This window comes from Vanessa atalanta, chromosome 2 (genome assembly GCF_905147765.1).
Source record: "Vanessa atalanta chromosome 2, ilVanAtal1.2, whole genome shotgun sequence".
NCBI classification, from domain to species: Eukaryota; Metazoa; Arthropoda; class Insecta; order Lepidoptera; family Nymphalidae; genus Vanessa; species Vanessa atalanta.
The window spans coordinates 5,171,453-5,437,796 of NC_061872.1; the positions used below are offsets into that span (position 1 = coordinate 5,171,453).

General features: G+C 32.6%; 7 protein-coding genes across 14 annotated transcripts; 3 read left to right on the forward strand and 4 right to left on the reverse strand.

The window, feature by feature from the left end:
• Positions 1-2,212: 2,212 nt before the first annotated feature.
• LOC125072221 (replication factor C subunit 4) lies at positions 2,213-6,251 on the reverse strand. The gene is made up of 6 exons (XM_047682749.1): positions 6,063-6,251; positions 5,716-5,991; positions 5,416-5,634; positions 5,168-5,327; positions 4,764-4,846; positions 2,213-2,883 (listed from the first exon to the last, which is right to left on the reverse strand). The coding sequence occupies exons 1-6, from the start codon at positions 6,167-6,169 to the stop codon at positions 2,676-2,678; spliced, it is 1,053 nt and encodes a 350-aa protein (XP_047538705.1). The 5' UTR covers positions 6,170-6,251; the 3' UTR covers positions 2,213-2,675.
• A 328-nt stretch (positions 6,252-6,579) lies between these two features.
• On the forward strand, positions 6,580-8,042 carry LOC125073436 (ribonuclease H2 subunit B). The gene is made up of 5 exons (XM_047684264.1): positions 6,580-6,774; positions 6,855-7,064; positions 7,159-7,283; positions 7,394-7,568; positions 7,671-8,042. The coding sequence occupies exons 1-5, from the start codon at positions 6,675-6,677 to the stop codon at positions 7,988-7,990; spliced, it is 930 nt and encodes a 309-aa protein (XP_047540220.1). The 5' UTR covers positions 6,580-6,674; the 3' UTR covers positions 7,991-8,042.
• Positions 8,043-8,415: 373 nt separating this feature from the next.
• LOC125071994 (YTH domain-containing family protein 3) lies at positions 8,416-15,366 on the forward strand. 3 transcript variants are annotated; one of them, XM_047682451.1, is made up of 6 exons: positions 8,416-8,644; positions 8,753-8,777; positions 10,954-11,085; positions 12,120-12,251; positions 12,371-13,890; positions 13,963-15,366. In XM_047682451.1, exons 1-6 carry the CDS (start codon positions 8,621-8,623, stop codon positions 14,002-14,004), a joined length of 1,875 nt encoding a protein of 624 aa, XP_047538407.1. In that variant the 5' UTR covers positions 8,416-8,620; the 3' UTR covers positions 14,005-15,366. The 3 variants fall into 3 exon arrangements, with proteins under 3 accessions (XP_047538407.1, XP_047538417.1, XP_047538426.1); XM_047682461.1 differs by having other exon boundaries at positions 12,120-12,248; XM_047682470.1 differs by lacking the exon at positions 12,120-12,251.
• Positions 15,367-16,768: 1,402 nt separating this feature from the next.
• On the forward strand, positions 16,769-123,785 carry LOC125075086 (heparan-sulfate 6-O-sulfotransferase 2). The gene is made up of 9 exons (XM_047686695.1): positions 16,769-17,358; positions 40,484-40,720; positions 47,309-47,406; positions 111,827-111,952; positions 113,208-113,290; positions 117,233-117,477; positions 122,337-122,521; positions 123,105-123,241; positions 123,533-123,785. Exons 1-9 carry the CDS (start codon positions 17,170-17,172, stop codon positions 123,559-123,561), a joined length of 1,329 nt encoding a protein of 442 aa, XP_047542651.1. The 5' UTR covers positions 16,769-17,169; the 3' UTR covers positions 123,562-123,785.
• Positions 123,786-199,019: 75,234 nt separating this feature from the next.
• Positions 199,020-217,713, reverse strand: LOC125069589 (cholinesterase 1-like). 5 transcript variants are annotated; one of them, XM_047679157.1, is made up of 4 exons: positions 207,374-207,477; positions 201,995-202,206; positions 199,822-201,101; positions 199,020-199,242 (listed from the first exon to the last, which is right to left on the reverse strand). In XM_047679157.1, exons 2-4 carry the CDS (start codon positions 202,178-202,180, stop codon positions 199,041-199,043), a joined length of 1,668 nt encoding a protein of 555 aa, XP_047535113.1. In that variant the 5' UTR covers positions 202,181-202,206; positions 207,374-207,477; the 3' UTR covers positions 199,020-199,040. The 5 variants fall into 5 exon arrangements, with proteins under 5 accessions (XP_047535113.1, XP_047535121.1, XP_047535086.1 ...); XM_047679165.1 differs by lacking the exon at positions 201,995-202,206 and having other exon boundaries at positions 207,374-207,615; XM_047679130.1 differs by lacking the exons at positions 199,020-199,242; positions 199,822-201,101; positions 201,995-202,206; positions 207,374-207,477 and adding exons at positions 204,031-204,255; positions 205,200-206,479; positions 217,451-217,713.
• Positions 217,714-224,428: 6,715 nt separating this feature from the next.
• On the reverse strand, positions 224,429-233,759 carry LOC125071949 (cholinesterase 1-like). Of its 2 annotated transcripts, none has more exons than XM_047682399.1 (3): positions 233,519-233,759; positions 224,957-226,227; positions 224,429-224,704 (listed from the first exon to the last, which is right to left on the reverse strand). In XM_047682399.1, exons 1-3 carry the CDS (start codon positions 233,723-233,725, stop codon positions 224,500-224,502), a joined length of 1,683 nt encoding a protein of 560 aa, XP_047538355.1. In that variant the 5' UTR covers positions 233,726-233,759; the 3' UTR covers positions 224,429-224,499. The 2 variants fall into 2 exon arrangements, with proteins under 2 accessions (XP_047538355.1, XP_047538363.1); XM_047682407.1 differs by lacking the exon at positions 233,519-233,759 and adding an exon at positions 227,733-227,975.
• Positions 233,760-244,545: 10,786 nt separating this feature from the next.
• Positions 244,546-248,091, reverse strand: LOC125072021 (esterase FE4-like). The gene is made up of 3 exons (XM_047682494.1): positions 247,850-248,091; positions 245,074-246,344; positions 244,546-244,821 (listed from the first exon to the last, which is right to left on the reverse strand). The coding sequence occupies exons 1-3, from the start codon at positions 248,027-248,029 to the stop codon at positions 244,617-244,619; spliced, it is 1,656 nt and encodes a 551-aa protein (XP_047538450.1). The 5' UTR covers positions 248,030-248,091; the 3' UTR covers positions 244,546-244,616.
• Positions 248,092-266,344: the final 18,253 nt, after the last annotated feature.

Below are 266,344 nucleotides of genomic sequence, written 5' to 3' on the forward strand. Positions count from 1 at the left end.
AGCTTGTTTTATATTCAACAAGCTACCCGTCACGCCTTCACACTGGAACTCAACAGGCTGTAAATGTTCCACTGGTGGGCTTAGGCCTCCACTCCCTTTAAGGAGTATTGAAACTAATTCCACCACGCTGCTCTTATACAGTTGGTGGATATTGTTAGACGAACATAGAAGTTAAAATTTTATCATACGCAGAAAAACTCACCTAAGTTTCATAGAGAAAAAAATTATCATTTATTTAAGTTCTAATTATAATTTATGAATATATATCTAATATTCAGTAATGTAATAAGGAATGCTATTCTGTAACGCACTTCGGAACTCTCATGAAATGTCGAAAACCGACTAACGGGGATATACTATGTATTATGATTCGTGTATCCTTTAAATGTTATCATTAAACTCAATGTCGCATATTACTTTTTGATATTTCACGATCGTGTTTTATACCTGTGCGTGCACCTTTGTCTAGGATAGAAAACATGAATTCGCTTTCTAGAATATTCGTGTCTATTTTATATCTACTTGATAATTTATAAAGACATAATATTTAGGATAGTTCTTACGTTCATCATTTTGTTTTTTTCTTTTATATAATTTTGAATTGTAAAATAAAAAAATATTATCTGTGACATCGATATTTATTCTCATTTATTTTACAAATATTATACGGTATGTATGGTACTGATTCAGTACTGTGATGGAATATAAAATAAATCAAATATATAACGCAGTACAAACTTAACTGAAGATATTATGACCCATATGTCTCAGCTTAAAATATATATTTTTGACAAAGGACAAGCTGTATTAATATATGTAAAGTAACAGCTTTTAAATGGCTCACTGCTGAGCTAAGACCTCCTCTTGGTTTCAGGCGAAGGTTTGGAGCTAATTCCACCAGGATTCAACAACGCTGATTGGTGAATATTGAAATTAGACACATCACATACAGGTGATCTAGATCAGTATGACAGGTCTCTCCCGATGTTTTCCTTCATCACTGAACACGAGATGAATTATAAACACAAATTAAGCACATGAAAATTTAGGGTAGTTTAAACCCGCCATCATCGGTTATATCTTTTAAACCACCTCGGCTACACTTAAGAGCGTAATATACTATATGAACCTTATTGTCGTTTCGACTCACAAATCACAATCAAAATTAATGAAGATTTTGATTACGAAATCTATGAAGATTCAATGTGTGTTTTTCTCAAAATGTTGGCCGCCGGGGCACAAAAATGGGCTATTTTGCTTGGAGAAGGAAAGTCGGCCAAACTGACTAATACTCTGAAAAGATATAACAAGTGCGCAAAGGAATACCCAGTAAGTGATATAATATACACAACGATTTATTCATTAAACCATGAATATCTAGTAAAAACAATGACCTCAGGAAGAAATATTTTTATCCAATAATGCTGCCCATTAATATACAATTTTTCTTTTATACATATCAATAGCAAAGTATACCAGTTTTAATTTATCGTGTAACTTAATATTAAAATATTATTAATTTCAAGCATACAAGCCTTAAAAGCACGGCGATTATACTGTAGAATTTTGACTAGTGCTTTCGGAAATGTTGGCAAGTATTTAAAGAACATGTACAAGGGATAAGATACACAGACGTGTGACGTGACATACGATGTTTTAGAATATAACATATAGTCTATTCCAACCACAAGAGGACAAAATCCAAATAAACAACATCGCATTGAGGCGACATCATTGGTCGAGAGCTTGAACGATCTATCATATTCATTATGGTTTCTTGAAAAATGGCGTTTATAACTTGGATGAAGCTGTTATCAGAATTTTGGAAACAATATTAAAGTCGATATAAGTATTCAAATGAAATTGTGTTTCATTATAAAAAGGATATATTAATCAAGTACTACTAGTGTACAAAATAACTGAGCCAAATTGCATGAAATACGTAAATATAACGTTTGTTTATCTTTATTATTTCTCTGATTGGAATAGGCTACAGGCGAAATGATTTAAGTGTATAATATTCAATATATGATGTAACATAGTTCAGTTTTAGCGATTATTTACCTGTATATAACCAAATGTTCAACACGACAATTATCGCTCATTTAAATATTTATCATGATTCCATTATCACTCTCACTATCATGAACATAATAACGATCTGTTTAATTTAATAAAGTTATGGATTCTTTCGCTCTATCGTCTTATTTGACTTTGACTTAACTTAGCTGGGGCCCCCTTGAATCCACGGGGCCCTGGCCTGAAGCTCAAAAAGCCATATGTTAGATCCGGCCCTGTACTTGCTGGCAGGCTAGCTCATGATGATCAAAAATAACAAATATGACGTCACTAGTGCCTTAGTTCTCGAGATATTCGCACTGTTTTCAAACATATGAAAGTCATCGGAATACTGGTATATTCTAACGAATATAAAAACTTAATATTAATAGTTTTATATGTTCTACAATATATTTCATAATTGGTAGTTTTGGTATTAAGCCATGAATTCAAAACAATAAATCAAAAATGTATACATTTTGATGCTGACTGTACATAGTATTCCTTTAAGAATCCCTGATTAACAAACATTATTTTTCCTTATTTGATAAACATAATTCGCTCATGAAATTACCTTCGAAATAACACCAAAATGTGAATTTATAATGGAATAATAATTATGGATCATTATTTGCCATAATTATCGTGCAACCTAAATCAGTCAATTGCATGACTTCCGCGCCGCCGTCCAGCAGCCGATACGAGCACACGGCGACTTTTTCACTTATAACGCATTTCTGTTTGTTGGTGAGATGACCAGCCTTCACCACGGTAGCGCTCAGTTGTTCCAAGAGCTGTGACGCTGAATATGCTTCCATGAGGAAACTGCAACAAGCGATTCATAGTTAGCATGACATAAGTATAAAAAACCACAGATACAGTTTTTTCTATAAATCTATATTAGAAATGTGAATATTACTCGATCTGTTACCTCTTCACGCTTAAGCCGCTGAGACGATTTATATGAAATTTGGTATCGAGATAGTTTGAGTCCCGGGGAAAAAAGGCAATTTTTTTAATGTATGCGAGGAATTAAAATAGGGGTTTGACAATGTGTGCTCCAATTTCGCGCGTTTAGAGCCAGGCTCAGCTCAGCAGTATATATAATATATTACTATATGTACCTAAACTATCAACCAGTAGCCTTCGACAGGTTGCGACTATGAAAATGCCAAAAAATCATGTCAACCTGTTGCTGTGTGAGAGTAGAACAAATAACATACCTTCGCATTTAAAATATTAACTCCTAACACGGCAAGCGGTGTCCTAGCTGTGTTTATATCAATTTTCATGGCGAATAGTTAAACGGATAGTAATTTATGTGTTACATTGTACTACAATGAGCACCATCTAGTGGCTAGTTACGACAAAGTTAATAAAAAAACTGCAAGTTTTTTTCCAACCAATCCAAACCAATTTTTATCGTCTACGGTTTGACGGTAAGGAAGCATATTAAACTATTATAATCATATGAAATATTCATTTATAGAATATATACTGTTTTCTATTAAACTATTCCTTCCCGTTGTTGTATCACTACACAAAATATTATCTTACCAACATTATGATTATAAATGTTTCGTTTATACGTTTAATTACGAATTTTACGACATGTAACAAAATTACACTTAACTAAGCTCATCGTACACGCAGGAGTAGGAACTAGATATAAAGGCCGCAAGGTCCTGGATTCAAGTCCCAGGTTTTGTTCAGTAAATAGTTATTGGGTTTTTCTATCAAAAAAGTTTCAGTAGCAACCCAAAGTCTGGCAGTTTGAAGTGTATACCCGTGCCTCGAAAAGCATATAATATAGTCCCTGTCCTTCGCCTGAACTCTTTGCGGTCGGTTCGGATTTGCCGTCCCATATAATTAAAATAAAACTATGAAATGATGTAAACATCAAATTAAACCATTATCAATAAAAATAATAGACCGCTTCTTTTGTCTTTATTGATTGCAGTCGCGCACATACCATGGATAACCCGAGTAGTAGAAATTTGTTTCAGATGATGTTTAGTTTTAAAAACTCATTTTGCCCATAAGCACAAGCGGTTTGACTCCCATAGGAAAAGGTAAGTTAGGTAAAAGCGTGCGTTTTGTATAATACCGTCTAATTCCTAAGATTTCAATCTGAATTTTGACGCCGCTTGCATGGGCATCGTAGGTTATCCTATTAAATAAAAATGCAGCATTGTTCTAGAAGCGATCGACATGAGATCTCGGAACTAATTCTACTTACAAATGTACAGTCACAACATAATAATTGCCGTTTAGCCGCTTTTCAAAGTTGGATCGGAATATAATAAGGATCGTATCGTAACTGACAATAATAAGTACAATTGGTCTATATAGCCTATTCCAATGGAAGTAGGAAAAAAGATAAACAAATCTAAAATTTACGTATTTGTTTTAAATTTTCAGTATATGATGATATGTATATGATACTGAAAATTTTGTAATTTTTGGTTTGTTTTAAATAATTAACATTTCATTACATACATAATTACTATAAAATATTAATTTAGAATGAGGTGTTTCAATAGATGATTTTTAGTAATAAATAATCTCATTTCAATATTCCTTTCATTTTTAACTAACATACTCTGTTCATGTAAATTTTAATATCCAGCCATATTTTATGTATGAAAAAGAATTATTTTCTTATATGTACAAATTAAAATATAAACATTGTTACTTGTACTTACTTTTCAACAAATATCTCTAATTCACTGTAGTTTTTGATGCCGAGGTACTCATCGGTCAGTTTTTGAGGCACAAGCCCTGTTACCTGCAAAACGAAAATGTTTGTGATATGTTAGTTAGACATGACCATAGCAGAATTCAAATCACCATCATGATTCTCTTAAAATAATGCACTTTACATATAGTTGCTGGGCTGAGTCAGTAGACTTAGTGTGCAGACCTTTATATCAATACAATACTAATTAAAAATTTATATTTTTAGTGTAATCAATAATTTTTAGGTAGGTACAGGTAACATAGAAGACAAAGTTAAGGAAAAAAATATGGATTTTTTTAATTTAATTAAAAATTAGTAAATATAAACAAAAATATTAATAAGAGATCATATTGAAGATTTCTCATCTACCTCAATTAATCCATCAGAGGTTATCTTTCCAATTAAGCGTTGGCAGCACTGTAAAGCTGTGAGTGCACGACGCAAGTCACCTTCACATGTGTCAACTGCCTCATGTAAGATCTCACCATCGCCTACATCTACACCTTCTGCTTCACAAACATCCCGTAGTCTAAAATGTATCATAAATGTTAAGTTTATCCACAAAAAAACAGCAGGAATTAAGATATTTTTCTATGTATGTAAGATAAAAAAAATACCTCTTTATAACATTTTCTCTTGCAAGTGGTTTAAATCTAAATTTAGAACATCTGCTTGTAATAGGTGGTATGATTCTAGAGACGTAGTTGCAAATGAGACAAAAACGAGTTGTGCGAGTCTCTTTTTCCATGGTCCGACGCAGCGCTGCCTGTGCCGCTGTCGTCATAGAGTCCGCTTCATCTAGTATCACCAGCTTGTAGGGGGGGCATGGCCTACCACTGTATAAAATTTTGTATTATATACTTTTACATGGATACTTAATAAAATATATTGTAAAAGTATTTTAAAAATATACTCACTCGGGCCTTGTACTGCTGACTGTAAGTTGTGAAAATGATTTAACTTTATCTCTTATCACTTGGATACCACGTTCATCTGATGCGTTAAGTTCAAGGACGCGATCACGAGTAATATCCCCGAAGAGCTGACGCGCAGCTGCGAGAATTGCACTCGTTTTGCCTGTACCTGGCGGACCATAGAACAACAAGTGCGGTAGGTCTCCTCCCGCCAAGCACTCGCGAAGAACTTGTACAACCTCTGCTTGATCAACGATGTCGTCTATTGTTTTAGGCCGGCTAAACAATAAAAAACAGTGTTAAATACTTATAAAATTAACTAATATCAACATGCTTAAACAGTAACGTACTATTTTTCAACCCATGGCGCTGGAGGTTTCTTTTTTACTGATTTGACTCCAGATGAAGAAGGTTTATCTGCACTTGATATTTTACCAGTTTTTAGAAATGCTTGCATCGTGAAAATATTATTTAAGTCTCTTAAATTAAACAAAATATATCACGAAATATCGAAACAAACTTTAAATTTGTTAGTTGACAAAGGCGGTAAAATTGAATTGTCAGTTGTTTTATGTCATAATTATTTATGTATATATAGTGTGTCAAAGTCAATTACCGTCAAACATTCGTTTAAAAATCGTCGGATTATAAAGCGTATCTTATGAAGATAATAAATAGAAATCTTTAAAATAAAATAATAAATTACCTATTTCCACTATTCATTAGGTATTCTATTAAAAATAAAACTTTTAATAATGTATTGTTCTTTTTCATAATGGCAATCATACAGTCAGCTGATGCCATTGATGTATATTTACTTCATTCATGTTTCACATTGACATTTGACATTGAAAGTGACGTGACACCTGAGCTTAAAGAAAACAGTGGCGGGAAAATAAATAGTCTCAAACATTTTGTTATTTCATTTACAATAAAAAATATTATAATAACAATTACTAATAATGTCTACTAGATCAAAAAAGAAAGCATTGCCTAGTGAAGCAAAAGACACAGAAGTTTTAAAAAACCGTGTAGAAAACTCTTGGATTCTTCTTGCAAAGGGTAAAAAAATGAAGCCATTAATCAGATAAAAAAAATCAGCTGTAGTAGACTAATGAATAACTATTTGTGTGTTTTTCCAGAATCATTACTCAATAACAGTAATTTTAATATAATAACGCTTCCTCACCCTGCACATGGAGATCCCACAAAGTATTGTTTAGATGATGTTAACCATAAAATGTATGAAATCATAACATTCAGTGAACCATATCGTTCGTGGTTTTTAGAGGATACCGTTAAATCTGATGGCAGTTTCTTAATGATGACACCAATTAATCCATTTTTTTTAGGTCAGTGCTAAATTGTTATACTTATATTTTACAAATTCAGTTACAATATATTGTTGATGTTTGTATTTATATAAGTAATTTAATTTTCTTACAGTACTACCTAGATTAAGGGAGCAATGTAGCAATAGAGCAATTCCACTGGAAGACTTATTAGCAGAAAAAGGTTTTGATAAAATAATTGATTTCGTTGTTAACCTAGATACAATTGCGGATTTAAAGGTGAGAAACTATGTATTAGGTAAAATTTTACGACAACTTTCTATTAAAAATTACTACTTAAATTTACATATGCTTACCTTTGGATGTGGCATTTTAATTTATAATTTTAGGGTCCAGCTGACCTAAAGGCATACAAATATAATGAAGAAAAAACCTTAATCTGGCTTCAAAGTAGAGTACGTAAACTAGCTGAAAAGTTAAAGGAAAAAAATGTACATGTTACATCAGGTGCTGTCTCTGCAACATTTGTATCTAGCAGTGCTAACAATGAGCATGTTGATGAAGGTAACAGAATGGGAAGAAGCAAAAAAATAATTAAACTATATATTTAATTTATATATAATCTTGTATAAAATTCATCATCCATTAATCAAATATATTTTTTAGAGTTTTACCTAAAATATGCTAATGGAATAATATCGGAGTATCTTGAAGATGATATCATTGATAAATTGGAAAAGTGCTTTGATTTTAAAACTGAATTAATAGAATATATTGGTAATAAAAGAAAATCTGAAGCTGAAGGTATTGAAACAAATAAAAGAATTAAGCATGAAACCAATGATGACTCAGAAGACATTAAAATGACCTTAAACAATTCAGTAACAGAAATGAAAAAACCAAAAACATTATCAGCAAAGGAAAAGGCAAGGCAAAAGGCTGCCACAGGAACAAAGACAATATCATCTTTTTTCAGTAAAAAGTAATAAATCCTTGTGTAAAATGATATGGTTTTAAAATTTATTATAATAAATGAAATATTAAAGACAGTATAATATGTTATTCTTAATTAATAAGATACTTTTTTCAAGCATTACATTAAGAAGGTAATGAAGGTCCTCAAATTGTCACAAAGTAGATAAATTATCTTAATTTTTTATATTTCAGATATAATTCTGATATTACAGATATTTAAATTGAATGAAATGACTATATTTATTTCAGCAATATATAATTACGAATGAATTAAATTTAATACACTATTGATTCTTTTTTTAGAGTCAGTTCATAATAATCTAATATACATAAAACTTCGATTAAAGCTGAACAGTATAAATATTTATGAGATTGTTAACTTTGCCATATCGGAAATAAAGGTTATTATTGTTTTACTTCTACTAAACTGGCAACACCTGATTGGTCGCCATTGCTACGTCCATATTCGTTCCTATTCCTTTTCGGACATTCATTATTTCTTTGTACAATACTGACTTTTTATTATTTTTAAGTGATTTTAGGGTACATCGGACTTTGTGTAGTGAAACTCATGTGATAAATATTGATATTGTCGTGAGTAAAGACTTTAATAAGTGTTCAATACGTTTAAATCGCGGCCAATGTCAGCAGGCGTGTCAGATCAGGTATTTCGCATTATCGTCTATTTATGCTTTATTTACGTATGATTACAGTGATTTCTTTGCAAATACTTATACCTTTTGTTTCTTGTTTCATGTTTGTTGGACGTGTAGCGGATGAAAGGGCAAGGGAACCAAGGTAAAGATGTGCCATTATGACGTTGCAGGTGTTTTCTTAGTAGGAAGAACCTCGTACCGGTCGACTCGCGTCCGGTATAATATGCGAACATGATGCCTTCGTTAGCGTCATATAAATTTCACTTTCTATATTATTGCGTTACAAATATTAATCATTCCTCAACACAACAATTTACTACGATTTTTCTTTAGTAACACTCATTACAGAGAAAGTTAGAAGTGAATCATTATAAACCGCAGTTTTAAGATATGATTAAATTAATGATTACAATACTAATTTACCTTCAAAACAATTGTACTTAAAATCCAAAAATGCTGTGATTAGTGTAGATTATATGCTTCTCATTGTCAATATGTGCATATTATTATTTAAATTATATTTGATTACATAATGTTATTGAATATTTGTTTTTATTCCTCAAATAATCACATACAATTCTCGTATAAACAATGTCATACTTTCTAATGCATAATTCATTACAAATTATGAAAAAGAATTGATCTAAAATCTTTTGAATGGAATTATCATTAAACATATTTGTGTGAGTTATAATGTTATACTCATTCGTTTGTTTTTATAATTCAATTTAAAGTCTTTTTTTATTCTCCTTTATATATTAACTTCTTATAACTCGACAATCTCTATTCTGTGCAAGTAGGGGAATCACCTTTTGATATCCTCCTTGCGTCATTTGTAATAAGTAGCATAAATTTACTTTAATGTTTGTAAAGTGTTTTAAAATTTGTAATTAACTTATTCCATATCAAGATATACTTTATTTAAGTAGACTAGCAAGTACTTTTGAATCATCATTCTAAAATTAAATAACTAATATAAAAGTAGCTTATTACTTTATTACAACAATCTAAACATATACGAGTAAGACTCATATTATACAATTATTAATTATTGTATTTATCTTGTAAACATACTAACTCCAAGCTCTTTTATCAACAATATATTGTTATTATTATAATACCATTAAAAAATTGATATTATTGATATATTTATGATAATTTTTGTTATATATATAATGAAAGGGAATACTAAATCATATAATAAATAAATAACTAATCTGTAGTTATTAAACATGGTATTTATTTGAGTGTTCTTTTTTTATTAAGGATAATAATTAAATCTGGTCTTTGGGTACACTTCTTTTTATCTTTTATTTCATTTTTAAGGTTAAACATATTATGTCAAGTATTGTTTTATTTATATATTTTATGGCATCTCAACTTATTATTTGTGGTTTATTTTTTATAACACAGTGATTTTTTTTGTTTTGAAATTTTAGAGGTTAATCTACATTTTTTTTTTATAATTTATGTTCAAAATATATTATTTAAAAATCCTCATTTTTTTTTACTTATTTCTTTTATTTCATTTGATTTGATGGAACAAGCATGAATAGTAATGTATGTATGCATCTCAACTTATTATTTGTGGTTTATTTTTTATAACACAGTGATTTTTTTTGTTTTGAAATTTTAGAGGTTAATATACATTTTTTTTTTTATAATTTATGTTCAAAATATATTATTTAAAAATCCATATTTTTTTTTACTTATTTCTTTTATTTCATTTGATTTGATGGAACAAGCATGAATAGTAATGTATTCATATTATTGAAAATTATTTGTCCTTTTTGTTTCCAACTGTTAGTTGCTATTAAAAAAATTGTAGTGTTTCAGTGATAACTATAATTTGTAATGTGTGCACAGACTTTGTTAAACTTTTTTAAGTAAAGTTAGGTCAGTGATTTTCTTCTTTATTTTAAAACAACATGTAATATAGAGTTGATCATAGGTATTAAAAATAAACCTTGTCATTGTATAGGAAATTGTATTTATAAAAATGCATAAAAAATGTATTATTATTAAGTAATTACTTAAGAAGATTTTTCTTTGATATAATTTAGTCTTTTATTATATGGTTTACATTTATTTGAGCTATTTACTAGGTATATTATGTAGAATAATTTGAAATATAATTTTATAACAAATTGCCCGTTACATTCATAAAAATTGTTTTCTACACTCTACACAAAAAATACAATATATAATATATTCCCATTTATTTATCCTTTATTATATATAAATTAATATTGTTATAGAAATCTGAAAACTATGTATCATCCCAACTGTTTCACTTCCACACATATATTTCATTTCAGTGACAAATGTACCTAAAGAGCAACAGTTAGAGAGTGGTGGCGACGAGTTGGCGGAGGTGTCATGGCGTCACCAGCAGCAACCATCTTATGCACCACCCATCTCGTCAGCAGCCGACCCCTACAGCGCGGCAGGTAGGTACATACATTTTATTCTTAAGTTTTTAGTAATCATTTAGACTTTAGTATAGAACTATCAAAGCTTATATAATTTAATTAAGCATTATGCTTTAAGATAGTATTTATCAATGCGCATGGCTTCATTACTTTCTATTATTATTGTTAATATACTGTTTTTTTATTAATATCATATTGCCAAGCGACAGTACTTTATATTGCTGTGTTGCTGTCTGATTGGTGACTAAGCAGCTGTAATCACAAACTAATGGAACATAACATCTTAGATCGTAGATCCTATGTACTAGCAGTGCAGTGACACTCCTAGTACATAGTATACATATATTTGTATTAGTGCAAGTGCTTATGGGGAAGGATGACCACTTAGTATCAGGTGCTTGCCTTCTTTGTTAAGATAATTAAAAACTAAAACTAGTTTTGATCAATTATTGGAGTAATAGATTGTGACCTTGTACATAGTAATTAATGTTTAATACTGTTTAAGATAACAAAATCAAGTACCTTTTTTTAAAAGTTAATCATGAAAATCCGATGTTGTGTTTGTTCATTACTTTCCAATTGTTCATAAATTAAAAATAATTGAAGATTTTTTTTATGTGTAAAACAATTTATAACAAGAGAGTAAAAAACAATAGTGTATACAGCAAATAGACTGAAGTTGAATTTTGGCTCGAAGCTTAATGTTGATTGATCTACTGTAGCAAGTCACTTGTTGCATTTTCAGAGTTGTAACAATAAAATGTTTGTATTGTAGAGAACCTGAACCCCGTAAGCTATGAGTAATGATTTAAAGTAGCAACTACAATTGCATCTGTTTAACAATTTTAACATTTCTTTACATTTTATTTTTGCCTTTATATTTATTATTTACAGACAACTACATACAAATTGCATATAACTGAGCAGCTTTTTCAATAATATATCTTATATATTACCCCGTTATTTTAATTTCTTATCATCATATTTATATAGTTTAGATGTTATATTTTCATGTCAAATATTAATTTACAATTTTACTCTTTTTTTTTCAGGTTATTATGGTACAACAGCACTTCCTTATCAGGCCTTTGGAGTCGGAGATGGAACATGGTCTACCAATGGAACAGATCCAATGACTTTCCTTGGAGGATACAATCCTCATGATTCTTATGGCATGGATGGTAGCTAGTATTTATTCCAGTCATAAAAAAACTATGATTATATACCGAAAGTCAATTTTAAACTGAGTAAATAGTATTGTTGTTTATTGAACAAGTATATCATTTGCGAACTATAATTTCAGGTGTCTTTGGACCATCAACAACGCCATTTTCGACAGCTGCCTTTGGACCAGCTTCAACATTTAATTATTTCCCTGGAAATGGTGATTACTCTACTTGGGGTCAATTAGGTCGTGCTAAGCAGTATGATGACTATTATAGAAATGATGGATTGTACGTCCCAGATGGAATTAAGGCCGTTGAAACCGGTGTACAGGCACTCGCGCTCGGCGAGCACAACAAGAACGATAAAGACCGTACTCCAGAACTTAAAGACGTTTCAAGTGGATCGCAACCCAAAAAGATGACATGGGCTTCAATAGCGAGTCAACCGGCGAAACCCGCTCCGTCCTCACAGAGCGGCGGATTGAAGAAGAAGGGGCCTGGAATGCCACCCCCGCCAATCGTGCCAGGGAAACATAACATGGATATTAGTACATGGGATGCTGGTAAGAGCGCTCCGGTAGTGACTGCACCACCTCCGCCACCACTACAACCACCGCCCGTGCCAGCTCCGCTGCCGATGCCACAGCCTTCACCAACGCCCGCCGCTGCACCTATGCAGCGTGGGCCGCCGCCACAGCATCAGCCGCCCCAAGCGTGGGCTCATGCGCCTCGTGCTCCACCGCCGCATCAGCCTCGCCCTTCTCACCCGGTGCCACCTCTACCCGCTCAGACTGTTGTCAGTGCTCCAGCTCCCGCAACGGCTCACCCTGTCCTAGAAGAATTGCGAGTCAAAAATGAGTATAATCCTAAGGAATTTGACCTTAGCGCGCCTCTTACTCGCTTCTTTGTCATTAAGTCTTATTCAGAAGACGATATACATAGAAGTATTAAATATGAAATTTGGTGCAGCACAGAACATGGTAATAAACGGCTAGATGCTGCATTTCGCGATCGCGAACGAGAGGGAGGGGCAGTGTTTCTGTTCTTTTCTGTAAATGGCAGTGGCCATTTCTGCGGAATGGCGCGTATGATTAGTGCCGTCGATTATAATTCCAACTCAAACGTGTGGTCGCAAGACAAGTGGAAGGGACAATTTCGTGTTAGGTGGATTTATGTTAAGGACGTTCCCAATGTTCAGCTCCGTCATATCAAATTAGAGAACAATGAGAATAAACCAGTGACAAATTCTCGCGATACACAAGAAGTCCCGCATGCCAAGGGTCTTCAGGTATTACGTATTATGCATAGTTACTGCCATTCCACCTCTATATTCGATGATTTTATTCACTACGAGCGTCGTCAAGAAGAGGAAGACTCGCGCAAAGTACCTCACCACCCACAGGACAATAATCGCGAAGATCACGAGGGTGGACGTGGTTATCGTAATTATCGAGAATATAGAGACCATCGAGATGGACGAGATGGCCGTGAACATCGCGATGGACGGGAGCCCAGGGATCACCGAGACGTTCGTGAGCCACGTGACATGCGAGATGCTCGCGACCCCCGCGATCACAGGGATGACCGTGACGGACGGGACAATCGCGATCATGGCTACCGCGACCGGGATTCAGGTTATAATAGATCACATCATAAGGTGCGTATTCTTTTCATTTTTAAATGTAATATAATTTTTTAATAATAATTTTAAACTGTGAAAATTTTACAGGACCGTGATGGTTCCCGTGGACGTGGAAGAGCTCGGAATTAATCGTGTATAATGTGTGAGAACTATTTGAGGACTGGCTTCTCTCCATAGACACCTAGTACTCAAGTAAATAATTGGTACCGCATTACAAGAGTTGTATGCCTAATGGACATGCAGATAATAGCAATGAGGAACCTACATTTAATGTGACTTACAGAGGTTGCATTAAAACTTGAACTATTGTTACATAAAATAGATTATTAATTGTTTTGAACAGTGCTTTGCTAAGAGAAAAAAACACTCAACAAATTAAAATGTGCTAAATAATGTTTTATACTGGAAGAACATTTAATTAAATAATGACTAGTGAACAGAACATTAATTAATTATCATAAATTGTCATGTGTTGGTTTCATATCACATGATGTTGTGTGGAATTGTGGACTTTATTTCAAATTTGTGGACTAAATTAATGAAATATAGTAATTTTATAACTAGAAAAAATCTGTGGTGAGAGGAGTTGATCCTTTTGATTAAAGACTGGTGAAGTTTTGGGGGTATAACATAATAGCAACATTGTGCACTGATAGTGTAGTGTTCTAATTATTCCCCCGAAGATCAGTGTGAAAATAATACCAGCAAATAGTATGTACTAATTGGTGAAAAACTTGTATAACTTTTATGATACAAGAAAACATAATGTAATCACATGGGATGTACAATGGACATTTTATATACAGTTTTATAATCATACAGGAATTCTCTCGTAACATTTTTTATTTCATACATTAAGTGATATGCCACTTTGTTTTAGCATTATTTTCATTAATACATTTTTATAATATTGTACTGCAATACCTATGGTACTTGCTAAATCACTGTAAACTTTTTATTACTTTGATTTAGACTAGAAATGGATTGATGGTTTATTTTAAACATTTGTAAATAATATGTATTTTAATAAAGAAGAAATTAAATATTTTCTACTATTAAGTGCAACAACAGTGTGACGAGAGAAAATTGACAATGGAAGTTTATGATTTTATCCTGTATCTTTGTTGTTAATGTAGTGTCGGTTTGGTGGTGGAAGCACAATGCTTCAAGATTCAATTACCCCACCTTGATTTTACATGTGCCTTTTTATTTCAAATTAACTGTGATTAGAATCAAACTATTCACATTTTATCATACCTTTCTATCAATATTTAGTTGTACTATTTTTTTTTTTTGTTTCAAACATTTGTTACAACAAATAAGATGTATAATTTTTATTTTTATAATAGTGTATAACTCCAAAAAACCAATCATATGAAAAATATCATTGCATGTTAATTTTCTAGTAAATTCGCAATGTTTGTTTATTATAACAATTATGTGAACTTGTATAAAGTTCGATTGATACTGGATTAAACTGTCATAGACGTTGTTAAGCATTATTTTTATCCCAAAACTATTACTATCCTAAATCCTTAGTTTGTCAGCTAATAATACCTGACAATTTGATTATAAAAAAATATATATACTGCACTACAGAAATAATACATTTATATGTATGTACACTTTAAACAAATTATTATATTTCTGTTATTCCTGATTATGTACTGTTAAACCACTGCCATTATAAAGATGAACATTTATAGCTAGTGGATGATGAATGGTCACCTTTATACACAAGCACTGCAATAAGTAGCTGTGGGTGTTATGAATGTTCAGCCAGACACAGTACCAGATTAAACTTCAGTGCCGTCCCTAGGCTGAAAAAAAATAAGATTCGATATTATTATAGTCTATTATTCGATAAGCAATTTTTGAGTAAACTAGTAAAAAATTGTACAATAGATTCACTCGTTTGTTTCCGAGAGTTTATTTGGACGAGATTGTTGTCAGAATTATTCATGGTGGCATCTCTAGTATAAGCCACTTCACATCACTACTAACCATGAGATTTATGTTTCTTTCTAGTTGTTGCTTCAAAATGCTTTTAAATAGCAAACCAGTTCACAAAATTCTAAAGTATTTAATAAACTTTTTTTAAAATATTTCATGTGTGCTTAGTATCAACTTCGACGAGTCTGCGATCTGCTTAGAGTCCCTCCGGTATCTTTTGACAATTAATGCTTAGTTAAAATTTATATTTTTGGAAGGTGTTTGAATTAACAGAAACTTGGCTCTGTACCCCGAGTTGTATTTTAATGTAAACAAAAAATACACAATCGCTATCATGAACAAATACCTAACGTATTTAATCTTATATAACTGACGCTGATCTAGGTAAGCTTGTAAATTTAAAGTCGTCTTTGATAATCCTTCATTATTTTTTGCATCTTAAGTTATTCCAAAATCCCCTAAGTTATCGAATTTGCATAACTACTAAGTATCAGTTGATTGTAATCGAAACATTATCTCATAAGTTTTGATTGAGATAGCAGTTTAAGATTTTCGAGTAAAAGTAATAATAATAATATGTACAATAACCCTTACTCAATTTCAATTGAATATCAGCATCTTTTGAGAAACAAAGAATCAATAAACCTACTAACTGAAATAGGAGTTAGGACTAAGACTTAAATATCTCACGATTCTTCTTTTATAACAAACTTATTATATGACTCCCATGCGATTAAGATTAAATTCTATTTGTATTTTTATATAATATACTAGTAAAAAGATAATATGTATGGGCAATATTTTCGATTTGTCATTTGTAGAGAATATAATAATGACACTGACATTTGTCAAAATCTATAACATGACAACTTTAAAACGCTTACTTCACAGTGTACGCAATACTAAGAACTCTTATTTATTTACAATGTAATATTAAATATTAGTGTGAATATGTATTAAATAACAATATATTATCGTTTTAAGTGACCTGTGACGATTAGTGTATAAGTGCCAATATATAAATTGAGTAATAATGTGTTTTTAAATGAAAAAACTGCAGTATGTTTATATTCGTTTGGTGTCCTGTCACTTTGAGACCCATACTCGTTGAGCCACCGTCTGATGGCTCAGTCTCGCATTTTAGTATTGGCATTGCCGCTGACACAACGCCCGTGTGATATCAGCAAAACAATGTTATCGAACTCGTATCACTATCAGATAATAAAAAGACGATAATAATAAAATGAGTTCGATGCGAAGTTCCGATTTATTACATACACTATAATGTCCGAAAGACCGAAGTAGTGAGTGATCGATTTAAGTAATTTTTAAAAATGAGACATGCATTCGGCCGAGATGCAAAAAAGTGTTTCAGTGCAAGTAGATAGTGATTTTGCCCTTCTACTACCTAGCGGTGCATATGAAATAAAGAAAATGGAGCCAAGATCGAAGTTACGAAAAGTGATATTGTTCTGTTTACTACTTTCACTGTTTGGAATGGTGGCGTTTGGATATTTCTGTCCAGACCAGGTAACAACTCATATTTCAACAGCTCATATTAGATTGTATTGCCATTATATAGACAATATTTTTTGTTATAAGCTTTTAAAAAGTATCACAGCTGAATATTTTTAATTAACAAATAATTAAAGATATCACCTTTAGATTCATCCTGTGTCATTCAAAATAAAGGTTTTCTATATATGGCAATAAAATAATGTATCCAATGGCCTAATTTTTTATTTTACATTTGTCAGGTCTGAGTAGTACAATATATACATATTAACGAGATATAAACAAGTTAATTTTTATTTCTATTTTTATGAATGATTTCCTGTAGTAAAAATGTAATTGCTAAAACATTAATGAAAATATTACTAATTCGAATTAAAGTAAATGTTAGTTAAATGCAACAACAAATGTTTTAAATATCATTTGCAAATCTTGTTGCCGATACTCAAATAAAATTGAATGAAAAAACCTACAAGCCATCTATCATGCTCTTTAAACAAGCTTATAATTTTTTTTTTAAATAAAAGTGTATAATAATACAAATTTTTATTTTGGCAATATTTTGATTAATTTAGAACAACAAACTCATTTTAATAAAGCAATGAACTGAGATGGTTTTTTATACAAATTTTATATTTACTGATTTTTGTCAATTGGTAAAATTAATATATATAGAATAATCTATATGTATATAAATACAAAATGCCAATATTTAAATTAGTTATTTCAAACAATAAAATTTCCTACCTAATATAAAATATATATATTTTTAAATTTTAATACTTAAATGTTAATATTTTCTTTTAAAACTAATATAATAAATAATATAGTTTCTACTCCAAATAGTTTCCCACAGTGGGAGAATATAATTAAAGTCACAATAAAATAATAATAAATTGTAAACTAAAATTCATCTAATGCCATTTTAATATAATTTAAAAAATAAGTCTTAGGATAATAAATTGTCTGGCTTATTTAACGGAGTCACAGTTGTATCTCGTCAACTTCACTAATTAAAGAGGGTGGCAGCCATGCAAGTGGTTTTCATTTGTTTTTGCTTTCACAACCAGGCAGCGGCAAAAAAGCCGCTCGCAACCCTTTAAGCAGCTTAGAATGGCTTTACTGTAAAGACGTGTGTACATCTGTGGTTGCGGTCTTCGACCGGACATTTCTTTGACAAAAAAATAATGAAGTAAATGTTTCGTGTTTTAAAAGTAGGTATTTTATTTATTACGTAAACCCTTGATTAGTATCAGAATTTAATTCCTAATCAATTTACTATATTCGTATTCGCAATGTGATTGTTGTTTTTAAATTAATTAGCATAAAAGGTTAACGATTAACGACCGATTGTAATTAAATACCTTGCTTAGTATGTTTGAAATTGAATATTGTACTAGTAAATGTTTAGGCATGCTTACGATATATTTTACATTTTACACTGATAATATCAATAACACGAAATTAAATCACGGCTCTCGTATTATTTTTTAATTATAATTACGTATAAAAGAGCTACAAACATCGACTGTTTCATTATGATTCTAATTAACAAATAATATTTCGATTTAACATGCGATGTTATCTTCGCTACATTTAAATAAGTATAAAAAATGTATTTTATAAACAAGGATTATATTTCATTAAAATATTTCAATAATGTAATTGCTAATTAAAAATATTTTATTTTTACTGTTGATTGAGATATCCCATTATATTTATTTTAAAGAAATAAATATAAATTTATGTTGAAAGAATGCGCGAAAACCATTTAAAAAGGAAACGGCTAGAAGCACAGTTACTTCTATCATGATTCTCAAAGCTTTGTTGTCCCCATCGAATGAGAATAGGATCAGCCATATATGGTCACTCGCCGCGCAAGTTCCATATAGGATTGTTTCGAACATGGCGCTGCCCATTAGCGACGGACATCGCGCCTCTGCGCCGTGTTAAAAATTAAACTTGTACTCACAGTCCGTGTAATATGTAAATTGAAACTGGTTCAAACGAAATCCTAGTGGAATTCCTCCTGTCCCTCAGTTTCCCTCACGTGAATATATACAAAAACTCTGTTAATTCTTCTCTTAGTTCGATCTAGTACAGTTACTTATTCCGTACAAGTTGCTGTATAGGTAATTAGACATAAAGTAACTAATAAACATAAATCCTCCGGCGTGATTTCAACCATAGTTGGCATCATAGGAACTAGCCAACTATTTACCGGTAGGAGACACAATAGTGGAAAACTAAGTGCGCAAACACTTTTGTATTCTCAATTCTCTCACTCCCATAATCACATGGAACTGCAATCTAACACCTGAGGTCTCTAATTTCTTACCATCATAATCATATGATACAGCAATCTAAATTAGCAGGAGTCAAGAAGTGTGTTTCTAAGAATTTGACAGAAAAGATCAATAAATGGTATTGGGTCGCATGATCCAAGTTCTTAACGAAATAGGCAGTGTTTTAATAAATCGTAATTAGGCATAAGGTGTACGTGATACTTATGTTTAATATTTCGTTTAAGTATAGCGACACTGCTTGTTTAAATTAGGTTACTACATAATCAGAATGGCTTAACTAGATATTTCACTAACAGATTCAATCTCATGTTATTTCGCATTTCACTGTCTGTCTGATTTTTTTCCTTAATATGGGAGTTAAATTAGAATAATGATTAATTAATAGAATAATGATTCATTATACAAAAAATTTGTAACAAATTCGGAACTAATTAATTATTACCGAATAATTAGTTTCGAATCTTTTACTGAAAATGTTTAGTAAATTAGCCCTGCGGTTAGAATATTTCAATCTTACTTTACTTGGGGGCAGGGAATTGTGCTAACCCGTCGGGGTAAATACCTCAATCTACTCATATATTCTACCGCGAAGCAGTAATACTTCGTATTGTTAGGTTCCGGTTAAGAGGGTGAGTGAGCCAGTGTAACTACATGCAAAAAAGACATAACACCTTAGTTTCCAAATTTGGTAGTTATGAAAAAAATTTACCATCAGGTATATTTGCCTAACGGCTACCGATGCCATAAAAAATAAACTGTACTGAAGATAGTCGAAAATTCGAATGAGCTTCATGTAGTTAATTGGAGTTCATTATTTGTTAACGAAAACATTCTAAGAAATATGGACTTGGTCCTGTGAGTGATGGATAAAAACCATACGTGTATCCATCAACCCGCATTCGAGCAGTCTGAAAAATAAGTTACAAACATTCTCCTCAAAAAAGAGGAGCAGAAGACCCAACCCAATAGTGGTACGTTTACATGCTGTTACTTAAAGTAAATAACAAGATGAAATACAATGCATGTTCTGGTAGTTTGGTATTGTATTTTGACAGTAAGGCGTTACATGAATATAGATTTTTTTTGTAACCATCTATCAGCTTTGATACTAGGTAGATAAGTTAATTAATCACAACTTGTGTAAATCAATCAGAATAATACATGTTTCCGAAGTGACTCGGTGTACGTAACTGGAATTACAACATCAACCCGTTTTCGTCTCACGCTTAAAATTCAATTTGCGGAACCAAGAGTTAAATTGCAATTTTGTACGTCGCGTCGTGGAAATGGTGGCCATCCTCATTTGGCGTCGAATGGATCGTGTCATCCATGATACGTTAGTCAGGATTGCGTATTGCATGATAATGGACAGGATAACATCTGGCCTCTGTCGCCCACGGTGGATTGCCTCAACACACCTCTCTAATATAAAGGCTAAAGATTAAATTGCTACATTATAAATAACTCGCCGTTTTAGTTCGAACTCACTATTCTTGGGTGGTAAGTCTAAATGTCAATGATTAGATAAAAATAAACCATGGAAGGAGCTGACCTTTCCGCTCGAATAACTTTCTGAACGGTTTTATCACTTTCGAGTGATAAATGAAGATTGAAGATGTGTTTTTGGAGCTATTTGTTCCTGTTTGATTTTGATTCAAAGACAAGCTTTGTTTTTGGAAAATTTTAGTCAGTTCGATTTCTCCAGCTAAACCTCTCTTCAGCTTCCTCTCCAGTTCTTCATCTTCACACCGATTTCTTACATATATTTTTTCCAAGGCATTGCGTTTGTGATCTAGTAAGCGTTTAGACAATAAGGCCTTTTTTAATTATCAGAAGTATAAAATATGTACGAAGTATAAGTTGGCGATGTTTCATGAACATAAATCCAGTAGTTAATGCGTGTGCGTGTATATAGGGAATACTTGTGGATGTTTCACGTTTGGCTTCTACGTGAAAATGATGCCTCTTATGTAATAACCTTATATAAATAACATGATGCTTCTATTTGTTCCTGTTCTATTCGTGATCATTCGTCTAATTGCGTTGAAACTGCGTACTGATGTAGTTGGTATTTCCGTGAAGGTTTCAGTCATGGTAACATCAAAGTACAAGCAGATAGCTCGCGCTAATTGTTTACGAAATATCAAATAAAGGCCTTGCATTCATGTTGTGCATTAAATAATAATATGCCTGTGTAATAACAAAAAATGTATTTCATGTACAGAACGTAAATAACGTACATAACTGACATACATACATAATATTATGTGCAACACATCATGACTAACATTAATTTACCGATTGTTATTAATATATATATAACTTCTATGCAAATATAATTTCGGAATATCAGGCTTTAAATGATTATTATTAACTACAACAATTCTGATATTAAATTTTAAGCATTTTTGGTAATTATTTATGAAACTAAGAATTTCAGATTATATTGTTAATTAATATTAAACAATTTCATACTTTATTCAAATCTTCAAGCTTAAGTGACATCATACATATATACATACATATTTCATGTTTTCAGTAAATAATAATGACTACGACAGATTTAAACTATCTGAACGATCATAATTTTTTTTTCAAATATGTACTTCATATTCCTCAATGCCTCTTTTCATAAAAATGGTACCTTAATAAAGGTAGGTACCAAAATATCCCATACTGAATAGAATACTCCAGCAAAAAAATAATAACAAAACTGTCCGGCGCTTAGTTATTTCCGAAAAAATCACACGTACAAACGTACGGGAAAAAAAGCAACGAACCTTTTCAAAGTCTGTTAAAAATATTAACGATAGAAGCCAATCATGCCGAGTTTTAATTAACTTCACCTGTTCGTACGCCTGACTCAGATCTTTCAACTGAATTTCAAACCAGTTCCACACCCGATGAGCTGAAATTTTACATCCCATCAAAAACATAAATGTAAAAATGAGAGCCAAGTTAAATATTATGATATATACCTTGGTTGTTGTCTTCAACGACAAAAGAAGTGAGATCTAAATTTGTGCCAAGTTAAAAAGTCCTTTCTGAAATTTATTTATAACTACATAAAATATCATTTCTTCTTATAACTTGGGGTAATATATTGTTGCCTAAGGTCTGACTTGGCTAGTTCTCATATACGAATTATATTATAGCCTTCGTAAGTTCTAAGCCTGTTACAAATGAATTATGAACACAAATTAGGCACGCAAATATTCAATGGTACTTGTCTGGATATGAACTCGCAATATCTGATTAAGATTCATATTTTCTAGAGACTGGACCATCGCAGCTCTTAATGTACGTATACTAACTAAGCAATACTGACCTGTCCTCCATTCTTCTTAGATGTTCTGAGTTATAATTTGTTATTCTAAACACAAACTACAATTTGTGTTTATAAACATATAAGAACTAGCCAAGTCAGACCTTAGGCAACAATATATTACCCCAAGTTATAAGAAGAAATGATATTTTATGTAGTTATAAATAAATTTCAGAAAGGACTTTTTAACTTGGCACAAATTTAGATCTCACTTCTTTTGTCGTTGAAGACAACAACCAAGGTATATATCATAATATTTAACTTGGCTCTCATTTTTACATTTATGTTTTTGATGGGATATCACTACTTTTTGTATAAATTATTAGTAGGTATTTATTAATAACAAAATTAATACCAAATGGTTTTTGTTAAACTATTCTATTTTCCTATGTTTACGGGGTATAATTGTCTTTTTTTTGATACGTTCTTATTGTTCTTGTAGGTACCTCTGAAATGTTCGAGTGAATTGCCCACTCAGTGACCGGAATTTTTTTACGCGTTTTCTGTTTATACTTAATTTGCCCAAGTAGGGGTGGTTTAACGTGCGCAAACGGTTGTACTCTACAATAGAGCTCTCTTGTGTCTTGATTTGACTTGGACCTAAATTGATAAGATGTACTCCATCTAAGTTTTTAACTCTAGAGAGGCCAACGTAAGCCTGCTCTTTACTTAATATAGAGGAGCCTATGTCGAAAAGAGCACCGTCAAGGCGAAGGCCTTGTGATTTGTTTATAGTAGTAGAATATGCTAAGCAAATAGAGAATTGTTTCCTTTGAACATATATGTACAATACTTAATATCTGTAACTTGGTTTTGACTTCTAGTTCGCAAATTAAAGTATGTTTAAATTAAACTGTTATTTTACGTGCGCTATTGCTGTTATCGACGTCCCCAATGTATCTTCTCTATTTTTCCATTGAATCCATTCACCAGTCCTTTACTGACATCAGCATGCTTGCTCGATACTGTTCTTCCAAGCAATAAGGATCCCCGTTTGTAGCGCTAGAGTACAAACTTAAATCATTCCAATTACGATATACATACTCTACTACAGTCTCACGAAACTTATTTTATTGTTGTATACTAGTATACTCAAACAAAAAATATGCAGTCGAATAGACTAGGCAGCTTCCATCGGAAGGGATTGAAATAATTCTTATGAGCGCGGTTGCCACTCGCTCAGACACGTCCGCGTTAAGGTTTAATCGCAACGCTCCTATCCCGCTGCTCCGGCTGTGTACCGAAATGCCTATTATTATTATTTTTTTAAGTATAATGATTTTGCGCCATTGATGTGCACTAAATGCTAGTTAATAACGTAATAAATACGAAAGTCGGCTATACTCATAAGTAATAAAACGGAAATATTTGGATTTAAAAAACTTAAGGGTGGTATTCAACTTGTTATATATTTACGTGAAGACCTTAAAATTCACATTAAGACCGGCTGTCATAAGTTTTGATTGCTGGTTCTTACATAATTTTTTTTATTACAGTTATTACAGGAACTAAATATATAAGTGTTCCTAATAGATCCAATAAAATGAAAAATTATAATAATATGATAAAAAATTACCAGTTTCAGATTTTTTCCTTTATATTGGCGTAATTATCTACCTGCATGCCAAATTTGAACTTTCTAGGTCACCTGGAAGTAGGTTATAGTTTTGATCTATAGGTCAGTCAGTGATAAAAATGACGATTTTTAGACGTTAATATCTAAATAACCATTTGAGATGCGTTTATGAAATTTGGAACACATATGTATCTCGCGAGTCTTAATATATGAGCCAAATTTGACACATTTATGTCAAATAGTTTTTGAGTTATGAGGAGGTCAAAAGTGGCTCCAAATGGTTCGTGTAATATTACACACGGTGCTGCACGCCAGTTCTGCTATACTAGAACTTGGCTGACACGCTTCCGCGTGTCTAGATACAATTTTGGCGTTGGTGACAAAAGCTGCGTTGGTAAAAAGGGCTTCGCTGATTGTTCAAGTATGAGATTCTTTTTTGATCCAAATAATCTTTCTAATTAGTTGTATGATATGTTAATACATCTTGTATTAATTACATGAAGAAGTCAAGGTTTTTTTTTTGTATAAAAACTAATCTATATTAATATTATAAAGGCGAATGTAACTCTGTTTCCTTTTCACGATTAAAAGACTGAACCGATTTAAATGAAATTTAATATGGAGATAGTTTGAGTCCCGGGGAAGGAGTCTAGTTTTTTTAATTCACCCCTCGATAGGGTAAAATAGTATTTGTGTTGTAATGAAGTTTTATAAATTAGGCGCAGGCAAAGCCGCAGGTTCAGCTAGTGTTTGAATATAATTAGTTACAAATCGTTCATTTATTAAAAACGTTATATTAATCATTTATCGTATATATTTTACACTAATAGAAAAATACACTTTGTAACACGCACTGTTGATACATATCCTACATAACATTCCCAAATTGTAACTTATTTTATAATTATATAAAAGAAAATACTCATGTTAATGACGTCATTTACTGAGTAAATCTGAGTTTAAATCTTATTTATGTAACTTCAAGTTTTTAGAATATATTCACCGAACAGTTATCGTTAAGTTTTAAAAATGAGATGATAAATGATACAATATCTCAATTTTTTTTTGTGTTATAATACATATTCAGAGCGATAAATGTATTAATTAACTATTATTATTGTACTTATAAAGTCTTATTATTAAAAGACATGCTGCGCCAGACCCAAGTAAAATTGGGATAAGGGCAGGAGGATGATGATGACTTGAAAGTCTTATTGAATTGTGTTAGTTGAAAACCAGCAAGAAACTCAGTAATTATTTTCTAATAAAATTAGTATACATACCTATTAAGTATTTACGTTTCGATTTGTCTGTACTAATGTTGTAAAAAAGTAATTCTGTACGTCTGTTACGTTTTCACAATTAAACCTCTGAACCCAATTTTTTGAAATTTACTATGAACCAAGCTTAAACCCACTTGAAGGTCAAACTTTTTTATACCTAACACGTGACGACTTCTGAATGGGAGCGAAGCTGTGGGCGCCGACTTGTACGTAGATATCCTTAATATCAACGAATACAAGATTCACGTTATTTTATCATCTATTCTATCTCGTATGTATAATAAATACTATAAACTAAAATGTCTTCAGTACTGTAATGAATCTACTGAAAAGTAATGAAATTCAAGATTCGGAAAGTGGGATGTTACACTGCCACAATTAATGGCAATAAAATAATCAAATATACTAAGAATTTCATATAAATATTAAATTATTTATTTACATAAATGTAAAGTACGTCCGTACGTATCATCGAGATGAGTGTGAGCTGTTAGAATGTAGTTACTGAAAGATGTTTTAAATATCATAATCAACTCGTCATTTATTGTACCCTAGTATAATAATTTTGAGAACACGATTGTGTTAAAATATAACTTAAAAAACTTTAAACGTCTGAGTACCATAGTAAGAACGATAAAACGTTTGTCAATACCGCGAGATTAAAATGATTGTTTATTTGAGGGTATCGTCATATATTATACAATGTACTCACGGTAGTATGCGCAAGCGATCCCGTGACGTCCCCCGAAAAGACGGAGTGGGTACCGCTCTTTTTTTAATGGGTATTGCGGTGCTTTCAGCGGCGGCTGGCCCCACATACCTCCCACATCATGTGGGGGATACGCGTAAAGGCGTTCATCCAGCGAAAAAAAATATACACAATGTATAAAACCTACATTTTTTTTAAATTTAATTATAATACTTGATTATTATATTTATAATACTCGATAAAGAAACTCGAATGCTGAAACAACTGCTTTAGCTTTTCAATTCGCTATTTAAGAAGTTAATAATGCTCATTTTTGTTGGCACTAGATTATGACTAGAAGTTGACACTAGAAACGATGATAATGACTCCAAATTACCTTTTTAAGTTTTTATTAAATTTCATTTATTTTTATAAAAAACATATCACATTACATTGTCGGCGACAAAATAATCGAATATAAGTAGTAAAAAAAAAGTTGCAGCCTGTAAATTGGTGTCGATCTAAGGTCTCCCACCGAAAGTTAATCTACGACTACATCAATGCGACTTGTAGTATAGTAGTAGAACATACATGACGCAAAATGACGTCCTTCAAATGCAGGCTCCTCACGATTATCACGTTCACCGCTGAGCGCGTGATGAATTAACACAAATAAACACATGATCAGCACGATGGAGCAGCCAAGATGGCCCAGTGGTTAGAACGCGTGCATCTTAACCGATGATTTCGGGTTCAAACCCAGGCAGGCACCACTGAAATTTCATGTGCTTAATTTGTGTTTATAATTCATCTCGTGCTCGGCGGTGAAGGAAAATATCGTGAGGAAACCTGCATGTGTCTAATTTCAACGAAATTCAGCCACATGTGTATTCCGCCAACCCGCATTGGAGCAGCGTGGTGGAATATGCTCCAAACCTTCTCCTCAAAGGGAGAGGAGGCCTTTATCCCAGCAGTGGGACATTTACGGGGTGCTTATGCTTATGCTTATAAACACATGATACCAATGGTGCTCCGGCTATAAACCCGCAATCTTTAGTTAAGATTAAAGTTTATAACTACTCAGCCACCGTGGTTCCTTGCTAGAATTAAATCACATGAATTAATTGTTTTATCAACGATCGACTGGTGAACTGTTTCAAGTTCTGTTAATTTTAAGCATCAATAGCCCTAAGATTTAAGGGCCGTCTAGCGATGTAAAAAATCGCAGGATGCCACTTGTAACTCATGCTTTAGGTTTAAATGGAGAGGAAAATAGGAATTACTAGTTTCTATTTTCCTCTCCATTTAAGCTTTTATATACATATACTATGTTATTTATGCTTGTTTTTTAAATATTTTTGTATAGGTATATATATAGCATTATTCAGAACTAAATTAGGTTAATTGGAACTGAAATGGCACATGAACGATGTTCTGTATGATAAATTTCTGGTAAAGTAGGATTTTTATTTTACATGGAATTACTGCTTTTTTCAAATGTAATAAGGCGTAAGTTTTATGTGTGTGTGCTAACGATTTTTATAATATATAAAATAGAAACAACAAGAAACGCTCTTTATTGTATTATTTGCTCACCAGGAAATTAATGTTAAATAAAAAAAAAGTTGGAAAATAGATATTCAAGTGCGTCTGAGTATGTGAGTGATCTCTTGTACGTTTAAGTTGACGTGAGAATGAGTGCATTTGTGGAAAAAATAATATAATATTGTCGGATAAAAAGCAAGAGAAGATGTAAAAGGTATTATCACTGGAAGAACGATCTATTTCACACATAAAACCCTTCGACATAGGGTGTGTGTCTAGTTATATGCCCGGAAGCTTTTCCAAAGCCTCGAATAGACTTTACTTATTCCAATTGTATAGCAGTTGTATACAATATTATACTCAGGATAGCAAATTAGCAATGAATAATGGAAAGAAATCGGTATGTGTTCACTTTTTTTTGTATTGTAAGATGTCAAACTAAAATTTCCAATATAATATTTAAATGGTATCAATTAAAATCGTCTTTTCGCGTGCGTACGTTAGTCTTATTTTTAAACTTCAGGGTGGTTTTTGATGTTATAAATAATAGTAATTTTAGCAAAATTCGCTTCGTATAGGTCGTTAACGATACTAGTGCATCGTGGTTGATTTGACCTCATAATGTAGTTATCTATTGAAGAAGGAATAAAGATATCAAACCTCAGCTTATTCCAAGCAATTTGCTAATAGCTCAGTTATAAGGGGGAATTTTAACAGTTCTCAATTATTTATTTATAAATATAACACTAATACACTTATCTACTTATATTCACTTTAATTTTATTTAATAAATTTCTGTTAACAACATCGTGGATGTTCAAAAGGCAATGTTTTCAAAAATAGACAATGAATATCATCATAGGTTAATCAAGCAATCGACTAATGATATCTATATCAAATGTTGTTTATACATATGTCTATTGCCTCTGGTGGTTTGAATTGGTTACAGATGCGACAAAAAAAGCAATTTTCAATATAATTCAATTTGTTTATTACACAGAATTAATCGAAGTAAATACTTATATATTATGAGTATTATGGGTTTAATATAATACATGGTATATAGCCTTTCTCAATCGATGAGCTGTCTCGTATGTTTTGCAAACGAGTTTCGTTTAGGAGATAAGCTCATTCAAATAAATAAACTCTTCAGCTTCATTTAATATTATTGATATTTGAATAAATGCATACGAAAAAAGACGTGGGCGTGCGTTAAGATGGATGAGCGCAGTACAAGCGGATAGATTGCTTTTTGCGATCGCGATTTTGTTATAGTAATTGTTCATTTTTTATTTTTTTTATAAAATACCCTGGGGTAGAATCTTAATGTTGCACGGAAGAAGGCGGGTTAGGTTTCTATCTCTTTTTACTTACATTACATTAGCAGCCTGTAAATTTCCCACTGTTGGGCTAAGGCCTCCTCTCCCTTTGAGGAGAAGGTTTGGAACATATTCCACCACGCTGCTCCAATGCGGGTTGATGGAATACACATGTGGCAGAATTTCGTTGAAATTAGACACATGTAGGTTTCCTCACGATGTTTTCCTTCACCGCCGATCACGAGATGAATTATAAACACAAATTAAGCACATGAAAATTCAGTGGTGCCAGCCTGGGTTTGAACTCGAAATCATCGGTTAAGATTCACGCGTTCTAACCACCGGGCCATCTCGGCTCTTTCTTTCTTTCATAGTTCTTCTTACATAGTATAAAACCAAGTCGCTTCCCGCCCTCTACGCTTGAATAAACATAGTTATTCAAGAAAATATTTTATACGTGCATATTATGGTAGAGAAAAGCTGAAAATTTCAATTTTCCTAGCCTAAATCTTTTTATGTTTTTCAATCTAATTGTCGTATAACCCTTTTTGTATCCTTGAAAAACCCGGGCGCACTAGTTAAAATATAAATATAGGTGTAATATAAGCGAAAGCATAGCGTTTTAGTTAAGCGTTTGTATGGAGTGCTAACTAATCGTGCACAATATACTGCGGTCAGGTCAGCGCGAGTGTTTCAATAAGATTCAGTGAATAGGTCCCACTCACGCGACCGTTACCTTTGTTTAGTTCATTGCTGCAATTAATCTTGTTACAACGTGTTTAATTTACTGCATCGATCGTTTAATTGCCGCCATTAACATCTTGCACACACTACCAAGTATGACGTCTCGAAACGGGTCTGTTGCTTTTAATGCTGATAATAAAAAAAAATATAAAAATGATTCAATTCTATTCTGGTTACTAGAGTTTACTTGGTTAGGAAACGTGAATCTTTCGATTAGATTGTGGCTTCAAACATGTACCTAACCAAGAGGAGGCCTTAGCCCAGCTGTGTGACATTTACAAAATGTTACTATTTCATTCTGTATATTGATTGTATTTATATGTATATATATGTCTATATTTTTTGTTTCTGTATTCTTATAATATATGTAGTGTTTACATATAGGTATTGGTATGTGAATTTTACTAATATTGATGGATTTATGTTTGTTATTCAATCACGGCTGAACAGATCTAAATGAATTTTGGCTCAGAGATAGGTTATAGTTTGGATTAGACCATGTTTTTTTATCTCAGAAAATAGACCTAACACGTGCACCTGTCTCTCCTCAAACGCGATTGAAGCTGCGGGCGGAAACTAGTGTAGATATGAATACGCCACCTTTCCTAATTTCAATGTACAAATTTCCTAAACCCAGGAAAATTCAGACATCATAATTCCATTCTGGAAGATATTTCTAAATTAAATTTTAGTAAGCGATAGGACCGTCTATTATGTAAATAGTGTAAAAGTGTACCTATAATAAATAGTATAAATAAAATTAAATAAGATATTCTCAAGGCTATTTATATAAATTAATAATAAGACCATAATATAACGTGTTATTAACTTAACTCCTTTTGATAAATATTCTACAATTGTACGAACAAAAAGAAACTCACTTACTTGACTGCATTATGTAAAACGGACTTCGACATTATTATTTTTTGTTCATAAAAAAAAAGTTTAGCAAAGCTAGAAAATAAAAATATTACTCGTACACACAAATGCGAGTTATTTTACATATATATTATGTATAACGTCCATATTGTAACAATGCTGAATAACCGATTCAGTTGCTTTGTTGCTGGTTATACTTTGTCATAGTATATTTGTAACTTCTGCCACATTTCCCGCCACGTAGTCCGCTATAGTTTTCGCTAGCGGTTTGTTTGACTATATATTTCATTACTTTGATACGGTTCCAGTATTTATAATTACGCGAATGTGATTGGTATTTACGGTAAACTTATAGCAAACATAATGGATGGAATCGGTTTATTGAAATTCATTGGAAAGAGAAAGCTAATTGAGTTCTAGAGGGTTTTGACTTGCAGAGGCTTGTATCCGTCTCTATCTATTCTATAATTTTGAGTTACAGAGTATATTTTTTCGAATTTAATGTGTTTCGGCTGTATTTATTAATAAGCTGTTATTAATTTATAATCTGCGGGTTGTTTCGGTTACATTTGATACGTAGAGGTCAATATAAACATGTTTATTTTGAGTTATTAAAATATGTTCCGAATTAACTTCTAGGAAAATCAAAATTCAGTCGACGTACGACATAAGATTGTTTCGAAGGTAAGGGAACAATGCTTATTTCGAATAGAGACTTTCGATTGAGATCAAGGTTCGTCTTACGGAAGTTATACTGTATAAATTTATTAATAATTTAGAAAAATTTATTCAAAATGTTTAAACATGAAGGCTACAAGTTTTCACTAAATATGATCGTCGAATTGGCATATTTTTTTTTAGATATGTGGTAATATTTCGTAACGAATCGTAAATTTCACTGAATATGGTTAGTCACTGGCGCCGTATCGTATATCTTTAGTTAACGTTATTATGGAGACGGCTGTCGATGCATGAATGGCAGTAATCTAATACAAGAGCCCGCATAATAAACTTGCAGACTGATCGTATTCATTGAAAAGGTCCGATTTCTTGCTATCATTATTTACTTCAAATGTATTATAACGAGCTATGTTTTTTTAACACGCTTATATTAGCTTCACTTTTAACTAACTATGTATGAAAGAAAATCTTGGAATCTTAATTTGACCCACTTCCCGGTCTTCGATTAGGATGAAATTTTGCGCACGCTCTGAGTTCTGATAGACAATACATGACTAGCTAAGAAACGTCACTACACATCAAAGATGGTGGATTGGCTATTTGAAATGCACCCCCATGATATGGGTATTAAATGAAAGGGTTTGCTTTTGTAATTATTAGTGCATGCTAAAAGCGTGTTTTTTAGTTTTTTAAACAAATTTAACGTAAATAATTACAATTGTGTTAAAAATTAAATAATTTAATATCCTTAACAGTATTAACGACAGCAAAACAACGCTATTTGTCTTAAACCTAAAAGGAAATTTCGAAAAATCCTCGTTAGAAAATAGTTTTTGACGATTATTACCTACCTATTTATATGCCTGTTATACTGGTACACAATAAGTACATAGATTTTAAGTTTGTTATAACTTTTGAATGCCTCAACCGATATTGATGATGTTTAAATTTAAATGATACCTTAGAATACTAACTATAATAATATAGTTATTTAAATTTGTAATTTTAACTCGTTTTGATATTCCCGGGCAAATAGACATGTAGACATAAATACAAACAATGCTTGTTTTGGTATTAGAAACCTGTAAATTCAAAGCTATATTAAATTAAAGAGAGCCAGTTACTTTGAAAAGACTCAATTTAATTCTATTGATTCATTTGTATTGAATAAAGTATATTAATTATCATTAAACCGATACGATATTAGATATCATTGAAATCAGGTACGATCTCATTGAGCATTTTGCGTTTTGTGGTTCCGTATTTGGGTTTCCACGCGCACTTGTACGTATTTAATTAATGCGATGTAGGAATGTGTACTAAAACAAAACGAGGAAGAAATCTTTACAATTTACGAGGAAGGAGTCTATTTCTAGTGCAGATGTCTTAGATAAAGCTCACGTCCGTCCAACGATGCGACAATAATAGCCTATTGTAGTGATAGGATCAAAATAAACGGCGTAGAGAATCGTTCTCAACGTGCGCCCGGTATTTGGTGAACCTAAACACACCTTTTATAGTGCAAGTTAGGTTCGAATGGATTTCTATTAAAAAGTAATGAGCGTCGTTGAACGACTGAGGTGTTTAAGATAAATATGTACTTGGAAGCTTGAAAATTCAATTGCGGAAATAATGTGTTTTATTGACCTTTCGTACATCGTATGGGCTGTATGTTTAACGTTATGGTGATAAGATTAAACAAATTTAAAAAATAAACTTTTATTTATGTTTGTTTAACATTGTTTAAATTTAAATCGAAACCAAGCTTTTATTTGACGAGTAGTGTTTGTTTGTTTATGTCAAATCTTGCAAGCAAAATAAAAGTAACTTTCTCCAATCCTAAGGGTTGAAATTTAATAATTTTACTTATCCGTTCAGTTCCGTTCCATTTTTATGGTAACCATGACCTATGGAGTTACATTGTCTAGAACATAACTCCATAGAACAACAGTATAGATATAAAATGTTGTATTTGAAAGCTTGTTTTAAAAACAAGTGTTTTGTAAATTAATCGATTACTGTAAAGATCTGTCAGCTTAATATAATCTCAATAATCCAAAGCAGGAACATAAAGTTAGAAGTTTTTAACAAAGTATGAAAATAGTTATATATTATTCTAATGATCAGAAGTTCTTAGTTTATCAAATAACAATCGAAAAACGCCAATAATGACAGTGTTAATGTATTTGAATAAAACAAATTTATAGAAATTGTAACATATACAAATAATATTAACAACTAGTTCGGTCGTCAGGTGTTAGGCATACAAAGGTTGTAGTTGCTTCATACTAGATATCATCAAAATCAGTTCAGTGATTTGCCCGTGAAAGAGCAACAGACAAAAAGACAGAAAGTACTTTCGCATTTATAATATTAGTATAGACTTGTATGATACGAATAATACAATTTTCTTAATACCAATTTTCTAAAAGTCTTATCTCAGAGGAGCATTAGCAGCCTGTAAATTTCCCATTGCTGGGATAAGGCCTCTCCCTTTGAGGAGAAAGTTTGGAGTAAATAACCTATATCTTAGATTATTGTTAATAATACAAACAACTAAAATTTTATATACATTATAGAGAACCTATCTCTCGAAGCAAAAATACGCCCTTTTTCGTCACTACAAATGGTACCTAAAGTGAACAGTGAGAAATACCATTTCGTAAACTATACACTAGGGGCTGCACGTTTTCGCTCCTTGCTCCATATAATATTTTCGTTACCGAAAAAATGATAGTTACACAATAGATCAAGATATGTCAAGTCTCAATCTATCTCTAGTGGACCATTGGCAACATTTATAAAATCTGGAGTAGGTACTTCTCCCAATCTTAATTTTTATATTGGAGATAAGAAATTTTAGAAAAATAAACTGTGTCAACACAATGAAAGTAAAGATGACGTGTGACCATAATTAGTGGGATAGTTATTGCAGCTTCAGTTCGATTTAATTGCGTTAAACTGAAGAATTAAGTTAATTTGAATTAGCTTGACAACGCAAGGTCCATGTCATCTTTTAAGTCTGGTCGGTTACGATACATAGTTTATCTCTATGCTTTAAATATCTATATTACATAAAACTGTGCCAACGCAGTAACGTGGTTCAACGGTTTACAAGGCTTTTTGCGATCTAAAAGTCGCAGATTTGATAGGAACCCTTTGGATTATTGGTACGCAGTCTTAGCAAAGATGTGTCGCCTAATTAGAAAGAAAAATATAAATATTAGTAATTCTATGGCAACCGACGTGGCAAGTTTTATTAAGAAGTACAGAGAGCCTTTTTTAATTAGCTTAATTACGCTACGTGTCATACAATCTTGATGTCGCTTATCTCGTTATATTTTATACTTGCTTTATTTTTCCATAATATTTCAAAATTAAAACGAAATATTTTTGCGTCTGAAAACGTCTTTCAACGACGGACAAAAATTTTTTTTTAGTTTATATTTTTTCCGAACGGTGTTAAAAGTAAACGTGTAACGGTAGACTGACAAATGACCCATCTGATTGTGAGTGGTCACCACTGTCCTTAGACATTCTCGCCGTAAAACACTGACGCTTTCTTACATAGCTGCCAACTTGGAAACTGAGATGTTATGTCCCTCATGCATGTTGTTACTGTATACAAATCACTTTTTAAAATATAAATTAAATTAGACGCTACCTGGTATTGGTTCTCATTGTAGACAAAAAAAACACATCAATCTATTATTTATATATACAATATAATATATGAAGGTACTTGCGCTTGTAAAATTATTTATGTTTTTACAAGCTTTTTTTAACTTCGCATAGTATTTTCTTCGTTCCTACATGTAGGTCAATCTTGCAACTGTACTATGTTAAACCAGTTCCATTACACATTATTGAACTGAAGTCTTGCGCACACTTTAGAAGCGGGTGATGTATGGTTTAGTTCGCGTTTTTTTTAAATAGTGAGTTTTTTACACTTAATGTAAATGTTTGCGATAAATATCTTTTTTTATGACATTGGTTGGCGGACGAGCATATCGGCCACCTGATGGTAAGTGATCACCACTGCCCATAGACAAAGGTGCTGTTAGAAATATTAACCATTCCTTACATCATCTATGCGCCACCAACCTCGGGAACTAAGATGTTATGTCCCTTGTGCCTGTGATTACACTGGCTCATTCACCTTTCTAACCGGAACACAGCAGTACAAAGTACTGTTATTTGGAGGTAGAATATCTGATGAGTGGGTGGTATCTACCCAGACGGGCTTGCACAAAGCCCTACCACCAAGTAAAATATTCGTCAATATTTTAATATTAATAATAATTAATATTGTAGACTAAAGCTAATTTATTGTTGGTTTCGACACACATGTAGACTGGCTTCCTTGGCTTTTGTCTATGAGCAGTGATATTTACAATTAAACTGATTGTTTAATTGCGAGCTTGCCTTCCTAAACGAAACAAAAACCAGTTATTGTTTAAAGCTAAAAGGTTCGAATGTATACATTTATACCAAACATTATATAAAATACATTTCATGTATCTGTATACATTATGAAGCAAAAAAGAGAGGTTATGTTGACAGTAAATCGCGATATCAAAACCACTTCCTAAGTAATTCCACGACATGGAAACTTGCTTAGAACAGAGTTTTATTTATTTTATCATTTACTGTAATCGTAAAGCCGCCCCGAATAGCCTCGGGCCGACACACTGCGTACAATATTACAATTGTTTAGGTCTTTATAAAAGCATCCGAAATACTTTCCCTTTTAGGAATAAATAAACTGAAGACGGAATGGCAAATACTTCAGATCAGTGTCATCTTTGGTACTGGATTTGTTTTATTAAAATTCGTTGTCAAAACCGCTCACAGACATTAGCATTGTAAGAAATATTAACCAGCATATACATCCTGTGCTGTGCCTGGCACACTCACCCTTCAATCCGGAACACGTGTTGAACACGTATTTTTGACGTCACTACCTATATCTTATAGAAATATACATGTTGATTGATATTAGTTTCTCCATGTACTTTAGCTTTTCTCACATTCGTGCTATTTGAAAGATAATTTACTTTTAGAAATCTCTCTCAACGCGACTTCATACTTTATGCCTTTTAAGGTTTAAGCTATTTGTTTTTAAAATTATCTTCATCTCGAAGCAAGACGTGCAGCCTCTCGTTAAATACACTATAATAATGCTAGTATAGCTCCTATTATCTAGTTTTGTGAAACTAAGATTTGATTTAATTCTTTAAATATTTATCAAGAAAAAATATTTTATATTGTTGTAATTTGATTGTATAAAGTTTTCGTTTTATGTCCTCTACCTTAAGGTGTGCTTGAAAGAGGTCGCTGTCTTAGCGATCAGGCTGGCTTGTAATGTCTTACTTGTCGTCAAGTTTCATTGGGGATCAATTAAGTGTTTTTGTTGTATTGTAAAGTAGTGAATATGTTATAAACTGGCAGCTAACGATCAATTATAATTAAGATATATACATATACATGTATACATGATATATATATAAATAAAATAATAAGCATGCAATGTCTGTACAGTATGTAATTGTATATGTAATTGTGGAGATCTAAAAGTCTAGTTATATTTAGTTTTGGTATATCCGTTATAGTTTTGCCAACGTTTGAAAAATATTCAGAAACCGGTTATTTTCTCTCCGACTGTTAGAACCTTGACATAATATTCGTCATCGAATTCGGTCAAAACAACCGGCGTGCTACTAGCCAACTGCGCTAGTGATACTATCGTGCACTATGTGTGCACAGATGCACACTATTCACGATTTGATGGGATCGTAATCCGACAATATTGAAAATAGTTCAGGCTCAGCATCAATGGCTTTACGTGTTTTCTGACCAACGGGAACGTATTGGCTGTCTGATTATTCCGTGATGGGAAATCTTATTATATATATTTTTATATGATCCTGGATTTGCACCCAATACCTCAGGATTAGCAGCATTAGAAGTTAATCATTAGACCAACGAGGTAATCAAAAATAAACAATTTTTAAAAACACTATGTAGTTTGCATTGCGTAATTAATAATAGTATACGTTAATTTATTAGACATAACATAACATACATATATAATTGTATTTAACTAACAGGTCTGTATTTTGTATTTTGATGTTGAAAAAAAGTATCTACTGAGTTTCTTGTCGGTTCTTCTTGGTAGAATCTACATTCCGAACCGGTGGTAGCTTTACTTAAAATAGTTTGTTAAATGACGATTCAAAAATTTTAACTATTGTTATCTTTCGACAAATTTTCGCAATCAACGTCTTCTGAAAGTTTTGTCCTTAATTAAGCAAAAAGTAGTGGTTACAAGAAACTGGAAAGTATTTGGAAAACCGTTGAGTCAAATAGGAGATCGATCGTCTAGAAACTTTATTAAATTCACAAGCGCCGCATAAGAAACGTGATCCTCTTGGAAAGCTGTCTTGTGGACAGCATTTCTCAATTAACAAATGCCACCCAGCAAAAGAATCTCATCTAAGGTTGAACGCAGAACGTTCCATCATACTTTGTGAAAAACCTTTGGATAATACGGAATAACGTACGGTAGTTTTCAATTTAAATAATGTATGATTTTTTTATCATTAGAGTTTCATTATTTTTTTGTTTTTTCTTGTATGTAATTGGTAGGCTGATGGGCAAATAGGCGACCTGATGGTAAGTTGTCACCACTGCTGTAAAAATATTAAACATTACAGTAGACAACCAACCTTGGGAACTAAGATGTTAAATCCCTTGTGCCTATAGTTACACAGGCTTACTCGTCCTTCAAACGGGAATACAACAATACTCAAGTATTTCTTACAATATTAGGTATTGACTGGGTGGTGACCTTACCAGACGGGCTGGCACAAAACCCTACCACCAAGTGGCAGATTTTTTAAGACACTGGGCTATATATTCGTTTTTTGTCTTCATTGAAGCGTAACTAATGATTAATGTTATCGTTATTTTCCGTATAAACTATGAATATTTTTTTCTTTTATCATTTTCAGTGATAGTACACTAGACATAATAGTAATTGTTGTGACGTCTATAATCGTATTACTGTCTCAGAATGCGTTAAACATTATCGCTAGTTGTTATTTGTTTACGCTAGAGAAGTGATTAACTTGCGGGATGGGTACGATAATAGTACAAGTGGACAACGTTAAACTTCCGTGAGGCTTTTGCATAAGTTAACCACAAACCTAGTTACGTGAGTATTCATTAGTAAAATGTAATAAATTAATTACAAACGAATATATTTAAATTATCTATGAACGTTTTTAACAGTTTAATAATTTACGTAAGCTTCTAATGAAATTAAAAAAAAATGAATCGCAGATATTTAAATGTAATTGTACAAAATGGTAGTCAATGAAACGTCCCAGAGAACGTCATCCAATTAACAGTTGCTAAGTAAAAACAAATCTAATCTTAGGTGCGAGATGAACCTTGGCCGAATAACATCCTGTAGAGTGCTGATTGCGACTGTATATTAATGGATGAAGGCCCAGCCCACTTCATTAAAGCGAACAAACAAGAGGGGGTGCGAATAGGCTCTTTATCTCGTCACCCTCTCAACCTTCGCGCTACCCTAAACATTAAGATGACATTACAGTTACTATGGCGAGCCATTTTTTAATTTTATCCCGTGTAATCGTGTTTATATTTGATTTAGTTCCCCGTGTTGTAAACATGCAATATTTTCTAACTAAAAGTTAATAATGGCCCCTTTTTATATGTATCAGATTGTTATTGTACATCAATAATTAATCAATCGTTTTTGAGTCACGTGTATGACGTTATACGACTTCGAAGCTATGAAAACCTAGCTACCAATCACGACTTCAAACGGATAAAATTTAGTATACTTTCCCGTTAATGTATAATTCCCCAGTAATTTGTAAAAATGTTTACTTTGTGAGCGTCTACGTCGCTAAATTTCAAGTCATACAAATCTATAGTTAATCTTTAGTAGATTTCGTATTATTTTACTATGAATCGCTTTAAGAAATACACTTCGTAGAGAATGCTAACATCTATATGCGAAACGAAACGTTCCTTAGATTTAGTAACAGTCTGACTGATATGTAGGTACGTGTTTCCGAATTTATATCTCGTAACAAAACAGTATTCTCATGTTTTTGTTTTAATCCTCGGATAGTTAATGATTTTTGTTTTTAAATGAGTTTTTTATCATTTTTTTATTTCAATTCCCTTTGTTTCCGTTTTTCAGAATTTTATTCGGTTATTAAATTTTGTGTGATATGTTTTTCGTTTTTACATCGGAGTAATAAATCATTTTGTTTATTTTATGGCATGTGACACATGTATATTTATACTGTTTAAAAAAAACAGTTGAGTCGTTTAAAGTTAATTTATACTACATATAAATGGTTTCCTGCTAATTTTAGTAAGCGAACTTGAACCACAATTTAATTCGAATCTTGGTCTAGGAAAATATTCAGCTATTTGATAATAAAATGGTTGGCCATTATTTTTGTTAAATTTTATTTTTCTTTTCGAAACAATAGAAATAAATTGTGCTTTCATCCTTCTAGAACATTAACCAACAAAATTATATACTAACCAAATTCACTAAATTTATACTGTTATAACGTTTAGTGGTCTAATTTTTTAAATATATTAGAGTTTTGCTCGTAATATAAAATTAATTTACCTTATATCTCCGTTCCAGTGGAATATAAATGTTTCTCGTATATTACGCTCTTAAATTATTTGATAGTGAACTTTTGTAATATAGTGGTGACAGTAACGAATGTCTTTGTTTTAGGTGTGCGCCTTATCGCCAAGGGAACGGATGTCCGAATCTCTCGCACTCACATACGCGGAGGCGCCAGGACGACCTTTACCTGACCTGATCGCTCAGCCCGGTCTCTCGTATGACGAGGTTTTACACGATGATTTTCGATTCGACCTGAATGCGCACGATGTCATGGTCTTCCTCCACATACAGAAGACTGGAGGCACATCCTTTGGAAGACACCTAGTCATGGATCTGGATTTGAAGGTAAATTTTCTTATAAGTTTTTGTTTGCCAGGCATAATTAAACAGTCTATTATATTGATTATACAGTATAAACTGATAATCAATTATAATTTAACGAAATGTTAATTATTATTGTGACAGAAGTACCCATTACTCAAAGTTGTTTCTTCAATCGAAGAATATTCAAACTTGAATTACAATTTGATAATTGCAATAATCAAAAATGTATACAAATTAAATTTTCATTCTAAAACTTCTTTAATATTTCATCGAGTTTGAATATTGATGAGTTTGTTGTAGAATTATGTGAATTGTAACTATGCCAGCGTGGAGTCCGCCCCCGCAACCTTTATCGTAAATTCGTTAATCACCATGTCACTCTGATGGTTTGAAAGAGTTGCCTTGAGGCCTATCGTATATTAATGTTGCCGTGTAAAGTTTTCCTGCGACCGATATTTTGTTGCTTATTTTTTTTATTAGTCGAAATAGGTTCATTTGAAAGATGAATGTTACTAGCTTTAAAATTAAGCAAAAAGTTGAGGAGGATTGTCCTCTACAATTCTAAATAAATATAGAGCGTGAGACAGTCTTTCCCTTTCATAAAAAAATCAACCTTTTTAACGCATCAGCGATCAGTCAACTTTTTTTGGTGATGCTCCATCAACCGAGATGTAGGGAGTCGCGTAACTAATCCTCGATCAATTTTAAATGGAAAGTCTCTATGAAAAATCTTAGGGGAACGTGAAAATCATGTGAAGTGGCAGAGCTCAGCCAACAAGCTATTAAAGCAGGCGTGTGGGCGATGACGTTGCAAAAAACAAAATGGTGGAAACTCTGAAAGAAAATCTAACGTCACGCTTTTATAAGTGCGGCCTTAGCAAGGCAATCAGTTTTAATTTTATAAGTTAACGTTGTAAAGACGTAATAACCATAATATAATATTAGCGTTCAAATAATGAAGAATAGCAACTTTTTTTAATTCAATATTGTTTTATATTAAATTATTATTATTAAATGTAAAAATGAGTTTGTTTGTTTGTTTGTTACGCTTTCCCGTCGTATCTATCATATATGTATGATAACCAATTATTATTAATGATAACACATTGTAAAGGGCGAAAAAGGACCTAACACCCTCCCCTCGCACGTGAACGAAGCCGCGCGCGGTAAATAGTTACTAATATTTTTAATGACTTTGTTTAAACGATAAATGTATCAAGCGTAGTTTGAAAAGCTTATCTCGATTTTTTCCTATCATGTTGTTTTGAATTAATATCTGGGAATTATTGCCCGAAACTGCCCGTTATTCGACGATAATTGAATTAATAGTGATTTTGAGTTCATAGGTCAAAGTTGCTTCATATAATAATATTTATGATATTGATATCATATTTAGCTCTTCATCGCAGTTGTCACTGGGAGTTGTTTTATTTTTTATATATAAAAACTAAACTGAATCCGTTCAACTAGTTATCGAGTAATTACATAGCAGTGGGCTGGTTTTAATTGCGTTTTATGTGGTTAAGTGGCACTATATAATTATGATCGTTATAGCTTTTTCTAAGTACTTTCATTCTGTACAATTTATGATGAATTATGTTCGGTTGTAGAATGTGTAACAGTCAGATATTATTTCTCTATTCTGTAATATTTTATGGAAAATAGTGGAGATTGTTTAGATATTATATTTTTTACTGGCTTTTATCAATTTAATATGATAAAGTGAAATTATTTAAAAACATTTTAACGTTTAATTAAATAATTAATTTGATACAATTTTGTTACTTAAAATATAAAATGATTATGTTAATCTTTTTAACATAGTATATAATAATCTTATAATATGATTATAATTTATAACAAGCGATCTGCTCCGGTTTCGCACGGGTGCTATGTTGATACTAAATATACTTCTGAATGTCTTACAACGTTCACAGTTTTACAATCATTAGACAATAAAAACCGCTTTTCCCTGCGTTTTACATCTGTAATATCTTCGAAAATATTCATTAAAATAACATGCTGTAAAGAGCCATATTGATGTATATTTTATGTACAATGTATTTAATGTACTTAATTGGATAAGGATTAATGCTGTATTGCTTAAAATCGCTTCGAATATAAGTCCTTATTTCTCGTAAAAAGTAAAGGATAAAAAATGGTTATTGTGGGTTATCTCTAAGAGATAGACATATACCATCCTGGCCTTTTTTGAAGACCTTTTTAAGGTGTACAATAATATAGTACATTATTTTGATCTATCTCATAGGGTTCGGCCAGCGTTTGCAATGTAAGCGCAAAAAATGTGTTTATTTACGACATCACTTCAGAAACCTTTAAAATTATCAGTGTTTCTCTACTATATAGTGCATCTATTATACGTATAAACCTTCCTCTTGAATCAATATATCTATAAAAAAATCCGCATCAAAATCTGTTATGTAATTTTATAGATCTAAGCATACATTAGGACGGACAGTGGTAAGCGACTTCGTTTTATACTATGTAATGATGTTTGTTTGTTCGCTATCATCCCTCAAACGACTGATGATTATGTAGTTTTGATATTTTTAAACTCAAGAACCCCTGGGAAAATGTGATAAATATCAGTTAGTATGAATTTAAGCGAGACAATAAAACAAGAAAATATAGTTATTTGCATTTGTATTGAAGAGTAAAATAATATCGCGTAATTTATTTCCGCAGTTTATATTTAGTGAATATTATCGTACGTTTATACTTATGTCTAAAGTGGGAACATTAGACTAAAAAACATTAAAACTAATTAATGTGTTAAAAATGTAATAAATCTTGTAACTTTAAAAATATTTTTCTAAATGTAATACAAAGGTGTCCGAAAAATATAGTATCTTAAATCTTTTCCCGGCAACGCATTTGTCGGAGCGGAAGGCGAGGAGCGCGACCTTCTCTTGTGAATAACAGCGCACGAGTGAGCAGGTACGCGCGCTTTTTTTGAAGGTTGAGTGAGCCAGTGTAACTACACTCACAATGGACATACCTCAGTTCCTAAGTTTGGTGGCGTATTGTTTATCGAATGGCTTATATGACCGGCTATGTCTGGCCGGAGTTGACCATCAGATAGAACAGCCAGTGTATCGTAAAAATCCGCTGTCTTTACGCGCGAATTTTAAATCACATGTGCGTGTAGCACGTTCTGCATGTGATGATAAGAAAATTGTAAATAGAACCACGCAGTATTAATCTCTGCAATATTAAAATATTTTCTGATCAAAATTATTCTTCTACAAATTATTCTTATAAATTTAACTTCTTTTGACATGGTAAGGAAACAAAAATTGCTTCGTGTTTCAAGTACGCGTTATGGTATTCGCATTATGATGGCGCGGTTCGTGAGAATGTGTGTGAATATATGCGTTCAAAGAGTGTAATGTTAAATTTTATTATTATTTAGTGTCTATCAGTGCCAAAAGGTCGTACGTAAAAATAAAGTTCCAATTTCAAACTGTAAAACTCATAAGTTACTGTCATTTAATAATGTTGGTTTTCAATGTTACGTTATTACGTAGTTAGTAAATTATTTGAAGCGAAGCAAGTGAAAACATATTTTTCAAATAAAACAGAAGGAATAATTTTTTTTTTTTAATATTTCTTTCGTTTAAATTACATAAACCAAATATTTCAATTCAATTTTAATTATTTCTAACGTACTAATTATGCAGACCTCTTAGTCTAGTACACTCATTACTATATACTATTATTGTACATAATAGTTTTCACCATTATTCGTCTCGTTTAATAAGACAATGGTTAAATTACTAGTTCTAGTTTGGGTCGCCAAGTTTGGACGGTTGCTTTCAACCGCACTGTAAATATTTAACGGTATCCTAGTTTCGGCTTTTCGTGCCGACTGCTGTGAACCAGACAATATTAGTAACTAGTAAGGGAGGACGGATTTACTAAGGTCATAACCGTATTGGATGTGGCATCGTTTATTGTACATGTTAAAAGTTATTTGTTATTTTAACTAAAAAGGAGTATATAATTATAGTTCTATAAATTGCATAGTTTTATGACACAATTTATAATTGTAAGTTACAATCGTGATTATATTTATTTAAATATTTGTTGAAATGTATATATACTGAACGTAGCGTTAATGGTATCGAAGTCAAACTCGGCAGACGTTCCCCTCATCATAATGAGTTCCCTCATCATCACTTATGCCAATTTTTGTGGCGATCGGTTGGAAATCAACAACGATATCACGCAGTAAATTATAACAAAGCGTATATAAGTATACAAAAAATATCAAATATTTTTTTACAAAACAACAATAATGACCCTTTTGTAATGCCACTGAACCCTAACCTAAAATGCAAAGCTTTATTTGGCAGAACTTAAAAAAGGACATCAGTATGTACGTACGTGTTACGCGATAGATCGGATGCGGTATCGTCGGCAACATTTGCCTCGATTCCTAGAGAAACGAAGATTTGAATCTTAATGGCACCTATTGGAGCGCTAGACACGTAGATAGTTGAAAAAATAACAATAGTCTTTATGTAAATATGACCCAACTATCCGATGATTATTTTAATAACCTCTTCTGCGAATATATTATATACCATAAAAGGTGTGCAGCACAAAAAACAAACAACATTAAAACTACACAAAGTGTTTTATCGTATAGTATTTTTTACTAACAGAATGCTAAAAAACTATCGGTCGTCCAATATAACAACTGTGTTTGAAACATCACGAATTATCTTTATAGCATTAACTTAATCTTTGATATTGTGCCTCTAACTCAACGGGGTCTACTAAAATCTGAATTGGATTTTTTGAAATACGCATAGTATTAATACAAATATCAAAATCACTCCAAACACACAAATATTTGTCATAATCGGGGTTACTTTCCGCGACTATTTGCCTAACTGATCGTCTAAGTGTCCTTTAATGTACGTATGTACGAAAATTATTAATAAATAATATCGGATTTGTTACTCTGCTATTTTGGCGATCTACTGGTTTGGTTTCGGTTTAAGGGCGGGCGATACATAACATATAACATCCCAACGTTCGCATTGTGTAACAAATGCCATAACAAATAACCATCGCACATATAATATAATACGAATAAGATGAACTTAGATAGCAAATTTCGATATAAACTTTTATGAAGGTTTCATCGTGGCTCCACAATCGGCGATAACCGTACCTCCTCCTCGTTACCGTAATCTTTTCTAGCTCCATGTTCCCAACAAAGGATAAATGTATTCAGACCCGACTTTAATTTTATACCTCCTGTATGAATATGAACACTTTCGTATAAAATCCTGTTAACTCCGCATTGTTCCTTAACACTAACATCCCAGCACTTGTTAAACCTCTATTGTTGCTCGGTATGCGTGTGAATGAACGTGGGGTGTGTTAGTGTTAATGGTTACATGCATTCGTTTTATCGATATCGCCTTTATTTACTTTTTGAAGCTTTTAACGTTTCAGTTAGGCTGTTATGTTTTTGAAAAAAAAATCGAATTCATTCTATTTTTAATGTTAAATGGAATTTTAATCTGGAATGGATGGAAAATGCGTTATCTTACCAGCAGTGCGATTCTGTAAGAATTGACTTCGTATCTCATATGTAATGTTGACATCTTACGGTGGTACACCATTCTTGTACGTGTATCCTATAAATTTTATAACTATTATAATAAATGTCGCATATATTATTCTGACATTTCAGACTCGTGTTTTGTGGTGAGTTTCGAATATCTTCTAACAGAATACCTCTACAGTTCGAAGTTTGAATTGTGTGATATCTATCTTCGTGATTTTATTTTTATGTTTATGTCTGTTTAGTTAAAAATTATGCTAGTCTGAAAATGAATCCCAGTTGACAGATGTTGGTAAGATTTTAAACATTTTATCTGAATATTTAAAGAAAGCTTGAAGCTGTCTTGGCGACTATCTAGGCACATGAAATCTGACTCTTTTGTAGTTAAATATTTTTCGCATGCAAAGCTGCAATAAATTACTTGTTGTTGATGATATATAGTATGTATACAGTATAGTATATATATAAATAAATATTTATTTATATATATACTATACACATTTACATGTTTCTTACCAATTCAGTATTCGTGACAGTGTCAAAGAAACAAAAATAGACTCTCAGAACATTACGTTAGACGTTACCTTTCGTTATAAAGTGCAACAAAAAAAATATTTTTGGATAATTTTACTAATGTGCTAGCATGTTATTTTTAATAGTTTAAGTGTTTTAGTTGAGAGTTTATTTGAACTAAATCCAGAGCATTTTGTTCGATTTTTACAGTCTAAGGCGTTTGTCCACGCCGGATATCCGCTCCCGCGCAACGTTACTGATTTCACTAGTAATTTCCGCGCCCGTGCGAACCGCTGCAGAGAACCGCTGCCGGCACCCACAGGGGGAAATGAAAACGCTTTGCATTTTAAATCGCGTGTGTGTTATTGGTTTTTCTGATTTGAACTTCTTTGAGTAATATTTTATACGTAACTGTGGTAACGCGATGTGCCCCCCGTCGGCTTGATACAGAGTGAATATTTAAAATAACCATTGCATTTTTTTTTTCTTTGCAGAGGCCGTGTAACTGTCAACGTGCGCGTAAACGTTGCCATTGTTTTCGACCGCACAGCAACGAAATATGGCTCTTTTCGAGATACTCTACCGGCTGGAAGTGAGTACCTTTTGTCTACACATTCCATATTCCCACATGGCGACGAACTAGAATATGAATAACCTAAAAAATAAACGATTCTCACAGTTTTTTGTTGTCACATGTTCTTCAATTCATTTCGTGGCTGTGACAGCTCTAATCTACACGTGTCTCAGCTTAATCTCTAATGTTGCTAGATATATTCAGAATGATATGTAATAAATTCATGTCAGAATAACAGTTTGGGGTACTGAAATTTAAATGAGAATTGTTATTGGTCGACACTTCGATTTGATTACATCAGTTCGGCGCCGAGACTCGCCTCGTCCTCGGTCTTGACTGCGGCTCGTCCCGTTTTGGGCATGCAAATGTGCCGAATATGCGTACTTAGTGTACAGCCATGCAAATTACCTCTCCAGACTATTGTCCGCCGCCCTTGGGGATTATACGACCGTTCCATTAGACGTGGCACGAATAACTGATTGAAAACGATTTTCGATTTGACTAGTCGACTAGAATTTACAATTCGGCGCTCCAGAGGCCCACAAATCAGAAACCTTTTTGTATTTATAGCTCTTCCGGAGGCCCATCGGGTATTGGCAGTGTATAACATACAAAGGTTGCGTAATCAAGTTCTCGTATTATGCTATTATCCCTAGTAAGCACGCGTACATTATGTTGATTAACATTGACGGTTATTTTTGTGTTAGGCGCGAACAATTGGTGTTGAATTGTTAATCGTTGATTAGATCAAATTCGTAGCACTGCCGCCGGTGGCTCATTGATATGCTTAGCGTGCGCGGCGTAAATTAACGTACCATAACGTAGATTGTTGATTTACACATCGGCGGTCTATTGAATTGAAAACACGTGTCGTAACTAAATTCAACATCGGGCTACTGTTTCCAATGGCAACGATATTTAAAAGGGTTTCCAAGGTCAAACATTAATACTATTTTATAATCGCCCTCGAGTCACGATAGACACCGCTCGAAGCATTTAGTCAGCGATAAAGTATTTCTTATCTTACGAATGAGGCTGCAAGTTGTTTGTTTTGTGATGTTTATTTTATCTCGTAAGCAGGGGTTCTGAACAACGCGACGATACTTATAGTATATAATAAACAATCGTTTTGTTTTGTGGCCGTATAATGTACAGTTTCGACGTTAAAAGTCTCCCGATATCACCAACAGTACAAAGACTCATCATTTAGATGATCGGTCGGAGACAAACTTACACTAGCAACATAACGATCCATTGAAAGGCTCCCGACAATGATTATTTTATTCAAATATTTACGTACTTCGAGCGTTTGATTTAAGTATCCCATGTATCACAGATATATCCATCTACGATTTGTTTGTATATCTTTGTTCAGTTTTTTTTTCCGTGTGAATGCATTTACCATTTTTGGAAAAGAGATGGTTATTATTTAGTGATATTTTTTTGCCCTATTCCTCGGCATTCACTGAATATATTGACTTTATATGAATTTTAACACGCTTATAATTTAATTTTCAAGGATCTGTTGTTGTTAATGTTTTTAAAATCAGTTGAGATCATATATTTTATAAGTTTCTGGTTTCGTAATAAATCGTAATAACGGCCAAGGTTTAATATTAGAGACGGTATTATTTCGATCAATCTCTTTAAGGGCGTTTGAGAATATCATGCAGGTTTTTTACTTTTTAAGTAAATTCTTTGTTCTGTTTTAGATGGATCGGAATCTGATCATCTTAAAACTCAATACGAACGAACGTAAATTGGGCAAGAATTAATTTCGGTAATCTCCTTTTTTTTTAATCATGAGGAAGTCAATTAGTGAAAAAGTATTTGTAAATATTCGTCGTTGTCCTGCTCCTCGGCAAAGCCCTCTTGTTTTCTTACTGTAAAGGTTTGGATTTGTTTTCAGTGTAACGGATTGGCAAACTACCAAATAAGTCAGTTGATTGTAAATGGCCACCTGTGTTCACAGAAATATCTTTAATTAGTTTTCGCCCGAGGCGTCGCTCGCGTTTAAGTGTTTGGTCATAATAAGGTAGTCTATGTCGTTCCTTGGGGCTCAAGCTGGTATCACAACACATTTCATCAAATTCCGTTCAGTGCTTTGTCCGTGAAAGAGCAACAGACAAACAGACAGAGCTACGTTCATATTGATAACATTAGTATTCGTATAGTAACCACTGCCTAGACATTCAGTGTACTGCTGACTGGGAGAACTAAGATATTATGTCACCTACCTCCATCACCCTTCAGAAGTAGTCTAAATGATGAATGGGTGGTACATACCCAGAGCCTGCACAAAGCGTTACCAGAAGTAATTTTCTAAATGGGCTTTGTGCCAAGTGAACGTAGATTACTTCGACATTTATACAGAGAACTTTTTATCGATGTAGCTGTTTTAGAAGATTAATGTCATTCCATTCACAAAAGATTTTAACGAAGACGAAACAATGAGAACGTCAACTATGATTTTATTCCGAAAGCTATTTAATCATGAATGGGATTAAGGTATTCCAGTTTTGATACTTTGGAACTGAAGAATGCTCAGAAGCTTAAGATCGTAAGGTATTTTTGATATAACTGATGTCGTTACCGTTCCCACGGGTAATAGAGGTGTCTTTACTACCGCCTTGTAGCTATTAATTCGGTAACTCTTCTCCTACGGACCTCCCAAGGCGTCTGCAGGCGGGCGTTCTCTTAGCCCTCTGACAAACAAAAGATAATCTATAAAACTTTACAAGCGATATACAACCGTAATTCTATAATCTCTAGATCTTCAATTTGTATAACTTTTCGTGACTACGTTATTCTAGTTCTTCGAGATTAACTTCGCGTCATTCTTGTATGTTTGTTTAATATGGCTTGTGTAAACGGGACCCTTAAATGAAAGTGCCATTGATGCATTGTTGGTAATTTTTTTTTTTTAACATTTTATCTTGATATCATTATTTTGCTTATTTTGGTTATAGTGTAAGCAATAATCTTTTAAAAATAAAGCAATTTTAAATAAAAAAATATTTACGCGCGAATCGACTAAAATTAAATATTTATTTTGAGCGGTAATGTTTTAATATGTTACGTTTCTGACACAAAGTTTCATCTTCTTTATCCCATTGTAGAATCTGTATTTCGAATATTTGTTCAATGTTTATTGTAGGTATATTTTTTTGTTGAACAGTTCAAACTGTTGCAATATAATTTTTTAATTTAAGTTCGTCGCAGAGTTCCATTGAGTTCGATTTTAACAAGTACGGTGTCTATCTCCGTTCCAATCTATCACGTCTCCGTACGCAGTTATCTTTCATCGTAAATTAACTCAAATTATCTGTCGCCAGGCTCCCCGGTCTACACTGCTGGCATATTGTAAGCCATTACTTATATTCTAAACACGAAACCAATGTTCCGCTTCGAGAGGATGGGGCTAAATTAATTTGTGTGTTTCTCGTTTTTTTTTTTTCGAAAAACCTTGCTTTGTGATGTGTATAAAAAGGTGTTCAACGATATTGTGTCTCGGTTAAAGTTAAGTTTAAATTTGATTTGGAATTGGTCTCAGTGCGTTTTTGTGAATTTTCAATGAAAATTGAACGAGATCTTCATTTCATTTTTTTATAGAGGTTAGTTTAGTTCATTTTTTAAGCTGAATGTTGATTACACCGTATCACTTCTACGGTTACCAATATTAGTTGTCAATTTTAAGTGTTTAGTGATATGTTAATGGTGTTACTATCTCAATAAATAAATTATACCATTACACAGTCTTGATTTAGTATTATTATTCTTGTAACTTGTTTTAAAAGTATGCGGGTGAAAAAAAACTCACAAATATATATACACACACATAAGTGTGTTTGTCGTTGTATATAAGTAAATAAATTGGGTTATACGTACATTGACAACTTACTAAAATTTTACTACAATTTGATTATTTCAAATTGAGAACTTCGATTTTGAATAAGGTAAAAATTGTGACGTCATATTTTTGTCTCGTTTTTTAATCTGTTTTTACAATAACAATTCGAATGTACTTTTTCATTCAGACTCATACTGTAGTTTAATCCATCGCGAGTACACATGTGTAATGAGTAAAAAAATACAATGTTATGAAATGAGAGAATAAATAATTAGCTGGAATAAAAATACTCAAAACAAAAGTGGGCGTGTATTCTGATATTACTGTTCTGTTTTTAATATAACTTTACGAGTTTTAATATGTACATGTAAATTCGCTATGGAGATAATTAAAAAGAGTCCTTTTGTTTCCATCTAAACATTTCGCGTTAGCTCGTATCCAAATTCATCTTGTTAACGTCTTCAATTTTCATTTCCACTGTAATAATATTAAACGCGTTCTATATCATCAAAACACGTGCTCGTCCCGTGAAATAATACGCTGAAAATAACTCATTTACATTTAATTCCTTGCTAAGTATTTATCATTGTCTGTCTGTCTTGACACTGTTTGCTTTTGGTGTTTTCTATACAATTTAAACTCGGCACTTAAGTAGTTTAAGTTTTATTGGATTCGGATCAATCACCTTTTAAAGGGGAACACAACAGTACTACTTGGCGGTAGAATATTTTATTAACTTACTTTACTATCAGGTAAATTTTCAAATAAGATTTAAATTTTTATTTGAAAAGAGTATTCAGTTTCTAACCACTTTTAACTAAATTCCGATCGGGTGCCTATGCGTGCATATTATTCCTTTAAATTACGATTAAAAAAATTCGTAAAAGCATTTAATCATATTTAATTAATTACATAAACTTTGTCTTACCGTGCTGTAGTCATGTTTTTGCTTATCGTGAGTAAATTGATTGTAAGTAAAGATTTCTAAAAGGATTAAAGTTCGTTAGCTCAAAGTACATACATAATTCGATGATTTTATCTCAATGAGTCATTTATACTTAACACGCTTGTCCTCGTTTCACACGACATTGGTAATGTAATACTTTTATACGTACCTACTCTATATTTTTAAAAGGATGAAGATATGGTGGCGGCGGTGGTACTCAATTTCCATCTGGTGAACCTCCTGGTCGTACGCCACTTATAGTTTGTTTAGTTATTATTATATATATGTGATACTAGTTGTTGTCCGCGGGTTTGCTTGCTCTTTAGGGGTTTGTCGTCAGATATTAGGTATAAGAAAGTAACCTATGTCGTTTGGGGTTCAATCTTGCGTCATACGAAATTTTAGTTTTGCCGTGAAAGCATATCTGTGTATGTATATAAAGCAGATAGACAGACAGTTACGTTACTTTCTAATTTATAATATTAGTATAGGTAGGTATATGAAAAATATTATAATAAATATTTTATATAATGTATTTTAAACGAATATAGAGTGTAATCCACTGCGAAGTCAGACTTGGTTTACGATTCATCTCGTTTCCTATTAATTAAAGGATACTTCCTTTAAACCTCCATGAGGCAGAAAAGATCAAAAATTGGTACTCGTCATCCCATAGTGGAGTTACTTCCCCTTAGCAAGATAAGAGGTCTTCTCATAGCAGTTGGACATTTAAGTGTTTTACCTTACTACTTAGCTGCTTCGAAATATATATATATATATTTAATGGTCTTGATTATTACGAAGAAAAATGGACTACAAACCGAAAGGCATGAAAATTAAAGATTAAATTTATTAGGTACAGGTAAAATAACGAACAAAATAATTTTAATTTTAACACGTAGGTATTCAAGCGTCATGCTCATAAATGGAAAATTCTCACAAAAGCAATTTAGCACAAACCGGAATCAAATACCTACATTTGAAAAATCGAATGAAATTTCCCACAAAAAAATGTCATTTCCGATTTAGCTTCCAATCCCATTGAATCCGACGCTAGCGAAATTGTTAGAGCATTGGCGTACAATATTCGTAAATTAAAATTGACAGTACGTGTAGTGAGGAGAAAAAAAATAACGCGACGGTTTTCGAATTTCGAATTTAATTAAAAAAATGATACACGCGACAATAAAAATTACCAGACTTTTTTGAAATTTTCTTTTAGCTTATATTGAAATTCATTTTTTTATTATTTAATTATCAAACAGTTTTTTATCTGTTGTTTAGCGTCGTATTGTTTAGTTGAAAGTTTAATAGTCTCGTCAGAGATTGTATGAATTTAGAGACCATTCAATCTGTGAAAGATATAAAATAGAGAGAACAAATAGGTTTTAATTCGAGATTAGAGACGGCTGACTAATCGGTCTCTTGATTTTTGCTTTGCACTGGCGGGGAAATTTCATCATGTCAAAAATAAAGTCTCGCGAGGGATTTTTTTTTGACCAATTAGATAATGATTCCTGTGACCAGTGACAAATGTCAATTTATCTAAAATTCATTTAATTGTAATAACAATAATAATTGTAATGAAATAATTTTATTTCTCCTCTATTCATTTTATCAAACATATGTAATAAATTAGCCAATTATTCGGCGCTCTTTGCCGAATAGACGCCGTGTACGAATGCGGCTGGATATAGGCTTTGCCGACTGGTCGCTGACAAGTCGGAACATTTTTACTTTTAATACTTTGTAACTCGCTATTAGATGACGTTGCAGCACATCAACTTCTTTACCATTCAACCGATGATATTTAGTTTCCATCTAAGCAAGGAGTTTTTTTCTTACAGGTCTAATCGGATAGTAGTTTTAACAAACAAATTTAAAGAGTCATTGCAACGTAAGCTGCAGACATGAAGTATAATATTTTTATTAATGTATTTACAAGTAATTTGAAATACATCATAAACTTGTAACATAACAACTAATCAAATCAAATCGAATGTATTTTATTCAAGTAAACTTCACAAAGAATGCGTTTTTCAAATTTCTTTCCATAAGAACCTTCTTCAAAGTATTAGAAATTTAAAAAAAAAAAGCAAGAGAAATAGTTATGGATAGATTAGGAAGTGTCCATGTCAAGTATCGAATTCAATTTTCCAATATCCAAATTGTATGTCGAGTAACGAACTACGTTTTGGCAATCGCCTCCGTAAACAGTTTACACAGTTACTACAGAATACATTGATATGAATAAAGAATTTTTATGTCAAGGCAAATGGAATTAATAACCGGGAAATTTTAAATCTCCACGTTAAATATTTTCTTTTAAATGTTTCATCAGCTCGTAGTGTATATATATATTTTTTTTTATAACTTTAAAGAGTATTAAAAATCATGACTGCGTTGAATGCTGCGAGTTTTTTTAGACAAATTTTCTTATTCAAATGTAATTACACTAAAGCTCGTGCGCTAATCATTTAATCCGTTGATACTCGCGGTGCAACATAAAAGAAACCGCAGTTTTCCAGTGAACTAGTGCCAATTATGAGCCAAGATAAGCCAACAGAAGATCAACGGTTCACATGTAATACTTTTCTGCAAATATATTACAATTTACGAGCTAATATTATTAAAATACAAGCTTATGTAAAATTTTATATAAACCCACATTATGCCACAATCTATAATTTAAGTCGTTTCTCCTGACTGACTATCAAAGCAAAGCCAAAACAACTGATTTTATAAAGCTGTAATTTAGAACATATGTTTATTTAATAACATCAAAATACGCATCCGCTAAGAAATATTTTTGGAAATTTCATGTTTAAACGGGAGGTGTTGTGTGATTATTGAGAGGTTGTATGAATTTTATCCGTTCGAAGTCGGGTCAAGCGGCAAGTGACTAATATAAGTCGGCTCAGAGCGAGTTACGTTTGTGAAGATTGTCGATTTACGTGACGAATGTTTCCTATTCGAAATTCAAATAAATAAGCAGCTGTCATTCAATGTATGAATGTACAACGTCGCACTGTTGTTACATCATCGCGCGACGGACACCAAACAACTATCTTTATTAGTATGATAAACAAGAAACTGGAACTATCGCGCGAATTAATCGTTCATTGACCTCTGCACCACCAACCTGCACCTTGTTATATACAATATGCCATTATTCGATGAACTTGTTTGTATCGCTGACGAAATACAATTAACCTATTGATATGATACTATTATGAATTTTAGCTGATATCGATTCATTGGTGTTACTCGTGTCTTATCAACGCTTCAAATTTCACCTTGTAAATCATAGCCGACGTTTATGATAATAGTTATTTGTAGTAGTTTATTAAGCGACCGATTTTTAATTGCCTCTATTTTCATTTCAAGATTTCGTTTTGACATATTTACGGTTTTGCATGGAAAGTTTATCGAAACGTCGATTTTATTCTGCTGAGAGTTTTGTTTGAAGTTAGCCGACCGTAAATCTACTAAAGTTTATCTTAAGTTTTACTTTAGTTTGAACGTTCATGTTTTTAACTTTTCTTTCAATAATCTACTTGTTTTTCCATAGTACTTATAATAATAAACAAAACTCGTAAAAAATGCATAATGTTATAGTGTGATTTTAATATTACATAGAAATGTAACATATCGTCAATGGAAAGGAAAAAAAGCTTAAGTGCCAAAATTGTACTTTTGGAAGATGAGGTTTGAAGGGAAGTTACTAAATCCCATTTTCCCAAAGTTAAAGACAAAATAATTACGTAAGTTAAAAACAAACGAATTACGACTAAATGATGAAAAGTTCCGATAAAAATAAATATCCCAGAAACATAACTCACTTCTGTTTCGTGTGTGTGCGTGTTCACATAAACGTCCAACAGACTTGTCTCACTCACATACGTAAGCAATTAATATTTCGTCTTTCCAAGCACGATTGCGATTCTAAATTATTGTGTGAGCCCGTCCTGTTTCTTGCTCCCGACCATAAAAAAGCTATAAAGAGTTACATTATCAATATACTATGTTATATGCTCATGTAAAATATATTATAACAGAACGCTTGCGAAAGGAACAGTAATTTATGTAATGTAAAATTCATTTGTTATTATTTAGCATTAGCATTTTTAGCATTAGCAGCCTGTAAATTTTCCCACTGCTGGGCTAAAGGCCTCCTCTCCCTTTGAGGAGAAGGTTTGAAGCATATTCCACCACGCTGCTCCAATGCGGGTTGGCGGAATACACATGTGGCAGAATTTCGTTGAAATTAGACACATGCAGGTTTCCTCACGATGTTTTCCTTCACCGCCGAGCACGAGATGAATTATAAACAGAAATTAAGCACATGAAAATTCAGTGGTGCCTGCTTCGGTTTGAACTCGAAATCATCGCTTAAAATGCACGCGTTCTAACCACTGGGCCATCTCGGCTTGTTATTAATATGAACACATTTTTTTTAAAACAAAAAATAGGCCGAAAAAAAGGAAATTTAATTTCCGAAAATGTTGTGTGTCAATAAATTAATGTCACAATATAGATTTTCGAAAATGTCATTTTTGAAAAGTTCGATTGTACATAAAGCTCATTAATGGTTGTAATTAAACTCAGCACAATTGTATCCCTTGTGAATATGATAGAACTGAATTTTCACGTACGAAGTTTATGAGTTCGTTCGTAAGTTGAATACGTTTCTATAACTTAACATGTCATTGGAGAATATTGCCTACAAACTCGTCATAAATGTAATTTCATGTATTCATGAACTAAGATAATGAGTTATTTAAATAGAAAACCCATGTGATATACTTACTGGTGGTTGAGCTTTGTGCAAGCCAGCCTGGCTTGGTCAGCAAGGTGATTGGTGTAGTTATTCAACAGAATACTTCAACTGTGTGACTTTTTTATAGGCGTGTGATTAAGCCAGTGTAATACACTGATAAGATACATATTCAATCGTATGGTTAGCAGCGGATTGACAGTATAAAAAAATGTTATTACTTAAATTCTTTTAAAAATGATCGCTTATAATTTCGTGGCTCATTTTTCTGTACTTTCTTTTTTATAACATAGGTCCGGAAAACAGACCACTGCCCATTTAAATTGGCGCTGTAAAAAAATTTAACCATTCATCATCGCCAATACGCCACTAACCCTAGGAACTGCATTGTTATGTTTCTTGTATTTACACTGGTTCACTCACCCTCCAAAACGGAACCCAACAGTACTAAGTATATAAGTAGGTAATACTTAGTACTGTTGGGTGCTTTGTACCTACCCAGATGGGTTCGCACAAAGTCCTACCAGCAATTTAATCTATTATATACGTTTTATTATATGTATAAAGTAAACATTAAAATAAACTGAAATTAAAATAAGATGTTTGTATAGCGACTCCGATTCCGATCAAGTAGTTGTAATAGAACGTATTTATTGTGAAGAAAGTACTTATCTAAAGCATTCAATCGATCGTAACGTCGAATGCTTAACTGCAAGGACTGAATGAGTTCTGCTAAGGTTGAACTTTAAACACATTAGCTATAATTGAATCAATTATAACGCAAGCTTAGCACACTTCGTAAGGAAGTGAAGAACTAGTAGTGAGCTTATATTTAAATAAAAAAATATTATTTAAAGTGAAAACAAATTCAATAATTTTGCAACATTTTTTTTTATGATATTATTCGATGAACGAGCAAATGGGCCACCTGATGGTAAGTGATCACTACCTCCCATTAACAATGGCGCTGTAAGAATGCACCACCAATCTTGGGCACTAAGATGTTATGTCCCTTGTATGTCACACTGGCTTACTCACTCTTCAAATCGGTACACAATAATACTAAGTTTTGTTGCAGGGTGTTAGAATTTATGATGGGTAGGTGGTACCTGCCAAGACGGGCTCGCACAAAGTCCTACCACCAAATAAGCGTAAAACATTCGTTGTTGATATTTAAATTGTTTCGACTAATATTACAAATTGGCATGTCTGTATATTAGCCTGTTCGCATGCAAGAGATCAATGTATCGACTTGTATTTTACATACAGATGATTTCTAAGTCAGAACTACTTAAAGAAAATGGCACGGCAGCGAAACTGCAAGCGAATACTTTTATATATTTTAATGTATTTATATACATAGATATAAGGGAAAACTTGTTAGTTCCTGTCGTTGGTTTTGAATTGACCATTTAATAATAATAGACTTGATTGAATAAGACAAAACAGAAATTTAAATAAATAAGACAACAGACAGATGTTACACAAAACCTTATCACTAAAGAGCGATCTCCTTCAGGTAACCTTAGGGTAGAGGAAATGATCTAGTGTAGTATAAGTGTACACGTTTTCCAAGATATTAAGAAGGCAAGCAATTCTAATCACAAAATATTAACTAAATAATAATTCTATACATTAAAAAAACAATAAAATTAAGCAAAAAGCGAACATATACGATATGTGTATTTCTACAAAGTCGTAACCCGCCCGTTGGATCTTTAAAATGCCCATCGGGTTTTAACGCAATTTTCAATAATAAATACGTTTAAACGACTAGACGTGGATGTATTATTAGTAGGTTTAAAAAATAGATAATGTCCTTTTTTAGGGTTCAAAATTGCTTCGATTAGTGGTTTGGCAATGAAACAGCGCCAGACAAAAAGACAGACAGCGTTACTTTCTCATTTATAATAATAGTATAGAAGTATTGATTTGTATATACATATATATTATTATAGATTATTGATTTAATTTGCCAAGACTCAGGCAAGCTGAGGTTATAACTAAATGATTCCTATATTTTTGGAACGCTCTATCGATCTGAAATAATGAGATGTTTTATCGTTACGCATCGCCTCATAACATGTTATTTGTCCAGCTTCGGCTATAATGGATCCTTCTTACTTAAAACCAGTTCTCACGGGTTTGTTAACTGTTCCCTGATGGACGGGCACAGAATCTAATATTTTCATACTCACCACGTATTATCAGCTCGCAGTCAATAAGCACTTCATTTTATCTTATGCTTATCAAACAGGTACTTAAATTGGAATCCAATTTCAGATAAGTGAAGGAACTAATTGAAAAGTCCTTAACAATATTTTGATGAAGTGTTTTATACGTTTCCTAGGTGACTGAGGCATTGACTACACCAACTGGCGGAAAAATTGTATCTGAAGAATTGGCAGTAATCTAACATTATTTTCGACACTTAGTTTCCAAAGGTTATACCTAAATCAACTCAAAATAATCTTTAAAAGTGTGTGCCGTTCTCTTCAGTCTGTCTGTAGAGGCATATGTCGCGAGCAGATCTGTTCTGATCCTAAACAAATCAATTTATTTAATTGTTATGAAATGTTGTAAATATGTGCCCTTATAATGCAGGGTACATTTCAGATAATATCACTTTTATGATTTATAAAAAAACATGTATCATCTAAAGATTTTTGTCCAAACAAATAAGTATACTTCACACATATGTATATAACACATCGTTCGATGTCTGTATGTGTAAATGAGGTTATTGATATTTTTGACGTCTCAACGAGTTCTAATGGGGTGTAAAATATCAAAGCTCACGTCAGCGAAGTAACAAATTTACATACGTTTAAGTATTATGGAGAATATTAGAATGATATTCATGACGAAAACGGATTTAAATTTTCCTGCTTATGATCGATTCGGATAATTAATTCAATCTTAGAAAATATTTTGATGGTATTTGAGTATCTTATTTTTTCTTTATTCCATTCCGATTCACGAAGCGTATTATGCAAGTGGCATAGTACCTTCATTAAATCGTCGGAATGTATAAAGTTGCATTACCTTATATATTTTCTAATTTATAAAATTTTTGAGAAATAGGTTCAAATTTATAAAAATATTGCAAAATTAGTCTTATATTGGTTAGGTGGTTTCACTGGTTCTTCAGATTAAATAGATGAGTATTATGAACATTTTTACTTACATGTATTTTAAAAGCATTACATAGGCACAATATCAAAATTTTTGAAAATAGAACGATATATAACAATGTTTAGTATAATGTGATAATTATGATTGGCCCTTGCAAACAGAAAATACAATCTAAAACGAAAATGAGATTAAAAAAATTCTACCACCACGTATTGAATTATTTCCTTTATGAAATAATATCTAAAAATTTGAGGCAAATCTGATAAGCAGGAAATTAAAGTCGCTGTATCAAGAGGAAAATCTCGTACAAGTGTTAATATAAAGTTATACAGAGGAACGACGAAAATAATTGACTTACATATATAATATAAAAATGAGACGGTTACGATTTGTTGTGTAAAATTCTAATTCAAGCGACGATAAATAACTTAATTTACGACGTTCGTTTAAACTAAACAGGTCCTCCTTGGTTCTCTTTAATTATTCTCTAAAAGACAAATATTTCGAAACAATAATTATACAAAATAATTGATTGAAATATCGCGAGTGGAGTATTTTAATGAGAATTTATGGCGTAAATCGTAATTGCATTACAGTCGAGATCTTGACAAATTATTTTTGCAGTACTCCCGTGTGACTTGAAAATTGTTGGACGCGTATTGTTAGAATACCCTCATGGAACAGGCGCCATCTTTACTGGAACTGTTTTAATTAAGGCCGTTGCTTTATTAATCATTACTAAATAGGAATGTATTAAAAAATATGTTGATATTTTTTTAATAAAAATAAAAATTGATCTTGAGTGAAAGCTATTACGTTATATAAAGAGTTCATACCAGATTTTATTAACAATGATTGATTTATAAGATTAAATTTAAAGTTCGTTAATATTCGTTCGTTCGTAACAGTCGTTTAAAAGTTTACGAACAAATAATACTTTAATTTAATATCAATATTTATTATTAGTTTCTTTATTTTAAATTTTACTTTTGATATGTTTTATTTAGATTGTAGAATTTCGTTTTAGTTATTTAATTGTTTAGTTAATTAAAAAGATAGACAGTTTTTAAGCAAATTAAGAGTAGGTATATATTGCTATACTTGTCACTCATATCATATCTAAGAAATTGTTTTAAGTGTAACACAGTTGTAAGTTTTTATTAAGTGTGATGTTGATATACCTATAAATAATTAAATCGTTCAGAATCTAGTTTCTACCGAGAATAAAGGCCATAAAACTTCATTTTTTTTATCTCTAAACGGAAACGACATTTATTGTGAGGTCGATTAATAGAGCGTAGTGATTGAAGGGATCGTATCGGATACAGTTATGCTCTTATTATATGGCGTGTGTACATAGCCTTCTTTGTTAGAAATACATATACATTAAAGTTTCAATGGGAAAGCATTGAATGATTTAGCTCCGCCATTTCCCCGCTTGCCGTTGACGCGTTACAACAATAAATTAACTACAATTGCACTAATTGTGCAGCTAATGGCCGCATTCGCTAACGCATTGTCTAGTTTCGCAATCCGAGCATTAATTGCTATGCTTGTTATAACATATCGATGCGTCGATGACATTCGCGACTTATGAACAAGCGCAAAAGCACCCTCGCTTCACAGACGTCTTACATATTTCGTTATCACCCTACGTGATAAGAATTTCGACGAGGTAACATTCCTTACGACACGAAAGAATCAATGCTATATTGTTCTTATAAATCCCTGCGGTACACGAATAGGGAGTATAACTAATGTTTATATATCCGTGGTCGGGGTGGGATTGGCAATCGGGGCGCTTGCGGGGTACGATACTCAAATTGCTTCCACTGTAGACCGTTCGCGTGAGTCGCGCGCCAATCCAGCTCCGATATAAATCTACAAGCTTGCCGAGTTTCGAATAGATTGCGAACTATAAGGATTCGTGCAATTCGTTCTACAATTTATCCACACTCGGCCACCGGCGGTCCGGCTGCGCGAATTCAACAATTTGTCACGTCAGCTTTGACCGTTTTTTGTTGAATACCGAACGGGCAATACACGACACAGAGATGTGGGCTATGCGACTTTTTATTGTTAAATATATTTGATATCCATGTCTGACTCGACGCATGAAATAGCCGAAAGCAGTCATACCTTTAATAATTATAAGTGACATTTCTTGAGAATGAATTCGTTCGTTGAGTTTTTTTTTTGTTTGATATTAAATAATAAATTATACGCTCGTTTTCAAATATAGTTTATACTCAACAAATTCATATTATGCTTGAATTATTTCGAAATTCTATTGAACTGTGAACTATTGATTGATTGAACCATGTCGAATCTATTTTAATGAAATAATATCTAACTTAAATTATTATTTAATGACCGTTAAATATTTATAATTACTCAATCAATTTAAAAGGTTCGCTTAACCGCTGCTCGCATATAAAATTATTTTCCCAAGAACGTTAGAGTTTAAGTCGTTTCCTTAACATTGTTTAATAGACCGTTGACAATAATAAAATATAAAAATGTTATTAAAGATATTTTTAAAAGCGAGAGTGTCTATGCTCCATTACGTATTAGTTACCACCGTTCCGTATCAGTATAGTAGATGATTCAGTTCTGATGAACGGAGAGCGGTCATGAACTGCCGTCAGCGGTTCATTGAATCGTTCAATTACACTGTTCCCTGTTTTGTTTATCCTTGAAATTTGTCGTTTCTATTTGCCTAAGTTTAAATATTTGCTATAATTTGTCCGCCTTTTGCATACGTCCTAAATAGATTATTAATTATTTATTTACTTTACTATTTGTTTCTCATTATTTTGATCACTCATCTAAAGATGTCTTTTGTGTTATTTATTAAGAATTTCCATTTTGATCATGTCGTTAATTATGTATTTATTTAATCGATAATTTATTTTCTTTGAATTCGTGTTGGCCAATGTGTCATTGAGATTACAATGGTGTGGGTGTGGTAGATGGGGACAGTGACAGATTCAGAGACAGATTCAGACGGTATTAGTTGACTCAGATTGTTTACATTAAATATATATATATATGTATTAAAATGTAAAATGTCCGTAAACGTAAATAATACTATCACTCAATCGTTCAAACTATAATAATGAATTATTATCGTACGCCATAACTGATGGTTCAGATTAAAACCGTCCAGCATCCAGGATATAAGAGGTTAATTAATTTACTCGCTTCCCGGTTCCGACGTCTCCCAGTTTAACCATCCGTCTGGCTCAATGGAAAGCTCAAGCGAATCGACTAAATCAATTGGTCACGCTGTTGATACCCACACTGGAATATTAGCTCGTGATTTACGTTTAATGAATGAAGGTATACTCGGAGCTGTTCAAATAAAATTAGTGAATGGTAAAAAATATCGAGCTGCAAGCTCGATTCGGGTTATTTGATGTTCAATATTTGTATACTCAGCCTATATACTATCATGTATGTACCTATGGCTTTAGTAGATATATGTTCGGCAAATTTCAATATGCTATCGAATCCGATATGGCGTTGAGTATAAAGTAATATATTCGTTTTTTATAATGACAAAAAACACTTGATAGACAGTGGCGTACAACTCTTCTAACAAGGAGATATATATGTGCAAGTTATTCTACATGAACTTCCTCTTAAGCTATTATTTATTTACCGCCAAACGTAATCTTACTTTTAATATATAATATTATAAATGCGAAGGTTTGGAGGGATGCTCGTATGTGTGTTACTCAATCACGCTGAAACGGATCTGACTTAAATTGGTACAAAGATAGATTAACAGTCTAGAATATACCCATAGGTTACTTTTATCCCGGCAAAAACCTGCAAACTTGTCATTTTTATACTCAACAAAAGTAAATTAAAACTCATTAGTACCCAAAAATAAATTTGCTTGCTTGCTGGCTGACTGGCTGGATTTCAATCACTGACTTGAGTTTATAGGGCCCTGTCGTTTCTCGAGCTTAAATATTTATCCAATAGTAGTTTATGTTAATTTATTATGCGTTTCCATCTGAAAATATGATGTTAAATCTAAACAAATTAATCACTTGAACAGATCGAAGATAAGGAGAATTATCGGCATCTGTTTTGAGACTAATCTCGTATAGTTAAATGAAAATCTCCAGTGCGACGCGTGCTGAGCCGGGTGGTTGTGATGTAATTGTTTTGGTACGGGATCGTCGGAGCACATGGTGTTGACAGCGTGTTCGAATAGGGCTGTCTGTTTTTCATCTAGTTAGATAGTAATGAGCGGCGGGTTCACTGTGGATTAGCATGTGGTATATAATCTTATAGGTTAAACTGTACTTTAAATTCATAACTTTGTAAAATATTGCAATGTATCTGTTACAAATAACTATATAATATACTTGTTGAACTTCAGACAGTTATGTTATAAACGTATATAATTGTATTTGACTAACATAATTTTGTATTTTAAATGTTGAAAAAGAAACTAGTAGTTACCTTCTGAGTTTCTCGCCGGTTCTTCTTGGTAGAATCTACACTCCGAACCGGTGGTAGCTTTAATTAATATAGTTTTGTAATATGATGATTCTAAAGTGCTTGTAAAAGCCTACTTGAAAAAAGTATATTTTGATTTTGATTTCATTTTTTATTGTAAAGTCTTAAATATGTAGGTCTATGTGATTTTTTTTAATTTAATTAATATGTCAAAGAAATAAATTTGCTTTTATATATGTGAGCCAACCTGATATATCACACACTACAAAGTTTCGTCGTTCACTTTGTTTTTATAGGAAAAAAATATTCTACGATATATGAATGTAGATCTGAAAACTGTATGGAATAATTTGAAAAGTTTTTAAATAACTCTGCTTACGAGATCATTCATAACTGCTTTGTGCAGTAGACAAGGCTCGTGCAAATACATCACAGCCCTGAGTGTTCACTCGCTGTTTCACGTTTGTTTTCCTAGGGCAGCCATTTGTTGGATTGTTTGATCAAAGTGCACGCGCACCCCGGCCGGCTGCTTGAATTACGACTTAAGGTAAACTCTCTATTATTATGAAGAAAGCGCGTTTAAAAATAGAACTTTTGGAAAGTTTGTCGTTTAAGTTAAACCGTGTACATTTAAGGAAAAAAAAACAAATTAGCTATTTGAAACTTTTTTAATTTCATCATGTTTTCAAATCGTTCTCGGGGTTATTGTAATTATATTTCATTTTTTGAATGAGTTTTTATAGTTAATAACTTCGTTGTAGTCAGAGAATGATATTCGCCTTCGTGACGAAGGATTGTATAAATTGAAGAAAAAACTTTGTAAATTAATGATAAGTTCAGACAAGCATCGCGCCGAAAATATTTCTCAGTTAAAAATGCCAAAAGAAAATTTATATTGACAAAATAATTAATTTTAAATTATGAAAACAGTTTTAGCGCTACACGGTATAGTCTCAGCAGATTCTTGTTTGTATTCCGGAGACGAAGAAGTTGCAAAACATTATGCGAATACGTTTAAAATTCGTTAATGAAATTCGCATCCTTTCTCGTGGTAAAGATGGCGTCTGAAAACTGGCTAAGCTTGAACATAACGAAAGTGTATAATGCGGTTGAAATTATTATAGTCAAATAAATTTTATAGATATTTTTCACGTAGAATCGACAATAATATTGTTGTTGTCGATAATTAGAAATTATTTTAAAGACTTATTAATAAAATCCGGAAACCTAATGATTCTCCGCGTTTCGATATCTCTTCGATAATATCGATGTAGGTACTTGTGTTTTGACAGCGATTGATATATAAAAATAAACAAATACATACATATAAATATATATTTAACATTTTATGATATTAGATGATAGATAGTGGTTAGAACGCGTGCATCTTAACCGATGATTGCGGGTGCAAACCCAGGCAAGCACCACTGAATTTGCATGTGCTTAATTTGTGTTTATAATTCATCTCGTGCTCGGCGGTGAAGGAAAACATAGTGAGAAAACCTGCATGTGTCTAATTTCAACGAAATTCTGCCACATATGAATCCACCAACCCGCATTGGAGCAGCGTGGTGGAATATGCTCCAAACCATCTCCTCAAAGGGAGAGGAGGCTAAGGCCTAGCAGTGGGAAATTTACAGGCTGTTAATGTAATGTATATATTATAGTTACCTGAATATAATAGATACAAAAAGATGTCATAAGATAATTTATTACTTCCAGCACATCCGAAAAGGAGAAAATAATTTAAACTAATAAAGGGCGGTTACCAGTAGATTTGATAGCCTATTCCAATAGCAGGAGGAGTAAACAATCCTTATAATTACATATTGCTGTATTATGCACTACAAACAGTTCTTGATTGATACATTTTTATTTGTAACACAATACTGTTCCACTTAACTACTTATATCTACTTTGATTTTATTTCCAAAGTTCATATAACAGTGGTGACATTCAAAACGCAATTTTTTATAATGAATATGTTAGATATTATTCAAGATCGACCCATGATAGAGGTTTAAATGGATATTACTCCTCAATAATATTCTCCGATTATTCCGACCTCTGTATTGGTCCTCTAATTGGGTTGTTAATTTATATACCTACATATAAAAAGGTAAACTCACTAACCACAGAATGTTTAAAAGCTTAAAAAATTGCAAATATTATGTTTATAAAATGCAAGTATTTGGAGAAAGGATTTTTCTAGATGACTTTTCTAGGGAATGGAAACGACGTTAGGTATATTATTATGCAGGCATTCCTGCTTCTGTATAATTATGATATAAAAATATTATAATGTAAATATTTTTTATCGCACAATGTAAATTAGGTATGTTTTTTGGAAATAATAGTACAAACAAATCATCAAACAAATCACTGACAGTGACTTTTAATTTTACCGTTGGGTAATTGGGTCTTGGTCAAGCCAAGTAGGATGAATAATTCGAAGAATTTTGACAAATACAACATCCACAGAATAGCTAAACAAATGTATAAGACGATGCTTAATGATATTAATCAAAAAAATATTGATTTTAGTTTTATTTCTGTATTATATAAGGTGACCTTACGAGACCTGCATAGTCACCTTACTGACTCAGTTCTCTAAATGAGAATTAAACAAAAAATGTCTCAGTGACTGTCATCTAATCACTAGTTATTTTATCTACAGCAATACAAATTACTAGTATACAAGGGTGAACTACCATCTGATCCAATTTATTAAAATCACAAAGACTGAACTTTATAACTCGCAGTTATGATTGAGAAATCCTTCACCCTCAACGCCATGTTTATTATTATAGCTGTTCCTCGGATATAAAATAACGTAGAAAAGATTCAGCGCAGCGTTGACTAACAAATAGGGACAAAGGGGGGCGTGAGATCTCCGGGGAGACGCGGTAACGATGCTGGTTACAAATAATGCTCCCCATTTGCACATGACATCAGTGTCAACACTGTCTTGACCCGCTTTAAGGAATACCTCAGGTGTCAGACGCTTTTCACTAATTCACCTTTATTTTACTTTTGACAGTCCTTTTTGCTAGCTTATATTAAAATAATTTAGTATTATATATATTAAACTTCAAAGGGAGTTTGTTTATTTGTCACGATCATTGTGAAATTTTGTATACACGTTGTCATGGATATCCATGACAACGTGTATACAAAATTTCAATGAGCAAGTGTAAAATTAAGCTAGTTTATATATATAACCTAGCTTAATTTTACACTTGCTCATTCGCGTGCGGTCGAAGCCGTGAGCAGAAATTGGTAGAGTATTCTGTTACAGCAAATCAACTGTACCTACATAACGAAAATAAACAAGAATCCTTGACAATTCACTAATTTATACGAAACTGACTCATTCAACGACGGTCCGAAAGCAAAATAACAAAGATATATTTACAAATGTACTGTTTTGAGGTTAAAATAAATTGCCACCTATTACCCTTTAAAACTAAAAGCAGCATAACTATGTAACGTTTTCTAAAATCACATTAAATGCAACAAATAATTCTATTATTTTGTATCTCGAAAATTTATTATGAGTCTACATATATACATATATACAGCCTACAAATAAGAATAAAGATAATAAAATAAAAACTTGTATTGTAATGATCAATAAGCTATCAAATTAAATAGATAATTTATACGCATCTAAATCAAAAGCGATATTGTGTACAGTTTCAAAGAATATTAAAAAATATTTTTTAATATTCTTTGAAATAATTATTGCATCAGTCGTTTTTTCGTCAAAATTTGTAATGAAATTTGAGGTAAAAACTCCTTCGTAGACTGGAGCTGACGTAAAATGGTTTTAAATTATTCTAATAGTATTCATTTGTTAAATATAGTCATTTATTCCCTTGGAAGTATTATTCACAGATATAATGTTCTACATTCATTCCTTCATTCGTTCGGTAATTCTGTTTTCGAAATGTTTGATTCTTAAAAAATATTTTTATGTAACGACTAAAGTGTTTCTTTTCTCTCTGAAATGCGTACTTCAAATGTAATGTTTCCGACTGGCTGGAACGGAAAATGTCTTTGTTTGACCGCGGATGCTTATTACGTCAAGTCCGGAAAATTCGGTTCAAACTGAAAGAGCCGGACCGTACTTAGTGGGTTCCCATTGTACGGGGTCTCCGGCGTCGCTTCGACAACGTAAACCACTTTTTGTTTTATTACGTCCATGCATCACCTTCTCCGACACGCGTTTATTTAATGGCACGTCGTTTTTGACGAGTTACTGTGATTTTCTGGGGACATGCTTCGGTTGTTACGCTTGCGTCACTGTTTCTGATGGGGTATGATTTGTTTGTTCAATGGTACGTAGGTTTTTGCTGTGGATTTATCTCATAGTTATTCGTAATATTTTACTTCGACGTGATATATACGTTTTGAGTATAGTTTTGCACATATTTGTTGTTGTTGTACTAATGACGTTGCGTGTGGTATAGGCGCCAACGTGGAACGAGGAGGTCAGGTGGTTCTCTTAGATTGGCTCGGATCCCCGCAAGTCCTCGAGACGAATCGAAACATTCCACTTGATTAATTTAGACGCACTTCACAGATAAAAGTGTTCGTCGAGATAAGTGGTTCATCTTCAAGTCTCATAGTAGAAAAGGTCGCATGAGACGTTTTTTAACATTTAATCAGCTAGATATTTTTTGCATCGATGCGCGTTACGCGGAACTGCGATTTCATCGACACGCGACGCATTCCTTGACGGTCATCTCACTGAAAAACATTACGCATGTTGAAATACGACGTCGATGATTACGCAACAAATATCATGAGTACAATTAAATGATAAATGTATCGGATTGTATTTTAACATTAAACATAACAGATATAAGGCTAGGTATAGGTAATCAGAGATAATAATTAGAGATACTTTATAGTTTGTGCGTACTTAAATATTATTTCGAGGAAGGTATAAATATACAACTTCTATTTGTACTAATATTACAGAACAAAATAAAAATGTACTTTATTGTACATCAATAAACACATACATAAGTCACATTCAAGAAAGATTCACAAGAGGCGGCCTTATCGCTGAAACAGCGATCTCTTAAGAGAAACAGAGGTAATAGGAGGTAGGGGTGTATATAGCAGAGATAAAATAGTATATAAATACATTACAATGTACTAATAATATTTTAAAATTAAATTAATGTAGAGTAATTAATATACAGATATACATGTTTGTACACAATTAGATACAATTTATGTATCAAATTAAACTACAAAACGGTATAAAAATTACCAACCAGTGAAGAGTAGAAGGTGCGAAGTTCGTGACGAAATAATCGAAAGTAATTAAAATCACTATTAACGGAAGCAAATATAAAATGAACGAATTCGTACACAACTTATCACCTCGTCGAATAAACCGACCAGAACTAAATACAACGAGAACTTGAAACGGCTATTATAACGTTAATTTTATTATATTATGTAGTTATACAAAAAAAATCGATGCGCTCGTTTTAATTACAGAATAATTATGATAATGTACTATATCTGGTATTTTGTTGGCGCGGCTTTAGCCGTCGCGTGTTGCATTACGTTATTACGTTCATTTCTTTTTATACGGAAAATTTCCAGTTCGTGTCAAGGTCTGGTTTTAATCTCAGCTTTCAGAGTTTCTCGTAGATTTTACAGGTCAGATAAATTCAAAGATAGGGAGCGATTTGTTCGTAGGAAACGTACTTGATTATACACACCGCGCTAACGTTAATGTACTTTATTCAGTATGTTTAGTTCAAATTCAAATTGAATATATGAAATAAGTAGATTTAAATTATTTTAATATAGCATTTGTATGTTAATTTCTTCCTACATATATTATACAAATATAAATGTAGCCTATGTCCTTCCTTGTGGTTCGACTTTGCTTCATAACAAATTTCATCAAATTCGGCTCAGTGATTTGACCTTGATTGAGTAACAAACAGACAAACATAGTTACTTACGTATTTTTAATATAATTATAGATTAGCTACAATAGCAAACCGAGATAGCCTAGTTAATAAAACGCACCTTATCTAAGATTGTGTAGGTTCAAACTCGGACAAACACCACTGTGGTTTACTGTTCTTAATAAGTGTTTATAAATCATCTCGTAATCTTCTCCTTAAAGAGAAATAATGGCATTTAAGGGCTGATACTTTTGTTTTAGAATATTTAGAATTAACATTGACCATAAATCGAAATATACTTTTATCAAATTGGCTTTTATAAGCAATTTTAGATCGTCCTTTTACAGAATTATATTAAACTAGCTATCCATCCCTTCAGACGAGCTCAATAAATTTATATATAAAACTTTCATAATGCAAACATAAAAAGCAAAATTCTTCTTTTTCCGGCTACGAAAAGTGAAATTCTCGACTTTCCTCTTTTATAATATGCATGTCATATATAAACTTTATGGGAAGGTTCATATGTGTAATGTTTATTGATGAAATCTGCATTAAAATTTGTTCTATCGTTTAAAAGATCTGAGCGTACTGACGGCGAGAAGGACTTCTTTTACCCTCCGTAGAGATGTAAAACTACCACCATCGGTTCTGAATTATATTCTAGTAAGAATAAATAGTGCGATTTTATTATATATATATTACCTGAAAACCAACGAATACCTACTGTATTAACACAGACGTGTTGAGTATGTAGTTTGTAGCGATCAATCAACCGTTAATGAAGTCACCCTCCTGCGCCGTTTACGAGAACAGTTTCTGTAGACACTTATTGCTCCACAATACGGCGTTATTTTTATATTGATACATATTTGTATAGACTGTCGAGACGGCATGCAAATTCACGTGATATTTCAGCACAAAAAATATAATGAATCGAACGATTTTCATGGCAAAGTTCGCTACGATTGAAAATTCAATGTGTATAAAACGTGTTTGACATTAAAGTTGAAGGACGTTGTATAATCGATTTCATTAATCCTTGTCCGCTTTAACTATAAATGCTATTTAGCTTCTTATTTAAATAATACTGTCTTCTTCTTTCGAAAGATGAGAGAAAAGATGATGATAAAAAGAGATAAATTAGTGTTTAACAAAACACAAGCTGAAAAAATTTATGAGTAAGTTATTACTACGTAACGGCGTAGTTTGTACGTGCCGGTGGTAGAGACTTTTGCGAACTATTTACTCTAAAGCTTTATATGGTGAGTGAGCCAGTGTAATAACATACACAAGGAATTTGAAGTTTATATTTCTCAAAGAGTGATGATCACTTACCATATGGTTTTAAACATCTCTCATCTAAAAATAATTATAAAAAATCAATTTAACCATCACGTAACCGTATGTACCTTTGCTAGCAGATGCTTAGCGCGCCGTATCCGTCTAATGTTCGACGCGGCTATAAACAGTGTTACGAGTATCAGTCATAATATTTAACACGTTATCTTACTACTTCCTGTTATCATTTAATAACGGAAATGATCGTTAGTTACAAATTAAGTCCTTTAAAAAATCACGAGATGAAATCTCATAGTGTATCGATGCGTTCACGTACCGCATTGTTTTCCCACGGACGATTGTAGAGACAACACCCGATTCAGGCTCACCTCATTATCATAACAAGCAATATTACGGTGAAACGACGACGGATGCCTACGCTTTCTTATTAATAATCGATTCTCGTATCGGTGTCGATTGTTTTGCGTTTTTGTGAAATCGATTTTATTAAAATTATTTTACAAATGTCGCGTATGTTTAGTCGATGTTTGTTTATGGGCCCTGTCGTTTAATAATTCGCAGTGTGAAACGAAAATCGAATATCGAATTCCATGGATGGATATACTTATAATGCAAAAAGCAGTTGTTACATAAATTCGCACATATCGATCGTTCGATATTTCGAGTACTTATAAATGTTAATACTTTAAAGTAGCTATTTGTGAATATTGCGTTGCAATGCAATGCCTCTTTATTTTTTTTTTTGCAATCAATATAATTTACAATTATGGATATAAAGCAAATTTGAAATCTGATTAAACAAATAAAGTAGTTAAATATTTTGAAAGCAAGAAAACTAGTTGAGGTGTAGTGGATAGGGCACGTGGATCTTAAAAGTAGAGCACGAGTTTAAATCCGAGTAGGCAATGTTTACTTTTTACGTTTTATATTTTTGCATGCTGGCTTAAATGGTAAGTAAGCCAGTGTAACTACAAGTGTGTCCACAAGGAAATTAAAATATTAATTCCCAAGATTGATGACGCATAGGGTATGTAAGGATTGGCTAAAATTTCAGACGGCACTGATGTCTATGGGTAGAGGTGACCATTTACCATCAGACGACTCATTTGCCATAAAATAAAAGCAAGCAGCTCAGTGAAGCAAGCTAAGTCTTCTCAAGAGAAGAGGAGGTATTAGCTCAGCAATTGAACAAGTAAAAGTAAAATTGCTTATCACGTACACGTGCTTTTGAGGGAACTACAGTTCCCTCAAAAACTCTTACATATCTTAGTTTTAACTATATGTATATATTTAGCTGCTAAAGATATTTGTACCCATATCATAAGTAAGTAAAATTTATACAGTCTAATTTCAGCAGTGGACTTCAATTGTGTAGTTCACATCCGAGCGGTTGCATCTTCAAGTTCACCTAATTAATTGCATTGAGCGAATTAAGTCAATGTCAGGGGTTAACGAGATAAATAACAGGATCCTATGTAACAGACATGTCCAATAAATGATTGGTGGTGTAATGAGGACGGCGGTCGACGTCGTGATTGAATAATGGCGCGTATTGTGGTCAATTTCGTCGTGATCGTTGAAAAAAGTCGCCAATTTATCTTTTTAGGCCTCTTTCTGTTTTAATAAATATAATATCTTCGAAGATTTCTTGAATTTGTCTTGAGGTTTTGACATTTTCACCTGTCATCGTGTTAGGGTTTTATCTTGAATCTGAATATTTAAAAAATATTTCTATAAAAAAATATAATAAATCAGAGGTGTCATAGGATACCCTAACAGAATAAGTTACTTTCGCTATATATATATAATATGTATATTAATACAACTTTAATAATAATTATATTACTGGCAATATTTTCCTACCAAAGTCAAATATTTGTTTAAGCAAACAGCACAAGAATAGCCAAAAGAATTCTTTACGCCCATGCGGCCTAAAGTGTCGTGACGGTCGAAGTACACTTTGAACACTTATTTCGGCCTAGCTCTAATTCGCGAAGGGTCTGGAGTGCTTAGCAGGATAGGACTTAATATCTTTTGAATGTTTTTATATTATACTTAGTTTAATAAGGGTCTATACTAAAATCCAAATGAATTATTCACCAAAATCCGTTGGGTAGTTTTTGAGTTTATCGCGTTTAGACGGATAGATAGACTCGGCTTGAGGACTTTATTTTACAATATTAGCGATATTATGTATTGGTGGCTCTTAACGACTTGACCGATTAAGGTCATATTCACAAAGTGTGTTTGTTTTGTCGATCCGATAGTTCACAGCTATACTAGCGTCCGATAGCTAGCGCCGCTGTTAACTTATTCCGAACCCATTTTTGGATAAAAGTGTATAATATTCAAAATATATGTTTATTTATGGTTTGTTGGATTTAATCGCGACTAGTAACACTGAAAATATTAGGCTTAAACTTAAAGTAATTATATGAGCGTTTACATTATAAATATATTTTATTGTATGATCGAAGATGATGATGATGGTCGACTATAGATTTTTAGAAATATTTTGGAATACCGTCTGTCAAAGTCGTACCAATTTTAATAGAAACGATCAAAGTAAGAGTAGGAACGTTAATATTACATAATTATATTATGTTATATGTATCGCTCAAAGCGAATGAACACATTTATTCCTAGTACTTTAATAGATGTATATCTATTCATATAAAGTAGTTATGCGGACGGGCTAATGCGCCACCCGATGGTAAGTGTATCCACCACCATAAATATTTCCACCGTAAATAATATTGACCATTCGTAACTACATTAATGCGCCTTCAACCTTGGGAACTATGATGTTACGCGCTTATAGTTACACTGGGTCACTCACCGTTTGAACCGGCTCACAACAATATTGAGTATTGCTGTTTGGTGGTAGAATATTTGATGGGTGGATGTTATCAACTCAGACAAACTTTAACCAAGCTCCTACACCAAGTAGGTAAATATCACAAAACTTATGTATTTACGAAACACGAAAACCAGCAAACACATTTATATTTAATGTGGGTAACTTCTATATTCGTAAAAGGTTTACGGTTTCCGGAATAAGGAAGGGATGGTTCAGCTTAAATCACAACTTGAAATTATAAAGTTTGTATTTATACTTAACTTAAAACATATCAACGACGAATGTAAATTGTACATTACATCTTTGCTATCAATAGTAAACAATGAAATATTTCGTTGAAATCACTACATAGTATGAAACAAAGTCGCTCCCGCTGTCTGTCTGCCCCTGTGTATGCTTCTTGATGATCTTTAAAACCACGAAACGGATTTTGATGCGGTTCTTGTTTATAAATAGAGTGTTTCAATATGAAGGTTTATATGTGTAATACATGCATACTATTGTAGAGAAACACTGATAATTTTAGAGGTTTCTAAGGTTATATCGTAAATAAACACTTTTTTGCGTTTACATTGTAAACGCTGGCTCAACCCTACGAGATAGATCAAAATAATGTACTACAGTATTGTACTCTTTAAAAAGGTCTACAAAAAGGCCGCGATGGTATATGTCTATCTCTTAGGGATAACCGTTTTTTATCGTTTATTTTTTACGAGAAACAATGGCGTATTTACGAAGTGATTTTAAGCAATACAGCCGTAATCCTTATCTAATTAAGACATTGTCCATTTAAGTTAGATCAATACCACCCTTTGTAGCATGTAATTTAAATGAATATTTTCGAAGATATTACTGATTTAAAATGCAGGGACATTGCGATTCGTATTGTCTAATGATAAAAAAACCTGTGAATGTTTTATATAAATACATTCTGTAGTATATTTAGTATCAGCATTGCACCCATGCAAAGCCGGGGTGAGTCGCTAGTAATATATAATTTGAGTATTGTAGAGCCGACATGGAATATCCCATTATATGTATGAACTTTTTACTCTATGTAATTGAAGTGGTTCCGATAAAAATATTTTATTTTACAACTGATTGAAATTGTTACAAATAAAAATAAATATCGCATTTAAGCCATACTCGTAATACCGTTATGGAGATGGCTCCCCTAATAAACAACGAAGTGAAACAAAAGCTCTGTTAAAACGATTGAGCGCCCCTCGATTGATACGGACGGACTCCCCAAATTTGCACTTCGTACCATAAAACAATTGAGGGTCGTACAGAGTAACATAATACAGAGTAATAAAAATACAGAGCAATAATAATATTCTGTTAAGTGTATTAAGAATTAATAACATTTAAAAATATTTTAACAAGAAGCTTGCTGTGGATGAAAAGGATTTTATTCTATAAAAGTGTGGGGACGTACAAGACCGTATTACACTACCATCAAGAGTTATGTTACAATATTTAGTGTTCTTAATGATCAGAAAAAGTGTGTGCATTTCAGCTCAATCTAGGGTGGATCGGAGTTTTTCAGTTGCAAACGTTAACAATTATATTAAGATTTTATTTGTTATTTTTTCGATCGTTGATTAAATTCACGTACGTCATGTGTGCATGTGAATAGCAGGTCGTTTTAGTGAAGATTGGTGTTTGAAATAAAACATTAGGGAAACGGAAGTTGTAAAACATATCATGTAACGATTCATTGTTTGAATTCGTTAAGGTTCTATCGTAGATAATTAATACGGTCCGATAGATTTTGTGAAACATTGTTATAACCTAATCCTGAGCAAACTTAATTGTGACGTCACAAAAGGGATCCAACCCTCTGTTACAATATGATGTTCACGCAATAATTCAACAATATATGTTTATTGAGCTGAGACGGTCAAGTGGTTAGATTACATTTATCATATCCGAATATTGCCGGTTCAAATCCGAACACCACCGTTGAATTTACACGTGCTTAATTAGTGTTCGCCTCGTGTTCGCAAGCGAAGAAAAAAATCGTAAAGAAAAATGCATGTATCTTATTTAAATGAAATTCTGCACCATTTTGTACCCGCATTAGAGAAGCGTAGTGAAATTAGCTTCAAACCGTTTCCTCAAAGGGAGAGGAGGCTTTAACCCGGCAACACAACATTTAATTTCAACTTTTATATTTTTATCTCTTCAACCAAAATACTCCCTAACGTTTTATTAAATCGAGGAAAATAAATAATTTATTCCCGCTCAATTAGAGAACCATAACATTCCAATTCGTAAAAATGATAAGTAAACAGAATTTGATACACCCGTCTTTAAACAACCAATCAAAATTACCTTTGATATTTAATATACAAAGCGTAAGCTACGTACTTGATATCGGGCGTCGTAAAAATAAAACATGTCGCCGGCGATAAAAATTAAACAATTCGAAGATAACATTTAATTACAAGATTTATAAGGTCCACTAGGTTTAATGAACGATGCCACGATACTTAAATGTTTTACGATTTTCGATCGAAGCACTTGTTGTCTTATGAATAAACGTTGAGAGCATCTTATTAATGTTTATTTGTTTACTTGATTTTAATAAATTTTCAAGTATGTTACTATCCAGTCATTGGTACTTCGATACAAGCATAAGGTACAGTTATTTTGATCGTATATAACAAATAAATCATGATATCGTCCTGACCGTTTTCGGCCACTGCCAATCTCAACGGAGATCAGAAAACTACGCAGTACGTTATTACAGTGCACAAACTCAGGTGCACTCTCTACTCCCTGACTATAATAATCCGATTGGACGGAAAGAATGCAGGCGCAGGAATAACGGCTTTTCGTGATTTCCGAGGCACAGGAGTGAACACACTTCCAAGTTACAAATTCTGGTCTTTCACTGGTAATTTTTCAATAAAAAAACTCATTAACAGCCTGTAAATTTCCCACTGCTGGGCTAAGGCCTCCTTTCCATTAGGAGAAGGTTTGGAGCATATTCCAGCACGCTTCTCCAATGCGGGTTGGTGGAATACACATGTGGCAGAATTTCGTCGAAATTAGACACATGCTTTTCTAACGTAATATTCTTCATATCGTTAAAAGCTGAAACTGCGATTATCTTATGCTACATACAGTAAATTAGATAAGAGCAAAGTGTATGTTTGTCGGTCTTAAATTAGATAAGAAGACAGATAATTCGTCTTAGTTGATATTTAATGTGAATGTATATATTCATAATGTCGGTCTTTTTCATGTAATTCCGGTTCGGTAACGAGATATGACGAACTTAATGTAACCTGAATTCATTTATTTCTCTATTTTTATGTCGTTTAGTTTTAATCTAAGATAAGATTTAAAAATAGAACTTAAATAGTAACTAATTTGAGACAAATGGTTATTTTTATAGAGATTTTTATGGCTCAACAAAAAGTAATGATAATATATAAAAAGAGAGGTGGCGTGGGACACCCGGTTGGAAGTTGCTTTGGCTATATATTATATATATGACACAATGGAATAAATAAACAACCTCTGACAATATTTAAATGTCATGAAATAAAATTGTTATTAAAAATCACTTGCGAATTAAATGCGTGACGATTTCTGCCAGGACATCAAATATATTCGACCATTACGACATATCTTAATGTGGCTGTGCATAAGATAATTGGACGCAACACCGACGGCATCATGAACTTTCAAACGTGCGGAAGAGTAACATTGACATTTTCCTAATTTTGGGTTGTTATTAAGTTTATTTTGAAGAAGCACGTGAGTTTTTATCCGACCAGGACTTAAAACCAATGTTTACAGGCTTACATGCTGGTCGTAATAGAGGCAGATAAAAAAGTGCTGAAAATAGCTGTATATTTCTTTCTTAAGGTAGTGCAACTAATGGCGTTCAATCCCTATCCCCTCGACTACCCTTCCCCCATGCTAATTGTTACTTGCAATTTGCGTATTGACATAGTACGGGTATAATGCGAGGGGTGACTCAGGGTAATCGAAGGCACATGAAGGCAATGTTTGTTTATGTTTAATGATTCACAAATGATCGAATGATTTGTATATTCATTTTATTTCTTATTTTTAATCAAATCGAAATCTGAATATACTTTATTCAAGTAGGCTTTTACAAGCACTTTTGAATCGTCATTTAACAAACTATTTAAAGTAAAGCTACCACCGGAATGTAAATTCTACCGAGAAGAACCGGCGAGAAACTCAGTAGTTACTCTTTTAATAGAACCCCTGCCCCCAGTTTTTGATTACAAAGAACATTACGCTGATATGAATTACGCAGAGGACCACCGGCGACATTTCCTATATATTATAATTGTGTATTGTGTGAAATAGGTATACTTGATTCATTAACTGGCAAGTCACGTCCCAGGGTACCTTCGGAGAGACGTCACGCGTCTCTCTTCCGCTGCCTGCCTCGTCATAATGACATACGTCGGTGGGAGCCCGGACTGAGGAATTTTTAAGTAGTTTCCATATATGCAAATAATTTTCTACGTCTTACTCGTATATGTTATGTTTAGCATTTGTAATTCACTTGATTCCACATCGCTCCCATCAAATGCTGCAGAATACGAAATCTTGAGGATTTATTTGATACGTCCTCATTAGCTTTTAATACTAAATGAATTCAACTTTCAACTTTATATTTTCGAGTAATTTACGTTACGTTGAGACCGACATGAAATTTTGTAAACGGAAATATTTATTTAACCCAACATTTTTAAAAGCTTTTATGATAGCGCTGATATTATTTAAAATTGAAAACGCACTCCAACGTCGACAAACTAATATAAAATATTTCACAGCTTTTTTTTACCCTCCTTTTTAAATCTTTACGCCCTACAGTATTTTAATATTTTGTTTTCAAGTTGAATTTAATATTCAGTGAGTTCGATTTTGTATGAGTTTCCAATTTTAAATTGTTTCCATCGAATCAGAACCCGACCCCATCGTTAAACCGTGATTTTCCGGAGAAAAAATATGCGGGTCGACCTGGGGTTGGCTCACTGGCTGGCTTAAACAAGCAAATGAGTTTTTTATTCTTCATTTATATTACATCATTATTTAATTATCTGCATTGATTAACGATTAATTAGCATATTTGTCTATGTGTTTACATTAAGTTATAAGTTGTAAATACCTAACTACTAATTTTCAGTGGAGATGGCATCTCAATATTGTAGAACTCTGTTCTCGGCTTTAATTATACCTGTATTAATTTGTATCACTAAAATTTATTACATTGAATTAAATATAAAATTATTTACTCACCCGTAAGGAGAGTTGTAGATTCTATCATTTTATTTTATAGCGAATGCTATTATTTATTTTATTTCAAGTAAACCTGTAACTGCAGCTGTCAGCAAAGTCTCGTTATTGTATTGGAACTTGCTAATGATTCAAATCCCTATTCTACAATATATAAAAGATGTTTTTCGAAGCCGTTTTGTGTGAATTATTATGTTATTCAGACATTTATTATTATCACGAAACGCGCTCATTGTTCTCACTCGGAAAGTAATTAAGTTTTCGATCCGCACTATTTATACATATAAAATATTCAAGGCTAATTTATACTTTGCGTTTCAACTGCCCAGTAACTTCCTGTCATGACATTACAACTTTACAATCAGTCATGTTTCGTTCAGATCACCTTGACCTTATAGAAACTTGTAGTTTAGCTGAAATACAGAGGATTTCCAAGACGTCCTTGATATCACTTGAATATAAAAAAAAAAACTTTATAAAGGTTAGTATCCATTAGGTAAACGCTAAATGCGACGGGGCATACAAAAACGGAACTATGGTTTTTATACTTTTAAAACCAAACGCTACGTTACGAAAGGAAATGTATAAAACTGCTCGCTCGTTTTCCTTAACAGCCGCTCATGGAATTTCTTTTCGATGTACTTTCAGAACTTTTTAATACTAATTTCCCTTGCAAAGTTTTCGCCGCCTTTGGAATTTGAAATACTTTTTTGTCATTTCAATACAAAAAAAACAACACCGATATTTTTAAAGACCCCGCGTAATTTACTTTAGTTACACCTTTAAATAAATTGTTTGTAATTCTTAAAGGAATTCAAGAGAATGAACCGACGCTAAGGCGCTTACGGAAAATTAATTCTCAGCTAGCTGGTAAATAAACTATAACAATGGTCTCGGAGCAGCTTTAAAGTCGGCGAACCATGCGTGATTGCACGGCACGGGCATAGCACGTAGAGGGTTGTTTAACGAAGTTTACCTTCTTCCTTTACGGTGCAAAATAATCTTACACACAGTTTCATTATACGTTCATAAATTTAAAGCAGGCGACGTTCGCCCGGAGCCGAACGCACAGACAAATTCATGACTGCTGTTTATAGTAGTTATTTGTTACAGTTTCCGCTGGCGTCGACATTTTCTCCCCTCTGGGAATTATTTGATATATTGTCAGTTAATAATACGTCTGCAACATAAAATTATTTGACCGGAAAACTATTACGGGAACATGCTGTAGATTTATTGTTTCAGATACTTTCGACCTACAAGTAAATACATATTTTTCATGCTCCACACATTGATCTGAGTATTGTAGAAAATTTATTTAAAAGTAAAATTCATAGGGGTGATCACGCAGTCATCCCCAAATCTGCAATAGAAGTTGATTAATATGTAAGACGAGGGCTTGTTCATGCGATTAGAACAGCAATAGATTGGAGTGAGGCGCGTGACGAACGGACAAAGGGATTCCTGAGACGAGTCGACGAGTTGCAATAATGAACCCCGCCCGAGGCAAGTACGTCCTATTGTCTGTGGCTTTAAGGTTACATCTTCTATCTCTGTTGTAAACGTTTCAATCAGACCTATTCAGTGTACACGAGTATTAGACTTATAACAAAAACTCTAAGACACCCCCGACCTTCCTTTGAATACGGAAAAGGATTCGTTGCGATCGTGACGTCGTCGTTTAGCTTTAATGAGAATTTTTTCCGTTGCAAACACTGTTTCCGAAGCTTGTTCAACGAGCAGAAAATTAAAAATGTAATATCTCAAGAGGTTTTAATGTTTATAAGTTAAGATTGAAACGAATTTTAATTTACTTTTACGACTTGTTTTCAAAAATTAATTAAAACATCCTCTCGGGATTAGGATTTGCCTCTCAAATGTTGCCTATTGAAATAAAGATTGTGCAAGGCTGTCTGCTAATCGGTAGGAAGTTTATCTTGAACCCGTGAGCGATGAAATCGTGGCCGACAGTGTCGTAACTTGCTTGTGCTTCAGCGAATTTATTTCAAAGAACTTTCATTATAAATTTCGAAGTTTTATTCGCGATTGGTCGAGACGAATTGAAGTTTTAGCAAAATTTAAATCTTCGTAAGTGATAAATGGAAGTTTTGGTTTCATAATAGAAGGGCCGGTTTTCGATAAAGTTTCCGAAATTGTTCAACGATGACGATAATAAAAAATTGTGTTAAGGAAAATTAATTAATTACGTTTATAAATATTAAAAATTGAATACAACGTTGCATGTTGTTTTTTCTTTTTGTTTTTATTTAACTGAACATATGTAGATGCACCTACTGTATTTGCGAGTCAAATCTTCAACTGAATATTATAACAGTAGTGGTATACCACACTGCCGATCGAGTTGAAATTTGCATTTTGAAACTTTTGGTTCAGATATCAGTAATTTATTTGTTTTAAAGTATGTTTTATATTAATAATTGTATATTTTTAATTTAGTAATATATTCAGGGAATATAATTCTCAACATTTAAAAAGTATTCCTAAATATGAACGAAGTTTTGATATAATACACGTCTTATAATATCTGAGCTGATATAAAAGTTTACAATGAAGGTACTTACGTATGCTTTGACGGAAATATAATAAATGTTGCTCTAACATTATTCCGACGTCGCATCGATGTCAAGATTTGTCTTTTTTTTCGATTGTATAATATTTGCGTTATTATATATTATGTTTGTGTGTAAGTATTTATACTATACATGGGTAAAATAACTAAACTATGATCTCTGTTTGTTTAAACTTAAATACCATTATCGATGATATAGAGTTAAGATAAACAAGATGTTTTATTAGACCCATTACTATTCAAATAATAATATAATTAGTAATAATAGTATTATTAGTGAGGATAAATCATAATCGTTAATTAATATTGTTATGTAATTTAAGTGGTGGAAAAGAGTAACTATCGATTTTCTTGCCCGTTCTCGATATAATCTTCCAATGACATCGGTGGTAACTTTGAATATATTTTAATCGTGTATATAAAATTGATTGAAAAAGAGCGTATATCACTAAAGTGTATTTTGTTTTGATCCGTATTTAAATTCATAAGATATTAAGAATTTTTTAGACAATTTTTACGTCGACATCAACTTAAAGTATATTTTATTAATAATAATAAACTAATACTAAATAAATTCAACGATTCTCATAACACTTCCTTATTAATTCTGACTGACATAAATTTTATACGTTCTACAAATTAACATTGAAAAAAAAACTTAAATTATGATTGGAAATCATCATCGGCTCGTTATTCGTACGTCAAACGAGATCAAGATAAAAAATAGTTGATTCAATCTCGTCGCAGACATACCGTTCGCGCCACCCGACCACCAGGTAATTTGTAGTGACAAAGACTTGGCGACATTCAGTACGAAACGTTCGGTTCTTTTTATCCGGTGCGGTGAGACGCCTTCCCGAAATATACCACGCGTATCACAAATAAACCGAGCATTCGATATTTTTGTCGAACTCTATCGGCAGGTATTCGTTAGTATACAAAACTGAGAGACAAAGGCACTTACGTTTCACAGTTTTTTGATACGCCCTTTTTTTTCGCTCTCTCGCACTACTCCAGTTGATTGGCGATTTCGGATCTCAGTAATTATCGCAGCTGGAGACTGCTTTTGATCCTTAAAAGGTTTTTAGTTTTAACGCACTTCGGATACCATCCAGCTTCAATCCATATAGAGAGTAAATATTTGAGGTTAATTGGAAGATTTTGCAAATGATCGCACGCTATTTTATCGCCTTATCTTTTGTCAGTCTAAAACAGATATGTATGCGAAGCGAAATGTTTATATTAAAAAGCGTTGAAGTTTTACTTTTTTCATTATTGGACGGACTCGGGTAATAAATTTCGGTAGTAAATTAAAATTGCTATTACAAAGGGTAAAAGGCTCGAAAGAAAATAAAAAAATACTTTTATCCAAATTACATTTTCATTACTTCCAATAGTAAATAGCATGTTTTAATTAACTGAATCTACACTTAATTTATTAAATCGTTCTTTTGAAAATGGACACATCGTAAACATGTTTTACATTACACGAATCACTTTAATTACTCCCTCTCGATTGTAAAGTTATGTTAAGTATATATAAACGATTTGATATTTAAAAGCTTTTAAACTACGTCGGTTAGTGCGTGGGTCCAGTCTTGTAACAATTTTAAACCAGTTCCATTTAACGGATTCAATTGAAAATTTATAAACATGAAAATTTTTAGGAATTTAATTTATTATCGTCTACATTTTTTACCATGTTATTTTTTCTGAAAAACAAAAAAACATTCAACCTCATGTCCCAAAATAGTATTATATTTTTTTTTGTAAAGGACGAATGTACGCCTATACGTATACACGTCGTCGTAGGTATTGTTAGTTTATTTCCTAGTGTCAACGTCTAGGGGCACTGGTGACCTACCAACTACCCAGATCAATACTACCTACCATCATGTGGCCCGATTGTTAGACAACCGTAAAATAAAAAATCTTTTTAATTCAGCGCTATTCACTTCATTTATTCGTGAAATGTTAAAAACAGACCTGCGGTGACACGTATTTTTAATGCATATATTTAATGTTACAATTATAATACTCAATGTCGCATATCAATTTCTGACATTTCAAGATCGTTCTGCGGTGAGTTTCGAGTTTGATCTCGCTGAATAACCCTACACGTGTGTGATTGTATAACAAATGTTTTAACAATGTGTGTTTCACATTTACAATATAAGTAAGATATATAATAACATCTCAGCCGTCCGTCAAGAGACCGCCTGGCACTAACTCGGTTAAGCTCGAGGCTCTCGCAGACGCAAGTTACTGGATTATCCGGATAATACTATTACGCTCAGCACTGATACTCTTTATCGCGTGATGCTGCTAACGACAACATATAAATAAGTACGAATATATCTCGCAATCTTCAAATGAAATGCCAAATTAAATAATAATAATTTTTATTTTATACGTTTGTTATTATTATCTGTAAATACAAGTGTCGCGAGATGTTTATACATAAAATTTAAGAATTCTTACTTTGTGAAACGAAGTTCTCTTTCACGTTTTACAGTAGAGTGAACTGTCAGAAATCGTCACCTAAGGAAAAAACGTCCCCTTTCAGGCGACTTTTCCCTCTCTCTCTTTCTGTTACTCTCTGTCTCTTTCTAGTTTATAAAATTATTGCGAGGGTATTCTGGGAGAACCGGATAAGTAGTGAAACTGTTATAATGAGAAACAGGCAATTAAAGTTTTGAATGATTATAGGTAAACGGTGAAGCATAATAATAGAAAATTTTCACTACTTTCACTCAGGTACATCATCTATCGTTATTTTGATACATTAATTTATGCAAAATTGGTCCGTTGTTATCTAAGCTCCTTTACAAAAAAAACCATAGGGCCGAGAATCAATAAACTCTTTGAAGGCGGTTTAGACTGCCGCATCGGAGTTGAATTTTTATCATTGTAAAAAGTTGTCCAAAATGGCAATCTGTTGAAGCAAGGTCCGGGGAGTACGGTGGATGTCGTTGACATTCAAATTCTAGGTAGGTAACTTAGTGGTTGTTTGTTGTGCAGCGTGTGATCTCGCGTTGTCGTGAAGGAGCCTGTCGGCCTAGAGCGATAGACCAATCTCAGTTTTTTAGCAGCTAATTCTTCCTTCATGGTTCGCAGTTGCTGATAATACATAGATATCTGCTGTAATCGTTTGGCAAGATTTTAGAAAGCTGTAATGAACGACACCGGCGCTAGTTCACCAAATACTCACAAGTAACTTTTCAAGGCTTTGGCTGGGTCTCCAGGGTTTAGCCATTGCGACGAGCGCCTTTAATTCTTCATTTTTCACTTTCGTCTCCGGCCGTCCACGGGGTTGGCTCTGAAGGTCGAAATTTCCAGAACGAAAAGGTTAAAACAAAAAACGTTTCGACACCAGCGCCGTACACATCATTAATCCTTTGAGCTGTTTCTGCAGCACTGGTGCCACAGTAGAACTCGTACTCGTAAATATACCAATATCTCATCTTTTACATTGGAATTTGTTCGGAATTGCGGTAATTAGCGACGCCAAAGAAAAAAATAATGACGAAAAAAACAAATGAATGACATTTTCAAAACTCAAATGTACCGGCTAAATTAATTCATAAATTTGAATTTGGAATTCTTAACCAATGACTTAACGCGAATGCGTAACAAACAAACAAAATCACTTTCGCATTTAAAATATTAGTTTGGATAAATGTGAATACATACAAAAATATATTATAAAAAATTTTACTGTTCCAAAATGATTCGCTAATTTCATTTCATCGCTAAAATATAATTAGTCATAACATAATAGTGTGCTGGTTGAACATAAATCACGGCTTACGATTTCTTCTTGTTTACAAATCAGAAAATTGTAGCGTTAAATACGGAAATTACCTAATCACTAGCCAAATTTCACACGTGGAAAATAGCTTTCGTAAGTAATTAATGATCGGAATACGTTATCGCAAATGCTTATCGGTTTTTTTTACGAGATACGGTTAAACAGATATAGTCCGCGTTGGGGGGTACGAACAGTTCGTATGCCGTGACGACAAACGGCCGTTCTTATTTGCCAACGTGCCATGCGATATAATAATATCAAAAGAAATCTATAATAGTAATATTAATTGGTAAAATTTGTTTGTTCGTGTGTAATGGGAATTTTTATCACTGGTAGAGAGCTACATTATTCTTGAGTGCTATAGAGTATACATTTTTTATGTCATATCATTTTCTTTATTAATAAATTTCACCAGTGCAAAATTGGGGCGATTACCTAGTATATTTTAATGTTAGTAACATAACTATGTTTAACTAAAGTATACATATTAGTATAATAAACCTATAAAGAAGGAGGTTCTTAATTCGAAGGAGGTTTTATTATATTTTTCTGTTTGTTACCTCAGAACTACGTTATTTATGAACCGATATAAATAGAAAAAGAATATTATTTGATGACGCTTATTTTTTATTAAAAATGATTTTATTAGATATTATTAGTTTTCTTCTATAATAATTTATTGTAATGACCTTCAAATTCGATGAATCTCGTCTGACGCGCTACATTTTTTTGGAATTTCCAATGAATTAGTACGAACAGAAAAAGACACTATTTTTTACATTTATTTATTTATTGTATATAAAATAAGACTAGAATACTATATGAAAAAAAAAAACCTATAAAGTCCCGAATATAAATTTATTTGAATGTAGTTTTTCCTTATCCGCACTGGAGCGTCGTAGTGGAATAAGCTACAAATCTTCTCCTTAAAAGGGAGACGAGGGCTCATCCCAGTACTGGTAGCAGGCAACTTACTTATTCTTAATTTAAATTTTACTATTGCCAAGTCCTTGGCAAATAAATACAGACGAAAATACATATTTATTTCTAAAAGATACGTACCAATACTGACCCAGTTGTGTACGTAGTCAATACTAAATGTATGTTACATATATTTGAACATTGTGGCGAAAGGAATCTATGTTTTAATGTCCGATGTGCCTGCAAAGATACTGGCTCACTCACACTTCACACTGAAACAAAACCACTCTTGACGATAGTAGCGCTTTGTGACGCAGTTCTACCTAAACAGAAATGTAAAGATATATACTCACATTGTGATAAAGTATGTTCCTACGAAATATTTCAAATTAAAACGAGATTTACTCAATAAATCTGTTAATTATATTAAGTACATGAATGTTATGGGTTAAACCGTTTTAGTTAGACTTGCTTGCTTATAAGGTTCAAACCCAGGTCGGGCCGTTTGAAGGATTTTTTATCTTTTTTTGTCAAGAATATGACGTCATATCAGTTTATGAGAGGTTACCTATATTTACGCACATATTTGATCACTATAACATTTTCTTTCCGGCTGACTACTATCCGTCGGGAACTTCATCAGGTACGGTTCCGGTTTTGATAACGAATGGAATTTGAGCGTCCCATCCATAACGATGGGAAATATGTCGAGAACTCCTCGATAATTAACGTATATGAAACCGGAATAGTCAATCATATTACATGTTAGATATAACAATCTTATTTGTACAAATAAATTATGAGTCGTTTTTTAATGCTTAACTGAAAAAAAATTATATCATTAGACGCAGTGTCTACTAATATCATATAATGCGAAAGTAACTCTCTTTGTTACATCTTTAAGCTTAAACTACTGAACCGATTTAGATTAAATTTGTTGTAAAGATAGTTTGAAGTCCCAGGGAACGACTTAGGTTTACTTTCGGGGGTCGTAGATTTGTGTATAGGCAAAATTTTATAAATTTCGCGCGGGTAAAGCCGCATTTTCTGCTAGTCTTACTATATAAGTAGAAACTTTAAATATTGAAAGGACAAGCGTGTATTCATGTTCTTGTATTGATATAAAGGAATTTAAATATAGAACGTTTAGTTATGACATGAATATTTATGCAAAGCAGATTCAACGATTAAATTGCGCAGGAAATCTCAGGCTTGACAGTTTCAGCATCGTTCGAACAAGTTTTGGGGATAATCTGGATTATACTATTACGGTTAACGCAGATCGAGCTGAAATGTTCAAAGGACATCTCATAAAATACGAAGTGCCGTATAGTGTTGTACCGCTCGAAGCAATAAACATTTCGATACTCGATTCTATTCACGTATATATTAATTTTTGCTCCAATGCGGGTTGGTGGAATTCACATGTGGCAGAATTTCGTTGAAATTAGACACATGCAGGTTACCTCACGATGTATTCACCGCCGAGTACGAGATGAATTATAAACACAAATTAAGCACATGAAAATTCAGTGGTGCTTGCCAGGGTTTGAACCCGAAATCATCGGTTAAGATGCACGCGTTCTAACAACTGGGCCATCTCGGCTCTATAGGTTCGATTGACTTGAAATTTAGAAACGTTGGAACGATCACTAAGAAAGGATTTTGGGAAATTTCAACTTCAAGGGGGCAACTTTGTACGAGTATGAATTTTATCCGTACGAAGTCGGGACGGATAAAGTGAGAAATAAACTAATATAATTCACTTACTTTATGGGAGGACTTTGTGTAAGCCCATCTGCGTAGGTAACACAGATATACTACCGCAAAACGGAAGTACTCAGTATTGTTGTGTTCCGGTTTGAAGGGTAAGTGAGTCAGTGTAACAACAGGCAGAAAGGACACCTTAGTTCCCAAGGTTGGTGGGCCACCACACATTGGCGTTGTAAAGAATGGTTAATAAGTCATAGAGTGCTAGTGTTGGCCCATCCACCTGCCTGTATCATAAAAAATAAATAAGAAGTTTTGAATCGAGCGATATCTCCGCCCGTACTGCGTTATTACATCTCGCTACAAATAACACTCAACCCACGACGTTTTCATTCTCTTGGGTTTATTCAAATATCTTGAAATATAGAAAGAATAGCAAACGCTTATAAGGATTAAAACTGTGCGACAAATAAAACTTACATTATTATAATATGAAATAGAAAATATTATAAATAATATTGAATAAAGAAAATATAGAAAAGAATATAACGATTCCATTATTGATTTAAAAAAATCTAAATACGGTTCGAAAATTAATGTACGATAGATCTTAGAGTTTTGGGCGAAATAAACTTGTTAAAATAAAATAAAAAGTCCCAACATTTGTTATTTACAATTAAATAATATTATATTATGTTTTTTGTTAGATGGGCCTGGAGGTGATCGCTTCAATTTCTCGTGTTTGCTATCAGAATCTAAAGACTTTTTCTTAAGCCATAGAACACTAATTAAATTTTTATTTAGAATTGAATATTAGCCATATATTTTCTTTTTGAACAATTTCTAATTTGCATACCAATATATATAAAGCCTATGAATATTTTGTAGTAAATATTCTCACCCTAAACGTATATATGTACAACCAAATAATATTAAAAGTTATAAATACATTACATTTATTCTTTCTATTAATTTAATTTAATAAAATATTGTACATCTTTTTCTGTGCTCTCAAACTTTAACACTCACGAGGCGTAAATAATTTCCTCGCAGCACTAAACCTTTCTAAGTATTTTTGCTTTTATTAAATGTATTTATGTTGGGAGCTTGTGTAACAGCGATCCTATGTTGAGGATTACTTTGATAAAGGTTTTCATTAGACGGAAAAGGGAGCAAAATAAAACATGTAATTTCGTTCTCATGTTTAAACCGCGTTAATACGGCAAAGGGTCGAGGGAAATCTTTGGTCGAGAAATTAGTACCGGCCATTACCGACTTCTCGTCAACGATTCTCGTCCACGCTAATGTTTGCTCATTATGTGTTATGCCTTTTGTTTTGTTTCGAGTGTTGGAGAATATTACCGACCTTGACATGAAAATAATCTTAAATCTGATGTTATGAAATATGTTACAATTTAATGATTTTTTTAGAAGTCTTGTTTTTACTTGTGAACTATTTTTAATTCATTGCAATATTTAACATACCAGGTTATTTTTTCACCGGGTTTAAGTGTACAAAATTTCAGTTCTGTTAAATGAATTAATTAGATTTATTTTAAAATTCAGCTGTAAAATTTTGATTATCTTAAATTAAACAGGCAAAAACGAATATTTTCCTCAAACTTTCAAAAACTATAAAACAATGAATTTAATTTACCGAAAATAATCGGCCATATAATACGCAGCTATAATGCTTTTTTTTGAGCTACAGTTCAATAGTACTGTAAAACTTAATTTTTATATGTAGCAATCCAAAAGTATTCACAAACGTTAAATTATATTATTCACGTTGATTTACTTATTATTAATTTAAAAACTTATAATATGATATATTTATTGACGATAAAATTCATTTTTAAATAGTCTTTATCGTGCTATGCGGACTATCAACGGAGGGTAATAATTTGTTACAAGCAAAAGACGAAAAGATTTTAACAACAATGAGAAATTACATTGAACGTCAAACTCCTAATGGATATTCCCGATAGCTCGGATAGCTTTTCAAAGTTGTACCCCAGACCAATTTCTGAAAGGATTTGTGGAAACTCGTTAAGAACAAAAAATTTCAGCTCGAATTCGAGACAGAACTTTGTCGACTATTTTTTAATCTTTCTATTCGTAAAATGAATGGCCAGCTTCTTTTGGATGATTCGTACAGCCTGTAAAGCGAAGTTTTTTTTAAATATTCCCGATGAACATTGATTTTAACAAAAAACATTGAACATTTACCATTGGGTAAGAGCAATTTTGTCCGGAACATTGATATTCGCTAAGTTTGTCTGATGTACCGTTGAGTATAGACCCGTGACCCCTTTTTGTATTTTACATTATGCAAGGACTGGAAAGTAGTACAGTTTTATGTAGCTGCCTCTACGCGAGATTGAAAACAAAGTTTGCGGTTTCACGATACGACGCGTCGTGGAAAGCTTGGAAACAAAATCTCTTTTGTTGTTGAAGCACGGCTTGGCTTATTTTAGTGGTTCCTTTTCACGAGGAAGCAAACGTCGTTTGTCATTGTCGCTCTGTCAATCTGACACTGGGGACTTGTAGATTTGACACGATAATTATATCTCGTAATCTAAAGGTTTCGGATCGAGTGATAAATCTTTTTCGTTGCCGCTAATGTATTTATCATCCATCATTTATTGACTAAAGTTTTTTTTTTCTTTCTTTATAATTAGAAGCAACGATCGAGCAATTTTAGCTTCATCTTTTTTTAAATTATATACATAGATTGATGTGTAATGTTACTTAGTGCCGATGGATTCGTTTGGTTTATTGAGGGTTGTCATTTATATACTTATTTAAATCAGTTTTTTTCGTTGTTGCTATAGGTAATTCTGTATGTCTATCAAACTAGCCAAGCTCTTTTCCACTGTATTACGAGAGCAATTGAATTTATTTTCGATTTGAAGTATATTTCGAAACTTGTAATAAACACATTGGTTCGCGACATTTACACTTGAGAATTAAATAGCTTTTATAAATAACGTCTAGAACTGAAATAGATAACTGAATGGTCTAGACAGAAATCGTTTCGGGTTACGTTCTCATATATGAATATAAAATGGTGTCTATTGAAAAAGTGCTTATATTTACAAAGAAATTTGGCACTTATTTTAAATATGAATAGATATAATAATCGTATATCATTAATATGCTACGTATTATTTTGTAAACCTGCTTAGTCTGCGCCATAAATATAGTTTTAAACGTCGTCTCGCCTAAACGAAATTTGACTTTTGTGTGTACACGTGTCTCAACAAAATTTTAATAAATGTTGATAAATAATGTTGATGACTTTCAGATTGTTGCAAACACAAATGTTGCGGACAATTTCCGTGTAAATACCGTTAGTTCAATTGCGAATGTTCCGGGACTTATCTTGCTCATAATGAACGTAATCACGAACCTGTCAAAGCATATTACATAGACCCAACACAAAGGATCAGATATTAATAGCTGTATCGTACCGATAATATCATATCGGTCTTAATAACAATAAGGAACAGATCTATAGTATACATTCAAAGACATGTGTATTAAGATTTATTAAGCTATCTAGATATACCAAAGGATTTCGATGTTACGAATTAATTAAGCCTGTTCAATTAAATATTATAATTTGTAAATGTGCAGACTGTTTCCCATTTACTAATAAATTAAATGAAGAACGTGTTAAAAGAGTACTAAACAAATAAAGATAATTATACAGAGTTTGGAGTAAGTATTCGTTTTTATACAGTATATATAAATTCAATCGTATATAATTATTGTCTGTATATGTAAATAATTTATTAAGTACATCACTTTACTAATATATACCTAATACTGAGTTGCTTGACGATTTTTTTTTTTAGAATCTACTTTATAAACCGTTGGTGTCTGGTATTTAATTTAATCTTGTAATATAATAAAACCGAATACAGAGTAGCTGTTGGAAAATACATTATTTATAGTTCACAATGTCTGAAGTAATTTATATTATGAAGTTATAAGGAAACCTGGAAGCAAGTTCGCTCGCAACAATTGAGGACAACTTAGGACAAAACTTAAAGTGAAGTGAAGAAAAATTACATAGGTTGCTATCAGTATAATGAAAAAAATATTCCGCTACCAAGTCGCGATTTTCTCATTCTACACTTTTAAAACCATACTTTTTTAATTTAATATACAAAAACAGACTGGAAAATTAGCCGTGACGCCCATACACATAGTTCTCATTCCTCAATGGCCGACAAGGCCCCTGTCAGCCTACAGGTGTTGTAGATGTCCATGGAAGGTGTCAGTCACCATCAGGTGAGACTTCTGCTCGTTAACCACCTATGACATAAAAAAAATTAGTAACTTTGTCAAAAATAATTCCCATTTATTATTTATCAATGCGCCCTAATCACGGAATGTAATATATTGTCTTTATAACACATTTTCAAATCGAAATGCAGTAAAAAAATATACCTTGCAACCAGCGAGATCACGAACTAGATCCTGTGATTTTGAGATATGGTATCTAACCACAGTACCATCTCGGCCTGCCTATAAATATTTTTGATTCCCAAAAGCATAATTCGTGCCTCTATTGCTGTCAGTTTTGGTAATCTATCGATTTGATGGTTCCACCTTTTATTCGGGGACCGTTATCACGCACATCTAATTTATATAATGCGGGATAAATTACGTGTCATACTAATTAGATTTATCGACAGGATATAATAATTATAAATACGTTTCAAATTTAACTCATGTTTGGAAAATACTAGAATTTTATATGTTAATATATTCAAATGAATGACTACAACTTTTCTGCTTGTAGTATGTTCATGTATTGAGAGGAAATCAAGATTTTGATGATGATTTATGTTTCCCTCAAAAATTGTTACATTGTCGTTATTCCTTGCAAATACGGACAAATTGATATTATCACACCAGAGATAAAAAACGGAGTGAATGAAAATAGAATATTAAATAGTTATTTACATTGTCAACGTTGAGTTTTTTATTGTACAAGATGGTACGTGGTCGAAGTGCGATATTTTTTCTTCAGTTCCGCCGTAGATTGGCGATGCGATAACATTGTCTTGCGGACCCTGAGTAGTGGAGCAGGCAGCCTGAGGGAACTTGCTTTGTTTCTATATTAACGTCTAAAAACTTGTTCGAGGTAAAAATTATCTAATTTACAAAAATGACTAGTTAAATGGTCGTCGGTGATTCATTTCAATCATAGAACGTTAATGTTTGACTGCTGGTCAAGAGCCCATGACTGCTGCGGGTTGTGAATCTAGTTGAGTTTGGATTTGTAAAAATTGTAATCATATTATAGTATATATTTTTGTATAATAATTATTATGCATAATAACTTTTACATATAAGATTGCACCGGCTATGGTGTGCACGGCGTACACTTCATATTTTCTTAAAGAACCAGTCGTGTATAATTATTCATATAATTATACACGATTGGTTAGTATGCTACAGATAACAAATTGGCGATAATTATCACCATATGGTGATATCTATCTGTCAACTAACTAAGGAGCGCCCCCCCACCACGTTAAATGATTATCAGCGTGCATTAGTATGAGTGACACTCCTATTCACAAGATGTCTTAGTATGCGTGAGATTGTATATTTGTTAAGTTTACTGCATTAAAATATACTTATCATAGCTTTCGTTTGTAAATAGACCTATATATAGTTATGATATCTATTATATCGTAAGTCTGTGTACACATGACGCAGAGAGAGTTGGCGTTTGGCTGAAGAATGAAATTGACGGCTGAACATGACGGCTCGTACCCCGAGTCAACATACACTATTTATCACAGGAAATGAAAGTAATTTCTAGGGATAGTGAAAAAAATCCACACATACACAAGTGGTACAGTTTATTTTTAACATATTTTTGAAGTAGGTATATAATTATTTTACAGATAACAAAAATAAATTTTAATAATACATAGTTGAACAAAATAAATTATTAATAAAGAAATTGTAATTGAATCTAAATATAAAATTATAAATTTTTTTATATATATTTTCTTTGTTTAATTGAAATAAGTACAAGTTTTATCTTAAGGCAATGCTGTCATAACCATAAAACATAAAATTGTTAATCTAAATTTCAATCTTTTTAAATATATTTATGATTTTATTCAATGTATATAATAGAGAATACAATGATGATGAATGATGACATTAGTCTTGTCTCAGCTCTTTTTTGTATTGTTGATATACTACCTAATAATACACGCTCTCCTCGCTAAGTATAAGTTTAACTTACAGTTAGTGAACTGGCAGAAGTCACGAAAGGAAAAAGCTTTATACCCTCCAGGCGACCTTTCCCTTATTTCTCTTTTAATAGTATACGGCTTTATATAGTATAATTAATACTGCTTTTTGTTTTTGTACACGGGATTTTGAATGACATTTAATTATTCTAAAACCTTTTTAATTCATTTTATTGTGTTTGTTTATATAATACATAATAAATATGGAAAATACTTCATTACAACCGGGATTCCCATGACACCACTTTTTTTTAATTAAATAAAATCAATATACTTTAGTCGGCTCTTGTAAGCTCTATTAAATAGAAAACTACCACTGGTTCGGAATGTAGATTTCATCTAGAAGATAGTAAAAAGTACCCTATGAATACGACATATCGAATTCTATGCTAATTTTTACAAGAATCCATTCAAATACTTGTAGTGAGTAGCATTATTGATATTATACAAAACCATCAACTAAGGATTTGTAAAATTAGCAAGTCATATCATCCTCCTGCCCTTATCCCAATTTTACTTGGGGTCGGCGCAGCATGTCTTCTTCTTCCATACTTCTCTGTCAGACGTCATCTCACAAGTAACATTCTTTCTAACCATATCGTCTTTCACACAATCCATCCATCGTTTCTTGGGTCGTCCCCTACCTCTATATCCATCCACATCCATACTCAAAACCTTTCTCACAACATGGTCCTCATTCCTCCGCATAACATGCCCATACCAAGACAGCCGGTTTCCAGATAGCTTCTCGGTTACCGGTGCCACTTTCAAACTTCCTCTTACGTACTCATTCCTTACTCTATCCATTCGCGTAACACCACACATTGCTCTCAGCATTCTCATCTCCGCCACATGCAATTGTCTTTCAGTCATCCCTTTTATAGCCCAACACTCTGATCCATATAGAATAGCAGGTCTGATCATGGTCTTATAGATCTTCCCCTTAAGTCTAAGGGGAATACGGGGGTCACAAATTGTTCCCGTAACCTGCCGCCATTTCATCCACCCTGTGTTAATCCTGTGCTTTACCGTTCGATCTATTTCGCCATCGCCTTGAATGAGTGAACCGAGATACCGGAAGTCGGAACAGACTGGAAGGGCTACGCCATCAAGCGCTATGGCTTCAGGACCGGAGAGACCGCCGAAATCGCAGAACATGTATTCAGTCTTCGTTCTACTGATTTTCAAGCCAACATTCTCCAGTTTCTGTTGCCAATCTTCCAATCTATTCTGGATCTCAGGTCCATCTTCACCAACCAGTACAATGTCGTCGGCAAAAAGCATGCACCAGGGTGCCTCCTCCTGTATGTTCGCCGTTAGAGCGTCCATAATCAGCAGGAAGAGGTAAGGACTTAGAGCCGACCCTTGGTGCAACCCTACAGCCACACTGAACTGGTCAGTGTTGCCGGCAGACGATCGGACGTAGGTACAGGATCCCCTGTACATAGCACGGACTAACTCCACATACTTCCCAGGCAAACCTTTCTCTTTCAATGCCCACCATAACACTTCACGAGGCACCCTATCATAGGCTTTCTCGAGATCAATGAATACCATGTGCAGGTTCTTGTGAGCACGTCTGTACTTCTCGCACAATTGGCGGAGTGCAAAAATAGCGTCCATTGTCCCTCGACCTGACATAAACCCAAACTGATTTTGGGCAATTTCACTCTCTTCTCGCAATCTTCTCTCTATTACCTTCTCCCATATTTTCATAGTATGTGACATGAGCTTTATCCCTCTATAGTTGTTGCAATCCTGTATATCCCCTTTATTTTTGAAGATGGGCACTAGCGAACTACTGCACCATTCTTGAGGGATGGTTTCTTCATGCAACAACTTATTGAAGAATAAAGTCAACCACATACATCCGTCAGTCTTTAACACCTTCCATACTTCAACTGGTATGTCATCTGGACCCAAAGCCTTCCCATTTTTCATACTTTTGACTGCTGTCATTATCTCATCCATGCTTATTTAGGTTTAAAGAAGTTTATTTCCAAAAAGAACAAAGTTCGCTTACAAAGGAAATTTTAAAATTACAACTACAATTAATATATTACAAATAACAACAGTAGTGATATTAAATAAGATCAGTGAAATCCTCTAATATATGGGTTCTTAATCGTTTTTTAAATATATTTAGAGATTTCGAATTTACAACACTTAGAGGCAAAGAGTTATACAGCTGTGCTCCTTCAAATGAAATAGAATTATTTCTCTTACTAATCCCTTATTTACTTGTGCCTCTTGGAGAATACCATTCCAGTCATTCTCTTCATTCATAAGCTTTTCAAAATAAATCTTCCATCGCTCTTTTATTTCCTCATCTCTACATAACACCTTACCAGCCTCATCTTTCATGCATTTGATATGTGTTATATCTCTCGATCATCTTTCTCTCTCTTTCGTAATTCGGTAGAGTTCCTTCTGGCCTCTAGGGCTGTCCAGTGAGTTGTACAACTTTTCTTGTGCCTTAGCTCTGGCCACTGCTACCGCCTTCTTTGCTCTCCTCTTAAATTCCTTGTAAACTTCCTTTTTTTTTCATCTTTTAAACTTGTATTCACATTTTTTACAACCTGCCATTCTTTAAATGCCACTTTCTTCTCTCTCAGTACATTTTGCACTTCCAAATTCCACCACCATGTATCCCTATCTATCAGACCTTTTCCTTTCGACTCTCCAAACACATCCTTTGCGACCTTCCTTATGTGCCTGGCCATCTCATTCCAACAATCATCTACCAATTTCTCTTCCATCTCATTCATTTCTATAATTTTCTCCACTATATGGTTCCTAAATCTACTAGCACATTCATCATTCTCTAACATACGCCATCTTGTCTTTGGAGGGGGCCGTATTTGGCTGTTTCTGGGGGAGACACTTAATTTAACATCCATCACCACAAGCCTATGTTGGGCGACTAATGCTTCGCCTGGCAGCACTTTACAGTTTTTGACACAGCATAGACTCCTCCGCCTCACTAAGAAGTAGTCTATCTGTGTCGCGTGGTGGCCACTCTTGTAGGTTATTAGGTGTTCCTCTTTTTTCTTAAACCACGTGTTTGTTATAGCCAGGTCGAAGGCACAGGCAGCTTGTAAAAGTGTCTCACCGTCAGCGTTCCGGTTTCCCAATCCCCACCCACCATGCACTCTCTCATATCCATCATTCTCTCTTCCTACATGGCCATTAAAATCACCACCCACGTAGACTTCCTCGCTATCCTGTATATTCATCAGCAGGCAATCAAAGTCCTCCCAAAACTTTTCTTTCACGCTCTCCTCACAGCCTGACTGCGGCGCATACACACTTACTAGATTCAGTGTCATGCCGTCCACAATCAGTTTAATCGCTATCAGTCTATCATTCGCTCTTTTTATATCCACCACACATTCTTTTAACCTACTATCTAAAACTATACCCACACCATTTCTCTTGCCATCACTTCCACAATAAAATAATTTATATCCTTCTCCGATTTCCCTAGCCCTTGCACCCTTCCACTTTGTCTCTTGCAGGCACGCTGCATTTATCCGTCGCCTTTTTAAAACATCTGCTAGCTCTCTTCCTCTTCCAGTCATCGTTCCTACATTCCAACTTGCACACCTCAATTTTAACTCTCTCACACTTCGAGCTCGCTTCTTACGTCGCACCCGCCCGTTCCGGTGCGACAACCCTTGTCCATTTCCCACAGGAGCCGGGTGCTGCCCCTGCGCGTCGCCTGTGGGGTACGCCCTAGCCCTATCACTCGAATGGTTTTTAGTATCCATGCTGCTAAGGGTTTTGGCTTAAGATTTTATGGTCGGCCGCCTGCCTGACACCAACCCTCCTTGGGAATGCTGTCGTGGTGGTTTACTCGCCACCGTGCGAGTAGCCCTAAGTGCAGGTGATATGCAGTGGGCCTTGAATACCCTTAGTCGCCTCTTACGACACCCACGGGTAGAGTTGGGGAGGTCCTATTCTAATCCGGGACCATCACGGATTCAAAAAAAAAAATTAGCAAGTCATTTGTATGAATTAATAAAAAGCATGCTTGTTTGCTACTAGGTAGTATGCTCTTTTACAATATATAATTATTTAACTAGTTTTCGTTTTCCTTGTCTTGTCTTTCCTTGTAGTTCAAGCTTGCTTCATACCAAATTAAATTAAATTCGGTTCTGTGGTTTGACGGTGGAAGAGCCAAAAACGCACAGATAAACAGACAGTTCATTTCCCATTTATAATATTAGTAATGATTAGTTCTCGATTATAATATGTAAAAATTGTATTTTTACGAATAAGCAAATAATTGATATAACATATAATATATAATATAATATGTTTGGCATTAGGCGCTGTAGCAGATAATATGCGGTCCAGATTGGTAAATAGAGTTTTGGCTCCGGTGAATGAACCACGTCGGAATCGGTAGGAGATCGTTGGTGGCGTGATGCCAACCGCTCTTATCCTCAGCAAATGTTATCGATATACGAGCCATGCCAGGGCTGGCTGTATTTGTCAACGAATTATCTGTTGGAGTACATTCGAAACGAGTGATGTATTTATATTGTTTTGTCTATGTTTTTATATATTTTCAAATTATTATTGCTATCCTATCCGGTTACATTTATTTGTCGGGGAATGCTCGACATGTTTCTGAAGACTACATTTCCCACTGTCGTGGATGCTAATGTACCGGACTTTAATACTATTCTCGTCTACGAGGCGTAATTCAGAAGCTATCATTGTCTTGTTACTTACGGATCTGAAGCTTACGAATAACGGATAGTAGGATAAGTATGAAGATACTAGTATTCCTATTAAATAATTGTTAAGTTAACCAACTTTACAATCCGTTTAGCGACTCGTTTTTTTATTATTTTAACCAGGATTCACGTCGCTCACAGGTGACAAATATGTCGATTATATTCCTTTATAAAAAACGTAATTAAAACCACATTACTTTTTACGAATATATTTTATATTGATACATTCGGCTTGCATTATAAATACCTACGGTATGGCTTTGTGCAAGTTTCTCTGGGTAGGTACTAATTTTTTATTCTACCTCTAAACAGTCCTACTTAGTATAATTATGTTCTAGTATAGTAATTACTGGTATAAGGGTCACTTCTTAGTTCCCAAGGTTGGTGGTGCAATGGCGCGATGTATATTTTATTACACTTACCACCAGGTAGGTAATTTTCCATTTCGTCAACCTATTATAAATTAATAATAATCATATAATGAACACATGTTTCACGGTTCATTCGTTCATTCAATCATTAATAAACACAAATTATTGAATTTAACGCAACAGTACATTTGTTTAAAGTTAAAATGAATCTATAATTGTTGAATAATATTATGATAAACATTAATGTAGTTTTGGTAATTTTTAATACGTTATCAATGTGCATTTAAAGATTTACATAATTCCATCTCATTATCGTTCAGTGTAGCAATCGCTAATGCACAATGCTTAACCTCAGCTCACTTTACGCTAATTACAGTCGCACTTGATCATATTTATGACTGCGTTTTAAGAGTTTAATAATAATTTACGTACTAAGGTATTTAATACATTAAACTAATGTATCCGATGACTATTCGTACACACACAAACGTATCTACCAAACACACACTTGTATATTTTAATACATATTACTTCGTATTTAATAATGTTAGGGACTGTAAAGAGATTTTGATATGATCAATTTCCAGCGATCCGTGTCTTATAGACTTATAAAAGGTTCGACGTTAATACTGCGGTGAAAAACTAACGAAATCGTGGGTTAGATTTCCGCGGTGGCTCTCTGCCAAACCGCTCGAATATCCTCCACGGAAAACCTTATCGAGTAACACTTCACTTATACGACCACCAAATAGACGGTAATATTTGCCAACATACTGTAACATTACCAAACCAGCCGTAACCTATTTGCGGAGATAAGCATAACTCGATGTGTTATTCGATTCTCGCTCGTTTCACCGCAGTGCCATCGCGCTCCTCTTCGAATTTCATGTAAATGATATTCGCTTTACCGACGACGATGGTCTAGTATTCATATTATTTGATTTAAACACGTCGTTTCAAGTCCGCTTGCCAATAAGTTATACTATTGTCTCCGATGACTTCTCCTCGACAGACTTATGCCTGTCCGAGCGTGGAAATTGGCAGTTCCATCGACTGAAATGAGCCGATATTTTGCCTCGATACAATAAGAATAAAACGGAAAGTAAGCTCTCACGTATATTTAACGAACATTTGAATATTATGTGAAGTTTTTATAATTAAGTATTGTGCCAACTAAAATACTTTCCTAATGCTATAATAGCTAAACGAAACACCATTGCGGGGATTGTAAAAAAAATATCTTTTAAACAAGAGTGTTTATGCGGAGTTATTTCATATACTTATGTTAATGTTTGTCGGTTCCGCTAAATGATGGATATAAAAATAAAATATTTTACATTTTCCATCCCACATTGGCGGCGTGCCAGAGCTTTAAAAACAATGTTTTACAAATATGTTTGACGTGTCGTGTTTATGTGAGCGTTAAGGGAAGCCGAGTGCATGTGATCCCGAGTATTTAGGATCTATTCCGATTTATGAAGAAAAAAAGACTTTTCATGTTAACATGTGTATCAATCCTTAAGAGATACGATACCACGGGCGATGTATACTTTATTGTGGCCATCTAGCGATTTACAAGTTGCAGGTTTGATGCCAACCCCTTGCGCGTATTTATCTTACCTTAATTAAAACGATGAAAAAATAATCAAAACATAAAAAAAATACATCCATAATATTCTTAATAAAAATTCGAGTAGGTACATCGCACAAGACATAAATCACTGCATCATATATGTATATAAGATATTTTTTAGTTAAAGGTTATAAATCACTGCATCATATATGTATATAAGATATTTTTTAGTTAAAGGTTGATGTTAGTAAATAAGGACCTATTTGACTAAATTTAAATAACTAGACATAAGTTTTAATCAAACATTATTTTGTTTAAGAAACAAAGCGTCAATTATAAAACTACACCCCTTTACCAAACAATTTCAGTCAGTGGTCACAAATTCATAGCAATAATTTGTAATATGCGCATTCGATGATCCATTAAATTAGAATGGTAGAATTAACGAGCATGTGTAATTTGTACCGGTAACGGTTATGGCAGGTTGCCAAACGCTGTTAAGCTACGTTCGAAGATAAATGTTTATCATGCAAGGAAGAAAATTACTTTGAAACATACCGCCCCTGCAGCCGTATATCAATATCTTAAGGAGTTTATGAATGCAAAGAAAATCGCGTTCAGATAGATTAAATATCGATAACTCGTTGAATATTTTTTATTTGCAATTATTATTGCCAAGTTTGAATATTTATTTTGTCAAATGAGTTATTGTCAAAAGTGTACTACTGTTGTTGAAGTCGTTTGATAATTAAAGCTACGTTATTAATAAGTTCTTTTATTTGATACTGATATTACTAACGCGATATAACCAATATCGAATTATTATTTTTTCAATTACACCCTTATAATGCTGTAATGCTTATTACTGAATTTTCATGTTACCTCAATTTAATGTTAATAGCTATCATCGACTTGGAATATAAATTATACATGATTAATTTAAAAAGGTGTTATATAAACACAAAAAAAATATTTATCCTATCGTGAAAATCAACGAATAATAACTTCAAAGGGTTTTCAACATCTATATATATGTATATAGATAAATAAACCATTAATATATATATAGCCTATTTCTATCCAAGAATAAATATAAACAAAGCTGATATTTGCTAATAGCTCAGGTTTATTGAACACTAGTAACAGTTCTTGACTAATATATCTTTATTCATAACAAAACTGTAATTTTTCTTCCAAATATTCGATAACAGCTTTGTGGATGCATTTTTTTTAAATCCATGAATAATTTCATAGACTATTTCATAGACCAGTGTAATCACAGGCACAAGGGACATAACATCTTAGTTCCCAAGGTAGGTGGCGCGTAGGTGATGTAAGGAATGGTTAATATTTCTTACAGCGCCTTTGTCTATGGGCTGTGGTGACCACTTACCATCAGGTGGCCCATTCGCTCGTCCGCCAACCAATGCCATAAAAAAAAGACTAATTAACCTCTCCACCAATGAATGATTATTATACGCTGATAGAATAATAAGTTGAGAGAAAACTATCAAATTGAATTTCAGATAAACTTGCGCAGTTGGTGATTTTATAGTCACGTGTTGGATCAAAATGATTTTGAGAACTCAACGTAAAAAAACAAACATACGGACTTCCTAAAAAAACACAAATTTTAACGCTAGGACTGTAAATGGTAATTTGTTAATAGTCGGACCGTTAATAATAGAAGCGATACAGTAAATGTCACATGGGGAATTAAAATGTATTGAGTGGACATTGAACTAGGAGTGTGTGATTTTATTTTATTTAAATTCAATCTAACTATCTATTACTATATATTATTTTTTAATTATTTTATTATTATCAATATGAAGGTCTTAATTATATACAAATAAAAATTAAAAATAGTCACTGTACAAATCAAGACCGCGAGGAATGCTGGTGGAATGATAGCATTTCCCCGTTGAATCGCAATTACGATTCCGAAAACAACGTATTAGCATTAGTATTTAAATGAATTTTAAATGCAAATAAAACAAAAAATATTTCCAAGTTGCTACCTTTCCTTCTTTATAAAAGTCAATTGTATTCGTTGTCGCATTGTTTCATTAAATTGTGTTTTTTATAACAAATATAAAATATACTTAAAATCATTTATTACATAGTTTTGACAAGTATGTGTAAGCGTGTTGTATCTTCTTCATAGTTCGTAGCTATGTATCATTTTAATTTAGAAAATGAGCGCTCTACAGCGGCCTCCGATATTAGACAGAGAGTTGCGCTTGAAAATTGAATATGGCCTTTATTCCGTAGTCATAATGGGTTATTTTTATAAAGTAAAATAAGTTAAAAGTTATATCGTAGAGAAGCTCCTTTCTCATTGTTCAGCGCGTTAGCGTACCTCTGGGAAAGGGGCCCATAAATCCAACTCTGAATTTCAATAAAACTTTTGTCTCATAGATAGCTTATGTCCGATTTCAATGAATATATTTTAACATTCCTTTCCGGTCGCAGTTTTGCATATTAAAATGCTACATCCTCTTCTGTAATACAACGTGCATTGGCATGCATTTCTCATTATGATTGGCTAAGTAGTAGTAGACGTGAAAGCGTAACAAACGAACTAACTTCTGCACTAATAATATTAGTTTGGATACGAGCGTTCTATATTACATAAAAAGATTACAATCTGAATTCGTCTTCTAAAGTCAATCCGATTTTATGGCGCCTAAGACGGCGTTAGCAACTTAAAGGCCGTAAAGGATCCATGGTTTAAGTTCCGACCTTTCGTAGGTCGTCTTGTATCACAACTCAGTAAATAGCCCAAAGGCTGTCCCGACCGCAATGTGAATGTCACAGAGACATAAAGTCACGTATTTACAAGTAAACAATAGTGAGGTTTTGTTGTTCACATCAGTATTTGCGACTAACAAATATGTCTTGCGGTCGCCATGCCTATAGCATACCTACTTACGAACCGCCAGTTTAATGTGTGTTAAGGAGCAACGTATATTGACAGGCATTTTAAATATTTGCGATTTTTGTTGGGACGAACGAAAACGTCTTGTTTTAAAAATAAAATGTACCACATTGTCTATGACTTAAACAAGTTGAATAGTGGAAATACCATAGAAATAACTTAATTTGTAACACGCGGTTGAGTAACGCAGCGTCATTTCACATAAAACGTTGTTTCCAATTTAGTTAATAATGTCGGTCTTCCGTTCGAAGCTTTCACACGCCATTTCTAAGCAATTATTTGTTCTAAGAAGAGTACAGGCGATGTGTTTTACATTGTTGGAATGTATTTACAAAATAAACCTGCACAAACACACGACATTCAAATCAAGAACTTTCCGTACTATCGGGTCTGTTGGAAACACTGTTTTAGCTACATTTCAACTTCACGTATAATAATCGCAACAGTTGAAAGTACATTTTATTAAAACGACTTACTATTCAAGTAAATTGCTAATTATTAATAAATCTCGAATCTCTATTTGTTCAATAATAATATTTAGTTCTACTTCAAGTAAATTATATGAAATACAGAGAACGAAATATCGTTTGGTTTTAAATATTCCGAGCCTTCAGTTTATTACCTCATCGCGCAAAAAATCTTGAAATCCGGTCTCGTTCAAATACATCCAGATTTTCTGCAAATTAAGAGAATAAACATTTCAGTTTTAATTTTTTTTTATGAAGACGAATGATGAAATAAGGAAAAGTTTTTTTTTATACACCATAATCTCAGTGTAAGCTAAAATACTTTTTAATTAAATGTAAAGCATCAAAAGGCCTTATCGCCCTTAGCAATCTCATCTGGTCATTTCTATTATACATTAAAACACATTACAGATAAGGTACGTTACTGATTAATTATAATATACTAGTTTTAAGACCGCGACTTCCTCAGCTTGTTAGGGGGAAGGGGGTGTCGTAGCTTATGTTCTTTGTTGGGGTTCTCATCAAATTCGGTTCAGTGACTTAGCCATGAAAGCGTAACAAACAGAGTTAGAGAGTTACTTTCGCATTTGTAACAAACATTACACAACAATTTTATATCTATCCTAAACAGATAAAATATAAAAAAAATAATTGTGTAATGTTTGTTTTATTGTATAATTATATTAAATATAATATATATAAAATATTTTTTCTCCTCTATTTGTTAACCAATTCAGGTTTTATTTTTTTGGACGTATGTCTTCGAGCCTTAGTGTTATCAATAAAAAGAAAAAAAGAGTAGACACAAAAATGCTCGAAACATACAAATTCATATTTCTATATAATATAATCAATAATGATTATAGTAAATCAATTTTCGTATATGTCTCACGGCCGGTGCCTCTTCTTACTTAACGAACAGGGTGAGAACTTCTTCCATATCTCTATACGTGTAACAGAATTTAAGCCCGATATTATGCACACTCAGTGATTAAACCTACAATTAAAATTCATAAAAACTCACTGGTACTTGCCTGAATTTAAACCCGCCTTTCTTATTTAAGATTGAGTTGTTCAATGCACTGGACTGACTCGGCTTACCCGTAGCTTGGTACATTAGATCCGAGTAATGTTTTTAAACTCTTTGTTATAAATGACTTTTTATTAGAATCCGTCTAATTTGACAGTGATTGAGTTAAACACACAAACTTACTCATTTATATTAAAATTTCACGTCATCACTTACAAAAGATTACTTTTCATGACGATGGATGGTTTATTAAACAATATAGCTTAAACATTAAATAATTGATCGAAATAAAAAGAGGAGTAAACGGTGAGTTTTATAAATCGCTAAGTCGACAAAAGTGTTGAGTTTCAGAAATGATTTACAAACGCGATTAATTCTAGCTAAATATGTGGTTAATGTTTTAAAAATACAACTTTCTAGAATTTTTTAAATATAGTGTCCGCCGAGTCATTATGAGTCATTTTGTATACAGATCTCAGAATTATCTATTTTTATAAGAGAAAAAGAAAAGCCGGTAAATATCCCACTAAAGTGGTGCAGTCGAGGATTTGGGTGTCACTCCACACTGTTCTAATGTGGATTGGTGGCGGTGTTGAGAATAATTGTGTTTGATTTCTGTGTATAATAAATTGTTCATATCGTCCTCGACGGTAAATCAAATAAAAATAAAAAACTAAGCCCAATACATTGGTCTGTCACATAATATCCACCGCAAATGAAATGACTCTATAATCCTTCTTAATAGCAGAGGAGGTGTTTGTCCAGCGGTAGTTATCTCATGTATACGAATAAACGCTGTAAAACGCAAGCAAATGAACCTCATAATATTTTAATGTAAACTTGTTTATTAATCTGTAAACACATACATATAAAGTGAAGTATCTGCTAATTGAACTCGCTTAATAAATATCGTATTGGAATTTTCCTATTATCCGCTGCATAGGAAGTAATTTTAACACTAGCAACATTAAATTCGCGTTGCGCGCTCAATCTCGTATCTCGATCAAACACGAGCTATAAACCCGCCCACGTCGCGTCGCCACGCCGTCTGAAGCAAACCTCTCGAACAATTCCAATAAGGAAATCTATATGTTGCATATTTATGGAAAACTCATGCAAAATACGCTCGTACATCATTCGCCCCAGTTAAACTAGTTAAAACTAGTATGTCAAGTATGCGGATTCGATTTACAACCTGTCCTTATATGCCTGTAATATTACAACCATTATGTAATAGCAGTCTGAGATGATATTCTTTCTTATTTTAAAATTGAATACATCGTCAGCTATAAACACTTTATATGTGTTGTAAGGAAAACCATATTGTTCTATATCGATACTTCGAGACTATTATTATAAATGCGGTAGTAGGTCTGTCTGTCTGATGCTCTATCATAGAAGAGAACACAGGCTGCTTTTTATGCCTAGCATGATATCCCTGACGATTAACTGCTAAAAAGCGAGCGAAGCCGCGGTTGATAAATAGTCATCTATATATTCTCGTATTGTAAAAAAAAGACTAGGTACATACAGATTTACATTCGACCGCTAAATCTGCATTCAGATAGAGACGATGACATTTAAAATATTATAAAATGATGAATATCTGAATCGGCTTGAATGGAGTGATCCAGTGTAATAACAGGTCCAAGGAGACAAATTATACAAGAGATTAAAATGTCTATGAACGAAGGTGACCTCATGAGTGTCATATCGTCAAGTGTTCAGTTTGTTCGCTTGCCAAACTGAAATACATTTGAGAAAAAGATGGATATTTTATGTCTGGGGCAATTATATATTTATACATTTATCAGTATGAATTCAGAGCAATTCATGAATTTCATCAAAACATTCTCAGGTTATTTTTAAATGTATTTTGACCGCTGCAAATGTGATTTACGAATATGACGTTATTATAAGTGAAAAAACAATGAGTTCGTTTATATCAACAAGTACTGGAAAATAAAATTAAAATCCAATGAATGTTATGAATTTAAAACCGTAACCCTTCTATTAAAGCTTGAAGAGATTTCAAGTTCTGAAGGCAATCCAATTGTTACTTACACTCCAACTTCGTTAAGCCTACAAGTTTTAAGAGTCAACTTAACTTAACAAAATGTCAAAAGCAGTTTCAAGTCGTGTAATTACGATCTTGGCTCCGATATAGATTGTGGACTTTCACATTTAACGGTATTATAGGGGAGAACGTAACCCAAATAAATGTCTCGACTTTCGACAGGCATTTCTGTTAATTAAATTCGAATATATATATATATGCATGTCCCTTCCATTATCAACTTAAGACAAATTACTCGGGGTAATTTGTGATATTATGTTTGTATATTTCACTGAAAATTGAAGCGATACTAAGCTTTGTTCGGGGTTGACGGGCGAGTTCGCTCGTGTATTTACAGAGCCACGAGGTACCATGATGCGACTAACTCAGTTCATATGGTTCACAGCGAATTGACGGTACAAGGAATGGTTAACATTTCTTTTAATACTAAAATCTTACGATTAAACAACCGATTTGTAAAAATAATTAATATCTTGCAAAGAGATTTAACAACACGAAGTCCGAATAATAAGTAATATTAATGTTTCACGTATCAGTGGTATACAGTAAGTGAAAACGATTACTTGAAGCATTGAAGCTAATGTCGCTAATCCTAGTGTATGTAGTCGATATCGGGCAACTTAATTGAAGCCATTTATAACTTAGTTTGATCACCATACGGCTTAGTTTATTGAAATTGGTTTGCGGTGACGAATCGTCAAATATAGTAACGATATTCAAATAATTAGATTAGTTGGTTAATTATAAATACACGACTTAATTTACGCTCATATTGTATTAAAATTTATATAAAAAACTTACAAAATATTTACCGTCAATTTTATCGCTATTTCGTTTTATGTTTAAAACGTAAATATTATACTAGCTTAAATACTCCTTAGAGATTTTTCGGGCTGGTCTTTCCAGCTTTAATATTTAATAGATATATTCGAATTAAATTGTTAGGTAGGTTTTTCTTTCACTTTTAAAGAAGCATTAATAAATTTTATACGAATTTAATAAATATCAAAGTTTCGTAAGTAATTAATATAATTTATGTTTAACGTACGTAACGCTGATCAGTCATATAACTAATTGGGCTTAATCTGAATCATCATTGGTCGGTGGCGTACAATGACGCAATAATTAACCAATGACAATTTAGATTGAAGCAAAATTAGTTAATCTGACTTTGATCAGCGTTTCAGAAACTTAAGATTAGTGTCTTTAAGTCGTCGTTTTTATTTCAATATGTAATGATTGTCTTTAGTATTATAATAAAATTCGAGTTTAAGTACTCTTTGTGGAAAAACTGTGTGTAAAGGTGTAACGGGCAGGTTCTATCATTTATTTTTTCCTACGATTGAATGTAAAATCTCAGTAAGTACTCTCGGCTTGTAATAATTCAATGGTTAATAATAATTCTTACAATGCCAAAGTCTATCGCATTCCATCTGGTGACCCTTTTGCCTATCTGCCGTCCTATATAAATTAAAGTTAATAAATAAATCACAAGTTGCCGGGCCGACTTAGCGAGACGATATATTACGATAAATGTCGAGTATTTTTAGATATAGCCGTTTTTTTTTTTTGGAATATATAGAAACAAAACGCGACCCGCAATTAATGGATTAGGTATGCAACTATGCAATTGTTTTTCAAACACTTAATATTTCGCTAATTCATTAAGATTGTTATGTCGACATTTTTGTTTTTACTTCATTAATATTTAATTGATTAAAATATCAAGTTTTGGAGGATGCGTTACAAAGAGCAAATTTTCTTTTCGTATGTATAATAGTTTGGTAAACTATTCTAAATACAAAAGGAAATAATATTGAACAGGTCTATATCTAAATTGTCACAGATGCAACAAAGTTATTAATAGTTTCTTACTTTACCCGTATATACCAAAGAAAAATTCAATTGTTTATTCAGTGAGAATGTATAGTTTTAATTTGATTTGACAATATATATCTATTTCTTAAACCTTCGGTTTTTTTTTTAAATACTCTTTGTGTTATCTTTCGTAAAAACATTTGCCTTCATTCGTATTTAAAAGGTACATTAAAAATAAAACACGTGTCGTTGTCGAACAATCTCTTTCACGCTTGACTGCGTTTCGCGACAGGAGCGAATATATGTTTCCAAAGACCGCACGCTCTTTGATATTGTACGGATTTATGTACAAACCTTAAACGGTACATTCTCGTGTTATACAAATGTCGCTATTGTACCCGTTTGGATTACAACATGTGCAATATCTAGTATAGTAAACAAATAAACAACTCGCCGCGTCCCGAACTGGACGTATGCGTGGAACGCTTGCGGTGTTCGAGATCAGCCAAAATAATGTGCCCCGCTCGATGCGCCCATTAATAAGTTCCTTTTGTTAACATTTGCTTGGCGAGCGATAAACAAGACCGTCCCGGTGCCAAACTATCTACCTCACGCTCCAGTACACGTCCCGGATACAGAGAACATGTTCATCGTGATTTTTTGTCGAATGCTTTTTGTTACAAACTTTAGAGTACTCCATTGTGATATCTCTGTACGAGATATTCAAGTTTCGGTTATCTTTTATAAGGTTTTCGTTTTGTTAGTTTAAAGTTAGTATAATAACTGGTTTTAGTTTTATGTAATAGTGCTTTGCTCGCTGCTTCGACTGCGTATGAAATAAAAATGATATAGCATAATTGAATTTACGAGTATGTGGTATAATACTATATATATATATATATATATATTTAATAGCACTATGTGTTTGTATGTTTATTTAGTTGTCATTAATATAATACCATATATCACCTAAAATAGCGGTAAATAAATATGTACGTACACTTTAAGTTGTTACAATTCTGGACTCAACGATTTTGATAAAGTAAAGTACCAACGATAAACTTTAATAATAGCCCCATATAAACAGATAGATAAAGATTATAGTTATGGTTTGTATGGTAGTGTATGGTTTTGGTTACATACATATTAATTTATAAAAGGATTCTATTTTATTTTAAGCTACAACTGTTGTAAATTGAATCGTATATTTCAACAATTTCATTGGTTGAGTTTTTTTTTTCTAAAATAAAAGTAGCCTAAGTTTTTTTAACCTTACAAACAGACACTTCACTTTTATTTATCTTGTGTCTGTTGAAAATTTGTGTGTTAGCAACTACTATAAGCTTTCTGAAGTCACAATGAGTTACATCCATTGATCGAATGAATTACACAACGTTGTAACATTTTTCGTAGACAACATTTTTTTAACGAAAACGTGCTGAAAATATATTATAAGTTGGCAATTTTTCCGTCCGTCGATGTGTACGATTGAATAATAAATTTAATCTGTTTGTCCTTAGATGCGGTCTCCATGCTGATTTCACGGAGCTGACAGCGTGCGTGGGCGGAGAGCTGGATCGACACGAGGGTTCCGCGGTGCATCGGAGATATTTCTACATAACCCTACTCAGGGAACCTGTTTCCAGGTAAATAGTCATATATTCATGTTTGTAAAAATAACCCCCTTAAATTTATAATACTCTCTAATTTGGTATTGTTAATTTGTCACTTAACTCAACAAAGAAACTCCTTTTTGCGAGGGAAACGTAACATTTAATATTTGTACGTGTAGAAGAGTTAGAACTTCTATTCGACTTTGAAATATCACTCATGTCGCGTTTGAACAAGTTCCACTTCAATAAATGCAAATGTATTACTTTTTCTGAATAGGAAAAATAATATATATCCCAGAACATCGATAGAACTGTATCGTAATAAATTTATAATTTTTCCCTATGAAAGCTTATATGAATTGGAATAAGTTATGAAAGTAACAAGGTCAGGCCGTAATACTGCGACCCCGATGGCAAAATTATGCATGACATTATTACACGCCGTACTTTACGATCTTTGGAGGATTCGAAGCGGTGTAGATACAAATGTGAACTTTATTTTATTCGTATATTATAATCTTAGGTGTCGTTAGTATGCAAAACTAGCGAAGGTTATGTTCAGGCGCACGCACAAGGGATATGACATCTCAGGTCTCAAGTTTGGTGGTCCATTGGCGATGGACGTGATCGTTAATATGTCTGAAAGGTGACCACTTATTATGAGGTCGCTCAAGGTCAGATATTTTCTGAGTATGACCGATCGCGTGATTGCTTGAAGATTTGGCTTGCTTTAAAAATTAAATTTAGTCTTGGCGTCTTATCATTCGAAGACCTACATAATTCAAAGACCAATAGTATTTGTTTTAACAAAGATAAAAAGTTTACATCAAGGTCAGGTCCTCCGTATACCTACATTATAAATTATTAAAAAGAGTAAAATAATTTTGTTTTAATAAGTCAGTCGTTAGTGAATATGTCGAATTTTTTCGAACAATTTGATTTCATTCACTCTCCGCAACACTAACTAGAATATCATTGAATTACTGATGCATAAATTTGTCTAATATGGTTTCTCGTTGTCCATTCAACACAAACACAAGCGCAATTCAACTAAATTGTGCACATTTATCCGACATGGATATATAGAGGTTCTTTTTGAATTGTTTTATTAGCACTTAGAAATAACGCAAATATTATTTTGAACAAACGATATCGCTCTTCATAAATACGATACAATGATTAGTGGAGACAGAATATTATTTCAATGTTTCGAAAGGCACGGTATTGCTGTTAACATATGTGTAAGTACATAGATGTAAATCTTTAACACAAATAATCTTTGTTACAGATATTTATCAGAGTACCGCCACGTAAAGCGCGGAGCCACGTGGAAGGGATCCCGGCACTGGTGTCAAGGGCGTACGGCGTCGGGTTAGTACCGTTCTTTACCGAATCATTTATAATTCAGGGAGCAAATACTGCTTGTCTATATGAAATGTTCGCTGCACGCAACAGGGAGGCGTGGGAAATCGTAATCGGAAGTCAACTTTAAGACTTAGAACATATTGGTGTAATTTTTATGAAAGTTTGTTTTTGTTTTTCTTTCTTTAGACGATATATTATGTGTTACGCGTTGATACATGTTGCAAGCCCGTCTGTTTAGGTACCACACTCTCATCAGATATTCTACTGCCAAACTACTATTGTGTAACTTAGTATTGGTGTGTTCCGGTTTGAAGGATGATTGGGCCAGTGTAACTACAGGTACCTACTACAAGGGACGTGACATCTTAGCTCCCAAGTGGCGGTGTATTGGTTATTTAAGGGATGGTTTATATACATATGTCTTTGGGCGTTGTGACCACTTACAATTCGGTGGTCCATTTGCTAGTCCGCTTACCTATACAATAAAAAAAGATTATTCAAATAAAATATGTTATGTTAAAATTTTATTCCCAGTTCATTTGAAGATAATATATTTACTTCAGTAAGAGGTAACCTTTTAAAACTGTGGGTGTTATTTAATTTAAAAAGATATAGCAGAAAAATGTTTCAATTAGCTTTTATTCTCTATAGGTTTTCTCATTTCTAAGAAGGTTGAGGTTTTAATCAGCCACCTGTTGTTTGGATAGACAATGGAACCGTATGGAACGTAAATAAAAATATCTAACTCAAAATATACTTGATATTTTTACTTGAGATTTTAATTTTACAAGATTATATTAAATGGAGAGTTATCACTGATTCGGAATTAAGAATATAAGAAAAACAACTGAAAGCAAATTCAGTTGTTCCTGATTTTTTATTTATTTATTTTTATTATATATACTAATGTATCAATAATGAATTTAATAATATTTAACATGAAACACCTTACCTGGTGGTAGGGCTATGTGCAAGCGCGCCTGTATAGGAACCAAACACTCATCAGATATACATCAGTAATACTGTGTACAAACAGTATTACTTAGTATTGTTGTGTACCGGTTTGAAGGGCGAGTGAGCCAGTGTAACTACAGACACAAGACGTAACATCTTAGTTCCATAGGTTGGCACATTGATATGGTGTACGTAAAGGTCATTATTTCATAAAGCGCCAATGTCTATGGTCGGTGAAGACGAGTTATCACTTACCCCGTTTGCTCCTTCGCCTATTAAAAAAAAAACACTTTAATTCAAATGAAAGTTTATTTACATAAGATATTTCTTTCAGTCATCCTTGAGTGTGAGTTACAAGGGATTGTACATTATATAATAGGAGATGATAATAATAAAATATTGATGGTACAGTCCACATAATAAATTATACAATTATATGTACAAATATTATAAATACATATTAATATAAATTTATTTATTTCCTCAATTCACTATCCAAATGCTGACAGTAATGGACCTAAGCTGTTATCATATATCTGTAATTAATCTGATTCACTCACCTTACCGGAACATAATATACTAATTAATTATTGATGTCTAACACGGCCGAGATGGCCCAGTGGTTAGAACGCGTGCATCTTAACCGATGATTTCGGGTTCAAAGTTCAAACTCAGGCAGGCACCGCTGAATTTTCATGTGCTTAATTTGTGTTTATAATTTATTTCGTGCTCGGTGGTGAAGGAAAACATCGTGAGGAAAGGAGGCTTAAGCCCAGCAGTGGGAAATTTACAGGCTGCTAATGTAATGTAAATGTAAATGTTTAACAAGACTTTAATTGACTAGCTTTACGCGCGTAATCGCACGCTTTAAACGCCTAAAATCCCTCAATAATTGACCTATCGAAGACATTTTTTTTAATCCGCCTGATAAGTTTTCCTTACCGCGTTCAAACAAAAAATAAAATTCCACTTTATTATATATATACGTCTGAGTTATACCTACCGGTACTTAAGTACCATGTCAAAAGCCAATACTATTTCAGTCAAATTTTATTAATAAAATTGTAAGTGTAAAATAGTATTATTAAAGTTGTATTCATTATTTGAAACTCGGGTGCAAACGACTTATCGAAATATAAATTAATTTTCAACGGTTTTAGATTTATGAATACTTAAATTATTTAAAAGTCAATGACCTTAAGTAAAAATTTATTTAATTAATATCTTTCCTGGAAAAGTCGCGTGCTGTTCGTGTTGACGTTTGAGATCGGTGATACGGTTTAACCTTTCATATTCCAGGATTAGAATCTTGTATGTTGACGGTATACAATACTGCTTCGCTGAGTTTTGTTTGAGTCAATCTCATATTGCATAAATAGTTTTATATAATTATCCTTAAACATATTGCGAGACTTAATGAAATCCGTATTGAAAACCAGCCAAGTACCACTACCATTTCTGTAGTCAATTTATATCGTGGACGGAGGATAAAAAATTCTTCGTTATATCTGCTTGTGTTGGGTGCAAATCCACATCCACAAACATATTGGAGCGGTTTGGCCGAATATGTTCCAAACCTACTATTCAGGAGGACCCTTTGCTCGGAAGTGGGGCGTTAACGGTGATTTTAATATATTTTCGGTCACAAGGATTTTAATTCATAAAAAGAAGATATTAAAAGTAAGCGATCTGCGAACACGCACATAGTGAGCGTGTTATTCCATATCTTAAACCGTTAATATGGTCTAAGCCATATGATCTAGGAAGCTACATAATTCCATCATCCTTCAAATACACACGGGAACACAAAACATTATTTGGATGAATAAGTGATGAGAGGACGGTTTCAGCTCTGGCTGGTCTGCACGCACCAGCAGTAATGACGTTTATATTTAGTGATACGAAAAAAAACTACATTTTTTTTGGTTTCAAACCCAATAGTTCATTCGGATTAAAGAATGTTAGGTAATAAAGTATGTCAATCACGTATCTCTATTATATTTTGATATTGTGGCTGCTGTATATCAAAAGGTTAATTAAAAATAAAGATAATTAATTAACGGTTGGATGTAAATCGAATATTTGTCTATTCGAATTAATTTATGTACAAAATAAAATTAGAATATTTAAAATTTCAAAGGATGGCATTTTCTCTCTACTGTGTCTGATGGATTTTACATACCTGTAAGTGTTTTCTGCATGTGTTGGTTAGTCCAACAGCATTCTTTTTTCCAACAATTGTTTTTTTTCTTTCCATCGAATATAAGAAAAGGACTATATTATATCGAATATAAGATATATATATTGAATGTATTCAGCTGAATATTCTCTATAAAATAAATATGATAACAAATCGATTTCGAAATTTCGATAATATATAATATTGTGGTTAGTTTTCTTTAGGTTTGGTGTAATGAGTTAGTCTAAACCTATGCGCCCCCCAAGGCAAGTGTAGACGTAACTTTACGATATAAGTATATCCATGTGTGTGTGCATATGTAGTAATCTTCTTCATACGCATAGAAAGCAATGCTAGTGACACGTGAGAGTTACAGTAGTCGATTTTTATACAGCGACTACTTCGTTACAATAAATTATGTCGTCGAGTTATTTTCGCTTTTATATTCCGCGACGTGAAAACAACGTACTATGTTAGACTTCATTGTATCTGTAGTACGTTTATAATGTCTGGTTAATGGATGTTTGCAATGTTTTGCTCATAATTACTTAAAATTATGATGGTGTTGTCCTTCTGAGGGTAACGTCTATTCTCAAGGGAGATTAGCCAATTCCGCTAATCATAATTTACAGAATTGATTGCGCAAACGCAGGCTCAATCTCCATACCAACAAAACAGGCAAACATTGATGTAAATATGATATAGTGAAATACATACAAATTAATGTAATTTTAACTATTGTTTCTTGAATAATGAATAATAGCATAAGTTTTTGTTTGAGTAACAAGTTAAGTTAAGTTTTTTTTTTTACACAGCGGCGGAGGTCCCTCCTTGCTACACCGGCGAGTCTTGGCGCGGCGTCACTCTGGAAGAGTTTGCGGCTTGCCCGTGGAACTTGGCAAACAACCGACAGACTCGCATGCTTGCCGACTTGGCTCTCGTCGGCTGCTACAACGGAACATTGCGGCATCGGTCCTCCGACACGGATCGCGTACTGCTCGCGTCTGCCAAGCGAAACTTAGCTGCCATGGCGTATTTCGGCCTCACCGAATTTCAAAAGGTAAACAAACACCACTTAAAACTAATTCATGTTTTATTCATGCTTAGCTCTTTCACGGAAGATTATTAATTTAAAACTTATTATGTAAATTGATGTTTAATCCACGCACCAAATTAACGTCGTTAATACTGAATGATGTATAAAATACCAATACCTTTCAATGTCAGTTATCACGGATTAGAGGAAGACAACAAACTACTAATATGAGTAGGTAATCGGACACGCCCACTCGGAATATTAAAGTATACTCGGAGGTTCGACCCATATATAATCCTAATTGATCTTTTTAATTCGAAAGCTACCATAATAACCTATTTGTGCACTGAATCAAAGATAATTTCCTAAATAAATTAATATCGAAAGTATACTTAATCGATTTTTTAATGAGCGACTATAAATCGTCATGTTATTTATAAGGATATCATATGATTTAAAAGAGGCACTATTATGTATTCGGAACATTATGTATATATATATATATTAATATTATGAATTGAATGGTTTATTTCCTAAATTTTTCAAGTTTTCATGTATCAACAATTTTTACCACGTGACTTATTACCGACAAAATATAATTTCAAGTTAAATAGACAGCATATCCTTGTCTATGGTTGATTGATGATGTCCTCTTGACCGATTTCCGTTATGTCGGCCATTTTTAATGGAGATAAGCCAACTGCGCAGGAGATATTATGGTGTATGCTCACTCTCATAATCAATTGGGACTTACACGAGCGGAAAATTTAAATACAATTTTCCATTTGATGAAAATTTCAGAGACGAGAATGCGAGCATTATCAAATGATAAACTCCAGACTACCACTAAAATTTCTGAATGGAGTAACCCAGTAACAGTTCATTGGGCCGATTTTTTTGAACCCAATACCCCAGCTTTATAATCTATTATATATACAAAACGGCATTATTTCACGAGTCCATAATATATACCGAAGATTAATTGAGATATCGACAAATTATATCACATGAAGTCAATGCTAAAGTTATATAACTATAATGTACATACATAAGCAGCCTGTAAATTTTCCACTGCTGGGCTAAGGCCTCCTCACCCTCTGAGGAGAAGGTTATAAGCATCTTCCACCACGCTGCTCCAATGCGGGTTGGTGGAATACACATGTGGCAGAATTTCGTTGAAATTGGAAACATGCAGGTTTCCTCATGATGTTTTTCTTCATAGCCGAGCACGAGATGAATTATAAACACAAATTAAGCACATGAAAATTCAGTGGTGCTTGCCTGGGCTTGAACTCGAAAGAGGCACGCGTGCTAAACACTGGGTCATCTCGGCTCTATGTACATACAAATGGCAAATATTAATGGGATTAGCAAATACATAGAGCATTTGATAAGTTCACTCTTTAATGGTCGAAGTATAGTTATAAATAAATAATAAATAAATAAATATTGGACAACATCACATACATTACTCTGATCCCAATGTAAGTAGCTAAAGCACCTGTGCTATGGAAGAAAATTAGAAGTAACGACGGTACCACATACACCCAGACCCAAGACAACATAGAAAACTAATGAACTTTTTCTAAGTCGTCTCGGCCGGGAATCGAACCAGGGACCTCGGAGTGGTGTACCCATGAAAACCGGTGTACACACCACTCGACCTCGGAGGTCGTCAATAGTTAAAAAATAAGAAGAATGATTCGTAATGAGACTCATTATAAATCATTCAATCTTAAATATCATTTCAAAAATAGAATTCGGTTTCGTATTTAACGAATCCCTTATACTTAGATCAGATATTAAAATTTTGATCCTTTCATGCCGGTTATGATTTAAAAGAAATGAGGCAAAGAGGAAGCGTAATTAGTATGCTATTGTCTGAAAGGCTAAGGCTTCATTTAATTTAAAGGATTGAAGGGTTATTCTCAAAGCTTTGTGGAGCACTTTTATATGACGTTCCATCCAATTTCAAGTTTTTCTTAGAAAATTCTTCTTCTTTTAACTTTTAACTTGGAATTATTTCGTATTCCTTTTTTTATTAATTATACGAGAGAATGAGTAGTTTTCTTATTAAATGCTCCAGTAACGAGATTGTTTTATGAAGTATTCAGAGGGTGTCTATGCAGAGGGTGAACGTCAAGTACGTTGTGCTGTATGTGAGAGTAATTGTCATAATATGACGTTTATTTGTATGGGGAAGTCGTGATAATAAGGGGGAAGGGATACGTGTCCCTCTGACTCGTTTCTTTCTATATTACCAATATTTGTTTAACTTGAAAACACACACGTGTGTGAGTGAGGAACTGTGTATATTTTTAGTTATAAAGCTATCTGTTTATACAAAAGATGTAATTTAGATTATTAATACAACTTATAGAATATAGTATTTCTAATATATACGAAAAGGTTGAGTGGGAATCTTTAATAATATAATATTCCAATCAATGCTTCTTGGGATTTACTTATCATATGAAATAAAAATGGCATAAAATGAACTACTGTTTTATTGTGTTATTTACATTATAAAATTTCGAAATCAATGAGGATATGTCCGCGTAACTCATATGAGCGTTAATGCAAACGTCCCACTCAACCTACTCCAGTCCAACGACCCTCGCAGAGATAAGTACAGCCATTATTTGCACTTAACTCATTGTTCGTATCTGCGCGTTCGTCGGCTATTTGCCACTGCCAGCACGAGCCTCCATTGTTTCTATGAATATTTATTACATACTAGTACTTAATGTTCGGTTACCATAGAGACGTGTGGCCCAGATATGCCCCGGATTATCGGATATGCACCTAGATAACGTTTGACCGATAGATATTCGTTCTGAAGTCTAGGAGCTGGGAACCGTATCGATAACCTAAATAGTTTTGTAAAATATTTTTCGATACTTTTTTTTAACTTGCAACATTGTAATATTGGCTACGAGTTTTGTATGCCCAAGAGTTTTCAGAATTAATTCTGTGTTATCATGATTTTAACTCTATATTATAAATTGATCTTATGTATCTTATGGAAATAATATTATATCGATTCCCAATTACTTTTATATATATACGTAATTGCATAATAAAATCAAAATGGCTCTGTGCATATAACTCGCGCATCTTAACCGAAGGTCGTAGGTTTAACTTACGTTTAACTTACGTTTTGTTTGCCTAGTATTTGTAATTACTTTTGTGCTTGTTAGTGAATTGTATTCAATTTAACAGTTTTTTTTAATGAAATAATACTCTAGTTTCTCTTAATCTAAATTAAGTCACTAAGTCTTTAACTGTAAGAAGTTTTTTTAGAGCTTGTACCACCTCGCGGCTCCAATGCGAATTGGTGGTATGTGTATACATATAACAGAATTTCACCGAGTACATGCAGATTACCTCACTATATTATGCTTTACCGCCCCGCACGAGATGAATTACAAATACTAATTAAGCACATGAAAATTCAGTGACGCTTGCCTCGATTTGAAGCCTCAATTTTGTGCTAAGATTCTTGTTTTCAAACCACTTATGTTATTATGTTTCGCGTATGTATAAAGATATATATATATATCATATGGAAAAGAAGGCAAAACATGTCACGTGCGTTCGGTCGATCGATCGTCTAGGAAGCGTGCGCTGTCTCGTCCGATGTAGCACTTTGAAACAATAATGCAATAAATTACACAATTTTATTTTACTACCGGAGCGCTTTCAAACAAGCTAATACTTCCTAATGCGAATATTCAATCGATACATATCTCTGTAAATTTTAAACGATATATACGATATTATCGAGAGTCTAGTGGCTTATTTATTAGGCTGCAGATCCCAAGGTCTTGAGTTCAAACTCGGGTTGGTAGTAGTAATACCTTGTGCCTGTTACATTGGCTCTCTCTCTCTCTCTCTTCAAACCGGAACACAATAATACAAAATATTGCAGCTGTTTGTATTACCGAGACGGACTTTCATAAAGCCTTACCACCGAGTTAATCTTTAAACTATAAGCTTTCATGATGTACTCCATCCTAATCTGATTAGACTACCGTGAAACCAAACAAAAAATACTTTGTAATATTTCTATTTTTGTTAAAACTAAATTCCGTACCGTATACAGAACCATGTATATAAGTGGGTACTATAAATAAAGTTGAGGTTTTATATTCAGCCTCTGGAAACAGTGGGATTTATTTCACTATCACGAGAGTATTCCGTTCCTTATTGTTCGTATATTTACATACGAATATAAAACGAGCACAATATATATTTTACTCAACGTAAATATATATTATAATGGGTTATTAAATTACTTCGTGTGCTATCGGACGGTTTTATAATAATGGATAAATTTTTTTGGACTTCATTTCGATCAAAATTTATTCTTGAACGTAAAACCATATCAACAATATTTTTAATATATTAAATATATTTTTTAAGACGTTTTATCTAAAATATTATTCCCTTATCGAAAACGAAATATTCAGCCGTTAAACTTATATTTCGACGTTTGCTTGACTGGATTCAAAAATTAAGAACAGAGAGTTTCCATATTGGAATGTTTGACACAATAACGTTAGATTCGACATTCATTATATGTAGATCATTTGGGGGTAGGCCTTTGTGCAAGCCCTTCTGCGTAGGTACCACAAAACGACCATATATTTGTGTTCAGGTTTGAACGGTGAGTGAACCAGTGTAACTACAGTTACAAGGGACATAACATCTTAGTTCACAAGGTTGTGAAAGGTGCAATGAAAAAATGATTATTATTTTTCGTCGGGTCATTTTCCGGAGGATTTAAAGTACTAATATGAAGTAGAATAATATTTTATTACTATTTAAGTTTTTTTTTAGCTATAAGTAATAATAATGAATATATATATTTTATCTCGTAGATATCACAATACGTATTCGAGGAGACGTTCAACCTACGTTTCGCGGTCCCGTTCACGCAGCACAACGCGACGGTGTCGGGCGCGACGCTAGCCGCACTGTCGCCGGCGCAGGTCGCGCACATCCGGCGGCTAAACTCGCTCGATTTAGAGCTGTATGACTTCGCTAAGAACCTCATGTTTAAAAGGTACTTTATACATTACAGAATACATTTCCATACCAGGCTTAGATATTAAAAAAATTACAAAACTGTTGAATTGACTTAAAATTTTGTGTAAAATATTTTAAACTAAGATCGAAACTTAGAATGGTTAAAGATCTATTTATTCCGCCGGTGCATTTTTGTCCATTAGGCTTTATGATGTATTACCTTTAAACTTTTGTCGTTGAGTAGATTCAAATAGAATGGGAGAATAACAGACGGGTATTTTTAAATACTATTTTGCCTCTGTATTCTTACAATTATCTATAATAATATTATGAATACGAAAGTAACTCTGTCGGTCTGTCTGTTTGTCTGTCGCCCTTAGCCGGCCAAAGTACTGTACCAAATTTGATGAAATTTGCGAGCGAAGCTGTGTCCGACGATTAGTTTGTAATAAACCTTTTCAAAACAATTGTGATACATACGACACACAAAAATTATTATAAAATACAAATTTTGTTAAAAAAAACTATCACAAAATTCAATATGCAATAGCAGGTAGATACAAGATGTATTCTAAAACTATTGGGAATGTTATGAAAATGTAAAACGTTTGGTCAAACAGGTTCGAAGCGTTAAAGAAACGAGATAGCGATTTCGAATTCCGCTGGCGACATCTCGGCGAAGTGGCGCCGAAAGTCGGTGTCACCGAATTCGATTGGGACAGCAACCTAGAGGACGCGACCACGGAGAAGTCGAGAGGCAAGTTAGCATAAACAATTCCATTGCTGCTACAGAGATTGTGATTTAATAAAACCGACACAACTCTTCGTACGATCTTCGGTATTTTGCGAATGACCTTTTAAATACTAGTAAAATTTAACTTGATATGTAAAGTAAAACATTTCTCAAGAATTTTCTTAAGATATCATTTGAAATTATATTTAAAACGAAATAGTATTTGGTTTTGTCGGGTCTTTTAAGTTTCAAAGTTGAATTCGTGATCGTATGCACTCTACGTGTCCATTTGTAACGATATTACTTGGTGTGCAGGCAAATCCTTTAAGTCGAAGAAAGTTTGAGATCCAAGTCGCGGTAAACCACAGTGCAGTGGATGAAACTACATTACGTTACTGGTGCATGCTCTATATATCTAAGGATAAAGATGTATTAAGCGTTAAGATTCGATGTCTAACTATTACCAACTCTTTGTGTTCAAATTCGTATTCTTAATTTAAACTTTTTTTTATCGAGCGTATTCTATTTTTAAATAAAAGAGTTGTTAACAGTTATTCACTGCATAATACAACTAGTCAATAATACGTCTATATTATAAGATATTTTTGGTTGTATGTTTTTTTTTAAATATTTTAATGTAACTTCAGTGCAACTTTTGTTTGTAAAAAAGGCAGCTAAATATGTTCACATCGAATCGATGAGATAAAAAGGAAATGTGCATAGAGTTTGGGACTTTCAACGATAGAGTGTAATTGTATTGAACATAATGTGACAATATTACGAGGGGGACTGACGTGTGAGAGACGTCGAACAGACGAGGAACACGTTCTGTTTGTATTCCGAATGAAGTGATCGATCGAATCGAATATCATCCGAGATAATCGATACAAAGAAAATCGATTTTTAGTAACTATCGTATCGATCGTTCGGAATTTATTCAGATTTACATTCCTTTAAGCATTGTATAAAAATATTTTATAACTGTAACTCTTGTTATAATTTAACGTTATCGATATGTACGTAATATCGTGTGTTTAATAATAGTACCAAATGTCAAGCGCAAAAGATCAACTATTGTAATAGTGACGTCGCTTGACATTTTGATCAAAGGGAATTGATATGTTTTATATAAAGTTAGGAGCTCTATGTGAATACTATAGTTTGAAAATGGCTCTTAACACGATAGCATTAAGAGAGATTTCCACTTGAACGTATACTCAAAATTTATAATATTTTTGTTGATTAAAATTCTCATTAAACGATGATATTATTGTTCGATACATGGGCTTCTTACCTTGTAATTTGCGTTGTGTACAGTTTTTAACTAAGTAATTAGTATAAAAATATTTTTTAAGAGTGATCCTTAGTTTGTGAATGTCTACAAAATGTGCTATAAATCCATCCCCTAAACATTTGTATAAGCTTATTTTAGATAGTTATTATCGCAATGAGTGTTGATATTTAATAGTTACAGGGTAGGTTATGCATCTAGAACGAACCCAACGAAAAATGAACCTAGTTTAACTAAACATAAAGTACACTTTTGATTAATGAGCAGATTTTAATTAAAAAAACCTTGTTATTTTGAATGTAGGTACTTCAATTTGCTTATGAACTTCAATAACGATATGTCTGTATCGATTTTACTTTCATCACTTAAAACGAAGTAAAGAGATCCGTGTCAATGAGAAATTTCAGATCATCGAATGCGTGACAGCGCGTTGAGATCACGATGTCATGTTCTAGTTTTGAAAAAAAAAGAAGAAAGAAATTTTTAACGTAATGGCAGCCTCGTTGATATACCCGTTGCAAGTTTCCAGGTTAATAGAAAATTCCGGGTCAGGTAAACAAGCGAAGAATGTTCGAGAATGCAAAAATGCTGCCAAACCGCCGAAATTTCTAAAGGCATTTCTAGACTAAAACGCTCTAAGGAGCACCAGGTGCTATGAAAAGCCTAAATATCTCATGTGAATATCTCGTGAATATTTTACAGGCGCATACGCGGTAATATGAGAACTGCAATAACGTTCGTGTAATGTACTCGCAAATAATGTTTAAACCTTTAAATATCAACAATACATTCATTATTATATGAATGTAGGGAAAATGTTGCTATAAAAAATACGTATATGGTATTTTTTTTAATGGCAACACAATTTGTTTCTGGACTATAAAGTGCAATTTATATTTCGTTATTTTATTTTATGTCAATATGCATATTCGGTTTATCGCTGTTACGTTTTGTGTGAACCAATATCCATTATAATAATTTGCAATTTCTAAGTTACCTCGGTAAGTAAATTAATGAAAAACAACGTAAACAGCTACGGAAGAACTCGGGTATTTCATGCACCGTGTTGAATGTTTAACGATTTATTTTTTTTCGTTTTTTGTAATTAATTATTTTACCTAGTTCATTATACGAAGCTCATTAATCAAATGGCGTATTTAAATTATAATGTTGTAATATTTCCATCTGAAATGTTTTGTAAATAGTTATTTTATAGCAGTGTAATATGACATGGTTGTAGCGATATTTATCGCTTCATCAAATTTTTTTGTAGATATAGTATTATACCTTATTTTATAATGTCGTATCTTTATGTTATGTTTTATTTTAAAATCGATTCTCAATGAATGGAACCAAAGAACAAATTCGTGTGCTGTATAAATTGGATTTGCATCAGAACATTTATTTTTATTCTATTTTTAAGTTAGGATCGGCCGGAATCTTTATAATATGTGACACTTGGCGCTAAAATTATTATATTTTTTATCTGTAAACAAAAAATGACAGCTCAAATGTTACCCTGCAAAATTTAATGTTAAGGCAACGATGTATTTGGTTCATTGTTTAGTTGCATTTCATTTAGTTGCATTATATTTTAAATGGCATCTATTCGTGTTCCATATTTTACCATTTGAGCATTGATATTATTTACATTTGTAAGAATTTAATGAAATCCTTGTGTTTTTAGTATAAAATATAAGATGCTTTAACTTGAATAGTATTTTTTAGCATTTCTTCGTCGGGCAAGTATTCTTTTTATCTCGCTAACTTTAATAAGACAATACAACTAGAGATTGCTTTCAAAAACGGATTATACCACGAGGCGTCCGTCCCGAACAATGTTTTATCTTAAAACTTTTGACACGCAATAAACATTAAGCTCTATTGACTTAGAGAAGACTTGAATTGAAAAGACTCTGAAACTCTGCAATTATTATTTTTCATAACAAGTAATTTACGTATTTTTATTCTGTAATTATTATGAAACCGCTAACTAGTTAAATAACTATTTAGATGAAATAGAAGCATTTATTTAAAAATAATATATTTCCTTTTTTTTCTAAAACATCTGACACAAGAAACCGACGCGTTTTTAATTGAACATCATTGTATATCGAATGATAGTGACGATTTTCAAACGAAATATTGTTCATTTTTCGTAAAGAATGAGGTGGGAACGGTTACTCATTCACTCAGGTCAAGGTTGCTTAAGAATATTGCTTCATCTAATAAAAGTTGCTTTAATATGTTCCGCGAAAAGGGTGGGGCGTATATCGCCTTATATAAAATAACCGTATTTATATATTATATTACGTTTATAATATTAACTGGTTATATATTGTAAATAATATATTATAACAATATATAATATATTTTTATGAATTGGAGAGTGTATCTAGTGAACTCTTGTTATATGAAAACTAAATAAATCGTTATATAAGACAAGTATATAAGGGCGAACATGTTTCTAAAGTTGACAATAGGATGTCAGTATTATAAGACGAGGATTAATGTATGTTTGAAAACATATTCGATCGTATTTGTATTTAGACGTCATATTGAATTCGTTTTGAATGTTGTATATTTTTGAAAAAAACATTTTTCTCCGTTAAATTATGCATTTGACTTATTTAAATATTGAAATTATAATTAATTACTAATAAGAATGTTTTTTAATCGTGAGTTTGAATTCTATGAAATTCCGTCTTTTAAATACATTGATACATTAATTAAAACATTTTAAACGAGCATCCTTGAATTATATTAATAAAGTTTTTAGAAGTACAGTCGGCCTCAAAATTATGCATAAGTCGACATATGTACAACCACAAAATTGTCTTGAAAATTCTAGCATTTTCGAGGCGACTGTACATTATCTACATTAGTATACATAAAAGAATTAAAATATTTAATCAAGACTTGCACTATTAATCGATAGAAAAAGAAAGTATCAAAATCATTTTATTGACTGTAACAAAATACTGCGGTATAATACTTGATTTCGATGGTTTTTCAATATGTTATATACATATACTGTATCAGAAGCGCGGGTATCGCGAATAAATGAGGATAACGTAGTCGTAAAAATAGTCTAGCATGTAACGACGGGCGACGTCTCATGACAGATGAATGTTTAAACGAATTATATATTTTATAAATGTATTACAAAGTATTCAAGTACTCGAACGCGCGGCAATTCAATATCAAAGCAGTTTAGCAATAGAGTTTACGTTAATCCAACTATGGAAACTGAAAATATATGTATGAAACAGTTAATGTTTTTATAGCCTAGATAAGGTAGATGTGTTTCATATGAAATCAATGAAATTAAATCAAATCAAAATGCTTCATTCAATATTACATTACGCTTGCTTATTGATTGTCAAATTATAAACTACCACCGGTTCGGGATAGAACCGGCGAAAGAAACTCAGCAATTTTTTTGTCAATTTATGATTGTTTACGTATTCAATCAAAGAAATAGCCGGAGGGCGATTGATTCATTCCCAAGGTGTGCCATCAACCATGAACTCAACAGTACAGTAACTACTCGCAAACAATCTTTCCTTTCCTTTTTTATTTTTAATTTTGGCAACCGATGAATTTTGAAAACTTTCCGAGATCTTGTTGTTACACCCTATGCCCCACAAAATTTACTGACTCTATGAAGTCTATTATATATACTTATTACAGGCGTAATTTGTACGTGTCAATCATTAATATAAAAAAAACGTTTAAGCAGTTCCAACTCACATCGAGCTAGTTAAAAATAATGGTATCACGAGTGTGCCTAATAGTCCCTTAATACCCTTGAGTAATAATTAAAGTTGGTTTAATATACAAAGCTTAATACTGATATGAATTGATTAATCATCGTCAGTTTACACTTGCAAAAATGTCATATGTCAATGTCAATGTCAATTGTCATATGATACACATGCTAACTCTCTTCCATTTGTTTTAATAATCTCCGCTGGCAACCCTAATTATTCGCAAATATTATTAGTGAAATAAATAAAAAATAACATATCTTTGTATATGTTACTCAAAGCACTTTTAAACCATTCATACGATTGTGATGAAACAACTCATGTGTTATTGTACTCGTGAGAAACGGGCGGGGGATGATCTAATATAAATATTAATTCTTTTGAATATTTGTCTGTTGTTAGACGTCGTCCAGATATGTCACGTGCTGTGTTGTAAATAATCGAATAGCTGAAGCGAAGAAGCCATAACGGAAACTAAGCCAACTGTATAAAAGTTCGTGACGTGTTAATTAGTTTGAATAATATTACGCATAATTGCATCGTGCGATGCATTCTAGTACCAAAAGTCTAGTGTTTAGTTTTTTAAGTTTCCGACTGAACCAAAACATTGTAGATACGTGTGTTTACAGACACTGGAGTAATAAAATATTTGAAATTATATACTGGTTTTCATTTCAACCGATCCCGTTTGTGTCGCGTTATATACAATCTGATCAATTAAGAAACGAATAAATAAATACTGCCAATTATTCCAAGGGTTTCCACATGGCTTGTTTTATTCATGGCATGTGGTTTTAAAGCATTTTATTCCTTACAAATTCAACTCATATGCTTTTAAGAAAAAAATACTTATTTACTTTTAATAAAAATATTTTTTGAAATTCAAAAGTTTTTATACAGGTAAAAAAATATAGGTGCAGCTATTAAATCTATTAAGCGCGCTGGCAACCCTATCAAGTTTATATGAAACTCGCAAACTGTAAGTATCCAATTAACGCTAAATGAAAATAAGACCTAGAAATAAAAAAAATATATGACGGAAATAACAGCCTAATTAGAGGTCTAAGAAACGTTCGTTAGACGCTGCATTCGTCCAGATATGGCATTTAAAACGTTTTAATAAAGCGATCGTGTTGAAACGCGTTTGAAACGCAGGAAGCTCGAATGGTCGAATTTGCATTTATGTTATTAGGAAGCATCCGTCCCGCCGCGTGGAGCCATGTTGCACCCCGCCGGTCCCCACACAGGAAACGAATTGTCGTTCGATATTCTTGTCAAAACTTTTATCATTCAATCAAGTGCGTCCATACTCGTATCTACATAACAAGTATATCGCTCTTTTCACACGACACATTTCTTTTGACACGTGCGCTTTGCAAGGATACTAGAAAATTTTGACAGTTTTTAGTATTTAAGTTTTTTTTATTTTGTTGGTCACCTTAGCCCGTGGGCTATTACACAATAAGACGTATGAATAAACTTTTTGAACCATGAACCCAAAATGACTTCGCTAACCACAGAACCCAAAATGTTATGACCAAGTTATGAGTCCAATCAAAAGTTTACAAAGTTTCTGCCATAGAGTAATCAGTGGGTGGTACCCAATATATCTGGAATTATTTAGTCAATATATTGACTGAATTCAAAAACATTGAATGTATACAGGATGTATGAATTTGTTGAAATATTATATTATCAACATTACTTTCAAGTATTGTTTCTATCGAATGTGGACACAGATGAGAAAGATTTGTCGTCCAATAAATCTTCTGTCTGTCTAACTTAAACTAATAGGCATATCATCGTATCGGTGTTAGTGTCACAAGTAATATTGCCATCTATTAGTTTAAATCAGTTTTGACCGTCATAGTCTGACCTAGGTCATTGGGGCATTGTTACTAACACGGACAGCAATTTTGAAATAATACTCTATATTGAGTAAGAGACATCAGGGATTATGAGCAGGATTCGAATTGGTGGATCCAACGATAATTTAGATGAAGAGGTGAGTTTGATTCTCGTAAATGGTAAGTAATTATTTCTATTGTCAGTTAAGACCATAGACATTGTTTTCTTTGTGTTGCAGTGTGTTAAGCGATATTATACGGTTTAATTCTAAATCGAATTACTTAATTTATCAATTGTTAAATATTGGTTAATAATATGTGTATGTGTATTTGGCCATAGCGCTGTATTTTTTCACTGAGTTTTGTTATCACCATTATATGGTCCAATGACCTTAAAAATTAATCAATGAATCCTATTGATTTGATGAAAAAAGGCAGCATTATAAAAAAAAGTATTTCGTACTGACATCACGTATTGATTCCGATTTCTAATTATCAATTGGTCGTCTAGATTGTAAGACAATGTCCAGGGTCGATTATTGGGTTAGCTGATACTTTTCTAATAATAACGAAAATCAGACATAAGAATAATTAGACAAAGAATAACACACGGCTAATAAATAAAAAGTATTTTTTTAATTAAGTTTTAGTATTAAATCATAGAATTCATATATACGAGTATATATATATATATATATACCATTTAATATAATTGCAACAGTAACTCGGCCTATTTATCTGTATGTTACTTTAACACTTCCGAACCACTGAGCCGAAGTTAACATCAAGGAAGGACAAGGAAACATAGAGCATACTTATCTGTAGAAGTATGCCCCATGTTTCCTCACACGTAACGACTAACCGGTCAAACACGAGACAATCTTCGTACGATAGGTATTATTCAATAAATACTACGGCTATATACATAATAAAAGTAAGTAAATCCTTGTAAAACATAAATCAAAGTCAAAACTAAGCCACGTCGAAATACTTGAGATAAGACAAAAAATTTGTTCCCTCGTCCAGAACAGCTTGACGTTCGTTCGCTTTCGAGATAACTCAGACATATTATAGTGGGTTACTTCTTATATCTGCCCTGGATCATGGATCAGTTTTGCATTCTTGTTTAGTATTATAAATGTGAAAGATTGTTTTTGAATTTTTATTTATTAATAAGGCACACTAACGATAATATCATAAATAATTGCTATGTATGCAAACTATCATTACATAGTACGAAACAAAGTCGCTTACCACTGTCTGTCTGTCCCTGTGTATGTTTAGATCTTTAAAATTACACAACGGATTATAATGCGGTTTTTTTAATAGATAGCTTGATTCTGAAGATTTTATCCTTATCCAATTAAGCACCTTAAATACATTGAGCATTTCATATAGATCAATATGGCCATTTACAGTATGTAATTTAAATGAATATTTTCGAAGATATTACAGATTTGTATTGTCTCATGACAAAAAGCTATGAAAGTTTTATAGACATACGGTAGTATATTTAGTATCAGCATTGCACCCGTGCGAAGCCGGAGCGGGTCTCTAGTAAATTATAAAATATAATTTGTAAGTATTCACAACATTGACATTAAGACGTATTCCACCTTGTTCCTTACAATATTAAACTTTATTACTACAATTAATTGAATAGACTATAATAAGATTGATTTTAACAATAATTAATATATTTTATTGTATTAAAAAGTAGATAATATTTGAAGTGATCTCGGCTTATATTATATAACAATATCCTTCAAGTATCTAGGCACTTTGTTGCATTTGAATTATTATCATTAATTTGTATAGTATGGTGTTATTATAATACAGATTCAAGTAAATATTATCAATAAGGTCAATTACATGTTTGTCACTTGAACAAGTATGACGATAGAATCTTAAAAAGGCATTTAATGTCTCGTAAAATAATAGCACAAACAACTTAGTAATTTAATGAATATTTATACATCAGTACGTTAATCGCACAAATGTTGTAAGGTTTTTTATAGTACTAAACCGATATGAGAGCCAAGATGGCCCAGTGGTTAGAACGCGTGCATCGATGATTTCGGGTTCAAACCCAGACAGGCATCACTGAATTTTCATGTGCTTAATTTGTGTTTATAATTCATCTCGTGCTCGGCGTTGAAGGAAAACATCGTAAGAAAACCTCCATGTGTCTAATTTCAACGAAATTCTGAGGCCTTTAGCCCAGCAGTGGGAAATTTACAGGCTGCTAATGCTAAAACCGATACGGAACTTTCACATAGTGAAAGGTTATTAAGGACACGAGAATGTTTTATTGTGTATTAATTATAATCTATGAACTATGTAAACTTCTATGAAATATTGATCAACTTTCAATTTCAACAGAAGCAACAACTTCGTTGTCAAGAAATATCTATCTATTATAGATAAAACACAGACCGTTTTTAACATTAGTTAAAGGAGAAAGTGAACGATAACCTTTGTTCGATAAATCAATCCAACAGTGTATTAAAGTATACTTACTCGTTAGTATTTAAGCCGGTATTATTAGATATTACAAGATATTACAAGTTAGTAAATTAAAAATCGCTTAAGTAAAAAAGTTTTGGGTCGTCCTATAAAAAGTTCGGACTGAGATCGCGTGGACTATTGAATAATGAAGGTCTTACTGTGATGTTTTTTTAATATATATTTATTTATATACCCATATAAAGTCGAAACGATGTTCGGAATCGATTCGAACGTGCAATGTCGAATGCTGGTTATGTATAAATAAATCAATAAAAATAAAACTAAGTATAATTATTACTTTAGTTCTGAATCTCGGTGTACACAGATAAAAAAACGCTCACGAACTAACGTTAGTTATCATCATATGCTGTCTGTCTGTTTAATACATTATCTGTTTAGATTAAATTTGGAAATGCCAACCGGTGAGATAATAATTATTATTATTTTAATCCTAGATTTAGTAATTTTGAATCATACTGGCACATATTCATGTCCGTTTGGGAAGGTACCAATCATCCCTTTTGTGTGAGAAGGGTAAGTGAGCCAAAGCTCGCATAAGGCATACATAATATTTTTGTCGCGACAATGTCTACGAGCATTGTTGACTTTATCCGGTGGCCCATTTCTATGTATTTATATATATTTAAATAAAACCAAAAATATACATATTTTTAGTAAGTTAATTTATCTTATTATTAATCAGAAAAAAAAAAAAATTCTTTCATTTCCACATAACCACACTTCCACAACCATTGAGTATAAGTTTACATATTAAAATAATACAAAAAAAGTGCAACCGTTGAAGCAATACCGAGAGAATATATAAATCATTTTACCGGTACCATACGGGACTAGTTTATTTTATATGGACGAGAAAATGATATGATTATCTATAATTTTCAACGTTACACGTGAAGATTTCCACTCGTTTGCCCCTTTGTAACCCGAAGTGTGTATAATGAGCCAATCTGCTTAGCTTGCAACATGTGAACAACTACTACACGACAGGCTCTTATCTCCTTCAAATGGTCTCGTAGCTACCTAAAATTTAAAACTATAAATCATTTTATTTATATACTCGATGGCAGGGCTTTGTACACCTCTCTGGTACTACCCACTCCACAATCTACCGCCAAAAAGCAGTACTCAGCATTGTTGTGTTCTGGTTTGAAGGACGAGTGAGCCAGTGTAACAATATCATAATGGACATAACTAAATTCTTAATTCTAAAACTAAATGTTAATTCCCAAGACTAGTGGCGCATGGTGATGTAAGGAATGGTTAATATTTCTTACAGCCCCATTGTCTATGGGCGATGGTGACTGACCATCAGGTGGCTCAATATCTCGTCCGCTAACCTATATCATAAAAAAAGATCACGACGATCTTCAGCGAAGGTCACGGGTTTATATCTGGGTAAGCACTTCTATGTATTCGTATTATGCTTAATTAGTATTTGTAACTAACCTTGTTCACGACCGTAAATACCGATTGAATTTTATTTAGAATTTTATAGTCTGGCAATTTAGATTTTACAGAAAAACCATGATTCTTCTAATATTACTAAATATTTTCCCTGTGTGGCTTCGCGAAAAAAGTAACCTATATGTCCAAGCCTATCTCTTTCCCAAATACGAACGAGTAACATACATCAATCCATATTAACTTTTATATATATATGTATATATATGTTTTGTATATTTTTTTAGCATTTTTTTATACTGTTATATTATGAGTTTCTCCAACTGTAATAAAAATAATTAAAATTATAAACATTTGTATATAATGCGAATGAAATAATTATTACTGATTGCTAAGTACACATTTAAAATATTATAATATCACAATCGCAAAACAAGGAAGAAGAATGTTGCAACATACGCGCAAAATTGAATTTCATAAATCAGCTAGTAATATTGTTAATTTCATACATGCCATCGAAAGTAATGCGAGCTTAATAAGATTGTACTGTGGTTCTTCCCTCTGCCGGCGCCATAATTCCGTCGCGTCATAATGAATGGTTGTATAAATCAGATAATTAGAATCCATTAAACGATAATTATACAATAAACTTCTATTACAACATTCATAACAACGCGACATTGCTATAAAAAGTCTTAAGTAACACACGATCGTAATTAAATAATCTAATGTTTATTTGATTAGGAGTCACATTCCGCAATGTTTACGTTACTTGAAACCTTTTACGTATAAACAAATGAAGAATTATTTCGTACGATAAATTGTTTTGCAATTTGATTAAATTTTCCAAAGATAATAAATTATAATAAAATATCTATCGAAAGAGTGTATCATTGCCCTATAATATAATAATTAATCTCAGCATAACGCTGATAAAATTAAATTTTGTTAAGCCAATTAGTTACTTTAATAATTTTGATAACGAAGTTAATTTCCTACAAAATAATATGAGATTGAGGAATCTCTTTGTATAAACACAATTAACATTCGACTTCTATATACATTTGTATTTATTATTCACAATTATGTATACAAACAGAATGCTTGCACAAAGTGCTTAATATATCGTTATATATATATATATATATAAAATAGGTAGGTGGATTATCAAATGGGTCACCTAATGGTAAGTAGTCTCCACCTAAACATACACCAAATAAAAACTGGCGCTGAAAGAAAAAAATCTATGATTCCTTGCCTCGCTAATGCGCCACCTCCATTGTAAACTAAGATGTTATTCCTTGTGTCTGCAGTTGCACTCACCCTTTAAACGCTAATTATTGCTGTTTGGCGGTAAATACCTTTTTCAATGGGACCACCCAACAACCTACCCAGACTTGCACGAAGCCGAATCACCAAGTAAAGTTAAAGTAGAAGAATTGTTAATCAATACAAAATTACACTCTCGTATAAAAGTATGACAAAATGATTTAAGGATTGTATGTGATGAGTTTGTCTTTTGAATAAGTTGCGAGAGTGTTCTTTTCATATAAGTACGGTGCTTGATAAGTAGGACATCCGGTGGGTCCGGACGCTTCTATACGTAGGTATCGGAATCGATCTGAAAGGACTGAGATGATATATCGTTGAACCGCGGATACTGTAGAGATATAGCAGCTATAACTCTTTTTATACAAGTATACAAGTATACTTTTACTGGGATTTAAGTTTAAACTTATAATACATTTCTACTGCAGTGCGTTTTCAATGTTTATATATTTTTTGCACAAGTAAATAAAAGACCGCGTGATCTTTATTATTTTAGGGTTCTGTAACAAAATGGAAAAATATAATCTATATACACACCGTCTATTCTTCTATATGATACATTGTACTTGGATACAATTGGCACTACGCAGATGACATTTGGAAGTAATGTGTTCTGTATGATTCGCTATACAATGTAGTAAAATTTTAACGAAGGGATTACCTACGAACCGGCGGATTTAATTAACGCATGAAAAATGATAAAAGAGTTTTTATACATATTTTTTAAATTCAACAGTCGATGATGTCTCTTGTAAATAAAATATATCGATAAAGACGTACATTGTGTCACAGCTAATGAATGAATGTTGCGCAAGCAAGAATATCCAATTCTATTCTAAGCCCAGCAACGTAACGTACGTTGAGTAACGTGGAGTACCATAGTACGTAGGTCTTAATACAAGAAGTTGACCTTATTAGTAAAGGGACTTAATAAATCATTGTGTATTGTATTTTGGCAAATTGCCTTTAATTAAAAAAAAAAATAAACCGTTAATTAATTTATTAACTATATGTTTTACTAATGATTCCCGATGACCTTCCCGAATACGGAACCCGGACAAACTGCAAATGAAACTTGGTCATTATATTCAATTAAGTTTGTGATTCGACACTAATATTAATCATTATTCTTAAACTTTTACGAGCGAAGTCATTAATTAATATAATCTTATTTTGAAACTTAATCCTAGTTTACTTGTAAGTATACTTAAATGAATACAGTTTTTCCGTTTGCTTATCTCGATATAATTTAAGATCACATTAAATTAAATAAACGCCACTCATCAATGTAAATACCACATTATTCCAAGAGATCACGTTACAACGATTTAAAGCACAATTAAAACTTCTAACGTAATATGATATCTATTAAAGTATCGTGTCACGTGAACCATCTGTGACGACGCCGTGACAGGTCGTCACGCTGCGCGGTAATCGAAATGATATTAAAGTCAATTTGTTGACGTTGGGCCCTTTCTGGTGACAGCGGAACGACGAATTGACAACTAATGGAGAAACGTAATTATGTTTGTTAATTGTATGCGGTGATATGTATCCATGTTGGAGTTTTGTACTTAAAAAAAAGTTAAATACTTGTTTAGAGAATACTGCCATTATCAAATGCTTGACTAATTTTTGTCATTAACAATAAGTCAATTGAGGCTGTTTTTAGTTTCACTTATACGGAATATACACTTATAAGTTACCGGAAAGATTAAAGGATCAAGGAGGCAAACTCCTTTATTATAAACTGACTGTCCTTACAATGTTACAATGTATCATTACAATGTTATAAAATAATAGTTAATTATTCTCAGGACTCGTAACAAATCTAAAGTAAGTCATTTCTCAAATTCGACATACATAAATAGATTTTAGAAACATACTTATCATAAATAATAATTAGTCTTGTGCTAGTCTATGAGATTAAATTTGGTTTAAAAAGAGAGAGTCTGTCGCCACTTATCACGTAGGTACTCCGGTTGTGTATTCGTTTTTTTTTTAAACTTTTTAGTAAGCTTATGAGCACAGTGATTGTTAATCACTAAAGTGACATTTAGTTAAATATTTACATAAGTACGATCCATCCGATCGTGACTTAATAATAATTATATAAGCAGTTGGCTTTATCTCAAAATGGTGTCTCAATTGTAAAAAAAACCTCATTTTTTTATTACTTCTTTAAAACTTCAAATTTAAATAGTACCAATATTATGCGGTACACTTCACGTAACTTTAGTTTTACATATATTTTTATGGTTATATATATAAAGGCGTACGAGATTCTTGAAACAAAATATATGTACACTTATATGCTTTATTTAATATTAAAATGAATGCTCACAAAATCTAAATTAAGAGTTTAATTACGCTAAGAAGTTGTTTTATGTTAATTACTTTACATAATACAAACCTATGATGAGATATTAAAGTACAATTACCCAGTTTTAACTAAATCATTGTTCATTATAAATGGAGCCGATCATCAAAACAAAAAATATCATACGGGATTAACTTTGAATAGAACAAAAATGCAAAACTTATTCAAAATTTAAATTTAAAATAACACAAAATATGAAAATAAGGAAAGACGAAAATTATCTCAAGCAAGCAGATCCTCTAAAAAATGGACTAAAGCTGAAAATCCTGAATTTAAAACGAAGACGGAGTGAAAATGTAATAAAAGTTAAGCGCACAATGTAAATTTAAGAATAAAGAATTTAAAGTTAGCATTACAAAGCTACTCTTCACTGTTTTGTATTTCCTATAAATATTTAGGAACAGGCCTCCACAGCGAACGGCTAGACTATGAATAAGGAATGGTTCAGGATTTACTACAACGCGGTCAGAAACACGAGTAGTAAGTATGAGTTGATGTACAACAGATATCTGATAAACAACAATTGACTTGTCCATTGAAAACAATAGCCATTTAATTGAGAACACCGGGAATCAGGCCAGTGTACTAATTTATTGGTATGCTGATGAGGCTATTAAACATCTGTGTTATTGTTTGCTCACATCTTGTAAGTGATAGTCGGATTTCGAAATAAAACAATAAATAAAAATTAAGCCTTTAAATTATCGTAAGCCTGAACTAAGACTTCCCTACGGGACGAAGGTTGGGAACCTATTTCACCGCTTTAAGGCTAATATACATGTTGCAGTATTCCCTTTGACACTTCCAGCGTTCCTTACCTTTCTTTACGTTCCTTGTTTTTCTTCATGGTCGTGAACGAAATATTATTTAAATGAAAATATTCTATCCACTCAACCATATGGTATAGGAAAATTATGTCGACTACTTTTTGCTTAGAATTTAAGTAAAAGACAAATATTCAAGTTATAATCATTTAACAAAATTACAAATTAACTTACGAAAGTTCCTAAGTGTCTATGTATTAAGAAATTTTTAATTTAAACTCAATATTCTCTAAAATATAAACGACAATTTTTATGATAAATATTAAAAATATAGCACACATATATTCATATAGTTCATGCTATCCGACGCAATTCAAGCCTTAACCGCGCCATTATATTGAGTTCTAATGAAATTACCACGTTTTAACAAAATTTATAGTTATTTTAAAACATTCCAAGCAATAAGTGAATCGTTCACACATTCGTATCTTCTCCGTCCGTCTGATAACATCGTACGCATAATAAAACGATCAAATTTCCAGTGAGTGTTGAGGGGTATGCATTAACATGCACCCGGGATACTATAGTGTGCCTTCATTTAACCGAAACCATTCCTTGAATGCTGTCCGGAAATAAACTGTGCCTATTCCGTGGCGTACGAGAAACAGCGCTCCGTAAACAAACCGATTGAATAACTATTACCTAATTTCTGACGTTACCGTTACTGTAAGTTTAAACTACGTTGAATACGTTCAACTTAAATATAATACACTAGTTGTGTCCGCGATTCCGCCCGCATAGAATTTATTCTGTGTTTATAAGAGTGCACACATATATGTATATATAGAAGTCTAATTAATACTAAAATAAAATCATGCCCATGTATCTTTTTCTGTTTCTAATGGCGAAAGTATTTCAGAGTATCTCGATTACAAACAAATATTTCCTCTTTATAACATTAGTTAATAATATATTTTTTACCAGAACCTACTCGAACGTTGCTAATTACATCTCATCTATCGTCATCATCATCATATTATAAACATGAAAATTGTTTGTCTGTAAGGCCCCGCTTAAAAGATCACGATTACATTTAAAGTTATTATGTATTTCACGTCATTGTAATAATATGAGCCGAGATGGCCCAGTGGTTAGAACGCGTGCATCTTAACCGATGATTTCGGGTTCAAACCCAGGCAGGCACCACTGAAATTTCATGTGCTTAATTTGTTTTTATAATTAATCTCGTGCTCAGCAGTGAAGGAAAACATCGTGAGGAAACCTGCATTTGTCTAATTTCAACGAAATTCTGCCACATGTGTATTCCGCCAACCCGCATTGGAGCAGCGTGGTGGAATATGCTCCAAACCTTCTCCTCAAAGGGAGAGGAGGCCTATATCCCAGCAGCGGGACATTTACGGGCTGATAATGCTAATAATGCTAAACGAAGAGTACCCGATAAATACGAATATAGAGACTTCTCAGTAATACACACGAGACACGAGACACGAGACACGAGTAATAGACACGAGACAAATAAACAACATTTGACTTCGAACTGACGCGATATCATTGGTCGAGTGCCGAATACTCTATGATATTCACCATGGTTTTGCAAATAAATAGCGTTTAACATTTCGGCGAAACCGATATTGGAAATTTGGAAGTAAAATTAAAGTAGATATAAGCAGTTAAGTGGTATAATGTTGTATTATAATTAAAGATATATTAAACAAGTACTGTGAATAGTGCACAATATAGTTGAGCTGTTAGCAAATCGAGCGGCATACGTGAATCTAAGGTTTATTTATCTTTATTCCTTCTACGATTGGAATATACACGTGGGCGACGCCGCGCGCAAAAGCTTATCATAAATTACATGTTTACAATTGATTATTTCAATTTATCATAACGCATTGCGTTCATAATTATTTAATTTCGTTGTTTCTAAATCAGAATTTGTAATAATTTTAACTTTAAACTATGTTAAACAATTTCTGCAAACCTTGGGCCGAGGAGTTCGCCCCCGCCTTGATAAAGGGTAAGCTAATTTAATATCAAGTTAAGTTAGTATGTACAGCTGTGGTTAAAGTGTGTCCTAAGCTAACATAGATGTGCTGAATACGAACAGTATGACCTTTAAATTAATTTATTATTTTCTTAACCGTGCTGTAAGTGAAACCATTATTAATTAATTTGATCTTAAGAAATAAATGAAATCAAATATTTTTCATAAAACGACATAAACTTACATTTAAATTTCTTAATAACATGTTAAATGTTACAAATTTTATTAACAAATTAAGGATATTATTTTGTATTTGCGCGTCATTTATGTCAAAACTATCGATACTGAACGTATCGATATGAGACTCATCGAATCAATGACCAATTGACGCGTAATCGACCGTAGATAGTTCTCCGGCTATTATTTTTTTGATTTCCGTTGAGCCTTCCCCATTTTGTTACTGAATGACCTGAAACGGCCGGATAATAGCTATTAAGATTATATAAACGATGACATGATTTTTATGTTATACGATTGATGAAAAAGAGTACCAACTACCAAGTTTCTTGCCGATTCTTCTCGGTAGAATCTATCTTCCGGACCGGTAGTAGTTTTACAGTAAATTCTTGCAAAACGACGTTCAAATGTATATGAAAATGAGTAATTACCAAGTTTCTTGCCGATTCTTCTCGGTAGAATCTATCTTGCGTACCGGTAGTAGTTTTACAGTAAATTCTTGCAAAACGACGTTCAAATGTATATGAAAATGAGTAACTACCAAGTTTCTTGCCGATTCTTCTCGGTAGAATCTATCTTGCGTACCGGTAGTAGTTTTACAGTAAATTCTTGCAAAACGACGTTCAAATGTATATGAAAATGAGTAACTACCAAGTTTCTTGCCGATTCTTCTCGGTAGAATCTATCTTGCGTACCGGTAGTAGTTTTACAGTAAATTCTTGCAAAACGACGTTCAAATGTATATGAAAATGAGTAACTACCAAGTTTCTTGCCGATTCTTCTCGGTAGAATCTATCTTGCGTACCGGTAGTAGTTTTACAGTAAATTCTTGCAAAACGACGATTCAAATGTATTTGGAAGACCTTCTTGAATTAAGTATATTTAGGTTTAGTATCGTAAAGTCGATGGAAAAACAAAATGGCCGATAGTAATTGACAATTCAAAAGTTCTATCAAACGACTCTTTGAATAAAACTTGTTTTGATGGATTTTATTTGTCTACACACAAATGTTATATCGCCATAGGGGTATTAATAATACAAAACATTTATCAAATAAATTTTAATGAAAAAGCGAAGTAAATCTTATACAATGGCTTTGATATATTTATCAGCCGATTAAAAACATTATTATAAGATTTTAAATCGAAATTGTTGAACGCTAAGCAAAACATGTAAACCTGAGTTCACCATTTTGTAAATTACTCTAAAATAATATTATTTATAACTTATTTAAGTAACGGAATATATATATTTAATAATACTAAACAAAGGCCTGTCATATGCTTTTGTACCTTTATTTTTTTCTTTATTTAAAGAGCTTGGTCACACAAATGACTATGACGCTCTATAAGTCTTCCTTTAATATGCTTTTGTACCTTAATGTTTCAAATATTACATATTAAAACATATATCGCTGATATATACTATACTATAGTTATATGCTTCTCTATATTCCTTATTGTCTAAATTATCGTTATTCGTTAACTACTTATGCAGCTGTGCATGCTGCAGAATAGCTTTCGCGATATATTCTCGCTTTGCTTCGAGAAAGCGGCTAGAATGCCGCACTATCGGAATATTTATATTATTCATATAATATTTTTGATCTTTCCTCTCGCTTCCCTGCAATGTTTAGGAATGATTTCGAGAAGGGACGGAAGTGTGTAACAGGCGCGCGCTATTTGATTTGACCAATGAGCGCGCAGTGGCCTTCAGTTTGTACCAACCCGGGGAAATAAAGTGTTGCTTATTATCAAGCTAAGATGCCTGATGTTACAAATGCGACGACATTTTTGAATTTTTAGTCTTTGTCTCTAATTATCTATCATTTCAATTAAAAAGAAGGATACGAACGTTTAATCTTTGAAAATCAAATTAACTAAAAATATATTTATCTTCAAGAACTAATGAAATTAAATAAATAAATTAATACTTCTTGTTCCTTATAGACGAAATATGTCCAATTTTGTCGACTTTTGCTTAAGTCGAGCTAGTCTCTCAATCATCCTTTGTCTAGGAATACATCAATAGGAAAAAATATGTTCAGTGGTATTATTTTTTCAATATACAAAGAACCTATCGATACAAAAGAATAATTTGCGCAAATGGCTTCTAATAATTGACAAAAACGTTTTAATTTATATTTGAAGATAAATTTTACACTCAAAAATAATTCAACAATGAAAGGAACAATAGAAGGAATCTTTTATATTGTCAAATAAATAAAATGTCGCGCTTAAATGTTATTTCCAAGTTCGTATTGTAGCAGGTGCTTAGCGGGGATACCGTATATTTCTCCAATTGAACAAAATAAACGCGCGGAAAGTTCCCAACAGAGTCACACAAGGCGGTCGGCTGTTATCAAAATAATTCTTTTATTTAGGACTTCGAACTGTGGAACTTGTCGGTAGCGTCTGGTTGGGAATGAATTTTTTGGAAAGAAAGTAAAACATCTATAACATTGCCTTCTTCGATAATTTATTTCGAGGTTATTCGCTAATTTTATCGATAAACTAAATTAAGAGTGTTGATAATTTTTATTAAGAATTACACTTGTCAAACGTAATATTATATTTTACGAAAAAGATTAAAGAAATGTTTTAAAAATTCTCGCTTGAAAAATTATATCAAACAGTATTGATTAATGAACTAAGCAGAATTTGTCACCTACATTTAAATTATTCCAATGGAAGAAGTTAAGATAAACTAACTTCATATCTACAAATTCAATGCGATTCCCATCAGGGTATCATATTAGGGCTATAACACACACAAACACAACAGTTCTTGATTAATATATTATTATTTATAATACAACACTTACATACACACAATACTTTATGTATATAACAACTGAGATTTAGAGATACTTTACAATTTGAACCGTTCAAAGCGGCAATAGCACAATGATTTATAGACCGCCTAGTGATGTAAAGAGTCGCAGCTTCAACTCAGACCATTCGGCTATTTTTATTTATAATACTTACTCCTTTTTTTTTTTCGAGGAGGAAATGCATTTACGCATGCCGCCCGGTCGGGGGACAAGGACGGGTATGTGGGACTCAACCGGGGTCTAATCCCCCTTGCCAGGGCACGCTAATGCTTATGCCCTGTCCTACCCACTAAAACCATTCTCGGGTTTCCACTATGCCGCCGAGTGGTGAGGCAACGGGATCGCCAATGGCATGCAACCGCGGCCCCACCAGCGGCAAGGCCGCGGTTGCCTCCGCAAGGCGGCTGAATACAAGGAACACGCGCCTAGTGCGGGCGTTCCCCCTCATCCTCCATGTTGGAATATGACGAATTCCCCCGAGTCCGCCACTGGAGGCTGGGCGTCAACGAAGCTGACGCCCTGCGGCGGATACGATGGTAGGCTCCGCCGCTGACCGCCTGTGCAAAACACCTGGGAGGCTCGAGTAGTGAGCCCTCCCACGCCAACGAGGCCACTCTCACGGTCCGCCCTGCCGAATCAGAGACGTACCAGGAGCAGCCCTGCGGCATACCTCAGCTTTTATATAGCTAGTTTATATAAACAGCGTTCTTCCCCTTAACTACTTATATTAACATTGCCATTACTTCTAAAGTTTCGATAACAACTTCGCCATCATTCAAAACCCAATTTTTCCGCGAATCCATAATTAATATTATAAAATAGATCATTCAAGATATCGACCAATGAAATCGCCTCAATTCATTGTTAAATTAATTTATTTTACTTTACTTCTTGTGTTTCGAAAAAACTATAGAATGAGTACGCCGTCTTATTATCTATAGTGTACGTCTGTATATAACTACGCAAATTATACATAAATATTATATCAAAGTTGCATACGATGAAAAAGACGTCACGGAGACTTTTTGGTGGGAAGTTTTATAGTTTTAAATGATGATATGATGGTGACCAGTGTATTGAGTAGCTGTTTTTTTATGACATATAGCTAGGTCGACTGTTAAATTGGTCACTTGGTGGTAAGTTGTCACCACTGGCTATATAAATTGGCACAAAAAGAATAATTAAACATTCCTCATATCACAAACCTTTGGAACTAAGTTGTGTCCCTTGTGCCTGTAGTTACACTGGCTCATTCTCCTTTCAAACCGAAACACGACAATAGTTGTAGAATTACCCAGGTAGGCTTGTACAAAGTACTATTATCCAGTTTACGCTACATATTATTAAATGGTTTTTCAGACGTCCGACGCCATTACCTTTTGAATTATTCATATCAGACAAAAACAGCTCCATTCTTACGCAACGTGTACACTATACTTTATATATATAACAACTGAGATTTTCTTTGCGAATGAACAAGACTCAATGAGAGAGAGACACTTCACAGTTTTAACCGTTTGAAGTTTTACAAAGGAACGCGAGAAACCTTTGGGTTCGAAATGTTGCCGACGTGGGAGATTTTCCTTTCCATCGGGCAAGACATTATTAGGATTGTTTCACAGCGCATATCATAAAGTAAGAAAAATTTTAAGTTTTAATTACAATATAATGTGTTTTTTATGATATAGATTGGCAGACGAGCAAATTGGCCACCTGATGATAAATGGTAACCACCACCCATAAACAATAGTGCTCTAAGAAATATTAACCATTCCTTACATTGCCAATGCTCCACCTACCCTGAGAACTAAGATTTTACACAGGATCACTCACCCTTCAAACCAGAACACAATATACTACTGAGTACTGCTGCTAGGTGTTATCTGATGAGTAGGTCGTACCTACCTAGATGCCCTACCACCACGTAAAATGTGCTTGCATTAATGTTACAAGATGAATTGTGCAACCGGCCCATACAAACGAGACCTGAAACGGACGTAGAAAAACAATTTGTATATAATTTAGGTATTATGATTCTTTTGTCCTCTAAATATTATTTTTCATTAAATTTTCAGGATACCGTGTTATAAAAAACTGAAAGTGACTGTGAAGTGAAAGTGAGAAATATGACTATGTTATTGAATGTCTTTGCAGAATAAAGGCGAGTTATTTATAGTTAATGTATTATTTTTTAAAAGAACAATAAGAATAATTTTGAATAGAATGCCTATTCAAAATTATTAATAAATTTATCATCAACATGCAAAACATCAAGGTAAAACTCTAAAATAAATGTATAATAGATTTTTTACGTATAATTTAGTTAGCTGCAGTTTCATAAACATTACAATATTTTAAATAATGTATGTTCTAAATATAAAAGTAATATGATTTATCATTTCAACATGGCAACATTGAAGTTTTTCCGAATGTCAAATATCGAGCGTTAAATCAAATGAATAATATTTTGTTTTTTAATATTTATTCCCATATGCAAAAATAAAAAACATATGTTTTTTTTTTTAAATATTAATAATCTTTTGTCCATTGCAGGCCGTAATTTACAGTTTTCCCTTGTTAGTTTTTATTTCGGAATAAAATTTTAGAGAGTCAGTGCAATTTAAGTCACAAGGAACATAACACTTTGGATCTCCTGGTCGAAGTGCAGTCTATGCAAGGAGTGGTTTTACTTATTCGCAAGATTCCCATTTGTCCGTCTACATTATTTCGTGTCATAATAAAAAAAATAAAAAACATAATATTACTCTAATAGAAAATTGTCTGAGGAAGAAAGCTGTCTCTAGTCAGCAACATTGGTGCCATCTAAAAGCTTTCAAAACTCGCATTTTGAGTGGCTCCGTACTCTTTGTCTTGTGTTGTGTTCCTTGTAGAAGCTTTTGTGCCCTTATCGCTACCGATTCGTAGTTATTATGCGGGTTGGTGGAAACGCAATTTAGGACTTAACGCTGCAACTGATAAAGGTTCCCTTCTCAAGTTAAGCCTGGTCTTAAGGCGACTTTCGCAACGCTTTTGTCTACTTATATTTCTTTACTGAATTAATTTGAATTAGTTTTTGGCGTGCACCAAGTTATATTCCTTGAGAGCCGAGATGGCCCAGTGGTTAGAACGCATGCATCTTAACCGATGATTGCGGATTCAAATCCAGGCAGGCACCATTGAACTGTCATGTTTTTAATGGGTGTTTATAATTGATCTCGTGCTCGGCGGTGAAGGAAAACATGGTAAGGAAACCTGCATCTGTCTGAATTTCTACGAAATTCTACTACATGTGTATCCGCCAATCCGCATTGGAGCAGCGTGGTGGAATATGGGGAGATATGGATATTAGTAATATAATAAAGTAATATTATAAGATAATATTTTTAGAACAAAGCATATGTCTGGCTAATGAACAACGTACAGCTTAAACTATAAGACAGGCTGACGAACTTATAACGGGTTTCGCAAAATTTCGAATTTAAGTTTATCTTATTAATCCGTTTGACGTTTAATTTTTTCTGACAACTAATATATTTGGGTAAATATCTATTTTGTTATTTTACTTGGTTTTTGGCTTTGTTTAAGCATCTCTGAGTAGGTGCCCATTGCATGTTCTACCGCCAAACATTAATAATTAATATGACTTTGTTCCAGTTTGAAAGATGAGTAAGTCAGTTTAATTAAGGCCTACATAAATTTTTAGTTCCAAGGTTGGTGGTACTGTGACGATATTAGGGATGGTTAATATTTGTTACAGTGCTGATGACTATTGGCGGTGGTGACCCCTTACCGTCAGGTGGTCCATTTGTAAATATGTCAATATATTTAAAATAAAATTATATTTGTATATTAATGTAATGTTTCTGGCATAAAGAAAGTCTCACTACGGCGTGTAGTAGTTAGCAGCACCCTCTTTTTTTTTCTCAGACAACGATTCGCATAAACTTACTATTATGGTTTAAGTATCCTATATAATATATCCTATAATAAATAAAAAAGTAACTACTGAGTTTCTCACCCTTTCTTCTCGATAAAATCTACATTCCGGATGATTTGTAGCTTTACAATAAACTTGTGAAATGGCAATTCAAAAGTGCTTTAAGAGCCAGTTTGAATCAAGTGTTTTTTTTATTTTATTTTAATGTAACAAAGTATTACATAGATCTTTTAAAAGACTCTTAACAGATCTTTCAACAAGATTGTTACAACTTCTGGTGATTCAAGAGCTGACGCTTATCTAGCGGAAAGTGTGATCCTCGTTATACAGAGAGGCATTAGCGCCAACGTCTTGGCTACAATGCCGCAGGACCGACTATAAGTTCGGCTAGTTATTTTATACAGTATATTTGTTTATCATGTATTTGTATTTCTATTGTAATATTTTATTTATTTTTTTATTATTATACAGGATATTCAAATAATTATGATAATATTTATTATAATGTATAAACGGACATTTGCGATTTTTTGATAGTATGAAAAAATTAATTCGATCATAGTTAAGCAGATGAAAAATCTTCCTAAAAATAAATTGGCATTATCAATGTACTAATAAAGACTGATTTTTAAATAACTTGAAAAAATATAGCAGATAAATATAATAAGAAGATACTATAATACAGATAAAATATTACCTAATATTTTACGAAAACATTTTACAACATTTTAAAAAGTTATTTTGGTTCAATTCAATTTGAACATCGAATTTAAATATCCTTTGTTTTGTAATTGTTTTCTTGTTTAAAATTTACATGAACTCTTGATAACTTTTGAAAAATGATAAAACATTTTATAAATATAATAAATTTATGTGTAGTCTTTGTGTTCGGTTTGCGAGAAAAGTACTAATTAAAAAAAATATATAGAAAGATCGCTCATTTCGCTCATAAAATATATCTTTAGAAAACTTACGTCACATTGATCATTTGTAAAAAGTCGTCGCGAGAACAAAACCCATATTCAAGCGACACCCCTATTGCTAGGGGCTTGAATCAGGTCAACCTGGGCTTAGTAATAACGTTCTAGGTGACTTCTCAGCTCCAGAATAATATCTCACCTATTCATTTTAAGACAATTTTAAAGGTGCATTATACTGGCGTTTATTTCTATACTTTGAATGGTTTAATCAGGTCAACTTGATCCTGGGTGGGGGTAAAATGCTTCGTCTTTGCTGTAATCTCAACTCTTAGTACTTAGAGCTCGATTAGTGATCAAAGACTATCGAATAAGCGTCGGAGTTTTCGGGGTATTAATATCTTAATTTCACTTTAATATTTCAGAGATAAATACTGTGTGTACTTTGCTTACAATAACATGAAATTCACGCTGGAAATTGCAAAGTGCCACTTCCTATTTAATAATATAATAACAGTTATAAAGCTATATTATTTCGTACAATTTCAATAGGAAAAAAATAATAAAATCTATAAAACTTTAAAAGGAATATAAAATAATAAGTTTAAGTAACAAAATTATCTATAAAAAAAGAGTATAATTGATAACAATATGGATGGCATATAATACAAGGCTGGGTATTTTGAACGAACCCCTTAAGGGTAAAAGTCTCCGCCAAGGAATATCATTTCTCTCCGCCTTTGCTGTGATAAGCTAGCTTTGACCTGCCGTCTACACTATTTCATCTACCCATCTGGCGCTTGATTGCTCTGCCCCTCGCGCCTCGTGGTCCAGACAATTTTATTATTTATACGGTCCATCTATAAATTATATATTAAAACCTAGTTTTTGTAACGCGTAACTGAATTACGCGTTACAAAAACCTCTCCTAATTTACAAGTATAGATAGAAAAATTGGTACTGTAACTGGGTCTTGTGTCAGAAAGTATTATTAAGGTCACGTTTAGTTTACATAATATATATATTCAATATAAAATATACCTTAGAAAGTGAAGTAACCGCCTGTAATATCGCAAGTTAAAGTCGGTAACCGAGTTTTTATGTTCTGAACGTGTTTTTAGTGAGTGCCAAAATTTTAACTTGGCACTGTAAGGTAATCTATAGACATGCCACATGATGAATAGAAATATAACGATAAGAAACCATAGAGATGGGGAGAATTATTAACAAATTTTCTTTTTTTGGTATTAAATATTTAAAAAAAAATCGTTTTAAGTAAATTTCATTGACAAATGTATACTTAATATACGAAAGTAACTGTCTGTTAGATCTAAATACTTAAACCATTTCACTGAATGAGATGAAATTTGTTGTAGAGATAGTTTGAGTCCCCGGGAAGGACATAGGCTACTTTTTTAATTCACTCAACTTAGTGGTAGGGCTTTGTGCAATCCCGTCTGGGTAAGTACCACCCACTCATGAGCTGTTCTTCCACCGAGCAGCAATACTTGGTATTGTTGTGTTCCGGTTTGAAGGATGAGTGAGCCAGTGTAACTACTAAAAGGGACATAACATCTTAGTTCCCAAGGTGATGGTGCATTGGCGAAGTAAAGGATGGTAATTATTTCTCACAGACTCTATTTCTATGGGCTGTGGTCACCACTTAACATCAAGTGGCCCACATTTGCCGGTCAGCAACTATTGCATAAAAAATATACTCCTCCAGGGAGTAAAATCAGGGTGACGGTTGCTATAGGTAAAGTTTTATAAATTTCGCGCAGGTAAAGTCGCAGGTTCAGCTAGTATAATATATTGGTTTAGAAAATTGAGATAAATTATAATTTTCAACTATAGCGCAAACAAGAATGCTGTAGTTTGTATCAACGACGCCCCGCAAGGATTACACGTACTCGCTCGGGTCGTAAAATATCCACAACTGACTAACCACATATCAAAGTTACAAGACGAACTAAATGTACGTTGGAATGTGAGGTATGAATGATATTTTCAACCTCGCTGCGTTGCGCGGTTTAATAAACAGCCATATTTAAAATAAAATGTAATTGCAATTTATTTGTTATGACAGGAGACACAATCAAAATGTAATAAATTAACCATTGCTATAAATCTATTTGCATGTAGATCTTTTAGATAAACATTTTTATTTAATTTTATCAACTACATATTTTAATTTTAATAAGTATTAAATATTTACTAGTGGCTCGTCCGCGAAACTTCGCGTATACAAAAGATTATTTAGACTATACAGACAGGTATAGCTATATAGGACAGTTTTTTTTTAACCGACTTCAAAAAGGAGGAGGTTATCAATACGTCTGTATTTTTTTTAATAATTTCATTTCATTGTAAGCTGCAAGTCACTCATCTAAATTTGGCGCCAAAATTATGAAACCTTATTTAAATGAAATTACATTAGTTCACTTATACTTGTACTTTCATTTTGTTTACGTTTTTTATTTTGTTTTTCTTACAGCCAGTAACTTATTTGTGCTCTCTGAAATTAAGTATTTGTTAAATTGTAACACTTTGCAATCAAGAATCCTCTTTAATTTTCTGCACTTCCAGCCATAGCTGGAGCTCTTCAAACTGAGACAATAACCGATTTTTAACGTGTAGCTATCGTCCCATAATCACTGGGAACACACTTTCAGCATACGGTATTAATATATAAGATTTTAATGAAGAAATAAAAATAAGGTGTCGTGGAACAATCAGTTATAACGAAATTGCTTTTGATATCTATATCAAATAAATTAACAAAATAAAGTTTGAGAATAATTAAATGGCAAGATATAAATCCTTTTACATTAGCAGCCTGTAAGTTTCCCACTGCTGGGCTAAGGCCTCCTCTCCCTTTGAGGAGAAGGTTTTTGGAGTATATTCCACCACGCTCCTCCAATGCGGGTTGGTGGAATACACATGTGGCAGAATTTCGTTGAAATTAGACTCATGCAGGTTTCCTCACGATGTTTTTAGCGGTAAAATAACTGATTCGAGCCTCGCTGGGCTTGTACATATCCTTGCTACGAAGTAATTCTACCAATTGGAATCTCTACTTAGCATAAAGGATATCTGGCAGACTACCCAATCGAATTTCTTACATATCGGTTCGGATGCGACGCGGATGAAATTGGTTCGGAGTAAAGTTATTATCATTCGTTCTCACCAAGTGCACGGATAAATAAACATTCACAAACAAACGTTCATATACATTCATATACATTACATAGATCCTTCGTCAAAGCAGTGTAATTTGGGACCTGTATTCTGTAAGAATAATTTCGAAATTCATATTATATGCAATATGAATATAGAAATTATAAAATGTATAGGATACGTATCAAAACGGCGTGTAATCGTTAGTCGGTTGTCAATATTTCACGAGTGAGATACGAATTTCGTGAAATCGTGAATAATTTTCAGTTTAAATGTACGTCCAATGCTATAACTAAATTACATAAACGTTATACAAAGATTTTTAAATTAACAATAAGAAGGCATACTTAAAAACGAAAAGGTCATCGACCTCCATATGCATTAGACTTAGAATTATGATTAATCACTATTTACACCTACAAACACCGCCAACCACGGAGAAATATAAAATGTATTATATCTCGTACTTAGAAGAGCTTAAGGGTATTCACACATATTTAGAAAATGTTATATTTAGGCAGTAGAGTAACTGACGTGTCTGGTGAATGTTATTCTTAATTATAAAGCTAAAATATGTTATGTAATTTATATAATCAATGTCGAAAATCACGATTGAACCCTACGTTGAATTTCGACGTTCCGAGTTTTCATTTCAGAATAGGGTTACAATCAACGCTAGTATTCGTACTTCAAAGATTGATTTTCTAGAAGCTTCCAGAGTAACCTAGATTAGTCGATGTTACCAGAGATCTAACGTAGTAAACGATAGACAGCTGACATGTTGCGAAATCTGTTACAAACGTCAATTTTCGTATGAATTTTGCCAATGTATTTGTTATACGATACAAATAATACTTCAAACGTCAATGTCAACTTGTCAACGAATAATTAAAAAGTACGCAAAAAATAAATCATACCTATGTTATAATATAGAGGTTTGTTTTTTTTTATATAGTTTCATGCAAATACACTAATTCGATTGGTTGCACACTGCACAAATTATAAAAGATATATAGAATCTTTGTATCAAAGATACGTACGTCTATCAAAATTTTCTAAATAAAAACCGTTTTTCTACAGTTATGTCATCACAGTAACGTTTCTTATTTGTTTTTAAGATATATTAATTTGTACATTATTTTTACCCTCAATTTACTTCCTAGACGTATTTTTATGTACAATCAAACATTTGTATTCATACATGCCGCATTGTACGAATATTCGAATAAGCGTGCAAATACATATTTAGGTATATTTCACGAGGCTTAACTACGTATTAGTATTATCGGATCAAAATAAAATATTTTGAAAATCGTTTGAATCTTCTTTACTATACGGTCCTTCGTGATTATTTTATAAATATATCTGTAATATATCAACAGTGCAGCCGCCAATGTTATATTTTGGCAGTAAAGAGCCGAGATGGCCCAGTGATTAGAACGCGTGCACCTTAACCGATGATTTCGGGTTCAAACCCAGGCAGGCACCACTGAAATTTCATGTGCTTAATTTGTGTTTATAATTCATCTCGTGCGCGGCGGAGAAGGCAAACATCGTGAGGAAACCTGCATGTGTCTAATTTCAACGAAATTCTGCCACATGTGTATTCCACCAACCCGCATTGGAGCAGCGTGGTGGAATATGCTCCAAACCTTCTCCTCAAAGGGAGAGGAGGCCTTTATCCCAGCAGTGGGACATTTACGGGCTGCTAATGCTAATGCTAATGCAGCCGCCAAGCGATTCTTAGTTATTATAGTGAACGGAATAGTTATATTAAATCAAATACATTACGCTCAAATGATTTAAACTCAAACAATAACATTAAATATAGATACATATTTATACATAAGTCTTTCGTTTCGTTACATATCAAGTAAAACAGCAAAGTTATCAATAGTTTATTTGTATAGATTATGCAAACGTTAAACCCGCGCCTCTGCGGTTAAGCGGTGAATTGATAATAAATTTTGAGGCGTTTCAATTGAAATCGAAAACGAGTAAATAACAATTCGATACACCCAAATGTATAAATTTATAATCATTTTGCGGCACGGGTAAACAATAGTAAAATAACTGTAGATAACCCACTGGGCCTTCTGATTTGATGGTGGAAGGTAAATTAATCTTACATATCCTGAATTTGTGTTGTGGGTGTTTATTGTTAATAAGAAAGTTAATTAACAAATGCGCAAAATTGAGTTAAACCTTGTATATTTGCACTAGAAAAGCTTCATTAAAGATCTGACGAAGATCAGCGTAGCCAGTCTTTTTACAGACGGTTCACAATTGGTAAAAACCATTATTTTACAACCCTACTCTGGTGCCTTTCTTCGCAATAATCGGCTTTAAGATCCTATTTGAACATCAAACTTTATTTAAATGTACGCAATGTTGTTGTAGGTCTATAAGTTTAAAATACTCTGCACAGCGCTTCATCAGGTTTGACCGAAGCCTTACGTTGTTTACCTTGGGTTTGAAGTGTTCTGTATCGTTTACCTATACCTACTGCCTCACTTACCGTTCATATCGGTTCTCGGTAAATGCATGAATTTAATTAAAATAATAAGTACAAGGTGCGAATTGAACAGTCTAAATTACGTCGATACCATAATAAACTTAATAAAATTATATTTTGATTAAAGTTTAAAAGTAATTCAACAATCTGTCAAAAAAAAATCCACTTATGGGCAAAGGTTCAAAGGCAGTGAAAAAAATTTTGGAGTTCGTCAATAGCTTACTGAGAAATATATATTATTTAGATATTTGAGCACAGAATGACGGACATCTTAATCGCCTGTGACGTCATTTGCCTTGTTCGATCACCACAACTTAACTAATGAATAGTTCCCAAGTCATATCGCTGTGCTCGCGCTGTGCCTTTACTTAACTCTTAAGTTAACAAGTAATAGTTGAAGTATCAATCATACATACATATCATATAATAACCGTTGATAGCTTATTATATTATACCAGCAAAACCCGGTAGACCTTGCCCTGTCCGTGTCCGTGTATATATATACCAATTGCTTAGGCGACCGGTATCGAATAGTTTGTGTGACAATGACATCTATCGGCAAGTCACAATAAAGCATCTGTCCAATGGTGTTGAAATGTATTTTTCTTACATTACATTAGCAGTCTGTAAATTTCTCACTGCTGGCCTGGCCTCCTCTCCGTTTGAGGAGAAGGTTTTTGGAGCATATTTCACTACGCTGCTCCAATGCGGGTTGGTGGAATACACATGTGGCAGAATTTCGTTTAAATTAGACACAATAATGTTTTCCTTCACCGCCGAGCACGAGATGAATTATAAATACAAATTTACATGTATTCATCTCAATCATATACCAAAATTTACACCAGTAGCTTCAATGACGTAGATTTTTCCGGGATAAAAAGAGCTTATGTCATTCTTGACCTCATACTATCTCCATGCAAACATTGCTCCATCGCTACGTTAAAGACTATAATAATGTTCAGTAGAAACGAAAGTAAAATCTATAAATTTTTAAATATATAAACGTCACATTACACTTACTTATTAATTTAAGTACTTACACTAATTGTAATATAATTTCATTCTTTCAATTGTTTTGTTTAAATCAGACGTACTGTTTGTTGAATTTATTTGTTATGATTTAATTTTGTAATCTGTTAATTCTTAATTCTATTGTGTGTTTTTGTATTTATATACGTCGTGAAAAGCAAATAATTTTAATTAAAAGTCGCTGACATGATTTTAATAGCAATGGGTAAACTCATTCGTTGTTGAAGTCACGTAGACCGAGATGTTTTGGAGAGTACGGGGACTGTATAGCGAACACTTGCGTTTAAGAAACCGATCAGCCCACAACTCCAAGGCGGTTTACCTATCTATATATACCTAATTATAGCGAATTGTAATTCTCCGTAATAAATCTTTGTTTATACCTACGAGTTTATTTTGATGCAAAATCGTGATGGACCCAGTCCCACCAAACATAGAAAAACACAATTCTTACGCTCAGCCATCATATATTCCTTTAATAAATTTGTGCAATTTAAATGTGTTAAGAAATAGAGCAGTGTCGTTTTGTTGGCGGGCGTTAATAACTGTACCACAGCTTTACACTATAGCAGTTATTATCGTTCACATTTTGTTAACGATGCAATATAATACTTAAATAAATTATTATAAATTTTTATTATCTAACCAAAGTCACTTTGTGTTTATTTCCATTTCTCCATTTATTTCTGCTAAAACAATCGGATTTTGCAAATTTTGTAAAGAGTAATAAACAAGGAAGATTTGAATATACCTATAATATGTTGATATTTACAAAATGGAACAATCATGACGGCGTTTAATCAAAAAAAGTTTTAGTACGCTTACATGGCTAACGCTGGCTAAATCTTATAAGATACGCCAAAACAATGTACTAGAAAATTTTAGTCTAATAAGGCTAAAAACAGAATATACACATATTTTTTTTATGATACAGGTGGGCGGGCGTGAAAATGGACTAATGGTAAGATATCACCACCGCTCATAGATAATAGCGCTGTAAGAAATATTTACCATTCTTTACAGCGCCACCAACCAACCTTGAGAACTAAGATGTTATGTCTCTTGTGCCTGTAGATACACTGGCTCATACACACTTCAAACCGGAACACAACAATACTGAGTAGGTACTATTGTTTGGCGGTAGAATATCTGATGAGTCGGTACCTACTCAGACAGTATCCGAGATAGCATGTGTCTAATCTTCTAAAGTACGCTCATAATACCTATTTTTATCTAAAGCAAATTTTTTAAAAACTATAAGTTGTTTGCGAAGCCATTTTCCCCAATGAATTATAAATCATTATTCAGATTAACATGTTTGCCTTTTACATTATTTTAGATGATATCTTAATTTCCAAATTAAGTGTAATGAAAAAAATCGTTCGCTGCGAAACGGGTGGTCGATTTGTGGGTAGCTGTCAATGCCGGCCTTAGGGGGTGGCGCGATGGGGCGAGGGCCAAGAGCGCCAAATTTGAAGAGACGGCGAGGTCTTGAGTCTCCTGCCTCCCGTGCTGCATACCCTCAATACCCTACACATATCGTTAGGATCGGTCCTCGATAACATTGCACTTGTGCTCGCTACATACGATCAGTCTCGGACCAACCAGGATAGGCCTGATCGAATATTATTAATAAGAGGACAAGGCATAATTGTAGCAATAAAATGATGCCCGTTAAAATTGTGACAATTAAAATTATCCAAATTTGATCTATCTTTTTGATCTACAATACTTTTTTTATTACTACGTCCCATTTATGACAGCCTTGTATAAACTAATACATAAATAAATGTTATAAAATGTATTTACTAGCTACCCAGATCGCCAATAAATTATAATCAGTTGTAGGGCTCGTTACGTTCTTAAAAATAGTTATTGGCGTGATTTTATTTCGTGACGTTCGTAAGTGTATATTTTAAATAAACACACACATTTTAAAAATATAACTCACAAAGAAATGTCACAACTGACTTATAACTTAGATGACGTGTTATTTAATACAAAAAGTAAAAAATGTAGTCCACTTGTTCTTCGCATAATTTAATGTTTCTATACTTAGTAGAAGGTATGTTTAATGGCACGCCACGATGGTGATTTGTTGGCTGACCTCTTAACCCCGCTATAATAAAACATCCCTTATTAAACATATTACGTAAAAATTTTACAACAATAAATTAATAAGGCCTTTTTTGTAAGCCCCGCAATGTGTATTTATTTTTAAATAAGGTTTTCGTTTAAAATATTTTTTCAATGGCAACACAAAATTTAAATTTACACACACAAAATGTTTTTTTTTTACAACATTGAACTATATCGTTTTGATATTTAAAAATAATGATTAGGAATAGGTTAGACAACTTAAAAAGTTTAACTTGTCTAAGAATTTTATTTTTTCAGTTAACCTTTCTATATAATACATAAGTATTAACATATTTTTCTTGTTTTTAAATATTTAAGATGGCCGGCAAACGGTCACATGATAAACATTAGCTCTGTTAGAAATATTAATCAAACCTTAGAACGCAGTACCGCCAACGGAACACAAAAATACTATAACGATTGCTGTTTGGTGGTAAAATATGTGGTGAATTGGTGGTCTACCCAGAAAAGTTCGCTAAAGCTTTACCACCAAGTATACAGTTAACCTTTATTACAACTAACACGATATTATTTTTGTCTACCAGCTTTGTTGTTGTCGTAGTGAATTTTATTATTTAACCGACTTCAAAAAAAAGGAGGTTATCAGTTCGACATATATGTATGTATGTAATATTGTTAGAATTGAATTATATTTGTTTAAAAATAAAGTTTAAAATATGTTTTTTTCTAAATACGTACCTTTAGTATTATTAAGCTGAATATATCAATACGAGAAAGGATGTTCAATAAAAATACAGTTGGCAGCATTGTGACAAGCCACATTATGGCGCTTGTTCTATGAGAGTCGCTCTCTTGACCCTACTCTATCCGAGTGTGTAACTTTTGCGACGAGAACCCACAACATCTGTCCCTAAATTGCATATACGCAATTTTTTTGTTTGATATTTTGAATATGGAATTTCGAGTCTCTTAGAACAACAACTGTATCATACTCACAATTTGTTTAGTTCGCCTTTTTTAAATTATTAAGTATTTGACAACATTTGTACTCTGTATCACATAAAAAATATCATTATCGTATCGAATATTAATACTTTTAGATTTAGAACAATTGTAATATTTTTGAATGATAAATATGATTGATACCGTTTTTAACTGTGCTCATTGTCGAAACAATTTATATAATTTGCTAAATAAATGCTGTCTACTACTAACGATCTCAACAATATTATAAATGCGAAAGTTTGGATGGATGTTTGATACTCATTCACGCTAGAACGGCTGAACGGATCTGAATAAAATTTAACACAGAGATTAGAGTCCAGAATAGCATATAGGTTCCTTTTATGTCAGAAAAATGTACCTAATACATAAGCTTTCGCCCGTGTAGATACACGGGCGAAAGCTAGTATTACACAATTATAAGCACAATCTTCTTACATTTGAAAAACAAGTTACTAATCTACTGAGTAATATCATATTCTCGTCATTTTATCTCTGATGTTAGCATCGTTTACGTAAATGTTTAGACAAATGTTTAGTAATAAAACCCCCCGTTCAAGTATAATCTCTGTTTTTATAATTTTAACATATAAATTCGTAATATGTCAAGAGGAATGTACGGCTTCATTTAATTTTTTAGTCATTCTAAACGAACGAGGGATTAAAATATTCGGGAACAGTACTCCAGGTGCTCATTACAAATCGCAGAATAAAACCAGTCATCCTAGAGTATATTTTAAATTATTATATCATAATAATAGGCTTGTTTCCACTAATAATAAATCGGATGGCTTTGAGTTTCTAATGATTAACCATGATAATTAGTAAATAAAAAAACAACTTTTCTACAAAAATAATAAAAGATTAATTATATTTTTGGAAAATAAAATCGACAAAATGAGGCATTTAATCACGTGACATTAAACACCAATCAGAGTTGCGTGACGTCACACCTCGCGAAACAAGCGCGGAACGCTACGTTGTTGCTATCAATTATCATTATGGCAGATAAACTGGGGGTACTACTTGGTTCTGGATCTTTCAAACACTCTGCGATTATTGACAAACTTTGTTTTTTCAACATATATCTTCTTGGCATTCGAACTTCGTTGGTATACAACCTGGTTTCATGCGCACTTGTGTCTTTACCCATAATATGATACTCTGTTTAATTAGTCATATCATTTGGCAACTAAAAAAATAAGAAGAGTTTGAATTATTACATTTTATAAAACGAAAATAATATTTTAACTCAAACAAATCATAAAATCCTATTCTAGTCCTAACATTTTATAGGTTATGTGTGATATATTATATTTGCTAAATTCATTTCTTTTACTATACATTTATAAATAGATATATCAAGTTGTATTTAATACTTACATCGAAATTATCTTCACAGAAATAAATTGTGGAATTAGTAGTTGACAAAATAAGAGCATCTTGCCTCCATGCCATTTTTAACCACTTAATTCGTATTTATTTATTGTTTGGTACGTATATGAATAATTTGTCTGGCGTTTTTATCGTTGTACTTTCACATTGGGGCACCATACAGTATTTATAATACGAGGAATTCATTATTTATTAAAAAACACAATTGACTGTCATACACAAACACGGCTGTTTCGCGAGGTGTGACGTCATTCAAGACGCCATGACAGTCTTGGCCTTTTTCGCGGTCAATTTCAAGTTCATTTCTAAAAACTCAAAATACTAACATAAAAAACCTATTTTTCTTAAAATAGTATATTTTTGGGGTGAAATAGATGCTAAGCTATAGTTTTAAACTAATTTCCAAATTTTGTCAACTAGCCTATTACGTACACTTAGTATTGCTGTGGGTGAGTCAGGGTAGGTACCTAATCATACATGTAAGGTATTAACAAATAACATTACTGAGTTTTTGTGTTCCGGTTTGAAGAGATGAGTGTGTCAGTCACTGGGACAAGGGACTTTACATCTTAGGCCGCAAGGTTGGTGGCGCATTGAAGATGTAAGGGATGATTTCTACCTCCACAGACTACGTATTTGTAATGCAATTTTATGAGTTTTTTAATTTATTACTATACACACACTATCGAAGCCGAATTTAAAGGCCTACGGAACCTGGGGCCACAAAAGAGTGGAAGCCCTAGAGCAACGGAGTAGTGCAAGCCCTTATTATAATTTTACAAAATAATTTGAAGTCTTTCATTTAAGTCTGTATGCAATAATTTATTTATTTTTTGTATACTACCGCATACACTTTACTTTTAAAACAGTAATTAGTGTCATTGTTATAATTTGGCTATATCTAGATATCTTACACATAAACTGTCGTAACTAAATCTGGCCCTATACATAATATTCTTTTATCAATTATCTACAGTTACTTATTAAAGAATACAATTAATGATTTTGAAGAATGTAATACTCCTTCGTTACTTACTTATGACTTCTGATTGCAAAACGAAACGGTACATTTATCTTTGAGTGTTTTTCTTACAAAGAAGAAGAATTATTCACGGACGTCTATTATTAATAATCCTGACTATTTCTGGTCTATAAGCAGTAAATATGGTCAAGTTATGATTAATGATTTTGTAGAAGATGATGATCAAGAACATTTTGGTATAATAAGACGAATATTGGGCGGGCAGATTGTTAAATTTATGCAAAGTCACTTTGATACTGAAGCTATAGGGTATGGGTTTTCCATTTGGCTTTCGAAACAGGGGAATGGGCACCAGGATATTTAGACAAAAGGAAAAAGATTAAGGCCGGTGAGATTGTTATACTGTGATGGCAGATTGACTGTCGAGGTGAAAATTGAGATATATTTTATGCATGACACTGTTTTATTTGGAAATAAATACAATATAAATCAACTTACAGTTTATGTGTTATCTCAAAAAAGTAGACATTACATCGAATTCGTATTTCTTACATTTTTCTTGTTGTATTTTAATTGTACTAAGTTATTAATATTAATATTGTTATTTTATGTATAAGTTTTATATTAAATCACACAGCCCGTCATAGCTGCATAGGGTTCTATTGAAAATCAGAGTTGAATTTTGGAACCCAACTCGCAAGATGAATGGTACACCTATTTAAGACACGATTTCTATCATTGCTTATCTTTTTAATATTTTATCTTTAATTTTCTATTTGTTGTGTTTTGTATAATCTTCTTTGCTTTTTTTACCGGGTTTTTTGTTTTATTCTTATTTATAATTGTGACAGTGCTAAATAAGATTTTCTTATAACGACTACGATACGTTCCCTATTCTATTACGATCAAACTCTGACCATTCGTCACAAAAGTTAACCTCAGTTGGATTACATCTGGAGATCAATTATTTAATTCTGTATTCGTTATGTTAGTAGAATAGGAAAACAGCTTAACGGCAACAATAACGTATCGTCGTTCGAAATTTAAAACGTATCGTAATGTCATTTTTTTATAAGCTAGCTTTTTATAAGCTAGTAACAAAACACGTTGAAACATCAGAAATGCTATTTCCAGATAAGTTACATCCGAAGGTAAAATCCCGAGAGATGTTTACAGCATGAAAAACCAAGCCATAACCTTTACTTGTTACAAATAAGTATAATTATACGTTTAATTACTAGCTTTATCTAGACAGGTTTTCAAATGCCCGTTTCCTTGCGAAATGCATAAAATGTTTTATACAATGAATGCAGTTGGATATTATATTAATAGCACGTGGCGGCACGCGCTCGCCTTATTCAATAAATACTTACTTTATAGCGTTCTTTATAAACGATTGGAATTATTGTATTGTAGCAATGATAATATTTGTTATAGTAGTTATTTTATAATATTATAAATTTGTTCATATCTAAGATTAAAACAATATTGAATTGAACCTTTTTCTTTTATAAAATAAGTAGACGGCCAAATGATTCACCAGATGGTTAGTGTCCCCACCGCCTATGGATTATTGCGCTGTAGAATTACCAGTGAACTACTGTCTCTGGGAACTGTAATGTTATGTTCCTCTTGCCTGTATTTATAATGGTTGACTCACCTTTCAAACCGGAACACAACCAGAAACTAAGTATTGTTGTTTAGCGGTAATATGGTGGTTTAATAAACAGAATTACACATAGGTACATAGACCTACCATCTAGCAAAGTACCACTTTTATCGATTATTGGTTACTTTCATATAAAACTAAGCTGATTATAAGTTCCTAGATGTATTTCCACATTGTATTCCGTAGCGAATATCTAGACTGCGCGATTCAGGAACGTGTCATTTTTAATCAGCGCCATCTATCGTTACCGGGTTGTAACATAAGAAATCATACATTGCTTGAATATTTTCCCACCAACGCTGTTGCAATGGAATTTTTAGGTCTAAAATAAAAGTATGAGGGATAAAATATGTACGAGTAATTAGAAGTTCAACATTTAAAAAATTTAGCAACAAAATTGTGGGTATATACTTCAGTGTTGTAAATATACTTCAAAAGTGTTATTTAAAGAAATCCAATGCGGACGAAATGGTTTACAACAAGATATACAAATGTAATGATAATTTTCTCTAATCCTTGACTTCCGTAATCCAATGGGACGGGGATTTAACACGACCATGGAAAGGTGCATCGCAGCCATAACGAGATACGTTAAGAGTGTTATTACTTTTAATGTTCTTCCGGGCTGAACTGGGATAGGATGATTTCAAAATTTGTAGCTGCACATTCCAGCTACTAACACTAAGGACAATTTCTGTAGCAGACCTAATAAATTAGCTAATTAATCTATCTCGATGAGGTTTAAAGCACACGCGTTTGACATATTAACGATCATTACACGAACATTGCGATGATAAGTGATCTTTAATAACAGTCAAAATATCGTTTTATTTTAATTAAGTTAAAAATATATCAAATTTCGAAATTATACCCTGTAAAAGAAAGTTATTTGTTGATTAATTACTGCTAGTTATTTGTACGTTGTATTTATATGAGTATGTATCACTCTCGAAATGAATTAATAACGTTATTGTTATTGGTTAAGTTAAGCAATTAATGTAAAATAATACAGTAATGTTCTTAAATTACTATATAATGTTATAACAATGTTTCCGGTTCCAGCGTATCCAGAAGAGAGCTTAAGTTTCCCGCCAATGTTTTCTTTTTTTTTTAATGTTGCCCGCTTCAAAAATCGGTGCGACAACAACCCCAACAATAGATTACCGATTATTATTAAATTTAACCACAGCACTAAAATTCGTAGTGATTTTACGCGCAAATATATGAGTTCGTTTGTTCCGAAAAACGTATATTAACAGTTAAAATTTACATAACCGTGTTTACATAAATTATTAATTTAGCCTTTTGTGTTAAATAATGACATTTTTAAGTTTCTATTGAACCCACCTTTTTCTCCCATTTTTTTTTAAATGTAACTTAATAAAGTATTTTTGTATTTGCTACACGGGATTAAAACGATAAAAAAGCCTACTAGAGTATCTAAAATTATAAATCTGGCAACATAATAAAACTTTTAAAACGTTCACAAGCAGCAACCGTTTTAGCGCCATCATAATAATAATGTTGAATGTAACCGCAAATTGGAATCGTTCATCCATGCTATTTTAATATGTAGGCTCAAGAATTTAAAAGCGATATTCGTACGTAATTACAAGATTAATCTGCTCTTCGAGTAATATATGGAGCTTATTGCCCTACAAGCAGTCTAGGGACTGTTTGCCTAGGCCTGTGTCATGTAGATACAGTTTTTTGACTAAGTAGGTTTAATGTTCAGCCTACTTAGCCCTCCTGTCTGTTATAAATATTTTGTTTCAGCAAAAATACAAGATTTGGCTTTTACATATCTTGTATTTTTAAACTTTATTATTTATATATACCCACTCAACTGATAAATTTCGTCTTACACATATGAAAGTAAATAGATATATTACATTATTTTATGCGTGTCCTCTGAATAGACTGGTTGTTAAGCTTTTATACTAACCCATGTGGGTGGAAACGATCTACAAATCAGATATTCAACCGTCAAACAACACTATTTACGTACATTTCTTTCGTTTCAAAAGGCAATTGAATTGAACAAGTATAATAGAGGCTTGCGACGCATTGATGAATTAAGCGTTGCAGTATCAATAGTTTTAGTTAAACTCTCCTTCATCTATTTTTTCATTGATATCATGTCATCATACGTATTTATCGATTCGGGACAGAAAGTAACTAGTGTCTTACTCATAGCTCATACCTGGGTATACGCTGCGTAGCGCAGAGCAATCTTGGGTTAAATTTGCACGTATAGCTGACAAAAGCGCGCAAATATGGACACAGACGAACGATTTATCCATAAATTGTAAGGCTGCATGATCTAGCGCGTACAAACGACGCACGTTCACGCGCGTTTCGGCGCGCTCATTTTTTTACATAAATTCGCTTTTAACCATCAGTTACTTAGGTCGTTATATTTTGAAAGGAATGTTATTTAATAATTTGTAGTCTAAATTTATCAGTATATCAAAAATGACGATTGCGTTGAGGCGTGAAAGTAGGATTAGTCCTCGAATTACAAACGAACCCATTTCCTCGTTTATATTCATTTTTGTTCAATAGAAGTCTATTCAAACAAGCCTATTAAATTATACATCAATATGCGTTTCCATGATAAAAGGTAATTATTATAACATAATATGCACTTATATTGATAGTTGCATAGGTGGGAGGTTGGAGTTGATCACTAAACATCGATTAGTAGATAAAAATAGATCTGTCTGTGTTTTGTCAACTCTGAACTAGTTTCGTTCAAAAGTCAATGAATCTAGCTATCTATACTGGTTATTTAATGGTAGAGCTACAAATAATTTGGTCGCTTAGAAAATTCAGTATCAAATATTAACTTATGAACATAGCCAAATAAAATTGAAAAAAAACAGCTCACAAAAATGATTATATATATAAACATACATTAAATATATTAGAACGCAGTTTTAACGTTCTTTAATTAAAAATTAAAAAAATACATTAGCGAATGAACGGTAAATTTAAATAATAGTTTTATAGTAAACGACACCACATCGTTAGTGCTACAGCAAACGAGGCGGAGTAACATTTTCGCTTAGCGAGAGGAAATTGAAAATAAAGGTATATCGCTAAGTATATGCCATCAGTAATATGGCAATTTTATAAAGGTGAGTAGAGTAATATCTCAAAGCTTGACAAAGGATTTTTCTTTTACGTTTCTTCTCTTCAGGATTTGGTACATTCATTGTTATGACAATTTTTTAACACTTTATAATTTTTCCAATACCACCGTAAATGGAATGAGTTATAAATACATTTAATGCATTATAAAATATTTATTTCTGTTAGTTGGGTGTCTGGTTAGGTACCACCCATTCCACCAACCCACGAAGGCACAGTTACACGAAGCCACTGTTAGTATCGCTGTTTTTCGGTTTAAAAGGTTAGTGGTTCAGCGTTATTACAGGCACAAGGGACATAACATTTTAATTCTAAAATGATAGTTAATATTTCTTACAATACCAATGTCTCTGAGCGATGCTGACCACTTAACAAGTGGCCTATTAGCCAGCCCGCCTACCACTATCCTCTAGGTCAACTCTTCTTTTTTTTTGCACAAAGTTGTTTAATCTTTTTTGCCTTTTCATGATGTAGATACGATTTTTTAGATAGAACACGACCATCTCATAATATCGTGAGCTTGAATCTAATCATTCTAAGAAATATTCATGTATCTTATAAAATACCTCTCTTTCCGTCAGTACACACGTGATCAGTGTGGTGACTTTTCTTCTTAACTTCTTTGACCTGATATAAAAAACCCACCAATAAGTTTCGGAATACGCATTTGAATAAATGCGAACCGAACTGACAAATTAATGAGTAACTTAATTATATATATTTTACTTTAAATATTAGGTATATAATTATAAAATATTTTAATATTCATTTACACGTCAAAGTTTGTGAAATTTGTGTACATTTTTATTTTGATATGTATATCAGTGAATGTTACGAAGTTTATGTTTCTTAGTGTAAAATAAGTATGTTGTTGTTGTACCCTTTTTACATAAATAATGTTTTGTATATACCTTCGTTTAAAATACCAAATATTTATTCTTCAAGATCAATTATTTTTACGAATTTTAGGAAACTCTCCCTAACTGTCCTATAAACACATTGAATTATATTTACCCTGCTCCTTGTAGTCGAGGCTGCTTACCAGTTGTCATAGAGACACATTGTATAATGAGAAAATCTGCCATTATATCAAATAGATGTGACGTAATAAAAATTTGGTAAATGGCCTTTCAAATAAGTTTTCGCTCATAGCATTAGACAAAAGACCAAAATTTTAGTTTAAAAATAACTATTTTTGAAGTTCTTCGGCTCATAAAAGCTTTCTTATTCATTTTGTTAATGTTAATTTAATTGTTAATGGCGTGTACTTACGTATGTGTATGCAATATGCACAGCAACATAACGCTAATTAAACATATATTGCGGCAATATCTGAGCAGGCGCTGAACATTCAAGTTTGTTAATATTACATAGCTTTGAAACTACCGATTATTCGTGTTCGGTTTAATTAAACTACTAACATAATATATTATTTAAACTTATCGTACATGATTGAATTAGAAAGTCACATGTTAGAAAAAAAAAGACATTTTAGACCTACTATCGAAATATATTTTATAATATAACAAGATTAACTAAACTGGTTTACACTAAGTATTTTTTTTATTTGCAGTTAAACATATATAAAAATAATTGCTTTAACTATACGTAAATGTAACATCGGAAAAAAAATATTTTCAATCTGAAGCAAAACTTAAACTATGACGCCTTATGGTCCCTCACCTTGAGCATGTATTGTAACAGTTCAGATTCGAGGATTACGTAAATGATTGAGAAGATGCAGTGCGGAATTTGTAATAATTCAATTTGTCCGACATTTTATTCCGTCATTTAAAATCGAATCTTAGATTGTTATAATATAGACGAATGTTCCCGTTAAGAGGCCGCCCTAACAACTTGGTTGAAAATAAAATCTAAATTATATTGTATTCATTTTATTATCCGTTAATATTTATTGCCATAAAAAAATATTGTTAAAAAACATATATATATTTAGCTGGAATTAATAATTTTTTTCCTTATGTACGATACGTAATTGTATTTATTGTGGAATTTTTCGTTTCACATTCACATTTCTCTTAATTGTAAGGAAGAAGTGTATGGCCATTGCGGTTTAGTTCATAAGATGAAATGATTAGCAGAAGCGGATGGAATGCAGCTTATAGCATTTTAAGTTTATGAGGCGTCTGTCGTCTTGCACAGAGACAGCGTAATTATGCACATTGACCGGCTAAACAACCACGAAGGAATGACATAGAATGAATGACCTATACTCAAGGGTTACCCACTCGAAAAATTACTAATACCAAATGTGAACGTAATGAAAATCGGTAAAAAATTAATAAATCATTCGATTATTTTATTTGTTTTAAATTTGACTTCTATGAATAATATAAATTTATTTAAAGCAGTTATTTCTTAATAATGATTATGATACGGCTTAATTGTAACTAATTATTACGATTCTTTCATGTATATAGTCATTTAACGGCTTGGTATTACTAGTAGCTCACTGTCCTGCACTATTCCGTTACAACGTTACAAAAAGTGTACTTATATACAATGTTGGTGAGTGATTTAGTCAAGATCTAAAATAACTCGGTCTTCATCAAGCTGACCTCAGTATATATTATTGATTTGAGTATGGTTTGCAAACGGATATAACTTCTAAAAGGTCAAAAGGTTAATAATAGCCTCAGACGTTTGAGTTTCAACAATAAGTATCCATTAATAGTTAGTTATAATTAGTTTTTTACTATTTGGCAAAAAAAAACGACCACAATTCGAAATAAGATCTTACATATCCAATCTTATTATAACGTCATTAACTGCCGATTTTAATTAGAAGAAGATGGAGCTTAAACTGCTTCTATCTGTGATTTTGACTGGAGAACATTGTTATTAATTGCTTATTTATTATTTCAGATTAATAATTGTTGCACCTGTTCTATCTTCAGCCAGTAGTCAATTATTAATAATCTACCGTGAATAGAACCGATATCACTTTGTTATGGCCGTAAGGTTATTCGCAATTGATTTTTGCCAGTCTAAAATTTTTATCCCGTGCTCAGGTAAATTACAACTGCAGTGGCAACTTCAGGATTCATAAGAAGCTATAAATAATTTGCGTTTGATTGGTATTACTTCTGGTGTCGGTAATATTAGAATCTTACGGACACCAATAAAAAAAGCAAAGTTTTCTATTGTATCATAGGTTTAAAAGTAATTATATTTCATATATTTAAAAATGTTCATTGTAATATCATACTTTTATATAGTATTTTATGTATATTATATATACTAAAAGTACGTATATATATAGTAAAAAACAGAAATCTCAATAACTTTTAATGGAATCGAGGAATTCAACATCTGCGCTATTGACGTTGAATATTTAATATTTTCTCATACTCGTAATACTTAATTTGGTTTTCAGCACTTCGGCGTAATTATTGCAAGAACCCGTGCACAATAAAAGAGTAAAACAAGCTGGCGGGAATCGAATAGGGGTGCGCTTAATTTGATTGCTTGTTCGATTAAGCTTAACTTGATCGATTATGTAAGGCTTGCAGATATATTTTAACAAAACGACGACATTCTACATGTTTCAATAAAATACATTTAATTAAATTATAAATATATTCAAATAAAATAGATAATTAATATTAAGGATTAAAATTAGTAATACAATCTAATTCTGAAAAGCAATGTTGTCTTTTTTTATCATTAATTGGGAAAATTTCCTCCAGGTAGTAACCCTATATAGGGCTTCCGCGTTAGCATGTGTTAGACTAATGGCTTACGAAGTGTTTATCTTCGAGTACTAGTACTTAGTTCGAGGAGCTCCACAGATAAACTATGACGAACACAAAGATTTTATGATTGATAAAAGTATCTATACTTAGAACTTTTTTTTTTTTATTATTCTTTATTGTACAAATAAAACATGTACAGAGGGCGGACTTACCGCTATAACAGCATTTTCTGCCAACTTTCTTAGATGTTTTTCTAGTTTTTTGACTTGTCTTTCTTATACGTAAAGAAGAAAATATTTTTTGACATTGAGATTTATCGGTGAATGACATACTAGGGTCAAGTCGGCACTGGACTTATGGCCTTAGTCATTTATCAATATAGAGCAGCAGACCTTCGGCGCCGTAGCCAGACTTTAAGCCTACAATCATAAATGCTTAAATAAAACTTTGGTCATTGTCGTAGAGATCCGTCTATTTGTTTTTTTTTTTTTTTGTTAAAACTGTCAAATTTTCATGATACCCGTTTGCATGCGCTATAAATAAAATTATTTTTAATATAATTAATTAAATTTGCATATTGTCATAAAAAACAATATTTTAATTTAGGAAATATAAAATTACTCAAAATAAATTTAGAGACAACTAAGGCATGAAGAATATTACTAAAACATTATTAATAATCATACTATTTCGGCAATACTGGTCAAGATGTGTTACATCGCAACAATAAGCGATATTATTAAAACATAAATTCTTTCCTTTTGATACAAACCTGATCTCGAAGACGTTTTTAATTAAATTTCATTCTTGTACCATATACGTCCTGATCAGGATCGCCGGGAAAGGCCTCGTTAAATAAACGGCCTAATAAAAAATATAAATTAAAAAAGGCTTTAAATATTAATAGAGCTAATAAAAAGTAATGGATGAGATCGTGCTTAATTTGAAACGGCTGTGAGGTTTATTAACATACTAATTTGTATGAACATTTGGCATTAATTCCGTGCGTTGTAAATGTTTTAGGATTTCAGCGCATTATAAGCCAGTGTACTTTCGAATGATCATTTTCTAAGATAAATCAAATGTAAAGCTAAAACCAGTTTCGAAAGTAATCTCCAAATAAAAAATCGACAAACAATTCAGTGATTACCTACTCTCCTATATATGCTATCCCATTGGCCGACTATATCATTATCTTACCCCTAAACTACTACTATGCCTATCATATTGATCCCTTGCTCTGTGAAAAGCTAAAACAAATCCATCCCAAGGGAATCGTAATTTTTCCAGAATAAAAGTATATGCTACATTACATTACATACATTACCAGCCTGTAAATTTCCCACTGCTGGGCTGAGGCCTCTCCTCATATTCCACCACGCTGCTCCAATGCGGTTTGGTGGAATACACATGTGGCAGACTTCCGTTGAAATTAGACACATGCAGGTTTCCTCACGATGTATTCCATCACCGCCGAGCACGAGATGAATTATAAACACAAATTAAGCACATGAAAATTCAGCGGTACTTGCCTGGGTTTGAACCCGATGGTTGCATGGGTTTGAATGCCTGGGTTTGGTGTCGTACGTCGTACACAATCGTGTGCCCAATAACAAGTGAACTCTTTATTAACTTACTGTCATAACCCGATGGGACGGCAGATCCAACCCTAATATGCTTTTTTGGAACGGATACCTTTTACGCGGCTCACAGTAGTGCGAACTGGCTGAAATCGTCACGTAAGGATTATTTATATTCACACGGGATATATGATAATAAGTTTATTTATTGTTATTTAATTATTTTTTAACGTTGTTAATTTATTCCATTGCGCTTGTTATTCAATACATTTATATCGGACATATAAATAATAAATAGAGTTTTAACATAATGCCCTTTAATATATATATATATATATATTAAACTCGACTCCACTATCGTCCCGTTCACGGTACCGGGCCGGCAGAAGGCGCGCGCGGCGCGGGCGGCAGTATATAGTTATATACTTAAAATAGCCAAAGAAGCTTCATTCCAACCGGGTATCCCAAGACACATCTCTTTCATTTTTTTATTAATTGATTTTCGAAACCCAATGGCTTATTAATAAATTATCGAGTGAAATAAAAAAAACAACTCATATACATAGTGATATAACAGCAAAACTAAACACTCATATCTATAAAACTATAACATAAAAACAAAAACATGAACAACGAGAAAATTACGCAATAACTTTTAATGCCCAGACCGGGGATTTGAAAACTGGTGCTCGGGATCAGCGAATTTAAATCTAGTTTCTAAACTAACGATTCAGCCAATAGTAAGCACCCTAACATCTGGTTAAAATATTTATTCCGAACCTTCCAACTATAATAAAGCGGTTGGACGAATAAACGAACAGTTTAAACTTAATTATCCGTGCGAGTACCTAAGTATTGCAATTATATTGCGCCATGATAACATTGCATGTTGCACAAATATAAACCGCTTTAATGGGATTCCCAGTGACTAAGGCATGTCATTGTTTCGATAACATTTTAACAAATTCCAATAAGATTTCTATTAAATAACGAGTTAGTTGTTAGAGACGAAATACGTGCCTAGAATTAAAGAAAATACACTTCAAAGGATATTTAATGTATAAATTATATTTCCTAAGCTGTTCGCTGCTCCCTTCGCATGCATGTGGCTTATTAAAGCGATTAAATTCATGAAGACGCTCGTGTATTGCAATTAAAAAATATATTTTCGTTTGTATAATAAATATTTTTATATACTAGCGAACTGTCCCAGCTGTGTTTGTTTATTAATAAAGAAAATAATATGATATAAATATTAAGTCTTTCTACCAGTCACAGGTTTTTTAGTATTGGATCATTAGTGGTGGAGATTACCCCCTACATACGAACAAACACAATTATGTTTCTACCATATTAGTATAGATAATTTTCCGTGTCTAATTATATAATATACAGTTGAAATGTTTATTTGCTTGAACACACTAAACTCAGGAACTACCAAGGGGTCAATTCTAGTAATGAATTGTCACTTTATCGCCATCGAATTGAAACGGAATCGCTGTCGATTAGCAGTCTTCCTATTCTACTAACACAACGGTTCGGTTCGGTCGTAGTTTGACGGAACAGAATCGTGAACGTATCCGGTATAAATTTGTAGAATTCACAGTTACGATTGTACTGAACTTTTTTTATTATAAGGAATAGTAAATTAGTAGAATAGCCCTGGTACGATTTTAAAAATCAATTTCAGTTAGCGTATTTATTCTAAAAGGTAATATTATAACATCACGATATACGACACACGGAAGTTAAGCAGTAAAATTTAATGTGTAAACCACACAGAACAACTAGTACATATATAATTTTGTATTTATATATCATAATGATATGCAACTGAAAATCACAATTAAAATTGCAAAATATGATTAATTTATAAGTACATTTTAATATTTACATTATTCATAGTTAATATCAAGGAAGTTAAAATTACATGACATGCATGGCGTCTTCGTAAACTGCGGCCCCAGGCGACAATATTAAAGTGATTAAAATTCACATATGATCGGCAGTTAAAACTAATGGCGAGAATAAATTACATTCATAGTAATACGCGGGAGAAATAGACAGAGTTCAAGATTTATATTTATTTATGCTAGATCTAACTTTCAGAGTACAATGAAAACGATTTATGATTTAAAAAATATATATAATTATATATAGGTACCAGTGACCCACCCCGGCTGCACACGGGAGCAATGCTGATACTAATTAAATACACTACAGTATGTCTTTATATACAACTTCACAGTTTTTCAGACATATAAATCTGTACTATTTTCGAAAATATTCATTTAAATTACATTCTGTAATTTATTACCATATTGATCTATATTAAATGCACATTGTATTTAAGGTACTTAATTAGATAATGATTAATGTAGGATTATTGCTTAACATCGCTTCGAAAATAGGCCATTATTTCTCGTAAAAAGTAAAGGATAAAAAATGCTTATTGTGGGTTATCCCTAAGAGATAGACATATACCACCGCGGACTAGCAGTAAGCGCAAAAAAATGTGTTTATTTACGGTATCACTTTAGAAACCTCTAAAATAATCAGTGTTTCTCTACTATATTGTACACGTATTATACATATATACCTTCCTCTTGAATCAATCTATCTATTGAAATAAACCACATCAAAATCCGTTGTGTAATTTTAAAAATACACAGGGACAAACAGACAGTGGTAAGCGACTTTGTTTTATACTATGTAATGATAATCAAATCAAATGTATTTTATTAATGTAAACTTCACAATGAAACGATTTCGAATCGTATATTAAAACACTACCACCGTTTCGGAAAGCAGCCTCCAGCGAGAAGAAACGACAAGAAACTCGCATAGTTGCTCTTTTCAAATAAACAGATATAAAAAGTATTTGTTATATAGTTACTTAAAACATTCATAATTAATTTTTAGTTTCCTTCTATTTCTTAATGCGTGACTGTATGTCATACGTATATGTTAGTTTGTGTACCGTGGTTCAGCTCGTTAGCAATGTGTACGGGCGGTAATCGCATTTACGAAGCACTACGAGGGGTTTTCCTCTTAGGCGCCGCTTCCATATGCGCACCTTCTTACATTCGCTTCATGTGCTCGTTTTTCTCCCATCTTGATTCGCGTGAAATGCCAAGTGTACCTGTACACGTTTAATTATAAGTATCGGCTGTTTAGTTTTGCTCTTTGAGAAAAGTTCTGCCAAGGAGAAAAATGATGTTCAAACTTTTGCTAAAGCATCATATTTCTGTAGAACAAAACTCGTTAAGCTAAGATTCTCGGTAACACCGCTGTAGGATGACATAAATCCTATCATAGTTATTATATTATAGTCCAGACGTTCTGTTCTTTATGACTTACTGTTTGGGGGTAATTTTTCATTGCAACATTACAACATACATCTTATAAGTTCGAACTTTGACTCAGGGAAATAAAATTGAGGTAGGTTATTTATCTGTTAAATATTTCTCAGTACCTGCAAGGCAGTATTACTCTCCAGTGCGTCGAAAACCATAATACCTTGAACTCAATCTCTCCACTCAAAACGTCTCGAAATGCTTCATCGTACGAGCGTTAGTGAATAAACATTACACCTGTAATTGGTCATACGCCTACGCACTAAAATATTTTTTTATAAGATTAACCAACCGTTGCACTAAACAGTTGGCCTCTTACACTAAAGGTTCACGAGGGTAAAACAGTAACAAATACCTGTAATAAAAATACCGTTTCAAAGATAAAAATTTCAATTCTATCAAATACGTATAACATCGCTCCCACGATGCAATATGCTAATTTAATAGACTGCAAATGAACGGAGCGTGCGACGCGAGCCAATGAACCCTGGAAAACCCTGGACACATCACTTTCTTACACATTTCAGAGGATAATAAGATACATACTAGATCTTATCTCATAACAAATAGAGGTTAAAATCGTTGAAAATTATCATATTATTATAAAATCAACATTGATTAGGAGTTAGAAAAATGTTGTTAAGCTAATTTAGTTTTTAGTGACGTATATTTAGAGTCGTTTTATTATATTTTTTAATGGGAATAGATTTTTTTTAAATACATTAGGACATTGTCAAGTAATTTGCAAAGCTTTATCCAGCAAATAAGTAAATTGAGGGCTCTTAACTCCGTTATCTTTGTACTATCTACTTGGTATTCATTGCTGGTTAGTTCACTGAGGATTTCAGAGATCAAAGGAGTCAATAATGTAACTGCCTATCAACTAATGTAATATTATTATCTCACATCAAAGTCTTTCCATTGAAATATAACTATAATAACAGTTTTCTATACAACGTTATTGTGTTCAGAAGAATAATTTTCTACACAAATATTACGTAAATAGCCATAGAATATTAAGGTGGTTTCCTATGAATTCGTTTGAGATTTCTGTTTCCGACATGTTTACAATATATCAGAATGTCACCAAGACATCATCGTAACATTTTTTTAAAAATAATTTACTTAAAAAATCTGTCAAAATTTCGACGCAGAATTAGATAAAAGGTTTGTACATAGTTTATTACTGAAAACAATAAAATTTTGTTTATTGTATTGCATTTTAGTATAAAAATAGTGTGTCAAATTTCAGTTCAATCGGTTGAATGAAATTGGTTTAAAAAAAACATTCGAAATTCTTAATTATTTGAGAGAACTTATAAACCTTATAAAATGTGACAGTCTCGCTAAGAAATATCTATGTAATGAAATATATTTTACATAGGGCCATAGTATTTTAGATGCTTATATGTTACTTATATAAATACCATAATATATAAATAACATAACCATAAATAATTGGCACCGAATAAAAACATACATGGAATGTACATTGCTAAAAGATCATACAATTTACATATAATTATAATAAATTAATTTTAATTCCTGTCGCAAGTACCGCTAAAATTTATTTACAGCGCGTATAATCACGTCGCGTGTCCGTCCGGATATCACGAATTACAAGATGTCTCCTAACTGGTTATTAAATGTTGAGAAAATGATCTATTGCGTCTCAGATATCCCGTGAGATTATACGAATTGCATACAAATCATAAATTAAGAATTAATATATTCTGTTATTTATTATTTATAGAGATCGTATTATTAACTTTTATTATAAGCAAATGAAACTTATACTATAAGAAGGCAGGAACTGTGTCGAGGATGCGGAAACACAACAGATCTATACAAAATAAATATTTGTCGTTAACGGGGATCGTGCCCGACCGTCATCGCCAGTTTCAACAACCATTGCGCATAACAGCCATGAAATTCAATTAAAAATTTAATTTTTCACGCAAAAAAAATAGTCTAGTTAAACAAAAATGTAGATCTATCAAAATTTTACAAAAAATCAAACATTTTTACATATATATATATATATACGTTACAGGTATATGTGCCTACGTACAAATAACTTCGAATTCCGAAACAAAAGTATTTTATGCAAATTCGGTAGAGATCGAGGAATACCTATTCCTCGATCGATCGAGGTAGGAGGGATCACATATCTACAAATAATATTGAAACCAAAACCAGGTATAGGATTTTGTTAATTTCTCTTTCAATTTACTTAACTTTGTTAAATAAGGTTATACGAGTTAAGTATTATATCTAACTACATACTCAAAATCAAAGCAATTTATGGTCACGTATTTTTTTTTAATTTTGGAATAAAACGTCAAAGGTTATTTTATTTACGCTATAACTAAAATGACGTCTTATTTTTTTTCTTGATTATAATTTCATACATCTGCCGATGAAGTAAATGAAATTATCTATATAAATTAAAATGAATGCTTATATATTTGTCATATATGCGTTCCAAAATTCAACCGATTGCGATGAAACTTTTGTAAGTTGTTCGGCGTACACCTGAGACGTACTTACTTATAAAAAAAAAAAAAAACACTTTTTTCTGTGTATGTTTGTCGTTCAATATTCAAGTTCTATGCAGACCCTTATTTACCAATGTGAAGCCGAGACGGGAAGCTGGATATTTATAAAAGACTCACGGTTATATAAGTACGATACTATTTAAAATATAATTCAAATCCACAAGCGCACGAGACACGTGATGTCTTCAACCTCTTTAGGGTTAGTCCACCATAAACTCGTATGCTTTGGAACATATTCCCTTGACTACCTAAGGAATTCTGCCAAGTTAAAAGCATCGCTGCCTCGTTGCCGTTTTATGTTGGAAATATTTATAAGTGTCTTTTTAGATCCGTGAATTTGTATTACATTTTATGCCACGGAATAGATGAATAGAATTTTAAAATAAAGGTATCAAGTTGTACAGATTTTGCTATATTTTACACATAGAAACACTGACTGAGATGCAATTATTTTATAATTTAGGTAATGAAAAGTAAAGTAAAATTTACAAAGTATTTTTGTAAAAATGTTGATTATTCAAGAGAAGTTTTGCAGAATTACAAAGGAAATTATTTTATCATATGTAATCTGATAGTGGTATAAGTACTTGAAACCACACTATGTAAATGCGAAAACAAGTATTATTATTTATTCAAGTTCACAACATCCACGGGCTCACACTTGCCCGTGCCTTTTTTACATTTTACTTTAATAAATTTTGGCGTTTTGAAGTTTTATTTTATTACTGAACATCAGCAGATCACCGCTGGACTTCTAGCTAATCGTCTTCTTGAAAGACGTGGCCCGCACTGAATTTGAATACATTTTATTTTTTATACTTATTATAAATTGTATATGACATAAATTACGACAAGTGTTTTTATATATATAACATTTGGTCCCACATTTTAAAATCTTTACTGCAATCCAGCGGGCCCTGCTCCGAGCTCGATCAGAGAGAGCACAGCCTCGGCGACTCTGATGTCGCGTTTGTGTATAGATGTCATGAGGCTGTGCTCTAGGATGGTTCTTTCTGAGGCACTGTCATCGTCCTCACCGTCGTCCGTGTAATAGTACTAATATACTACACTAACTAATACTAACTACAATAGACTAACTCTGTCTGTTACTTCTTCACACCTTAACCACTGAACCGATTGGGTTGAAATTTGGTATGGAAATAATTTGATTCCCGTGAAGGACACTTATTTCATTCATCCTTCGAGGGGTGATTTAAATAATTTTTATAAATGTCGTGCGGGTAAAGCCGTAGCTTATGCTAGTTTATTAAATAGTCCATAGATATAATTGCGTTATTTTTCTTTCACGCAAAGTACATGATCATTTGCAAACAAAAATGACGCATCTGACAATTAGTTACTACTAGTGGGCCTCCCGCGAAACTTTGCGTTTATTCAAAAGATATTTTAGTAATTACGACAGCTAGACAGGTTTTCTTTAATTGAATTTTGTAAACTGCAAGTCACTCATCTACATTTGGCGCCAAAATGATGAAATCTATTTGAAATGTTTTTCTTTTTTTAATATCAAATAGTACAAATTCGTTCAGTTAGAATTGGAGTTTGTCGAAAACAATTTACTTTAATTTTGTTTACGTTTTTCATTTGTTTATTCTTATATAGCCGATGTACCGGTCTCTAAGATGCCAGTAACTTTTGTCCGCTATTTAAAATTAATTATTACGCTATTAATAAACAGGGTTTGAATCTGAATTTAATCAATCGCACTTGTACTAAAGTAACCAAAGTACACCGAATTTTGCTAACCGTTTGATTTCTTGCTAGAACATAATTAACTCTTCGAATATATTTTATGTTTACAAATATCAACGTGGATTGTATAAAGTAAAGAAAAACATAAGCTAATTTTCTTAAAACACAAAAGAGGTTCTCTGTTTTATTAGATTTTCGTTCACAGAAGCTAACAATAACGTTCTCGAAGCGGAAGCGATGTTTTCGTATAATTTATGGAGTAAATATCAAAAATTCCGTTAAAAAACAATTAAGCTTTCAATTATATCGATAATAATGGATATTATTTACAGTATTATCGATATAATTATAACAAACAATCTTAAATCGTTGGCGGTTGTTTTTGTGATAAAGAATTTAATTATATTTGTTTTGTGTTGTTCGTAAAAGTTTCATTTTAGAATTTTTGAATATTTTGAGTACCCTAATATAATTTAATTACTTTGGAAACTTTATATTGCTAAAGAAAATTGTTATGTATGTTGTCTTGATATGATATTTTCTCTACATCTCACAATCTATAATGTCAAGTAAAATTTATTATACATTTTTATACTAACTTTATACCGTTATTTTCAATGCTATAGTTCCGTGCTATAGTACCTATTTTTTATTACCAGGCATGGATAATTGCAAATATTTTCAATTGACATTTCAAAATGTTAACTTTATTATGGCTTACTTATAATTTTTTTAAATGTACGTTTATAAAACCAGCTTAGCTATAAGCATGCTAACGATTAAATCAAATTATAAAACAATCAAAATCTACCTAACCTATAAATTCATAGTCTAATGTCACATTGGTTTGTTTTTAGTGTATGGTTTGTGTTTACGTCCTTATGGTTTGTTTAAAGCCCTACCACCAAATAAAATAGATTATAATATGCTATTAGGATATTATATTTTTTAATTAAAAATATATAATATCCTAATAAAAATAATTACACATTACATTACATTTTTCCACATTTTTATATATTTATTTTGTATATTTTATAAAAATCAAATATAATTTATTCAAGTAGGCTTTTACAACTTTTGAATCGATTTAACAAACTTTATTAAGTAACACCTTAAGCTTCCACCGGTTCAGAATGTAGATTCTACCGCGAAGAACTATAACGGCAAGTTACTATTTTTCAACATTTAAAAATACAGTCATGTTAGTTAAATACAATTATATATGTATGTAATATATCCAGCCCGGAAGTCAACAAGTATATACTCATATACACTGCTATTATCGCCTTTCTATTAAAAATATTTTGTATCCAGTAGTAAATTTTACAACACAAATAGGATTTCACGGGTCGCAGTTCAGTTTTTAGACTGTGACGTCATTTTATATATTATAAATAATTAATTAAAAATATAAAAAAAACCAGTTGTCGTCCGCCGTTTCGCTCGCGTTTTAGGGGTCGGTGGTCAAGTATTAGGCATAGTCATGCTTAGGAGCTTCATTACATAGTATAAAACAAAGTCGCTTACCGTTGTCGGTCTGTCCGCGTGTATGCTTAGATCTTTCAAATTACACAACGGATTTACATGCGGTTTTTTTTTAATAGATACATAGATATCGAACAATATAGTAGAGAAACACTAATAATTAATTTTAGAGGTTTCTAATGTTAATGTTAAAGGGCTCGGCAAGAGCCGAGATGGCCCAGAGGTTAGAATGCGTGAATCTTAACCGATGATTTCGGGTTCAAGCCCAGGCAGGCACCACTGAATTTTCATGTGCTTAATTTGTGTTTATAATTCATCTCGTGCTCGGCTGTGAAGGAAAACATTATGAGGTAAACTTGCATGTGTCAATTTCAACGAAATTCTGCCACATGTGTATTCCGCCAACCCGCATTGGAGCAGCGTGGTGGAATATGCTCCAAACCTTCTCCTCAAAGAGAGACGAGGCCTTTACCCCAGCAGTGGGAAAATTTACATGCTGCTAATGCTAATGTGGTGACGTAAATAAACACATATTTTTACGCTTACATTGCAATCGCAAACTTTCACTACCATTTTACCCCCTCGAAAAAAAACCCCCTATGTCGTTCTTCGGGATTCAAACTATCTTCATAACAAATTTCATCTAAATAGGCTTAGAAGGTTAAGCGTAATAACAGACTTTCGCATTTATAATATTAGTATAAATTTCATATGCTCTTAAATTGAGTAATGTGTTTATACTGAATGAGATATAAAAACAAGATATTTTTTTTTAATCTGTCAAACAATTTCATCTTACTTAGTTGTGTACCTTGGTCTATAAAAAATATTACTGGGACGTTGATCAAAGGCTTCGCAGCTGAAGTCAAGGACGACTATTACAAATATTTCTAATAAAATAGCGTTATGTTACGTCGTTAAGGACATGACTGCTTTTTAATATACATAGGTATAAGATACGCGTATTCATAAGTTCCTGGATCACGGATAAAAGTGGAAAACATTTCAAATCAGCCTGGTTTCGTCCACTGTTGGAAATAGGAAATATTATTTTTTATTATCAGACGTGTGTCATACTAGCTCTAGAATAAATTTAATCTCACTCGTATACCAAGACATCTTCAATCTTCATCAAGGAAATGTTGTAAAACATATAACGATGTTATTAATAATATATTTAATATAAATTTCACTATGAAGTGACAATTGTATTGCATAATAACAATTAATGTTGTTTACTATAAACTCGTATTTTTCTCTACTTCTATTGGAGGTTATGTTTATGGAATAAAATACTTCATTAATAATCCTTCCTTAAAAGCATGTATAAACATTTATAACTTAAAAGATACAGAGGATATACGTCGTTGACCTTGCTCGGTTGGGCGTTACGCATAAATTTACCGAGGGGAAACCTCACACCCCCTGTGCCCTGTTTGTGGAGAAAGTGTCACACGTCCGTTCGGCAAAACGTCTCGTCCTGAACTGATTTATTAGATGGCAAGGGACTACATCGCGATTTGCGAGTTTACATAAAACAATCCTTGAAAAATATTTAAATAAATATTTTCCAAAAATAATCCGAAAGCAAGGCTTGGCTATGAAGTAATATTATTAGTTTGTCAAAAATATAACAATTAATAAAATTCAGATATATGTATACATATATTCAAATAAAATCTTAGCATATTTATTTCTAATCCTTTTAGTTGCATGTAAGTTATAATCTTATTATATCCTAAGATTATATATTTATTTTGCCAATTTAAAGTATCTTTATATAACAAACAACACTAGCGAACCCCCCCTTTCGCATGGGTCCAATTTATTGAAAATGATATAGATATAATTTGGCACCCAGGAATAAATTAACACCTACATTCTAACAGTGATATTTTTTTTTGAATTATTGGATCATTGGTTCCGGACATAGGCGCCTACATACAACTACATACAACTAACAAATAAATTTTACCTCTTTCTAATATTAGTATATATATGGTTTTAACTCTCGTCCTTATCCGAAATAATTCAATGTGTAAGTTCGTCATAAATGATAAATAATATGTTAAATTCTACTCCTAAATGTAATACGAAGACGACGCTGCCTCAAAGATTTATAGCCATGAAGCAAACGTAATCTCGCGTAAATCTACCTCGTAACGAATTATTAGCGAAAACATATAATATAAATTAAGACTGTATAACTACACGTAGGTAACATGTAAATATAAAGTCATATATACTATAAGAATTCGAATAAATCCGTGAAGTTTCTTAGAACTAAAAAAGGTAAATTTTGCTTATTAATAATAACACACAGCTTTATTATTATTATAAAACAATTAAATGATTTTTGTGAGTTATTGTTAGGCAGACAGGGAACTCGAACTCCTGATAATAAGCGATTATTCATACACATTAGTAGTGTACAGATTTATCATTGAATATTCCGCCAATGTGACGTCAGCCGTGGGAACTTGCTCTGATTCAATCATCCTTCAAACAGACGCACAAATAGAAAATTATTGTTGTTTAAATATTAAACATACCGGTTGAGCTACCTCTTTCTTCTAGTGGCTAGAAGAAAGAGCTATCTCGAGATTCTGGGTTCAAAACTTCGAGTCGCGCCGATAAAAGTTGTTGGGTTATTCTGTGGAAAAGGAATTTGCAAGTGTTTACAATCCCATGCGGAGTACTGGTATCTTAATTAATTATTAATTTAAAAAATAAACTGTTTTCTAAATTTTTTATATTACTGAACTGAATAAATATTTTTATTATTGACACTAAAAAGATAAATATCTTACTTAAAGAGTTTGTAAAGTGCAGGGCCGGATTTATCACGTTGGGGCCTCTAGACAAGAAATTTCGGGTCCAATTTGCTATTTTTTTCACTTCTTTGTATAGGTAGGAGGATTGGCGAATGGGCAATCTGATGGTGAGTGGCTACCACGACCCATAGACAATGCCGCTGTAAGATATATTAACCATTCGTTACATCGTCGCTGCGCCACTAATCTTGAGAAATAAGATGTTATGTACCTTGTGCCTGTAGTTAAACTGGCTTACTTACCTTTCAAACCGGTATACAACAATTCTGAGTACTGATGTTTGGTGGTAGAATATGGATGAGTGGACGATACCTAACCAGACGGACTTGCCCAAAGCCAAGCTTGTACGAAGTCAATAAACTGTATAAAAAAAAAAAACAATTTTAACCATAACTCACTGGCGCCCGTGACTTCTGTTTTGCTTTTTTTAGGCATAAAAAAGCTTCATACTAAAATTAGTGAAATTTAGTTTTCAGTTACATTTTAGTATAGATAACAATGCATTATAATATATTACGAAGATATACCATCACCATATTGAAATGGAGAATTATATCTCTTCCACAATTTCATTAACGTTGGATGTTTAAGCCTTATTTCCCAATTTTTGCCTGACTCGGGGCCTATAGGCATTTATCTCCAATTATCTAATGGATGATCCGACCCTGGTAAGGTGGCGTACGTCCCCCGTCTTAAACAGCTTAGCAAAGTACTAAAGTACGTTACGATGAAACCACTCCTTTTTGAAATGTAGCTCGGGTTCAGTGATGAAGGCTGCCTTAAAGTTGAGTCGTTTGAGTTTTTAAGTTATGAATACGCCAAAAATCTATGAAAAGTCATGTATTTATTCTCTAAGATTTTTTATTCCTTTAACAGAATACTGTTAACTGTTCGAATGACAAAGAAAGATCCGAGTAGATGACAATTTTTGTCATGTAAATTTAATGTCACGTTCATATACGTTCATACGTTTTAGGTGAGACGATTGGTTTTCCACAAGATTCCCAAAATATTCCATGGTGATAAAATAGACACCAAGAGTGATATAAAGGAAATACAAAAAAAAGTCTGAATATTTCGAAATTATAGGAAGCCAATCAACAATAAGACTCGTATATATTATTCGTAATAGTTATATATAATATTAGTAAGTTAGTTATACACCATCCGATCTTCTTCTTGAGTTACTAGAACTGATGTCGTTATCCATTTTAAAAGTGTACATTGACTATCCTTCCCATGACACACACTATATCGGACAACGTACATTCATAGATATAAATACAAACGTATGTATTTTGTAGTATTTTTGTCTCGTTCGTTCATTTTGTGTGTCTTTTAAACTCCCAAAGGGGTGCTTAAACAGAACTTCCTACGTTATGGACACATTCCGATGCTTACGCAGTACTCATATTGCTTATTATTAAAATATTCAGAAAAAAATAAAATATATGTATATCCTAAACTTATATTGTAATGCTGTCTGGTAATAAAAACACAAAAATAAAATAAAATCTTCTCTGTGAAGATATAAAAAGAAAATACTTTGTAATCCTAAGCATTTTTCTTTATTATCCTCGTATGTGTGTGGTGTACTAACAATACAGTTTTATTAAAATTATTACTTCAATACCTATCTATTTTTAAATAACTTTTAACTGAATAGCCATTTCAGCCAAGTTAATTAGTATGGCATTAATGCCTCTTTCATATAATTTGTTTTACAAGTTTATGTTTACGATTACCGCTCCTTGGGATAGTACCATAAAGTTTCATATCCTATAACCTTCCTCAGTGAACTATCTTATGCAAATATAAGGTTAGTTCTACAAAAGAACTAAAACAAATGAACCAACTTTATTATCTTGTTGTGCGTGACAGCTGCACTTGACACTCGCCAAATGATATGTAGATTCTGTAAGGAATATAGATTTAACACAAAATCTCCCAAGTTTCATACTGTAAAATATATTGTAATTTCAGTAGTTCGGGATGGCAAAATAAAATTATGTTTTATAATGATGTTCCAATCTCTCTATATTTCTTTACAATGTCTCACAATCATCCAATTGTTTTCCTTATGACAGCTCTATCACTTTTAAAATAAGGAATAGTGTTACATGCCAGTATTAAATGTTATTCGGTATAAAATAATATTAACTATAGTTTTATAATATGTAATAATAATAATGTGATATTATTAAATTTATTAATGATATAATTAATTATGATATCCTATGACGTAGCACCGTATTGGAGGCTAGGGCTAGTCTCTAACAATAGCTATGTGTTATTATTAATAAGCAAAATTTACCTTTTTTAGTTCTAAGAAACTTCACGGATTTATTCGAATTCTTATAGTATTTATGACTTTATATTTACATGTCAGTATTAAATGTTATTCCATATAAAATAATATTAATTAAAGTTGTACAAATGTAATAATAATAAAAATGTGATATTATTAATGATATAATGCATATTGACATAACACATATTGGGGGCTAGGGCGTCGCTAACAATATAGATATTCGTAGAAAAGAAATACATATGTATGTTCGTTGACAGAACTGACAGATTATTTGTTTCCATTCAAAGCAATCAACATCGAACAAATGGATCGCAATGGTTTTTTGTAACAGCTACGAGATAGAGAGACGTCCCCTCAAAATACACGACAGAGAGATAGAAAGCCAACCGTAAAACTAAACGAATATCTGAAAAGCGAGGGTTTTTTTTTTGTTACATACTTTTTTGAGGTCACATTTATATGTGTTTGGGTCTAATCTTTCATTTGATTTTAAATATACACACACTTGTTGATAATTGCAATACAATTTAAATGCAATAACAAATTTAAATAGTAGTTGCATTCTTTTATTGAAGTCGCCTTTATAGCAAGATGACTCTTATAAGCACTTTTGAATACTCATGTTCAGGGCCGGTCCGTAAGTTTAGGCGGCCCTGGGCTAACACTACTTAAGGGCCCACCTAAAACATATCTGAACGTAGACTTGATTTAAATTAATTGAATGAGTTTGATTAATTGCAGGACTCGCAGGGCTGCAAACCATATGATCTGTTTACTTTAATAAATTTATGGATTATTTCGCAGTATCGTCTATTTTTGACTTTAACTTGACTTAGCTGGGACCCAAAAAGCAATATGGTAGATCCGGCCCTGCTCATGTTACAATATTAAATTAAATGTAAAGCTAACACCGTCTCATAGTGTCAATTATACCAAGAAGGACATACAAGAACCATAGTATTATAAAATTAAAAACTATGTTATCAATAGTAGATATTTTAATAGATTTTAGTTGCATTATTGCAAATTAAATTTATCAGCAAAATATATCTCTTTTTAAATTGACAAAAGTTAAATCGCTTAATACGACGTATCTGAAGCAATACTATACATCCGTCACGTAAACTATGAGTTGCCACTGAAGATTTCTTGACAGTCAAAATCAATCCTTTTATTGGCCTCGGAATCAAAAGCCAAGGCCTTGGAATGTTCAGCCTAATTCGAGACATTTTTTACTTAACGATTTAATTCTGTCGTTACTGAAAATCATACCTTTCAACTGTAAATTATAATTAATAGAATGTAATTAGAAGATGACATAAGATTTGAGTAATAATTTACAACAACATAGTAAACGTTTTAGTCAATTTTAACTTTCATTGTTATGAATTCTAATGTTCCATTAACATGAAACATTTCTGTCCAAGAACCCATTTTAGTTTTAAAACGTCCATTTAAGCTTGAAAATTGTATCGAATTAAATAATTCCGTAATATTGAATACACTAATATTAAATACTATTTATTTTGCAATTAACTAAAATGTATATTTATCTAGAGATTAGTTCATAATGTACCTACCCAGATAGTTTGTTTATTGCAATAAATATTTTATCATTAAATTTTATTATTTACATAAAGACATAAAAAAATATAATTAAAAGTTAAAAATATGTTCGTATGTCGGTAAAAATATGTGTGTATGTGCTACTTTACAAATCATAATCGCGTACCACGTGTTAAGAATGCAGCAACCGCACGACGGGCTCTTACTCACACCGACACTATATTTCGTAGAAACGCTTCCTTGGTCTTCGCACTAAATAAACACCAAGAGCCATTGCATTTATGTATTGCAGTGGAGTATTTGTAGGATAGAAGAACGATAATAGCCGGTATACACGAACCGACTTTATAACACGGCGCAGACTCAATTGACACGTACCCGTGGCTAACACGAGAAAGGAAGTATAAGTATGTCATACAAAAAATATCATATGGGAAAGAAAATCGTTTCAATGCATAACTTAAATCTCAATCGCGTCCGGAACGGAAAAAGGTTTAAAACTAAAGTATTATATTAATCAACTTGTATCAAATTTCGAAAACAGACAATATTATCTTTTTTTTTAGCATTAGCAGCCCGTAAATGTCCCACTGCTGGGATAAAGGCCTCCTCTCCCTTTGAGGAGAAGGTTTGGAGCATATTCCACCACGCTGCTCCAATGCGGGTTGGCGGAATACACATGTGGCAGAATTTCGTTGAAATTAGACACATGCAGGTTTCCTCACGATGTTTTCCTTCACCGCCGAGCACGAGATGAATTATAAACACAAATTAAGCACATGAAATTTCAGTGGTGCCTGCCTGGGTTTGAACCCGAAATCATCGGTTAAGATGCACGCGTTCTAACCACTGGGCCATATTATCTTTATGATCGACCAAATCGTCTAATTTGTAGAAAATTACTAATCAATCTATTACTTTTAAAGGTCCGAATAAAACAATGAACGCAGATCATAAATCGCCCTTAATGGCCGTAAACCAAAAAACAAAGTAATGGTTCTACCCCATTTTTATCAACAAAGTTGAAGAATGAAAGAAATCTCCTAACCTACAATATATTTTATAGGGGTTATTTTATTGTGTTTCAGCTGATTCTGTTACAAATACCAGATTGACATAAAACTTTCACATCGCGTTAGTTTATAGCAGCAAGACGTTCATTAAGTCAACGAAGGCAGACAGATAATCTCCGTTCCGGACGCCAGCGAAATTGTATCTAACAAATGAGAGCTTCATGAATTTATAAATCCAAAAAAATATTACAGAATAATAATAACATGTATTTATGTATATGTTTATGTTATCATTATTAAAAGATAAGTCACAATAACATTTTAAGGCTGATTGTTCAACCATCGAATAACCAATTAATAAAATGGTAGGCAGTCAAATGGGCTACCTGATAGTAAGTGATTAATGGCGGTGCCATTGCGCCACCAGCCTTACTAACCTAATTACACTAGCTCACTCAGCCTCAAACTGGATCACAACAATTCTAAGTATTGCTGCTTATCGGTAGAATATATTATGATGAGTGGGTATATGACACTCTACCCAGGCGGGTTTGCTCAAAGCCCTACCACCAAGTAAAATGTTTTGCTGTCTGTCAAATAAGTACTATCTAAATGTTAACTTTGAGAATTGAAAAATTGGACCTTTATATTTGTAATGCATACATATGACGGCGTCGCTGTGAGTATTTCTAATCATCATGACGCTGACGGGTGCCCTGGGATACATATTTCGCCCGACCGTTGATTATCAAGTTAATAATTATTAACTGGTAAGTTAACGAATATAAAGGATTAATTTGTGAATTCAGAGGAGTATTTTATTAAAAGAACTATGAAGGCGCCCAATCTTATAAATACTTAGTTCGTCACCGATCAGAGTTTCGAATTTCATTACGGTTCAGTAGTTTAGCCTTTATCAGGTAATAAAGAGACAGAGTTGCTGTCGCATTTATAATATTTGTATAATTAGCAACGGATTGTGGAGGCAATACTGAGTAAATTATAATAGTTCTCATTATCAGTGAATTTAGAATAATATATCCCGAGTTGAATTTAATTAATTTGTAATTGAAACACCTTCTGAAAGACCTTGGATATCTAGTGCAAAAAACAGTATTATTTGTCACATTGGTGGAAGGAGGGCTATCTCATTTTTCGTCCAGATAATTTCGGAATTTTAATCTGAAATGCAGCGGAAAAATAATTACTGACATTATTGCCAACATTCCACGCAGTCATGCACGCATTGTACAGAACATATTTTTAAGTACACACTTTTTCATATACTTAGAGTAAATTTTTAATTTGTAAATAAACTTATCATCAAAATTTTATATTTATACTGCAAAGTCAGATCGATTAGCTAGTTATATACATTTGTGACAGTGACACAACTTTACATATTGTAGAAAGAAAGAGGGGGCGTACTGTCGATTTAATGAACCGATTAGTCTATAAATCTAAACCTAGACAAGATTTAAGACCTCAGTCTTATTTCCACATTAATTATACATTTACCTACGAAGACAGAATTTAATTTAAATAATTGTATTTAGTAATAATCAGACGATTATAAAGTTATATTGTAAAACTATCTGTATCGTACGGGAATTTTATCGCAATATTTTAAAACAATTTTATGTATACATTCACCATACGATCTTTACGCCCTTACTTTGCTAATGCGTCGAACGTACATCGTATTTTTTTACGTTAAATGTATTCATAAAATATTTACAACTATATGATAACCAGGCTTCGCTCGGATAAAATAAATAAAACTAAACAAATCTAAATATACGAACTACCGTACTCCTACACGATATTTTTATTTGGAACACAGTTTCTGAACGCATCCGTAAACGTCAAACATGGCCGCCCGTTAAACTGTCATGTCATTGAATTTCAAGGATTTATTATGGAAATGTCTTGATTATGCGAATTTTGCGGATATAAATTGTCGACTAAAAATAATTATTTTTTAACGATCTATAATTGTCTATTGTAGACCTGTACGAAATTATTAATATAGATCTGTAACTATAGACTAAATTAATACAAAAGTTATTTATTAAATCATTTGAATTGGTAGTTTATATGCGAATCGGAAAAAGCTAACAAACAATACTTACCTCTTTTCAATAAGTATATGACGAACCATTCATAAAATTTAAATCAACTTGCGATTTTTCGTTCGTTTAATGAAACGTTCGCAATCACAAAATTCCTTACTTCAAATATGCAGTTACGAGTATGACTATATCGTACACGGAGTTGTATTTCCCGAAGCCGGCAATTAGTAGTACGTGAGTTATGTTATGAGATCCCGGCCTGATTTAGATACTGCGGCACACACTGCGACTATTATGTCTTAAATTATGAACTGTTTATTCCTGTGGGAGTGCGTAAATCTGTATACGTAATAGGGTCGCGGTGACGCAATTTGTACCTACACATTGGACTATAATGGAGTAAGTGAATATAAATTTATTTGTTTAGAAAATCAAACTAGTAGTAGTAATTAAGATATATATATATATATTTAACTACAAAACTACATTCGTTTATGAAGTACTAGCAAGCAGTTTTATGAAAATATAAGAATAGTATAATTTATCAATAATAATTAGACCACAACTATGATGTCTGGAATGTAATTTTTTTCCACTAAATCAATCTACTTGGTAGGGTTTCGTGCAAGCCCGCCTGGGTAGGTACCATCCATTCATCAGCTATTCTACTGCCGAACAGAAATATTTACTATTGTTGTGTTCCGGTTTAAAGGGTGAGTAAGCCAGCGTAACTACAGGCAAGAGGGTCATAATATCTCAGTTCCCAAGGCATATAAGGAATAGATAAAATTGTTTACGGCCCCAATGTCTTTGGGCAATGGTGACCATTTGCGAATCCACTTATCAATAATATGTAATAAAAAAGTACATTGCAATATACCTAAATAATCTTAATTGTAATGAACGTAGATAAAATTTACACATAGAACTTATGCATAGAAAAGTCCAGCAAAATGTACAAGATAACAAATAATATCTTCCAGGGAACTTTAACCTTTATATATATTGCCAATATGAGTCAATTTGCTAAGTACATCATTGAATTTATCATTCAGTTGACAACAGTGCCATAGAATATAACCACAATCCGTCAAGTCGTTAAGTAGCTAAACTAATTAACGCAGTAAATTAAACATAATTATGAATTAAAGTGATTTCGATTCGATTTGGATCGATTCCCGACTAGGTATTTATTTTACAACTAATTTACGTACTAAAAGATATACTGATTTAAAAAATTACTAAAAATAAACGTTACTTGGTATGGCATGTTTCTTTTTGTTAAAGAAAGCGAATGGTAATAAATTTTCTACATATCACTTCCCCTACATGTATACACTTCTCCTTAGTCAAAGATTAAGTACATATTAGATATAATCTTCTTGTGAATAAAGTAAATTTTGAGATAATTACGCATTATTTATTTGATTTCCAGTTGTTGTAAATCACGCCGCTCGCTCGTACGAGACCGTATAAATGCGAAAACGGTTGTTTACTAAGAAGACTTAGAAGTTAATTATTGCGAGACCGTCATGAGTTAATTAAGACTTTATCTTAACCCTTGGACCCATTATTTTGAATGTATAAGTCGGTGAATGAATGAAACCCTTTAATGAAGTTGTTTCTCGTACTTAATTAACAGGAATCTTATTGCGAAGATGTATTAACCGTAATGAAAAAAATGGCATATGAATTTAGGTGTAAATACCTATATCTTAGGTAAGGTTGTATGCGCTCATTTTGTGTATAATCAGTCACAACGGGACTAAATGGCTTTTATGTTAATTGCTAGCTGCCCGTTGTCACCCCGACCATTACTTGAAGACATTTCCAAATGTAAATGTCATGTCAATCGGACCTATTCATCATTGTAAATGTAGTTTTTTGTAAAAAAGCAACTATGTGAGTTTCTTGATGCTTTTTGTCGCAGGAAGTTGCTTTCCGAAACGGTGGTAGAGTTAAAATATAAACGATTCAAAACTGCTTATACGATTAATCAAATGCATTTGATTTGATATTGATTAAGAGATCTTGTGCTACCTAGATTAATTATTCATATATATTCATACAGACCAGAAGCAATAATGACTTTTAAAATGAATAAACGAATAACCATCCGACTTTATTATAATTAATAACCAACCAAGCAACTAAAACGCTATATTTTCTATGACTCAGAAATTGTACGGCGGAAGCACTCAAACTTCCCGCAAAAAAGTAAACCTAAGTCTGTGTGACAGGCGACCGCCCGCACTTTTTTTATTTATTACGATAGAAGGTATTGATGCATTAGGCCGGAAATATATATATTGAATACTTAAAGAACCAACACAACGTACATGTCTGTTGGAAAGTAATTTGTAATTTAATTTAATTTAAGAGACTGCATAGTTTTTAATTAACGTATTTATTTTGATTGGTACTAAGTTGTCAACATTTTCTCTTGACCAATTTATGGCAAAATTCACGAAGTAGCCATCCTAACTGGAAATATTAATGCAAAACAATGAAATTCCCACAAATGCATTCTCTAATTCAATCCGAAAACCGAAAACGACGGACAGAGACTAAAGCCTATTCCAATCGAAGAAGGAGAAGAAATAAACTGCAATTGCTATATTATACACTGCAAAATGATCTTGATAAACACTTAAAAACTTCATCATCAGCCAATCACAATCCCGCGCTGGACACAGACCTCTCCCAAAGAGTGACAAAGATCCCGGTTCAGCATCTTCCGCATAAAGCCAGGTTATCGGTCCACTAGGCTTGGGTTGACTTATAGTTATACTTTAATTTTGCTAAAGTTCCGATAACAAATTCGCTGACTTTCAAAATGTAATTTTTTCACGATTCTATAATCCAAACCATAGATTGATTACAATTTCGACCAAGTCAATATTTTATTTTTATTATTCCTGAACTTGGAATAGTCTATAGATAGATTAAAGTAAATTTAAGCGTATACAATAAGACCTCAATGGTACACGGGTCTGATGACGAAATTTGCAGATTAACCCTTGTTATCGACCACAGAATCCACAAAATACTATGTTGAAGGGCAATAAAATATTAGGTATTTTATTAGGTGTTTGAGCGACCTTTTTATTGCGTCCAAAATATGTCGTGTTACGACAGAAGCTCAAGTAATTTTATAAAACTAATATAAATTATGCATTTCACGTCCCATTTAACTACCGACTAGAATCTCATAATTATGCATTTTAAACTTCATTTCAACGCCGCTCCACATCCAGCGCCGCTTAAATTACTGTGATAAAGCGAGTAAATTGCACGCACATAAACTAAATGTTTGAATATAAAATTACGAGAAAGTATACGTGTTCCCTCTCTCGTATGTCGTATAAGTGGAACATCCCAAGAGCATTCTGAAATATAATTGTGGCGGCGCCGAGCGTCCACATTTTTTTGCCGAAAACGGAAAGAGATCGTTCGCCCCATCCCATCGGCGCCTGTCATTTCGATATTTAAAAGCTTAATGGCGTCTTGGGTGTTAATTTATCCATAGAATATAATACCCCCAAATAGGGTACGTATTGTCTCGGGAAATAACTTAAATAATGACAGATGACTTTTATGTCGTGAGTAATCTGTATCAGACTTGGGGAGCAAGGGAAACTCAACCACTTCGTATTTAAAACGTGTTCAAGGAGTAGTTTATGTTTTTTAATGACTCAGTAATAACGGTCGACGTTTCACCTTTGCATTCTGTGTACAACTCGTACACGAATTGTTATATGAAATTTAATTCTTCGTGAAATGGAAACTCAAAGGGGAAACCAAACGTGACTTTTACATATATATATTTCATCAACGAATACTATTTTGGACGTTATTTTTAAGTTTTTTTTTTTATAAATCTATGAAGCATATAAATTTACATCTGTGTCATTTAAACAATGAATTTATTTAAAAATGAATTAATAATATTCAAAGTCAAACGAAATAATTATGTGTATCGGTGCTTTACCCGAAAACTAAGAGTTTGTTCCACATTTTGGAAATTCCAGACTCGAAACCTAAAGTTGGAAAAATTTATGGTATATATTATAAATTAAGGCACATATTTCAGGCAGATAATAATATAGGATCTATAAAATGATATACCCACAAACGCGTCACCACGAAATAAATTATAGTTTAGTCATATCTATAATAGACACTTTATCGCTTTTATCAATATTAAAATCAGTAAAACATAAATATAAATTATAATTAGTATCAATATATTACTAATATGTATTAGAAATTTCAAAGTTTGATTGTTTGTTTTGTTCTAATTTCACGCATTGTCACCTAACGATGTCGATGAAACTATGTATAGACATATCGGAAATGAAAAAGTGAATAGTTAAAATATGGTTCTACTTTAAACACTAAATGTGCCTACTCTGTATAAAAAAAAGCAAATAAAAATATATACCACAATTTAAATTGAACAAATGAGTTGTTAGTAAAAAGTTTAGTGAATTTTGATAAATTTAACTAATGTATTATTGCTCTGTTGTAATTCTAAGAGGAATATGCAATACCCGAACAAACTAGTTTCTAATTTTAGGGTACTAAGAAATAAAAATAATATTGTTAACTCGTATTGATAAATAAATTTTAAATAAAAGACACGTAAGTTTTATGATTTCGTCGCGTTAGACGAAGACGAAATCCAATATGTCATTTGAATTTTTATCGCTTTACGGGGAACATTTCTCATTTTATTGATATATCGTCTTTCAAACTGACATTTTTTCAAGTTAAAAATTTCATAGATCACAGTCATACAAGGTGCCTTTAACATTTTCACACACCTGACCATTAGGCAGAGTAAAAGATTTATATTAAACCCTTTAAATGGACTCGTGGAGAGTTTGAGCTTTGAGAAATCTTTTAATCTTTTAATCTGTACGAATAAGCGAGGAGACGTTTTTTTACAATAAGCACTTCGACATATATTATCTATATACATGTCTTAGTTAAATGTGTCGACGTAGTCAGATGGAAAATGGTCCTCCAACAAGAATATTCGCTCCAATTAATTTTAAGTATTTTCTATAAATACATTTTGCCTTTGATATTACGAAACTTCCTAATTTGCACTTGTGGCTTCGGATATATTAAAAAAAGTTTGAAAAAGCAGGAGAGAAAGAAACTATTCGTGTAATATATACATTGCTATTTTAATTTAGTAGGCATTAATTACGAATAATTTTACAAAATTTATAAAAAATAAATTTATTTTAGAAAACAGATCTTTAAAAATAAATCTGTCAATAAAAAATACATTTATATTACTATATACTTTATAATACATAGTCAAAATGTACTTTATTCAAGGACTATTGGAATGTAGATACTCTAATTGAGAATAATTAACAAGACATTTCCTTAGTGTAGGGCTTCTTGCAATCTGTGGCGCGGACCGAGACACTGCGAAAGGCAGATCCTGGTCCGCGAGATTTTATCGAGAAATCGTTTCGGCGATGCTCCGCGAGAAATAGGCGTGAAAGACAGTAGCTTCCTTTTGTACTGCAGTAATATTAAGTATTGTAGTAGTCCGAATTAGAGGGTGAGTGAGCCAGAGTAATTACTGGCACAAGGACTATAAAAATGGTATCCCAAGGTTAATGGCGCATTGTTGATGTTAGAAATAGTGAAAATTTCTTAGCGCACCAAAATTTATGGGTAATTGTTACCACTTACCATCTGACTACCAACTACAAAAAAAAATAAGTTTAGGGTCCTGATTCTAGGTCACTAATCGTAACGAGCCAAAACGGCTGACGGCTGACTGATGTCTTTAAATTACAAATACGCATTGTTAATTTTTTTTAAGTTTTGCCATTTTTTTATTTTAAACGTAATATGACTAAATATAAATCCTGAATAATTTCAGGTCAATCTTCTTTAAAAAGTCACATTAAAACAGCATCTTTATTTAAGTTTTAATGTCAAATGATATTCATGTTTTCGAAGCAAGTCCTATAAAACCGCAGAATTTCATAAAAAATTAAAAACGTCTAAACAGCACTCGTTATGATTTTAAGTTTTTTGATTAAATACAGAGCAAATAACGCAACGCGAACGTTTTATTAGCTCGTCTATGTTTTCGGTGACATATAACATCGGAGACCAGTATCTTTTATATGAATTATTTAGTTATATGTTTCTTGTTAGTTGCAAGTATAACAAAAATTTTAAACTAAATGGAATTTGTGTCACAGTGAGTGCAACTTATGACATTTTCTCTCGCTGACATTAAATACACGCATTAACATTATTTATAAAGTGTATCAAAGTATCCCAATTAGACGAGGTAATTGCTTTTTCATTATTAAAGTAATGTGCACACAGGATGTACAAAAATAGTAAGATTTATGTATATTGGGTTAGTGATTTTTCTAAGTTGGGCGTTACTAAAAAAACGTCTTGTCATTTGTTGGTAAATAAATATAAAACATAATTCAAACCATAAACAACTTTTGTTTCTTTTTTCAAAGTAATATATAATTACATAGTAATAATAATAATATATAGCGATGTCATTTAAGCAGACTTTTAACATGTTGTTTGCCCTATGCTTTGATAGTATATCGTGTTTGTGAGCAATAAAGTTTATAAATAAAATCATTGAAGTAGAATAGAAACTAAAATTGCTCTCTCAAGACTCGAATATGCTTTTAAGAAGACAGAAATACTCACAGTTGCGTCACAATATATATAAGCATTCGTATTTTACAATTATTATACGGAAAAGTGCATATGTATCATCAACATTAGCATTGCCCTTTGTAAAGGTAGAATGAGATTATTTTTCTAAGCCCCTTGTTTCTAAATAATCGTAAGAAACCTGACTCTAAAATCATGCAAGCCTGCTCGTACATCATTCTGATTTCTAAGTTTCTGACTCCGCATTGTCAATATATCTTTCGTTAGTTCGTTTCTAAAGATCCTGATATAGATAATTTTCAATGTTATGATAAAAATACATTAATTGGTAAGACTTATTGCAAAAATATAAAGGTGCTAGATAATTGTGGAATTCGTATTTGTTGATTTCCATCATGATATCTAATGTAGACAATTGATTTATAAAAGTAGCTGCGGAGAAAATTCGTCTTTAAAAATTGCCGCACCTTAAGCAGATTTACTTAGCTAGCTATTTTCAAATCGATGGAGTTTTTAGAAGACTTGTCATCAGTTATGGCTTTTATGAACGTGAAAAATAAAGGTATCATTATTCCAAATCACCAAACACAGCGACTTTTTTAATATTATTCACGGTTAATATGAGCCGAGATGGCCTAGTGGTTAGAACGCGTGCATCTTAACCGATGATTTCGGGTTCAAGCCCAGACAGGCACCATTGAATTTTCATGTGCTTAATTTGTGTTTATCTTGTGCTCGGCGGTGAAGGAAAACATCGTGAGGAAACCTGCATGTGTGCAACGAAATTCTGCCACGTGTATTCCACCAACCCGCATTGGAGCAGCGTGGCGGAATATGCTCCAAACCTTCTTCTCAAAGGGAGAGGAGAGAGCCTTAGCCCAGCAGTGGAAAATTTACAGACTGCTAATGTAAATGTAAACGGTTTAATATATGTTTTTTTTTATTAATATTTTTTTCTTGTAACGAAACGCATTTGACGGGCTTCTCGGTGTTACCATTATTATTATTAGTTTCTATTCTATTAATCATTTTGTTCTAGATAGCTAATGTTGTAGTAAACAGTTACTACTCATCTACATTAAATACTTATACGACATGTGTGTCGTCTCTTTTATTCAATATATTGGCAGAATATTTTGCGATCAAATAGCGTAGACGGGCCGGAAAAAGAAACAAAAAATAAATGGCTCCGTTTACTTAATTACATAGTTTTTGTTTGCTACTTGCGCCAGATTAATTTATCCTTTATTATTTATATTTTAATATAATATTATTGCTTTTATCGACGACTCTCTTTGCTTGTCATGTATTATTTATTAAATTTATGAGTCTCCAACAAAGGATACAAACTAAATATATATTCTTAAAATTAAACAATAAGAGTTACAAGTTGTGTGATCCTTCATTTATATGAGACCACAGCATGCAATGTGTTACTTACAGTCATTGGTAAGATTTGGTTAATATTGTTTAGGTGCATAAATTGTTACTTCGACGGTTATGTTAAGAACTGATGTTCCATTATTAAAATTTACAATGTAAACTTTTTTCTCAGTTTGGAAATCATTGTTAAGTATGTATGTACTAATTTATTCAGTGTGCACAGACTAAAAACACAGTAGTTACTCTTGTTCAAAAATAAACTAGGCAGTGTATGGCAACAGCAGATGGTATCGCTAAAGAAAAATACATATTTACAAAAGTACTTATTTACTTTCAACTTCAAAATATTATTTTTGGTTAGGGCCTTCTCTCCAATTGAGAACAAGATTTGGAGTATTTTCCAGCGAGCTAACCCAATGTAGGTCGGTGGATACACATGTGGCAAAATTTCAGTGTAATTACACACATTCTGTTTTCTTTCCCCTCTGATCACTGATGAATTATAAACACAAATTAATCGTGTGAATATTCAGTAAGACTTGCCTTTTATCCCGCAATCATCGTTTTCGATTCAAGTGTGTTATTAATGGATCATCTCGATTCTTATTTTACTTTAACTCACTTGTAATAAACGTATTTGATTTTTAAAAAATCGTACCTACTTTAAAATATGCCCAATTATCTATGTAAGTGAAATACCACTAACTGACTCAACATGAGAATTTTGAAACTATATGTTGGATTGACTTGAAATTTAGCGAAGGGCCTATCGTGGCGTACACACTCACTAAGAAAGGATTTTTGGAGAAATAATTATGTATATATTTATCTTCGTATTTATATGATAAGGTATCTTTATATTTGACAGGCAGGTTCTATATTTGAGAGGCCTAATAATGTAAAATACAATATATATAGAGTAATACATACTATATTCGAGATATTAGCCTATTTTTATTTCAGGAATATAGATGCATAGGTCAAAGGACCTAGAACATACATGATAGTTCGACATCTGAAATAATCTATTCAAAAAAAAATTCGCTATGAATGTCAGCGAAGTCGGATTCTGAAGTTTGGAGTAACATTAATAGGGATTTAAATAAAGATGTTTAATTATAACATTGCAAAAAGGTAATGAAATACGTATTTATGTTTATCTAAAGTTCGTTCATCTCTACTATTTTACTGGATTATAAAAATAATTATAGATTTTTTATAGAAGATTCGTTTGGAATTTTTGAATAAAATATTGTTAATGCTGGATAATCATGTCTATTTTACAATTCAATTTTTATTGGCGATGGAGGCGGCACAGGTGGAACAGGATTCCGATAGTATTTACTGTAAATCTGCTCCCAGAAAGCACAGCGGTCATTTAACGGAGATTCTTTTAATTCGGATTCTTGATTAAGAACCATGTAGGGGGTTCCGTCGCTTCCCACTGGTAACCATTCCGGAATATCGAAGCTTTCGGGTTTTCTGTAAAATAAAATAAAAATAAATTCCTTAAATATTTTCTTTTTTTATAATTGATATCTCTTCAAACCGGAACACAACAATACTAAGTAAGTATTATGGTTTGATGATACAAAAACTGAGCCCTACCACCAAGGGTAATATAAAATTAAATATATATATATCTGTAAATTAGTTCTAAGTAAATTAATAATGACTAAAATAAATGTACGGCATATTATAAAATCAAAAACATGCTTTTTTCAATTGCTCTAAAAGAGAGAACATAAACTTAGAAGTAAATCAAACAATCATTTTGTTACATCATACAATTTTATCTGATATAAAAGCTCTAAATTCCTTATAATAACTGAATGAGTCAAGATATGTTCAACATTATTTTATAATTTTCATCCACCATTTAAATTCTTAAGGGATTAATTTATAAAAGGCGTACAATTTTTATTGAAAACGGTATTAATATTTGTATGTTTTTTTTTTCTAATATCATGAAATATACTAACTTTAACTGGATTAAACACTGAAAATTAAACATACTAAACACGTCAACGAACCTTCTATAAATAAAAATAATACTCTTACCCTTTTGTGATAAAATTGAGCCAAATCTCTCTCATTGTGATTTTCCATTTTTTCAACTCATTTGAAATAACACTTTCGTCGGTATGAGTTAAATTAAGACCATCTGAAACTGCAAACGACTGAGCACAATGATTTGCGCCCTTCACTTTAGTGTGGGGTACTAAAGGGGTAGTGTCGTCGACGTAGGAGTACTCATACAGGTATACCTGATTATTACCAGCTTCTAATAACAGTTTTATAGCCCTTAATGTTGGACAAGCGAATACTATATCTGTTCCGTAATTAATAAAATTTAAAATTGTATTTTCATCTACAGGATTTTCGTTGAAATAAAGCTTTTTAATATTTTGTGCGACTTTATATTTTTCCTCGTCATTTGAAAATTGCAAATCGGCTGGAAGAAATTCTTCAAAGTTTGTATTCATTTTGTCTTTCCACTGATCGAAAACTGCTACATACCCCAGTGCCTCCATATCAGCAAAACCGGGTAACATGGGTAAGTTTTCAAAATCACCTTTTTTCAATATACTAAGAGGATAATCTTCTAGAAATCTCTCTTGCCCGATATCACGTTCTACACAAGGTGAAACGAGCAAAGTGAAATCAGATCTCATTAAATTGTCTATAGATTGTAAAAGTTCATAAGAAGCATTTTTATAAAATCTTTCCAATGTTGATATATCATCTACTCTATCAAAATTTAATAATTTTGCGTATTCTCTTGCATTATCAGTGGGATTCAGTTGGACACTGAACGGGGCAATGAATTCACCGCTTTCAGATATTACTTTATTAAATAAACCTCTGGCCATCTTTGAAATCATTAAGAGTCCCACGGAGGCAGCCCCAGCACTTTGTCCAGAAATCGTGACATCGTGAGGATTACCACCGAAACTCTCAATATTAGCTCTGACCCAGCGCAGCAATGCCACTTGGTCTTTCATACCTGCGTTACCGGGTGCATCTTTAGTGCCTAGACAGAGAAAGCCATGCGGCCCGAGTCTATAATTAAAGGTTACTACAATAACTCTTTTACTATTCACAAGCTTTTTGGGAGTAAGGAGATTTCCATAACCAATTATAAACCCTCCGCCGTGAACGTTTACTAATACTGGTAGATTTTTTTCATCAGTATCAGGTACAAAGACACTGGCGATAAGACAATCTTCTTTCATTGTTTTATTTTCTGGAAGTATTCCGTAGGTATCTGGTTGCGGGCATACCACTTTTAAATCTACTGCGTCTAATGGATCAACCCATTGTGGTGGTGGAAGCGGAGCCTAAAATTTAAAGTGTTATCGATTAAGTTATAACGACAAATTATTTTGTTTTTAATTGAATTATACTTTTTACCATCACCCACTCATCAGGTATTCTACAGCTATTGCTTAGTACTGTTGTAATTCGGTTTGAAGGTAAAGGAGTCAATGTAACTACAGAGACATCGACACAGAGTCAATGTATCTTAGCTCCCAAATATAGCGCGTCGGCGATGTAATTAATGGTTAATATTTCGTAAAGTGCCCAATGTCCATGGGCGGTGTTTTATCCTAAGAATATTATAAAAATAAAATTTTATTTGGATCAAATTGGATTTGGATCAAATTTGGAACATTATCCTTATTTAACACATATGTACGAACACATGTATATGCATGCATTTTATTCAAAACCTTGGATAGATAAATAAACATATAATAAGATTAGATAACTATGAATCGTGGATGTTTACGTGAAACAGTTTCTAGGTACAGTTCAATTACATAATAATATGTAATAATATATTTATATAATATACATAATTACATATAGAAGTCATGAAATATAAAAAAAAAAGTGATAATTGATAGTATTTACGTTTTTATTATTCACACAGTTGATTTTTAGGGTCTACTAAATAGAACTCTGTATCTGAGTGCGTTAAAAATCAAAATCAAAATACTCTTTATTCATCTAGACTCTTAAAAGCACTTTTGAATCGTCGTCGTTGCCGTTGTGTTGATTTAAAGCTACCACCGGTTCGGAAAGTAGATACTACCGAGAAACCCGGCAAAAAACTCAGTAGTCTTTTCCATCAACCGATGTTTACAAAATTTGTAATATATTGAAATTCAAACATTGTATGCATATGTATTAAAGTACTTGTGATTTTTACATTGTATTATAAATTTACCTTGAATTTTTGTGAACCAGTAGGCGCCGTGGCGTAAGGAATGCCATAATATGCAAATACGTCGTCAATAGGATCCTTGTAGCCCCGCACGGGGCCTTGGGCTGTGCCTATCACACGTGACTCGGTTTCTTCAGACAGAACATTGCCGATCAGAAGTAAAGAACCAAAAACTGCGTTGAACCACATGTCGACACGACTATCGTCTGCTATGTCTAAGCGAGACTGATTCTTAGTCGTTTCCCATAGGTCGTGTAATAATAATGACTTGTGCAAAAAATTTAATGATTAAGAACTCACAAAATAATTTTTAACTAGTGTTTGCTCACACCTTCACCCGTTATTAATTAGAGGTGTGGTTATCAGGTGTTAGTTATATTTTACCTCTATAAAAAGCCTATGTGGTATTTCCAGATTTTATCTACCTTTGTGACAAATTTCATTCAGTTCTGTGAGTCGCTCTGGCGTGATTAACTAACAAACATCCATCCATTCATACTTTTGCATTTATAATATTAGTAAGATTTAAAGCTACTAAAATTTTAAATAAAAATTATATTTGAAATTTTTAATTCATGCTCCTGGTGAATATTCTCATAAAATACTAGTAGTACGTATATGATTACATAGGATATAACAAAACTAGTTCCTGTTTCCTTTTCTTGTTATACATCTCGCCACCGCGAGACCGGTCGCTTATTCGATACCGGTTGTTGAAAACATTGTGCATATTGGATTTGTATTTAGAGCTATGCGGGTTTCCATGTTCCTTAAAAAGGCTCCATTAGCGTCATTTGCATACATATTAAACATACAAAATGGTTAATTATTTGTAAATGTATTCGCTTTTCAATAATAATAATGAGATTAACTTCAGCTGTTATTAAATGAAGCGAGAGGACTATTGCTATCCTTTTCATCTAATGAGGAAAAAGGACGTTGATGTCTGACATCATTTCTGATTTTCGGATAAATATTATTTATATTTTTTGCAACACCTTAGTCATCTTAATGACATACGTTTTTAAATGAACACCAATATATATATGTATGCTACTAGGTAAACCTGCGGCTTTACCCGCGCAAAATGTATAAACCCATAGAACACAAACCGGCCCCCATTTCATCCTCTCGAGGCTTGAATTAAAAAAAAATAGCGGGACTAAAGCTGTCTCCATACCATCTAAATAGGATCAGCGGTTTAGGCTTGAAGAGGTAACAGACAGACTTTCTTTCACATTTATAATATTAGTATAGATATTTGTTTGAGTTTAAACAGAATAACAATATTATGATTAACACAAGATTTTTAAAAGTAATCAATAAATATGTACTTAAGTAATTGTAATTTATATATGTAATCATAATGTTCTTGGGTTGAAAAGTAAATTATACCAAACTTGGACCTCATACAGTAAATTTTCTTTACGTGATATTATTCATACTAAAATTTTAATTGTCCAAATCTGAAGTAAGTGTATCATTAACCTTTATCCTAAACATTGGATGTAACTTAACCAAAAGGTCCAAGATCGACCACACCTTCGGCCACCTGATTTCATGAACACCAGCCACCTCTGACAGAAGAATAGATGTATATAACTCACAGCAGAGTTAAAAAAAACTTGCTACCACTTTAATTTAAAAATTCGCCCATACACAACCAAAACGTTGGTACCTATATTTTGAAGAGAATATGAGTAGTGTATGTGGTAGGATTTACAAGTAAGAAAGGTTTTAAATTATTACTAAATCCTAATTATTACTGGTTTGTCATTGAAAATTCAAACAAATAAGCTAACAAAGCTCCCAATCACAACGATACAATGATTTTACGACATTTTAAACTAAAAAATTATGACAGCATAATATAATTAAATATATATACTCTTATAATTGTAATTAGGACATAGTAAATGATAATTCTAATAAAGATAAGATTTGAAAGTGAATATCTGTAAATCACATTGTGATAAATATAAAATTACATTAAGCTGATAATGAAAGATAACCATTTATTTTTAGATATTTAATTGTAAAGCCTATTTTATTGTGTTTTTTCCTACAGTTCAGTTTTTATTGGCGATAGATGCGGCGCAGGTGGAACAGGGCTTTGATAATATTTGCTGTAAATCTTCTCCCAGAAAGCGCAGCGATCTTTTAACAGAGATTCTTTTAGTTGGAATTCTTGATTAAGAACCATGTAGGGGGTTCCGTCTCCGCTCACTGGTAACCATTCCGGAATATCGGAGCTTTCAGGTTTTCTGTAAAATTCAATTCACTTAAAAATATATTTTTGTGCAAGCCCGTCTGAGTTGATGCCACCCACTCGCGATATGTTCTATCTATAACCATTAACTTAGTATTGTTGTATTCCGTTTTGAAGGGTCAGTGAACTAATAAAACTACACGCACGAGGGACATAACATCGCAGTCCCAAAGATTGGTGGCGTATTGGTTATTATTAAAATTTCATACGGAGCCAATGTCTGTGACCATTATGCGTACTACGTAGCCCTTGAAAAAAAGAATTCTTCATTCAAATTTCTTTTGAAGTAGTATGTTCTTGTATAAGACAAGCAAGTAATTATGTTAGTCTGTCATATTAATTTTTGTCATTAGACTAACAAACCGCTATGTACCTACATTTTAAATTTGTCATATCTTCCAAAATATCCATTTAAAATACACGCTGTAAAGGGCCATATTAGCTATAAAGGCCATATTATCTGTATTAAATGCACAATGTATTTAAGGTACTTAATTGAATATGGATTAATCGTGTATAGCTCAAAACCGCTTCGTAAATAAGCCATTATTTTTCGTAAAAAAATAAGGATAAAATAATTTAGACCTTTTTAAGTTGTACAATACTGTACTACGTTATTTTGATCTATCTCGTAGTGTTTAGCCAGCGTTTGTAATGTAAGCACAAAAAAAAAATGTTTATTTACGAAGCGATAATAACATCAGAAACCTCTAAAATTATCAGTATTTTTCTACTATATTTTGCAAGTATTATACATATAAACCTTCTTCTTGAATCATTGTCTATTAAAAAATACCGTATCAAAATCTGATGCGTGTTTTTAAAAATTTAAGCATACAAAGGGATAAAAGCTCGAAGCGGCTTTGTTTTATACTATGTAGTGATAATCTAAGAATGAAGTAGGTTTATTCTAAAAAAAAGCAATAACAATATATTTACCCTTTTATGATAAAATTGAGCCAAATTTCTCTCATTGTCATTTTCCATTGTTTCAACTCATTTGAAATATCACTTTCATCGCTATGAGTAAAGTTAAGTCCGTCTGAAACTACTACTGACTGCGCACAATGATTAGCGCCCTTCACTTCAGTGTAAGGAACTACCGGCGTACTGTCATCGACGTAGGAGTACTCGTACAAGTATATCTGATTGTTACCAGCTTCTAACAAATATTTTATAGTTCTTAATGTTGGACATGCGAATATTACGTCTGTAAAGTAATTTACATAATCTAAAATTGTATCTTTGCTTACGGCCTTCTCTTTGAAATAGAACTTTTTAATGCTTTGCGCAACTGTATATTTTTCCTCTTTATTTGTAAACTCCAAATCAGCTGGAAGAAATTCCTCAAAATTAGCATTCATTCGGTCCTTCCACTGATCGAAAATATCAATACGCATCAGCCCTTCCATATCAGCAAAACCGTATAATATAGGTAAATTTTCAAAATCGCCTTTTTTCAATAAGCTCATAGGATTTTCTTCTAAGAATCTTTCTTCTCCGACGTCACGTTCTACGCAAGGCGCCATAAGAAAATTGGATTCGGATCTATGTATGACGTTTCCAGATTGTAACAGTTCATAAGGACATTTTTTGTAAAAGCTCTCTAGCTTAGATATATCATCTAAGAGTATTTTATCAATGTGTAACAATTTTGCGTACTCCCTTGCGTTATGAATAGGATTGACTTGGACACTGAACGGAGCAATTAAGTCACCGCTTTCTGGTATTACTTTATTAAATAAACCTTTGGCCATCTTTGAAACCATTAGGAGTCCCACCGCAGAAGCTCCAGCGCTATATCCAGCGATCGTCACATCATGAGGATTACCACCAAAGCTCTCAATATTAGCTCTAACCCAGCGCAGCAACGCCACTTGGTCCTTCATACCTGCGTTACCAGGTACGTCTTCGGTACCCAAGCAGAGAAAACCATGAACGCCGAGTCTATAATTGAAAGTTACTACGATTATTTTTTTACTGCTAACAAGCTTTTTAGGAGTGCCCATATTTCCATATCCAATTACATAAGCACCACCGTGAACGTATACCACAACTGGTAGACTTTTTTCACCAGTATCGGGTACAAAGACGTTGGCGATAAGACAATCTTCCTTATGTGTTTTATTTTGCACGAAAAAGGTATCGATTTGCGGGCATATTACTCCAGAGTCAATGGCATCAAATGGCTCTAGCCAGCTTGGAGGCGGTAGAGGTGCCTAAAATGTGAGCTTGGTATTAATTTATCTTAAACAACTTATTTTAAGTATTTGTAGCGACTTTGTTAATATATTTTAAATCATGAGAACTTCGCTAATAATAATTTATGTGTTTATTTAAATTTTATTATTTAATGTGTCCAACGCGATATTCATTTTCATATATACAATACGTAGTTAACGTGTTGTATAATATATGAAAATATATAGTATTAGAAATATCTCCCGACACATGCAATTTCCTTAACATTTATTCATCGGCCGCCGAATGCGACATGAATTATAAACACAAATTAAGTACATAACGAACACAAACTGTGCAGTGTTTCTTCCGGACATGAACTTTGGCATGGTTCAGATATGAACTATGGCTAGAATATGAAATGTATTCTAATCTAAAAGGGTAAATTAACAACCCGTGTATCTCAAAACTGATTTTCTATATCTGTCCCAAGAGCACTTACGATGTTAATCCTGCACCGCAGAGGAATATGCCGAAATAAACAATTAAAATAGCGTTTATAATAAAATATTAATATAATAATGTTGTTTACACCTTTAAAGACGTATCACTTTGTATGTTACCTAAGTCAGATATTAATTTTAAGTGCTTAGTGATAAGTTGATGGTGTAACTTTTCCAATAAATAAATAAAATAGTATCCTATATATTTTAAAAAACAGCAGAGGATTTTTTGTGAGTAAGATCTATGCCGGATGCCCTAATAATATTAAGCATGTATTCAGAGTACATAATCATATATATAGATATAATTGTTAGTTGGATAGAGCGAAACCGCGGACGGAAACTAGTAATACATATATTTGAGTTATTATCATATCATATACTTACTATACTAATATTATATCATCGTAATAAGTATGTCTAATTTACCTTAAATTTTTGTGAACCAGTAGGCGCCGTGGCGTATGGAATGCCATAATATGCAAATACATCGTCAATAGGATCCTTGTAGCCCCGCACGGGACCTTGGGCTGTGACTATCACACGTGACTCGGTTTCCTCAGACAGAACATTGCCGATCAGAAATAAATAACCAACAACTGCTAGAGACCACATGTCGACACGATTAGCCGTAACGTAATAAACGGAGGCCTTCTCAATTGCCTGACATTGATATAATGATATCTATACACCTATATGTGTCTGTATGCTATCAAAGTGCTATCTATGTTATTTTTGGACGTCTACATTAACGCTTAATAACAATGACTTGCGTAACGACTTATATTATAAACAAAAAATAAATAATAACAAACATATGTATATTTCATAATAAAACTCTTACAATTATTGTTTTTTGTAAAATATAAGTTCTTAATGAGAACTAATAAACATAACTCAACATATATGAGGGTTCTATTATTTTGTTGCTAAGGTTATCATAAGGCACACTTCAATTGACATTCACGATATAACTATTTGTCGCCTGCTGCTTCTCGTTTTTGTGTTGCTCGTCAGGTATTAGGTATAAAAAATATGGCTCCTTGCTCATGTCCTTTCATCAAATTCTACTCAGTGGTTTCGGTAAAAGAGATACAACAAACCAATAAAAAAACGGTATATACATATAAACTTGATTTCATGATCTAGAATAAATATATATATAATTTAAAAAAAAATTCAAACTTGACCACGTCGTTTAAGAAGGACGGCGAACTTCTCTTCCAGCATAGATCTGCTGATGTTTAGTCAATATGTAAAATTGTAAATCGCCAGAAATAAATAAAAACACAAAGTTAAAGAAAAGCACGGTCAACTGTGAGCCCGTGGATTTTTTTTAATAAATAAAAATATAACACACTCTTACGTAGTATTATACACTATAATAATATGAATACTCCATAAAAAAAGGATTCGCAGCTTTTGCGTTAATCAAGAATACTTTTTATTTTAATAAAAAAATTGTTAAGAAATAGACATATTTGACCATTCTCCTCTATTTTCTTAAACATCGTTGTTTTCTGGTGGAGGAGCTGGAGGCGCTGATGGGTATACGTAATGCTTGTGGTAAATTTTATCCCAAAATAAGGCCTTTTTCTTCTTCAAAGATTTTTTTAATTTAAAAGTTTTACCTATGTACAATTGTGGTGACCAATTACGGTCCACTGGTTTCCACTTTCTTAACCCAGGTATTATTGGTTCACTGAAAAAAAATATTTATATCGTTCAAAAGTTATGAATACATATTCATCACAACCAATAAGATTAAAATATACTTACCCTTCGGTTATAAAATTGATTAAAGTTTCCAGGAATGCATCTTTTACTGTCTTAAGATCTTCAACGTCATATTTATACTGACGTGATTCTTCCCGATAATCATTCATAACTTTGATTGACTTAGAACATTGGTCAGAAATACTTGCATTAATCGGTAGTACAGCTGGGTTATCGTAAACAGCCTTCGAAGTCACGTACAGATATATTTGATTATGTCCAGATTCTACGTGCAACTTTGCTGATCGCAATGTTGGATATGCAAACATGACATCTGTAAAATATTCTACAAATTCTGACATCGTATTTTTTCCAATTACTTTATCACCAAAATATAAGGTTTTAATTTCCTCTGCAACTCGAAACTTTTCAATTTCATTTTCAAATTGCAAATCAGCCGGCAAAAATTCTAAAAAGCGTATGTTTATCCAATACTCCCAATGTTCTAATAATGGGATTCGGAACTGTCCGTCAATTTCGCCGTACCCATACAACATTGGTAGCTTTTTATAGTTACCAGATTTTATTATATTGACCGGATTATCATCTAGAAATCTTTCTTCCCCTACATCGCGTTCCACACAAGGAGTCATTAAAAAGGTAGAGTCTGGTCTGCTCAAACTATTTTTCGACTGTAATTCTGTATATGATAGATTTTTATAAAAAAATTCTAACTCATAAAAGTTATCTACATTTTCAAATTTTAATAAGTCGGCATAACGCTTAGCGTTTTTAATTGGATCAATCTGAACGCTAAATGGTGCAGTACTAACACCGCTCTCTACGATTACTGTTTTAAATAAACCTTGTGCCATTTTTGATATCGTCATAAGATCAACAGAAGATGAACCCGAATTATAGCCTGATAATGTGACATCATCAGGACTTCCACCGAAGTTTTCAATATTATTCTTTATCCAGCGTAGTAATGCAACTTGGTCCTTCATACCAGCATTTCCAGGTACGTCTTTTGTACCCAGACAAAGGAAACCATGAGCTCCTAATCTATGATTAAATGATACTTGAATTATTTCTTTACTGTTTATAAAATTTCTAATATCACCCCATCCTGTAGTGAAAGCTCCACCGTGAAAATGCACTAGAACCGGAAGCTTTTTTCTTTTTGTTTCTGGCATATACACATTCGCGATGAGGCAATCTTCTTGAATTATTTTATTTTGTGAAATCATTGTCAATACATCATTTTGCGGACATACAATATTTTTATTGACAGCTTCGAACGGTTCTGTCCAAACTGGTGGGGGCAGAGGTGCCTAAAACCACAACAAATATTCAATTGCATAACGTGCTCTTGTGTCACACTGACATATTCAGTAATGCGCCATTTGTAAGATCTTATCTTCTAATGTGACCTGAATCTCGCACGCAGGTCACATAAGAAGATATATTTTGTCTACGTTTTCTTACTTTCGCCGGTTTCGAGGATGTCACCTGTCGCATTGTAGGTAATCATTTAGTGCACCTTGGGAAAAACCTATAAGAAACACGATCAACTTTTCCTTAATTACTCTCACTCATATTGATGACAATATTTTTAATATTACAAGTAAATATAAGTTACTGTCTTTGCCTATATCTTAGTGATTCGATGTTAGAAGTGATAAGATAGAATAAATAGAATATATGATTTTTTTTGTGCTTTTCGACTATTGATCGTATTAATTTTTACTCTTATTACCATTAATAGCAGATGGAGCGTTCGCAACGAATATTGTGTTTATAATTTACCATGTGTGCGTGACATCGTTGTAGAAATACGTGTGTGTGTGCGTGTGGCTGCCAGGTTAATAAAACATGTTTCACACTTGTTTTAAGAAATCTTATGTTTTTTAATATTAAAGTCTAGTGAATTTCTTAAATTATCGAATCTTATAAAAAAATGTTTTTAGTTTTTTTTTATTATTTATCGTTATTTATAAATAATGTTAATGATAATAAAAAATAAAAGAAGGTGCATGTAACTTATGTACTCGCGTGAGAAGTTCTACTTATTCGGCGTAATTAAAAAACAAATGTTATTGCATGCAAATAATTTATTATAATAAAATATTTATTATTATTATGATAAATCTAATTTCTTCTTTTTTCACCACTAATATAACGCTCACTTACTAATTTAAGCATTCACAATTTAATTTTTGTATTAAAATAAACATTGTAAAGTAATATAAGGTGTGAAGTGCTCTATTTGAAGCTATTTCAAGTAACTTCAAAGAAATGTAACGCCGCGCCATATATCAAACCGAACCGAGCCAAACCAAAGCCATGGACGCCTGCGATCAATAAAAAATACCGGATCCGCTCATATCGGAACGTCATCTATGGTATTTTTACCTACCTTTTAGTTACATCAGACCTGTATACAAAGGCAGGGGCAGCTGTTCAGCATTGTGGTAGCTATAGAGGGATCCAGATCATGTGTCACACCATGAAGCTCTTCAAGCGCGTGATCGACCTCAGGCTCCGCCGAGGGTGTAATGTCAGAGACATTACAGGTGTCAGTATGGATTTCAGCCGGGATCGGGAACCATGGACACCATTTTTGCCCTTAGAACTTTGGTCTAGGCTTAAAGGGACAAAAGGAGAGCTCGACATATGGTATTCTTAGACCTGCAGAAGGCTTTTGACTGTGTGTCTCGTCAATGTATCTGTTGGACGTTGCGATTCAAAGGTGTGTCCAAGGCCTATATTGACATTATCAGGGACATGTACCGCAATTCCGTGGTTAGAACCGTTGTTGGCGATACTAAGCCTTTCCCAATCACTGTAGGGGTCCACCAGGGCTCGGCTCTTACCCCGTTCTTATTCAACTTAGTTTTAGATGTTGTCTCAGAATGCATCCAGGACCAGCCTTCATGGCTGATGATGTATGCTGATGACATAGCGCTTGTTGGTGAGAGCCGGCTGGAGCTGGAACTTAGGGTGAACTTATGGAAAGGTACACTTGAGAACGGCGGTCTCCAACTAAATGTGGTGAGGACCGTGTACATGGCTTGCAGGAGACCGGACTCTAGCACCATCCAAATAGGGCTTCAACCAGCCGCTAAATCGGAGAAGTTTAGGTACCTTGCATCCGTCTTGTACGAGTCCGGAAGTGTATCGATCACGACTTTCAAACCCGTATAAGCGCTGCTTGGGCCAAATGGCGGAAAGTCACAAGTGTGGTATGTGACCGTAGAATACTGCCCAAGCTCAAAGGGCAAATATACATGAGCATCATCCGATCGGTCCTTCTATACGGGAGCGAGTGCTAGCCAGCACTATCTCGGCACACTCAGGAGCTACACGTTACGAAGATGCAAATACTCAGGTTAGTGTGCGGCGTAATGCGGGCTGACCGCATACGCAACTCGTACATTCAAGGTAGTTTTGGGGTCCGTGACGTAGCGGATAAGCTCTAAGAGCTTCGTCTGAGGTGGTATGGCAATGTCGCGCGGCGATCTTAGGACTATGTTAATGTTAAATTATTTTTTCCTATCGATGATGGATTTGAGAGACTTCTATTTATAGTAAAAGGTTAATTATGTGTTTAAATTATTAATATATCTAGATAGAGTATCGTTATATAAAATAACTTAAACAAACGAGCTAATAGTGTACGTGTATTATTTGCGAAGCATTCTCAGCTTTGACAGTCTATGTATTATATTTGGTTACGTCCATGCAAAGGACTAGAAAAGATAATTATATACACATTTTTATTTAAAAATCCTCCTGTGTCTAACGATAGACGGTATCAATATATATTTTCTATATTCTAAATATTAAGCAATTCAATATATATTTACGAAGCGCCTAGCTATTGTATATTTATCAACAAAACATTTTTTTATAATAATTATTACTGGGACATAATATGTATTTAAAGCCTCCAAGCAAGCGGCCTAGTCAGAATATCTTAATATATAGAATTTCCTCCTCCTCTCTGGTTTTACGATTATTATTATTTTTCCTAAACGATGTATATAGGTATGTAACGCCAAATCGAGCAAGGTCAATGACGTATTCTTATCAAAAAGAAATAACAATATATCTAATTTTTACAATATTCTCATTATATAATGTTATGTACATTATTTTAAAGACAATACAATACATATTTTTTTTTATAACATTTTACTTTTTTGTGTTTTTGTGGAATGCAACATTTATGCACAAAATGGTCAAATTCAAATTTTAAAATTTCAATAAATACATTAAATAAGAAACGAGCTAAGAGGTTGAAATTTATGGCCAGAAAACATTTTTATTACGTTAATTATAATATCTATAAAAACAGGGTTTTGTTATTAGCAGTCTAGCGAAGCATCCGTCTGCAATGTGCGTCATCTATTGGTAAAAGCCATCCTCCGTCTTTTAGTTTTGTCTTTCAATTATGTTTGTTCATCAAGACAAATTAAAACAAAATAAACATAAACATATCTTTACTCTTCGTTAATATCGTAGTATAATGATTAGCTAATTAGGGGAAACCACAGAAAGATTAAATCATTAAAAAGATTACGTAATAAAATTTGTGATACATTTATATAGATTAAATAAATTTCATACTTTTTTGATTATAGCATTTATACTATTATAAGAATGTAATTCTAAAGTTCATGGCACAATTTAAAAAAATATATCTATATATTACCGACAGAGACAAATAAAATTACAAAATAATAGGCTTGTTTCCACTAATAATAAATCGGATGGCTTTGAGTTTCTAATGATTAACCATGATAATTAGTAAATAAAAAAACAACTATTCTACAAAAATAATAAAAGATTAATAATATTTTTGGAAAATTAAATCGACAAAATGAGGCATTTAATCACGTGACATTAAACACCAATCAGAGTTGCGTGACGTCACACCTCGCGAAACAAGCGCGGAACGCTACGTTGTTTCTATCATTATGGCAGATAAACTGGGGGTACTACTTGATTCTGGATCTTTCAAACACTGCGATTATTAACAAACTTTGTTTTTTCAACATATATCTTCTTGGCATTCGAACTTCGTTGGCATACAACCTGGTTTCATGCGCACTTGTGTCTTTACCCATAATATGATACTCTGTATAATTAGTCATATCATTTGGCAACTAAAAAAATAAGAAGAGTTTGAATTATTACATTTTATAAAACGAAAATAATATTTTAACTCAAACAAATCATAAAATCCTATTCCAGTCCTAACATTTTATAGGTTATGTGTGATATATTATATTTGCTAAATTCATTTCTTTTACTATACATTTATAAATAGATATATCAAGTTGTATTTAATACTTACATCGAAATGGTCTCCACAGAAATAAATTGTGGAATTAGTTGACAAAGTAAGAGCATCTTGCCTCCATGCCATTTAACCACTTTATTCGTATTTATTTATTGTTTGGTACGTATATGAATAATTTGTCTGGCGTTTTTATCGTTGTACTTTCACATTAGGGCACCATACAGTATTTATAATACGAGGAATTCATTATTTATTAAAAACACAATTGACTGTCATACACAAACACGGCTGTTTCGCGAGGTGTGACGTCATTTAAGACGCCATGACAATCTTGGCCTTTTTCGCGGTCAATTTCAAGTTCATTTCTAAAAACTCAAAATACTAACATAAAAAACCTATTTATCTTAAAATAGTATATTTTTGGGGTGAAATAGATGCTAAGCTATAGTTTTAAACTAATTTCCAAATTTTGTCAACTAGCCTATTGTGTAAGGTGTGATCCATCAAAATATATATTAAAAAAAAAAACAATAATTTAATAGCTTTTTCTGTGACTGCGACAACAACATGCGAAGATAGATATCATAATTTAATAGATATATGTTGTGAATGTAAGTTATATATTCTCTCAGATTATAACAAAAGGCAGATAGAGCGAATACATATTCCTGTTAATACAAAACGACCCATTATTTTTTAAAACGTTTAAAAGTGTTGTCACTTTAATTATTAATTTTACCGTCTTCTCTAAAAAACTAATTCTGTAAAAACTGTTCTCGAAAATTAAAAAAAGATGACTTCATATCGTTTCATAAGTAAATGTAACTTTTCGACTTATTTGAAATGGATTTCAAATTTTTATATATTACTAGTGATAATGAATATCGTTTGGTGTTGTCAGATTACGTTCAAATATTTTTCCTTGGGAGTGGTATATTAATCTGTACAAAAATAATAGGAAAAAAAAACACGAATAGGCCTCTGTACCTGGTTTTGTATGGCTCGATAAGAACAAAATCACAATTATTATTATACATGTACCTAAATATTATTGTGAATTTAATAACGTAGCATAACGAGTGTAGTATAATACAGATTACTGAGTGACCAATAAAGTTTTCACGATTTTATGGGACTATTGGCCCCAATTCTCGTTTTTCTCATTATTGCTCAAGCAAGGTTGAGTATTGCATTAGATTTTTGAGTAATTTATATTCTTTCACTATTTCGTTAATTATTGAGTTACCCTAATACTTATTACGTATTTTCTCCAATATTTTATAAAAAAGTAATACTTTGATTCTGTGATTTGAAAATAGTTATAACCTATGATTTAATAGATGAAATATGTAACGCCTCCGTTACATATTTCATCTATTCTATATATATATATCAATATTTTATTAATCGGACAAGTGCATCTCGCTCATTATAAAGACACATTTATGCAGTGAAAATTTTGGATTGCTATTTTAAACTATTTTTTGTCATTCCCTGCTAATTCCACATGCAATACAATTATAAACATTCAAGTGTTTTGAGCTATTATGTGTAAAATTCTAAAAGAAATACTAAAAATACTTATTTTAAATGTTACCGCAACTATTTAAAATGCACCCGGTAAGCAATTGAAATAGTTACATTACGAGGTAATTCAAGGTCTTGATTTTTAGTTAAATCTGGAAATCGACAACTAATAATAAACATTCAATGTTTTATTTCCAGACAAACATCTTTTTTTCTTTTACTGTCTAGACAACTTCACACGTTATGTTGTTTTCTAATTTTTATTTTGTTACAAAAATTGACTTGTGAATGTTGAAATTAGTGAGTGTTATAGTAATGGTAAAAGAAAATTATAATTATTTATTTTTAATTACACCGAATAAATACAACTTCTAACGCGAGTACATAAATACGTGCACTTATTTTAGTTTTTTATAATCAGCTTTTATATTCATATATATGTTTATGTTGATAAGATTCGATAATTTTAGAATATTATTCAATTGCAATATTAAACAAAAATAGCATTTCATATGATAAGTGTGTAACTTTTTCCAATTCCCTGGCAACCCTACATAAACACTTGCCGCGCTGCGACGCACACATTGTAAAAATAGAAACACAATATTCATTCCACGCGTTGAATTAATTATTTATAAGGATAAAAATGAATAAAACTAATTCGCGAAAAACATAAAAAATATAATATATTATACTATTCTAATATAATATTAACTAATTAATTACTTCTTACATCGAATCACAAAGATATAGCAAAAGACAGTCATTTAATATTTAATAATACAATTAAAAATGGTGTCATCAATATGACTAAGAGTAAACGAAAATTTAATCGTGTTTCTTAAGCGTTTTTCCCAAGATGCAATATATGATTACCTACAATGCGACAGATGATATCCTCGAAACTGACTAAAATACGACTCAATTATTTTATGGCATAGGTGGGCGGACGAGCATATTATGGGCTATACACAATAGCGCTGTATGAAATATTAACCATTCCGTCGCCAATGCGACACCAACCTTGGGAACTAAGATGTTATGTCCCTTGTATCTATAGTTACACGGGCTCAATCACCCTTTAAACCGGAACACAACAAGACTGAGTACTGTTGTTTGACGGTAGAATATCTGATGAGTGCGTGGTACCAACCCAGGCGAGCCCTACTACCAAATAAAAACATAGAAAAAAATAAATCTTCTAATGTGACCAGAGTGCGAGACTCAGCTCACATTAGAAGATAAGATATTACAAATGGTGCAAGCAGCCGGTCACAGAAAGCGAGTCGAAACTTTGTGATCTATTTATATATGATACTTCCAGGAGTCAAATGGATCGACAAGGTACGCTGTTGTGGCAAACCAACAAATATATTGGACAGCATCAAGGGAAGGACCTGACGATATACAACAACAACAACGACAAAACCTGTGTGTTATAACAAATCCTAAGACCCCTTGTATGAAATATTAGCAATATTTGTTTTGCCGTTTTAACTTGATTTATGATATAAATGGAAATTCATGAATATTGGTAAAACCATTATGTATATCAAATTCAATTCTAAATATTTTTCACTGGTAGAAAGCTATGATATTACAAAATTTAATAATTAATAATTTGCATCCGTGCGAAGCCGGGGCATGTCGCTAGTTATAGATAAAATTAATCACTAAATCTCTTCAGTGATTTAAATCGATTATTAGTTAACCTCAAATAATCAGTTTTTGTATTAGTCAGATATAGGTACCTAGTTTTATTGATTCATTTTCATTTAAATATTTGCTGACACTCGGCAGTCGGCACTGGTTTATCAGGAAAATATCAACAAAAACAGATTATTTATAGAACCTATACTAAATATCATAATATAGTACACTTAACGTTCATTATTTAATATCTTAAACGATATTGTCATATATATTTGTAAAAAAGTTATATGTTTTTAGGTTACCTTAAATTTTTCATAACCAGTTGGTGCTTTAGCGTAAGGTATGCCATAAAATACAAAAAGGTCTAAATCTAAATCCTTATATCCACGGACGGGGCCTTGACTCAAATACACCAAACGAGATGGAGGGTCATCACACAGGACTAAGGAAAATAGACTTAAGTTAATAATCACAAGCCAATACATTTTTGCACGGTACACTTGACACATGGAACGCAAACATGCGAATGAATAAAATGACGCTAGCGGTGAAGCCGGTAAACGAGTTATCCAACTACAGTCCGTTCACAGTTATTTTACTTCTGACATCTACCAAAGAGGCTGCGCGTTAGGTTGGCATTACTGAATGTCTAATTTTTCAGAACTCCTCGTGTTATATTATAGTGATTAATTACATTTAATCATGCCAAAAAAGGTAGCAAGTAAAGGTCCTGTAATTCCTAGTAGTTGCCATGACAGGTAAGTAAAATAATGTTACCTGCACTTCCCGTAAGTTGAAAAATAATTCTCTACTTTAGTGAATTGTTATAATTTAAGATTAACGATTATTACATAAAATTACAATTTTTACAAATGAATAGATTTGAACCAAAATGGATCATGTATTATTCACCTTCCATAGTGTACGCAGTCAGGAAAGAGGTTCTAACTTTAACAAAACTTTTAGCAGAGTTAAAGATCGATATTGACTTACAACCTAGACGATGAAATTGAAAAAAAAAATTACACAAGTATACGATGGCTCGGATACTGAGTCTTAGCACTTATGATTATTCGGCCTCTTCTAATGATTAGATAATTCTAATTCTAAATAAAAGGTTTGACTAATCCGTACTTGTTTTTATTTATTACCAAAAAATAATGATATAGTTACATTTTTTTTTTTAGCATTAGCAGCCTGTAAATTTTCCCACTGCTGGGCTAAAGGCCTCCTCTCCCTTTGAGGAGAAAGTTTGGAGCATATTCCACCACGCTGCTCCAATGCGGGTTGGCGGAATACACATGTGGCAGAATGTCGTTGAAATTAGACACATGTAGGTTTCCTCACGATGTTTCCTTCACCGCCGAGCACGAGATGAATTATAAATACAAATTAAGCACATGAAAATTCAGTGGTGCCTGCCTGGGTTTGAACCCGAAATCATCGGTTAAGATGCACGTGTTCTAACCACTGGCCCATCTCGGCTCATATATAGGAGCATTGGTACAGACATAATTATATGTATCACACGTCACGCCACGCCTACGCGTGATACATAGATAGATCCATATCCATCTACGAGCCTGTCTCCTATAGCTACTACCACCGGTTGCACCGAATTATGTAGGTATATGACCACCACTGTATACGGGCTAAAAATAAAATTCACCATTTGGCTCTGGTAGAATTAAATAGGTATTTTATATGAAGGACAGCTTCATATCTTTCTGCCACTACCAACAAATATTCTCTCATCTATCACGATTTCCTAATTTTATACAAAGGTTTTTTTAGAAACTAGCTATAGCAACACATTGCAAAAGTTAGCCGACTTAATAGCCAGAGGTAAAAGAACTGTAAACGGACTATATAATTCTACTCAAGGGCTTCAATTTATTTGTTTGTGATGAAAGGCACAAAACATTTAGTAAAAAGAAGTTTATAAAAAATATATATACAGGGTGTCCTAGAAATCGACGACAAGCCGGCAATGAGCGATAGGCCAATTCATTTGGATTATCAAAAAATAAAAAAAAATATTTATAAATAATTTAAAAAAAATATTGGCTTATTATAAATAAAATCCATTAATTGACATCCTGCGACAGTCTTAAAAGTTTTGTGACCACAAATCTTGACCATGTTTTGATATTTTTTTTGTAACAGGTCCCTGAATAACCGTTTTATAAATTGTAATCTAAAACCGATATAATTATGCCTCAGTTTTAGAAAAACATCATTTTATTGCGCAACCATTGCGCAAAAAAGATTACATCATCGATCTTTATGTGACTGTCTTGTAAAACAAATGTACTACGCTTTTTTGGCAAGTGGCTTTAAAAGATGGCGCATTTAATCTAAATTCTAAAATGGTATTACACTTAGTAGACTACACCTAAAATACTAGTCTAATTGAATTGAAAAAAAATGTAAACCAATTGAAAGTTAATTATTTTTATCACTTAAATTGCTATGGACCGCGTTTGACTATGAATGCTATAATATAGAGACACTATTGTGCCGTGTGTGATCGAGACAGATAGTGACGCCGCCATGATGCCATTTACCGTTACTACTCTCTACCATTTTGTGTTATACTTTAGTACGTTTACGTTATACTTCTTCGTTTACTGTTTTCTTCGTTTGTGTTGTGATCTGGATTTATTGTATCAACGTTTCTAACGAACCTAGATTTCTTCTGGAGTAAATTATTTCGACCGTTTAATAGTGAGTACACGACTTGTACGAGAGGCATTGGGAAATCCACATTTAATGCGAGAAGATCAATCTCAGTATCGCTTTAAAATAAATACATGGACCGGAATTTTAAATGGAAAAATTATGGGTCATTCAGTTTCAACAAGACGACTACCCAGCACATCATACTCGCTCAGTCAGAGAGTTTCTCGATGTAGAATACCGGAGTAGATGAATAGAACGATCTGGTCCAATTTCGTGGCCAGACTTCTTACTGGGGAACGTTAAAAGAAAAAGTATATTTTAAACCACTTCATATATATATATCGGAGATTCACATGGATAGCCATCTAAACGATTACTATTGTATATTTTACTAATTCAGTCAGTACGCACGTCTGGCGCTGGCGCTGTTCAAAGACCAAGAGACCAAGTGCCTCACTCAACAAAGGAACAGACACTGACAAATACACCATTAGCTTTATATTTCCATCTTTGGGCTATGTAACAAAATACTTGCCCGTCTTATATTTCTTACAATTGACGTCTCTCAACTGACAATTCAAAATTCAAGCGTTCAAAATGCTTCTGTTGCCAAATTTAAATAAATATTAAGGAACGCTTGTTGCGAAAGACTACTATACAATTAGTGAGTTTATGATTGATAGCACACCTTAAGAATGAAACGATCGCCTCCTGGCTATTTCTATTCATATTCAATATATGTATTTATTGGGGGAGGCCTACGTTTCGAGGATGCTTACGTCCAGCAGTGGAATGACACAGGCTGATCATGATGATGATGATATGTATTTAACTAGTTTGACAAAAAAAGACAGCGACAGGCGAACGAAACTCAGCGGGAGTATCGTTCGCCGGTTCTTCTCAGGGTGTTTCTTTTTCCGAACCGGTGGTAGTGTTTAATTGGACTATCAATAAGTAAGTGTAATGCTTCTATATAGAATAAAGGATTTTGAGTTTGATTTGATTTATAAATTTGATTTATATAGAACAAAGGATTTGAATAGTATGATATTGTCTCTGTGAAAAAAAACATGAATTTGTATTGCAAAGCATTAAATTTTAAAAATCGGACCGTAGATGTGCTCTAAAGATACATTAAGTGTACTGTTTGGTGCAAGAAGAACACAGTATAGCAGCTGTGCGTGACGCGATTATGATACAAAAGATCACTCAAGACACGTTGATGGCCGACTTAGCTGATACGTCATTTTGATACGTATAATCTCTAAATTTTATTATTATTATAATGAAACTCGCAAATTACATTTTGAAATTTCATGCTCCTGTTCAGCGATGAGTTTCGAATTTCTTCTTATTTACTGAATTTACTGAATTTAGTGTTGACGCGGTTTTATCCACATAAACCCGCGTCAACACTAAATTCAGTAAATTTATTGTATGAGACTTATAAACATAAGACAAGTGCTAGGAGTGAGATACAAAGTGAATTCTAAGAGAATCGCACTTCTCAGAAAAAATAATTTCGAAACAAAGACATATGTTTTGCTTTGTTTTTATTTGATACAGACTACGTAGAGTAACTTCTATTTTGCTCGCTTACAAAAATTTTATGAATCCGAATATATGAACTTCGAACTACATGAATATTGTGAATATGATGTTATTACAAAACTTTTACATAACCCATTCAACAAATAGATCGACCGAAAATATATGTTTGATTTTAATTAAAGTTTAGCTGTTATATAATTTTTAGTTAGGTCTCAAAATCGTATTATTTGTAAAACACTATCACCCTTTCGAAACTAAATTACTACCTACTAATTATAGACAACATTTGTTTACAAAACTTAACAAAAAAAAAATCCAAAAAATTACTTTGAGGTTATACTTGTTTTCTCTGACGCTAGTTTTTGTATTTAATACTGAGTAGTTAACTACGTGACAGGTAACGACGAAAATAAGGAAAAGGACGAACTTGAGAGATATTTTATTAAAGATTAGAAACCAGAAATGGAACTGGACTGGTCATATTATGAGAACAAATAAAGGGACATGGACGAAAGACGTAATGGAATAGTATCTTAGGAACGAAAAAGACAAAAAGGAAAGATGACCTACCAAAAGGTTGGAGAAGGGTAGCTCGAACAGAGATGTTTTTTTTTATTATATTGTTTCGCGGACAAGCATATGGGCCACCTAATGGCAAGTAGTCACCATCGCCCATGGACAATGGTGCATCGCCAATGCGCCACCAACCTTGAGAACTATGATGTTATTTGCCTGTAGTGGCTCACTTGCCCTTTCAACCGGAACGCAACAATACTGAGTACTGCTGTTTGGCGGTTGAATATCTAATGAGAATGGAAGAAACTTGGGGTGACCGACATAGGTGTCGCAAAATAACTTGACTATCAAACTGGTTGCTGAGGAATTTTAAATACTACAAATGAATTAAATTTACTAAATTATAACTTATTTATAAGAATCTGCGAATAAAGATTATTATTATGATATTATTATCATTAGTTACGATACATCTCCGGTGCGCTGTAAATCACAAAATTTGATTCAGATTATTAATTAAATCTATCAATAATAATTAGCATGAAATGATTTAGATCTTTGACAAATAATCCTATATATTTTATAGATAGTTTATCAACATCATGGTACGTGCTAATTTTTTTTTAATGGTTTTATATTAATAGACTAGTTTATGCAACTTATATCGAACACAAAAACAGTAAATGTATTTTCAGTTTTGAATGACCAGACATTATAAAACGAAAGACAGACAAAAATCAATACAAACTCCCGGTACTATTTTGTCTTATAATCAATAAACGGAATAATATAATTTACAGTCATTGTTTTTATTATTTAGATTCTCGAATATAAGAAAAACGTCGGTAGGTCGGAAGGTTCATTATTTATTTTGAGAAGATGACTCTGATGTAAAGAATAGTTGTTCAGTGTTCAGTAAATAAGTGAGATATCATAATGACCTAGAAGGGGAAACTACACCAACATCTAGTTCTCCGATTTTGAATTTAAGATTAAGTTAGTCACCGTAATATGATCAGTAGAGTCATGATGATATCCTTCTGACTGATTTCATTCTTTACGCGACGACCATTCTCAGCGGGGAACAGCAAGTTACGCAGGATATGTAATTAATATATGTTTGTAGTGTGTGCACGCTCTCTCTCTTAATCCAATGAAAGGCCTACACGCTATAGGTAGTTTCGGCACATAAACCCAACACATGCTGAGACGTCTCTCGTGGCCAGTCTCGTGGTGAGCCGTCCGTGGGCTAAGAACAAATTAACTGTTAATTAATTATAATGATCCCAACTGATATTACAAGCGCGAAAGGTAATAAATTTATTTATTTGTTTTTTACTTACACGTCTTAACTTCTCAGGGAAACAGAAAAGAACATAGGGTACCTAACAACTGCACCTGCCCAAGGCTGCGTGTGAGTTGAGGGGGGTTGACAACTAAATGATGCAATTAGATTAAGCCTTATGCTAAAGCAGCTTTAAAGTCGTCTGTTTTCATATTATAATTTGAAAAGCTCCTCTGGATAAAAGTAGCACTTAATCTTCTTCAGTATGCCAACTTTTTAGGTGACAACTATGGCACTAGAATTGATGGATACTCCGAAGCTAGTGTTTGAATGTATAACGCTAAATATCTTAAAACTAAGATGTAATATATACAACCCAAATTTGTTTTGGTACGATATATAATATATTTAATCCTTACATATATAATCTGACAAATCCTAAAAAATCTCGATTAATCTGCTTACCATAGTCTTTCTATGGTAATTGTTTTTTTACTCACACACGTGCACACATTGGAAACACAATTAGTCATTTGCTGTCTCACAGTGCTTCCAATGTGTGAGCCTAGCATATACTAATAAACTGTAGTCTTACAGATTAAGGTTATTGTTATGGGTACGCTATATTTCTTGTATGTTACAATTAAAAAAATACGTATCAAATATATTATACCACATTATCAGCGCTGGATTTACTGCTGGAGTTAGAACAGATATAATTTAAGAAATTCTGAACAAGCTATCAGGTATATGAAAATGTGTTAAAATATACGTTAATGGCGCCCATCATAAAATCGCTATACCACCTATATACTTTGTAGTAGTAAATTGTGTCTACAATTAGGATAACTATTCCCATCAAATCATCTGTTACAAATTGTTAAACGTAATTAGATTTGTAAAATCGGAAAGATCATTGTCTTGAACGAGAAATAATAGTAGCCTTAAGACACTTCCTTGTGTATATAAATTGTTTTTACTATTTATTTTGTCTTTCGTTCTCTCACATGCAATTATAAGGTTCACACTTGGTAATGATTTACTTAAAATAATATAATATATGTGAAAAACCCTATATGTGACGGAATTAATTTCGACACTTGGATAAAGAAAGAGCATAGTGAATCAAGCTTCGACCCTTCTCCTTTATTTAACGAGATATATTTATAGGAGTAGTTCTTAAATATTACAACAGGATAAAAGACAAGTTATATAAAATATAAATTCATTTAATAAAAAAACACCATCGTATTACCTATTTATTTTTTGACAACTTAATTTATTGTCAAGATTTTTTGATACAATATCTCTGAATCCTTAAAGCTCAATTTTCTTGGAAAAAGGATCTGTTGGTATCAATGGGAAACGATAATATTTATCGTAAATTTCTTCCCAGAATAACGTCCTTTTCTTCAACAAAGATCCTCTCATTTCTAAAGTTCTATTGATAGACATATGTGGTGACCACTCCGTACCCACTGGCTGCCATGCTGGTAGCTTAGAATCAGCTGGTACTGGATTTCTGGAAAAGAAGCAATACCCTTTTATATTTTCCGTTCTCATCAATAAAATTATGTAAATTAATCATCATGAATGATGATGATGATTTCAGTATAATGATATGATCTTTATTATCTCAATTTTATTTACATTTTTTTATACACAAGATATAATTAGATTATTGTCATTTATAAATAAATTAGATTTTGTAGCCTACCGTAACATTAAATTAAATGAGAAGTGGTGTAAACAAGATAAGTTTGGTAGTACTCACCCAGTTGTCATAAAGTTTAACCATAATTCTCTTACAACTGATTTAATCTTCTTATAGTCGGATGAAATTAATTTTTCATCCTTTTCGGTCCAAAGTCCATCTAAAACGGCTTGTGTTTGAGAACAATGATCTGCTCCACGAATATTAGTATGTGGATTTATTGGGCCATTGTGGTCTACAAACGAGTACTCGTATAAATATATTTGGTTATTTCCATTTTCCACGTGCATCTTTATTGATCTTAGTGTTGGATATGCAAAAATAATATCTGTGAAGTAGTCGATATACCCTTGAACCGTTTCGTCTCCTACCATTTTATTACCGAAGTAAAATTGTTTAATTTTGTTTGCAACTTGTTCTTTTTCATTTTCATCAGTGAACTTTAAATCGTGCGGGAGAAAATCTGAGAATTTTACATTCATCTGATCCTTCCAAACTTCAAAAAGAGGCATGCGGAATAATCCTTCCATTTCAGCAAATCCGTACAACATGGGAAGTTTTTTATAGTTACCAGACTTTAATATCTGAACTGGATTATCATCAAGAAATCGTTCTTGACCTACATCACGCTCCACACATGGAGACATCAAAAAAGTAGAATCTTTCCTTTCCATGACATTTGGTGAATTTAATACTTCAATGGATTCTGTCTTGTAAAATTCTTCTAAAGCGTTGAAGTCTTCTACATTTTCGAAATTAATCAGTTTTGCGTACTCCTTTGCGTTCATAATGGGATCGGATTGGATACTAAACGCTGCGGTATTTGCACCACTCTCTGGGATAACCCTTTTAAATAAACCTTGTGCCATTTTTGATATCATTAGAAGATCTACCGCGGAAGAACCGGCACTATATCCTGCTATTGTGACTTCATCAGGATTACCGCCAAATTTAGCAATATTTTTGTTAACCCAGCGTAGTAATGCAACTTGGTCCTTCATACCAGCATTACCAGGCACATCTTTTGTACCTAGACAAAGGAATCCGTGTGCTCCTAATCTGTAGTTAAATGTTACCGCGATAACTTTGTTGCTTTTAACTAAATTTTTGGGTTCCAATAAGCTTCCCCAACCTATAATATAAGCACCGCCGTGGACGTAAACAACGACTGGAAGTTTTCTATCAATTTTTTCTGGGACGTAAATGTTGGCAATAAGACAATCTTCTTGAGAATTTGTGCCAGTTATATTTATATAATTGGCTTGTATGCATTTAATATTCTTTTCCACAGCTTCAAACGGTTCAGACCAGGTTGGTGGTTGTAGAGGAGCCTAAAAAAAATAATAGCAATTTTTAGGACATCATCTAGCTGATTTGTAATAGAAATCATCGCATTATACTTATTACTCAATAAGTATGATGATATGAATATGCACTATTTCTAACAGTATAACCTAAAAAGCATAAAAATTTACTTTCAAAACGTGATCACATGTATGTCAGCCGTTTTAATCTCTTAAAATATATTTAAAAAAATACATATATAGAAAATTTTAATGGCAAACATTTACTCCGGTACCTATTATATTTTATATAATTTCAAAGCTACTTAAATTTTATACAAATTTGCGTTATTTGAGCAAAGTTGAAATTTATATATGATATTGATATTATTATTAAATAAATATAATGGTTCTGACATGCGGGCAGACCACATAAAAGTTTCTTAGCTGTATCTTTTGATTTCTAGGCCACACCCTTCTAGGAACCCTCATTAATATGGATTTTGCTACTATACTGTAAGTTTGCGGAACACTGGCTTTTAGACTTTTAGTTATAATTCATCATTACTAAACACACATTATAAGTCTGTCAGCAAAAAAGTGGGAAAGCATGGCGGCAGAGAAAGGTGTAGTTTTAAAAAAAAATAGGGGCAATAAATAAATTAAACTTGTAATCCCAATACGTATATATATACAATATTGTGTATAACAATCACTAGTACATAAAGATTAAGCTTATGTTATTCGATAGTTTATGTGATTAAAGTCTTTCAATCGATATTTATTTTCAGACAGCAAAATACAGCACATTGTTGGATACGAATTTAAGGCAACAATCAACATTCGTGGAAATTCGTATCGAATGTTTTCATACGAAATTTAACTTAATTCTTTTTACATGATGACATCAAATTTCATATCTTGTACTAAGTAATGAAAAAATCTATATATTGTAAATATGCTAAAAAGAAATTAAAATTTACAATAATTTTCGATATATTTTAATTACATATACATACTTATATTATTATGATGAGATTATTTACAATTTCATAATAAATTACAACATTTCCTCATTCATAATTTTACTTTAATGACTGTCTTTCCAATAAAATTACAAAAGCCGTGGACTTCATTTTTAACAGACAAAAAAAGAAGCTCTCAATTCGTCTGTTTATGTACGTCTATATATTATTTCGCATATAACGTTTTTGCTTATGAACTGATAATGTTTTTGTCCCTCCATGGTGATCCAAGTAGTAGCCTAAGTTACTTCTTATTACACCAGCTTTCTGCCAGTGAAAGTGCCGTTAAAATCGCTCAGGCGGTTTCAGAGATTCGCCGGAACAAACAGACAGACAGGCAAAAATATAAATGTTATTTTGGTATATGTACCATATATACATATGCATTTAGTAAAAAGCGGTTATATTAATATTACAAACAGATACTCCAATTTTATTATATGTATAGATTAATTAAGTATAAATCTTAAGATACCGGACATTACCTAGTCAAATATAAATTAATTATATTTTTGTGCGTCAAATTACCTTGAATCTGTCCCGTCCAGTCGGGGCTGTGGCGTACGGTAAACTGCTGAAGACAAATATACCTTCATTGACATCTTTATATCCACGCACGGGACCCTGATCCAGCTGCACTAAGCGAGATTCAGGATCAGCGCAAAGTACTGAATATAAAAGACAAGAAAATATTGCAAGCCAATACATGTTCACACTACCGATTTGTATCGCAAACACTCAGCGACTGAAGATTGCCGAAGTGGTCATGAATATTATCTCTGCATGACGTTCATTATATATAAGTCATTATCATACAAACGATATATCCTTACAATAATAACAAGTTACACTTTGTTAAGTCCAATGAGTAAATTTATCATATCTCGATATGATCGAATGAAGCGGATCTGATTAGCGATGTACGTAAACGGTTTTATTCGATTAATACCGTTTTGTTATCACTAAGTAAGACATGCAGTATGGATTTCAGCCGGGATCGGTAACCATGGACGACATTTTTGACTTAGAACTTTGGTCTAGGCTTAAGGGACAAAAGGAGAGCTCGACATATGGTATTCTTAGACCTACAGAAGGCTTTTGACTATGTGTCTCGTCAATGTATCTGTTGGACGTTGCGATTCAAAGGTTTGTCCGAGGCCTATATTGGCATTATCAGGGACATGTACCGCAGTTCCGTGGTTAGAACCGTTGTTGGCGATACTAAGCCTTTCCCAATCACTGTAGGGGTCCACCAGGGCTCGGCTCTTACCCCGTTCTTATTCAACTTAGTTTTAGATGTTGTCTCAGAATGCATCCAGGACCAGCCTTCATGGCTGATGATGTATGCTGATGACATAGCGCTTGTTGATGAGAGCCGGCTGGAGCTGGAACTTAGGGTGAACTTATGGAAAGGTACGCTTGAGAACGGCGGTCTCCAACTAAATGTGGTGAAGACCGTGTACATGGCTTGCAGGAGACCGGTCTCTAGCACTATCCAAATAGGGCTTCAACCAGCCGCTAAATCGGAGAAGTTTAGGTACCTTGCATCCGTCTTGTACGAGTCCGGAAGCATCGATCACGACTTTCAAGCCCGTATAAGCGCTGCTTGGGCCAAATGGCGGAAAGTCACAGGCGTGGTATGTGACCGTAGAATACTGCCCAAGCTCAAAGGGCAAATATACATGAGCATCATCCGACCGGTTCTTCTATACGGGAGCGAGTGCTGGCCAGCACTATCTCGGCACACTCAGGAGCTACACGTTACGAAGATGCAAATACTCAGGTTAGTGTGCGGCGTAATGCGGGCTGACCGCATACGCAACTCGTACATCCAAGGTAGTTTTGGGGTCCGTGACGTAGCGGATAAGCTCTAAGGCTTCGTCTGAGGTGGCATGGCAATGTCGCGCGGCAATCTTAGGACTATGTCGGGAGAAAGTGCCTTGATATATTTGTAGCTGGAACTAGGCCTCCCGGGCGCCCAAGAAAGCGATGGCTGGATGTCGTGAAACAAGACGTGGATAATGGACTCACACAGAATGACACTAAAGACCGTGCAAAGTGGAGTAGACTTAGTCGGAAGGCAGACCCTGGCAATAGCTGGGACAAATAAATGCCAGGCAGAAGAAGAAGACCTACCTGCGTGCTCGTACGTAAATTATTTTTTCCTATCGATGATGGATTTGAGAGACTTATATTTATAGTAAAAGGTTAATTATGTGTTTAAATTATTAATATATCTAGATAGAGTATCGTTATATAAAATAACTTAAACAAACGAGCTACTAGTGTACGTGTATTATTTGCGAAGCATTCTCAGCTTTGACAGTCTATGTATTATATTTGGTTGCGTCCATGCAAAGGACTATAAAAGATAATATATACACATTTGTATTTAAAAAACCTCCTGTATCTAACGATAGACGGTATCAATATGTATTTTCTATCTTCTAAATATTAAGCAATTCAATATATATTTACGAAGCGCCTAGCTATTGTATATTTATCAACAAAACATTTTTTTATAATAATTATTACTGGTACATAATATGTATTTAAAGCCTCCAAGCAAGCGGTCTAGTCAGAATATCTTAATATATAGAATTGGCTCCTACTCTCTGGTTTTACGATTATTATTATTTTTCCTAAACGATGTATATAGGTATGTAACGCCAAATCGAGCAAGGTCAATGACGTATTCTTATCAAAAAGAAATAACAATATATGTAATTTTTACAATATCCTCATTATATAATGTTATGTACATTATTTAATCAATAAAATTTTTTTATAACAGTTTACTTTTTTTTGTGTTTTTGTGGAATGCAACATTTACGCACAAAATGGTCAAATTCAAATTTTAAAATTTCAATAAATACATTAAATAAGAAACGAGCTAAGAGGTTGAAATTTATGGCCAGAAAACATTTTTATTACGTTAATTATAATATCTATAAAAACAGGGTTTTGTTATTAGCAGTCTAGCGAAGCATCCGTCTGCAATGTGCGTCATCTATTGGTAAAAGCCATCCTCCGTCTTTTAGTTTTGTCTTTCAATTATGTTTGTTCATCAAGACAAATTAAAACAAAATAAACATAAACATATCTTTACTCTTTGTTAATATCGTAGTATAATGATTAGCTAATTAGGGGAAACCACAGAAAGATTAAATCATTAAAAAGATTACGTAATAAAATTTGTGATACATTTATATAAATTAAATAAATTTCATACTTTTTTGATTATAGCATTTATACTATTATAAGAATGTAATTCTAAAGTTCATGGCACAATTTAAAAAAATATATCTATATATTACCGACAGAGACAAATAAAATTACAAAATAATAGGCTTGTTTCCACTAATAATAAATCGGATGGCTTTGAGTTTCTAATGATTAACCATGATAATTAGTAAATAAAAAAACAACTATTCTACAAAAATAATAAAAGATTAATAATATTTTTGGAAAATTAAATCGACAAAATGAGGCATTTAATCACGTGACATTAAACACCAATCAGAGTTGCGTGACGTCACACCTCGCGAAACAAGCGCGGAACGCTACGTTGTTTCTATCATTATGGCAGATAAACTGGGGGTACTACTTGATTCTGGATCTTTCAAACACTGCGATTATTAACAAACTTTGTTTTTTCTACATATATCTTCTTGGCATTCGAACTTCGTTGGCATACAACCTGGTTTCATGCGCACTTGTGTCTTTACCCATAATATGATACTCTGTATAATTAGTCATATCATTTGGCAACTAAAAAAATAAGAAGAGTTTGAATTATTACATTTTATAAAACGAAAATAATATTTTAACTCAAACAAATCATAAAATCCTATTCCAGTCCTAACATTTTATAGGTTATGTGTGATATATTATATTTGCTAAATTCATTTCTTTTACTATACATTTATAAATAGATATATCAAGTTGTATTTAATACTTACATCGAAATGGTCTTCACAGAAATAAATTGTGGAATTAGTTGACAAAGTAAGAGCATCTTGCCTCCATGCCATTTAACCACTTTATTCGTATTTATTTATTGTTTGGTACGTATATGAATAATTTGTCTGGCGTTTTTATCGTTGTACTTTCACATTAGGGCACCATACAGTATTTATAATACGAGGAATTCATTATTTATTAAAAAACACAATTGACTGTCATACACAAACACGGCTGTTTCGCGAGGTGTGACGTCATTTAAGACGCCATGACAATCTTGGCCTTTTTCGCGGTCAATTTCAAGTTCATTTCTAAAAACTCAAAATACTAACATAAAAAACCTATTTATCTTAAAATAGTATATTTTTGGGGTGAAATAGATGCTAAGCTATAGTTTTAAACTAATTTCCAAATTTTGTCAACTAGCCTATTGTGTAAGGTGTGATCCATCAAAATATATATTAAAAAAAAAAAACAATAATTTAATAGCTTTTTCTGTGACTGCGACAACAACATGCGAAGATAGATATCATAATTTAATAGATATATGTTGTGAATGTAAGTTATATATTCTCTCAGATTATAACAAAAGGCAGATAGAGCGAATACATATTCCTGTTAATACAAAACGACCCATTATTTTTTAAAACGTTTAAAAGTGTTGTCACTTTAATTATTAATTTTACCGTCTTCTCTAAAAAACTAGTTCTGTAAAAACTGTTCTCGAAAATTAAAAAAAGATGACTTCATATCGTTTCATAAGTAAATGTAACTTTTCGACTTATTTGAAATGGATTTCAAATTTTTATATATTACTAGTGATAATGAATATCGTTTGGTGTTGTCAGATTACGTTCAAATATTTTTCCTTGGGAGTCAAATATTATTCAATTGCAATATTAAACAAAAATAGCATTTCATATGATAAGTGTGTAACTTTTTCCAATTCCCTGGCAACCCTACATAAACACTTGCCGCGCTGCGACGCACACATTGTAAAAATAGAAACACAATATTCATTCCACGCGTTGAATTAATTATTTATAAGGATAAAAATGAATAAAACTAATTCGCGAAAAACATAAAAAATATAATATATTATACTATTCTAATATAATATTAACTAATTAATTACTTCTTACATCGAATCACAAAGATATAGCAAAAGACAGTCATTTAATATTTAATAATACAATTAAAAATGGTGTCATCAATATGACTAAGAGTAAACGAAAATTTAATCGTGTTTCTTAAGCGTTTTTCCCAAGATGCAATATATGATTACCTACAATGCGACAGATGATATCCTCGAAACTGACTAAAATACGACTCAATTTTTTTATGCATAGGTGGGCGGACGAGCATATTATGGGCTATACACAATAGCGCTGTATGAAATATTAACCATTCCGTCGCCAACCTTGGGAACTAAGATGTTATGTCCCTTGTGTCTATAGTTACACGGGCTCAATCACCCTTTAAACCGGAACACAACAATACTGAGTACTGTTGTTTGACGGTAGAATATCTGATGAGTGCGTGGTACCAACCCAGGCGAGCCCTACTACCAAATAAAAACATAGAAAAAAATAAATCTTCTAATGTGACCAGAGTGCGAGACTCAGCTCACATTAGAAGATAAGATATTACAAATGGTGCAAGCAGCCGGTCACAGAAAGCGAGTCGAAACTTTGTGATCTATTTATATATGATACTTCCAGGAGTCAAATGGATCGACAAGGTACGCTGTTGTGGCAAACCAATAAATATATTGGACAGCATCAAGGGAAGGACCTGACGATATACAACAACAACAACGACAAAACCTGTGTGTTATAACAAATCCTAAGACCCCTTGTATGAAATATTAGCAATATTTGTTTTGCCGTTTTAACTTGATTTATGATATAAATGGAAATTCATGAATATTGGTAAAACCATTATGTATATCAAATTCAATTCTAAATATTTTTCACTGGTATAAAGCTATGATATACCAAAGTTAATAATTAATAATTTGCATCCGTGCGAAGCCGGGGCATGTCGCTAGTTATAGATAAAATTAATCACTAAATCTCTTCAGTGATTTAAATCGATTATTAGTTAACCTCAAATAATCAGTTTTTGTATTAGTCAGATATAGGTACCTAGTTTTATTGATTCATTTTCATTTAAATATTTGCTGACACTCGGCAGTCGGCACTGGTTTATCAGGAAAATATCAACAAAAACAGATTATTTATAGAACCTATACTAAATATCATAATATAGTACACTTAACGTTCATTATTTAATATCTTAAACGATATTGTCATATATATTTGTAAAAAAGTTATATGTTTTTAGGTTACCTTAAATTTTTCATAACCAGTTGGTGCTTTAGCGTAAGGTATGCCATAAAATACAAAAAGGTCTAAATCTAAATCCTTATATCCACGGACGGGGCCTTGACTCAAATACACCAAACGAGATGGAGGGTCATCACACAGGACTAAGGAAAATAGACTTAAGTTAATAATCACAAGCCAATACATTTTTGCACGGTACACTTGACACATGGAACGCAAACATGCGAATGAATAAAATGACGCTAGCGGTGAAGCCGGTAAACGAGTTATCCAACTACAGTCCGTTCACAGTTATTTTACTTCTGGCATCTACCAAAGAGGCTGCGCGTTAGGTTGGCATTACTGACTGTCTAATTTTTCAGAACTCCTCGTGTTATATTATAGTGATTAATTACATTTAATCATGCCAAAAAAGGTAGCAAGTAAAGGTCCTGTAATTCCTAGTAGTTGCCATGACAGGTAAGTAAAATAATGTTACCTGCACTTCCCGTATGTTGAAAAATAATTCTCTACTTTAGTGAATTGTTATAATTTAAGATTAACGATTATTACATAAAATTACAATTTTTACAAATGAATAGATTAGAACCAAAATGGATCATGTATTATTCACCTTCCATAGCGTACGCAGTCAGGAAAGAGGTTCTAACTTTAACAAAACTTTTAGCAGAGTTAAAGATCGATATTGACTTACAACCTAGACGATGAAATTGAAAAAAAAAATTACACAAGTATACGATGGCTCGGATACTGAGTCTTAGCACTTATGATTATTCGGTCTCTTCTAATGATTAGATAATTCTAATTCTAAATAAAAGGTTTGACTAATCCGTACTTGTTTTTATTTATTACCAAAAAATAATGATATAGTTACATTTTTTTTTTTTTTAGCATTAGCAGCCTGTAAATTTTCCCACTGCTGGGCTAAAGGCCTCCTCTCCCTTTGAGGTGAAAGTTTGGAGCATATTCCACCACTCTGCTCCAATGTGGGTTGGCGGAATACACATGTGGCAGAATTTCGTTGAAATTAGACACATGTAGGTTTCCTCACGATGTTTTCCTTCACCGCCGAGCACGAGATGAATTATAAATACAAATTAAGCACATGAAAATTCAGTGGTGCCTGCCTGGGTTTGAACCCGAAATCATCGGTTAAGATGCACGTGTTCTAACCACTGGGCCATCTCGGCTCATATATAGGAGCATTGGTACAGATATAATTATATGTATCATACGTCACGCCACGCCTACGCGTGATACATAGATAGATCCATATCCATCTACGAGCCTGTCTCCTATAGCTACTACCACCGGTTGCACCGAATTATGTAGGTATATGACCACCACTGTATACGGGCTAAAAATAAAATTCACCATTTGGCTCTGGTAGAAGTAAATAGGTATTTTATATGAAGGACAGCTTCATATCTTTCTGCCACTACCAACAAATATTCCCTCATCTATCACGATTTCCTAATTTTATACAAAGGTTTTTTAGAAACTAGCTATAGCAACACATTGCAAAAGTTAGCCAACTTAATAGCCAGAGGTAAAAGAACTGTAAACGGACTATATAATTCTACTCAAGGGCTTCAATTTATTTGTTTGTGATGAAAGGCACAAAACATTTAGTAAAAAGAAGTTTATAAAAAATATATATACAGGGTGTCCTAGAAATCGACGTCAAGTCGGCAATGAGCGATAGGCCAATTCATTTGGATTATCAAAAAATAAGAAAAAATATTTATAAATAATTAAAAAAAATATTGGCTTATTATAAATAAAATCCATTAATTGACATCCTGCGACTGTCTTAAAAGTTTTGTGACCACAAATCTTGACCATGTTTTGATATTTTTTTTGTAACAGGTCCCTGAATAACCGTTTTATAAATTGTAATCTAAAACCGATATAATTATGCCTCAGTTTTAGAAAAACATCATTTTATTGCGCAACCATTGCGCAAAAAAGATTACATCATCGATCTTTATGTGACTGTCTTGTAAAACAAATGTACTACGCTTTTTTGGCAAGTGGCTTTAAAAGATGGCGCATTTAATTTAAATTCTAAAATGGTATTACACTTAGTAGACTACACCTAAAATACTAGTCTAATTGAATTGAAAAAAATGTAAACCAATTGAAAGTTAATTATTTTTATCACTTAAATTTCTATGGACCACGTTTGACTATGAATGCTATAATATAGAGACACTATTGTGCCGTGTGTGATCGAGACAGATAGTGACGCCGCCATGATGCCATTTACCGTTACTACTCTCTACCATTTTGTGTTATATTTTAGTACGTTTACGTTATACTTCTTCGTTTACTACGCATATTTCTGTATTCGGGTTGATTTCGTACGTACAATTTTAGCTTGTTTATTGGACTTGTTTGTGTTGTGATCTGGATTTATTGTATCAACGTTTCTAACGAACCTAGATTTCTTTTGGAGTAAATTGTTTCGACCGTTTAATAGTGAGTAGACGACTTGTACGAGAGGCATTGGGAAATCCACATTTAATGCGAGAAGATCAATCTCAGTATCGCTTTAAAATAAATACATGGACCGGAATTTTATATGGAAAAATTATTGGGTCATTCAGTTTCAACAAGACGACTACCCAGCACATCATACTCGCTCAGTCAGAGAGTTTCTCGATGTAGAATACCGGGGTAGATGAATAGAACGATCTGGTCCAATTTCGTGGCCAGACTTCTTACTGGGGAACGTTAAAAGAAAAAGTATATTTTAAACCACTTCATATATATATAAACGATTACTATTGTATATTTTACTAATTCAGTCAGTACGCACGTCTGGCGCTGGCGCGGTTCAAAGACCAAGAGACCAAGTGCCTCACTCAACAAAGGAACAGACACTGACAAATACACCATTAGCTTTATATTTCCATCTTTGGGCTATGTAACAAAATACTTTCCCGTCTTATATTTCTTACAATTGACGTCTCTCAACTGACAATTCAAATTTCAAGCGTTCAAAATTCTTCTGCTGCCAAATTTAAATAAATATTAAGGAACGCTTGTTGCGAAAGACTACTATACAATTAGTGAGTTTATGATTGATAGCACACCTTAAGAATGAAACGATCGCCTCCTGGCTATTTCTATTCATATTCAATATATGTATTTATTGGGGGAGGCCTACGTTTCGAGGATGCTTACGTCCAGCAGTGGAATGACACAGGCTGATCATGATGATGATGATATGTATTTAACTAGTTTGACAAAAAAAAGACAGCGACAGGCGAACGAAACTCAGCGGGAGTATCGTTCGCCGGTTCTTCTCAGGGTGTTTCTTTTTCCGAACCGGTGGTAGTGTTTAATTGGACTATCAATAAGTAAGTGTAATGCTTCTATATAGAATAAAGGATTTTGAGTTTGATTTGATTTATAAATTTGATTTATATAGAACAAAGGATTTGAATAGTATGATATTGTCTCTGTGAAAAAAAACATGAATTTGTATTGCCAAGCATTAAATTTTAAAAATCGGACCGTAGATGTGCTTTAAAGATACATTAAGTGTACTGTTTGGTGCAAGAAGAACACAGTATAGCAGCTGTGCGTGACGCGATTATGATACAAAAGATCACTCAAGACACGTTGATGGCCGACTTAGCTGATACGTCATTTTGATACGTATAATCTCTAAATTTTATTATTATTATAATGAAACTCGCAAATTACATTTTGAAATTTCATGCTCCTGTTCAGCGATGAGTTTCGAATTTCTTCTTATTTACTGAATTTACTGAATTTAGTGTTGACGCGGTTTTATCCACATAAACCCGCGTCAACACTAAATTCAGTAAATTTATTGTATGAGACTTATAAACATAAGACAAGTGCTAGGAGTGAGATACAAAGTGAATTCTAAGAGAATCGCACTTCTCAGAAAAAATAATTTCGAAACAAAGACATATGTTTTGCTTTGTTTTTATTTGATACAGACTACGTAGAGTAACTTCTATTTTGCTCGCTTACAAAAATTTTATGAATCCGAATATATGAACTTCGAACTACATGAATATTGTGAATATGATGTTATTACAAAACTTTTACATAACCCATTCAACAAATAGATCGACCGAAAATATATGTTTGATTTTAATTAAAGTTTAGCTGTTATATAATTTTTAGTTAGGTCTCAAAATCGTATTATTTGTAAAACACTATCACCCTTTCGAAACTAAATTACTACCTACTAATTATAGACAACATTTGTTTACAAAACTTAACAAAAAAAAAATCCAAAAAATTACTTTGAGGTTATACTTGTTTTCTCTGACGCTAGTTTTTGTATTTAATACTGAGTAGTTAACTACGTGACAGGTAACGACGAAAATAAGGAAAAGGACGAACTTGAGAGATATTTTATTAAAGATTAGAAACCAGAAATGGAACTGGACTGGTCATATTATGAGAACAAATAAAGGGACATGGACGAAAGACGTAATGGAATAGTATCTTAGGAACGAAAAAGACAAAAAGGAAAGATGACCTACCAAAAGGTTGGAGAAGGGTAGCTCGAACAGAGATGTTTTTTTTTATTATATTGTTTCGCGGACAAGCATATGGGCCACCTAATGGCAAGTAGTCACCATCGCCCATGGACAATGGTGCATCGCCAATGCGCCACCAACCTTGAGAACTATGATGTTATTTGCCTGTAGTGGCTCACTTGCCCTTTCAACCGGAACGCAACAATACTGAGTACTGCTGTTTGGCGGTTGAATATCTAATGAGAATGGAAGAAACTTGGGGTGACCGACATAGGTGTCGCAAAATAACTTGACGATCAAACTGGTTGCTGAGGAATTTTAAATACTACAAATGAATTAAATTTACTAAATTATAACTATTTATAAGAATCTGCGAATAAAGATTATTATTATGATATTATTATCATTAGTTACGATACATCTCCGGTGCGCTGTAAATCACAAAATTTGATTCAGATTATTAATTAAATCTATCAATAATAATTAGCATGAAATGATTTAGATCTTTGACAAATAATCCTATATATTTTATAGATAGTTTATCAACATCATGGTACGTGCTAATTTTTTTTTAATGGTTTTATATTAATAGACTAGTTTATGCAACTTATATCGAACACAAAAACAGTAAATGTATTTTCAGTTTTGAATGACCAGACATTATAAAACGAAAGACAGACAAAAATCAATACAAACTCCCGGTACTATTTTGTCTTATAATCAATAAACGGAATAATATAATTTACAGTCATTGTTTTTATTATTTAGATTCTCGAATATAAGAAAAACGTCGGTAGGTCGGAAGGTTCATTATTTATTTTGAGAAGATGACTCTGATGTAAAGAATAGTTGTTCAGTGTTCAGTAAATAAGTGAGATATCACAATGACCTAGAAGGGGAAACTACACCAACATCCAGTTCTGCGATTTTGAATTTAAGATTAAGTTAGTCACCGTAATATGATCAGTAGAGTCATGATGATATCCTTCTGACTGATTTCATTCTTTACGCGACGACCATTCTCAGCGGGGAACAGCAAGTTACGCAGGATATGTAATTAATATATGTTTGTAGTGTGTGCACGCTCTCTCTCTTAATCCAATGAAAGGCCTACACGCTATAGGTAGTTTCGGCACATAAACCCTACACATGCTGAGACGTCTCTCGTGGCCAGTCTCGTGGTGAGCCGTCCGTGGGCTAAGAACAAATTAACTGTTAATTAATTATAATGATCCCAACTGATATTACAAGCGCGAAATGTAATAAATTTATTTATTTGTTTTTTACTTACACGTCTTAACTTCTCAGGGAAACAGAAAAGAACATAGGGTACCTAACAACTGCACCTGCCCAAGGCTGCGTGTGAGTTGAGGGGGGTTGACAACTAAATGATGCAATTAGATTAAGCCTTATGCTAAAGCAGCTTTAAAGTCGTCTGTTTTCATATTATAATTTGAAAAGCTCCTCTGGATAAAAATAGTACTTAATCTTCTTCAGTATGCCAACTTTTTAGGTGACAACTATGGCACTAGAATTGATGGATACTCCGAAGCTAGTGTGTGAATGTATAACGCTAAATATCTTAAAACTAAGATGTAATATATAAAACCCAAATTTGTTTTGGTACGATATATAATATCTTTAATCCTTACATATATAATCTGACAAATCCTAAAAAATCTCGATCTAATCTGCTTACCATAGTCTTTCTATGGTAATTGTTTTTTTTACTCACACACGTGCACACATTGGAAACACAATTAGACATTTGCTGTCTCATACTAATAAACTGTAGTCTTACAGATTAAGGTGATTGTTATGGGTACGATATATTTCTTGTATGTTACAATTAAAAAAATACGTATCAAATATATTATACCACATTATCAGCGCTGGATTTACACTCGAGGCAATAAGGGCTAGTGCCAATTACCTTGAATCTATATCGTCCAGTCGGTGCTGTGGCGTACGGTATTATTGAAGACAAATACACCTTCATTTACATCTTTGTGTCCACGCACGGGTCCCCGATCCAGCTGCACTAAGCGAGATTCAGGATCAGCACAAAGTACTGAATATAAAAGACAAGAAAATATTGTGAGCCAACACATGCTCACACTACAACTTTGTATCGCGAACACTCAGTAGCAAGATTTGTGAAGTAGTTTAAATATTATCCCCGAATGAGGAACTGTATATACAAGTCATTATCGTACGAACGACATACATTTAAGATAAAAAAATCAGTAACATTCAAAAGTCCAATGTAAATTAATCATATTTTTGCGCTTTCTGGTGGATCTGATTAACGTTATTAAGTGGTGATATTTGATTCCTATCGTTTAATTATCACTAAGTAGATAGGCAGATTGCTACTTGACAACAATGATTTGCCGTATTACATAAGTTACTATCAATCCAAGCCAGCTTCTTCACTTTACAAATCACTTTTGATCCCTCATGATACAGTGTTAAATTAAATCTAAAAATACCACTTTAATTACAGCGATACAGACGATACATATTTTTTAATAATAATTTTCAAGTTTTATAGTTTTCTCTGTGGCCACATTTATATTTAGTATTAAGTAGCTACATCACACTCGCGTGCGTTATGAATCACAGCTCGTGATTCAAAAGAATAACAATAATATAATATAATTTGTTTATTAAATTTGATGATAAAATTAGCATGAAATGATTTTGATTTTATTTTATCTCACAGTATTATGTGCCGTGAATTAAAAACAAACATTTGTCACGTCGATTATCACATTTCTTGTAATAATAAATTGTAATCGTTATCACTTGATAATACTTTTAATTGATTGCTAGCCGTGTCTACATAACACTGTAAACACAATCCCTATAGCTTGGAACCGGCGATTTAGGAACCGAAAATCGACCTATAAGGACATTCTGCGTGAGCACTCCTTACCGAAAGAGCCTAATGACCACAAACAAATAACATAAATAGGTCACGTTCAGACGACTCACTCTCCTCACCTCAATTTTCTGATTTTTACACTAAGAATTGATTTTTTTGCTACATAAAATATTAATACCAAACAAGTTACAAAATATACCCATACCGTTTGTTCAATAACAGTGTAAATCAACTAGAAAAAATTATTCAAATCTACCTACTTAATTGGATATATATATTTTGTGTTATATTTTTGTCTACTATGTGTTTTTTATTTGTCCTCGATGTGATTATAACCTTGAGAAATAAAGTAATAAGAAGCCTTAGATTGCGCGTGCACCCATGTAAGCAAAAACAAAAAAAATACAGCAATCAATTACGATATTTTAAAATTCAATTCTAGCACCTTATATCACACAAGCAAAATTAAAGGTAATTAAGTAATTTTAAACGACATAAGTAGCTTCAAATTAAAAAAACAGAAGACAGATGGAACGTGCGGAACATTATAGTAAAAACATTATTCCAAAGCAAAAATTAATACAAGCTTCCGGTTTCCGGTCCGCTTGCAGATATACGCTGCAGAACTGAGCACAGAACAGAACGCATAGCTGAACGCTTTTGTTTTATAATCTCAGGATATATTATTATTATTAATTCAAAATTTATTTAAATAGATTATATATGACATTTACTTTAATCGTTGTAAATTATTTCTCGATGAAGCCTCCCCTTTTTTACTTTCAAATGTTTTTATTCACTTGACCGCAATTTGCTGCAATAACCCTTTGGCTAGGGAACTGCCGAGCAAAATTTCTCTATGATTTGTATAACTGACCTAATCCTTAGTGGAATTATTTTTCTAGATGCTGGTTTAACCTTACCGGTAAAGGAAAGAAAACTACTTGTTCAATTAGGGTTTCCAACTTCTACGCTTTGTCACTTTAATAAAATTTGCTTAATTAGTTTCACTGGGCAGTTTTTTTCCTGGATGTTTTTGTAATAGACATTCTGACCTATATGACATCTATTTTTTTATTTGATATTTATGTCAGTATCAGTTTTTTAACCCCGTGCCATAAAATAATTTCAATTGACGATAGGATAATGTTTTCTTCCGAAATCTCCAATAAAAGTAGAAAATGATTATAGATGAAATTTTTTCCCGTTGAGATTTTCAGTAATATTCTCAAATTAAATGTTTGTTTTAACCAGTTAAATCTTAGTATCCCAAATAGGGCATTTGTTAGATTGCAGCTTGCACGTTTATCAAGCTGCACCTGTTGCGCAAATAAACAGAAATAAACAGTAGCTTGAAATGATTTATGCACTAGTATAGTGATATATGTGTGATTATCTTCTAAGAGAAGTTTAGCAAGAAACCAAGCTACATGATTTCCAATGTCAAGAAATGTGTGTAGTGCTATGTGTGTAGAGCGGTCACTCACTATTTCCCTAGAAATAACTACATTTCTTGTAAATACATCTATCTGCATTTGTCCGCACCTTAGGTGGCCCTTGGGGTTTGTAAATTCGCAAAATTTATAAAAACAAGTAAATTTATATATAGACAGGCCAAAAAAGAGCTCCAAAGGCTCAAAGGACTGGAAAGTTTAATTGCAGAATCACCTGAAATGCGATGCTGTCTTATGTCATGGAGAAATTGGAACACGAAGGTATATCTGTCGAATATCTATTTTCAAGATCCATTACTGCTTCTGTAGGGGATATCTTATATCTGCCCAAGATATTTATTGGAAGTTTTTTGTAACGACATGGAGGTTTATATTTCTATCGAAAATAGTTGCGGCCCTACAATTTCGAGTTAAAAATTGAGAGCCTCTCTAAGATTCCTGTATCTACTAGCTCTGTTAGATTGATTGAAAATTATTTCCTTATATTTTTTTTTTGCATCGGGGCTTGGGTTTGAAATGTATACGGCCATTTTTATTGATTATCCCACGAGGAGGCGGTCCTCGTCCAAGACTGTATTTATGACTTTGCCTGACTTTGACCAGCTATTATAAATGATATCCGGATGATAAATACAAATTATATATTTAATATTTCTAAAAGACACATCAAATATTTCACAATGACAAAACTCATTATCAATACACTTAGAAGCTATGTTCGTTATTCGTATTGGTACATAACATTTGCTTATTAAATAAAATATTTTAAACAAAGCAACCAACTTAAGGCTTAACGTCGTATCTTAATTAATCTTTAGACTTCTGGCTAATTATAGATACTTTCAATTTCATAAAAATCATCATTTGCCAAATCGAGCATCTGTATATTTCAGTTCTCCTATTCAGAACATTTTTAGGTTAAAGATGAGGACACCACCTTTATATAATTCTCAAGCAGTGCTGCTATTGGTTTTGACGGTATCCAACAACAGCACCTTATTGATCTTGTGAGTAACTCAGCTGGTGAGGCTGCCACTAACCTAACCTAACCTAACCAATCTATGCAATGTATCCACCTGGTAAGGAAAGTTTTTTTTTATGTTATTTGTTAGATATTTAACAAAATTTCTGACAATTGTATGTGACTGTGAAGCAGCAGTACATTCTAATTATACCTTTATAAAAGGAAAGGAGACCGAGGTGTTACTTAAATTTGATATAAAAAATAGTTTTAACTCCTTAGATAGGTCATGCTTATCGAAGTCTCCTCTTATCTGCCTGAATATTAATTACCCTTATGTTTGCCAATGTTACAGCTCACCTTCCAAACTATTTTTGGCGAAAATACAATTAATTCTAATGTATGTTACAATTTAATCACAATTTGATAAAATTTGAGCTTGAGAGGCAAAAGCAAAAAATGAACCAACCGGTTCATTTTTTGCTAAAAGAATCGGAATTTAATTTCAACGGAGAAATGCTGCTAGCCACCTTGCTACCATTCCACACGGTCTAAATTTGTACAGTATTTTTATGAAAATAAATAAGTATTTACATTCATTCTAGAATTTAATTCAAGGAAGGTATTGTTTGAAAATAACCAAGATGTCTCTATGAGTTAGAACAGATATAAATTAAGAAATTCTGAACAAGCTGTCAGGTATATGAAAATGTGTTAAAATATACGTTAATGGCGCCCATCATAAAATCGCTATACCACCTATATACTTTGTAGTAGTAAATTGTGTCTACAATTAGGATAACTATTCCCATCAAATCATCTGTTACAAATTGTTAAACGTAATTAGATTTGTAAAATCGGAAAGATCATTGTCTTGAACGAGAAATAATAGTAGCCTTAAGACACTTCCTTGTGTATATAAATTGTTTTTACTATTTATTTTGTCTTTCGTTCTCTCACATGCAATTATAAGGTTCACACTTGGTAATGATTTACTTAAAATAATATAATATATGTGAAAAACCCTATATGTGACGGAATTAATTTCGACACTTGGATAAAGAAAGAGCATAGTGAATCAAGCTTCGACCCTTCTCCTTTATTTAACGAGATATATTTATAGGAGTAGTTCTTAAATATTACAACAGGATGAAAGACAAGTTATATAAAATATAAATTCATTTAATAAAAAAACACCATCGTATTACCTATTTATTTTTTGACAACTTAATTTATTGTCAAGATTTTTTGATACAATATCTCTGAATCCTTAAAGCTCAATTTTCTTGGAAAAAGGATCTGTTGGTATCAATGGGAAACGATAATATTTATCGTAAATTTCTTCCCAGAATAACGTCCTTTTCTTCAACAAAGATCCTCTCATTTCTAAAGTTCTATTGATAGACATATGTGGTGACCACTCCGTACCCACTGGCTGCCATGCTGGTAGCTTAGAATCAGCTGGTACTGGATTTCTGGAAAAGAAGCAATACCCTTTTATATTTTCCGTTCTCATCAATAAAATTATGTAAATTAATCATCATGAATGATGATGATGATTTCAGTATAATGATATGATCTTTATTATCTCAATTTTATTTACATTTTTTTATACACAAGATATAATTAGATTATTGTCATTTATAAATAAATTAGATTTTGTAGCCTACCGTAACATTAAATTAAATGAGAAGTGGTGTAAACAAGATAAGTTTGGTAGTACTCACCCAGTTGTCATAAAGTTTAACCATAATTCTCTTACAACTGATTTAATCTTCTTATAGTCGGATGAAATTAATTTTTCATCCTTTTCGGTCCAAAGTCCATCTAAAACGGCTTGTGTTTGAGAACAATGATCTGCTCCACGAATATTAGTATGTGGATTTATTGGGCCATTGTGGTCTACAAACGAGTACTCGTATAAATATATTTGGTTATTTCCATTTTCCACGTGCATCTTTATTGATCTTAGTGTTGGATATGCAAAAATAATATCTGTGAAGTAGTCGATATACCCTTGAACCGTTTCGTCTCCTACCATTTTATTACCGAAGTAAAATTGTTTAATTTTGTTTGCAACTTGTTCTTTTTCATTTTCATCAGTGAACTTTAAATCGTGCGGGAGAAAATCTGAGAATTTTACATTCATCTGATCCTTCCAAACTTCAAAAAGAGGCATGCGGAATAATCCTTCCATTTCAGCAAATCCGTACAACATGGGAAGTTTTTTATAGTTACCAGACTTTAATATCTGAACTGGATTATCATCAAGAAATCGTTCTTGACCTACATCACGCTCCACACATGGAGACATCAAAAAAGTAGAATCTTTCCTTTCCATGACATTTGGTGAATTTAATACTTCAATGGATTCTGTCTTGTAAAATTCTTCTAAAGCGTTGAAGTCTTCTACATTTTCGAAATTAATCAGTTTTGCGTACTCCTTTGCGTTCATAATGGGATCGGATTGGATACTAAACGCTGCGGTATTTGCACCACTCTCTGGGATAACCCTTTTAAATAAACCTTGTGCCATTTTTGATATCATTAGAAGATCTACCGCGGAAGAACCGGCACTATATCCTGCTATTGTGACTTCATCAGGATTACCGCCAAATTTAGCAATATTTTTGTTAACCCAGCGTAGTAATGCAACTTGGTCCTTCATACCAGCATTACCAGGCACATCTTTTGTACCTAGACAAAGGAATCCGTGTGCTCCTAATCTGTAGTTAAATGTTACCGCGATAACTTTGTTGCTTTTAACTAAATTTTTGGGTTCCAATAAGCTTCCCCAACCTATAATATAAGCACCGCCGTGGACGTAAACAACGACTGGAAGTTTTCTATCAATTTTTTCTGGGACGTAAATGTTGGCAATAAGACAATCTTCTTGAGAATTTGTGCCAGTTATATTTATATAATTGGCTTGTATGCATTTAATATTCTTTTCCACAGCTTCAAACGGTTCAGACCAGGTTGGTGGTTGTAGAGGAGCCTAAAAAAAATAATAGCAATTTTTAGGACATCATCTAGCTGATTTGTAATAGAAATCATCGCATTATACTTATTACTCAATAAGTATGATGATATGAATATGCACTATTTCTAACAGTATAACCTAAAAAGCATAAAAATTTACTTTCAAAACGTGATCACATGTATGTCAGCCGTTTTAATCTCTTAAAATATATTTAAAAAAATACATATATAGAAAATTTTAATGGCAAACATTTACTCCGGTACCTATTATATTTTATATAATTTCAAAGCTACTTAAATTTTATACAAATTTGCGTTATTTGAGCAAAGTTGAAATTTATATATGATATTGATATTATTATTAAATAAATATAATGGTTCTGACATGCGGGCAGACCACATAAAAGTTTCTTAGCTGTATCTTTTGATTTCTAGGCCACACCCTTCTAGGAACCCTCATTAATATGGATTTTGCTACTATACTGTAAGTTTGCGGAACACTGGCTTTTAGACTTTTAGTTATAATTCATCATTACTAAACACACATTATAAGTCTGTCAGCAAAAAAGTGGGAAAGCATGGCGGCAGAGAAAGGTGTAGTTTTAAAAAAAAATAGGGGCAATAAATAAATTAAACTTGTAATCCCAATACGTATATATATACAATATTGTGTATAACAATCACTAGTACATAAAGATTAAGCTTATGTTATTCGATAGTTTATGTGATTAAAGTCTTTCAATCGATATTTATTTTCAGACAGCAAAATACAGCACATTGTTGGATACGAATTTAAGGCAACAATCAACATTCGTGGAAATTCGTATCGAATGTTTTCATACGAAATTTAACTTAATTCTTTTTACATGATGACATCAAATTTCATATCTTGTACTAAGTAATGAAAAAATCTATATATTGTAAATATGCTAAAAAGAAATTAAAATTTACAATAATTTTCGATATATTTTAATTACATATACATACTTATATTATTATGATGAGATTATTTACAATTTCATAATAAATTACAACATTTCCTCATTCATAATTTTACTTTAATGACTGTCTTTCCAATAAAATTACAAAAGCCGTGGACTTCATTTTTAACAGACAAAAAAAGAAGCTCTCAATTCGTCTGTTTATGTACGTCTATATATTATTTCGCATATAACGTTTTTGCTTATGAACTGATAATGTTTTTGTCCCTCCATGGTGATCCAAGTAGTAGCCTAAGTTACTTCTTATTACACCAGCTTTCTGCCAGTGAAAGTGCCGTTAAAATCGCTCAGGCGGTTTCAGAGATTCGCCGGAACAAACAGACAGACAGGCAAAAATATAAATGTTATTTTGGTATATGTACCATATATACATATGCATTTAGTAAAAAGCGGTTATATTAATATTACAAACAGATACTCCAATTTTATTATATGTATAGATTAATTAAGTATAAATCTTAAGATACCGGACATTACCTAGTCAAATATAAATTAATTATATTTTTGTGCGTCAAATTACCTTGAATCTGTCCCGTCCAGTCGGGGCTGTGGCGTACGGTAAACTGCTGAAGACAAATATACCTTCATTGACATCTTTATATCCACGCACGGGACCCTGATCCAGCTGCACTAAGCGAGATTCAGGATCAGCGCAAAGTACTGAATATAAAAGACAAGAAAATATTGCAAGCCAATACATGTTCACACTACCGATTTGTATCGCAAACACTCAGCGACTGAAGATTGCCGAAGTGGTCATGAATATTATCTCTGCATGACGTTCATTATATATAAGTCATTATCATACAAACGATATATCCTTACAATAATAACAAGTTACACTTAGTTAAGTCCAATGAGTAAATTTATCATATCTCGATATGATCGAATGAAGCGGATCTGATTAGCGATGTACGTAAACGGTTTTATTCGATTAATACCGTTTTGTTATCACTAAGTAAGACATGCTTTACTACGATATATTATTGTAGTACATTATGTAAGTTATATCATTTGAGTGAACAACTCCGATAAATATTAAGTTCCCTTGTGTTAATTTTATTTATTTATTTCAGGTCAGTTTACAATTATAATTTATTTATTTATTCGAAACACCATTGGCATATTCACAAAAACAATGCAATAAAAAGTAATACACTCTTAAATTAATGATAAAAACTTTAACAAACACAAACTTAGACAAAAGATACGGCTTAAGGCTTGTAATGAGTCAAGTCCTTAACTCTTGGAACAGGCATAAAATTCAAGTTTCTTATTCGACGTATGTTATCTTAGACATTCAAACATACGTATATAGGTACATACAATATTTGTTTACATGAAAGCGTGCAGATAAAAATCTCTTGGCGCCAGAAGGTGCCTTGACAACCGTTACTTCAAATATTTTTACGTTTATTAACAATTTTTTTTATAATCTACACTTAATCTATTTTAAATAGTATGTTAATCTTTAAGCCTTTGAGCCTCTCTTTCATTTACCCTAACCTCCTATATCCACATGACATATAGTACCTCTTCGTTTTAAATAAAATATAAAATAAATTAAAAGTAATAGAAATAAATATGCTGATTACCTTCTGAATTCGTTGTTATTATTTTTTAAAAACACAATACTAGAGGCTCCTTCGGTTTAATGTTGCAGAATATCTATTCAACGATTTTTTTTTTTTATGGAATCGGTACGCGTAAATCGCGATGCAACCCTTTGTTACCTGACAAATTAGTACAGGACGAGACGTTGAGGTTTCTGCGTGACAAATTTATCGATAACGCCCAATCGAAAAAGGTCAACGACATGTATAAACCTTTTAATGTAAAGTAACGAAACTTTTAGAGAATCTATTTTCTATAGCCTATGGACCCAAAATTAAATTATTTAAGTCTTTGCGTTAAATATTTATTGTTTTATAAATTACGAAATTAAAGCTTTATCCATGTCCAAATTCTATAGTCAAGACCAAGACAACAAACTACGACCTTCAAACCTCATCCTTGCAAACACCGCGCATTAACACTCGTCCGCTGTATGTATTGTCTGTATGTATACGTCTCTGAATATAGCCTAAATCTGTGTTACAGAAGTTAAAATAAATTAAAAACTATATTCGTGTACGTAGGGGCGTATAGTTATAAGAATGTAAATGTGTCAGTATACTTTCTACTATTGTAGGATTTGGTCAAGAAAAGAACAGATACAGCAAATTTGATTTATTAATTTTTTTTACTTACTTAATTTAATAGGTATTTATGCATAATTGATGATCTATATGGTAGCATTGTTATTACGCACAGAGAATAAAATTACATAGAGTTCCTACATTTTTTTTATTTGTTTTAAATTAATAGGTTTCTCGAATACTTCCATTTTCTTATAACTAATTTTTATGGTAAACTGTTGATGGGACATGGAGACAAAGCCGGCTCGTATGTCGTGAAAGCAAAAGACATGCTTTCTTACGCCCATACATAAATGCATGCATTCAGGGCTTCACCGCCTCAATCTAACCCTTACGTGTGCATAGCGCGTATATTTTATACTTAGATTTTATATATTATTGGTTTCCTTTAAACATAAATTCTTCCATTAATTTCAGCCATCCATTTCGATGTTTTCCACCTAAGTCAGACAGCCATTAGAAGTAGCCACTACCTCTTAAGGTTTCATACTTCGAAGTTAATTTACAAGTATAAGTTAAGTTTAAGTTATCATTTCCGTAGTCTAATCAAAAATAAAATTTTTAATTTGGTATATTATGAGAGACTGATCCTGCAAAAATAACGTTTAATCTTGTTAAGTATGATCCTAGATCCTTATTGTAAATTACAATACAAAAAAAATATCTAATACATTGTAGTGCTGTACCACTGCTTTGGCTATGATTACTTGTAATCATAAATTAGAGGCAGATCAAGGTTCAAGGCGCGTTTGATTTGTAAAAATTGCGCCTCAATCATATGCTGCCTCGAAAATGACCGCTTTTTTACAGTACCTACTCATAGATTCGTCGTAGTGCGGTCTTCGCGTAATTTGTACGGGTTACCCTCCGATACCTACCCTGTAAATATACAATCAAGGGTTATTGCGATCTTGGTTTCTTGATAACTTTCAAAACTGATGTCACGATAAAGATTTTCAACTTTGAAATTTTAATATATTTTAACATTAATCTATTAATCCTGTAGTAATGTAGATTTATATTCTTTTTAATTGTATGTGTATATTTTAAAGTAAAAGCATAGGTTTTTGTCATAATTGTCGTTATGTTGCTTAGCGTATATAATATTCCATAGGCGAGTGCGTATCCACGCACCGGTTCGGTTAGGCAGCGGTCGAGAGCCTCAAACGTGAGACGCACGCGGCGCGACAATTCGACTCCGAACGGCCTCCGAATTAATACTCTTCTCTAAATACCAGAAATGCGCGTCACGAGACAATTGTGATCGCGTTATAAGTGATACTTATGATAAGTACCGAACAGCAGCTAATAGCGAGTCAGTCATCTTTTATAAACAGTCTAATTATGTGATATAATATATCTATTTTGCTATTTCAATTTTCAGAATAATACTTTGTCATTGCTTAGTATTAGTGGTAATAAAGCCTTTTGAGTATAATCATGTACTTATTATGACTCTCGGCGTCTGACATGACTGCGGCAGGATGCGAAAACAAATTAATCAAACGAGATAATGTATCTATTAGCGTTCTTCAGATTATTTTAATGAAATGGCGCGGTACCCAATAAAAACTCAGATTGTAAAATAATAATATACTGGTTGTAATTGTGTATAATAAGAAAGGTCAGCCTTGAGTTGAAGGCTTAAGGGCGTTACCATTTTGTTCTGGTTCTTATTTTATAATTGATTTAATAAATCTAGATAACTAGACTATATAGATACAGGTTCAGTCGGGTTAACGAGTAGTAACATGTTGACCGAGTTATGTAGGAGCTTAAGAACTGCTACTCAACTTTAACTTCAGGACGAAAGATTTATAATACAAAGAAAAGAAAGAAAGTTTTAATATATATTTATAACATATATTGTATATGCTATTATTATGCCGTCGTTTTACTAAATTTATCATTACAAGTAACTCATCGATTTATGTTTGTTTTTCTAATACAATTTCACGTGCATCTTTATTGATCTTAGAGTCGGATATACATCTTTAAAGTAGTCGATATACGCTAAAATTGTTTCGTCTCCTATCATTTTGTTACCGAAACAAAAAGGTTTAATTTGGTTTGCTAAGTGCTCTTTTTGATTTTCATCAGTGAACTTTATATCAGACGGGGAAATCTGAGATTTTTGGATTCATCCGATCCTTCCAAAGAGATATAACCGCGGCATTTGGCAGGGTTAACACTACCTCTCCAGTTTTCTTCAATGGATACTCTCTTGTAAAATTATTCTAAAGCGTTGAAGTCTTCAATCTGGAGCACAACAATACTATGTAACTAATATACTATACTAAGTGCTTCTTGACGGTAAAATATATGACGAGCCCTACCACTAACTACATTTGACATTACCACGATAATTTGTTGATTTTTACCGTATTCTTTAGCTTAAATCTATTTCCCCAACCCGGGACGGGAAGGTTTGTATTAATCTTATCTGGGGCATAAATATTAGCAATGAGACAATCTTGTTAAATATTTAGATGTTACGGAATGAAATTCATAAAATAGGTTGACTTTTATAGACTTTTATAATTCTGAACCGATTGATGACGTGCATCATATCTCAGACTAAGTTGGCGGCCATAAAAGAACCCAGAAATAAAACACAACCTAATTAAAAAAATAACAATGGAACGCAGGTCTTTTTTTCTCATGGACATGATAATTTTTAAATAATTTTCTTGTATAGTTTTTCATTAAATAGAACGAGAAAACGAAAACTATATTATAATAAACGCAAAATTGGCACCGTACTATATAATAAATAAATAAAGAATAATATAAACAAGATGGTCGGTATCGGATGTAATACGAAATTTAATAATAATATGTAATTGTACTGTATTGTGATATAAAAACTCCACATTAAACCTGACGGAAGCAATGACAACGTTTAAAAATAATTATTCATTGATAACTTATTTCGTTATTTAATTGTATGTCATTTATTTTAAAATGAATTGTTTTATGTTTCTTGTGGTTTTTACAAGAAAACCTACACAACTGAGAGTACCAGATGTTTTTAACAAATAGCCACTTTAAAAAAAAATGCAGTAAAACACGCAAAGAACATATCGATACTTGCATTCATCGCTCAGCTCTGTTTTATATATATATTATACAGCATATTTTGGAACCTATTAAGCCTTGCTTAATTAAATGAATTTAATTAAAATGAAGATAAAATTATCCGATATACCTACTAATTTGTTGATACTCAAAGTATTTACCATAAGTACAAGAACAGAGGACATCTTAACCTGACAGGAAATGAGTGTTGTATCTAGTTTAGTAACTCTTTAGAATTCTCAATATAATAAAAAACAGTAAGGAACGAAAAAAAAGGAATTGTTATTGAAACTGCAAAATTATCATCTATCCATATTAGTAAATAAAATCCGTTACTCGTTACAAACAGATTACAAACATATATTACTTTAACTAGAAGAGAATAAGGAAAAGTTTGCGTCCTCATGGACTAAACAATTCGCGATTTTCAGAGCAACACGAATTTGTGTCGTTGTGGAAATACTATGAAGATGATCTCCTGGGAATGCCTTCGTGAAGAAACTCGAAAACATACCTTTTTAAGCGTACCGTGTCGTGAACATCTCGGAGGAAAAGTTTTGCCGGTAAAAACTAGGAACTGCTACGTTTTAAGAAAAAGTTTATATACATAGTTTTTTTTTATACATCTGCTAGACTATTTTTGTAACTTTATCTGTTGGACTGATTGTGATATTCAAATTACAGTTCCTGAAATAGTTCAATTTAGAATTTTAGATCTCTGCTTGTCCTACGTTTTTACAATAGTGCGATTACATTTTGTTGATCTTGTAGCTAGCAGTAGATCTCTAGGTCCTGGGTCCCGAACTAGGTCTGCATAATTTATTGAGTTTCTCCGTCGAGGAATTCTGAGTAGCAGCTTCCGAAGTTTGGAAGTTGGCAATGTTAATACTAACAGTTTTCTGTGTCTCAAAATCAACTTTAAGCTACGTCTGTTTCGTTCAGATCGCATCGGACTACTCTCTATCTCTCTCTCTCGTTGAAATATAAGAGTGAGGAAATAGACGGTGCACCTTGTTTGTAGTTTGAAAACAAATTAAGGCAAGTCAAATCTATACAGATCTTATTGTATAATATTATTCTCAATTAAAAATACAATAAACTCTGTAATCATAATAAAACGATTCTTGAAGGTCTGAAAGTGACAGTAAATTTGTTGGTGATATTCATTATATCATTTAATCATATTCAGCAAAAGAAGAGTTTAAATTTAGAAGAAAATATGCTAACATCAACAAAAATGTCATAACTACGTTTAATAACACCCTTATCAAAAATATACGCTGATTTAAATGGTGTCGCATAACATACTTTAATATTCAAATCGTACTCCTGCATCGCGTTAACTAGGAGTTTGAGCCAAGTGTAGCGGTAGCCGTACAGCACTTTTTAACACAAAATTCAAATTTATAGCGTGAAATGGCATGGAAAGCGCTCGCTAAAGCACTCTACATGGCACTTCGCTCGACAGGAAATTTGCAATAGATTTAAGCGAGGGAAATATTCAAAAATGCTTTCGCGATGAAATCTCAACCGGCCGTTCGGAAATTGCGCAATGATCGAAAAAATTACATTCGATCTTTAAATGTTGACTTATATTCAGTTCAGTCAGCGATTATTTCGCTCGTTGAACGGAGAAAGTGTTTTAAGATTTTAGAGAATAAAATTTGGAATGCTTTTTGATCAAGCATTTACATATGATTTTTCATATATATGTTAGTTAGATAGATATTATTCATATGTCTTTAACAATGCTTGCCGTGTAGCCTCATTTCTAAAAGCAATTAGTACGTTGGATATAACGTTATTCCTAAGGTTCGTGGCGCTTGCATTTTATTACAGCAACAATGTCTATGGACGACATTTCCAGATTTAAAGGTCTGTAGGACCTGGGGAAACAGAGAGTAGAATAGAGACGCCTAAATATTATTTTACAAATTAATTTGATCATTTTCATTTCTATCAGTGTTCCTTTTTTGTCAGTAACATGTTAAACAGTTATTATTAATATTTTTTTAATTTGAATTAGAGATATTTTGATATTTCTAGTCAAATATCTAGACACGCGGTAGCGTGTCAAGTCAAGTTCAAGTAAGAGAACTGGCGAGCAGCACCGTGTGTAATATTACACGAACCATTTGGACGTATATATTACGTTGCGCATATGTATATTACGTTAAAATTGTTAACCCGTCGGAATCACTATTGTGGAGGCCCTAGAGCATATACCCCAGTTGCTCGAGCCCTGGAAGATGATGACCACTTACCATCAGGTTGCCCATTTTCCATTAAATCTTTCATGGTGCGAGTCAATAATTTATTTTTATTACTTATGCACATTTACTCACTGATTTCGTGCTCAATGTTTTTTCTACGTGCAACTCCGTTCCAATTTCAAATCAACAAAGTTAAAATAAGTAAATTAAACAAAAACGATTTTTTACATCAAATATTCTTACAACAAACAGCAATAACAAATGTGTATAAAATAGCGGAGCTATATTGGTTTATTTATCTCTCCTCCTGCCATTGTAAGAGAAAGTAATTAAAAAATTATACATTTTATCATTCAGTCCTTAAATATATACAAATATTAATTATAAAATAGTTACTGTATAAATCTTGACCGCGTGGAATGGTAGCAAGAATGCTAGCAGCATTTCCCCGTTGAATCGCAATTCTGATCGACTGGGCAAAAAACGAACCAGCCCTCTTGTCACCAGTGGAGGCTATAAGGCGAGGTGTTATACTTTTAATGTAGCTTTTTGCATTACTACGACAAGTGCTTCGGAGAATTAATTATGAAATTTACTTAATACTTGTTCTGATTTGAAAACGCATCCGTCAAGTCTATCTAAAATTTAAAATCGATTGATGTAGCGTATATGTATAGAGTCTATATATAATGTATGTACATACATCAATAAACATTGTCCACGCATGTATAACGATAGAAATGTTTCGCTACAGCTAAGAATGCTCATTTGTTTGGATCTCAGTTGAACGTTACAGTACAAAGTTAATTGGATATAGGACGGAGCAGGCGGAGTTTGGGCGAAACAATTATTGCTCGGAATCAACTTACTCCGTTACCCTTACTATAAGAAAATCACTGGATACAATTAATAACTAATGTTAAGCAAAAGTTTTCTTAATTAAAATAGTATATATAATATACTATTTTGTATATTTTACATAATAACTAAAGTATTTTTGGAACGAAGTTCAACAAAGTAACAGCATATAAATTTTCCACATGTGGGCTAAAGCCTCCTTTCGGATTCGGATTACAACGAAATAACACACTTATTTGTTTCCTCACGAGGTCTTCATTCACCACAGAGGACAGGATGAATTAAAAACACCAAATAGCACATGAGAATTCAGTAGTGCTTGCTTGGGTTTGAGAGGCAGGCGTCCTCACCACTGGGATATCTCAATTCTTGCAGTAGAGTGAACAAACAGAAATCGTCATGTAAGGGAAAAGCGTTCCCTCCAGGCGAGCTTTTCCCTCTCTTTTTAAATCTGAATCAACCAGCAAGTTATAACCTAAAAATCATTACAATAAAAAATTTACAATTTTTTCATGTTTCCGTTTCAAAGGTAAAATAAATAAAAAATAAATTAGGTATTTAATAATATAAATAAAAAGAAATACCAATAGTAATGGCGCCGATACAAATAAATGTACAAATTCACTCAACTGTTATATAAACCTCTACGAACGAAGTTAGTGTTCCGATGCGAGAAGTGATCGGGGATTACTCGTCCCAAACAAACTTAGATCACTCCTTGACAAATTGGTCTACTGCCTGCAGATGGCACATCAAAAGCTATTCTTGACATACTACTATATACTTCAATTTAACGAACTAGTCTTTGTTTTAAGGAAACTGGACAATTATCCACCTCATAGTTATCACAGCTCACAGACACACTCACACTGTAAAAAATATTAGCTATCCCTTATATCGCCAATGCGCCACCAACTGTATTAAGATGTTATGTCCCTTGTGCCTTTAGTTGCACTGGCTCACTAAACCTTCAAACCGGAATAAAACAATGTTAAGTATTGCTGTTTGGCGGTGGATTGCATGAAGCCCTATCACCAATATAATTGTTTATTAATATATTTCTGTTTGGTTTTAATGTTCATAGTAATAATATTTTTAGCTATTATATTTGGTTTCACTGTTACCTGCCTCTGTCCCAAGTAAATGGACACCAGGATTCGGGTATCATATTCAACAGAAAGCATTTCATTGCATCACATGTCTTTGTAACGAAAAAAAGTTAAATTATTATTTTATTTTTCTTATATTTTTAATAGCAAATAATAATTCACTATTATGTCCACAGAATGTAAAATAAAGAGGAGCGATTGGAACATTATATAATAATACAAAATAAAAAATATATATTTTTTGGATTTATTATTATTTTAAGGAGATGAATAGTTTGTGTAAACATCCGGTGAACCAAGCGCCTTATCTGAGTTAAAACAAGTCACGATCGCTAGACCTTTTTCAATTTTCCGCGTGTCTACTGCAATCCCTCTCAATAATGTTCATCCTTCACGTCACACAGCCATCAAACTTGTACTATTTATTTTATTAAACTTAATAATATTGTATGTAACATTATAAACCAAAATTATTCTTTTAAATCAATACGAAAACGGAACTTATTAATCACTTGATCTAATTAATTAATTTTTTGTTACTACATAAATCGAAAATTCAAATTTTAAAATAAATATGTTCTTATGGATTTAACAATGAATAGTTTTAATATATCTTTTTAACTATTGTTTGTTGTTTTTCTTGTTTTTGGTCAAGCAGATGATTAGACTGTTTTTTTTTATTTTGTATTATTAACCAAACATCGAGGTATTTGATATAAGTCTCATCCAGTATATTGTAATACTCAATATAAGATGTACTAATCAAAATATTTTTATAATATGAGATAAGTTCAAGAGTGTAAATAAGAAAATAGTAAGAGTAATAGATTTACCTAAAAGTTATAAAAAGAAAAACCCTGAACTAATACGGCGTCCATAAATACTTCAACGAGAAACTCCTTTTACGGCGCTGTTTTTCATTCAATTTGCTGAAATAAAGGACTCGAAGAGATCGCGAGAGCACCGCCGCTCTGAAGGAAACATTTCACGATATCAGCCGTATTTGCATATTACGGCCTCTGAAATGAATTTATTACGAGAGTGAAAATTAAAATATAGGAAGATTCTTATTTTTGAGATTCTTGTCGTGACTGTTGAGAATTGAGACGAATGTGTATCTATATTCTAAGAGTTTTATTAGAATTTATTCAAAATAATATTACGTTGCGTTACGTTGAGTTAATGGCAATATGTAGGTATAATATATTGTGTACAATACTTAAGCAATGTGTAGAATACCTAAATCATGCAGGTAACATATTATATGACAATATTTTTGTAATGTCGTCTCACGAAAGAAAAGATTTATTGATAAATGATTTTTCAGATAAAATGAGGTCTTATTGGAAATAAATCAATTAAATAATGGTTAAATCAGTGACTATATACGATAAGCAATCAATCGATTACGAATTTATGTAAAATATTGTTGCTTAGCCGAGAGTGTCCAGCAGCTAGGACATGTGTATCATAAGATTTCAAGCTTAAGCAAACACCGTGACTTTTCATTTACTAAAAGAGCATAAGTAATCATATATATACATTAAGTAATAAACAGTTAATTAAAAGTGAAAAAATACTTATTATATAATTTAATATAAATAAAATTTCAGTAATAAATGTCCACTGTACGTATATTGCAAAAACTTAACAATTTCTACTCGTACTTTGCCTTTGTTGAAGTAGCCAGTGGTCAGAATGTGATAAATGTGTATTCATGTGGTAACAGATAGCCCCAACATCGTACAATATGCCGCTTAAACACATAATATGCTTTAGCTACGTTCTTCGGCAATAGACATAAAGACTATAATGAATGAAAAAATATTTTTGAGTTGCTTACCGTACTCTCCCTGCCCTACTCACAGCCTGATGCACATGTGTGTCACATATCGGACGACGTACATTAATAAGCTACTTTATTTTATATATAACGTAGCGCCATTGATTAGTCGTTTGATGACTTTAATTATTTTCTCTACTTAATTTAGAATCGTAATTTTTACGTTTATTAAGGGGTCCAAACAATGGCCGTGATAACGTAATGTCGTCACGTAGTGCGCTGATTGCTCCCCATTAAACCATAAGCTTTAAATTTACTTACATTATCATAAACCTTTTAGTTATTATTTATTCGATATACAGAATCCACCAATCCGCATTGGAGCAGCGTGGTGGAATATGCTCCAAACCTTCTCCTCAAAGGGAGAGGAGGCCTTAGCCCAGCAGTGGGAAACTTACAGGCTGTTAATGTTGATATATAGTAAGTGTACATATGTGTGTGTGCGTGTGTAAGTGACACTTTTAGTTTTGACTTTTATTTCCAAGTTAAATGCACGTACAGTCATATGTGTCATAATTAAGATATGTAAAAACATGCATGTGATGAGCACCGACACGGTGACTGCAGCCGCTAGAAATTATCTTTATATTATGTTAATGTAATTAAAACAAACAAATATAAACTTCTCCAACTTATCATGTAAGGGAAGGTAGCATATTGGTTGCAAAAGTAGATCATGGCTTAGAAACTTGTGCCAATAGTTAAGCACGAAATCTCTATTTTAAACATTTATAATGTAATCCTATTGACTGCCAAAGGACATAATGGCTCATTAAAAAAAATTAAATATAGACCAGGTAAAATAAATGAAATAAAGGTAAAAATGTTTTTCGGAGACACCCCTTACCTCAACTTACCACAAGTTATCCCGAAACTTTGTCTACAGTTAAAATACCTAATCTTTCAAACCTAATATATTTTGAAGTTAAAATGTAATCTATTAAATACGTAAATAAGTCATCCCAAACTCCGTCATTCGTTGAAGACGAAAAAATAAAAAAAGAATCAAATAATACATTTCGTTTATTATGAGCATATCTTACAGAAATAACTTATCAACATTATAATAACAATGAAAAATGCCACACCGAGGAACAAAAGAAATATCAGGGCCTTTGAAATTAATTCCGCCGCAGAAAAATTAAATTAGCCGCCGTTTTAATGAATATTAATTGCCCTGTCGCCGTTGCAGTCGCGATGGCGTGCACCTGATTAATATTTAAATTGTTTATTTATTGGAATCAGTAGATACTACGAGGATACTTAGACCTTAACATGATATAAGTAAATTGTTAAGTAACATATCAACCAACAATATACTTTATTCAAGTAGGCTTTTACAGGCACTTTTGAATAGTCATTTAACCAACTATATTAAGTGAAGCTACCACCGGTTCGGAATGAAGATTCTACCGAGTAGAACTAGCAAAAATCTCAACTGTTTCTCTTTTTCAATATTTCACAAAAATACAAAGTCATCATCCTCCTGCCCTTATCCCAATTTTACTTGGGGTCGGCGCAGCATGTCTTCTTCTTCCATACTTCTCTGTCAGACGTCATCTCACAAGTAACATTCTTTCTAACCATATCGTCTTTCACACAATCCATCCATCGTTTCTTGGGTCTTCCCCTACCTCTATATCCATCCACATCCATACTCAAAACAAAAATACAAAGTCATATTAGTTAAATAGAATTATATATGTAGGTATATAATACATCCTGCCTAGAAGTCAATAAGTATTAGCTCCACGCTTTTTTAACATCTATATAATGTATTGAATAATATGCCTTCTTTACCGATGTATTTTTTAAAAAATATTTGAATTTATGAAACTTAAAAATTTCTGCGGAATTTTATAATAGAAATTGTCCCACGAAGGACTTATTGACTTTGCGGAGTCTGAAACTTGGCGTTATAAGCTTATCCTTACTTCTCGTGCACATACAACGATTAATTGTCACTGATTCTATCAAAGTGATCAATGTTACTGTGACATAATACTGTGAAAATAATCAAAATATACTAGATGAGCGTTATCAATGTCAGTTAGTTGTCTAAATTTTCTAACCGCGTATGCAGCGGAGCTGAGTCTTCCTGGCAGGGACGACATATATATTGGTGCTGTAACTAATTGCCAACATCACCAATGCGCCACCAACTATCCAACTATGGGAACTAAGATGTGACGTCCCTTATCCAAAAACCGCAAACCAATAATATTAAATTTACTATTCAGAGGTAGAATATCTGATGAGTGGATAATACCTACCTACTAGACGGGCTTGCACAAAGCCCTTGGTGGTATCTAATGTAATTTTACTTTACTACTCTATGCTGCAGCTGTGAGAATTATCTACACGTAGATACACATGGGTAAAATTTTCATGGCCACCGAGCACGATACGAATTATAAACACCAATTAGGTACACGAAAATTCAGTGGTGGCGCTCTGGCTTGAACTCGCAATCTTGGGTTAAGAGTCTCGTTATCAAACAAAAATTGAACAAAAATCAACAGCTAACATTGATATGGTTTTTCTTGTTTAATGGTTGAGAGCCAATAGAATATCTAATAATCTATAACATCAGAACATAATAAGTAACATCTTAAGAAATTTTGGGTAACATATTACCTACTCAAAGTTAATATTCATCATCACCTTAGAAACGGTACAATAAATTACGTCATATTTTTTTTTTAATAAAAAAATGATGTCATATTAAACAGAGAAAATATAAAAAAATTAAGAACCATTGAAACAAATCAATGATACTTAATGTATTGACAGTGTAATCTGTTTTCGTTCATCAAATTTAAATTTAAACAAAAGCTTTATGGTATATAAATTGAAACTATCACCTGAACAATGTTGAAACGGTGAACGATAAATGCAATATCCTGAAAACATTAATCATAGAGGAGTTTTAATATGCTAATAAAATGGAAACTGATACATTTACCGCGTTGAATTTAATTTTAGTTCTCCATATTTCATACGAGTTCACTATGCTATATACATACATGCTATTGGAATGTAGCTATTTCGACGGGCTTAAAATCAATAGCATTGAAATGATATTCATTTCATTCAATTGTATTGACATAGTTTAAGATTTATTACATTTTTTCACTTATAATTACATTCGTAATTATTAGGAGCGTATGAACGTGAACGTGAGAACGACTTCAGATACGAATGATTACCTAAATTGCGGACTAAATCTTAATATGTTAATATATTTTATTTATATAAATATGTTTTTATGGCATTGGTTGGCGGTCAAGCATAGGGGCCACCTGATGATAAGTGGTCACCACCACCCATATACAAAGGCGCTGTAAGAAATATTAACCATTCCTTACATCACCTATGCGCCACCAACCTCGGGAACTAAGATGATATGTCCCTTGTGCCTGTGATTACACTGGCTCACTCACCCTTCTAACCGCAACACAACAATACAGAGTACTCTTATTTGGCGGTAGAATATCTGATGAGTTGGTGGTACCTACCCAGACGAGCTTGCACAAAGCCCTACCACCAAGTAAAATAATTATCGCTATTAAATGTTACTTGAAATAATTTACGTATCCAATGTAGTTTCAATCCCAATTTGTAGACTTGTCTGCGTGGCGTATTCTAACATCCCCGTAAACGGTCTAAACCGGCAAGTGGTTCACGAGTAGGTATTGCACATCTCGAATGCAAAGCATCTTAGTACTCTACCACTCTACTATCGGTATAAAATAAAAATTACTATTCACTTTGCTTTAATAATTTAAGACTTACAATGACAATCCAAATAAAAATTTAGCTTCGACAAACATTAGTAAATTGTAGATATACAATATATGTATGTACATATTGTTGATTCATCCGTAACAATAGCTTAGCGTATATCGTTACTGAAATAGCAAAAACGTATTCGGCTAAAAAGCCCGTGAATATAGCGCCGGCATTTGCTCGATATTGCAATTTGGGTTTCCAATAGCGACTTTTTGTTCTATTCAATGAATACTGAATATATATACGAAAGAAGCTCAGCATTCGTATTGTAATTTGATCGAACACGATTTAAAATAAAACATATACTAGCCGCTTAGCATTATGTACATATACCTATATAGAAGTAAATATAGTCAGTGCTTGACAGCTGGTCAAAAGCCGCCTTTTCAAAAAGGAGGACCATTACAGTTTTTTTTTTCTAAATATTTGTTATCTCAGAACTCCATCATTGATAAACCGATTTGGATTTTTCGTTTGGGAAGGTACTGTTTCATTTCGTCTCATTTAAATTTTAAAAGAGTATTTTAGGTCGGTATGATATTTGGAGCCTATTCTACCAGTCACCTTTACTGGGATTTGATGCACTTGCCATATGCAGGTATCCATTCGATATTTATTTTACCACTGAGCAAAGATTAATTCACATATTCTAACATCTCGTCTGATTTAAGGTAAAGTTTAAATTTGTGGTTTTGTTAAACAGCTGTTGCTGTTTTGCTTCTTTTATAATATGTTAATTTCTATGTTTAACATTTAAACGAAGCTGGAGATGAGAAATAATGATCGTGATAAGATGTTCTTTTAAGGATTACTTTTATAATTTTGTTAATTATTTAATACATGTCCGAAGTCCGATAAACATTCGTTAACTTCCCGTTAGTAATGGGTAATTGATTCGTATAATACGAAGCGTTTATTTTTTCGTACTTCCACTTTATTATTTAATATCTCGAAATAAGTATTTCTAAAACTTCGGGTTTAAATCACGAGGTATAAAATAAAACATTGCAATTTTCAGCAAACGTTTTAGAGGTTTATAAATTATTCGCAAATAATTTTCATCCTATCGTTAATATTGTTTGTACAGTAAAGTAACGGCCTACAAATATTGTATAATAATGTTCCATAACTAAACTACGGCCACCAGGGTTGCCAGATCGTATAATTGGATACAAATAGTGAATAATTTAGTCATCTCAAGTATCCCGTTTGTTTAACTTGTATAATTACATAAATAAATTGTATTAATACAAAAATTCCAATTAAAACAAAAAATATATTTAGCTAGACTGAACGTTTGAAGTTAGTAGAAATCTTTAAAAAAAATACCTTTTGTTTTGTGAGTTTTGTGTGTAATTTTAATGAGCCAGCAGTATAAAATTAGTGGCAACCCTGAAGGCTACCTCTCAATTTTAGTTTAGGCAATGTTCGCTTAGAAGTTCCATATCAATCGCATTGCAAATAGAGCACCAATTAGAACAATTGAAATTTGGAATGATTGTTTGAAGAAGTAATAAATCAATTCGTTAAAAATTTATCAAGTACCTAATTCAACATTATCTACTATTGGCGGGTTAAAGTAATAGTGATATTTGGTCGTTTATTGATAATTTCTCAATTATCATCATCATCAGTCCGTGTTAGTCCATTGCTGGGCTTATTTCTCAGCTGATTTACGACGCGCAATGAAACAGGCTGATTAGTTTTTAAAAAGGCGTTCAATCGATATATTTTTTAATTCAAATATAACCGTATTATTCACTAGGTATCTCTTGTAATTTCAAAATTAATTTCAAACCTACTTGATAAATACCAACGAACAGGTCTACTCTAAATCTGTATTCATATGTATGTATATAATGTACCTAAACACCACCTACAAAAGAACAAGACTGATTAATATTGAATGAAACTTATAAATCTTTTAGAGCTAAAATGTTTTTTTTTTTTATTGAATAATACAGAATTAGTAGACTTAGAACTACGTAAGATTTACGTATTCCATGCGATTTTCTAATAGCTCAAATATTGTGCACTAATATAATATAATATAGAAATAGTTCTTGATTATATATATTTTTTATAAACAACACACTACACTATTTCACTTAACTGCTTATACTCATTTTAATTTTACTTCCAAAGTTCCGATAACAGTGAACCCTCAAAACGCATTTTTCGCAAATCTATAATAAATATCATAGATATGAAATGTTATTTATTTGTCTTTTAGACGTTTGTTATAGACTATAGGTATTGTCGAATATATTTTCTTGCTATTTAGGCATACATTTATTGTTTATTTGTCCTTTGATTTTGGGATCCGAAAGTTCAACTAAGTCAGAAAAGTATAATAAATGTTTAAACTAAGTCTTCTAATGTTAGTAAATGAAAACGTTCTGTAAAATGTTTTAATAATCGATAATTAGGAGTAGAGTACGCTGTCAGTTGTGAAAATCTCAAATAGAGGCAGGTAAATTCAGAGATGTTTGAAACCTAGGCTCCGCTGGATCTTCTGACCTTATATACTAGCCACCTAGATATTCCTCCTGTGCTCGTAGATAAATATTAATGAAATTATCTTCATATATAAAAAAAAATATATTATCATATAGATGCATATAATATTAGCTTCTGTCTGCATTTATGTAATTTAAACGAAAACTTATACAATATTTTGTTGGCTAAGACCCAAACCAATGAAACATTGTTTAAAATTACAAGCGTTTTAATTTAAAAAAATGGTATAGCTTCAGATCTTTTCAGTTGCATATTTTATGTGTTAATGTTATGAAAATATTAAAATTTTATTTTATAACAATATTTTTATTGTGTAATGTTATGGAAGTCAAAATTATTTTAAGAAATATTAAAAAGCAAAATTCCTTACGAAGTCTCTTTTTCTTTATTTAAGTTACATAAAACAAAGAGATTATAAATAAATACAATTTTAATAAGTATTTCATATCATAATTTTAGTGATATAAACATATTATCATTTACCTAATCGTTAAAGTTTAGTATTATGAACTATTGATACTGTGATGATCTTATAACATTTTGAAGTTTAATTTGTACATTTACCTTCCTTTCAGATTATGTTATCACTATTGACGTTATTTATACACGACACATGGACATGTGCCGTGTGTAACATGAGTGTAACATTTGAATTTTCATGTTCATTTTTAAATAATTTCGTAGTGTCGAAATTTGATTTAATTGCAGACCTTTTAAATCCACATTTAAATAATCACAAATAGACAAAAAAAACCCGCTGAATTTCACCGGTTCTTCTCAGGTCAGGGTATTTTCTTTTCCGGTAGTGTATAATTTGAAAATCGATAAGCGTGTTATGCTTCTATATTGAATAAATAAATTTGATTCGATAAAAAGTACATAATGAAACATAATTAACAGAAAGGGCCGTATTGAGATCATATTATTTACAATTAAGAAACATCATAAGACCCAACCCAACTTACTTAATGATATTTTTATTATTAGTCAATTAATAAAAATATAATATTTTATAAATATATATTTCACATTTTACGTGAAAAAATCAAACCGTAATTGATACATTTTAAGCTAGAAATATAAACGACTAGGTATGTAAGGAATTTATTCGAAATAATCTATTTTTGAACGCCCATCAAGCAAAACCGCTAAATATTTTGACATGAATTTGTTGTACCATTATATTCAGCGTGTTTGAGATGTTATTAGCTAAACATTATCATACAATATATCTCAATAAATAATGCCGAGTCTGCTAATAATTAATAAATTAAAGAAAGATTAACTCACTTTCAGTAAAATCTTATATAAAAATACACAAAGAGAACACAATTATTTATTTTTATTTTGTTATAATTAGATTGGTTTATATATATATTTAAAAAAAATACAAATATTATGTTC

Bases quoted from the DNA above. Each gene is read 5' to 3' on its own strand.
- LOC125069589 (XM_047679130.1), bottom strand. From the start codon at position 217,657: ATGTGTCAAGTGTACCGTGCAAAAATGTATTGGCTTGTGATTATTAAC. The intron at 206,480-217,450 runs GTAACCTAAAAA...CTCACATTTTAG, and splicing joins CTGGTTATGAAAAATTTAAG to GCACCTCTACCGCCTCCAAG. The intron at 204,256-205,199 runs GTAAATATATTG...TGAATTTTACAG, and splicing joins CTCAATTTTATCATAAAAGG to AAAACCTGAAAGCTCCGATA.
- LOC125071994 (XM_047682451.1), top strand. From the start codon at position 8,621: ATGTCAGCAGGCGTGTCAGATCAG. The intron at 11,086-12,119 runs GTAGGTACATAC...TTTTTTTTTCAG, and splicing joins CGACCCCTACAGCGCGGCAG to GTTATTATGGTACAACAGCA. The intron at 13,891-13,962 runs GTGCGTATTCTT...AAAATTTTACAG, and splicing joins ATAATAGATCACATCATAAG to GACCGTGATGGTTCCCGTGG.
- LOC125072221 (XM_047682749.1), bottom strand. From the start codon at position 6,169: ATGCAAGCATTTCTAAAAACTGGTAAAATATCAAGTGCAGATAAACCT. The intron at 5,328-5,415 runs GTATTTTTTTTA...GATACATTTTAG, and splicing joins AGAGAAAATGTTATAAAGAG to ACTACGGGATGTTTGTGAAG. The intron at 2,884-4,763 runs GTAAGTACAAGT...CGCTTGTTGCAG, and splicing joins TTAGAGATATTTGTTGAAAA to TTTCCTCATGGAAGCATATT.
- LOC125072021 (XM_047682494.1), bottom strand. From the start codon at position 248,029: ATGTATTGGCTTGCAATATTTTCTTGTCTTTTATATTCAGTACTTTGC. The intron at 246,345-247,849 runs GTAATTTGACGC...TATTTTTTTTAG, and splicing joins CTGGACGGGACAGATTCAAG to GCTCCTCTACAACCACCAAC. The intron at 244,822-245,073 runs GTGAGTACTACC...CTTCTTTTCCAG, and splicing joins TTAAACTTTATGACAACTGG to AAATCCAGTACCAGCTGATT.
- LOC125071949 (XM_047682399.1), bottom strand. From the start codon at position 233,725: ATGTGTCAAGTGTACCGTGCAAAAATGTATTGGCTTGTGATTATTAAC. The intron at 226,228-233,518 runs GTAACCTAAAAA...TATTTTTTTTAG, and splicing joins CTGGTTATGAAAAATTTAAG to GCTCCTCTACAACCACCAAC. The intron at 224,705-224,956 runs GTGAGTACTACC...CTTCTTTTCCAG, and splicing joins TTAAACTTTATGACAACTGG to AAATCCAGTACCAGCTGATT.
- LOC125073436 (XM_047684264.1), top strand. From the start codon at position 6,675: ATGTCTACTAGATCAAAAAAGAAAGCATTGCCTAGTGAAGCAAAAGAC. The intron at 7,065-7,158 runs GTCAGTGCTAAA...ATTTTCTTACAG, and splicing joins AATTAATCCATTTTTTTTAG to TACTACCTAGATTAAGGGAG. The intron at 7,569-7,670 runs GTAACAGAATGG...TATATTTTTTAG, and splicing joins CAATGAGCATGTTGATGAAG to AGTTTTACCTAAAATATGCT.
- LOC125075086 (XM_047686695.1), top strand. From the start codon at position 17,170: ATGCATTCGGCCGAGATGCAAAAAAGTGTTTCAGTGCAAGTAGATAGT. The intron at 117,478-122,336 runs GTAAACAAACAC...TTTATCTCGTAG, and splicing joins GCCTCACCGAATTTCAAAAG to ATATCACAATACGTATTCGA. The intron at 123,242-123,532 runs GCAAGTTAGCAT...CTTGGTGTGCAG, and splicing joins GACCACGGAGAAGTCGAGAG to GCAAATCCTTTAAGTCGAAG.